Source organism: Stegostoma tigrinum, chromosome 5 (assembly GCF_030684315.1).
Source record: "Stegostoma tigrinum isolate sSteTig4 chromosome 5, sSteTig4.hap1, whole genome shotgun sequence".
Taxonomy (NCBI): Eukaryota; Metazoa; Chordata; class Chondrichthyes; order Orectolobiformes; family Stegostomatidae; genus Stegostoma; species Stegostoma tigrinum.
The window spans coordinates 28,123,555-28,411,912 of NC_081358.1; the positions used below are offsets into that span (position 1 = coordinate 28,123,555).

Genomic DNA, 288,358 nt, shown 5'->3' on the forward strand with positions numbered 1-288,358 from the left:
ACCACATACAGATTACTGTTAACATTTTTCAATGCCTTTGGACAAATGACATAACTCCATGTTTGATAGGATCTGAACCCAGACTTTCTCATTCAAAAATAGGGGCACTATTGTTGTGAAGTTGGGTGGCGTACTCATGGATTGGAAGACAGAATGTCAGAATTTGATGTTTGTAAAATGTTGATATTTGTAGAATGCTAAGGGGAAAGTATGTGCAGTCCCTTTAAAAGATAATGTACTTTTTCTATGCTTAGAGATTCAAAAAGGCTATCTGGTACACAGAGCATCTGAATTGAAACATTTGTATCGAAAGGCTGTACTGCTAGCAGGTAAAGCAGCCCTTCTACCAAGACAACAGGATTTAAATTTAGCCAATTAATTTAAACATGCCTTTGGATACCAAAAATCAATTAAATTTAAATACAATGGTTTTGACAACATAGGAGCAGTCCTATTATAAGAAATTGATTTGTCATCAAGGATATAAAAGAGGAGGGCATTTGAAAAATCGGGGGACAGCCAACTGACCAAGGACCATAGGACATAGACACCCACAGTGTGGTCACAGGCACTTCGGCCCAACAAGCCCACATCAACCCTCAGAGCATCCCACCCTGACCTATACCCCTAATATGAACACTATGGGCAATTTAACATGACCAATCCACCTAAGCTGCACATCTCTGTACTGTGGGAGGAAACTGGAGCAGCTGGAGGAAACATCAAATGAAAGCTCTCAGCTCTGAAAGAAAGAATCACTGGCTCTCACAGAATTCTCTAAGCCTTAGAGTAAGCTCCATCTAAATTAAAGGTAACTTTGGTATGTTAATATTCCTGATAAAAGAACTTGACAGAGAAGGTGTTCCTGACAGAAGGGTTCACCAGGAAGGCATTTCTAACAGAAGGATTCAACAGAGAGGACACAGAACATCACCTGGTTGGAATTTAAAGAGACTAAATTCTTTTTTTTTAACGTTTCATTCTATTTAAGTGGGCCTTGTATTTATTGGAGCAACATACCATTATAATCTTGCTTTATTCAGAAGTGGTCAGTAGTTAGAAGCTGGAATCAGTTTATTAATAGTTCAGTTAGTTGGTTCACTGTTAAATTGTTATTTGTTCATTATTTCCACCCTTTATACCAGATCGGGGTTCTTTTAACAGACAATAGGGTGAGGCGTGCCTCTCTGGGTGTTTCGGCTTTAGTTATCAGAGAGGTGTCGACCTTGGCTTTAATAACAGGCTTGAGTTCAGGAGCTGTCCAGCTCAGGTCCAGGATTTGGACAGACTGGGACAGATCAGGCCTGGGATTTGGACAGACTGGGACAGATCAGGTCTGGGCTCTGGACAGACTGGGACAAATCGGGTCCGGATTTGGACAGATTGGGACAGAATTAGGTTTTGAAAGGTCCCAGAAGATTTTAACAGATTTGGGGATTAATGTCCTAGATCTTTAAATATAAATTAATTGAGAAGTGGAAAATCTGTTCAATTTCAGTTGCTTGTTGCTAGTTAAATCAAAAGTGGGGAAATGGCTCTTAACAACAGTAAAATGGTTTTGGGAGAGGGCAAAGATGTTTCCCAAATTTGTCAAGGAAGTTTAGAAAGTCAGACAAAGGAGGCACTTTTAGAATTAGCAGACAGGCTAGAATGGGGTTTAACTAGGGATAGGAAGAAAGCTGAAATTATAACAGAGTCAAGCATTTCGGTAGAGCAGAAAAACAGTCAAGTGCAGTAGAGTTAGAAAAAATTAAATTGCAAATAAAGCAACAAGAGTTAGAACATGAGCTTAAAAGGCAGGAGTTAGAGGACAAAGAGAAAGAAGCAAAAAGAAGAGCCAGGGCAAAAGAGAAAGAAAGGGAGAGAAGAGCCATAATAGAAGATAAAGAAAAGGAAAGATGGTTTTTACCCGAGTCGAAAGGAGAGAGAGCTTGAACTTCAGAAGTTGACAATTAGGCAGGAAAATCAATTTAAAAGGTTGGAAATGATGGTGGACTTAGTGAGGAGGAGAGCGACGATTGGCAAACGCATCATAGCCAGCAGCTTGGTAGGGATAAATACTAATATGTAAAAACATTACCAAAATTAGATGGAAAAGATAGAAACCTTTTTCGTTTTCTTTGAGAAATTGGCTAAACAGATTAACTGGCCAGAGACTGTGTGGGAAATGTTAATTCAGATCAAGTTAGTAGGCAGGGCTAGTGAGGTGTTTGGAACGCTGTCAGAGAAGGTGTCAGGAGAACATGAGGAGACAAAACAGGTTATTTTGAGTGCCTATGGATTGGCACCAGAAGCATATAGACAATGGTACAGAAATGTAAGAAAGGAACCAGGTCAGACTTATTTCGAGTTTTAAAGTATTAAACAGAGGAACTTCAATAAATGAATGAAAGCATTAAATGTAGAAAAGACATTTGAGGCTCTTAGAGATATTATTTTGCTGGAGGAGTTTAAGAACTTACTTCCAGAAATGATCAGAACTCAAATTGAGGAATCATGTTGGTCCATTTCCCTCCATATCTATCCCATCCATGTAAGTGTCCAAATATTTCTTAAATGACTAAATTGTGCTTGCCTCTACCAATTCCTGTGGCAGCCCATTCCAGACACTCACCACCTTCTGTGTGAAAAGTTTGCCCCTCTGAATCATTTTATATTTCTCCCCACCCACCTCAAATCTATGCCCACTGCTTTGAGACTCCTCTACCATGGGGAAAAGATATTGGCTATCTACCTTTATCTATGCTTCTCATGATTGAGGTCTCCCCTCAGACTCTTATGCTCCAGGCGTGGAACATCCATGGAAAGTCGTTGAGTTTCAGCAAGTACTTTTTTGTTGGACTGAATTGAGGCTCTCAGCAGCTAAGAGCTGTCTTGAACTCTGTTGAGGGCATAGAAAATCTCACATGACTGTATTAAAAATTAATTTTGGCATTTGATCTATTTCTTGTAGGAGGAAGAATAATTTTGTTCAACTTGATTCTTTAGCTCTCAAGTGCCTCTTATGCCCCCATCAGATTGCTCTAAATTTCTGGACTGCTTTCAAATACCTGTGAAGTACCTAAACAGACACACGTCACTAATACTGATTAGTGCCAAACTCCTTATTCCTACAGCTTAGGACAGAGTCTATGTCTCTGGCCATTAAGAAATGAAGCTCTGGCACACTAGCAGCAGAGCTGGGTTTCCAGAAATTGTGCTCACAAACTTTTTGCATGACTAAATTTATTAAATTATGTCCTGAACGGAACAAAACAAACGCCTTCTCAATGATTCCCTTGTGCAACTCCATGTTATCCACATGGGTTAGTTACAGCCAACATAAAATTGCTGGCGAGTTATAAAAGCTCTTGGAGTAAAACAACACGGTAGAGCAATTTGTCCTCTATTCTCTCACTTACTTGACATAATCAGGCCTGCTGTGGAGACTAGGCATACATTGCCATCATATTAATATTTATAGCTCTCACTGGTATTCACTTCTTAAAGACCTTGCAAGCAAGATCATGGCTGTCTAAGTTCCATTTAATCCAATTAACTTACCAATATACTTATCTTCAATGAGATTGAGAAGTATAGGATAAATAGCTGCAAGACATTTAGATTAAAAATGTCATCATAACAGACAAAATATTAAATACGTATCAAAAGAAGTTGTGTCCAAGGATTAACAGGTAAACATATCTCTCTACTGCTCTTTGTGGTTTTGTTTCTGCGCTACCAGATTTGCTTTGATGTATTTTGAGTCTCATGCGCAAGTTAGCATAATATTGGAAAAGACATTCTAGTGTTTGTCGGAAGGGACAATCTAAAAAGACCAGTCAGGAGCTTTTAATGAACAGTTCAATACAACCTAAATGAAAGCCAGATGTTCTTTGTTAATTTTACTGGATAGCCTTCTACCCCAGGATAAGTAAGTGGTTCTTGCTTATTTTTCAATGTTAAGAAAAAAGAAAGCAGTGGCCAAGGAGGGATAACATAAAGGACCCTTAACAAAATATTTTCCTATCTATTTATTATATTCCCTGCCTTCATTTTTGTGTTTTTTTAAACACACTATTTCAGCATAAATGAGATGACATTCTTGGAGCAATTTAGCATTACAAACTTGCTCTTTATAGCAGTCTAGTGAGTATAAAATATGTCATCATTAAAGTTAAAATTTTGAAGGAAATGAATTGCAGCAATAATTCTAAATGAGTTACAGAGTAGTAAAATAGTTGGGGAGTTAGTATCTTTACTATAACTGGACTGGCTTCACTTGTGGGCGATTGAACTTTTTTTCATGGTGTAATTGGAAGTAATTTTCTTAAATTGCAAAATCACACTTTTAAATTGCTTCCAAACATTTTTTTCAAAGGATGCTTAATAGGACATTCCAGCTATATGTTTTTCACATAAATTTGACTCAAAACCAATGAGATGTTTGTGGAAAATGTATTGGATTTTATGATAGCAAGTCTTCTTTTTGTATATTGTATGGATTTTTAGTACACATGAGCAATGTCATTAATAATGCTGGGATTTCTAAATGTCAGAAGTCACAAGCACCTGCAAGCATGAATCTATCTGATTTATGTGCCTATAAAAATGTTGACTCATTGTTTCTTCTGTTGTTTAGTATAGGATGATAATTCAAATTAACTGAAACTTTGAGTTCAGCCTCACTTTCTGAGGGTTCTGGCCAATGTTAAAGTAAACATAGAAGATATGAGAATAGGTCATTTTTGCCCTTTGTGTTTGCTCTGTCATTCATTATGATCATGGCTGATCATCCAACTCAATGGCTCCTTCCTGTGTTTCCTCCATATCCTTTGATGCCTGCAGCCCTAAGTGCACTATCCAATTGCTTCTTGAATTTTGCAATATTTTGACCTTGACTGCTTTCTGTAAAATTCCAAGACTCATCGTCTTCAAATTGAATAAATTTCCCCTCATCTCAGTTCTAAGTGGTTTACCCCATATCCTCAGACTGTGACTTCTGGTTCTCTACTCCCCCACAGTTTGGGAACATCCTTCCTCCTTCTACCCCATATCGTCCTGTTAGAACTTTATAGGTTTTGATAAGATCCCTCTTCATTCTTCTGAATTCCAGCAAACATAATCCTAACCAATTCAACCTTTCCTCATACCTCGGTCCCACTATCCCAGGAATAATTCTGATAAACCCACTCTGTGGCAACAAATCCTTCCTGAAGGTTACAATTGCTACTTTGCTAGAAGTACTTTTTTTAAAATCAGAATGGCTATACACTTTGTGATAAGTCTCCACTCACAGATTGGAACTGTTTATCTGTTACTGCTATGGATCATCCAAGGAGAACCTGTCCCTACATGGGAAGGAAAAATGCAGTGATGCTGTCACACAAAATGGCTTAGAAGAGTGGACCAGCCAATTTCTGATAATGAAAACCTGCAGCACTATAATGTTACATTCAATGTTTCAATGTGTCAGGGTCCTGTCCCTCAATCTACAGATTCTTCAATTAAGGTGATCTTGGTGGAAACTTAGCAGTTTGATACTGAGGGACAAAGACTCATGAAGACCCAATGAAATGAGATGTTTTTAATAAAGAGTGCAATTTCCAGCACTCTTGCATTCCCTTTTAATGATAGAAAACTTTACTTCAGTAAAAGCTGCAGCTCAGTTGGCAACCTCTGAATACACAAGATTCCAAGTTCAAATCTCAGTCCAAGATTTGAGTACTTTTTGGAAGTAGATCATTAGCACTATAATATGTATTATATGTCATCTGCGAGACTGTGATGTGGGAGCTCTTCATTTTAGAAGATACTGCTCCTTCATCTGTTATTGGCCTAGTAACAGTGAAGGAGTAGCAATGTATTTGCCAGTCAGGATGGTGATTGACTTGAGGGGAACTTGCAGGAGGCGGTGTACCCATGAGTCTGCTGCCTTGTCCTTCTAACCAGATGTGGTTATGGGTTTGGAAGGTGCTGTCCAACAAATTTTGGTGAATTTCTGCAGTGTATCTCGTAAATAGTGCGTACTGCTTCTACTGAGTGTTAGCGGTGGAGGGGGTGGATGTAGTACCAGTCAGGGCTGCTTTGTCCTGGATGGTGTTGAGATTCTTGAATGTTTTTGGAGCTACTCCCATTCAGGCAAATGGGTAGTGTTCCATCACACTCATGGCTTGTGCTTTGTAGATGGTGGACCGGCTTTGGGGAGTCACAAAGTGAGTTGCCACAGTGTTTCTAGCCTTTGACCTGCCCTTGTTGTTACTGTGTTTGAACAGCATGTCCAGTTGCATTTCTATCAATGCTAACCCCAAGACTGTTGAGTATTAGGGATTCAAATGATGGTAATACCACTGAACGTCAAGGGACGGTGGTTATGATTGAACAAGGTCATTGCCTAGCATTTGTGCTGCATGAATTTTACTTACTACTTGTCAGCCCAAGCCTCAATATTGTTCAGACTGTTCTGCATTTGAATGCTGTACCTGAGGAGTCACGAATGGTGTTGAACATTGTACAATCATCAGCGAACATCTCTGCTTCTGACCTTATGATGGAGGGAAGGTCAGTGATGAAGCAACTGAAGACGGTTGACCACAGGACACTGTCCTGAGAAAAACCTGCAGAGATGTTCTGGAGCTAAGATGACTGACTTCCAACAATTATGGGCATCATCTGATGTTCCAGGCATGAATGCAACCAGTGGGGATGTTGCCCCAGATCTCCATTGATTCTAGTTTTGCTAGGGCTCCGTGACATCACTCTCTGTCTTAGCCTTAACGCCAAGGGCTGTGACTCTCACCTCGTCTCTGGAATTGAGCTCTTTTGTCCATGTTTGAACCAAGGCTGTAATGAGATCAGGAGCTGAGTGGCCCTGGCAGAACCCAAACTGGGTGTCACTGAGCAGGTTATTGCTGAGGAGGTGCTGCTTGATAGTGCTGTTGATGACACCTTCCATCACTTTACTGATGACTGAGAGTAACCTGATGGGGCAGTAATTGGCCAGTTTGGATTTGTCCTGCACTTTGTGTACACCTGGGAAATTGTCCAGAGTTGTGGGTAAATGCCAGTGTTGTAACTTTACTGAAAGAGCTTGCCTTGGGTAAGTGGGGCAGTAAGTTTTGGAGCACAAGCCTTTATAGTATCTAGTGCCTCCGAATGTTTCTTGATATTCCGTGGACTACATTGAATTTGCTGAAGACTGGCATCTGTGATCTCAGAACTTCTGCAGGCGGCCGCAGTGGATCATCGTCTTGGCAATTGTGGCTGAAGATTGCTGCAAAAGCTTCTGCCTTTTACACTGATGTGTGGGGCATGTAAGCATATTGGGCTTCACCAGGGTGACACCTCATTTCAACATACTGATGGTGCTCAGGCATGCATCCAGCGCTCTTCTTTGAAAGGTTCCATTCTTAAACTTTAAACCAGTGTTTGTGTGTATTTTGTGTTTTTTGTTTACTTTTTTCAGGTTAGTATGTTATAAAATTCCTCTTTCCTTCCGTCCAGAATATCTTACAGTTAGCTGCTTAATTCTGACCTAGAAGCAACCGAAGCTTGAGATGGCAGCATGCAAGAAGTAAAGTAATATATATGTTGCAACTGGCATGGTTAAAACTAGTTGAACCAATTTACCCTTCTTCACCTGGTCATAAGAATTGCTTCACTTGGCAAAAGACAATGATTACTAATGACAAACTTATATAATAACAAAAATTTAGGCCACAGAGTATATGATGGCAAAAAAGACAAATATTGGGTGCAAAGTTAAGGTTTTTTTAAAATTGTTATAGGTGGTATATAAATTTTAGCTAAATTTCTGTAACATTGAATTCAATTATTCCCAAATATTTCTTGGATTGTGTAAGCACAAACTAATACTGAAGTAATCATTTTTGGTAACACATTGTGCTAATGTACACGTGACTATGCGTTAACCAAATAACCTTCTGCAAGTCAGAACTGTAAAGATATGATTTTTGCTAAGTACAAAACAATGCTAACTCGGAAAGCCTACTAACAAATCCCACATGACTTACTGTCAGTTTTATTTCGTAACAACTATATAAGCTGAGCACGTAAGAATTTTCACTGCGATGCTGGCTATATCTAGCTTCATTTGAGCCAATGATTGGGGTGTAAGCTATGAGGTAATGGAAATTGAGATTTAGTTTGAATAGAGAAGTGGTATGTACAGATTGAGGTGTTTCAATGTGCATTGATAAAAGTTAACAATATTTTCGGACATTTTTTTCACAATTTATTAAAAAATGTTTCATAAATGTTCATAGGATGACAAGATAATATTGATCTGCTATTTTCTCCTGTCTCAGAGGGATCATTAAATAATGCATGGACTTCTGTATATTAAAGCGCTTTATCATTTAACCATTAGCTGAAACTACTGGCAAAAGCATCTTTCACTCCTATGAAAACCTTCAGCTGTCATTAAATTAAATTATCCTACAATGAAGACTGCTATAATGAGATTAATTTTAATTATTTATTAGGGGCTATGTGCCGATGACACCATCAATTATGTATTGGTTGGCTAAACATTTTTCAATCCATTACTTTTTATTTTCATAAAAGGGGCAATTTATTAAGTGCATTTAAACTGTCAGTATTGGTTTAAGTGTGATAAATATGTTCGTAAATTTAAGAGTCAAGCCTTCTGAGGACTAAAAAATGTGATCTTTCTTATTGTGGTTAATTTAATGTTGCAGGGTCTACTCATTATGTGAAGCTAACTTTAAAAACAGGGCCAATTGTGTTATGCTGGAAGATTAGAAATTTCAACATTCAACAAGATGTTTGACAACAGAGCTTGAGATGAATTTAAATCTACTTGCTTTAATTCCATGGTATTGACTGAGTTGGTGTGATGTATTTCGAGGGCCAGGTTTATGTTAAGAATGTTGAATTAGTCATGTACCTGTATTGAGTGCAGAACATATTAAATAAATTGCTTTCTGTTAGGGCATAAAAAATTATTATATTCCAAACCTATTTCAGATGGAGGAAACAAAACATGAAAATTGTTAGTTATTTTGCAAGCTCTGAAAAAACTCAGCTTTTTCTGACATGCTTTGATTAATATTATTCCTTCAACAATATAATAAATGCATCTCAAATTTTGTCAGCTGTGGCTCAGTTGGTAGCTTCTGTATCAGAAGCTTCTGCGCCTAACTCAAAATCCAGGATTGGAGTTCAAAAATCTAGGCTGATACTCCAGGGTAATATTGAGGAGGTGCTGACTGATATAGGTTTATATTTCAATGGGATGTTAAACCATGGCACCAGCCGCTTGCTGAGTTGGATATGGAAGATCAAAGAGGAGTAGGGGAATTAACCTCACTCTCTTGACCAGTATTTAAGCTTGTTTATGGGAGTCTGCTGTGTGCAAATTGGCTATCCTGCTTTCCACATTACTGCAGTGAGGACATATCCTCTGCTTGTAAAAAGTGTTATATAAACTCTAACCATTCTTGCTTCTTTATTATGAAATCTATCACGACAATGTAAAAGAAAGCACATGTTTTATTAGAGGTCTATGCAACACTATCTCACCACAGTTCATCAATTGGTTAATTATTCTGCATAATATTATTGAGGGGAAGGGATGGTGACATGAATAATGTTCTAGGGATGTGGGCCTGAAACCCACCTTGGCAGGAAATGAAATCTGAATTCACAGAACAAAGAACAAAGAATGAAGAACAAAGAAAATTACTGCACAGCAGCAGGCCCTTTGGCCCTCCAAGCCTGCGCCGATCAAGATCCTCCGTCTAACCTGTCATTTATTTTCTAACGGCCTGTGTCTATTTGCTCCCTGCCCATCCATGTACCTGTCTAAATATATCTTAAAAGATGCTAATGTGTCTGTGTTTACCACCTCCGCTGGCAACTAATACTTTGGGAATTAGAAGCAAATCTAATGGTGACCATTAAACCATTGTCATTTGGAATAAAATCCATCCGATTCACTAATGCTCTTCAGAAAAAAAAATCAATAATCCTCATGTAGGCTGGTCTACACATGACATCAGATCTCCCGCAAAGCCCTCTGAAACGGTCTATGAAGCCACTCAGTTGTATTCAAGAATACATAGTTTGTAAAAAGCAACCTGGGCTGACCGGGTTAACTTATGAAGGACGATTGGACAGATTGGGGACTTGTTTTCTCCGATGAAGAGCGACAGATGATTTGATCGAAGTTTATAAGATCCTGAATGGTCCCCATAAAGTGGCGGCAAAAAGATGCTTACTCTTGTCGATGAGTCCAGAAGTAGGGGACACTGTTTTATTTTAGGGTTGCCTTTTTAGCACGGAGATGAATCGAACTCTTTTTTCTGCCAGGGAGTTGTCCAACATTGGAGCTGCATGTTTCAGAAGGCAGTAGAGAAGTTGGTTTAATCAATCCTTTTAAGGCCAAGGTTGATAAATTGCTATGAGGCGAAAGATTATCTGAGAAAGATGGGCATGTGGAACATAAGCAGATCAGCCATGATCTTATTCAATGGTGAACAGACTTGAAGAGCTAAATGGCCTTACTTCTTCTCTAAATCCATACGTTTGTATTCCACATCCACAATGATGGTGAGCCATCAGTGCAAAAGATAAGGTAGAAACATTGGCATTGATCTTTGGCCAGAAATGCCATGTGGAGGATGTATTTTTCCTCTCGTGCAAATGCCAGCCTTCAGGCAATTCATTTCCCTCCATGCAAAGTTAAGCAATGGCTGAAGGCACTGGATTCTACATAAGGCTATGGCCCCTGACAATTTTCTGGCGAGAGTGCAGAAGGCCTGTGTTTCAGAGCTAGCTGTATCCCAGACACTGTTCTGGTACAATTACAACCCCAGCGTCCTTCCAACAATGGGGAAAACTTCACTGGTATGTCGTAGCGATAAAAAGCAAGGCTAATCCAAACCGGCCAAAGGTTACTGAATGGTGTACTCTCAAACATCAGCAATGTGATGGAATGGCACTGTTACCAAGCAGCACGCACTCAATGGAAGTCTGATGCTTCATTTGGACTAAGCCGGGCCACCCAGCTCTGCCCTTATTACATTTTTGGTCCAAACATGAACTCTGAGGCAAAGTAAGAGTGAATTAGGGAGGCAAAGGCCCAGTGATATTATCACTGGACAATTAATCCACAAAGTTAGCCAATGTTCTGGGGACCCAGGCTCAAATCCTACCATGGCAGATGGTGGAATTTGAACTCAATGAAGAATCTAGAATTAAGTTTTATGATGACCATGCAGTCGTTGTTGATTGTCAAAAAAAGCCACTAATGTTGTTTAGCTAAGGAAATCTGCCATCTTTACCTGGTCTGGCCTATATCTCACTCCTGACCCACAACAATACGATTGACTCTTAACTGCCCTCTGGGCAACTTGGGGCGGACAATAAATACAGGCCTCGCCAGAGGTGCCCACATCCCATGAATGAATAAAGAAAATTTCCTTCACACCAAGGCAGCATTTGACTGTCATATCAAGGAGTCAAAGAAAACCCAAGACCATTAACAATCAGGGGAAATGACTCCACTCATTGGAGTCTTACCAAGCACAAAAGAAGACAGTTATAAATTTTGAAGATCGATCACCTTATTCACAGGACATACCAGCAGGAGTTCTTCACAGTTTTGACTTAGGCATGAGATCCATGACAGAACTTTGAGAAATGCATTCTCTCCTGGGTTTTATTCTGTCCTGGGTTTTATTCTGTCCTAGGGATTTTGTTTGTAAAGAGAGATTGAAACAGAAATGATGGGTGGTCTGTTCCAAGCCAATAAAGTAAACAACTTGTGAGGCCTGGGAGTATTTTTTTAGATTTGCAGCAATAGAAGCAACATGATTGGATGAAGCCAGGCTCCCATAGAACCAGGGTTTTAGTTTAGTTTTCAGTACTTATTAGGATGTCTGAAGCTGGTTGTGGAAGCTGCTACAACTTTCTCTCTGTTACAGATAAAATTGGAAGTTGCCTCTCTCTGCTGTCAGAATTTTGTGTGAGACAATCTATTTTACTGAATTTGACTTTGCCAAGGGTGTTACTATAGTAACAGTTGCTGTTTGATGGTTAAATAATTTATTATTCTATTAAGTTTTCCAATAGAGTTAAAGTTATATCAATCCTTCTTTCTTTTGCTTGTATATTAACTGTAGGGTAAGGGTAAGTGTTTTGCTTAAAACCGAGTAGTGTAACCAATCAAATTACATCTGGACCACAGCAGCTTACAATTGCCTTTAAATAAAAAAAATTTAGGGCCTAGGCTATCTCCTTGAACTATTTGAAGGGGGTTTGGTCTGGTCCATAACAAGTGTCTTTCTCAATTACTGTCCCTCTATCATAAGGTCAGAAATGAGGCTGTTCATTGTGCAATCTTCAATGTTCAAAACCATTCACAACTTCACAGATACTGAGTCAATCTATATCCAAATACAACAAGATCTAGACAATCTGAGGAAAGGTCACTTGAACCAGAAGGTTAACTCTGATTTCTCTCAGCAGATGCTGCCAGCCCTGCTGAGCTTTTCCAGCAATTTCTATTTTTGTTTCTAGATTACATCGACCACAGTTCTTTTGGCCTTTATCCAGACAATGTCCAACCTTTCACATTCACTCCATGCAAGTGCTGGGCAATGCCCACCTCCAACAGCAGCAAATGTAACCATTGCCCCTTGACATTCAATGGCTGGATTGCTTAAAATCTCTGAATTCCCTACTCTCAGCTTCTGGAGGCCAGAAGCTGAACTGGACCATCCATATAAGTATTGTAGCAACCAGAGTGTGTCAGAAGCTAAGAATTCTGTGGAATGTAACTCCTGAAGGCCCATCCGCTATCTACAAAGTGCAAGTCAGGAATTTAAAGAAATATTCTCCACTTGTGTGAACGAATTCAATTCCAACAACAATCAACAAGCTCAACACCATCCTGGACAAAACAGTCCAATTGAGTGGCAGAGATAACAAAGTGTGGAGCTGGATGAACACAGCAGGCCAAGCAGCATCATAGGAGCAGGAAGGCTGACGTTTCGGGCCTAGACCCTTCATCAGATTGGCAGCTTATTTCATCCCTTTAACTTCAACTTCCACTTCCTCCAACACTGATATGCCTTGGCTGCATTCTATACTGCTACAACACACCACAGTATCTCTGACAACTCCTCCCAAATCCATCACGTCTACCACTTAAAAGGACAAAAGCAGTTATGCATAGGAACACCACCACCTGCAATTTCCCTCTGAACCACACACCATCTGGACTTGGAAAAATATTGCCTTTCCTTCAGAGATAGCAAGAACTGCAGCTGCTGGAGTCAGAGCTAACACAGTGTGGAGCTGAAGGAACACAGCAAGGCAGCATCAGAAGAGCAGGAAAGTTCATATTTTGGGTCTAGACCCTTCCTCAGAAATTGGGAGGGCAAAAGGTGCTGGGAAATAAATAGACAGAGGTGGGGAAAGTAGGTGGGATGGTGAAAGGTGAGTGCTGGTAAGCAGTGTTGGGGATTTGTCAATGGAATGGGTGGAGCAGATAGTTGGGAGAGAAGATGGGCAGTTGTGTCAGGTCAAGGAGGCGGGGACGAGTGGGAGAGTTAGGCATGGGATGAGGCTGGGAGTGGGGGGATGTTAAAACTGGTGAAATCCACATTTAGGCCATTGGGCTGTAGGCTCCTGAAGCGGAATATGAGGTGCTGATTCTCCAGTTTCCGGGTGGTGTCATTGTGACACTGGAGGAGGCCCAGGATGGACATGTCACCCGGGGAGTGGGAGGGGGAGGTAAAATGGTTGGTGACCACAAGGTGTTGTTTGTTGAATTCAGAGCACAGATGTTCTACAAAACAGTCTCCAAGTCTACGCTTGGTCTCGCCAATGTAGAGGAGGCCACATCGGGAGCAATTGGCCAGGTTGACGGATGTGCAGGTGAATCCCTGTCTAGTATGAAAGGTTTGTTTTGGGCCCTATGGAAGGCAGATAGGGGTAGAGCAGGAAATATATCCTTGGTTGTGCAGTCGGATTGCAGGTGGCTGGAGTGGCAGAGAATGATACGTTGGATACAGAGTTTAGTGGAGTGATATGTGAGGACAAGGGCAATTCTGTCTTTGTTTTTATTGGGGGGAGGGGATGTGAGGGCAGACGTGCAGGAAACACAAGCGATGCGGTCAAGAGCATTTTCAACCACCAAAGTGGAGATGTTGCGGTCCTTGAAATAGGAGGACATCTGGGATGTCCGGGAGTGGAATGCTCCATCTTGAGACCAGACAAGCCAGAGACAGAGGAATTGGGAGGAGGGCATCACATTCTTGCAGGAAGGTGGGTGAGAGGAGGTGTAGTCCAGATAGCAGTGGGAGTCAGTGGGCTTGAAATAGATGTCAGTTTTGAGGTGGTCACCAGAGATGGAGACAGAGAGGTTCAGGAAGGAGAGAGAGGTATCAGAGATGGTCCAGGTGAATTTGAGGTTGGGGTGAAACGTGTTAGTAAAGTTGATGAGCTGTTCCAGCACTTCATAGGAACATGAGGCGGCACCGATGTGGCCATTGATGTAGTGGAGGAAGAGGTGTGGGATGGGGCTAGTGTAGCTGCAGAAGATGGACTGTTCCATGTATCCTATGAAGAGGCACGCATTGGGGCCATGCAGGTTCCCATGGCCACCCCTATGTCTGTAGGAAATGGGAGGAGTTGAAGGAGAAGTTGTTAGGGGTGAGGGTGAGTTTGGTTAAGCGGATGAGGGTGTTGGTGGAGGGGGACTGATTGGGCCTGCAGGACAGGAAGAAGCAGAGTGCTTTTAGGCAACCTGCATGGGGAAAACAAGTGTACAGGGATTGGACGTCCATCGTGAAGATGAGGTATTGGGGGCCAGGGAATTGGAAGTCTTGGAGGAAGTAGAGAGCATGAGTGGTGTCCTGGACATCAGTGTCTTTCCTCCAGTAACACTGGGTCAAAATCCTGGAAATCCCTCCCCAAAGTATTGTGGATGCAGAGGGTCAAGAAGGCAGCTCACCACCACCACACAAGGGCATTTAATGATGATCAATAAATTCTGGGCTAACCAGCGTCATCCTGAGAAATACAATAATATGATATTTAATATGGCTCCAGGCAGTATTTTAGCAACTCTACAATTTTGTAAATAGTAAATTACCAGTTAAATAAAATAATCAGGACTTTACTTTGTGCTACAGTTAATTTAATTCAAAAGATAACATCATCCAAGTGAATATAATAAATTATAGCAAATACATCTAACAGCATAATACAACTGGAGACAATCCTGCGCACTTATGATGTTCTTGTGTTAAATGAAGCATTGAATTTCCAAGAAGGACATTCACAACCATGCAGTGTGTATTTCAGGCTTTAAGTATAGTTATTAACAAGCGAAAAGTATAGAAATTTCTGAGCAGTGGTTGCTGAAGGATTTTAAAATTGGATAAAAGATGTTTGTGACACTAAAAAGTGATTTCATGTGGTCATGTCAAATCGTCCTCAGGACTTTGTAGAGTCATAGTCAGACAGCATGGAAACAGGCCCTTCTGTCTGACCAGTCCATGTCAACCATGTTCCCAAATCAAACTAGTCCCACCTGCCTGCCCTTGGCCCATATCCCTGCAAACCTTTTCTAATCATAAACTTATCCAAATGCCTTTTAAACATGTATCAGAGATAATGGGAACTGCAGATGCTGGAGAATCCTTTTTAACATTGTAGCTGTACCTGCATCCATCACTTCCTCTGACAGTTCATTTCACACACAAACCACTCTCTGTGTAATAAAAGTTACTCCTCATGTCTTTTATATATCTTTCTCCTCTCACCTTAAAAATAGTTGATCTGTTTCATTCAATTAAAATGAAACATCGGGCCCACCAGTTAGGAATTTTGGAATCGTTCCCTGAAAGACAACGATGAACTGTTGAGTTTTTAAAATCTGGTCTTTCATGATCCGACATGTAGCTGAGAATTCACTCTCATACTGAGCCAGACAGGACCAGTGAAGGGAAGATCAACAAGAAGGAAAGTGTTTGAGTGAACTATAATGGAGTTGGTGAATATAGGGATGTCAGAGGAGGGAAATGCTTCAGTGAAATGGAAAGAATTAAAAAGGATGCTGCTCATGTGAGTTAGGGAACATGGATAGGACAGAGGGAGTAGAAGGAGAGAATGCCTCAGTGGGAGAGGAGATTATTTTCATTTGGCTAGAATGCACACGTAGTTTTAAAGTTAAATCACAGTTTTCTGCATTGGATTCTGCTCAATATCTGCTAGCTACAGGCACGTGGAAAATTCAGTTGTAGCATTTTAAACAGTCTGTGCAGTTTTAAATTGTTGCTCGTGGCAATTTATTAATTCGGGGGATGTTGTTACTGGGTCACCCAGCATTTACTGCCCATCCCAAATTACCACTGGAAAGGTGTCTAGAACCACTTCAGTCCACCTCAGCTGTAGCTAGATGTTGCACAATCTGTAAAGGAGATAACTTTGATGCAGTGACAGTAAAGGAACTGGAATATATTTTCAACTCAGGATGGTGAATGGCATGAAGGGGAACTTGCAGCTGATGGTGTTCCCATGTACCTGCTGCCCTTGTCTATCTGAATAGTAAATGTTGTGGATTTGGAAGGAGCTGTGAAAGACGCTTTGGTGAATTTCTGCAGTGCATCTTAAAAGATGGTATATGTCACTGCTCCTATGTGTCAATGGTGGAAGGAACTAGTGTTTGTGGACATGGTGCCAATCAAGCGGGCTGCTTTGTCCTGGATGGATCAAGTTTCTTGAGTGTTGTTGGAGCTGCACTCATCCAGGCAAGTGCTCAGTATTCTATCACACTCCTGACTTGTGCCTTGCAGATGGAGGACAGGCTTTGAGGAGTCAGGAGTTGAGAACTTCTGCAGAATTTCGAGGCTCTGACCTGTCCTTCTGACCACTGTGCTTATGTGGCTAGTCCAGCTCAGTTTTGGTCCATGATAACTCTCAAGATGCTGATTATTGGAGATTCAGCAATGGGAATACCATTGACTGACAAGAAAGGGATGATTAAATTCTTTCTTGTTGGAGATGATAATTTCTTGGTTCTTGTAGGTCATGAATGTTAATTGCAGCTGGTCAGCCAAGCCTGGATAGTGTCCAGGCCTTGCCGCTTTTGAACGTGGACAGTTTCAGTATCTGAGGAGTCACGAATGGTGTTGAATGTTGTGTAATCATCAGCAAACATCCCTATTTATGGCTTTACGATGGAGGGAAGATCATTGATAAAACAGCTGAAGGCCTAGGAGACTAGGTTAGGCCTATTACACTATCCTGAGGAACTGCCGCAGAAATATCCAGGACTGTAATGAGGTCAGGAGCTAATAGCCCTAACAGAATCCAAACTGGGAGTCACTGAACAGGTTATCACTGAGCAGGTGCTGCTTGATAGCACTGTTAATAATACTTCCCATCACTTTACTGATGATTGAGAGTAGACTGATGGTAATTGGCCTGGTTAGATTTGTCCCGCCTTTTGTATACAGGGTATATCTGGGCAATCTTCCACATTGTCAGATATATAGATGCATTATAACCATAATAGGACAGCTTGATTAGGGAAAAGGCAAGTTCAAAGATCATAGAATAGGTCGTAGAACCCCTACAGTGTGGAAACAGGCCATTTGGCCCAACAAGTCCACACCACCCATTGGAAGAGCATCCCACCCACATCCATTCCTCCAATTTCCCACATCTAAACCACCTCACCTAACCATCCCTGGGCACAATGGGCAAGTTAGCATGGCCAATCCACCTAACCTACACATTTTTGGACTGGAGCACAAGTCTTCAATTATGTAATTCAACATGGATATGATATCTTAACAGAATGGATCCACCAGCTGAAAACAATTTTTGACTTTTAAACTGCGCATAGCCACATCTTCCAAAACAAGATAATTTCACATCTAAAAGCAAAAACCGAAAGAAGTGTGGCTGCTGTAAATTAGAAACAAAAACAGAAGTTTAGGAAAATCTCAGCAGGTCTGGCAGCATCTGTGAAGAAAAAAATCAGAGTTAATGTTTTGGATCCAGTGACCCTTCCTTGGAACTTCACATCTGTAATTTCACATCTGTTTGCTGATGCAGGATAGCATAGAGCACCTCTCAGACAAGTTTAGCTGTTTTGGCCTTTCTACATACATTTTCCATTCTAATTTATCTATACATTACCTCAGAGAATTCCCACTGAGAAATGCAATAGTGGCAAGTTATTGCTGCAGGCAAAGAGCAATAAGGAAGAACAGTTTTATGTAGGTGTATGACAGCACAGAACCAAATGAAAAAGTAACATTAACTGTAATGGCTTTTAAATGGGGATACACTTGACTAGATCACTAATGTTGTGATGTTGGCATTGCATTTCACCAGCGAGTGAAAAGCCCCAGGGTGTTGCTCTCCTGCAACATCATGTGAAGCAATTCGGTTCATTTAATAATCTTTACATGTAATTGCCAGCAATCTTACTCAGTTTGGGATTTAATGGGTCATGCAGAGACCTTCCTGTTAAAGTTGGTATGATCAAGGGGCCTTAATGTTGCTTCTAAACCTCAACCTCAATGAGCTTTAATGAAACAAAGAACTGAGGATGCTGGAAATCTGAAACACAAACAGACATGGCTACAGAAACTCAGCAGGTCTGGTGGCAGCTGCGCAGAGAGGAACAGTTAATGTTTTGAATCATGTGGCTCTTCATTACATTCATATCTGACTTAACTTGTAGAGTGTGGGGAGAACAGGTCAGTGATGGCCTTTAGCTCATGGTGAAAAGAATGCTGTTGGATTGTCAGGAGCACATGAGGGTTTAGTCTGTCGGTAGTCCCTCAGCAGGACTGGGAGCTTTGTCTGCTGATAGATGTTTAGGAAGGGATGCAATGCGGTGTTACAATGGATGCAACGGAAACAAAGTGCAAAAGCAGAAACAGGAACAAGAGGGACATCCTGCAGCTAGAAAAGCCACAGAAAGGGGTATGATGGACCAGACATATGCAGCTACTCCAATTTGCGTCTATCTGCAGCCAAGAATCTGCCTGACTCAGAACTGTAGGCAGTCTGTTCCCTCCCCACAGATGCTGCCAGACCTGCTGAGATTCTCCAACAATTTCTGTTTCTGTTTCAAAGCAGGAAACGTGGCTGGCAATGTGTTTTAGTTAGGTGGATATACAGACACAGTCAGAAGCATGTCAAATATTACACAATCTGTAATGGGTTCATAATTTTCATATACTCACATGTCATGATATTCATAAACATGGAAAGTTTTCAATAAAGTCCCAATTTCAAGATAAAATAAGTCACAAATGAATATTTTATAACCCCACATTCACAATTGTTTGAAGGTAGCATGGCCCTGTTGACTCTGTACGGTCATAAGGTCTGTCAGCAGTTTCCTTTCCTTAACTCTGTAGGAGAAAGGAAACAGATTCTGGCATTGAGCCTCAGGAATAGCATGAGGGAGTCAGTGGTGAGGGGAGTTAAGGAGGGGATTCAGGGCTACAGAGGAGTGGAAGAGGGATCTATGGAGTGGGGTTGGGGCATGGAGAAGTGAACTGGGAAGGGAGTTAATATTTTGGATGTATGTGGTGAGAGAAATTGGTGAGATAGTCAGTGAAGACAATAAAGTTAGGGGTTTAAAAGGCAATGTCAGTACTGCTGAATTTGTGCCACCTCAGAGTGCTGACTGGCAGAATCCTTGTATGGGCTGGAATTCAAAGACAACATTTCAATTCACGCAATGCGATTACTCTCAGACAATATCCTTTCCAATGTATAGAGGGGCCCTGAGCTGAACCTGCAAACTCAGCCACATTCCACACAGTGGCAAGTATCACACTGAACTTTAACAACAATATTCAATAAAGAATGAGTGCAGAAGGCACAGCATTGTTTCTTTCACATTGAAGGAATTGCACCTAGCCTCCTGTAACCATCAATGCGAGCCATGCATGAGGCATTCCCCTAAATTTAGCTCTCTGAAAACAAATGATGATGGCTCACATGTAAGTAAAATGAAACCAATGTAATAGGAAATATTTACAAGTGAAATTTCATTTCGAAAATGACCCATGCCATTTTTATTCTCTCAAGTCCTATGTTACTGGTGCTGGAGTTGGACAGGAAAGTGGTGCAAAGGCCTGACCAGAGGACCATTTAGTAGGCCACTAGTCGATGTAGCATTGTCACCAATGCCAATCTTCCCTACTGCTAAGTTGACAGTGTTTTGCTTGCATGGCACCAGGACATAGAGTTTGAATTATAATCACGCAGAACATAGAATAATACGGCACAGGAAAAGGTCCTTCAGCCCACATTGTTGAAGCAAACATGCCGCCAAATTAATCTCGTCTCTTCTGCCAGCCCTCAGTTCATAGCCCTCCATTCCTTGCTTATTCATGTGTTTATCTGAAAGCCCCTTAAATGCCCCAATCATATCTGCCTCCACCACCACTCCTGGCAGTGCATCCCAGGCACCTACCACTCTCTGTGTAAAAAGACTTACCCCTCACGACTCCTTTGAACTTACCCCCTCACACCATAAATGCATGCACCCTAGTATTAGACATTTCAACTCCAGGTAAAAGGGTTCAGATTCTCAACCCCACCTATGCCTCTCATAATGCCTCTCTTCAATCAGGTCTCCCCTCAGCCTCTGCCACTTCGAAGGAAACAACACTTCTAGCTCATACCATTTAATCCAAGCAGCATCCTGGTAAACCTCTTCTGCAACATCTCCAAAGCCTCCACATCCTTCCTGTAATGTGGCAACCAGAATTGAATGCAATACTCTATGTGCTGTCTAACCAAAGTTTTACATGTGAAAAGGCAAGGGGAGAGAGCGCAAAGTGGTGCACCATTTGGTTATGTATGACATTGATAATGGTACACTACTGATAAAGTGCAGCCATATTTTAACAATGCACCAGAAAAGATTACTTCCTTTAAGAAAGGTTTGTGATTTTTGAATGCTTTTCTAGCTCAGCTTCATTTCTTTGTATCTGAAAATCTTGCCATGTAAACAAACAAAATAAATGTGTTTTTGGGCAACGGTTAAGATAGGCTATAAAGTAAATCCAAAATAACGCAGATTCTGAAAATCTGAAATACAAAGAGAAAGTTTTAAAATCCTCTGCTGTTAATGATTGACTGTTGCAGTCTCCATGATAATATCGATGTGGAAGTGCTGGTGTTGGGCTGGGGTGGACAAGATCAGAAGTCAGACAACAATAGGTTATAGTCTGATAGGTTTGTTTGAAATCAGAAGATTTCAAAGCATTGTCCCAATGAAGGTCAACTGGGAAGACACATCCATATTTGCACAAGCCAAACAGACACATGCCAGGGAATTCCTGGAGGCCTGGTATTCTAACTGGAGCTCCATCAACAAACACATTGAATTAGACCATGTGTACAAATCACTGAGAAATAAACCAGAAGTGGTAACAAACATCCCAACAAACTGAGGCCTATAAATAACAAGCAGGACAGAACACCAACGCTCTACTGAGTCACATTGACAATGTTAGTTAGCAGGGTGACAAAACATTTGCAATGAAACCCATTGACTCAGTAAGCATGTCTACAACCTCAATGTAAGTTAATTTGGACAATTAACTGTAGTGCAAAAAGTGCAGATTAACAATTTGGCCACTAAATTCAACTGTGTAGCACCCATGTTTCTGTTGCAATGGGTGTTGTTTTGGATCTACAAGGACATTAACATGTGCCGTGGCATAGTTTATGCTGATTTTGTCTGAGTTCATCAAGTGGCATTCAATACCAAGCAACAGAAATATGTGGAATAGACAGTCATGAAATCAGTCAGCATGTATCGCTGATCTGACACCAAAGCTACCACATTTGACATAAATGCTCCAGGTAACACTTTCTTTTAAACACACAGCTCTTGAAAACGTGTATTGAATCAGGAAAGAGCAATTGACAACACTGTTTAAAGAGATCATCACCCATTCTCAAATTAGTCAATCATTTCTACTGGCTGAGCTTGGGGAAGTAACAGATGGCTCAAAGATTTTTTAAAAGTTAATGGAGGCCACAGGGAGTAATGTTGCATGTTTTGGAGGCCCTGAGATAACACATTTGTTAAATTTTACATGAATTCTAGTAAGGTTTGCGATGAGGTCTCAAATGTGGGAAAACGAATCAGAATACAATAGTATCATGTCTCCAGGGGAAATGTCAAGTTGGATCTAAAACTGGTTCAATGGTAGAGAGTAAAAGGATTGAGTGTTTTTCTGACTGGCAAGCTGTTTCTGGTGGGGTTCACAGACTTAGTGCTAGGTCTCTTGCTGTTCATGGCATATATCATGATTTGCATGAAGGGCGTGTTTTATTTAGTGCGCTTCAACGTCTGCTCAATCAAATATTACCCCTCACTGAGATCATGTGCTGGGCATCCAGCCCCGCTATTCCCAGTTAAAGTTAAAGATTTTTAAAAGTACACAAAATTCCTCAATGTACTCGTCTTGTGGACCCATGTTGACAGAAAAGCACTAATCCGGGCACAATTAATTGATTAAACATGAAAGGTCTCTGCTGGGCCGCTGGCTTCTAAAGCATGTTGAACTGTGGTTGTTTGATTCAAGTGAAAGCTGGTTCATGTTTTACGTCCCAATACCACAGCATATCCTCAGCTGTGAGCTACTTTTGGATTTCTTACTTTGATGACAAATAATGGATCTTCAGTTGAAAACCTCCTCTAGCCCGAAAAATATCCATTAAATATCTGTTTACTAAACAATACCAATGTTGCTTTTTACCATAAACAATTAGTTTTCTTATAAATCTGTTGGGCGGCACACTATTAAACCTCTTTTGAATATCAATATTCACCATATCAACAGCATTACCCCCATCAACATTCTCTGTTACTCTTTAAAAAGATACCAGCAAGTTAACTAAATGCTATTTTCCCTGAAAAAAAAACCAAGATGGCTCTCCTTAATTAACCTATATTTGTTAATGTGACTATTAATCTCAAATTTTAATTTCTAGAAATCTCTTCACAAGCAAAGTGACTAGTCTGTAATTTCTGGGCTTTTCCTTGCATCATTTTCTGAACAAGAAAGATAATTTTGCAATTTTCCAAACCTCTGACACCAGCCCCTATGCCCATGGAAGTCTGAGCAATTATGACCAGTGCCTCTGAAATTTACATTCTCTCTTCTTTCAGTACATCCGGAAGCATCTCATCTGATCCAGGTGTCTTGGTAATTCTATTGAAAATGTCCTCCTTGTAAAGTTTGTCAGAGTTTATTCTTCTCCCACCACGGCCCAGGTAAGATGTGCTCCCTTATAGTCATAGGGATGTACAGCAGGGAACAGACCCTTTTGTCTACTCATCTATACCAACCAGATATCTTAAATTAATCTAGTTCCCTTTTTCCAGCATTAGGCCCATATCTATCTAAATTCTTCCTATTCTAATACCCATCCAAATGCCTCTTATATTATAGATTGTTCTGACATCGTATCACAACGTTTGTTGGAAACTGTAAAATTTTATTCATATTTCTTAGTGCCTCTGCAATGGATGGTTTTGGGAAAAAGGTTGAAACCTTGTGCAAATATTTGTATTTAGATCTTTCTGACTGTCTTCTATAACTACATATTTCCACGTTTGTTTATTTCATTGCTTGTATCATAAACTTTATATTTCAGTGACTAAACACTTCATTAACCTACAACAAAAAATTAAGCTTATGATCTAGCAAGGAGGTTTCAGTCAGGGATCCACCTTGTCCAGTTTTACCATCAGCAGGGGTGATCATAACAGTAAATGAAAAGATTATCTGAAAAAAATGTTGTGAGCCATTTAGCTGGAGGTCTATGATAATAAGAACTTTCCATCAGTCACATTCAGTGACCAATGCAACCTGTGCCTCAACTCACCATTTCATCCCATTTCTCTGTGTCAAAATCAGTACAGCAGCCCTGAGCAATCGCTTTTGCCAACATTTCAGGCATGGTCCAGAGACATCGCGGTATAGGCCGTATGCACATTGTTTTGAGAGTGCCATTTCACAACACAGCAGAATTCAACTAGAAAAGTCTTCCTTCTATCAATGTACAAATCATTGATGATCACGGCACCATGACTTGGAAGTCCATGTCAGGCTCCCTCATTACCTACATCCTTGAGAAATCTCATACTCCTGCTGTGCTCAAGGGCCAGATGCCTTACAAGGATGGTAATGGAGAGATACAACCATGGCTGATAACTCTATTACATAACCTCCTGACTGAGGCTGAGCATAGATATAATGCTTCTCATTTTTCCACCTGGTCCATTATGGAACAGGGATTGGAGATTCGCAGCTTGGGTCTGTTTGAAAGGACCTCGTTTTACAATCGAGACAGAATGTGCCATATAATTATTCCACTGTGCTTTCTCCAACTACAGCAAGTAAAGACAGGGATGTAATGGGTTTGGAAAAGCTGGGAGAGTAGCAGCAATCTTCTACAGAAGAAGCTGAGCCCATTGAACTGGGGAAAGATTACAATCCAGCAACTGACGAAACAAACTAGACAGGATCTAACTGAGATAATAAAATGTAAGGCTGGATGAACACAGCAGGCCAAGCAGCATCTCAGGAGCGCAAAAGCTGACGTTTCGGGCCTAGACCCTTCATCAGAGAGGGGGATGCATCCCTAAACCAGCCCAGTTCGTCCCCTCCCCCCACTGCACCACACAACCAGCCCAGCTCTTCCCCTCCACCCACTGCATCCCCAAACCAGTCCAACCTGTCTCTGCCTCCCTAATCTGTTCTTCCTCTCACCCATCCCTTTCTCCCACCCCAAGCCGCACCCCCATCTACCTACTAACCTCATCCCACCTCCTTGACCTGTCCGTCTTCCCTGGACTGACCTATCCCCTCCCTACCTCCCCACCTATACTCTCTCCACCTATCTTCTTTTCTCTCCATCTTCGGTCCGCCTCCCCCTCTCTCCCTATTTATTCCAGAACCCTCACCCCATCCCCCTCTCTGATGAAGGGTCTAGGCCCGAAATGTCAGCTTTTGTGCTCCTGAGATGCTGCTTGGCCTGCTGTGTTCATCCAGCCTCACATTTTATTATCTTGGATTCTCCAGCATCTGCAGTTCCCATTATTTCAGGATCTAACTGACTTCTAATGTCAATAGATGTGAGGAAGCTGCAGTGATCATTCAATGATTGTAAATATGTTGCTCAGAAGACAAGCAGCCCTAGTTTAGATAGCAAAGTGTGGAGCTGGATGAACACAGCAGGCCAAGCAGCATCTCAGGAGCACAAATGCTGACATTTCGGGCCTAGACTCTTCATCAGAGCCCTAGTTTAGTGCTGCTAACAAATGTAGCTGCTTTTTGTTTTATTTTTAGCTTTTGCTGTTGTTCAAAACATATTAATATTTTCAACTGTTTAAATGCTTTCATACATGTGATGGTCCCAGATTGAACAAGATGTCATGCCATGCTAGGGTCTGGAGAAAAAGCAGCACTCCCTCAGAGAATTCTAACATGAGACAGCACGGTGGCTCTGCGGTTAGCACTGCTGCTCACAGCACCAGCAACCTGGGTTTGATTCCACCCTCGGGCGACTGTCAGTGTAGAAATTGTACATTATCCCCGTGTCTGTGTGGGTTTCCTTCAGGTGCTCTGGTTTCTTCCTACAGTCCAGAGATGTGCGGTTTAGGTGGATTTGTCATGGGAAATAGAGGAGTACAGGTAATGGGGTGAGTGTGGGTGGGATGCTCTTTGGATGGTTAGTGTGGACTCAATGGGCTGTATGGCTGCTTCCACACTGTAAAGATTCCATGATATGGTGTTAAGCACAGGATACTTAATTCTCATAGCTGCAGTTACAACGGCGATCAATCAAATGACAAATAGGTGCTGATGTTACAGCAGCAATACATTTACAGATATGAGTCTCTATTTGCAATGAAGTATCACTCACTGACCGCAGAAGCTGTTTCTTTTCATTTCCCTCCACTGGTGATTTGTTGCTGGTAGCAATTGACAAAGTGCACAGTTAGGTTTTGGACTTTTTTTAACAATTACATAATATATATATAATATATATATACATATTCAATACATTAAACATTTTATGAGTACATGCAAGAAGTTTGTCATTCTGATCTGTACAATCTTTCCAATGAGGGAAAAAGAAGCTCAAATGATACACTGGTATTTTAACACAGAGCTCCCATGTAGTTGCAAATAACAACCACTTTTAACTCACGTAAGAGGGACAAATTTACATTGACAGTGGTCTTTTCCAGCTGTGCTTTGCTGCAGGTGCCCCAGCCTTAGTGCGTTCCTCAGCATGTAGTCCTCGACCTTGGAACGTGCCAGTCTGCAACACTCGGTCAAGGTCAACTCTTTGCACAAGAAGGCCAACGGGTTTCAGCCCGACCAAAGAGTGTCTTTCATCGAATTGATGGTCCTCCTTGCATGGTGGAGGTTTGTCTTGGTGCACATCCCATGAACAGATCATAGAGCACAAAGTCCTGCGCCATGGAACTGCTTGGGCTGAACTTCAGCAAAAAGCACTGCACGTCTCTGCAGACAACACAGTGTGGAGCTGGAGGAACACAACAAGCCAAGCAGCATCAGAGGAGCAGGAAAGCTGACGTTTCGGGTCGAGACGCTCTGTCTACAGACTTTCTTTGCACAGGCACATTCCAAAAGGAGATGTGTGACAGTCTCGTCACCAGCACAGCCATACCAAGGGTCTATGCAGAGCTTGATGCAGCCATACACAAAAGTGGCCATCAGGATGAGGGTGGTGTCGGATATGTTCTTCCCCCGCTCTTTTATCCAGAGCTTTGTACGTCTTTGTCCGTCTTTGACCTCCAGATGAAGTGGAATATGGCTCGGGTGGCTGCAATGGTGCAGGCTAGGGGAATGGGTCATACCTGTGCCACATGCAGCAATACCAAGAGTGCCTCACAGTTGATGGCCAGGTTTTTATTAAACCACAAATGGAAATAGAGTAGTGGTCCCATCCATCCAGTTTCTGCCTAACCTTGGCTTCCCCCAAACTTTTGTGTGTGCTCTGGTTGAAGGGTCTGTTTCCGTGCTGTGTGGCTCTATGATTCCATGACAGAAGAAAATAAAACAGGGAATTAAACATTGACTTAGGGTAGAGAAAAAAGAGATAGAAAGTAAAAGTAAGCAAGGAAAGTTTTAAGTGCAAGTTGTGGCATTTTCAAAACCCCCTTAAAAAATACAAAAGCTTAAGAAATATGACTACACCACATTCATAGATCCTTTTCATGGCCAGAGATGTTGATTTCCAGTCAATTGACTTCACATCTACTGTATCATCAAAAGGACACTTAAGCTTGCTGTAAGAAGGCTTAACTTTTGCTGTGTTTAGTGAGCAATTAATTTGGCAACTACAGCAACTAACTAACAAAACAGACAAGACTAAAGTCAAAGTGCTATCTTCACAAATTTATTGGTGGGGAAAATAATGGATTTTGAAAATTCACTTTTAGCAACACATTTTCTCCTATACTAAAGTTTCTGTATAATTTATCCATAAATAATGACGAGCACTTTCACACCATTTTGCAGAAAATTTTAGCTCATTAATTAAATCAAAATCTTATGCTGGAAAATTTGCCTAAAAACATAATTGTCACAACACTACAATATTGATAGAATTGAAAACCACTGATTCAGGTACTAACCATGCCACACTTCACAGATGCACTTCTACATACTCTATAGTTATTGATTGTTTTATTTTGCTTTCAAGCAAATAATTTACAAAATCCACAGAAACATGGAAACATAGAAAATAGGAGCAGTTGTAGGCCATTTGGCCTCTCAGGCCTGTTCTGCTTTTCAACATGATCATGGTGGATTATCGAGTTGAATGCTCCAATTTCGCCCTACCCTCATGTCCCTTTGGTCCCTTTAGCCACAAAAGATACATCTACTTCCATCTTGAAAGTACAATGTTTTTGCCTTAACCACTTTCTATGGTAGTGAATTCCTAAGGCTCACCACTCTCTGGGTGAAGAAATTTCACTGTATCTCGGCCCTAAAATATTTACCCCTTAAACAATGACCCTTGGTTCTGGACTCCTCCATCATCGGCAACATCTTTCCTGCATCTAACCTGTTTAATCCTGTTCGACTGTTGTAGATTTCGATGAGATTCCCCTCATTCTTCTAAACTCCAGAGAATGCAATCCTAAACAACACGATCCCTTCTCATATGTCAGCCCTGTTATCCCAGGAATCATTCTGGTAAACCTTCATTGCTCTCCCTCTCTGGCAAGAACGTCCTTCCGAAGATAAGGAGACCAAGACAGCACACAATATTCCAGGTGTGGCCTCAGCAATGCCCTGTATAATTGCAGCAAGACATCCTCATTCCTGTACTCAAATCCTCTTACTATATTGGCCAAAACACAGTTTGTCTCTCTGATGAAGGGTCTAGGCCCGAAACGTCAGCTTTTGTGCTCCTGAGATGCTGCTTGGCCTGCTGTGTTCATCCAGCCTCACATTTTATTATCTTGTCTTTTTTACTGTCTGCTGTACCTGCATACTTACTTTCAGTGATCTGTGCATGAGGGTACCCAGGTCTCAACGAATATTCCCCCTCTCTCACTTTACAGGCATTCAAACAATAATCTGCCTTCTTACTTTTGATACCAAAGTGGATAACCTCATATTTATTCACGTTATACTGCATCTGCTATTCATTTGCCCACTCACTCAGCCTGTCCAAATCACAATATTTCTAGATTCTTCTTCGAGCTCACCTCTCCATCTACAAATTTTGACACATCAAATTTAGTTCCCTCATTGAAATAATTCACAAATATTGTAGATCACTGGGATCCTAGTACCAATTCCTGTGGTACCTCACTTGTTATAGCCTGTCATTTGGAAAAAGACCAATGTATACCTTTCTGAAGATAATGAATGATTAACCCTTTCTGAAGAAGGGTCAAGACCCGAAACATCAACTTTCCTGTTCCATAGCTTGGCCTGCTATGTTCATCCAGCTCTACGTCTTGTTATCTCAGATTCTCCAGCAGTTCCTACTATCCCTGAATTTATTCTGACTCTTTGTTCCTGTCTGCTAACCATTTTCTGTCCATCTCAAAAACACTACCCCAATCCCAAGCACTTTAATTTTACATATTAATCACTGATGTGAGACTTTGTCAAAAGCTTTCTGAAAGTCTAAATAAACTGAATCCACTGGCTCCCCCGATCAACTCTACTAGTTACACCCTCAAAGAAATCAAGTAAATTTATCAAGCATGATTTCCTTCTTGTAAATCCATGCACACTGCGTCTGATACTATTGCTTTTGAAGTAGTCAGCTATGAAATCCATGACAATGGAGTCTGGCATCCTTCCTATCAACATCAGACTCACTGGTCTATAATCTCTGTTTTGTCTGTACCTCCCTTTTAAAATACATAATGAGGTTACATTAGTTACCTTCAATCTGTGGGAACTGTTCCAGAGCCTAAAGGGTCCAGGAAGATTTCTACTAATGCCTTGAGTAGCCTGGTAGGAAGATTATCAGGCATTGGGGATTTATCAGACTACTCAGCCTTCTTACGATTATTCAAAAACATAGGGCATATCCTTCATAATGATATCATGACATAGAATAATGTAAATATATCTTACTTGCTAAATTGTATGTTTCTGTCTTTACAGTATTGTGTCTATAATCCTTAAAATGTGGGGTTGGTTACTTAGGAAAGAAAGAAAACCAATTTTTAAAATCATTACATTGCATATTAATTTCTTGTTTTTATGGTTTTCATAATTCACTCTGTCATAGATATAAAAATGGATTGTAAGAATGTGGTTTTGCTTTTTTTCATTCACTCAAGGGATGAGGGCATCACTGGCTAGGCCAGCATTTATTGCCCATACCTAGTTGCCTAGAGGGGAAGTAAAAGTCAATCATGTTGCTGTGGGTCTGGAGTCACATGTAGGCCAGACCAGGGATGGATTACAGTTTCCTTCCCTAAAGGACATTAGTGAACTAGATGGGTTTTTCCTAACAATCAGCATTGGTTTCATGATCATCATTAGACTGTTAATTCCAGTATTGAATTCAAATTCCATCATCTGCTATGGTAGGATTTGAACAGAGGTCCTCAGAACATGTATTGTAATATTTTAAGATCTCTACATGCATAAATGTCATATCTGATAATTACAAATAAAACAAGAAGTTTGTAAAACATATTTTTCTAAGCCTGATGATTATCAACTTTGTAACGTTTTGAGCTTTTTATTTCAAATCTAAAAATGAGTTAATTGTCAATATTTTGTGAAGTTCACTGTTAAGTGTACACTATGTGGGTTATTTAGAAGTAAACTATAGACATGGTAAGTAATTGCATGGATCTATAAAATATTGCTTTTGTTAATACTAAGTCAGATTTCTAAGCATGAAGCAAGCTTGCACGGAAATGTACTAGCATTTAGCTAGGAATATTAGCATGTGCTCAACCGGCACGAGTATTTTATAAACGTTATCATTGAAAAACAAAATATTCAAATGCCTAGATGTTATTGTCCCTTAAAACAACTCACTATGTTTGGGGTGGGGGGAGGGTGGAGAAGGTGAAGGGAGTTGGATCATTCTTTATTTTATTGACAGTGATGTCTTTACCTAGCCTGCCAGTGGAACTTAATCGTCTATGGATTGAGTTACCAGCCCTTTGAAATAAGGATGAATTTTGACCTTGAGTCCAAAGAGACATCAAGCATCACATCGATTTTATTCCCTTACTTTTTGTTTTCTTACTTGTGTGATCGCTCGCTGTGAAATATTTGAACAAAGAACATAAAAGTAGACTAATGTTGCTCATTCCTGCTCTTTACTATTATTATAATTAGCATACATTAATGAAATCAAACGAAATATGCATTTCTAATTTAAGGTTCACTTGTTTTCTTTACTTTGATTTTGAAAGTGATGAGACTCACGTCAAATGTCATCTCATTTGATAATTTATTCCCTTTTATCAGAACTTTTCCTAATTTAGCAAAACTCAATCTACGTACGTTTTTGTTCAGATAATCTTATGCGAAATGTTTTTTTGAAGGTTGGCTCAATGTTTTGATCAGAAATACAAATCTCGAACAAATTGTGCTTTTTCAGGAGTAGTTTTTCTGCAGCAGAACGTCTTCCATGCCCTGTTATTTAAAAAAAACCTTCAATCCATTTCTCAACTTTAGCACGTAGCAATCCAACCAAATCGTGGCAACAGCATTGATTTTGAACCGCAAGGCTCAAGCAGTTCTGCCGCGGAAGAGACCAGCTTTTCAAATTTCCATTTCAAAGCACCAGGTCTACAGATTTAACCTGGTTGACCATATATGGCTAGGTGAGTATCCCAGAATGCCTTAGCTGCACAGAAGCAAAACAAAATCTTAGGTGTGTGTAACTTAGGGGGAACTTACTAAACAGAACTGGCTAAACATTCCTATATTCTCAGATCACTTGTGTGTTTAATCGGCGAGCGCACAGACGCGGATGTCACATTGGAAAGGTACATTAGCAGGAACAGGATTAATAGGGTGACAAATAGACCCTTATTGCTGCATTGATAAGTTGTGTAAAAGGTAAGAAATGCTGGACTGGCAGCTCTCAGTATAATATGATTTTCTGACCCATTTGTATTAAGCTTAAGTTGTTTTTAATTAGGTGCTATTAAACTCGGTTTTGCTGTCTGTATTGTATCATGCTCTGAGGTATATAAAAGTCGGATCGAAAATGGCATTATGTTTCAGAATTGTTTGGGACTCGTCTTATTTTTCACTTTGTACACAGTAGCACATGTAACATCAATATTGTGACGGCACATGTTTTATTTACCACTTTAGAGTCTGACGTTTGGAAGTTTACTCAGAGAGAAAACAAAACTGCCCTGGTTTTGCCCAGAGTTGTGCATTAATTACGCAGAAAGGAAGACGTGGTTTTTTTGTATATATTTGATCTTACTTTAGAAGGGGATGTGAGCAGAATATCATACAATTTTTTTTTAAAAAGGTACAATTAAATGATCGTGCAAACCTTAATTTCAAACCGCGAAATAGTTTAATTCAAGGTAGAGATAGTAGATGTATTATTCAGTGACTGTAGAGTTCTCAGTTGTTCACGGTTTCATAAAAATAGGTTTTAGATGTAATATCTTAAGTAGCTAGGCGCAAAGAAACAAATAATAGATTTTTAAAACGGTATACCACTGTTTTAATTTCTTTACAGATATAGTTTGGTTTTCAATATCTGTTGAAAAGTGTTCAAAGCATTTGCATTGCGATATTTACTTCATTTTCATTACTTAATAATTTAAGCATTATTTAACAAAAAAAAGTAGTAAGATGCCACTTACTGGTACAGGAACATCCTTAAGTTAGTCATTTGGTGGTGCTTTCAATGTTTAGTTCAAAATGAGTTGAAAATGTTGCAACCAAAATGCTGTAGACCTCAAAAGTTTTTGTGTCACCAAAGATAATATAGTGCATATTTACATTGCAAACATATGTATATTTAGAAAATATTTTGCAATATTTCAAAACAAGCCCAGCATTCTTTTGCTTGGAAAATGCATCTATAAATTGTGTTTTAAGTAAATGTGATTTAAAAATGTTACTTCACAGTATGTAAGTATTTTGACCTAAATTACAAGTAAACATATTCGCATACAGGCCTGTGACAAAGCTAAATAGTTATGTTTTGACAGATATGGTAAAACCATGTGTGAAGTGCCCAGTAGCTTTCAGATAGTATAAAAGTACACACTGCACAAAGGTATACTTCTTGCCTGTTGATGAAATACTTGAGTTAGGTCAGACACACAGCTGTTTATTCAAAAACTGCAACTTGTTCATTTACATAATGAATTTATTTAAGCTACTAAAAGGGACTGGGATAACACAGTGCTGATTTCTATTGTTTCATTTAAACCAGTGGAACTGGATGCAGGAGAAAAGCTGTGGTTTGCATTACAAAAACAAAAAGCCCTGAGGCTGCCTGGGCAGAACCACAAGATTGAGCAAACAAATAGGAAGGATGAAGCTTTTGCCATTTCTTTGTCTATGGATCAGTGATATTATCTGCTGCTGTTTAATGGGAAAAGGTACATTGCTTAGAGCACTGACTTAAGCGAGGGTTGGTGCTGCAGTTTGCTGGTAGCTGTGTACTCCAAAGTGTCATTTCCGATTCTAAGTCTTCCTGTCAAAGTCTGTGGGTATTTTCCCCCCTCTTTGTGGAAACTGCTAAACTCAGACATTCACCAGTCAGACTCTGCAGTGGTGACTGGACTGCGCTCACCCAGCTCTGCTTCAGCCTTCTCAATTGCTACTATGTTATCTGTGTATAACTTGGACAATTGGTGCTTTGAGTACAGAATTTTATGTTGATCGGGAAAAGGATTACACTGGGAAATGATGGTTTTTTTAAATTCAGAAGCTTGAAAGGCATCGAGAAGAGTTCAGGAGGATTTACATTTTAGCTGCCGTAAGTACAAGTCTGTATCTATTAAATTACATAGAAGAGCATTTTGGACTGCCAGCAGTTGTCCAATCCTCTGAGGCATCAGTAGCCCTTTTCTGCATTTGCCCTGGAGACTTAGTAAAGAAAGGCCTAGGTTATGTTTTGAATGGTGCAGTTTTTGTACTTAATAAGGTTTAATTATAATAACTAATCAATAATTATGTGTGTGGCAGAGTGAATACCCTTAAATAAAGAGAGACTATTACATTAATTTGTAGAAATATTGGTTTAATCTAATATTGATGTAACATGCCTGTTACTTCCATTCATCGCTAAGGCTCATTTCCACACACTTCTTTTTGACTTCTCAATTTAAAGGGCACACTGTAGCAGGTGAACGTAGCTTTTTTTGGTGAGTGGTTGTAGTGATTTGTTGTAGATATTTTCATTTTTGGTTAATAATACAATGAAAAGAAAAATATTTGCTATCTTTACTTGGATATATACCTTTAAATGTACACAAAAATCTATATAAGTATATTTCTCAACGAAAAAGAGTGTTATGAATTTAAAACAGAAGAATTTCAAATCCCTTGTCAAATCCCTTTTCTTAATACGTTTAAATTTTTCTTGAACGAAGCAAAATATTAGATCCCCATAAGAGACCATTATAGGAGAATAAACAGTGTCCTCAATTAAACTATTTCCATTTATTAGAGTGCCTTTATGCTGAACATATGTTTAAAATGCTTACAAATAAAATTTACTTGTAAAGTGAATTTGTTTTTTATGTATGTTTGTGTTGCATGGTAATTTCTGATATGGTACGCTGTTTGGGCCATTTCTATCGAAATGAGAAATTGCCTAAATGTGATAATTTTTAAAATTAATTTAGTTACAGCTTCTTTGTTTAAGTCATAAGCTATCAATTAGCTGTTACTTTGTTAATCTTGTGCTGGCTGAACCATTGCTTGGTATTATACCATTTGTGTTTTGAAATGTATCTTTATTTGTGTGGATTAAGCTGTTTGTTTCATTTTTTTTGGTACAACTCAAGAAAAGGTGAATGTTTTCGTCACCAATCATGTTTTTGTCTTGAAATGCTGGAGATGTAATCTTAGTTGACAAAGTTAACTGTAAATTTATGTGAACATGAGAAGAAAAATAAATTAAAGCAAACATTCTCTTACAAAGGGGCAGATTGGAAGGAAAGAACACAAAGGTGCTGTTAGTTGCAAGAACAAATATTGTCAAATACAGCACCCAGAAGTACAAGTTAAAAAGTATTGTGAATGATGGTTGGTTATATTAGAAATGTTGATTTTTTTTTATTAAAAAAGATGACTTGATGCCAAAACAACTGTGAAAATAATGATTAACTTTCAGCTAGATAATTTGTTTGAGTTATAATTCTGTTTTGTATTCTGCCTAGCAGTATGGGTTTGATAAGTATTTGATATAAGCCGATACATTGTAATTGCTAACACGGTCCCGTAAAAGCTAATAATTAAGGAAAGCTAAAGTTGCTTTATTTCTGATATGTATATGTATACACTTCCAGTTCATCCCTGAGGTGGGTTATGCAAATCTCCTTAAACGTGAGAATATTCTTACAAATGGATATCAAAGACTGTAAGATCCTCTTGTGGCAGCCTTAGAAGAAATAAATGGTTTAGATTTGTGGCAAAAAAATTACTGGCAGCTGGATGTGTAGAGGTGCTAGCACCCTGTGGTGCCCTGACTGCTGCTAAGGGTTAGAATTAATTTACTCCTTCTGTCCAGATTCCTTAGAATCTACTTGGAAAGTGATTTATAAGAATGGATGTTTGCATTCAGGTGTAGTTTTAATATCTTAATATTTTATTCTTCTGATGTGCAAACTTTGATAGTTCCTATATACATAAAAACGCTGAAGGACAATTTTGAAAGAAGTAATTTATTTGCTTTCTCTTTAAAAATTTCCCCCCAAAAATTGTGTTTTGTACTTACAGCAGTATACTAAAGACTGTAAGAAATTATCTTTTGAAAAGTTAAATTTCGCAAACTGAATATGTGACTAAAATTCAAAAACTTTACCATATATTCAAAACTGAAATGTCTATGTATTTGACGTTTTATATCGCATTTTACTTGTTGATTGAAAATGCTTGTAGATTTTTGGAGTTTCAAAACAGGTCGAAAGAAGACATACTCATTTCTACCGGCTCTGCGGTAGGGAAAATGTGATAAAATGTCTACCTTAAATCTTGTTTGATCATCTCTCAAAGCGTTTCCCTTCTGGAAATAATTTCTGAGGTTGAAGAGCACAGCATTAACAGATTTAATGTAGCAATTCAGGCAGATGGCTAAAACAGTATGTCAGATTCAACAAAACAAAAGAAACAAATTGGAAATGTTCATTGCTGTGGGTCTACAGCAAATTACTATTTAAAGAGAAATGATACTTTAATTAAAATAATTGCAACTGAGCTAATGAATTGTTTATTTTACAAATGTTGTTTATTCTGTCTCATGGTTGCATTAGGCTTTTGAGCTTTTTTTGTGAGAGAAGGAACTTCATGGATTTCAGTTAATATTTTGTAAAGTTGCAATATGTTTTTAATTTAATGTTTGAACATGAAGAAAGTGTGTTTAAAAGCAACTTGTTTTTATTCCTTGTTTTAGTTTATACATTTATGAAGTGATCATAGGGGGACAAAAGGTAGAAGTCTTTAATATATTAACCAGTAGTGAGTTACAAATGTCTTGATTACTTAGTTTCTCTTATATCTTCAAGATATTCACTATATTTTTGCTTTAAATAACTTATTTAATGAGTTATAAATTTTTTCTAGATCTAAATTATTGCTAAATAAAAATGCAGCAGTTTTATGTTCCATCATTTTATCAAATTAGATTCAAATTGCATCTCGTTTTAAAATGAATTCTCCGAGGATGTGGTTTTCTTGGCTATTGTGGAGATTCAAATGGTTTTTGAAGCTTAGTTATTTTGAAAGTGCTGTAGAATATTCTTTTCAAAGCTTTGACTTTTTTACTGTATTCGAAGAAGTATGATCTAAGGGAGTGTTCATATCAATAATCAAGCGTACATAATGTAGAGATATTTATATTTAAACAAACAAACCAGGTAGAAGTACCCATGGATATTGTTACCCCTCTACATCTTTTATCGAATCGCTAACATATTTTATTAAAACGGATACTGATTAATTCCAATAGCTATGTTCCTATAATTTATCAACAACTTAAACAATTAAGTAAATCTGAAGAAAATCGGCACGTGGAAAATTGAAGTTATAGAATCTGGGCCGAAATGCCAATTCTATTGTCTAGACAATAAAACATTCAGAGATAAAATTGGGACTATATTAGATACATATGGACATGTGTGATTATAGACTTGAATGAACTTGGATATAATTTAGGACAAAAATATTGAACCTCAACGTTTTTTTTATGTCAGTAGTTTCAATTAAATAATGGATCAAAATAATTGTGTTGCCCCCCCCCAATCAAACTATCAAAAAGTGTAATACTACTAAACTGACAAAGAACAATATCAATGTAATGTAAAAAAAAACTAAAACTTGATATATGTTTGTATTATCATTATAGTTCTCTAGTATGCAAGTATGTTTTGAATATTTGAACCTCCTCCAATATTACACCTCTTTTGAAACACTTTGAGGTATTTGTCTATATTAAAGAGACTGCATAATTGCAAATTGCTGTTCTAGACTAGCAAATTCAGGAGAAGTATTTTAATTATCATATGTTCTCATTTTTTTAAAGCAATCAAAAATCCATAGGTACTTTCGTACAGATTATGACATATGTTGAAATGCCATTCTGCATATAAACTTACACTTGTAAACATTTAAATCAGTTCTTTTAGTGAAACTAATTCCTTATCAGAGAAAAAATAAGAGATTAAAATATTATCATGATGAACAGGATCTCTAAATTAGGTTGATCATAGTTATTAGTACTTGGTAAGTTAAACCATCTGGAATACTAATGCATTCCAGTTCAATGACCCACTGTCTATATTCTGTTTTTATTGCCATTTAATAAAAATATCTTTGTTTTCATAGTCTAATATATTTAAAAGTAAAACTACCAAACAGAGCAAAAAACTTGAAAAAAAGTATAAACAGCGCTGTAAGAGTTGCTTTGTTGAATTTGATGGCACTTAGAATGCTTCATCTCCTCTGGCTTTGTTCTGGAAACATCAAAGAGTTACTGGGTTCGGGTTGAATTGAAATGCACATCAAAGATACTGAATGCAGGGTTTTTAGACAATACTCTGTTAGCAAGGGATAGATTTCTTTGTGCTTTAGAGCCAACAAATTCTACTCACCTGGACCATATCACCTGCTGGCAATTTGTATACATTATTGCAGAAGGACTAGTGTCACTAAGTGTAGCTCATACCTTTGTGTTGTGAATATGGGTTGTGATAAACAGGGTCATACGACGATTCTTAATTAAGTACAGAAACTTACTTGTGTCAGACAATTCCATTGGATCTTCACAGTAAACTTCATAAAAATACATATTAGAATACAGCTAGAATATGTTTTATAAACAGTCACATTTTTAGAGGAATCAGAATAACATGATTTCCTCTTTTTAATAAGTGCTGTTTAACAATACTCTTTTGTTGAACAACGTGAAGTGAAATCACCAGTGGTTGATAGTCACAAAGTTGTTGCTATATTTTTCATCCTACTAATGATTTGTGAAGCTAATTAGCCAAAACAAAACTATTCTCATTCTTTTCACTGGGCAAAGTGATGTCTTAATCAATGTAGATGATGAATATTTTGTTCATCCTGCTATAGAATATGTAAAACTTCCTCTAAAGAGAAAAGGGAAATGGGGTCAATCTTGATGTTACAACAATGAGCAAGCTTTCCAGGACAGTATTTTCTCTATTCATAGCACGGGTGAACTGAGGACCACAGGAACTGGAGTAGGCCATTCAGCCCCTCAGGCTTGTTCCATTATTCAATGAGATCATGGCTGATCTGTGGCCTAACTCCATATATCTGCCTTTGGGCCATATCCCTTAATACCTTTGCTTAACAAAAATTTATCAATCTCACATTTAAAACTAACAGCTGATGTCACATTAATTGCCATTTATGGAAGATAATTCCAAACCTCTATCAACCTTCAATTGCAGAAGTGCTTCCTAACATCTCTACTGAACGGTTTGGCCCTAGTTCTCAGACTGGGTCTCCTAGTCTAAAAGTAATTTTGCAGTACTTGCTGTACTTCTGTCATGTAACCAACAGATATTATACTTTGACTAACAGAAATCTCAGGGTCAAAATTTTGGAGTTTGCATTATGATTTATTGTCAACAAATACTGTAGTAAAATTACATCCACATTTTGTCATGCTCTCTTTACAAATATCATATTGCAACGTTCAAAATATCATAGAATCCCAACAGTGTGGAAACAGGCCATTTGGTCCAAACCAACCCTCCAAAGAGCATCCCACCCAGACATACGCACTTACCCTTTACCAGCAACCCTGCAATTTCCACAGCTAATCCACCTACCCTGCACATCCCTGGAGACTATGGGCAATTTAACATAGCCAATCCACCTAACTTGCACATTTTTGGATTGTGGGAGGAACGAGAGCACCCAGAGAAAGCCCACACAGACATGGGGAAAATGTGTGAATTCCATACAGACAGTTACCCGAGGCTGGTATCAAACCCAGGTCCCTGGCGCTGTGAGGCAGCAGTGTAACCACTGAGCCATATGAATGTTCAGTGGCAGTACACTGTGGGATATAAAATAATGATTTACGTACTGTATTATATTGTCGTTATTATGAAATAATGTTATTAGAGCTGTAATGCTGTTTGACTTGGGAACAATGTAGTGAGGAAAACATGCAATATTTCTAAAATATCAGTGGAGTCTTATAATTTAAGAATGCTTCAGAAGAATTTATAATGGTTTACAGCAGTTGCTAAGAGATCAATTGTAACTTTCTTCAATAATACGAAATACTGTTCCATGTGACGTGATGACCCTTAACCTTGAAGCAGTAATAACAGAAAAGAAGTTAAAATACAGACGCCTCTTGGCCAATCACCAAGAAGACCAACAAAGAATTCACTATTACAAAGGAGTTAGGAAAGCTAACAATCAGTTCCACACGACAGAGACAGAAAGAGAAAACAGACAGATACAGAAAGAGCAACACACTGAACTGTTGTGAGGAAATGGGTCTGTTTTCTCTGTTTGACAGAAAAAGAGACATAAGTTCTTAGAGGCACTATGTATGTTGTCTAAATAGGACTAAAAGTTGGAACGCTATGTGAACAGTTGAGATGCTAAAGAGCTTGGTTTCTTTTTCCCCAGAAGTGGCCACATTGAATACCAGGGTGTTGTTGGTTGGTTGAAAAAGAACTTTGGAAAGCCACACCATCAGACTGCCATGAGGAAGAGAAGGTTAATAGAAGTTTGTCTTATTAATGATAATTCTACCTACAAATGTCAGGAGCTGAAATACTGTAGTAAAATTACATCCACATTTTGTCATGCTCTCTTTACAAATATCATATTGCAACGTTCAAAATATCATAGAATCCCAACAGTGTGGAAACAGGCCATTTGGTCCAAACCAACCCTCCAAAGAGCATCCCACCCAGACATACGCACTTACCCTTTACCAGCAACCCTGCAATTTCCACAGCTAATCCACCTACCCTGCACATCCCTGGAGACTATGGGCAATTTAACATAGCCAATCCACCTAACTTGCACATTTTTGGAATGTGGGAGGAATGAGAGCACCCAGAGAAAGCCCACACAGTTGAATAGAAATTTTAACCTACCCTATTGTGAAATTGTGTAGTTATGTAGTGCCAAGAGTGTGGGAAGTGATGTGGGTGATGGTAGTTGTTTAAGGGTATCTATGCTGGACTGACTACTTAAAGTGAAATTTACCTTTTTAGGTAAAGTATCGCTTGCCTGTTAATTGACATTTAATTCCAATTGGTTCTGAGTCATTTAAAGCAGATGTTTCAAGAAGTCAACTCTTGCAAATAATTTCTTCATTTGGAATTCATTCAGTAATTTTGGGTATTTTAGTTCCTCCTTTCGCCCGTGGTGCTGGTAACAGATTAATTACTTGATTTTACGCAGCCAAATTTAAGTTCCTTTTTGCGAAATTTAGTTTGGTTTGATTAAGTGAAAGTTGAAGTGGGTTAATAAGTAAAGTGATAACAAGGCTTATCTAACTTTGATTATTTTCAACCAAATTTAATATTTTTCACCCTCCACTCTTATTCAGTTCTTTCAAATGTACAACTTATTATAGAGTTATTCAAGAAATATGGCATGGAAACAGACTCCCTCTAACATTGCTACTTTTGAAAATCAGTATCTCGCCTTGAAATAGGACATCCACTCAATGAAGAAATGATGAATAAGCAGATTATATATTTATGAAAATAAACAGACTGTATTTTACTTTGCAGTACAGGTTGCTGCTAGTTGTTTTATAGTTGCAAAATGTGCTGAGCAAGCCATAGCAGAATTCATAATTTTATACATTCATTTATCACTTGCTGTCAAATTGAAATCTGTAAATTAATCCTTAGTTTATCTCAATTTTTTCCTTTTTTAGACAGCAACATGAGTGTCTTATAAGTCAAGTTCGGAAAATAAATCAGGATTAGAGCCTGTGATGCACTGCAATAGTTCTTTGGCAGACTTCCACACTGTGAGATGACTTACAACTTGGTGGTCAATGCCATGTTAAAAATTGCCCATGTGGCTAAGGATCCACACTGTGGCATGGTTGTCACTGCTAACCATAAAATGTGGGAGCAGAATTAGGCCATTCAGTCTATTGAATCTACTCTGCCATTCAGTAACATCATGGCTGATCTGATACTCCACTCTCCAGCCTCTTCCCCATAGCCCTTTGATTCCCTTACTAATTAAAAAGCAGTCTACTTCAGACTTGAATATACTTTATAAACCCATCCTCTACAGCCCTCTGCAGTTAATAATTCCAAAAATTCACATCCTCTGAAATTCCTCTTCTTCTCTGACTTAAATATAAGACCTGCTTATTCTGAGATTATGCTGTCTGTTCCTAGACTATCCTGCAGGAGAGAACAACCTTTCCACCTCTGTAATGTCCTGTATCCTAAGGATCTTGTATCTTGTATTTCAATGAGGTCACATCCCATCCTTCTATAATGCAGTGAGTACATGCCCAACCTATTCGATCTCTCCTCATAAGACAGTCCCTCCATACCCAGGATCCACCCAGTGAACATTGTCTGGACTGTCTCCAAAGCCAGTGTATCTTCCCTTCAGATAAAAGGCCCCAGACCATGCATGTTATTCTAACTGTGATCTAACTAGTGCCTTGTATCGCTTTAGCAAAACCACACTACTGTTATACTCCATTCCCTTTGAAGTAAAGACCAATATTCCATTTGGCTTCACTTTGACCTGCTAAACTTGGATGCAAGCTTTTTTGTGATGCATGGATGAGGACTCCCAAATGTTCTGTAGTTTACTGCAGTCTGACTCAATTTAAATAATATTCAGCAGATCTACTTTTTCCTGCCAGAGTGCATAACCTCGCCTTTCCCCTCCTTGTATTCTGTCTGCCAAGTTTTTGAATACTGCGACTTACTTAACCAGTCTATCTCGCTGAAGACTCTGTGTCATCCTGACTAGACTCCTTCCCACCTATTTTATCACATCCACAAACTTGGTTACAGTACATTCACTTTCCTCATCCCAGTCACTAGAATATGTTGTAAATGAATGCAGTCCCAGCACTGACCTCTGTAGCACACTAGTCATAGATTGCTGCCCTGAAAGTGCTTCCATTATCCCAACTCTCTATCTTCTGTTAGTTAGTCAGTCCTCTCTCCCTGTTAGTGTACTGCCTCCAACACCAAGGCCTCTTATCTACTGAAGTAGACTAATGTGTGATGCCTTATCAAATCAAAAGACAGAAGGCAAATACGCAGATGACACTGAAATAGATCGGAAAGTAAATTGCATTATACACAATTACAAATGTATATGGATAGACTAGGTGAATGGGCCAGAGCTTGGCAGAAGATGGATTTGCTCAGAAGAATAGAAGGATCACATATTATCTAATTGGAGAGAAACTTCAGATTTTTTAGGTACAGAAGGATCTGGGTGTCCTCATACATTAATTGCAGAAAACTAGTAGGCAGGTACAGCAGCTATAAGGAAAGCAGGTGGAATTTTGACATTTACTGTTAAAAGAATGGAGTAAAAAAGTGGGTAAGTGTTGCTGTGACTGTACAAAGCATTAATGAGACGGCACCTGGAGTATTGCATGCAGTTTATGTCCTGTTATTAGAGGAGGGATGTCGTTGTATTGGAAGTGATTCAGAGGAATTTCATTAAATTGATTCCAGAGATGAGGGTTTTGATTTATTAAGAGAGATTGAGCAGTTTAGCCCAGACTCTCTGGAGTTTAGAAGAATGAGAGGGGATCTATTTGAGGTGTATAAGATGCTTAAGGGGATTGACAAAGTAGACGTAGAGAGAAAGTTTCCTCTTGTGCAACTATCCAGAATCTAAGAATAAAGGTTTAAAATTGCGATGAAGAGAAATTAGTTACCTCAAAAGTGAATCTGTGGAATTCACTACCATACAGTGGGGTAGATGCTGGGAAATTGAGTAATTTAAGGAGGAAGTAGATTCTTAATGAGTAATGGGTTGAAGGGCTATGGAGAGCGGGTGAGAAGCTATTTGTTCTAGTTCTGCAAACTAACGAACCAGCTCAGCGAGCAAACCAGTCACAGCATCCACAACCCGAGCTACAAATCTACTCAAGAATATTAAAGAATGATCTGTTAGGAAACTTATTGACATTTATTTAAATTCTTCAAAATAATCTTTTCAAAACCTATTCTTCCTCTCACCCATCCCTTCCTCCCACCCCAAGCCGCACCTCCATTTCCTACCTACTAACCTCATCCCGCCTCCTTCACCTGTCCGTCTTCCCTGGACTGACCTATCCCCTCCCTACTTCCCCACCTATACTCTCCTCTCCACCTATCTTCTTTTCTCTCCATCTTCAGTCCACCTCCCCCTCTCTCCCTATTTATTCCAGTTCCCTCTCCCCATCCCCCTCTCTGATGAAGGGTCTAGGCCCGAAACATCAGCTTTTGTGCTCCTGAGATGCTGCTTGGCCTGCTGTGTTCATCCAGCCTCACATTTCATTTTCAAAATAAGATTTGGTTTGAATAGGAATTGTGAAAGCAGAATACAGGAAGGTAACTGATACAAACTTATTTATAAGTTATGTACTTACATATAGGTGTTCAGGAACAGAGGACTTGGACCTGTTTGTGCCTAAATCATTGAGGGTGACAGGACATGTTGAGAGATCTGTTAATGAAGCATACACCATCCTCAGCTTTAACAATAGGGGCAAAGCATACAACAGCAAGGAAGTTACGTTAAAACTGATTTCACAGATGAGGAATCTCAATTCTGCAGAAAAATTGGAGAATTTGGGCCTGTTCTCCTTGGAAAAGAGAAGGTTAAAAGGAGATTTGCAAGAGGCATTCAGAATTACGAAGAATGGCAAAAGGAATAATGGTGACATGAGGAGAAACTTTTTTCACATAATGAGTATCTAAGTTCTGGAATGCACAGTCTGTGAGTGTGGTGGAGGCAGGATCAATTAAGGCTTTTGAAAAGGAATTGGATCATTACCTGGAAAGAATAATACTTATGGGTGAAAACTAAAGGGAGTGGAACAAGGTGAAGCGTTCCTTTAGAGGGCCAGCATGGATGTTGTGGGTTGAATGGCTTCCTTCTGAAATGTAGCCATCCTGTGATAGATAGTGAGATATTGTTTCAGATTGTTATACAGCATTATTGTCTTCTAAAAGACTTACCTTTTATGGTATATTTCATGAGCACAGGATTTATCAAAGTGCTTTACAGCCTCAGAAGTACTTTTAAAGATTAGTTATTGCTATAATGTAGGAAACACCAGCCACCAATATGCAGGCTACAAGATCCACAAACAGCAATGTGATAATGACTAGATGATCTACTTCTGTGATGTCGAATGAGTATGAAGTCTTGGTTGGGTGATCATCAGTGTTGACTCTCCCATTTTTCTTTAAACTAGTGTTTATGGGCCTCTGTTTAACATTGCATCCAAAATATGGTATGTCTGAAAGTGCAACATTCCCTCAGTACTTCACCGGAACAGTCCTGGAGAGGGAGTTGAATCCATTGAACATTTTTAAGCCTTCATTCTGCAATGTATCTAGGATGGGAGATCCACTGTACTTCATTTCAGTTCATGCTGTGAAGGAACTTAGAAAATCTTACCTTCCATTGTACAATTTGCAGGCCTGACTGTGACTTGAAATGTAATTTTATTCTTTTATCTAATCAGCTCTGCAATTTCTTTAGGATGAGATTGATAACATGACCTTTTGCGAAACAATTCTATCTGAGCCAGTTTTTATAAATCATGAACCCTTAACCAAGATCAGTAGCAGTAATGGAGGAAATGTTTGCTTTTGTAAGTGTTTGACCTCTGAAGTGTGAGTGTTAAACATAAACTATAACATTAAAATGTATTTGTCAAATGTACATACATATGAGTACATGAATTAGGAATAGGAGTAGGCCATTTGGCCCCTTAAGCTTGCTTGACCATTTGAAAGTATCATGGTTCATCTGATTGTGGTCAGGAATCAGTTAAGTGAACCTTGTCAGAACTGCTTCTGATATTATCAGGAAAATTGCTGCAGGCAAAATGATTTCCCAAAGAGCCTTCCCAGTCATTTTGGATCATGGCTGATCATCTCCTCGGTCTTCCATCCCATCTCCATACCCTCAATGTCATATTTTCCCATGTAAAGAGGCTAAAACTGTACACAGTCCTCCAGATGTGGTCTCCACAAATACCTATATAACTGTAGCACAAGTTCCCTCCCTTTTATATTAATTCCCCTTGCCTTTGATAATGAATTATGGTTTACGTTATATTTTAAAACAGGAAAGTTTAGGAAGTTTTCTTCCAATTTCTCCAATAAAGAATCTTTATTCAGTGACACTGTGCCAGTCTTTAAAGATTAACATTATTTGAGCAATATTAGAAAATTGAGTTGTAAAGATTATCTATTTTCTGCAGTATTTTTCATAATGAGTTTAAACGAATGATTAAATCTGCGTTGTGTTGTTTAAATTTAAAAGTGTAAAGTTTAATGGCTGTGATCTGAAATACACCTCAGTGCATCTACATAGTTGATTAAATTAACCGACATTATCAATGACAGCTCAGGGAGGGAATAGTCATGGTTTTAATGGTGCGAGTGGAAGGTAAGAGATCTAAAGATGCTGGACGTGAAATACTTCTTTTTAATAAGTCCAGTTTCCAAGCTTCACCTGCTTCCAGAGATAGTAGGAACTGCAGATGCTGGAGAATCTGAGATAACAAGGTGTAGAGCTGGATGAACACAGCAGGCCATCAGAGGAGCATCAGAGGAGCAGGAAGGCTGACGTTTCAGGCCTAGACCCTTCCTCAGAAATGGGGGAGGGAAGGGATTTCACAAGCTTCACAATCTCCCCTCCCCCACCACATCCCAAAGCCAGCCCAGCTCGTCCCCACCTCCCTAACCTGTTCTTCCTTCCACCTATCCCCTCCTCCTACCTCAAGCCCCACCCTTATCTCCTACTTACTAACCTCATCCTACCCCCTTGACCTGTCCGTCCTCCTTGGTCTGACCTATCTCCTCCCTACCTCCCCACCTACACTCACCTTGACTGGCTCCATCCCCACCTCTTTGACTTGTCTGTCTCCGTTCCACCTATCTTCTCCTCTATCCATCTTCTCTTCGCCTCCCCCTCTCTCCCCATTTATTTCATAACCCCCTTCCCTCCCCCATTTCTGATGAAGTGTCTAGGCCCGAAACATCAGCTTTCCTGCTGTGTTCATCCAGCTCTACACGTTCACCTGCTTCCAGCCAGTTTTTGCTACTTACCTTCACAAAGCTGCTTTGCATGTTGATTGCAGGGAGGGTTAATCCAGTTTGCAGCTGTCTAAATGAGTGATGAATCACCTTCTCATCATTTGGCTGCTTTCCCTGTTATGGGGAGGAGAAAAGACCTGTAGGAGGAAATTGCACAAAAGATCAACTGAAAGACAATGTGACTCTCAGTTAAAGAGTCTCTCTGTCTTCCTTTCTGTTAAAAGGAAAGAATGCTTTTTCAAGCTGAGACCTATTGTTCGGGAATATTGTGAGCCGTAACACTTGAGTAACAAGGAGCTGTTTTGTTCTTGACTGGCAGGTGAAAGAAAAACTCGACCTGATTCCAATGTTTCAGATTCTCCTGGTTCCAGGTAAAAGCATTGTTGAAATTTTACCGAATGCCCTGTGATTAAACTTTTTCTGTGCTTGGTTCAAAAATATAACAATGATTTCAACCATGATAACAACTTTTAACAATGATTTCAAAAACATACTTCATTATTTAAAATGCAACTTTACATTATTTCTATTATAATTATTAGCCATGAATATCATAAAATTTTAAAATTTCACTTGTGAATTACTATTCATTTTTCTGATTCGTTTGTGCAAAGTAGCTAAATAAATTCCAAATATTCCAAGGTCATGTTTTAGCATAGCATTTGTGACACTAAATCCACAATCATTAATATCCCATGTTTGTTACACTTTTTTATATTTTGGAATTGAAAATTTGTACAGCTGAGAGAACTAGTTGTTAATTTTTAAAATAATGTTCCTTTTAATCACCAAGTGGACAGTGACAAATGAGAACTTTGAAGATATTTTGGATCATGAAATGTCTTGCTGTTGATGTAAATCTTCCAGTTCCACAAAGGATACTGAATTACATAACTATACAGTGCTCTTACCTCATAGACTAGCCTGTTTAATTGATTTAGCTTTCTGTGAAGCGTAGACTCAGTCATAAACTAGATAGGTATAAGAAATTGTATCAGAGATGATGGGAACTGCAGATGCTGGAGAATCCAAGATAACAAAGTGTGAAGCTGGATGAACACAGCAGGCCAAGCAGCATCTCAGGAGCACAAAAGCTGACGTTTCGGGCCTAGACCCTTCATCAGAGAGGGTGCTCCCTGATGAAGGGTCTAGGCCCGAAACGTCAGCTTTTGTGCTCCTGAGATGGTGCTTGGCCTGCTGTGTTCATCCAGCTTCACACTTTGTTATCTAGGTACAAGAAATGTTGCTTAGCCTTCTCTGTTTTTTGTGAAGTAGCAACTGAAGTACTCCAAATTACTAGAGCGGTCTAAATCATTTACTGTCTAAATTGTCTGCTCACCTAAAAGATCCTGCACTACCTGTTGCCTGCCACTTCAATGCACCACCTTGCTCCCTGGCCAACATCTCTATCTCCGGCTTGCTACAGTGTTCCAGTGAATCCTTGCAAGCTGGAGAAACAACACTTCATTTTCCGCTTGGGGACCCTACTGCCCACCGGACTCAATATTGAGTTCAGTAATTTCAGGGCCTAAATTCTCCCATGTCCCAGACCCCCTACCCCACACACCAGGCCTTGTTACCACATAGTCTGCCACTACACACCCGCTGTTGTTAGTCACTAACAGTCCCCATTAACAACTATTCACCCTCCCAGCCTGATCGTTAGCAACTCCTTTGTCTGTCCAACTGTCTTTCCAACTCTTTGGGCTCTATCCTATTGTCTACTCCCTATCCCACCCACCTCCCAAATTTCTGCATATAAACTGACGTTTTCCCAGCCACCATCAGTTCTCAGGAAGGGTCACCGAATCCGAAATGTTAACTCAGTTTTCTCCTCCACAGATCCTGCCAGACCTGCTGAATTTTTCCAGCAACATTTTTGTTGTTGTTGTTGTAAATCATTTACAAACTGTATGTGTGTAAATCTTATCCCTTTTCAATAGGATGTTCTTAGTATAATCCAAAAAGCAAACAAATTGGAAAGCATAATAATGTTTTAATATATTTCATGCGGTGAAGGAAACAAAGAAACAATTAAGAGTTAAGAGCCAGAGTAAACATATATATCAAGAGTGCCTCGTTCCCTGTCAGTTCAGCTTCAATTTTCTGTTTGGTTGTAGTGCTGGATAACTGATTCAAAGTAAACTTGCAAAGCATTTATGGGAGATAACAAGGTGTAGAGCTGGGTGAACACAGCAGGCCAAGCAGCATCATAGGAGCAGGAAAGCTGATGTTTCGGGCTTTGACCCTTCATCTGAAATGGGGGAGGGGAAAGGGGTTCTGAAATAAATGGGTAGAGAGGGGGAGGCAGATAGAAGATGGATTGCGGAGAAGATAGGTGGACAGGAGACAGACAGGTGAAAGAGGCGGGGATGGAGCCAGTAAAGGTGCGTGTAGGTGGGGAGGTAGGGAGGGGATAGGTCAGTCCAGGGAGGACGGACAAGGCAAGGGGGTGGGATGAGGTTAGTAGGTTGGAAATGGGGGTGTGGCTTGAGGTGGAAGGAGGGGATAGGTGAGGGGAAGAACACACTAGGGAGGTGGGGACGAGCTGGGCTAGTTTTGGAGTGCAGCCGGGGGAAGGGAGATTTTGAAGCTTGTGAAAGCCACATTGATACCATTGGGCTGCAGGGTATATCCCCTCCCCCTACCGCATCCCAAAACCAGCCCAGTTCGTTCCCGCCTCCCTAACCTGTTCTACCCCTCACTTATCCCCTTCTGCCACCTTAAGCCGCACCCCCATTTCCTATCTACTAACCTCATTGACCTGTTCGTCCTCCCTGGACTGATCTGTCTCCTCCCTAACTGCCCACCTACACTCATCTTTACTGGTTCCATCCCCACCTCTTTGACTTGTCTGTCTCCTCTCCACCTATCTTCTCCTCTATCCATCTTCGATCCACCTCCCCCTCACTCGCTATTTATTTCAGAAACCCCTTCCCCTCCCCCATTTCTGAATAAGGGTCTAGGCCCGAAACATCAGCCTTCCTGCTCTTCTGATGCTGCTCGGCCTGCTTTGTTCATCCAGCTGTACACCTTGTAATCTCAGATTCTCCAGCATCTGCAGTTCCTGTTATCTCTGAAATCATATATGGGATGCGTTTTATTTTTCCAAAGAAAAATGCATTTAATCCATTGTCAATAATGTTAGCATGGGATTTTAAAATTGCCGTCAAAGGATAACATTTGAGAATAGATGAAATATAGAACATCAGTGTTGAAGAATGGTAATTATGACAAAAGAAGATGGCGACATTTCTGTCAAGTTGTGCAAGGTCACAATTTTGATTAAAATGTTTTGAATATTATCTTGTTTACTCGAGACATTTCTTAAATGGTGATTACTAGATTTGGTAGTTATGTTTAAACATGGGTTTCTGTGTCCTGTTTCTAATATTACTTTCTAAGAAAAGGAACTTGATCATGATTGACAGCTAGCTTTGCCAATGTAAAGTGTTTTGGTTGTGCAGCATATTGTAGCTGAGATTACATAACCTGCAGTTTAAACAATACGCCATTTTCAGATTTATGACTTTTGTTTAATGTTCCATAAAAGTTAATTTTTTTTGGTGCATTCTCCATGGCAACACCTGTATTAATCAGAATGTGCCTCTAACCAGTAACACTCTCTTCTCAAAAAGTACAAAATGCCATTCTCCTTTACAATGGTAATCTTCTGAACACCCTAATGAGCGCAAGCTTCAACAAAATGAATCCTTTCTCATCAATATTTGAGTTGAATTTTTGTAGGGTATGACTGCAAAAGATAAATGAGTCCACTTTTCTGAAAGCAAGTTCTGAATGATTGAAATCTGCCTGGTATTTAAGAACACAAGAAGTAGGAACAGAGATAGGGCTGTTTTGTCCCTTTTTTGAGTCTGCGCAGCCATTCAATTAAGTCATGACTGAGCTGACTGTGACCTAACTACACTTAGCTGCCTGCTCCTCTCCATAATCTGTGTCTGCTTATAGAGATCAAAATGTGTAAGTGCGTACTTCTAAAATATTTTTCATAGAGAAACAGGGATTATATCTTGTTTGCAGGTCTATGGAAATGCAGGATCTAGCAAGTCCACACAGTCGCGTGAGTGGAAATAGTGAATCTCCCAATGGTCCCAAACTTGACAATTCCTGCATCAATAATAATTCCATGACACCAAATGGCACTGAGGGTAAGACCTTGATTTTCTCATTTGTTTGTTTTTATTGTCACGTGTACCGAAATACAGTGAAAAGCTCTGTTTACGAGCGGTATGGGCAGATCACAGCAGGCAAAGGATGTGCAGATCGAATGGCTTCGAGGCATACAGATTACATTGCAGGTTACATTATTTGAGGCCAGAACGAAGCTGTTCCTGAACCTGTTTGTGCAGTAAATGCTGCCTGGCCGGTGACGCCCTCATCTTGTGAATGAATGAAGGAAAGAAAAATGTGTTTACGCTTCTGTATCTTCAGCTTGATGGAAGAGATTGTAGGAGGTCATTACCAGGGTGAGATGGGTCTTTGATGACGTTGGCCACCTTTCCGCGGCAGCAAGCCATGTAAATACGGTCCAGGGTTGGCAGGTTGGCTTCTGTGACGGTCTGGGCTGTGCACACCACCTTCTGTAGTTTCTTACGGTCCTGGGCAGAGCAGTTGCCATACCGGACCATTATGCGTCTGGACAGTATACTTTCAGTGGTGTATCTGTAGGAGTTGATGAAGAACCTTAGGGACTTGCCAAATTTCCTGCATTTGCTTCCTTCTTGAAGCAAGTGGGAACTTTGGCTTGTAGGAGGGAGATGTTGAAGATGATGGTGAATAACGCTGCCAATTGGTCTGCACAGAACCTGAGTGCTCGGCTGGCAACACCACCTGGGCCCATCCCTTTCCTTGGGTTGACTCCCAGGAAGACTGATCTGACTTCTGAAGCGGTGACAGCGGGAATAGGTGTGTCTGGGGCTGCCCGGGCAGGTGTTGCCATGTTGGTAGTATTCTGCTCAAACCAAACATAGAAAGCATTGAGCGTGTCAGGGAGGGATATGTGATTGTCCGCTGTTTCATTTTGTATCCCATATTGCCGTTTCGGCTTTGCTGTAGATGGCAGGAGTCTGTTTGATAGTTCTGGACCTCTAACCTGGTCCGGTACTGCCTCTTGGTCTCCCTGATGCCTTTGCGGAGGAATATCTGGATTTTCTGTATTGGTCCAGGTCACCCAGCATGAATGCTGCATGTCTGGTCTTGAGTAGGGAGTGGTTTTCCTGGTTCATCCAAGGTTTATGGTTGGGAAACACTCAGATTGATTTCTTTGGTACACAGCCTTCCACACATTTGCTAATGAAGTCCGTGACAGCGGTAGCATAGTCCTCTTGGTTTTCAGCTGAGCAGTTGAACATGGTCCACATTTGGCCCACTACGAAGGAAATTTGAGTAATATGCTTTCTTCTTTCCCATACATTTTGTTTTGCGTTTCAAGCTCCAGATCTAAGATTCAGTGTTTTCTCCAACACTTCTGAAATTGTGGTTGTTAATCTTTAAAGTACCACATTAAAAGGCTCTTGTAACCAGGTGAAATACTTTCTCCAGATCTTATGTAGGTAGGGAAATAAACATTGTGACTGAGAACTCGTTTAATTTGACAGACTTACAAAAAGGCTAAAAAGTGAGAATATTGCTGTGTTTATAAATTGGAAATAAATTCCAATACAGAGCAAACAAAAGGAATCTCTTCTAATTTTCTGCCATTATCCTCACTTTGTTGATCGAACACGTCCTGCCAAGAATTATATTTTGGAATTTTTAAAGTTTGAATGAGAAAGTATTCAACGAATCCAGATGCAATAATTTTACAACATAAGTAGTTTTTGTTTGCTGAACTATGTACTCCACTTATACGAGGAATGCCAAGAGGTCACCAGCCATAACGAAGCTTAATAACTTGTTATAAAAACAGAAATTGCCAGAAAAATTCAGCAGGACTGGAAGCATTTGCAGAGAGAAATCAAAGTTAATATTTCGGGTCAAGTGACCCTTCCTCAGAACTTAATAATTTGCTAATAGTCTTGGTAACGGTAAGGCAAATTTAGGAGACAATGGCAAAATTATGATTTAACATGGCAAGAAATAAATGACAGTTTAGTTGACAGAGAAATGTTAAATAAAACTCTCAACTAATATTAAGTCACAATGCAACAATGTTAAGTCTCACAATTCTGTTACCTCAAAAACATATTGAATGATCTCTGTACGTATAGCTGAATACTGTGTATTTAAAAGAACATTTGATTTTTCTTTTTAGAAATAAGTGACTATGCTAAACTGATTGCTTCTCTGCGTCTTCCAACATTTGCAATTACATTCGATATTCAAACCTCAAGCATTTTGATAATCATGTTTGTCATAAAATCTGTTGAGTAGTATTTTTGCTGAACTGATGTCGCATAATTTTAGTCTGACCATTGTCCAGTACGATGGTGCTGTGCTTTACCAGCAGAAGGATATAGAATCCCATTTTATACAAAACTGAGCTTTAAAAACCTCTGATGCTGCTGTGGTGAAGTGCTGAAAAGAATCACTGGCAAGTCATTTCTGGCCTTTGTCATACATGGTCCCAACATCCACCCAACCAGAATGGCACTGGCAGAAATCTAGGAGCTAATAGAAACAGGCCCTTCAGCCCACCATGTCTATGCTGACTAACAGACACCAAATTACGTTAATCCCATTTACCTGCACTTGGTTCATATCCTACCATGTCTTGGCAATTTAAGTGCTCATCTAGATGCCTCTTAAATGTTGTGAGAGTATTTCCTCCTGTCACTCTCTCAGGCAGCATGCTCTATCAAGTGATGTCAAGGTTGCATTCGACCGAGTGTGGTATCACCGAGCCCTAGCAAAACTGGAAGCAATGGGTACTGTAGGAAAACTCTCTCCGGTGGTTAGAGTCATACCTGACACACAGGTCATGGTTGTTGAAGGTCAGTCATCTCAGCTCCAGAACCTTTCTGCAGAAGTTTCTCAGCGTAGACTGCTGGGTCTTAGCTGCTTCAATGACCTTCACTTCATCATTAGGTGAGAAGTGGGGATGTTCACCAATGACTGCACAATGTTCAATACCATTCATGACTCCTCAGATACTGAAGCAGTCCATGTTCAAATGCAACAAGATTTGGGCAATATCCAGGCTTGGGCTGACAATGTAAGTAACATTCAGACCACACAAATGCCAGGCTATGACCATCACCAATAAGAGACAATCTAACCTCTGCCCCTTGACATTCAGTGGTGTTGCCATTACTGAATCCTCCACTGTCAACATCCTGGGAGTTATCATAGATCAAAAACTTAACTGGACTCACCACAAGAGCGGGTCAGAGACTAGGAATACTGTAGCAAGCAACTCACTTCCTGACTCCTCAAAGCCTGTCCACCATCTACAAGGTGCAGTGTGATGGAATACTCCCCACTTGCCTGGATGAGTTCAGCCCCATCAACATTCAAGAAGCTTGACACCATCCAGGACAAAGCAGCCCAATTGATTGGCACCATATTCACAAGCATCCACTCCCTCCACCACCAGTACTCAGTAGCAGCAGGTGTACTACCTACAAGATGCACTGCAGGAATTCACCAAAGATCCTCAGATTCCAAACCCAAGATCACTTCCATCTGGAAGGGCAAGGATAGATGGGAACATCACAGCCTTCAAGTTCCCCTCCATGCCACTCACCATCCTGATTGGAAATATATCACCTTCACTGTCATTAGGTCAAAATCCTGGATTTCCCTGCCTATAATGGCATTGTGGGTCAACCCACAGCAGGTGGGCTACAGTGGTTAAAGATGGTAGCTTACCACCATCTCCTCAAGGGCAACTAGGGACAGGAAATAAATGCTGGCCCAGCCAATGACACCCACATCCCACAAAATGAAGAAATAAAAAAAAAACTGCCCCACCTTCTAAGGGAGAAAAAACTCCTCAGATGCTCTCCATACCACTTAATCCTCACCTTAAACTTTTGCCCTCTGGTCTTAGACGCACCTGCCATAGGGACAAGATTCTTATGGTCTACTCTGTCCATGCTTGTCATAATAATTTAACCTTACAATCATATCCCCCTCAGCCTCCTCTGCGCCAGGGAAAGGAATCCCAGCCTGTCCAATTTCTACTCATAACTGAGATTTTTCATCCCAGGCAACACCCTGGTAAATCTCATCTTCACCCTCTCCAGTGCAGTCACATCCTTCTGATAGTGTGGCAACCAGAACTTCACACAGTATGCCATCTGTGGCCTAACTAATGATCTATAAAGTTGGAACAGGACTTCCTTGCTGCTATATTTTGTGCCCTGGCAAATGATGACAAGCATCTTATATGTCTTCTTCACCACTGTATCTAGCTATGCTGACACCTTCAGGGATCTATGGACTTGTAGACTAAGGTCCTTTTGAGTCTCATTCTCCCCTAGGGACTGACCATCCACTGTGTAAATCCGTTCCATATTAGACCTTCCAAAATGCATCATTTCACACTTTTGGAGTTAAATTCCATCTGCCGTTGCTCTGTCCAGTTTATTAACTGGTCAGTAATGGACTGGAGCCTCACACCAACCTCCTCACCATCAACAATGCCACCAATTTTCAGGTCATCTGCAAACTTAACAAATACAACTTCTACATTCACATCCAGATTGTTAATATTGGTGATATAGAGGACAGTGAAGAATATTATCTAAAAGTACAATGAGATCTTGATCAGCTTGGCCAGGGGGCCAAGGATGGCAGAATGAGTTGAATTTAGATAAATGTGAGATGTTGTATTTTGGTAAGACGAACCAGGACAGGACAATATACGGTTAATGGACCCTGGGAAGTGTTGTCAAACTCAGAGACCTGGGGGTGCAGGTACATAGATCTTTGGAAGTGGCGTCACAGGGGGACAGGGTGTTGAAGAAAGCCTTTGGCATGCTTGTTTTCCTTGGTCACTGCATTGAGTATAGAAGTTGGGATGCCATGAGCAGCAGTACAAAATGCCAGTGAGGCCACTTTTGGAGTACTGCATACAATTCTGATCACTCAGTTATGGGAAGGATGTTATTAAACTGGAAAGGGTTCAGAAAAGATTTGCAAGGATATTACTGAGACTGGAGGGTTTGAGTTATAAAGAGAGGCTAGATAGGCTGGGACTTTTTCCCTTAGAGCGCAGGAAGTTGAGGGCTGACCTTAGAGGTTTATAAAATCATGAGAGGTGGAGGTAAGGTGAATAGCCAAGGTCTTTTCCCCAGGGCAGGGGAGTCCAAAACTAGAGGGCATAGGTTTAAGGTGAGAGGAGAAAGATATTCGCACAGACAGTGGGGCATTGCTGGAATGAAATACCAGAGGAAGCAGTACAGGCGAGTACAGTTACAGTATTTAAAAGACATTTGGATAGGGACATGAGTAGGAAAGTTTTAGAGGGATATGAGCCAAAAGCAGGCAAGTGGGACTAGTTCAGTTTAGGAAACCAGGTTGGCATGGATACGTTGGACTGATGGGTCTGTTTCTATGCTGTGTGAATCAATGACCTTTGCCTCCTTTTTTTAAGCTAATTTTGGATCCAATTAGCCAATTTTCCTGGGATCTCTTGGGCTCTTAACATTTGGACTAATCTTCCATGTGGGGCCTTGTCAAACCAAATTAACCACAGGAATCTCATCAATATGTTTAGTCACCCTTTCAAAAAAACTCAAACCACATTAGGCAGAAAGTATTTTCCTCCAACAAATCCATGCAGACTATCCCTGATAAAGCCCTGCCTTTCCAAGTGTTGATTTAATCCTGTCCCTCAGAATTATTTCCAATAATTTCCCTACCGTTGACAACAGGCTAACTGACCTGTAATTACCTGTCGATCCTTGCTGCCTTTCTTGAACAAAGGAAGCGCATTAGCTATCATGTTGTCAGCTGGTAGTTCACCTGTCGGAAGTAGTATATATCGCTGCCAGGGCTCCAACAATCTCCTCCCTAGCTCCCATAACAGACTGGGATACATCTCATCGGATCCTGAGGATTTATGCACCTTTATGCCTGCTAAAACATCTAATACCGCTTCTTTATTAATCTTAACGTGCCGTAGAACTTCACCATCCCAAATGAAATTTTCAGCAATAACGTCTTTCTTCTTTCTGAATACAGACTAGAAATATTGATTTAAGACCTCACCTGTGACCTCTGACTCCAAGTGCAGATAGCCCGTTTGATCTGTAATAGGTCTCACTTGGTTCCCTGGTAACCCTGTTGCTTTTCATAGAATCCCTACAGTGTGGATGCAGGCCCCTTGGCCCAACAAATCCACACCAAACCATGGAGCATCCCATCCAGACACATCCCCCTACAACCCACCTAATCTACACCTCCCTGAACACTACGGGCAATTTGGCATGGCAAATCCATCTAACCTGCACATCTTTGGACTGTGGGACGAAACCGGAGCAAACCCGCACAGACACGGGAAGAATGTGCAAACTCCACACAGACAGTTGCCCGAGGCTGGAATTGAACCTGGGTCCCTGGCGCTGTGACGCTGCAATGCTAACCATTGTGCCACTGTGCTGCCCACTCGTAATATACTCATTATATACCTTTCGGCTTTCCTAAATCCTATCTGCCAAAGTTTAGCTCAGTTGGCTCGATGGCAGTCATGTGATGCAGAGTTAATGCCAACTACGTGGGCAGAATTTCCAGGCCAGCTGAGACTACCATAAAGATCTTCCCTTCTCAACCTTCCCCTTGCCTGAGGCATGGTGACCCTCAGTTTAAACCACCACCAGTGTCTCTCTCTCTTTCCCTAATGAGAGAGCAGCCTAATTGTCTGGTATGACAGTTGGCAACTTTATCAGTAATGCAATATTTTCTACTAAGTAAACATGTCAAGGAAATGTTCTCCTCACCTTCATGATAATACATAAAATGTCAAATTAAGGGGAAGCAATAGCCTAGTGGTATTATCTGTGGACTGTTAATCCAGAGAAATCCAAATGCTTGTGGAATTTGAATGAAAGAAATGTCTGGAATTAAGAGTCTGATGATGACCCTGCACCCATTGTCAATTGTTAGGGGAAAAGTCCATTTGGTTTGTGATTCCAGACCCATAGCAACGTGTTTGATGCAATTAGGGATGGGCAATAAATGCTGGCCTAGACAGCAACATCCTCATCCTGTGAAGTAATAGACAGAGACACTAGGCCCAATCTATTTGTGCTTTCTCTTTTCTGGTTTATTTCATTTTCTTTTGAGATAAAGTTCTCCAGAAACAAAAGTTTTACGTCTTCCTTCTGCAGTGAAATGTAAGAGACTTCGCTTAACACATCCATAAAATCTCCATTTTAAATTTTTCATTTTATCTTGCCATTGTCTTTCACCATGAAAGGTTGCAGGGTTAAGTTTGCTACCATTTTAGCAACTGATATTGGTGGGACTGTAGATCAGTGTGCAGAAGATACATTTTATCAGATCAGACTGGTTGGCCTTGCTCATTTTCTTGTCCTGAGATGGTACCTTTTGAAGGTTTGAACAAAATGAGAGACAGTAAACAAACTGCATAAAAAATACCATCAAAGCTAAGACTCAAAATAAAAAAAAGTTCAATATTTCAGTCCTGAAGTTTCAGGTGGCAGTTAAAATAACACAGATTAGCTTTATCCAAAAAATAAAATTAGATTTGAAACAAAGAGTAATTGATGGCAGTAGCTGTGATATTAGTGTGTCAGCTTTTTATGTTTTGGAAGTGTAATCTTGTGATTTTTCTCATGTACCATTTCCATGAAGCATTAGCCCAAAATTCTATAGCTCTTCGGAATTCAAGCTCTCAAAATCATTTCTTTGTTTCAACAAATAATTATTTTATTAATTCATTCTTGGGATGTGGGCATGGTTGGCTAGAGCAGCATTTATTGCCCATCCCTAATTGCACCATCTGCCGTGGCAGGGTTTGAATCTAGGTCCCCAGAACATTTCCTGGGTCTCTGGATTAACAGCCTAACGCTAATGCCACAAGACCCTTGCCTCTCTTTGCTCAGGTTTTGCAGTGACAATGACTGTGAAGCATTCCCCATCACGATAGTTATGAAACTGAAAACAGTTGGTGATGTCACTGCACGTGTAGTTAACTCAGAAATCCAGACGTTTCGTTGGTGAATTTTGGCTTCTCCTGCGGATATGTTGGTGTTGGTGCCAATGATTGAACACTTTCATAATCTCTTGAATTGACATAAACTTCCACTTTCAAATTGTTAGTCTCTCTGTGGAAATGCTTGAAAAAATTAAATCTAGCAGAAGGAGGTGTAAGCGGTTTTTAACCTTGTGATGAATCCAATTTGAGTCTTAGAATCCCTACAATGCCATTCAGCCCATCAAATCTGCATCAAACCTCTGAAGAGCATCCCATCCTAATTGCTATATCCCCCAATCCCACATTAACCATAGTTAATCCACCAAGCCTGTGCATCTTTGGACCCTACAGGCAATTTCCCATGGTCAATGCACCTAACCTGCATATCCGACAGAAACCCACACAGACACAGGGAGAGTATGCAGACTCCACACAGACGGTTGCCTGAGGCTGGTATCGAATCCCGGCCTCTGGAGCTGTGTGAGACAGCATAGCTGATCACTCTGCCAACTCCGGCCAGCTGAGATTTTAACATTTAAGCGCAAGGCGTTCCATTGTTTGAAACATTCGGTCCTACTTTCGAAAAAGAAGTCAGGCCTTTTTCTCTTGAAGAATTCTGATAGGAATCTGGAACAGTTCGACACTGAGATTTAGTTGCAGTCAGTGCACAAAGAAGGTGACCCTATGTTTTGGAGGCAGGGATGTAGAGGATACCTACCAGATCTGCTGATCCTCCAGGCAGTTAGAAACAAGGACAAGCATTTCCAGGTAAACATGGAGGTGGTATTTCATAGTCTCCGGATTTCACGGCTCTGGGGATCACCAGATGAGCTGAGAAAGGCAGAGGTTACCAGTTTTAGTGGAATGAGTGGGAGCTTGGAAGAAGCCCAGGGGACCCTGTATATTGTCAGTGCAGCTGAGTGTGAGGTAAAAGGAAATCTGCAATCAGGTATTTACTTGGTGCTACTGAGAACTATTGGAGACTGAGAATCTGAGGCACTGCCAGTTGAGGACGTTCACTGACTGCCAAAGAACTGGAACAGGATGCTGGAGTGTAGCCTCCAAAATCCAGTGGCATACAGTCTCGTGATAACAGATTGATTTATACATTCATAGTCAGACAGCACAGAAACAGACCCTTTGGCCCAACTTGTCCGTGCTGACCAGGTTTCCTAAACTGAACTAGTGCCTGTGATTGGCCCATATCCCTCTAAACCTTTCCGATCCATGTACCTGTCCAAATGTCTTTTAAATGTTGTAATTGTACCCAACTCTACCATTTCCTTTAGCAATTCATTCCATACATGCGTCACCCTGTGTGAAAAGTTACCCTTTCAGTCCCTTGGAAATCTTTCCCCTCTTACCTTCAACCTATGCTTTCTAGTTTTGGACTCTGGAGGAAAAGACCTTGGTTATTCATCTTATGTCTGCTCCTCATGGTTTTATCAACCTCTATAAGGTCTCAGCCTCCTACCCTCCAGAAAAGAAAAGCCTCAGCCTATCTAGCCTCTCCTGATAACTCAAACCCCCTCAAACTCAAACTTGTAATTTTTTTTGCACCTTTTCCAGTTTAATAACATACTTCCTATTTGAGGACAACTAGAGTTATAAGAAGTACTCCAAATGCGGCCTCACCGTGGCTTTGTACAGCTGTAACAGGCTCCTGTACTTAGTGCTCTTATCATGGCCAATGTGCCTAATGCCTTCTTTATCACCCTGTCTACCTTTGAAGGAACTATTTACCTGCACCCCTTGGTCTCTCTGTTTGACCTATGAGGAGGTGAGGACTCACTGAGGAAGTCCTTGAACTCTAATCTCTTGTAAAGGAGGCAAAATCCTAATGGAATTTGGTGACCCACGGTGTCACTCTCATCTAGATGTTTTGGTGATAAATCCAAAGTTTTTGTCTTGACTGCATCTGCTGACTGCTACGCTGTGTAGGGTTTTCACCCACAGTGTGTCTATTAACTAATAGTTACCTTGGAATGAATCTTATTATTTTGTGCCAAAGTTGAGTTGCACTTAGTTTTTGGAGAGATTTCCACCTTAGGAAATACCTCGAGTGTGTTCTCAGCATGTCTTACCAAACTTTGCATCGTTAATCATGCATCCCAACCTGTGACGTTCTTCACAGCCCTGGCCTGGCGCCGTCTTACATCCAACATTTCCACAATAGCGAGCCACAGCGGATAAACCAGGTTTCACTGTCCATAGCCATCTTTAAAATGCACCTGTCTGCGCACCTGAACAAGGCCTGCCAGTCCAAAGCTGCCCTGCCCTGTGGTTCCTGGAAATTGGGGAATTTTGTACTCCACTTTGTGGGCATGGTGCTACAAGGGCAGGACGTCCTGCTCCCCAAGAATTGGCAGTGCCAGCTTGTTCTGAGGGTGCCCAGCGTGTCCATGTCATCTTGTCAACTGGAGGAATGCCCGGCACTCTATGTAGAAAGTCACTGACCTTCTTCACTCTGTCACCACAGATATCATCAACTTCATCCAAGTACCTCACAGTCTATCTCTGCTCCTACACCCACGTGAGCTCACATTCTACCACTCCTCACACTATTGCCTGCAATACCTTCAATCACTTTCCATCACTCCAATCCTGGACACCACTCATTTTCTGTGCTGCCTATTCACTCACTCAGGGCACCTGCCTGCTTGCACCAATGGTAATAGCTGTGCCACCCACTGTCATCTCCCTTAATAAACACCTTGCTGTCATTCCCGGGAGGAAAACCACCCACAGTAGGACAGAAATAGCCAGCACGGATGTGTGATGCTGCCTGACTTCAAGCTCTCGCACTTTTTTTGGACAGCATTCCAACTCTGATCGCCCTGAGTGGCTGACTGACTGTTGCCATGCCCCTGGACTGGAGTCAGATGCTGACCTTGACTTACTGTGCCAGGACACCTCACCACCACCCCCCACCCCCCCACCACCTCCCCAAACCAGTTGTTGGCTAACCCCCTTGACCCGAGTCCTGCTGACAACAGTGATGAGCTTCACGGCTTTCTGACAGCTATAAAACCCCACGGCAAGCTAGAATTATCTTGAGCCTCTGGGCTCTGGCTGAGGAGGTAAGGCAAGGCAATGTAAAGCAGGGATGCTGTTTAAGTGCATAACATTTCTGTTCCATTTTCCATCTGAACATGAACTACAGTTATCATCTTGTATCAAAATTACATTGTCAAACTGTTATCTATATTAATACATCTTCCTGACTAAATGTGGAAGTTTGTTTTTAACAAATGGAATTTCATCATTATCCCATAACATTTTATTATTCAACAATTATTAGCTGAACTCAGTGTATTGATAAAATAAATATGTTGATGCAAGCCAACTCTGTTGTTTATTACAATGAAGAAACTATAATGAGAGGCAGATGGGTTTGATTTTGAGTGGCAGCATGGTTTGCACAGAATAATGGGCAGAAGGGCCTGTTCTTATGCTGTACCCGCTATGTTTGTGAGACCTCTGTCCTTTACGTCCACTATGACCTGTAGAACTATTCACCCGATGCTGAGACATTCTGTTGTACATGGGGACCTCAAAATAATAATCTGAACCGGATAGTTTTAACAAACACTGGTCACAGTCATTACTTTTGTATTGCCTAAATAAAACTCTCCAGTTTTCTTCTTCTCAAGAAGACCCGATGCGTAAAGTTGTAAACCACAGAGTTCTAGTTTACTAAGACTGGATTGAATCCTAGCATATATTTCTGAAGCCACACATCCTATTTTTCGGAGATAATGGGAACTGCAGATGCTGGAGAATCCAAGATAATAAAATGTGAGGCTGGATGAACACAGCAGGCCAAGCAGCATCTCAGGAGCACAAAAGCTGACGTTTCGGGCCTAGACCCTTCATCGGAGAGGGGGATGGGGAGAGGGTTCTGGGATAAATAGGGAGAGAGGGGGAGGTGGACGGAAGATGGAGAGAAAAGAAGATAGGTGGAGAGGAGAGTATAGGTGGGGAGGTAGGGAGGGGACAGGCCTGTCCAGGGAAGACCGACAGGTCAAGGAGGTGGGATGATGTTAGTAGGTAGGAAATGGAGGTGCGGCTTAGGGTGGGAGGAGGGGATGGGTTAGAGGAAGAACAGGTTAGGGAGGCAGAGACAGGCTGGGCTGGTTTTGGGATGCAGTGGGGGGAGGGGAAGAGCTGGGCTGGTTGTGTGATGCAGTGGGGAGAGGGGACGAACTGGGCTGGCTTTGGGATGCGGTGGGGGAAGGGGAGATTTTGAAGCTGGTGAAGTCCACATTGATACCATTGGGCTGCAGGGTTCCCAAGCGGAATATGAGTTGCTGTTCCTGCAACCTTCGGGTGGCATCATTGTGGCACTGCAGGAGGACCATGATGAACATGTCATCTAAAGAATGGGAGGGGGAGTTGAAATGGTTCGTGACTGAGAGGTGCATTTGTTTATTGCGAACCGAGCGGAGGTGTTCTGCAAAGCGGTCCCCAAGCCTCCACTTGGTTTCCCCAATGTAGAGGAAGCCACACCGGGTACAATGGATACAGTATACCACAGTGGCAGATGTGCAGGTGAACCTCTGCTTGATATGGAAAGTCATCTTGGGGCCTGGGATGGGGGTGAGGGAGGAGGTGTGGGGGCAAGCGTAGCACTTCCTGCAGTTGCAGGGGAAGGTGCCGGGTGAGGTGGGGTTGGAGGGCAGTGTGGAGCTAACAAGGGAGTCACGGAGAGAGTGGTCTTTCCGGAAAGCAGACAGGGGTGGGGATGGAAAAATTTCTTGGGTGGTGGGGACTCCTCCTCCTACCGCCCCCTTGATCATGACCCCACCCCCGAGTACCAAACCATCATCTCCAACACCATTCATGACCTCATCACCTCAGGGGACCTCCCACCCACAGCCTCCAACCTTATTATTCCCCAACCCCTTTGGCCCGTTTCTATCTCCTTCCCAAAATCCACAAACCTGCCTGCCCTGGTCTCAGCCTGTTCCTGCCCCACCAAACTCATCTCCACCTATCTGGACTCCGTTTTCTCCCCTTTGGTCCAGGAACTCCCTACCTATGTCCGTGACACCACCCATGCCCTCCACCTTCTCCGGAATTTCCAATTCCCTGGCCCCAACACCTCATTTTCACCATGGACGTCCAGACCCTATACACCTGTATTCCGCATGCAGATGGCCTCAAGGCCCTCCGCTTCTTCCTGTCCCGCAGGCCTGACCAGTCCCCCTCCACCGACACCCTCATCCGCCTCGCCGAACTCGTCCTCACCCTCAATAACTTCTCTTTCAATTCCTCCCACTTCCTACAGTCAAAGGGGGTGGCCATGGGCACCCGCATGGGCCCCAGCTATGCCTGCCTCTTTGTAGGTTACGTGGAACAGTCCCTCTTCCGCACCTACACAGGCCCCAAACCCCACCTCTTCCTCCGTTACATTGATGACTGTATTGGCGCCGCCTGTTGCTCCCCAGAGGGGCTCGAACAGTTCATCCACTTCACCAACACCTTCCACCCCAACCTCAAGTTCACCTGGGCCATCTCCAACACATCCCTCACCTTCCTGGACTTCTCAGTCTCCATCTCAGGCAACCAGCTTGTAACTGATGTCCATTTCAAGCCCAGCGACTCCCATAGTTACCTAGAATACACCTCCTCCCACCTACCCTCCTGCAAAAATTCCATCCCCTATTCCCAATTCCTCCGCCTCCGCCGCATCTGCTCCCAGGATGAGGCATTCCACTCCCGCACATCCCAGATGCCCAAGTTCTTCAACGACTGCAACTTGCCCCCCACAGTGTTCGAGAATGCCCTTGACCGTGTCTCCCGCATTTCCCGCAACACATGCCTCACACCCCGCCCCCGCCACAACCGCCCTAAGAGGATCCCCTTGTTCTCACACACCACCCCACCAACCTCCGGATACAACGCATCATCCTCCGACACTTGCGCCATCTACAATCCGACCCCACCAGCCAAGACATTTTTCCATCCCCACCCTTGTCCGCTTTCCGGAGAGACCACTCTCTCCGTGACTCCCTTGTTTGCTCCACACTGCCCTCCATCCCCACAACACCCGGCACCTTCCCCTGCAACCGCAGGAAGTGCTACACGTGCCCCCACACCTCCTCCCTCACCCCCATCCCAGGCCCCAAGATGACTTTCCATATTAAGCAGAGGTTCACCTGCACATCTGCCAATGTGGTATACTGCATCCACTGCACCCAGTGTGGCTTCCTCTACATTGGGGAAACCAAGCGGAGGCTTGGGGACCGCTTTGCAGAACACCTCCGCTCGGTTCGCAACAAACAACTGCACCTCCCAGTCGCGAACCATTTTAACTCCCCCTCCCATTCTTTAGATGACATGTCCATCATGGGCCTCCTGCAGTGCCACAATGATGCCATCCGAAGGTTGCAGGAACAGCCACTCATATTCCGCTTGGGAACCCTGCAGCCCAATGGTATCAATGTGGACTTCACAAGCTTCAAAATCTCCCCCTCCCCCACCGCATCCCAAAGCCAGTCCAGTTCGTCCCCTCTCCCCACTGCATCACACAACCAGCCCAGCTCTTCCCCTCCCCCCACTGCATCCCAAAACCAGCCCAGCCTGTTTCTGCCTCCCTAACCTGTTCTTCCTCTCACCCATCCCTTCCTCCCACCCCAAGCCGCACCTCCATTTCCTACCTACTAACCTCATCCCACCTCCTTGACCTGCCCGTCTTCCCTGGACTGACCTATCCCCTCCCTTCCTCTCCACCTATACTCTCCTCTCCACCTATCTTCTTTTCTCTCCATCTTCGGTCCACCTCCCCCTCTCTCCCTATTTATCCCAGAACCCTCACCCCATCCCCCTCTCTGATGAAGGGTCTAGGCCCGAAACGTCAGCTTTTGTGCTCCTGAGATGCTGCTTGGCCTGCTGTGTTCATCCAGCTTCACACTTTATTAACTTCCTATTTTTCATCTGAGTTGAGACCATCAGAGCAGTAGTAGGCCATTCAACCCTCATTGAGTCGGGTCTGCCGTTCAATTAGATCACAGCTGATCTCATAATCCTCAACTCTACTTTCCTGCCTTTTCCCCATAACCATTGATCCCTTCCTGATTAAAAATCAACCTCAATTTTGAATATGTTTAATGAGCCAGCCTGAACAGCTCCTTGCAATGAAGAATTTCATAGATTGACTATAAGTGTCTAAATTCCTTCTCATGTCTGACTTAAATGTGTGACTCCCTTCATGACTTGAATCAATTCCATCCAAAGAGAGGAAACAATTTTGGAGGCAACCCATCCCTAATCTGTGACATAAACAACTACAAACCAATTTTGCCTTAGCTCGTGAGAATGCCAGTTCACTTCTTGTTTGTAATGTTCCTTTAGGCGAGACCATCACTGCACACAGCACAGCGAGTGGCTGTTCAGGCCCAGTACACAGTGCATGGCAAGTTTGTGTGGCACTGGTAGAAAAATTGCAACATTCAACCCATTATTTCATGTCATATGTGATCTCTGAATTGCCGTAAAGTATGGTTTTAGCTTAGCTGTGCACAATATTGGAACTAGGAGCAGGGACAAGGCAATTCAGCCATTTCTGAATAAGGTGACAATGTGCAAAAAGGCAGAAATACTGCGAGCATCTAAATAGTGCGCACTAACAAAGACAGCTAAGAATCCTAAGATGTATAAAAGAGCTTGCAGCCAAGTTTAACAGATAATAATGAAAGCAAATGGATTATTGGCCTTTATTTCAAAGGGAAATTAGGAAACTTTGTTAAAACTATGCAAGGCACTAGTTCAACTGGAATGCTAGTATCAATGTGTTCCCATTACCTAAGGAAAGATATACTGGCATTGGCAGCAATCTTAGAGAAGGTTCGGTTGGCTGATGCCAGATATGAAGAGGCTGTCTGATGTGGAGAGGTTGTGTATATTGACTTGTACTCATGGGAGATTGGAAGAATGAGAGGCAACCTTATTAAAACATGACAGGGTAGATGTGGAGAGATTGTTTCCCCTTGAGGGAGAGCCTGGGACCAGAGGCTCTGGGTAATCTGAGTAAGAGGTTGCCTATTTAGGACCAAGATAAGAACTCTTTTCTCTTGGAGTGTAGTGAGCCTGTGAAATTCTTTACTGCAGATAGCTGTTGCGGCCGTGTTGTGTGTGTTCAGGGCTGAGGTAGACATTTCTAATTGGCCGATGAAGCAAGGGGTAATGGTGCAAAAGCAGGAAAGTGGAGTGAGTGGTGATCGGATCAGCCATGATCTCATTGAATGGCGGAGCTGACCCGATGGGCTGTATGGTCTACATCCACTCTGTACATCTGAAGGTCTTATGGCCTTGTGTTTCTAATATTCCTCACATTGGTTCATTGTACACATCCTGAATGGATCCAGCAATGGCAGGTGCCATCATGGCTGTCACAGTGTATGAAGACAGTGAGGAGGAATTGAGATTGAAAGGTGCTCGCGAACCCAGGGATGACAACAGAGTCAGCAGATGCTGAAGAGCCTGTTCATGAAGGAGGCTGCCCTGGTCCCCCCACCCCCACCCCAAGGCTAATGCCCCCCCTCCTCCACAAGAGGTTTCAATATTCAACAGTGGGCTTGCCTCACTATCAGTTCGTCCAGGTGACAGAAGCTTGTGTAGGCACAACTGATGCCAACCCCGGGCACCACAACATGACTGTGTCTTCTGTGCTCTGAGGAAGTGGTTAGCCACCCCATCGCACTGGTTGGCAAGGTGACAACTTGGCTTCACTTTAGAGTGCCTGGCATATTCCAGACATCCACGGGGGGTCTGTGTAGAATCCCCAGGTCCTCATCCCACAGGACTGATTTGTGTAAGTTCGTACTGCTTCATCCCTTTTCCCCTAGGTGAGGTTGGTGCCATAGCCCGGGATTTTACAATGTTGCTGCCGTCACGCAGAGGCAGGGCACTACTGCACACGCTGTATTGAGAGCACCGAATGATAATGTGGTTGTATTAACAGGAAAGGGTTCCACGCGATCAATGTCTACCTCATCACTCCTGTGTCATAGAGGTCTGTGCCAGATATGCGGGAGGTTACCATGATGTTGATATTCTCGATAACACGCAAGTTCCTGTCTCATTCAAACGGCCAAATGGCTGCTTGTAAACAAGAGCTAGCCTCCCCAACCATGGCTGATGGCTCCCCTTAAGTGACCAGCCCCCTCCGACTGAGGCAGAATACAGGTACAGTGTAGTCCACTGTCCCACCAAAGCCATTATGGGAGTGTAATAGGGTTGCTCAAACAGAGGTTCCGATGTTTAGATCAGCCTTGAAGAGCCTTGGAATGGATTTCAGACAGGCTGTGCTCCATAGCCTGGGCTGGCTGTACACTGCATTACTGGAGCAGGTAAAGAGGGAATGGTACAGACACTGAGGAGCTGGGAGAACAGTCGCCTTTTAAGGAGGAAGCTGAGGACTTTTGAAGGCGAAGGATATCACTGTCACCATGACACAGTGCTACAGCATCAAGCACAACAAACGAAACAGTACTGAATTGACAGCTGGCCTATTCTGAGAGATTGGAGCATGGTGAACATATTTTTCTGTTGTTGCAAGGTCCAGCAGACCCTGTTTACACATAAGAGTAAATGCAGCTGTTCTAATGTATCTTTCTTCACTTTTCCTGTTGCGCAATAAAAGTTACTGTTATCAACTGTTTGAGTGCTTCTAGCACCTGTTACTCCCGCACTCAAGAGTGACAGCTTTATCTGTTTCACTGGGACTGGGGGAAAAACTAAGCTCTCTTTCAGGCAGGGTTCTGACATCACCTGGCAGTAAAATTAGTTTTTGAGTCTTCCTTTAGGATCAATTGTTGAAGAAGTTCACAATGAGTTGGGTCATGGCCATTGTCAGCCTGTAGAATTCTAACATAGACACTGTTCATCGTACAGCCTTCAGCATCTGCAGTTTCACACAGACTGCTAAATGAGCATGTCGTGCCTTAGTAGCCTTCACTATCACATCTCAAGTTACAAAATCAGTTCTACACACCTCTTTCCAGCCAGTTATGAAACCCAATTTGGATGTTTGTGGACATTGCCCAATCTTAAATAAATGTGCACTCCCTTGTAAGGCCCAAAGTTAATCTTTAACTCTGGAGAAGTACGCAGTTATGAATCAGGATTTACTCACACACACAATGTGACTGCAACTCTGGAATGTGAGTGGAAGTAAAGACCATCACAAATCATTTTCATTAATTTGTAATCACGTCACGTCTTGGTTGCAGTGATGAATGCAAGGACTGTCTGAAATCTATAGCTGTCCAGGGGTAAGCAATGCCTTGACACTGTTCATTTTGCGATGAATAAAGAGATTGCTTCACCATGACTTGGTCACCAGTTAACCTGATTCCATAACTAAACTGAAAGTTAAGGATTGATAGTGATGGATGTGTAATTCTCCTATGGTATATTGTCACCTATGCCAACTATCCTTGCCCTTGTCCTTGCCCTCTCACAACAGCTAGATACACCCCTTGTCTCTGTAGCTGAGCTGGAGGGAGGTATCTTGTATCAGAGCCTGTTGGTTTGGAAGGTTTGTGTGGATGAGCCCTGTGTTGTTTTGGCTAAGGGGCCCAGATCTGCTGCAATAGTCATGCCCAGGTACAGGCTCACACTTCCCAGCTGCAGCACCCGCAGGATTGGGGATGATAGGCTGGGTGCAGACGAAGGTGTCCAGGAAGTATGCAGTGCGCCAAGCGAAGATTCCTGAGGACTGTGTGTGTGTGTGTGTCTGTGTGTGTGTGTGTGTGTGTGTGTGTGTGTGTGTCTGTGTGTCTGTGTGTGTGTGTGTGTGTGTGTGTGTGTGTGTGTGCATAGTTTCTCCTTCGGTGCCTCTTTGAGAGAAGGCAGCAGGGCTGAAGTCGCGGTTCCTGTCTCACCCTCCTTCCCACCCGCTCCTTGTCTTGCCACTTGGGAATCCTGCAGCCCAATGGTATGAATGTGGATTTCACTAGCTTCAAAATCTCCCCTCCCGCTACTGCATCCCTAAACCAGCCGGTTAGATGGATTGGCCATGCTAAATTGCCCCATAGCGTCCAGAGATGTGAAGGCCAAGTGGGCTAGCCATGGGAGATGCAGGGTTACAGGGATAAGATGGGTCTGGTGGTTTGCTGTTTGGCTGGTCAGTGTGGACTTGACGGGCTGAATGGTATGTTCCTACACTGCAGGGTTTCTATAATGTCGGAGAAAGGGAACACAGTTTATGCTGGAAGATTATTGTTAACAGCACATTGTTGATTTTAAGAAATCTTTTCACATGCTCAAAAGTGAGTTAGATGCCAGATTGCAGTTATATTTGGAATTACAAAAATGAATAAGTTTGTACTTTTTTTTGTTTAGTTTCCAGAGTTATACTTCTGTGATTTCAACGATAAGTAATAAATCAGTTAATCTTTTATTTGGTAATGGCAGATAGTTTTACACTCGAATACAATTACATTCAGCGTAACTCTACTGCAGCAGCTTTCAGATGTTCCAAGTTAAAAACAGGTTGTTCCATTAACTGTGAAACCGCTTAGTGGTGCTATTTATAATTGCTCGCAGTAAACTCTACAAAGTTAGTTTTGTTCCATCAAAGCAAAGGCAACTAAAAAAAAGTAATACATCAATTTACTGGTGATAGAATATCAACTAGTCGACAAACATTGATGACTGATGCTGGGCCAAAGATCCATATTTTCTAGCATTTCTTCAGTTCCTTCTTTGTGAGCCTAGAGACTGTATCAGCCACCGTCAACAGCTTGATCTGACAAATCTATTTCATCTTCACCTGATATGGAGACGTGTGTGGTGTTATAAGTAGAATCTCAGCTAATGCCAATTATAATGCTGTCACAGCTACTTGCTTTAGATGGAATAAACCGCAGAACGTGGGACATGTGTTGGTAGAGTGGGTTAAAAATTCCTTCCACTTAGGTGTGGCCCTCAACATGGGACAAGTCTTGGCCCATCAATACCATTTGGTATGTCCAAGGTGAGTGACTAGAAATGAAGTCAAATTAACTCATAAAGCGGCAGGCAGAATACCAGGTGAATCATTGAACCTTTTGTACCTTAAAAGGCTCTAAACATAGAAAATAGGAGCAAGAGTAGGTCATTCGGCCCTCCTAACCTGCTCCGCCATTCGATATGATCATCTGACTCAGTCCCCTAATCTTGCTTTTTCCCAGCACCTTTCAAACCCTTTTGTCCTAAGGACTGCATGTACATCTTGGCCTCAGCAGTTTTCATTACTTTGGTCTCAGCAGTATTCCGTGTTAATTAATTCCACAGGCTCAGCTCTCTCTGGGTGAAGAAACTACTCCTTATCTTTGCCCTTAAGACTTACCCCTTACTCGTAGATTGTGGCCCCTGGTTCTGGACTCCCCCACTATTGGCAACATCCTTCCTGCATCCGCCTGCTCTAATCCTGTTGGAATTTCATAAGTTTCACACCTACCACCAGACTTGAAAAGGCTTGACAGATGCCCAGCAATAAATCCGTGATAAAATAGCAACTGATGTACTGCTAGATGGACCAGGAAGTTAAGCGATAGCCCACCGATACTCCAAGATGGCGGTAGAGTGGAACACCTCAGCCAGAGCTTGTCTGGACCATGTGTTTCTTTCTTTATATCTCTTTTCTCTTTTATGTTTTTTGTTCCTTTTCTTTTGGTGATGTCCTGAATTCCCAGCCCCAGCGTTACTGCCTCCTGGCGTTACTGTCTCCCCCGTTGTTACTGTCTACCAGCCCAGTGTGACAATCCTACCCACAGATACATATTTTGTTCAAGTGCTTAATAAAACCTTGATTTGTAATCTTAGCCCCAGTTCCAAGCCTTTACAGCTATCTGGAGCTGTCAGTTAAACTGTGAACTGACAAGCCTCCACTGTGACATGATATTTTAATAAATCATTCATAAGTAATACCATAAATCCTATAATAATAGTCCTCAGACTTACATCTACAGACAGAATGAAATAGCAAAGGTTTTATTTAGACTGTAGCATTTTAATGCATTGACAAATTGACAGGTCCCTTGACATTTTGACGGCTCCAATCAACCTGATGTTTCCAATGAGTTAATGCAGTTCGTATGCACATGACTAATTTTAACCAATCCCAAAAGGCACTTCAGCCGTCCTAAATATCGCAATCTCTCAAAGATGTCCCTGGATCTATTCAAAATGGTTCCTTAACTTTCCAAAAGCTTCCAGCAGCTTTAGGCCTCTTCCTGTAAGATCCAGAGTTTAGAAGTTAGATTTTGTTCAGAAATAAAATCTGATCTTTTTAAGGGCTGTTGCACTTCAATGCATGCAGTTGCCTCTGAGAATTACAAATTTGCAAAATACAACCTGGCCTCAAATGCCTATCATACCCTCTACCCCTTATCTCGCTCTCCACCAATAGGGTAACACCATGGTAGGACTTCTGGAATCAGGTCTTCATTTGGATGTAAATACAAGCCTGAGTTATCGGAAGAATTATTATATGGTTTTTAAATTAAAAGTGTTGCCGGTCTATTGTAGGTTAGTGTACTGAAATTATTTTCATAAAAAGTGAGCCCTGAAGGACCGTATAAAACAAAACAAATTTCTCAAATCAAAGAAAAATGCTAAAAAAAAACTAAATGTGAGAATAAATTATGACATACCTGTTTGAAATAAATGGGAAACATAAGCTAAAGGAATCTATTTACTTCACCTTTTGGAGTTAACACTTTCTGCTAATGGTCTCTAATTCCCCTACAAATACTTTAAACATTATATTTGAGAAATATGACTGAATGTACAACCTGTCATCTCAGTGTTTGTAAGTGGAGAAATACTTTGGTCTCAAATAAAAAGAGAAATTGCTGGAAAAGCTCAACAGGTCTGGCAGGGTCTGTGGAGAGAAATCAGAGTTAATGTTTTGGTTTAGAACTCAGTTATGAAGAAATGTCACTCAATCCGAAATGTTCACTCTGATTTGTCTCCACAGATGCTGCCAGACCTGCTGAGCTTTTCCAGCAATTTCTGTTTTGGTTTCCAATTTTTACAGCATCGGCAGTTCTTTCGGTTTTTAAAACACCTTCTGTCTGTTTAATACTCATTTAGTTAAATTGATATCAGATGTAATTTTATTTTTCTGTGAATAAAGGTGTGCTCATCAACCGGTTGACAGAGCTTCCTTTTACTTTGTTTTCAGTGAAAACAGAACCAATGAGCAACAGTAATATCACCACAACGTCAGCAGATGGGTCTTTAGACAATTTCTCAGAATCAGGTAAGAAGAACATGAAATGGCTGAGGGTTACCACCAACTGGGTATCAAGCAAATCCACAAAGACTGCAGATAAAAAATAAGATTCTCAGACTCAGCCCAGAAGGCAAGAGTATAGGCAAGTTCTACTTTTGCATATTTACTGGGGTGGAAAGCAAACAAGGTGTCATATATAAGTGGTAATGGGAATTGCAGACGCTGGAGAAGCCAAGATAATAAAATGTGAGGCTGGATGAACACAGCAGGCCAAGCAGCATCTCAGGAGCACAAAAGCTGACGTTTCGGGCCTAGAATAAGGGTCTAGGCCCGAAACGTCAGCTTTTGTGCTCCTGAGATGCTGCTGGGCCTGCTGTGTTCATCCAGCCTCACATTTTATTATCAAGGTGTCATTTATGATGCATTCTGTTGTCCTTTCTATCTGAGTTTTATCGTTCCTCTTATTATTCCAAAAATCTTATAGGATGATTAATACAAATTTGAAAAATGACTTAACTGTTCTGTAAATACACATTTTAGATGGCAAAACACATGTTGCTTTTCTGTAGTTCTATGCTTTTATGAACAATTCAGTGCTTAACAAATAGTTGCATATCGTTCTTAATATATTCTTTTAATGTAAAACATTGATCTATTCTGTAGCTTAACAAACGCTTGGATTTAGTTATTATTTACATTCGGTTGCAATGTATTTTGTGAGGTGAAACTCTAACCATACATTTAGTTTAAAGAGGAAGAGTAGAGCCCAGAATGAGATTTTCCCTCAGTAGCCTACACACTTCTGTAGAGTAAAACAACAGCCTCAGAAATTTGTTTGATATTCTTGTAAAAATATAAGCTAAAATATAAGATAGCAAGGTGTAGAGATGGATGAACTCAGCAGGCCAAGCAACATCAGAGGAGCAGGAAAACCTGACATTTCAGATCTGAACCCTTCTTCAGAAAGCTAAAATATAAGCTAGCTTTGTTCCATTTCTATTCAAACTGCTTTGTTGACATTATTGATGGTTGGTGTCCCATTTATTCCTGTGGATGCTCAATGGAAAACAACAGGATCATAGCTGTGTTCTGATCGAAGAATCATCGCTGATTGTGGATTGGTTTAGCTCAGCTGGTTGGATGGATGGTTTGTAGTGTAGAGTAACTCCTGCACCAACTGTGGTTGCCATAAAGGATTCTCCTTCTCTGCCTCTCCCCAATTCTAACAAGTGATGACCTTTGGGTTAAGCTAAACAGCACTGTCCCCACCACCCCCCAAACAAATAGAGAGCAGCCCAGTGGTGCAGCAAGACATGGTGACTTTACATTTTGAACCTGAGTAGTTGTTGGATCTCAAATTCAGCAAGTCGTTTTTTGTTAACACCTTTAAAAAAGAAGGCTCTTTAACAAAAAAAAATATTCCCTCTGGACTTTCCCAATGCCTTAAATATTGCAAAGAAAACTAATTTTGAAATCACCATGCCACATTGTCAGCAGTTTGAAAGAGAATTTTGTCAGAGGGAACTTTCCTCATTGCCAAATGGTTTAATGCTCCAGGGTGAAGCTATAAAGCCATAAAAATCAGTGAGCAGCTCTTCACAGGAATTAAGGAAATCCTGCACAGAAAGTAGGTGGATAGAGAAAGGGATAATGGGGGTGGTTTTACTGGGAGAGGTTCCTATATTGTCCAGATAAGGAAGATTGTTCCCAGTTGAGACATGCTAGAGTTTGTTTTCTCAGGAACCTGATCAGACATGCTTTTATTCATGAAATAAAAACCAAAAGAACTGCAGACACTTTCAATCAGGAACAAAAACAGAAGTCGCTGGAAAAAACTCAGCCGGCCTGGCAACATCTACGAAGAGAAATCAGAATATTGGAGGTTTTTAAAATCATGAGGGGCATGGATGGGGTAAATAGACAAGATCTTTTCCCTCGGGTGGGGGAGTCCAAAACTAGAGGGCGTAGGTTTACGCTGAGAAGGGAAAGATTTAAAATGGTTTGCTAGAGTAATATAATGAGGAACCAAGCACACAGTGTCACTTTTAGATCAACTTTTATGCAATGGCAAATGAGTCATTAATAATTTTTTTGTAAAAGAACCTTAAAAAATAGTTATTGTACTATGACAGAATTTTCCACTATGTTTGAAAACAATGTGGTTCAATCTGAAACTGAATTTCAAGTTAAACTAGGCTACTAAAATATGAGGAGGAACCTGGCTGTATTGGGTTGGAAAAACAGATATATAGGATTTGATGATGGAACTAAGGGGCAACATTTTCATGCAGAAGGTGGTGCGTGTATGGAATGAGCTGCCAGAGGAAGTCGTGGAGGCTGGTACAATTAAAACATTCAAAAGGCACCTGGATGGGTTTATGAATAGGGATGGTTTAGAGGGATATGGGCCAATTGTTGGCAAATGGGAGTAGATTTATTTAGGATATCTGATTGGCATGGATGAATTGGACCGAAGGGTCTGTTTCCATGTTGTACAACTCTGTGAGTCAAACTTGACCTGACAGATTCCCCTTGTCACTGAGGCTGGTGCTGATACCAGTCAGGATGTCAGGCCATGTACTTGGATTAATGTGACAGTGCCAGTGATCTGGCTTCTGTGTCAAGCCTATGGCTGCCGGAAGGTGTTGGGCATCATTTGCAACATGTTTTGTTGGTATTTTATGAATCAGCCTCCCTCCCAACCTGTTTCCAGAGGCCTGGTAAAATTCTGCTGATCTCAGCAGGGAAGCATCATGGCCACTAGGATACGGTACACTGGGTTGAGGAGGAGAAAATCGACCAGAATTTCTATTTCTGATTTTATTCTGCTGAACTATCTATTTACATGAACATTGGATCGAGAACAATATGAGATGCAAGGAAATAATGCATCACCAAAACTGTCTTAGCATATTCATGAAGAAGGGTGACGTGTGTGAGTTATCCAGGATTAGTTTCTACAGTGGAACTGTAACCTTGCAAGGATTCTTTAATCCAGGAGGACAGGAAAGGAAAATAAATTCTGTTTCAAGTTAGCAACATCGGAGATATAGTGGGAGTACTGTAAATCTATTGTGGTATTTAATTGTATGATGTTTATTAAGTGTAGGTCTAAAATTCAAAATTATGTAAATATTCAACTTCCTCTGCATAAATCACTCGTTCAGTGGTGCGATGAAAGTTGCCATAACTGGACAATTTTCTGTTCAATTCAGTATCTGCACCTTGCCATGTTTTAGTTGGACAGAGTGCAATGACACACTAACAATGATCTGGCTATGGTATTGTCAGCAGGTTACATATGACCTCCTGCTTTGGTCCCACTCTCAAATTGATACTGCTTAATCTCAATCTCTGAAGGATTTGGAACGTTAAAACAAGCAACTTATTTGCACAATAAAGTTAGAAAATGCCGAGATTAGGATGAATAGCAGAGCATAGAATAAGGAGCTATGACCAATATTGGTTTTTAGTGTAGATTAAACCGAACAAACTTTGAGAATTAAAAAGCGGCTTTTGAGAATTCTAGGGTGAAACCTACGAAGTAAAAATGCACACATTGAGAAACACTTGATTATGGAATGACATAACAGAATTGTCAGGATTGGGAATTGCTGCAACACGTTCTTTTAGTGGAAAGTGAAGAGACAGAGATTGTCATGAACTAAAAAGCACGGAAGCAGACCCTTCGGTCCAACTTGCCAATGCTGACTAAGTTTCCCAAACTAAACTAGTCCCATCTGCCTGTGTTTGGCCCATATCCTATAAACCTTTCCTAGTCGTGTACTTATCCAAATGTCTTTTAAAGGTTGAAACTGTACCTACATCTACCATTTCCTCTCGCATTTCTTTCCACATATGAACAACCCTCTGTGCGTTCCACATTGACACCAATGACATAAATGGAAACAGGGATGAAGGAGCTGGACAAGAGACTGAAAAGCAGAACCTTTCAAAGTAGTAATCTTGGTACCACACACTCCCGAGTGTTGAAACAGGAAAATTGAGCATATGCATGGCTGGCTGGAGAAATGTTACAGCAAGGATTGTTTTAGATGTCTGGGGCATTTGGACCAGTTGTTGGGAAGGACTGACCTGCACTAGGAGATGGGACATCTTCACAGGACTGATATAAATATCCTTGCGGTCTGATTTGAAGTTGTGTTAAACTAGTCTTTCTCAAATCACTTTGTCACAGAATAGGAACCTAGAAGGGAATTCAGGTTGAATACAAAGAAAGCCAGTTATTGGGAAATTAGAGGTTCATGTAGCAGGGAATGCAGTAATCATGGGATAACTTCAATTTGCAGATGGACTGGATAAATTTCATAGCTCCAATGTGAAGGAAGAATTCCAGGAGTGTGCTCAGTCAATTTTAGATCTACTTTTAGGCAATAGCAAATGAGTCATTACTCATTTTGTTGTAAAAGAAACTTTAAAGAATAGTGATTGTACTATGATAGAATTTGCCACTACGTTTGAAAACGTTGTAGTTCAATCTGAAACTGGATTTCAAGTTAAACTAGGCTACTTAACAAAGTGTGAGGAGGAAGCTAGCTGTAGGTGGTTGGAAAAACAGATATAAAGATTTGATGATGGAAACGCAATGGCTAGTATTGCAAGAATAAATGCTTGTTTTCAAGGCAAAAATCCCTGCAGGAAAAGCAAGAAATCCTTGGGTAACAGGTGAAGCTAAAGATAATAACAGATGAAAGAAGGGACGTTACAAATTTACCCAAAATACTGTAAACCTGAGGATTGGGAGAGTTTTAAAACTCAGCAATGGAGCGCCAAGCAATTGTAAAGAAACAGAGAGTAGAATATAACTGTAGAATAGCAAAAAAAACCCATAAAATCCATACATAAAAAGGAAAAGATTGACAAACCTAAATGCTATTCCTTTGCAGGCAGCGACAGGGATGCTTATAATTTGAAACAATTACCGGCGGAACAGTGGCTCAGTGCGAGGGTTAGCACTACTGCCTCACAATTCCAGGGATCCAGGTTTAATTCCACCCTTGCACAACTGTCTGTGTGGAGTTTGCACATTCTCCATGTGTCTGCTTGGGTTTGGTCCGGTTTCCTCCCACAGACCAAAGATGTGCAGAGTAGGTGGACTGGCCATGCTAAATTGCCCATAGTGTCCAGGTTTAGGCTGGTGGGTTAGACATGGGAATGCAGGGGTATGGGAAAGGGCCTGTGTAGGATGCTCTTCAGAGGGGCGGTGTGGACTTGTTGGGCTTAATGGCCTGTTTCCACACTGTAGGGACTCTAGGAAATTTGAAAGAAAACTAAAAATTGCTGGAGAAACTCAGCAAGTCTGACAGCATCTGGGGAGATAAAGCAGAGTTAAAATTTCATGTCCAGTGAACCTGCTTCAGAGCTGATAGTAGCATGGAAAAGATGGTATATATGCTGAAGATGGGGCTGGAGGGGTGGGTGGGATGATTGAACTCACAGAGATAGTGAGGCACACGGAGGGATGGATGATGGTAAACTAGAGAGAAAGAAACAGTGAAAATGGGGACCATAAGTGGGTGAAGATAGGTTGGCATGTCATGACAGGGCCTGTGTTGCGGGGGTGGGGGACATGGAAGAAGGTGTTCAGGCTGTAAAATTATTGAACTCAACATTGACCCCTGAAGGTTCCAGGGTTCCCAAACGACAAAGGAAATGCTGGATCTGCTCGGTGCACACCTTGGGCATTGACCCAACATGGACTGCTTTCAGCACAGCTAACTGATCTCACCCACTCATTGCCCCTATTATTAGGTTTTCACTCTCCCTGCCTTACTATCATCCATCCCTTTGTCTCCCTATCTGTCAGTCTTTCTGTCTGTCTCTGGGCTCCATCTCCACCTATCTTCTCACTTCTTCCCCTACCCTTTGCGCCCCATCCCTGTCATACACATAAACACCGCCCTTTCCTAGCTGCTATCAAGAAGGGTCACAGACCTGGAGCATTAACTCTGCTTTGTCTCTACAAATACTGTGTAACCTGCTGAGGTTTTTCCAGCAATTTCTGATTTTGTTAGTGTCACAAGTTACCTCATTAATTGTCAGCTTCCCACCTTACCAACGTTGCCAAATATGCCAGGCGATGGGAAAGTGTGACAAGGAAACCAGGGCATGTACTTGGGCAGAATCTGCACGCTGCTTGTGCTGAATGATATCCATAAAGCCTGTGACCAAACTGCATGACATCTTCCAAGCACACATACCCCACCTCCACACACATTGGTATTCGGAATCTGCCTCAGTGAATATCCTGGCACTTGTGCTGTGCACTGGCAGCGCGCTCTGGGAGCACAGACTTGCATTACAGGAGATACGAGCAACTAACATTGAAAGGCTGCCTCAGGGACACTCGGCATATCTTGCAGACTGGATTCAGCTGCACATCAGGACTGTTCAATTTCTCTTGCACATTTAAAAGGTATCTACACACTCAGACCATCCCTGCCTTACCTTGCTAATTAACACAACCGAGCATCCCTTAGGTGAACAAATTGCTGTACAGCAGAGTGTGCTATGTCCATCTGTCATCTACTCTATGTGCTGGCACTTTATGTGGCACACACATGGCATGGCAAGCAGGTATCCATGAGTCAAAGTCTTCAGGAAGTAGTTCCCCCCCTCTCCCCCCCGTGTTCCCTGGAGGTACAGCCAGTCAGAAGGTCCAAGAACAATAATTTGAAGGGAGCTGGCCCCGGTCAGACATTGGTCATGGTGTTGTCGGCCAAGGGTTCATGCCTCTGCAGCTGGTAGTTGGCCAGTGTCATTACATTGGATACATGGCAGAAAGTTCAGAAGTTGGGGGCTGTTTTAAAAGTGAAGGCTAGAGGGCTGTTTTATGTGTGACTTTTCAGAAGTTAAAATAGCTTGGTACTTCACCAAGAGCACTGTTGAAAGATTATTTTCAGATTGGTGGGTGTATAGCATAGTGTTCACCAGAAGTTGAAACTAGATTATTCCTTTTCCACATATTTATGAACCGCTTGATTTTCATAATTTCATAATTTGCAGGTGACACAAGACTTTGTAGTAGAGTGAACCGAGGAGAATAGTGTTCAGCTGTAAGAGGACCCAGATGGGGTGGTTAAATGGTCAGACACAGATGAAATGTGAAGCACAGAAGTCCGAAATGATAGGAAGTAAGAGAATAGAGTCTATCATCTAAAGGCTGCAGATCTAAATGGGTGAAGGAATAGTGTTGAAGGGAAATGGTTGAAGGGAGTAGGGCAGCTTGATAAGCGGATTTTAAAACATACAGGATCCTAAGCTTTTTGAATAGAGGCAGAGTACTAAAGCAAGGAAGTCATCACAAACCTTCATAAAGCACTAGTTAAGCCTCAACTGGATTCAATTCTTGGCATGATACTTGTGGAAGGACATGAAACTGAGGTGGTGCAGAAAAGATTAATGGAATTGTGACAAGAGAAAGGGATATCTGTAATGTGGGTACATTGAGGAAGGTGGAGCAGTTCTCTTTCGAGAAGAATAGATTAAAAGGAGATTTACTTTCCTGGTAGGATTGATTCAGAGTTGACAGAGAAAATAATTCCCATTGGTAGGGAGTCAAGAACTAGATGACACGGATTTAAAGTGATCGGCAAAAGGACCAGAGGTCTCACAGGAAATGTTTTGTTACCCAGCATGTGGTTATAGCCTAGTATGTGCTGCCTGACAGAGCCATATAGGTCATTTTGGTTGGGGCTTTCAAAAAAAGTTAGATAAGCATATGAAACAAAATGCAGAAAAGTTAGAGGAGTGATTCTTAGCTAACTTGATCCTGCAGAGAGATAGTATGGTCTTGAAGGGCTGAATGAGCTCTTTCAACATTGCAACCGTTCCATGAATAATCATTTAGCACTCAAAATTACATTCTGTGAGATTATGGATGATCTGAGACCACATTCCGTATAACTACCCTCACTCCATGTCCTTTAAGAGACTTAAGAAACTTCCAGTAACCATTGTGTGTCAAATTGTCCCATAACTTCATTCTTGAAAGGTCTAATTTTTAGTTTGTGCTTCTCAACTTCAATTCCCATCCAATTAACGTAGGTTCTCTTGATCCATACCACATACTCCTAAATATTGAAATCACATCACCCCTTAACCTTTTAAATTCCATGGAATACAACCCTGGTTTTTGTAATCCCTCATAATTTAACTGTTGGAGTCAGTATATCATTCTAGTAAGATTACAGAACATTCCCTCCAAGACTAGTATATCTTTCCTAAAGTATGATACACAGAACTACACATAGTACTCCATTGTGGGCTACCAAGGCTATGTATAGCTGTAGCGTCATTTCTCCCTTCCTACAAACCAGAATGTCATCATCTTTCTTTAGTTTATTTTCTGAACCTGTCCATGATATTTTAAGGATTTATAGTTCTGGACTCCCAACCCTCATTAGAACCTCCACAGTTTCTAGCTTGCTGCTACTTGTAACTAAAACGATAGGGCAGAGTACTTCCTAAGTGAATAATCGCACATTTGGCCACTTTGAAATCTATTTGCCAAATTTTGTCAATTCACTTAAAATTGCAGTGATACTGAAACTTATGTTTCCATTTACAGAGATTACAATCTGAACTTCCTTTATGTTACAGCAAATTTGGACATGTGGCTTTTTGTTCGATCATCTAAATCATTAATAACTACACTGTATTGTTGATGCTACAAAACAGCTCCTTGTGAGACACTCTACTGTTTAGAGTACCTGCCCATCAGCCTTATTACATGTCCTCTGCCGCTCAGCCTATTTCCTCACTAGTCAGGAATTCCATAATTTTTAACTGACAGTCTCTTATAAGGCAGTTTATCACATGTTTCTGGAAGCTTATTTTATTATCACACATAGGCATTCTGCTGCCTCCACCTCTTCCCACCCCAACTGTTATTTTAATGACCTTTTTCATAAACTTCAAACAGGTTCATCAGGAAAGAGCAGATGAATGACATCCTATGCTGTTTGATTCTGAGTTGAATGACCTCAATTAAATCATAAGACCATAACATATAGGAGCAGAAACTCCCATTTCCCCGTATCCAATTTACCAAGTATTTGCCCAGTCACTTAACCTGGATGTCTTCCTCTGCAAACCTCTTTGTGTCATCCTCACCATTTGCCTTCCAACCTATTTTTGTGTCAACCGCAGCAATCTGAAAAGATTAAAACCAAAAGAGTTGCAGATGCTGTAAATCAGAAACAAAAACAGAAATCACTGGAAAAGCTCAGCAGGTCAGACAGCATCTGTGGAGAGAAATCAGAGTTCCCCATGATCTGTTTCTCCATCTTTTGAGCATAAAACTCAATATAGCACTCTTTCTGGACTTATAACCAAGGTTCTGTACTTCTGAACATCACCACTTCACATCCAAATGATAGATAGAGATGTACAAGATGATGAGAGGCATAAATAGAGTGGATAGTCAGAGACTTTTTCCCAGGGTGGAAATTGCTATTACGAGGAGGCATAATTTTAAGGTGATTGGAGGAAGGTATAGGGTAGGTTCTTTACACAAAGCATGGTGGGTGTGTGGAATGCACTTCTGGCAGTGGTAGTGGAGTCAGATACATTAGAGACACTTAATCGACTCTTGAATAGGCACATGGAAGATAGTAAAATGTAGGCTATGCAGGGTAGATTGATCTTAGTAGGATAATAGGTCGGCACAACATCGTGGGCCGAAGGGCCTGTACTGTGCTGTACTGTTCTATGTTCTATGTTGTTCGAAATAACAGTCCGCTGCAGTTAAAGGTTAACATTTCATGAACCATTAATGTAACCATTAACTAGAGGATGATGAAAATTGAGAACTCATTTCTGCAGAGGGCTGTGGAGTCCAAGTCATTGAGTGTATTTAAGTCGGAGATAGATAAGTGCTTGATTAGTCAGGGGATCAAAGGGAGAAAGCAGGAGAATAGCAATGAAAAACATATCAGCCATGATTGAATAGCAGAGCAGGCTCGATGGGCCAAATGGCCTAATTCTCCTCCTATACCTTATGGTCTAGATTTGTTGAATGCTGTTTGACCTGATCATTTGTTGACATGCCTAAATCTATTTGCTCACTTAGAAGGAGCGGCACGGTGGCTCAGTGGTTAGCACTGCTGCCTTAGGGCACCGAAGTCCCAGGTTTGATTCCAGCCTTGGGCGACTGTCTGACTGCAGTTTGAACGTTCTCCCTGTGTCTGTTTCCACTCGGTACTGTGGTTTCCTCCCACAGCCCAAAGATGTGCAGGTTAGGTGGATTGGCCATGCTAAATTGCCAGTAGTGTCCAGGGTGGGAAATGCAGGGATAGAATGGGAGTTGGTCTGGGTGGGAGGTTCGTTGTGGACTCAGTGAGCCAAATGGCCTGCTTCCACACTGTAGGGATTCTATGAACTCTGTATCCATTGCCATTTAAAAAAAAAGTGCTGCCCCATTAAGAAAAAGTACACTCTAGCTTTCCCAGATCCAAAATGGATGTTCTAACGCTTCTTCAAATTAAGCTCAATTTATACGGTTTTGCTAATACCTAGGGGTAATTTTGACTTTGGGCATGAATGTATAACAGGCTGCTGATCAATCATACACTATCAACAGATGTCAGAACCCCCATTTAGTCTGTCTACATTCCTGGATACATTCTTGGGCCCATCCACGCCACTTTCAGCACTTTCCAACTTTGTCATCTCCAATCTCAGACATACAACTCTCCTTCACACAAGCGATTGATGTATATGGTGAAAGTTGAAGTCCCTGTATAAATCCCATGGGGATGTTAATTTTTCCATTCAGCTAATACAAGAGTACAGACTTCTTTTTCATGACCCTGTCTCTGTCTCCTAACTCCCAATCAATTATCAATCCATGTTGTAAGATTTACAATATTAGCTCATCTAAAAAGGAAGTTGGGCACTTGGAAATTTAATAAGCATGCTCCCAAGGGAGCAAAAGATAGGTTTGAAGGAGGAGATGATATTAATAGATGAAACAAAGAACTGAGGGGAGAGGTTGAGAATGCGGGCCCTTCATGGTAACCTCAGCTGGCATAGGAAGCCGTTGGTGTCACACTGCAAATCAACTGCCCAGCAAATTGAGCTAAATGCATTTGCCATGAGTGAATATTAGGCCTGCTTTTGATTCCTTTAGTGCTATTCTTGATAATGGATTGCATTTAATTCCAGCCATTATTTGCATTCATTTTGAACTGAAGTAAAAGTAATTTTTTCTACAGGTTATGCAGTAAGCGTAATTTGCTGTGTTTATAGTTCACGTATAGGCAAGAGAGGAGAGTGCATTTTGTATAAAAGAAAGAACAACCTGCATTAAATCCTTACAGTGCTTTGAACTAAATACCACCATTATTTTCTACATCAGGAGAAATGACTGGGATACGGTTGCAGAGCAGCCTATGTGATGTATTTATGATTGCTCAAGGAGATAGTTACTGAATGGTGCAATATTACTATCTTATATATATCATTTTTAACTGGAAGGGCAGCACAATACCAGGCACATTGGCTTCATCCCTAAATATGTATGCTTCAGGTTGTTTCCATACTTCCACAGGGTTTGATCCTCCCTTGGGTGACTGTCTGTATAGAGTTCGCACGTTCTTCCTGTATCTACCTGGGTTTCCTCCCACAGTCCAAAGATGTGCAGGCTAGGTGAATTGGCATGCTAAATTGCCCATAGTGTCCAGCGATGTTCAGGCTAGGTGGGTTAGCCAAGGGAAATGCAGAGTTACAGGGATATGGGATAGGATCTGGGTGGGATACTGTTTGGAGGGGTCAGTGTAGACTGACATTGTAGGGATTTGGTGAAATGTTTTTTTAAAATTCATTGAGGAAATACAGGCATCACTGGCTGGGCAAGCATTTATTGCCCATCTCTAACTACCCTTCAGAAAATGACTTCTTGAACTGCTGCAGTCCATTTGGTGCAGGAAACTCCCACAGTGCTGTTAAGGAGAAAGTTCCACAATTTGTGGAAGGTCGCCTGAGGCTTGGGTGTGAGATGGTACAGTTTGAATGAATGAATAAATGAATAAATGATTTTTTGAATGAATGAATGATTTGATTGTCACGTATATTTTACAGTGAAAAATACTGGGGAAAGGTTCCACTGTCATCACAATCAGGCATCATTTTGAATAGTTTAAGAGTAACAAAAAAACGATACAGCTGAAAGAGAGTCTATAACTCTGCCACCACTGCTTGGTGGAGTTCACATACATTCAAGATGATCAGAAAGGTTAAAGAAACAGTGGCCTTGGTTTCTCAAGTACAAAAACACAGAGGGGTAGAAATCATGCTTCATCTAGACAAGGTTCTGGTTAAAGCACTTGCAGGAGCACAACTTATTGTTTTATTAAAAATTAATTCACAGGATATTGGCCATGGAACATGTGCTGTGTAGATTTGCCAGAAAGCAAGGAGTGGGAGTGTTGATTGTTCAAATGGAGATGTGAGGAGGTGCCTTGAGAGAGAGAGAGAGAGAGAGAGAGTTCAGTGGAAAACTGCACGGTGCATTGTTCTGAAGAGAAGAATGCTGGGCAAGTTAAAGAACGTATTTTGGTTAGAATACCACCATCACTTTCCTGCCCAGCTGAAGTCCTTGCACATCTTGAGGCACCATATCGAGGTTCAAGGAGCCACATGTATTAATTTAAACATTAAACATCTGAGAAGGCTTGTCAGACTACATGCTAATACTAATCACCCCAATCTTCCCCACAATAGAAAACATCTCCGTTAGGGCAAAGTGCTTGAAGAACTTGACACAACTCCATCCACAGATTTAGCAACTTTCATTTTTGCAGAGGCGGGAGTCAGGGTGGGCCATAGTTTACAAATGCACTGGGACCTAGAGACAGCTGTCCTTTTAAATGACCAGCTGCCTCCACTGAAATGGGATTTTGGAGGCTGTGGTGTCTGGAATCCAGAGTCTGGAGATTAGACCAGGTAAAAGCATCTCTCTTCTCAATGCATTTCTGTTGGAAAACCACAATATCTGTTCCCAGTTTGTTCTATCACTTTGTACTCAGCCTGCTTTCAATAGTGAGTTCAACGAAGCAAAATCAAAATGCAACTTGAAAACCTATGTTAATGTCACTGCATTTGACCTATTAACGTACTGTGGCTAGCCAACGTTTCCCAAGGGGTTGGTGAAAGCAGCCCACTGCATTGCATTTAACATAGAAATCGGCATTTTCCTGACGTGCTTAAATTTTTCTTGGATTTCATGTCCCACTCCAATATCCAAGCTTTTATCCATGTTGTGTGTGCATGAAGTCCACAATTTTCTGTCCAGTGGGACCATTTCCACCATTGTTTGGGACTAAACTGCTGAACGGATTGCCTTTCTGTTGTAGAACCTCTTGCTCCTGGTTTTTGTTTCCACTAATTCAGGTCACGCAAGTCCTGTAATGAGACAGTGATCTGCCATCAATTTATACCCAATTCTAACACTGTGAAACACATGGATTGAAATTTATCGGTAGAAAGCATGCAGTTTCCAACAATTGTTCCGCTCAGATGCTAAGGCCGACACAAGGCACAGACTAACAGACGTCGATATTTTCTAATCAGCTTGCTCAGGGATGCTGTCAAGGGTTTTGGTGGCATTATAGTGTCCCTACCTCTGAAGCAGGTGACCCAGCACCAGAGGTGAGTAATAATATCCCTGAGCAGATTGATTAGAAAATACCTTTAGACACCCTACCACACACCAGTGGAGCAGTTGGGACTTGAACCCAGGACTCTAGGCTGAGAGGTAAGCGACAGTACAGTAGCCCGTGGAACTGACAGTTGCGGATATTTTTCTAATCAACCCATTCAGAGGCCTCTGGTTGGACTTGAACCCAAGTCTGCCAGCTCAGAGGTAGGGACACTACCACTACCCTAAGAAACAACTGATCTTAGTGACACATATCAATACATAGATTGGAATATTTTCTGATCATCCTGCTCTGAGATATTACTACTCATCTATGTAGTAGGTGAGACTTGATCCAATGTCTCCTAGCTGAGAGGTGGGGTCACTGCTACTGCGCCACAAGAGTCCCTATCTAGCAGATGTAAATATTACTGTATTGGTGAATTCACCAGTATTGAATTAGCTTCTGAAATGGTGCTGTAATTGGCTTTAGCATGCTGGAGCTAAGGAAGTAAAGGCAGGGTTAGCTTAAGTTTTAGTTGAATCAGATAGTGCACAGTAGGATTGTCCCTATAGACATCATTCAAGGCCAAGGGAAAGTTAGGAAGTAATCCAGTACTGTGAGCCTCGGTGAAGATGGAAGCTTTACAGTGTCTCGGCCATTGATAGCTATTCCATGATTTGAGCTGGAACATGTGCTACTGTGTCAGCTGAGAGCAGCGTTACAGTTTAACTTTGCTATCCCCCACTGTTCTCAGGAATGAACAGAAACAAAACTGAGAAACAACGAGAAAGACTGCCTTTGCAAATTACACAAATTGATGGAAAAGGAGAATCGAATGAAAACTTTTACTAGATTACAGATCATTTAAAATATAAACAAATTGTTGAGAGGCATTAATGAACATGACTGAAGTAACACATTTCTAAAGCCTTCAGAATTATGTTAACAATAAATGTACTCTGTAACCAACCTCTCCCTTATTTACTTCTCTACAGCAATTGGTAGCGGCTTTAGCCCAAGACAAACTCATCACTTTTCACCTCAGATTTATCCTTCCAAGTAAGATTTCTATTATTCTACAAAAAGCATGCAGTAAAAAACACAATTTAAATTCATAACGAGCAAGCTTCTTCTCTTCCAACATATTTTAGCTTCATTACTTGTGTGGAAAGTATGACTCCATGTCTTGAACTGATTATTGTCTCCAAATTATTCATATACAAATTTAAACCTCTTCAGGATAACATTAGTTATGAACTGTGGATGCTGGCAATCTGAAGCAAAAACAGAAATTTCTGGAGAAACTCAGCAGGTCTGGCAGCATCTATCAGAGAAAAAATGAAATTCTGAAGAAAGGTTGACATGTTAACTCAGTTTTCTCTCTTCTCAGATGCTGCCAGACCTGCTGAGTTTCTCCAGTAATTTCTGTTTTTATTGTTTCAGCTTTCCAGCATTTCTTTAGTGTATATTATTTATGGCCTGTTTTAATTAGACATCGAAGTGGTAGAATTAGCTGTAAATCAATAGCTGATGCTCATCTGTATAGCAAAAATGAAAGAACTGCATTAGCTGCAAATCAGGAACAAAGACAAAGTTGCTGGAAAAGCTCAGCAGGTCTGGAAGCATCTGAAAAGGAAAATACAGAGTTAACATTTCAGGTTTAAGGAAGGGTCACTGGGCCCGAAATGCTAACACTTTTTACCTTCACAGAAGCTGTCAGATCTGCTGAGCTTTTCCAGTAACTTCGTTTTTGTTCCCATTTATATGGATTTTAATCATTTGTAAATCTCTGTTCTTTGTCTGTTATTTGTCATAAACAGCAGGTCATACCCACACATTCTCCCTACACCTTCATCGCAAACCATGGCATCATATGGACACTCACCATACGCTACAGGAATGCAGCAAGCATCAATTTATGCAACGTATCCACAATCAGGACAACATTATGGAATCCCATCCTACGGTAAACAGATACATTCCTTTTTCATTGAATTTTTTTTAAATAACCAAAAAGATTGCAAACAGCTAAAACAAATAAATCTTAAATTTTTTTTAGAATTATAAATTTTATCAGATTCTAACTCTTCTGTTTCTGATATGCTTAAATAAGAACCTGCAGATCTGAAATCACTAACCAGTATTGGTACATTATGGGCAGGCATCAAGACTGAAGGTGGATTGACACAATCGCAGTCACCTGGCCAAACAGGATTTCTGAGTTATGGTTCAAGTTTAAGTGCACCTCAACCAGGCCAAGCCCCTTACAGTTACCAAATGCAAGGTCTGTGTCATTCTTTTTGTGATTTAAGCTGTATTGTTTAACTAATGTATGCAACTTTAAAGACTCAGGTCTGGATTTTCACAGACTTTCCAGGGATCTTCCACAGTAATGGGTGGAACCCTGATTCAGAATTCCCATCCTATTTCTGACAGATCCTATTATTGCGGACATGACAGAACTGGGGCAAGGCGTGACTCCTATGTGTGGTAATTCCAAACTCAGCAGAGCCGTGTGAATTTTAATGCTGTGTTCGAACAGAGCCCATCTTCATTGGAGTCAGTGAAAGCTCAGTTTGAAGTCACAGGACTTTAGGGACATTCTCAATGAAGGGGGTTGTAAGCTTGAGAACTGTCAAGTTGTTGAAATGGTTAAAAATTGATAAGGAACTGTACGTCTCTGACCATGAGAGTTAGAAAATATCTTCTAGCTGTCTTAGTCACAATTTGAAATGATAATCCAAAATTATAACTATATTGTTAATAAGCTGCACTGCGCTTCACATCCTGTGCTTATCGTGGTGATAGGGGAAGGTGACGTTATGCATGCATGGTTTGACAGCTTAGAAGTGTTATTCATGGATTAGTTGACTTTATGGAATAATGACTACAAATGTGTTTGTTTCTATTGGGGATTAAACATTTGCATGGATTTAAATATTTTGAATGGGGTTTTATGAGTGGATCTTTTTTTTGCAGTGAACCCTATAATAGATGTAAAAATATATTTAATTTCAGTATAGTGCGTGAGGGAATCATGACTTGGCATGGGGACATAGGTTGGCATGGAAGATATGAGGGGCCATTGAAGTAAATGGATCATAAATTGGTATTTATAGGGATCTGGAATGGGTGAGGGATATAGAGTCAGAGCAAGGAGACCTAATATTTAAGGAAACAACTAAGTCTTAGAGAAACAAAGATTCCTTTGCCTCGGCATTAGGGAGCTGATGTGACCACCTTTGATCTGTGTATTGGGACAGCATGCCCACTCCATCCTGCACACTCCATCCTGCACTATCTACCACACGGCCCCAGAAAATGATCTTGCCTTTTGGAACACAGTGTCCTGAGGCAGGTCTGGCGTACCAGAGAAGTTCCTGACTCAAACAAAAATCCAGGCCCAAGTGTTTGCCACCGATATTGTATTTGTTTTCATCACCCCTGTACCTGTACCAAGGTGTTTTTATGCACAAAGTAATGCTGCTGTTAGGGAGTAAATGGCAAGCGTAAGCATAGCATTGAAATGCAACCTGGTTGAGAAAGCTTAATATATTTTCATGTACTTCTCTGTTCACATGCGAAGGAACAAATAATGTAAAGCCTTGGTCATGTTAGAATTTACAGCCATATGTGTGAAAGGAAACATTTCAATTTTTTTTTCAAAATAAACAATGTAGTGACAATGCAACTAGGTGCGATTGTAATTAGTTGCTCTTATTCCTTAATACCGTTAGGGAAGATTAAAATGTGGGTGCAGTTGGTAATCCTGCAAAATGATTTTGCTTTCTTTCGATTTGTGAGACCACCAGATTACCCAGGTTTGAAGACCATGTAGCAACAAAGAATATTTATTCCACATCCCTCTTGACTATAACATTTGAGCAGTTACAGACCAGTTAGTCTGATGTCAGTGGTAGGAAAATTATCTGAAAAATTTCTGAGGGACAAGATTAAACAATACTTGGAAAGTCAGGGATTGATCAGGGCTAGTCAGCACAGATATTTTTCATGAGAGCTCTGTCTGATTAATTTGAGTTTTTTTGATAAGTTGACTAAATATATTGATGAGGGTAGTGCAGTTGATATGGCTTACATGGACTTCAGTAAGGATTTTGACAAGGTCCCAAATGGAAGGCTGGTCCCAAAAGTAAGACCCAGTCTATGCCCGAAACATCAACTTTCCTGCTGCTCTGATGCTGCTTGGCCTGTGGTGTTCATCCAGCTCCACACCTTGTTATCTGGGATCCAAGGCAAGTTGGTCAACTGGATCCAAAGTTGCAAATAGAAGGCAAAATGTGACGGTGGGGGGTTGTTTTTGTAATTGGAAGCCTGTGTGACTGGCAATGTACCACAAGGTTCCTTGCTGTTTATGTACGTTAACAATTGAATGTGAATATAGAAATTATAATTAGTAAGTTTATAGATGACTCAAAAATTGGTGATGTTGTTGATAGTGAGGAGGATGGTCTCAGGCTACAGTCTGATATTGATCAGCTGATAAATTGGGAAAAGCAGTGTGATAGATATTATTAACTCCTTATAAGTGCAAATACTGCATTTTGGGAGATCTAATAAAGGAAGGATATAAACAATGAATGGTGTATCCTGAGGGGGTACTGAGGAACAAAGGAGCTATGGTGTAAAAATCCATAGATCACTGATGGTATTAGCGCAGATAGACTGGGTGATGAAAAAGCCATACAGGATGCCTGCCTGCATTAGCCAAGGTGTGGAATATAGGATCAAGGAAGTCTTCTTTCAACTTTTTAAAATATTAGTTAGTCCACAGATGGAATGCAATGTGCAATTCCGGTTGCCACATTATCCTATGCTCCAGTCAAAGAAATCCCAGCCTATCCAGCCTTTCTTGTTACTCAAACCTTCCAACCCCGCAATAATCCTGTTGAACACTTCAACGCTTACGGTGCCATCTTGGGTACAAACGTACGTCGATACAGAATCTTAGATAATGGGTGCCTGGGAGCTGAGGCTTCGTTCTTGCTTCTCTGGGCTATCCAGCTTGACCAACAGATGCCAATATCTCAGGGTACACTCCATGGGCAGCATCACTTGCATCCCCTGCCCATGGAGGTCGGCATTGGACACGCACCAGCCTCACTACATTATCATGACACGTCTCTGACTCGCATGTAATCAGCACTTAAATACTACACTATGAGTCGCACCAAAACATTGCTGCTATGCTCAAGGGCAGAAACTCCTGGAATAGATTAATGACATCTGCAGTGAGTACAGATTTCTTACAAGCGTTCAAAAGTTGGCAAAGCTCCAGGAATGGCAAGCATTGTCTAAATGTAGAAATTGGCTAAAAGTTATCTGTTTTAGAAGATTGCATAACTGCATGCAATCAGGAGAGACCAGTGTTGGTGATGGTGAGTAGAAGTTACATTATGCCTGAATGGGGTGTGATTAATGACCAGGTCTGATATTTTTTGTTCCGTGTTTATATGTTCTGTTTTATTACTTCCCTCACTTCACTTCACTTCCTTTATTCCACATGTTCCTCACCTGCTTCATTTTTGCCCATCTCTACTTCCTCACCTGTCTCACTCTCACCTTTGTATCCTTTTGATTTCCATTCTCATTTTTGTACCTCCTTTTCAACAAATTCTGAATAATTTTACTTTCTCTTTATTATTGTATGGCTTCGAAGCTGTTTGTGGGTAGATGGGGCAGAAATGTCATCTGTATGATGGAAAAAGAGGGATCTGTGTTTGATCCAAACAGATTTAGGGCTGCTGAGGAATTAATGTATCGAGAGTTTGTCTCTCGATGCAAATTGCCTTTAACCTGCTTATTCCCAATTTTATCTGAGGTAGGAATTCGGGTTGGTGATCAGCCTGACCCAAAGCTCCAAGCCTCATGAGGGGGTTTTTGTGTTAGTGTCCCTACCTCTAGGCCAGGAGGAGCAGGTTCAAGTCTCATCTGCTCCAAAGATGTAATATCATGTACCTGAAGCGATTAAATAAATTACCCACACGCCTTTTCATAGTTCAGCTTTTTGCTGCTGTCAGCTGGATTTGCTGAGCGATGGACTAACAACTTGATGGGTTCAGGTGTCTGCCTGGTGAATCCAGTGACCCCTCCAAAGGCTGTCCTCACAAGGCTGCTAAACTGCCCATCATCCTTCCCACCATTCCCACCTACTCTGTCATGCCAATACAATACTGAAGCATCTGATCTTCCCCTGTCATCAACAGCTCACACCAGCCTTGTAGCTTGCCCACCCCCCACCTCTTGTTAACCCCATGTTCCCATTACGGAAATGCTTCCTGCTATGGGTTGTCAGTGGCCAGTTGTCTTTCCTTGGAAGAGTCAGTGATTGAACAGGTTGGGCACCAAGGCAAAGGATTGATCTTTAACATCAGAGACTCGCTGCAGAATTGAAGCCACACAGTGGATCCCACTGCCAGTTTGCTGGCTGACCGCCTCCCTGCGACCAGCTCAGCAAAGAATTTGCCAAGATCTCTTGTTGAGAATGAAAGGGGAGTTGTCCAGGCACTCTCAAGGGAAACGATAAATTTGCTGAGCAGGACTCAAGGAGACAATGGGAACAACGTCTAATTATTAAATCACGTCTGTTTTGAGGCACCTTTTGGAAATGGTGTGTATGTTGGGATGACAGCCAACGTTTCTGGGTCTTCATGTTTACTTCCCACTTTGACCCCCAATTTCTCAGGGGCCTGATGCCAGCACTCCCAGCAAAGTTGACTGTGTCCGTTTGGTCCCAAAGGAACAACTTCATCTTCTTTCAGGTCATTAGTAGCCAATTTCTAGCTCAATGTGTCTAAAAGAGCACTTAGAGCAGAGATTCTAATGGACCCTTGGAGTAAGACTTTAAAAAGGGTGAGGATACAGGAACACTAAAGGAACACAGGCGACAACAGCTGAAAAATTCAGCTCTGTTGTATGGCTTCACTTGCAGTGGGTTTGTGATACAGAGAAGCGTGCCCTCCTTTGGGCTAATGAGATGCACACCTCCTTGTGCCCCACAAGTTCTGCTCTGTTCTACTTCAGGGCCACTTCATCCAACTAGAGAGGGGCAGAATATCCCTGGTTCTGTAATGATGTCGCAGTTGAATAATCAAAGCTATGTAGAGTGAATGGGAGCTGGAAGTCTGATTGGTAGCTTTGGAATCTGTGTGAGAGTGCCATGTGAGATGAAGTATTTGGGTGTTTGGCATGAGCCCTGACTGTTATTATGATTTGAGTGACGGAGGTGCATTGAGCAGTATAAAAGGTGGATCTCATAGAGTTGTACAGCACAGAAACAGGACCTTCAGCCCAATGATGGTGCAATGGTGGGAGATGTCCTTTAAAAATGCATTCGCTGACCTTGACCATCTTCTTGGGGCATTTGATCTTGTGCAATGATGTTGCCAGATTAGTCTGTAAACAATGAGCTCCCATTTGATTCAGAAGATTTGCTTTGAGGGCCTCTGGGCCCCTATGCCAACATGAACCTGGAAAGATCCAGATACATGTCACTCAGGAGTAGGCCAGTTCATGTCTTGCACCTTCTCCACCATTCAGTAAGATTGTACCTGGTCTAGTAGGTTGTCTCAATTTCATATTGCTGCCTATATCAACCTCTGTGTGAAAAATATCCAATGACATCACCCTTGCTACTCTCTAGTGAAGAGAGTTCCAAACATCCATAACTCTCTTGGTGAAAGAAAATCTCCATCTTAAGTGGTAAGCCCTTTATTTTCAAACTGTGTTCCCTAGTCCTAGCCTCTTCCAAAACTGAAAACATCTTTTCAGTGTCCACCCTATCCAGTCCTGTCAAGGTCTTTGAAGACTGCATAAGATTGTTTCTTATTCTTCCAAAGTCCGATGGATAGAGTCCAAACCTGCCTGCAATGATAATCACAATGACCACCCTGCTTCTCACCCACCCAGACATCCAGTTTCCCACACATCAGTTGAGTGAACTTTCTCCAAACTGCTCCTGGTGCATTTACAGCAATTTTTTTTATTAACTGACACCCGTGAGGCCAGACATTTGACAGTTGATTAAATATTCTGATTGATCAAGGGGTCCGCATAATCAATGTAGACGCACACACTAAGCAATAGACTCATAAGATAGGGGTTATATACCTGACTGTTATATTTTATTCACAACATAAATCACTTAAATAATAATGCAGCTTTGCCCTAAATAAAACTTAACAGCAGAGAGATTTACCAGGATGTTCCCACGAATGGAAGGTTTGAGTTATAAAAAGAGGCTGGATATCCCCACCCTTGTCTGCCTTCCGGAGAGACCACTCTCTCCGTGACTCCCTTGTCTGCTCCACAATCCCCTCTAACCCCACCACACCCAGCACCTTGCCCTGCAACCACAGGAAGTGCTGCACTTGCCCCCATACCACCTCCCTCACCTCTATCCCAGGTCCCAAGATGACTTTCCATATCAAGCAGATGTTCACCTGCACATCCGCCAATGTGGTATACTGCATCCACTGTAGCTGTTGTGGCTGCCTGTACATTGGAGAAACCAAGCGGAACTTGGGGACCGCTTTGCAGAACACCTCCGCTTGGTTCGCAATAAACAGCTGCACCTCCCAGTCGCGAACCATTTTAACTCGCCCTCCCGTTCCTTAGATGACATGTCCATCCTGGGCCTCCTGCAGTCCCACAATGATGCCACCTGACGGTTGCAGGAACAGCAATTCATATTCCGCTTGGGAACCCTGCAGCCCAATGGTATCAATGTTGACTTCGCAAGCTTCAAAGTCTCCCCTTCCCCCACTGCATCCCAAAACCAGCCCAGCTCGCCCTCTCCCCCACCTGTATCCCAAAACCAGCCCAGCTCATCCCCACTTCCCTAACCTGTTCTTCCTCTCACCTATCCCCTCCTCCCACCTCAAGCCGCACCTCCATTTCCTACCTACTAACCTCATCCCACCTCCATGACCTGTCCGTCCTCCCTGGACTGGCCTATCCCCTCCCTACCTCCCCACCTATCTTCTCCTCTATCCATCTTCGGTCCGCCTCCCCCTCTCTCCCTATTTATTTCAGAACTCTCTCCCCATCCCCCGCTCTGATGAAGGGTCTCGGCCTGAAACGTCAGCTTTTGTGCTCCTGAGATGCTGCTTGGTCTGCTGTGTTCATCCAGCTCCACACTTTGTTATCCTGGATAGACTGGGACTTCTTTCACTGGAGCATAGCGGAGGTTGAGAGGAGACCGTATAGAAGTGTATAAAATCATTAGGGGTATAGAATAGCAAGTTTCTTTTCCCTACGATGGGGATTTCAAAGCTGAAGGCATATTTTTAAGATGAGAGAAGAAAGATTTTAAAGAATACATGAGGGGCAATATTTTTACACCAAGTCTAGTTCACAGTTGCAATGTTGAGAAGACAATTAGATAATTATATTAATAAGAAATGTTTGGAGAGACATGGGCGAGGAGCAGGAAGGTGGGACTAGTTTAGTTTGGGATTATGGTCAGCATGGTCTAGTTAGACCGAAGAAGGGTCCATTTCTTTGCTGTATGACTCTATGAGAGCCTTCTCATTCGCACCATCAAGTGACTACTCGGGTATCACAGTTTTTGCACTATTTGAGGTACGGGTATATCATTTTTTTCCGGTTCATTAAGAGTGCCAGTTCAAAAAGGTGCTGGTTAAAGCAGAGTTTCTCCGTTTCTCCAAAGATATTCAGACCAGTAACAAAACATTGCACTTTTACATTCAGTGTACTTCACAACAAATGACAACTTTCCAATTACCTTCCTAATCACACATCCTCTCATTGTCTTTAATCACAGAGAGCCGTTACTGTCAGTACGTTCTGATAACTTATTAGCCGTTTGAAAATATTGATTTCCTTCTCTTGCTGCCAACATATAGAGCTACGCTGCTGTCTCTTTGGTATGTTGATCATCTGCCTTCTGAGTCTGGAAGTGCATCTATTTTAATCATTCATGAGATGAGGACATCGCTTTTAGACAGCATTTATTGTCCATCTCTAATTGACCAGAGGGCAGTTGAAAATCAACCACATTACTGTGGGCTGGAGTCACATGTAGGCCAGACCATATAAGGATGGCAGCTTTCTTCCCTAAAGGACAGTAGTGAACCAGATGGGTTTTTCGGCAATGGATTCATGGTCATTACTAGATTCTTAATTCCAAATGTACTTTACTTCATTCCAATTCCACCATCTGTTGTGTTGGGCTTCGAATCTAGAACATTATCTGGGTCTCTGGATTAACAGTACAGTGATAATACCACAAGGCTGTTACCTCCCCTCATTTTACAGCAATAAGAGGAATGTTAAAAGAGCTGCACATTGCTTTTAAAAGACACAATTCTTGGCAACAATCTGTCAGTCTTGCTCCAATAGGATTGTGCAGATGGAGTATACCATGGAAAAATGTGAACTTGTCCACTTTTGATTTAGAGTCATTGAGCTGCACGGCATGGAAACAGATCCTTCAGTTCCAACATGTCCATGTCAACCAGATATCCTAAATTACTAGCCCCATTTGCCACTGTTTGGCCCCTATCTGGCTAAACCCCTCCTATTCATATACCCATCTGGATGCCTTTTAAATGGTGTAATTGAACCAGCTTGCACCACTTCCTCTAGCAACTTATTCCATACATGCACCACACTCTGTGTGAAAAAGTTGCCCCTTAGGTCCCTTTTAAATCTTTCCACTCTCACCTTAAACTTGTGCCTCTCTAGTTTTGGACTCCCCTACCTTGATGAAAAGACCTTGGCTACTCACCTTATCCACACTTTTCGTGATTTTACAAACCTCTATAAGGTTACCCCTCAGTCTCCGACGCTCTAAGGAAAATTGCCCCAACCTATTCAGCCTTGTCCCTATCGCTCAAACTCTCCAACCCTGGCAACATCCTTGTAAATCTTTTTTGAACCCTTTCAAGACTCACAGCATCCTTCCTATAACAGGGACACCAGAATTCAATGCAGTATTCCAATAGTGACCTCACTACTGTCCTGTACAGCCGCGCACACTAACCAATAAAAGCAAACATACCAAACACATTCTTCACTATCCTGACTACCTGCAACTCCACTTTCAAAGAACTACGAACCTGCACTCCAAGGTTTCTTTGTTCAGAAACACTCCCTAGGGACTTACCCTTAAGTGTATAAGTCCTGCCCTGATTTGCCTTTCCAAAATACAACATCTCTTATTTATCTAAATTAAACTCCATCTGCCAGTCCTTGGTCCAATAACCTATCTGTTTTGATTTGATTTGATTTATTGTTAACACATGTACCTTGGTACAGTGAAAAGTTTGTTTTCCATGCAGTACAGGCAGATCATACCATACAAAGATCACAGGGTCACTGAACAGATTGACGAATTCAAAGATATAGCTGCAAAGAAGATGCATAAAAAGCAAGATCACCATCAGAGTTGAAATTTGAGGCCCATTCAGAAATATAATAAAGCAAGGAAGAATCTGTTCTTGAATCTGTTGGTATAAGTGTTTAAGCTTTTGTATCTTCTGCCTCATCGAAAAGGTTGGGGGTGATTGTAACCGGGATGGGAGGGGTCTTTTATGATGTTAGATGACTTCCCAAGGCAGCAGAAAGTGTAGGAAGAGAAGGAAAGCGGAATATTATTTAATTGGGGAGAGACTGTAGATGAAACCTTTATAGTTCTGAATCTTCACAGTTAATCTACATGAATAGATAAGCATCCACTGTTCTTTTCAGAGTTTTGTGTTCAAATTCAAATTTGTAACTTTATGGGCAATGAACAGGAGAGTTCAACTAATTGAACAGTTCAGTCAAAAAACTGACACAGTCGCATTAGACTGAATGGCTTCCTTCTGTACTGTGCCATTAGAAGCTCCATAATTCGATGTAGCAACAGACTATATTGGAACATTTGTGATCTTTCCTTTTGTATTTATTCTGAATTCAGCATTGCGTTCTGCTTTCCAAATAGTACTTGTGTTTTCCAACACGCAGATTCTGAAACAACAGAAGTCAGCGATTTACAGAATTTATTTTCACTTCTTAATACAATTGACAATCTACTATTATAAGAACAAATGCAATAAGAATTATGTATGGGAAAAATATACTTGCAAGTTATAGCTCTTTCACCTGTAGAAATAAAATGATTACAACATAGATGTCAGGATCCAAGATGTAACCAGTGTTACAACTGAACTGTTTTGATATGCTGAATTCCCTACACCCCCCCTGTAATCATTGCAGATTGTTTGTTTATCTTTTGTGTTCCATGGTTTGCCATTCACTTGGTCAGATAATAAAGTACCTTTGTCATTCCACTGGTTAGATTAGACATTTTTTGTGTTCATGGAATTGACTTTGGGTTAAGTAGAAACCTTTTGCATCTCTGGAGGCACATGGCCAGCCATCTCCTCCCGGAGGCTCAGAAATAGCAAGAACTCCAAATGCTGGAGTCAGTGGTAAAACAGTGCGATGCTGCCTGGCTTGCTGTGTTCGTCCAGCTCCACACTGTGTAATCTCCTCCTGGATGCTGATCTTGAAGAAGATCAAAGCCAAGTCTGGGAGCAGTCACATTCCATGGAACAACTGCAAGATTTTAAACTCAGAATCATTCTCACTGTCATGTTGATTACAGCTGTGCTGTGCTTTAGATGCAGCCACTATAGCTTGTGAGTATAATTATTTTTGACCACAGAGGGCTAAATACTGTCTGACTGTTATAATCAGGAGGAGAAAGGAAGTTGCAGATAAATTTGGGAGGCATAAGACCTCCAAGCTTTCAGTAAACATGTGTTCCATTCATCCGCATTAGAATGGACTTGCCCTGTCTGTACTGAAAGGATTTATCCCCATGTTAGAGAAACTAGAAGGAATAGTTTAAAAACAAGTGGTCACCCATCTATGACTGAGATAAGATAATAAAATGTGAGGCTGGACGAACACAGCAGGCCAAGCAGCATCTCAGGAGCACAAAAGCTGACGTTTCGGGCCTAGACCCTTCATCAGAGAGGGGGATGGGGGGAGGGAACTGGAATAAATAGGGAGAGAGGGGGAGGCGGACCGAAGATGGACAGTAAAGAAGATAGGCGGAGAGAGTGTAGGTGGGGAGGTAGGGAGGGGATAGGTCAGTCCAGGGAAGACAGACAGGTCAAGGAGGTGGGATGAGGTTAGTAGGTAGCGGGGGGTGCGGCTTGGGGTGGGAGGAAGGGATGGGTGAGAGGAAGAACCGGTTAGGGAGGCAGAGACAGGTTGGACTGGTTTTGGGATGCAGTGGGTGGGGGGGAAGAGCTGGGCTGGTTGTGTGGTGCAGTGGGGGGAGGGGACGAACTGGGCTGGTTGAGGGATGCAGTAGGGGAAGGGGAGATTTTGTAACTGGTGAAGTCCACATTGATACCATATGGCTGCAGGGTTCCCAGGCGGAATATGAGTTGCTGTTCCTGCAACCTTCGGGTGGCATCATTGTGGCAGTGCAGGAGGCCCATGATGGACATGTCATCAAGAGAATGGGAGGGGGAGTGGAAATGGTTTGCGACTGGGAGGTGCAGTTGTTTTTTGCGAACTGAGCGGAGGTGTTCTGCAATGTGGACTTCACCAGTTTCAAAATCTCCCCTTCCCCTACTGCATCCCTCAACCAGCCCAGTTCGTCCCCTCCCCCCACTGCACCACACAACCAGCCCAGCTCTTCCCCCCCCACCCACTGCATCCCAAAACCAGTCCAACCTGTCTCTGCCTCCCTAACCGGTTCTTCCTCTCACCCATCCCTTCCTCCCACCCCAAGCCGCACCCCCCGCTACCTACTAACCTCATCCCACCTCCTTGACCTGTCCGTCTTCCCTGGACTGACCTATCCCCTCCCTACCTCCCCACCTACACTCTCTCCACCTATCTTCTTTACTCTCCATCTTCGGTCCGCCTCCCCCTCTCTCCCTATTTATTCCAGTTCCCTCCCCCCATCCCCCTCTCTGATGAAGGGTCTAGGCCCGAAACGTCAGCTTTTGTGCTCCTGAGATGCTGCTTGGCCTGCTGTGTTCGTCCAGCCTCACATTTTATTATCTTGGAATCTCCAGCATCTGCAGTTCCCATTATCTATGACTGAGATAAGACAACTTTATGTTTCTCACAAGGTTGCCAAGTGGAATTCTCTCCCCCAGAGAGCAGTGGAGAATGTTCATTGAATATTTCCAGGGCCGAAGATAAATAGATTTTCTACTGACAAGAAAGTCAAAGGATGTAAAAGATGCCTAGGGAAATAAATGCAATGGTCACATCAGCAATGATCTTATCAAATGGCAGGAGCCAAATGGTTTACTGTGACTCCTCATTTGTATGTTTGCAAGCCTGTATAAGCTGTTTTGACTGGCTGTAGCACCCAACAGGCGTTAGCCTTGTCGTACAAAATTTCCTTTGTTTAATAAGTTAAAAAGTTACTACTTTTATGTTCCTTACTGCCCTTTCCTCACACATTTGCATTGTCTTGTTTGGTAGGAAGATTTAACTGTTCCAAGTCGCTTAAACTTCTATAGTTATCCAATGTCTCATTACTCACGTTAAAAAATGCATTTCGGCAGGACAAGGATATCCATCCTGTCTCTGATTAGCACTTAAATATCTTGGTTCGCGCTGGCAGTTTCACTAATTGGATAGCACCTACAATCTGAATAATTATGTATAACTTTGAGGATGAGAAAATGATTACATAGTAGTTTAATGCATATTAACATGTCACTTATTTTAATCTTGTTGTGGAAGCTTGGTCTATGAATATAAATGAAAATTTTGTGCATCTCATGTTGTAATTACAAACTTTACAAATTGTGTCATTAAGCCTGAGGCATGTAAAATGCTCATTACAGATGTACAGGCTTGTTTGCCATCACCTACATTAAAGTATAAACTGGTAATTGGTACAGAATAAATCAGTTTGAAATTCTTGATTTTAAAGAGCCCATCTGGACTTCATAGGCATTTCCCTAGAGAGGTCTTCTAACTCCTGCCACATATATTGTGTACTGATGATAGACGTAGCCCATGGCAAAGGAGCCGATCAACCAAAGCAAATAGACTCCTGTCAGAAAGCCACAAAGGAGGCTTGCGTCTTGCCCAGAAAAATGGGAATTAGGAAAAAATGCTCGACACATGGGAGCTGCAAACTAGTCCCAGCAGGTCTTCAGTCTTCAAATGCAGCTGATGTTCCTAGCTTTTATGTGAGCTTTTGCTCTCTCTTGACTTGCCCTCTGACCTATAGGTTTAAGCTTTTATCGTATTTGGAAGTGCCTATCTAGCTAATTTGTTCTACAGAGAAGCCTGAGTGTTACAGAGTGGCGCGAGACTTGAGCTTTGGAGATGAAACCACACAATGGTTGCTAAATTACACAGGAAGAATATTGGCTTACACTTTAAAGGATGAGAGTTGATGAAAACTTTATTATTAAACTACTCTTGTAATTTTCACCCATCTTACCTTATTAAATTGGTATGTCAAAGCCAGCAGGACTGGTTAGGCCACACAGTGCCTTGTATCAAACCTGGTTTACGTTTGTTACGGTCTGTAAGACCTCCCCATGAGCTGATGACCACAGGATGAAAGGGCCACGCTCATTTTGCTTCCCCGAACTGAGGTGTAATTACTTTTTCTACTGACTGTTGTAAATTAATCTCCTGTTTTTTTTTTGACAAAAGCTGGTAATATCGACAAGCTTTGAAATTAAGGGACAGCTAAAGTTTCTCTTGAGATTCTTTTTCGCTGGACAGTTGGATTATAAATACATGTGCACCTTTTTTTAATGCAGAGCTTTTTAGCTGAATTATGTAAAAGAAAAATTTTTGCTGCACTTCAGTTATGCAAGCTGGAAACTTTAGCCTATTCACTTTTCACTAATTTTACTGCTTAAGCAAAAAAACAGAATTTTAATTTTTAAAAAAAACTTTTTTCTTCTTTTAAGCTTGATTTGTGACTAATGCTGTTCCTAATTCTTCAAGTGCCAACTACCTTCCAGTATTACACCCCAGGGAGATAATTAACTCAATTTTTGCAATGGGAGAAAGACCGAGAGTTTGGAACTGTTCCCAGCTCCAAAACCCACCCCATGGGGAGCAGAACTGAGCCATGATTTTCATGGGCCAACACCTTAATTGGTGATCGAGTTAACGGCCAGTTAGCTGAAGAGATAGCCAGAGCACAGAAGTGCTGGTCTAACTTAAACTCCTCATGGCAGCCTAGCTGAAAGAGGCCAGGGGAGGTTGTCAGTGAGCTTTAAGCTGCATCAGTTTTTCATCGTTATTCAGAAAGTTACAGGCCTGGAAGCTGGAATGAGGACATCCATCATGGTTTTGAACAGCAACCTCAAATTCATCCGGAGAACATGGGGAGGAGAAGGGAGGTCCTTTTTTACTGGAGGGTGTCGACTAGGACCGTCCATTCAGATCCATCGGGCCCACATCAAAATTTCAGCCTTTGTTAGCAACAGACGTATCTTAAGTCAAGCGTGGATCCAGCATGAGAAATGAGCACGTAGGCTGTGACAAACTGCATGCAAACTCTAGCTCTCAAGGGAAATCTCCAGCAAACACACTGGCTGAGGAACCACAGGATGCAAAGAGGAAGTCTGCCCAGATCACTTCCTGACCTCTCAGAGTGACTCTGAGCTTTAGTGCTGCTGGAGACTTGTCATCACTGAAACATGCAGCTTCAAATGAATTGAAGTGGTTACCATTGCCTTTCTCTTGTCCTTGCAGAAGTAGCACCTCATAATACCCATGAAAGCATGTAAGTACGCAGAGAGCTATCATACTTTGAAATTCTGATGGCCATGAAGGATCAAGCAATGAAGATAGATTTTTGTTTAGATTTTCCCATGTGTTCAGAGCAGAATGAAGGTGGCCTTAATGAAATTGGGATGATGATGACAGGGCACGGAAAGCTCGATATGAGAGTCCATTGCGCTGCTCTCCAGTTGACAGCATGCCAAGCAATCAAGATATGTTTGGAGGCTTGAGGACTGGAGAGGATTTTGCTTTCCAAGTTTAGCACTTATGATAGTTTCATTGTATTTCCTCTCTGTTCAGGCCATCATCACTTCACAATACCATCTCCCACTAAGGTGTCACTGGGTGAAGAGCACATCTCGAGCATGTAGGAGGCAGTGCCCAAGGCAGATAGGGCTGAGGGTGTATTCTGTCGGAGAGACACAGCTGGGCACAGATGCAGGCTCTCAGGAAGGGAGGCTCTCCCTGTGCCAGCCACCTTAGATGTGCAGCCACATGTTAGAGTTCCTGAAAGTAGCATGGAGTCATGTGCTGACAATGCAGCCGTCAATCCAGATTACATATGCCATATTAGCTCAGGGCTACAAATGTTTGAGCATCTCCATTGAAGAGCAAGGCCACAACAATCAGACAGGAACTTCGTACAGACACACACAAGAAACATGCCACAACATGAGGCGTGGACCAGTTCACTGGCACTGGAGGGGCAAAGATATTTTTGGGGAATTCCGGTTGTGCCCCAGTTCATATCCTCCACCAGCTATTCAGATCAATCGCTGGTGGTGGGGGCAGTGGGGTATTGTTACTGGCACTAGTCACGGGCCATCTTCATCACCCTCAGGCTGTTTGATCCCTCGGAGAGTGGGACCTCTGCCCAGTGAGGCCCAATGTCAACAGCAGCCCCATTGATGATTGAAGGGTAGCAGTCTCTGGAGAGGTCCCTGTCAGCACTTCCTCAACGAGCACATTCGTAGCCGTGTTTCAGTGCCAAGCTGGGAGAACTGTTCCAGCTACTTCCCCCTCCTTGGAAATCACAAAAGACACACCATGTAGAAGGGGCTGAGCGTGGAGGTTAGCACATCAGGCAGAGCACTGAGTGGCTCACTGGGATATCTTAAGTTTGTGCTTAGAGCATTGTTTGTCTTTATGAGCACTATGTTGGTAGTGAAGCCTTAAGGCACGTATCAGAGACTCCTTTTATATATGGTGGATCAAAAAAGAAGGTATCACTTAATGAAGGAGATCAAAGGTGACTCAACGCTAAAGTCTCTGGGCTGATATCCATTGATCATCTGGGATAATAGAGTTCAGATGTACTGAGCTGTGTGTTCGGTGGATGCACTCACACAGGTACCTCTTAGAATCACTCACATCTGATTGCACTTCGTTCGTGATCCGGGGATTCCAGTTGGTAGGTTTGTTGAATAGATGGGCCCTCACTTTCCTGGTATCTTGATGAGGATTACACTACTAGGAAAGCTTGGTTATCCCCTCAGGTGCCAGACTAGCTCAGTGTTCCTCCTGCTGTACTTCCTCTTCCTACTTTGAACATAGCACTTAGAGCATTACAGTGCAGCGCAGACCCTTTGGCCGTCGATGTTGCGCCGACCTGTGAAACCAATCTGAAGCCCATCTAACCTACACTATTCCATTATCATCCATATCCAATGACCATTTAAATGCCCTTAAAGTTGGCAAGTGTTGCAGGCAGGGCATTCCACGCCCTTACTGTTTCCTTTTAGGGCCACATCGTCCTCAAGATCGGGAGCACAGTATTCTGGACAGAGCAAAAATTCACCACAACAGTTCACGCTGTGCTGAGAGTGCACTGCACGGCAGCACCGTGACTGCTCACTGATGAGGCACCTTTGCTCTCCTTCAACAACTCATAACTGTTGTCTTTTGTAAATGATGGGACAAAACAGCCATCTCGGTTGTATGCCTTAAAGTTAATACAGTGCTCAGAAAGCCAAACAATGCAAAGTTGTGGCACACACGTAGCCAATGGCCTACTGAATGTAGGAAGGAAGTTCCCAATGACTGGGAAGTTCAGAATCAGGAGTCACAGTTTAACGATATGTAGTACAACTGAGATGAGGAGAAATGTCTTCACCTAGAGAGTGGTAAACATCTGGAATTCCCTGCCACAGAAAGCGGTTGAGGCCAAAACATCAAGAAGGAAGTTGATGCAGTTCTTGGGACTAACAGGATCAAAGGAAGTCGGGAGAAAGCAGAACAGGGGGCTGAGTTGGATGATCATTCATTATCATATTGAATGGCATCGCAGGCTTGTAGGGCCAAATGACCTACTCCTGCTCCTAGTTTCTATGTCATGGTGATGAAGTGACATTGGGTGTATCTTGTCTGTTCCACTGTCTGGGATTCTTGCTGACAGGTGAGAGCCCATTTCTTCAAGGGCAGTCCCTCATTCCCAAGGATCCATTCATGGATTTTGGAAGCTTGGAGTGGGGAACTGCCAGAGAATAAAGGAAAATAAAGGGTCATCCAGTTGACCACTGGCAAAGTGGAAACAGTTGCTGTTGATGAAACTTACTTGTGACTCAGAACCCCTTTTCTTCCCAAGAGCTCCTATATGAGACCATTCCAAGAGCATTGGTGTAAGTCTGGGATCTACCACAGTCAGGTTTTGGCCAAGGATTTTGCTATTCTAATGAATACCTGCATTGATATATTTTACAGTAACCAGCTGTAAATGTACAATAAGCAATAACTGTAAACAGGACCTTAGTGATAGGAGACTCAATAGTTAGGGTGACGAATGGGAGATTCTGTGGCCGCAGACGGGAATTCAGGATGATGCGTTGCTTCCCAGAGGCCAGGGTCTATGATGTCTCGGAACGGCTGCAGAATGTCCTCAGAGGGGAGGTTGAGCAGCCAGAAGTCATTGTGCACGTTGGCACAAATGACAAAGGTAGAAATAGGGATGAGTTCCTGCAGAGCGATTATAGAGAACTGGATAACAAGTTAACAACTAGGACCTCGATGGTAGTAGTCTCTGAATGACTTTCAGTGCCACATGCTAGTGAGGTTAAGAACAGGAGGATATGGCAGATGAATGCATAGCTAAAGAATTCGTGCAGCAGGCACAGATTCAGATTCCTGGATCATTGGGATCTTTTCTGGAGCAGAGGTGACCTGCTCAAGAGGGATGGGTTGTGCCTGAACTGCAGTGGGAGCAATATCCTGGTGGTAATCAGATATAGCGAGTTGAAGAGACAGGTCAGGCTGGAGCAGGACAGGGAGAGAGGAATGCCTGTTGAATTAATTGCATCAATTTCAATGCAAGAGGCCTGACAGGTAAGTCTGGTGACCTCAGGGCCTGGAGAGGTACTGGGGACTGGGATATTATGGCTATTACAGAAACATGGCTAAGTGAGGGCCAGACTGGCAGCTTAATGTGCCAGGCTACAGGTACTTTATGCGGAACAGATGTGAGGAAAGAGGGGAGGAGGAGTTGCATTTTTGATTAAGGGGAATATCACTGCAGTAGTCGGAAATGAAATGATTCACTTAGTGAGGCTTTATGGGTGGAGCTAAGAGATAAGAAGGGAATTATGAAGTTATTGGGACTGCCTTAAAGGTCCCCAAATAGCCAAAAGGAATTAGAGGAACAAATATGCAGGGAGACTGAGGAGACTTGTGGGAGCAATAGGGTTGTCATAGTGGAGGATTTTATTTTTCCTAACATTGACTGGGACTACCATAGTGTTAAGGACTTAGACAGGGTGGAGTTTGTTAAATGTGTTCAGGAAAGTTTTCTCAAGCAACATATCGAAGATCCTACACAGGAAGGGGAAAAACCTGACCTAGTGTTGGGAAATAGGACAGGACAGCTGACTGACATGGCAGTGAGGGAGCACTTGGGACCACTGAGCATAGTTCTATTAATTTTAAAATAGTTATGGACAAGGACAAAACTGGTCTGCAGGCTCAAGTTCTAAACTAAGGCAGGGTGAATTTTGATGGAATTAGACAGGAGCTTGCAAAGGTTGATTGGAGTAGTTTGTTTGTGGGCAAAGGGACCTCTGAAGTGGGAGGCTTTTAAAATTGTGATTGCTAGAGTTCAAGGTCTATATGTTCCTGTGAGGGTAAAGGACAAGGTTGGCAGGAGTAAGGAGCCCTGGATGACAAGAGGTATTAAAGCTCTGACCAGAAAAAGAGAAGGAAGGAGGCATGGCTCGGGAACAGGCAGCTGGGATCAAGGGAATCCCCAGGAGGTGTACAGGAGTTTACTGAAGGAGGGAATCAGTAAGGTGAAAAGAGGGCATGAGGTAGGTTTGGCTGAGAAAATTAGGGTGAATCCAAAGAGATTCTTCCAGGGTATTGAAGGTGAAAGATTAACTAGAGAGAGAATAGGACCTTCAAGGACCAAAGTGGGCATGTATGTGTGGAACTGCAGGAGATGGGTGTGGTTCTCAGTGGGGATTCCTCTGTGTATTTACCACGGAGAAAGATGTGAAGGCTTGGATACTTGGGGAAGTTAGTGGCAATATCTTGGGGACAGTCTATATCACAGTAGAGGAGGTGTTGGAAGTATTAGATTGTATGAAGGTGGATAAATCTCCTGGTCCTGATCAGATATATCCAAGGACCTTACAAGAGGCTGGAGAAGAAATTGCAGGGGTCCTGGCTGATATATCTGCAGCACCATTAGCCACGGATGAAGTCCCGGAAGACTGGAGGGTAGTGAATGTTGTGACCTTATTCAAGAAGGGCTGCAAATAAAAGCCTAGAAATTATAGACAATTCAGGTTACCATCTGTGTTAGGTAAGTTACTTGAGAAGATTTTGAGGAATACGATATACATGCATTTGGAAAGACTGGGTTTCATTAGGAGTATCAGCAGGGCTTTGCATGTGGGAGATCATGTCTCACAAATTTATTAGAGTTCTTTGATGAAGTGACCAGGAAGGTTGAAGAGGGCAGGTGGTAGACATAGTCTATATGGATTTCAGGAAGGCCTTTCATAAAATTCCACATGGTAGGCTGCTCTGGAAGGTTAGATCATGTGGAATCCAGTGTGAGGTGGCAAATTGGACGCACAATTGGCTTGATGGTAGGAAGCAGAGAGTAATAGTGGATGGATGTTTGTTGGACTGGAGGCCCGTGACTAGTGGTGTGCCTCAGGGGCCAGTACTGGGCCCATTGCTGTTTGTTATCTACATCAATTATTTGAATGAGAATGTACAAGTCATGATTAGTGAGTTTGCGGATGACACTAAAACAGGCGGTATTGTGGACAATAAAAAAGATTATCAGAAATTGCAGCAGGATCTTAATCAGCTGGGGAAGTGGGCTGAGAAATGGCAAATTGAGTTTAATGTAGATAAGTGTGAGGTGTTGCATTTTGGAAAGTCAAATCAAGGTAGGAGTTTCATGGTGAATGGTAGGGCCTTAAGGAGTGTAATGGAACAGAGGGACCTTGGAGTTCCAGTGCACAGTTCCCTGAAAGTGGAGTCACAAGTAGACAGGACTGTGAAGAAGGCTTTCAACATACTGGCCTTCATCAACCAGGGTAATGAGCATAGAGGTTGGGAAGTTATAATGCATTTGTACATGACATTGGTGAGGCCGCACATGGAGTATTATGTTCTGTTTTGGTCACCTTGCTGTTGGAAGGATATTATTAAATTTGAAAGAGTGCAGAAGAAATTTACAAGGATGTTCCCAGGACTGAAGGGACAGAGTTATAGGGAGATGTTGGACAAGCAAGGACTTTTTTCTTTGGCGCGTAGGAGACTGAGGGGGGATTTTATAGAACTGTATAAGGTCATGAGAGGCATGGATAGGGCGAATGTGCTCTGACTTTTTCCCAGGGTTGGAAAATCAAGTACTAGACCAGTTGACGGTAAGAGGGGAAAGAACACCTGGGAACCTGAGCGGCAACTTTTTTGCACAGAGGTCAGTATGCATATGGAATGAGCTGCCAGTGGAAGTGGTTAAGGTGGGTACATTAACAATATTTAAAAGGCATTTGGACGAATACATGGATAGGAAAGGTTTAGAAAGGTATGGGCCAACTCCAGAGAAATGGGGTTAGCCATGGATGGACATTTTAGTTGGCATGGTCCAGTTTGGGCCTGTCTCTGTGCTGTAGGATTCTATGACTCTAATAATGATCATAAAGTCAATGGGTTATTGCAAAACAAAAGCACAACTAGGTTCACTAATGTCCTTCAGGGGACGAAACTCGCCATCTTTATGTTAACTGGACTATATGTGACTCCAGCAGTAGTGTTAGTTCTTAACTGTCCTCTGACATAGCTAAGAAAACTATTCAGTTGTATCAAACCACTGCAGCACCACTAGGGATAACACAGACAATGCTGGAGAAACTCATCAAGTTTGGCAGCATCTTTGGAGACAGAAACAAAGCTTATGTTTCAAGTTTGGTATGACATCTTCAGAACTGAAAGTTTTTTGGAAAATAGTTTTGTTTTACTTTAGACAGGGGCAGAGGAGGAGGGAGGGGAACAGATGGCGTTGAGGCCCTGTGCAAAAGACAAAGGGACTGTGAGTAGTGGAGAAAGAAGAAAAGAGTTGTATAAAAAGGTGTAAATTAAAGTATGAAAGGTAGAGGATGTGTCCTTGCTACGAAGTGCAAAGGAAACAAAATACATCAACGAAGAAGGGAAGATATCTAAGAAAAATGGAGGGCAGTCATAATTCAGTCAGTTTCTGAAATTACTGAATTTGATGTTGAAACTGCGAGACTGGAGAGTGTCAAGCTTGCATTGCGTTTTGTTGGAACGTTGCAGCAGGCCCAGGTCAGATTTGTTATCATGAGAACAAGGTGACTAATTGAAATGGTGACTAACTGGGAGGTCACGGCCATTCCTATGGACAGTGTGGAGGTGTTTCACGAAAAGGTCTCCCAGTCTGCGTTTGGTCCTGGCAATGTAAAGGATCCATGTTGTGAGCAGCTAATGCAGTAGACTAGCTGGAAGCTGGAACGTGTGGTTTAGTCCTCGGACAGTGAGGTGAATGGGCAAGTGTTATACCTTCCGTGATTACATGAGAAGGTGCTACAGGAGCATGAGAAAGTGTTAAGAGTGAGGGACAAGTGGACAAGGCTGTCAGGGAGGGAACAGTCCCTGCAGAATACTGACCATGGAGCGAAGGATGGCCCACCTGCTAGAGTGGTAGAAATGACATCTTTTGAATGTTGAGACTGGTGGGTAGATACATGAGGATAAGGAAAGCCCATCCTTGTCTTGGGAGGGAGAAGAAGAGGTGAGTGTGGAATTGCAGGAGATGGGTTGGACACAGTTGAAGGTTCTGTCAACCTCAGTGAGAGAGAGGGTGGGGGAGTCCTCGGTTGAGGATAAAAGCTGACTGGGTTGGAGGCTGCCTTTTGGAAAGTGGCATCATCCAAATAGATGCAGCAGACTCAGAGAATGCAATAGAATCATTGCAGGGATCAGAAGTATTTTTAATGCCTTTCAACTCTGAAGAAAGGTCCAGGCCTGAAACATCAGCTTTCCTGCTCCTCTGATGCTGCTTGGCCTGCTGTGTTCATCCAGCTCTACACCTTGTTATCTAAGTTTAAATATTGAGGGCTCTCCCTGCCTTCTGGGAACATTGCTAAGGAAATAAATCATGGGGCTTCGTAAGGAGAAATAATTGTTGAAACTAGTTATGGACTCTTTTGGCATTCCAGGCCTGTGCCCAAAGAGGGATGAGTTGTTGTGTATATACACTGTATACAGTTATGTACTTACATTTAAGGGAGCCCCTCTGCTGTACGTACAGAGATGTACAGAGTGACACATAATTAATTCATCACGGAGGCGGATCTGGAGTAGAGATTAGACCTGGTTTAGCTTTCAGCCACTCAGTTAGGGGACATTAACTTCCTCTGAACCCGGAGGAGCATCATGAAACTCTAAAGTAAAATCTTGAGCTTGTGGAATTATCTGATTCCAAAATGAGCTTTGAATCTTCAGAAAAAAATCTTATATTCCTTTCCAAAATGGCAACAATCATGTAATTATGTTTTTTTTCAATCTTTGAATGCTTCTTCTCAAGGCACAATCATATCAGATGATATCAGTGGGTATGGTAGAGTTGTGGTTATGTTACAGGGCTGGTCAACTGGAAATTAAGTTCAAATCTTGTCAAGGCAGCTGTGGGGGGAGGGGCAGGGGGTGGGCATACAAATTTCGAATAAACAGCTGATATCAGTTACGGAGCCCTTGCCACTGCAGAATTGTTTTCAAACCCTATATGGTTCTTTAATAGCTTTTCGAAAAGGAGAACTGCTGTATGTAATTGTTCGGCTCTGAATGGGAATCCAGACTCTCAGCAGTCTGTCTGACTCTGTAGTATCCTCTGAAATGACCTAGCAGACCATTTGAAAAATGCTGAGCTTGTGAGGGATGCTCACATCCTGTGAACAAGTGCTGATGAAACAAAATCCACGCTTGGGAGTTAATGGGTGTGAGAATCTGGAATTGGTAACTGGGAAATAAACCAACCAATCATTGTGCACTGTGGCATTTTATGTTCTGACTTGTGGTATATCTTATTCATTTGTTTACCCAAGATGCAAGGATGAGATTCTCTGGAAGAACATAAAAGTCTGACAAAAATTTTCTTTTTCAGGGGGATGTTTCACATCAGCATCAGGAATTTACACAGGAAGCAACTCGCTGACAAACTCCACAGGCTTCAATAATTCACATCAGGTGTTGCACCTTCATACTTTTCATGACATTTCTGTGTAAACGTTATTACATTCATACAATGCTAAATTATATCTACCTAGCTGGAAGGAATAATTAATGAAATAAATCTAGCAATGCTACCAACATTATAGATCAAACAGTAATGTTTTATTAATTCCTCATTGTTTTATGGGAACATTATAATTAAATATTAAAATTAAATTGGTCAAGAGCAAAAATCTAAAAGGATTGATTCTCAGTACTTGGAGATAGCAACAACTGCAGATGCGGGAGTCAGAGATAACACAGTGTGAGCCGGAGGAACACAGTGGGTCTGGCAGCATCAGAGGAGCAGGAAAGTCAACATTTCGGGTTTACACCCTTCTTCAGGATTGGTTTTAATTGTTACAAATGGAACTATAATACAGTAACGGGAACTACAATCACTTTGAAAGCAGCCTATTGACATGGCAGCAAACTTCTTGCCAGGGTTCTGATGGTAGACCACTAACAGTGCGCCATTTAGAATCCCATTATGAACAAAGAACCCCAGATTATTATTCTTCAAAAGATTGAAAATCAGAGAATGTACTCCCTGGTTAAATCCACCGGCAATAGTGGAGAAAAGGCCCAGCAATAGTAAGTTAGAACAAACCCTAATGCATTTAGAGTACTCAGTTCCCACTTTCCAGTCTCTTGCCATTTCTATCCTATCTTGCTGTCATGATCACATTTCTGTCCTAGCCCTGCTGTCATGATTACATTTCCTGTCCTAGCCCTGCTGTCATGATCACATTTCCATCCTGGCCCTGCTGCAGAGTTCCAGTGAAGCACTTTATTTTCGTTTCGGGCACTGTAAAAAAAGATAAAGTCACCATAATCCTACCAGACCACAGTGCTGCTCTCTCATTAGACAGGGAGAGAGAGGCAACTGGAGGTGGATTAACCTGGGAGTCGCCACACCTCAGGTGTGATTTGATTTGATTTATTATTGTCGCATGTACAGTATTTTGTGTGCGAACTGGGCAAATCAGACCTTACATAAGTACATCAGGGTTATAGTGTAGAATGTAATGTTTCAGCTGCAGAGAAGGTGCAGAGACAGATCAATTCTAATATACGTGTCAGAAGTTGAGAAGGAGAGTCAACTGGATGGCTGGATAGTGATGCAGACACCAACAGTGCAGACTCAGCATCTGCACTGGCTGAAGTTATCATGAAAGACTGCTTGTTTAACTTCTCCCCTTGACGGAGGCTTGGTGACCCTTGGTTAAACCACCATCAACCGCATCTGTCTCTTTTGAGGGAGCAGCCCTATAGTCTGGGAAGTGTGTGGTGACTTTAGGCCCTAAAGAGTCCTCTCAAGTCAACATTGAGTTTGAGGACTTCAGATAATGAACTCTGACCTCTACTTTGATTATTCCAAGTATACACAGGCACACACACTCACGCACACACACACACACTCATTCACAATCACACACACACACACACACAGACACACACACACAGGTACACACACTCACGCAAGCACACATCTCACACACATTCACACACACACAAAATGTTTTCATGATTTTGCTTTCAGTCAGAGCTCATCCTTATTTTGTTCTTCTCGATAACCATCACCATTTGTCTTTTGTTCTGTGATACTTCTGATCTCCCAGAACCTTTCTTTGATCTGCCCTTCTACTCTACTTGCACCCCCACCCCAACTATCCCCTTTACCAGCATGAAACCCATCAATTTTACACCTCTCTTCAATTCCGAAGACATCATTGGACCCCTACTGAATTTCTCCAGCATTTTCTGTTTTTATTTCAGATTTCTAGCATCCACAGTATTTTGCTTTCATTTCACATTTCTGAGTTCTGTCAATGGTATTGGCCCTTTGCCTCTGGAGCCCAGTGTTCTAGTTCGCAGATCATATCCTCTTTCAGCTTAATGTTGTACTGTCAAGCCCCCGATTAAATTCTGAAGGTGTGACATTCTTTGTAGCTTCTTTTCTAGGAGAGAACTGTCAGTTTATGATATGCAGCAAACATTCAGTTATCTTCTGAATGTTAGCTGTCTGGTTTATGGTATTGATAGAGGAGTCCTCCTTGAAGTCTGTATGGGAGAACTTGATACACATTGATACATCATTTTCAGTGCAGAAAGCTGGGACCAAGAGGAGCAATGTTGTCTCATTCCCTCATAAACCCCACATTGGCCTCATGATATTCATGGGTGACTGCATTAAGTATGCATTACATTCCTGGCATAATCTAGTAAGGAACTTAATGCCTAATTAAAAACACTTCCCCAGAGATTTGGTAACTTTGTTTTCATCTCTGTCCATGTCCCCTTGCCTCCCAATCTCTGCACTTCCCTCTAGTCTCTCAAGCCTCCAAGATATCCTTCCATCTGGCATTTAGCACATCTCTTCTTTATTTTCTCTACATTTAGCTGCTGTTCTTTCACTTGCCTGGAATCCAAATTGGGAGATCTATCTTAAATCCTCACTGTCTTTCTAATTTTCTCCCGTCCTTAAATCGTAACTCTTTGGCCAAACATTTTTGTCATCTGACTTAATACCTTTATGTGCTCCGGCATCAGATATTTTGAATACACTTCTGTTAGGCTGTTGCTATGTTTAAGGTCCTTTATAAATATAAACTGTTCATATCCAATCTTAGATGTGAAGAATAACTATTCTCTTTACAGCAAGAAAGAAGAAAAGTAGATTGAAATATCAACACAAAAGCCAAATTACGCAAATTCAAGCAATCATAGATCATGTTGTTGCCAAAACACACAGTTGCTCAAAGTAATAGTTTTGAGGAGCCATATAATTGCTCAAAATGCATATTGGTTCTAAGGGCAAACTTTCCTGTCAAAAGTTGAAAGTAATGCTGGAAAGTTCCAGCACAATAGTTAAAAGGACCGCATGGTGTATAATCAAAAGCAAGGGTGAACAGTAGTTAAGGGATACCAGACAGTATTCGCAAACTGAGTTCCTAGAAGGAGGAAGGTGCATAAGGCAATGCAATGTTTAGCATTCTCAGCTGGACATACCCAAAGACATGGGTTTATAAAGTCATGAGGGGCACAGATAAATGAACAGCCAAGATATTTTCTCCTGCGTAGGGGAGTCCAAAACTAGACAGCATAGGTTTAGGCGAGAGGGGAAAGATTTAAAAGGGACCTGAGGGACAATTTTTCCCACGCAGAGGTTGGTGCATGTATGCTTCGAGCTGCCAGAGGAAGTGGTAGAGGCAAGCACAATTACAACATTTAAAAGGTATTTGGACAAGTAGATGGATAGGAAAGGTTTAGAACTATATGAGCCAAATGCAGGCAAATGGGATTAGTTCAGTTTAGGAAATCTGGTCAGCATGGATGAGTAGGGCCAAAGGGCCTGCTTCCATGTTGTATGATTCTATAACAGAAACAACTCCAAACGCCTCTACTCTGTTACAAACTTTTAAAGTTTTTATAATGTCATTATTTTAAAGTGAAAGGCAGCAGGTTTAAATGGTATTTGAGGAGAAACATTTTTCACTCAGACAGCCATGGGAATTTGGAATACACTGCTCGGGAGAGTAGTTGGTCCATGAAACCTCAGAACCATTAAAACGTACTTGGAGTAGCATCTGAAGTGCCATAACATTCAAAGTGATGGGCTCGCTATGGGAAAGAAGACTAGTGTAGATGGTCGTATATTTTTGGCAGGACTGACTCAAAGTGTCAAAGGATCTCTTCTGTACTGTATGATTCAATGAACTCATCTCCAACAAACACCTACCTCGGCCTCTTCCATTCCAATCATTGCTCTTGGATGACTTTAGCAAAAAACTGACACAAACACAATGGAGCAAATTCCAGTCTTTAGTGCTGCACCATTCATCTTTGCACAGTCCCTCTCCTAGTTCTGCTTATACCTGGTAAACCATGCAGTCTACTTCCATCCCAGTGATTTATTTCAGTTTGCCAAATTGTCAGCCATCTGTATATTGCAGTAATATTTGGTCTGAATATGTCGACACTGTGTCTCAGCATTAACAGACTTACCTGTCAAGTCTCACTCCATAGACTTGGGACCACATTTGTAGTTGCTGGTGAGGTCAGGATAGGTCCAAGAATGTTTTAAAACTCGTCTTCTTGGATTCCAGTACTAGATCGCAAAACCTCTGGGGTGAACCATGATCATCAACAGAAGGTGGGAGGCATGGAACAAGGCATGGAACAGAGAATTTACTCATCTCCATTTAATGGCCTGAGGAGCTAGCTGTGGACTGGGGAGGGTGAACCTGTGCAGCCTGCATGTGGTTGTACACAGCTATCAGATTGATTATGCGGAGAATTGAAAGCTTGCTCTTGAGTTGATGAAACAGGCCAGTTCATGGGGGTTCAAGCACCATAACTTTATTTGCTGCACCCTCACTTCCCTATGCCTTAACCACTGCCAACTAGTGACAGAGTTACCTTCTCTTTTTAACAAAGCAGCAGCAACAGGCTCCATTATGGTGGCTGCCTGTCTTTGTTGCTGCTGTTTCACAGGTAGACCCTGCCTCTTGGAGACACTCAGTGCCATCAATGAAGTCAAACTTCTGCCCATTAGCATTTAGAAGACACACTGCCAGTGTAGCATTGGCATCCGGACATTACTCCACTTTGAAAATCTAACCCTTGGGTACAAAACCAAAGGCTGATTTTCCAATTCAGGGTAAAGACACGACTGTAGCGTTGGTGGTCTCACCTTTTGGATGAGATGTTAAAATTTCTGGCCTTTCAAGTTGAATTTATGAAGATCAGAAGAAACTGGGACAATATTGAATCCTTGATCAACAAGTGTAAAATTGATTTTACGGCATTGGCACATTGCTGTTCGTGGCATCCTGCTGTATGTGAATTTACTGTGATGTTCCCTACTTTTAGAGGACACCTCAACAGTATTTAATTGGCTGTACCAAATCCTGAGATGCCCTAAGGTTAGCAAACAATGCTGTTGAATTCAAAGTTCTGTTTATTTTCCTTGCTGTTCAGTAGCACAGGTTAGCACAGCTTTCACATATTTGCTGACTCAAGGCCAGTTCACTATGTTCCCTACTGACCTCATTAACATCACCAGTATTCCAACTGACTCTTCTACATTGATAGCTGAATAAGCCAAAATTTAAACAAATGTAATGTTAACAAAGCTGAAGCCACTCTCCTGCAAATACCAGAGCTGCTCCAGTTTCAAATCCAGTTCATTCTTCTTAGCTTAAAGTTGGAGACCATTGTATAAGGGAAGTGTTTTTGCAGTTATTCAGGGCCTTGATGAGACCACTCCTGGAATACTGTGTGCAGTTTTGGTCTCTTCTGAGGAAGGATGCTCTTGCTCTCGAGGGAGTACAGTGAAGGTTTACCAGACTGATTCCAGGGGTGGCAGGTCTGACGTATAAGGAGACATTGACTAGTTTGGGATTATTTTCACTGGAATTCAGACAAATGAGGGGGGATCTCCTAGAAACTTCTAAAATTCTAACAGAACCGGACAGGGTTGATACGGGGAGGATGTTCCAGATGATGGGCGTATCCAGAACCAGGGGTCACAGTTTGAGAATTCGGGGTAGACCATTTAGGATGGAGATAAGAAGACCTTTTTTCACCCAAAGAGTGGTGAACCTGTGGAATTCATCACCGCAGGAAGTAGTTGATGACAAAACATTGAATGTATTCAAGAGGCAACTAGATATAGCAGTTAGGGGTGAATGGGATCAAAGCTTTTTTATGGGGAGAAAACAGGATTAGGCTTTTGAGTTGGATGATCAACCATGCCTGTGAAGAATGGTGGACCAGGCTCGAAGGGCTGAATAGCCTCGCCCTGCTCTTATCTTCTATGTTTCTGTCATTTAATAGTTTACTAACCTTTTACTTCAAATCCAATCTGCCACAAAGGCCATTTTCTGAGACCTTCATAGCATTGCCTGCCTCTTAATGCACTTAGCGTTACCCTTGGACATACTTTCCCAACACTGCCGTTGTCAGCCTTGCTACCTCTGCTATTCATGAACTGCTCATTATTAGAAACAGCCCATGTTCTTCCCCATTCAGGTCCCTATCCTTACTGTGGTTCACTGATCAGGATTTAAGTCTTTTTAAGCTCTCTTTGAATATCCTCAAGATCCACTTGCAATCTTGTATACATCAGTCTCACCCTCTGACATTCAACAATTGTTTGAATTTTAATTCCCCCATTCTTTTCTCTCCCACCAATCAGCCATTCTTTGAAATTCACCAAAGATCCTCAGACAGCACCTTCTAAACCCATGACCCATTCCAGCTAGAAGGACAAGGATGTGAGATACATGAGAACACCACCACCTTCCAAACCACTCATCATCCTGACTTGGAAATATATTGCCATTCCTTCACTTTTGCTGGGTCAAAATCCCGGAATTCCCACCCTAAGGTCATTGTGGGTCAACCCACAGCAGGAAAGTACAGATCAAGAAGGCAGCTCACCACCACCTACTCAAGGGCAACTCGGGATGGGCAGTAAATGCGGCCCTAGCCAGAGATACTTACATCCCACACATGAATAGATAAATTTTAAAAAAAGCCGCTCTTTGAATAATTTTGTTCTTCCCTCTGAAACTTTCTCTCTCAGCCTCTTGCTTTGTTATATATTTATCCTAAACTCCTTAAGATCCTTCTGTTTGACTGTATTTTGGCACTTCCTGACAGCACTTTTATGTCTACACTGAGTGCTCATTTCATTACCCATGCCGACTAAACATGGACTATCTCTTGGAATGGAATGAACATGATAGTGTTGTTATTGATCTATCATATACAAACAAAATTATTTCAGTACCGAGGGAGGAACATTTAACCAGAATCTAAATATTTTTATCTTGCATTTTCTAGGAATATTCTTATGCAGGCTTTGGCCAGGGACAATATGCACATTATTATAACAATTCTGGATACCCCTCTCCTTATATGACAAGCAACAATAGTAGTCCAGTAACTCCTTCGACCACCACAACGTACCAGCTCCAAGATTTACCAACTGTCACAAGCCAAGCTGTTACAGATTCTGCTGCAGGTAATGAAACTATTTCCCTTTTTCCTTGACCTGTATTTTATTGTAAATAAATAATGTGAATTCAGGTAGTTCTCCTATAGCGCAAACGTTGCGTTTTTATGTGACCTCACGCTACAGAAAATCATGCTATAGAAAATTGTGTTACAGGGAAATTGCTGCAGAATATTGTTATACCTGTACAGCAGAAAGTCTGCATTATCCAAATAGCATCCACTATTCATCAATCGTACTACAGCCAATTCACTTCAATGAAACACACATTATAGCAGATCTGAGATAATAAAATGTGAGGCTGGATGAACACAGCAGGCCAAGCAGCATCTCAGGAGCACTGAGATGCTGCTTGGCCTGCTGTGTTCATCCAGCCTCACATTTTATTATCTTGGAATTCTCCAGCATCTGCAGTTCCCATTATCTCTTATAGCAGATCTGCCTGTTATAGTAACAGCCAGTGCATCAAATGTATGAACAAAATACTCAAGGATTTCAATGACGTAAGTATCCATAATAATGAAACTCAATGAATCTGAATTTCCCAGAGGCAGGAAGGACACAACTGTGGAATTTCTTGCAAATAAGCAGGAATTTCAGACAGGGCTAATAAGATGAACTGCATTCCACCCTTTTTAAAATGTCGAAAAATCCACTGGTAGTGACAATGGAAGAGTTGCCAACCTTATAACCTGATTGATAGAGGCAACAAATGTTCTGTCTATAGTGCTGCTCTAATTCCACATTTTTGGTGTAAAAATTCTTCTGTTTATATCAAATTTTATAGCTCCTAAACCAAGTCCTCCTGGAGAGGCTCTTCTGCCTAGAGAGCCTGGAATAAAAACTCTCCACATTATAAAAAGGTATTCCTAATGGACTTCCATGAAATGTTAAAAAGACATGTTGAAGGATAAGCAAATGAGTGCACGGAGGGTACACTGAATAAGGTAACTCTGCTAGTGATGTGGTCTAAGAGCCCCAGAAAAGTTCAGCCAATTGCTGTAACTGAAGGTGCAGTTCTGATTAAGGTTGTGCTTACAATTGTATAGAAGTTTACAATAACAATTTTTTTTGGTATAAAGACAAATGAAATGGTTCCTGCTGTGTCGGTCAAACTACTTTTGGTAATATTGTTCTATTGGAATTTCCCATGGTCCTTGGTAAAATTTGGTATGAAATGACAGACAATCATTATAATTTCATAACAGAACAGGATTTCACTTCCTGGATACTCAATTGGTAGACAATGAAACTTTCCACATGAGAAAACTAGGGCATCAGTTACCAATGCACATGAACCATCTGGCTACTACCTATCCCAGAATGAAACATGTATTGGAATGGCTGGTTGGAAATAATAATTCCTTTCTCCAGTCCTGTGTAAATCTGTGCAGCAAAAGTGATACCGTGATTCTCGCATAAGAAGGGAAATGCCTCATGCTAAAAAGAAGAAGCAGATGTCAGTCCGTGGATAATGGGGTGCAGCTTTTCAAGTCTGTTCTTCACAACTTCACTGTCCAGAAATGGTTGAAGGTTGACATGCCAGAGGAGGCATGTGGTGACATCGTACCATCAACCATAGAAAAACAAAGTTGCAGCAATTCTTCAGAACATCTTTCTGAAGCTCAAACTGTGAGGGTGCTTGCCAAAGACCTCTGCCTTCATTGAGGATGCATTATCGTCCCAGTGACCTTTAGATTTCCTCCGTTTTTACCTGGATGTAAAACAACTGGTAAATGCAAAGCCACAAATCCATCACAAATATTGGCCATTTCACTAAGTTACATAACTAATACAGTATTTACGAGGATAACTATCTCACTTGAATTAGGAAGAAGGTGCTAGTGGACCAAAGCATTAAAGTATAAATACTTCTAAAACTCAGAATGAGATCATCAGATATGCTTCAAACCCAACAAAGTGCTGCTTTGAAAGCATCAGAGAGGTCAGTGGAGTATGTCCTCAATAGTTTCCCAGTGTTGGCAGCAGATGCTGCCATGTGTGGCTGCTGGCATATGAATTCTACCATCAACAATGCCGATTCTTCTGAGTTTAATGAGAATTCATCTCAGGTTGTGCTGTAGAGAATAGCATTGACCTCCACCAGGATTACAACCAACTGACATACATCTGCTGAGAAAGCTTCCAGGGACTGTAACATGGATCTGATACATTGAGAGCATGCTTCATTTCACAGCAAGATGGTGAGGTCTTTGTCTGCATGCTTCCCTGGCAAGGCTGACATTTCCTTAGCCTTCACTCAGGAATATAAGGTTCCACCTTCGCCATTTTAGCTCCTTGTGACCTTACCCTCTGCCAGCTACATTTCTTATGTGATAGCAGTTCCCGAAATACGTGTGATATTCAGTAGTGCCAGATAAGGTGACTTCCTCGACAATACTTAGACAAGAATGTAAGTAGACGTGTCAACGTGCAGTAATATTGGCAGATTTATGCCATGTATAACCAGAGAGACTTTAATGCAAACAATCCCCAACAAAACCCCAGAGCCACCTAAGGACAATGAGCAACAGATATATGGGATCGCCACTATCTCACCATCCTGCCTTGGAAATATATCGCTGTTCCTGCACACACACTGGGTCAAAATCCTGGAATTCCCACCCTGGCGGTATTGTGGGTACCCCACAACAGGTGGACTACAGCGGTTCAGGAAAGCAGCTTACCACCTTTCCAAGGGCAGCTAGGAACAGTCAATAAATTGGCACGAAAGCGGGAGAACTGTCAATAAGTACTGGCCAGTCAGCGACACCCATGTTCTATGAGTGAATCAAAAAAAGGACCATGATTGGAACCTGTGATTTATTACATGTCACAAACTGTAAGGATTATTTATGTTTTTTGGCTGTAATATTACAGGTTCTCCCAATAACATGGCACTAGATAGTATCTGATTAACAGTGAGTGAAAATGTAAGACAAATTTGGACACCCTTCCTTGAGCAATGAGGCTTCCCATTTTAAGACTTGCTGCAAGTGTGGCATTCATTATCGTCCAGTGTACCTCACTGCATTGTTGGGACCAATTCCATTCCCGCAATAATACCCTCACCCTCTTGAGGAGTAAGCTAATTTGGCTTGTCTAGCTATTCTGTGAAATCTTGGCGGGTCTGTGACCTGACTCAATGTACCTGTTGTAGCTTTCCCATTCTGGACATTGAAATGCATGCTGATACTTCTGTTCAAAGTGAACCTATGAAACATGCAACAAGATTGGACCATAGGGAAGCACAGGAGAGCCTCTGCTCTCAGACCCTGGATAAAACGATTCACAGGTATCTCCCAAGTTTGCTGACACGTTCCAACTTGCTTTCAATCAGCCTTCCCTCCTTCACAGTATCACTGCTGTTATGGAACTGATCAACTGTTCCCTCATCGCTGACATAAATACTTCTACTTCTCTTACATCATTCAGTGTTCTTTTAATTTACAGTTGCCCCCTTACAGTTTCCTTCTTTACTCCCTTTAATCATGGTGAATGTAATATACAAGACCAAATAAAATACCTTACATTTGGCCAAATCTAGTAATGTACCACCATTTCTCCTTCCCTTCTATTAAACTTCTCCCCAATTATCCTAGAAGCGCACAACAAAAGATATGTTTTCTTTGATATCACTTCTTGAAACTTCTCCCCACCCAATTCACACCTTGACTGCCCCCTTACGCACACACGCGCACAAACGTACACACACACGTACACGCGCACACACACGCACACACGTGCACGTGCACACACACACACACACACACACACACACACACACACACACACACACACACACACACACACACACACACACACACACACACACACACACACACACACACACACATACACACACACACACACACACTTGCCCCCCAGTCATTTCTCTTGCCCTCTCAAAGCTCTTATGAGGGCCACAATTTGCTTCTCCAATCCAGTACTTCCCATTCAATTATCTTTCATGACTCTGCCCCTTAATGGAAGGAAGATCAGCCTCCAAGAGCTGTGGACGGTTTGAATAGCTGATTGCTCTTGGTGGTTTCCCAGCAATGCCCAAACTCAACAGTGGCTATCAAATAGCATTGGGGTACCCAGCTACCTGCCTCCTCGAAGCTGATTAATGAACCCTTACTCCTCCATGGAGTAGGGCACAGGATTGCACCAGATTAGACAATTGAAGAGTGCCTCAAAGAGTGGTGTGATGAGAATGTGTTTTCATTCATGGCTCACAGGCACAAAACCTTGCCAAAGAGCGAGTTGTCTGATTGAGTTGGGATCCCATTAAAATGACCTGTAATCAGTGACTTGGCGAATTGTGTAATTCTGACTGTGGATAGGCCTTTAAACTAAGAGGCACTGGGCAGAGAAATCTAAAGAGAACAGTTGAGACAAGAGAACAGTGTTGTACTTTGGGTAACAGCAAATAGAATAGATGAGGCAGGGACTGAGAGGTTAGTGGTACGTCAGTAAATAAGTTTCATGCAAACAGCAACTGAAAATATGATTAAATGCTCATAACTGGATACACAAAGCATGTAACAGAGCTCTGTTGTCATTCACTATTGTCACCATCTCCACTGTCACTCCGTACCTTTGTGGAATAGATACTTTGTTGTGTCATAGGAACGTTGTACTTAGGTGTAAGAGTATGCCATTCAGCCCTTTGAGCCTGCTGCACCATTCAGTAAGATTGTGAATCATGTTGTCAACATTGGTTGTTATGTCAACTCCACTTTCCTGTCTTCTCACCAATAATCCTCATCCCTTTTTGGCCTTTCAAAAATCTATCCAAAATTAGCCTTGAGTAAAATCTGTGGCCCAGCCTGCATGATTTTCAGGATGACCCAGCACAGTGACAACTCTTTTGAATTTCTTCTCATCTCCACTTCAAAAGTAGGCCTACAAGAGGAACCATACTCTCAGAATTCACCACATCAATCCCCTCAGGATCTTTATAGGATTCATTAAGATCACTTTTAGGGAAGGAAACTGCCATCCTTACCTGGTCTGGCGACCTGTGGCTCCAGACGCATAACAATTTGGTTGGCTCTTAACTGCCTCCTGGGCAATGAGGGATGCCGAGTCTTTGACACCTTCATCCTGTGAATGAATTTAAACAAAAATTCTTTCATTCCTGTGTAGTCCAGTGAGTAAATGTTCAACCTGTTCAACTTTTCTTCAGAAGGGTTTCATCCCAGGAATGAGTCAAATGAACAAACAAAGAGTACTCCCTTCTGCAGTAGCTATAGTTTAGAGGATGGTAATTGTACAGTCTTAGTTTTCCTTTAGACACTTCCAACATGGCTTCTTTGAAAAGCTCCAGCGTAAGAAATAGGAGCAGGAGGAAGCTAACCAATCAACAGTTTTCTAAAGCTTACATCATTCAGGAAGATTATGGCTGGGCTGCTACACGATCTCCACCTTCCTGCACTATCCCCAGTTGCTTAATTCCCTTTGTATCCTCAAATCTAACAATCTGTGTTTTGGTTTACAGTCAATTCCTGAGCATCCATGTCTGTCTGGGATAGAGAATTCTAAAGCTCTACAACGTCGTGAGTGACAAAGTGTCTCCACTAACCGGTCTAAACTGGCCAATCTCTTATTTTGAGATCTGATTCCCAGTCCTAGGTTCCACAATTACAGTAAACCAGCATCTACCCTTGTAAAGGCTTTTAAAAATCTTACACGTTTGAATGGGGACATCTTGCATCTTCTAAACTCCAGGGCATAACATGCTAGTATGCACAATTTCTCTCTGTTGCCCAAGTCCTTCATCCCAGGACTCGGTCAAGTATATCTGCATTACATGCCCTGTAAGGCAAGTATATACTCCTTTGTGTAAGGAGAACAAAACAGTACACAAATCACCAGGTGTGGTCCCTCAAAAACCCTATATAATTGCACTGAGATTACTCTTGTGCTCCAATTCTTTCATAATAAAGGCTCAGATATCCTTTATTTTCGCAGTTGTTTGCTGTACCTCTGTGTTAACTTCCTGTAATTACAATACACCCTTTGAATACCTACAGGTCCCTTTCCTCACCATTTTAAAACATTCTGTTTTGCTATTTCTCCTGTCACAATTGATAAATTCAAATGTACTTGCATTGTATTGCAAACTCCTGTTCTTGCCCTCTCATTTAACATTTCCATATCCCTCTGCAGCCTCTTGCATCCTCCTCATAGCTTATGTATGTCATTTCATTGTTGACCAAAGGAATTTGTGTTTAGTTATGTGCTTTAAATGGTTTTACATGGACAAGAAACTGCAAACCCCACCTCCCCCATCTCCTCCGGCTGTAAGAGCAATCAACATAGGCTTGACTCTTGATATAAACTGGAGTTGAATGAGACACAATTAATTTGGGACAAACAAATTGCATGCTGCAAGAAAAAAACCAAATATCGTGTGAAATATAGCACAAAATCATACATGTATGGATTTAATAACCATTAAACTTTGCAAGGAAATACAGAAAGCCTTTTAAAATTTACCAAACTTTGTAAACAATTCAAAATAATAGACGTGGAAAATTTTAACTGTCAGAGACTGGACCGTGCAATTTTTGGAGCAGTAGCGGTCAGGTAACTTGGAGAACAAAAAGTTGCATCTTGGCTCCTCTGCAATAATCGAATCGTTTCATATTGAAGGGTCTGTCTCCATGCTGTATATCTCTATATGGCTCTATATAACATTTAAAGGGCATCTGGATGCGTACATAAACAGGAAAGTTTCAGAGGGCTGTGGGCCACAAGCTGGCAAATGGGATCAGATTAATTTAGGACAGCTGGTCAGCATTGGAGTTGGGTTGAAGGGTCTTTTTCCATGCTGTACATCTCTATGACTCTATACAACTCTAGATGCTAGAAATCTGAAATGATGGCAGAAGTTGCTGGAGGTCTGGCAGCATCTGTGGAGAGAAGCCGGTATTAATGTTTCCAGTTGAGTGACCGTTCTTCAGTTACGAAGTTCTTTGATCTGAAGAAGAGTCACTGGACCCGAAACCTCAACTCTGGCTTTCTCTCCACAGCTGCTGCCAGACCTGCTGAGCTTCTCCAGCAATTTTTTGTTTCATACTTTGTTTGTTGGTATTTTCTGATCAACTTGTGCAGTGATGTTATTGTACACCTCTGGAGCAGTTGGAAATTAAACCTGGGCCTCCTTGCTCAGAGGTGGGGACACTGCTGCTGCACCACAAGAGCCCTCATACATTTATTTGTACAGGCAGTCCCTCAATTGTGAGCCGGTTCTGTTCTGGAGTTTGCTCGCCAAGTTGATTTATAAACAAGTTGAACACAACGCAGGACAATATAAAGGAGCTGGTCTTGATGTTTGTATATCAGATATTTATAATTACACCTGTTTGTAAATAAAAGTGTTCATAAATCAAGGACCCCCTGTAAAATTGTATGATTATGCCTTGATAAGTTAGGTGTAAACTTGTGACTAATACAAATACACCAAACTCTGTGGGTTGTGAAAATTTATTCATCGGTTACATGGATTGCTTTTTAGGGCAGCATTTATTGCCAATCCTAATTACCCTCAAGAAGATGGTAGGGAATTGCCTCCTTGAATTTTTGCATTCACTTGGTGTAGAAAGAGTATTCTGAAATTTTGACCCAGTGACGGTGAGACACAGCAATGTGGTTCCAAGTCAGCGTGGTGTGTAGTCTGTCATGCTTTTTCTGACCTTGTTCTTCCAGGTGGTAGAGGTACTGCTCTGAACGCTGCCAATGAAAGAGGTTGACATGTTGCTGCATTGGAGCTTGTATCAGCTATACACTGCTGCCTCTGTGCTCTGTGGTAGACAGAGCGAATGTTTAGGGCAATGCATGGGTGTTTATCAGGCAGAGTGCTTTGCTCTGAATGGTGTCAAACCTCTTGAGTGCTTTAGCTATATTGATCCATGCAAATAGAGAGTGTTCCATCACATATATTACTTGTACTTTGTTGATGATAGGCAATCTTTCAGGAGGGCTCTCTGAGGGAGCTAAGTTACTTATTTTAGAATTCCCACCTTCTGACTTGCCGTAGTGACTATGGTATTTATATGGCTGGTCTGTTTCAGTTTCTGGTCAGATGAAACCCAGGATGTTGATTGCGGGAGATTCAATTATGGTAATGCCAGGTTGGAAATGGTTTGATACCCTCCTGTTGGAGATTACACACAAAAAAAACTAAAAAGAGTAAACTGAGGATGTTTGAAAATGCACAGAAGGGAGGTCATTTTACACAAAATTATGCTGAAAACATAAGGGCTGTGTATATTGGCTTAGTGCAGGAAAGCCTTTAATGGGAACAAATAAATGTTATAGAACTCTGAGTGTTGTTAGACTGATGACCTGATAATTCTGAAATCAGGCAATAAAACCGTTGCCATCTACAATAAATACATAAGCCACGTCCTCGCTGATTATATCAGTACAGAGTATGAAGCTATGATTCAGAATCTGTGCAGAAAAGTTCATTTCATCTTTAGAAAAGGATCTACCTTTAAGGATTATTTATTGAGGAACTAACAACAGAAAATGCTGGAGAAACTCAACAGATCTGGCAACATTTGTGAAGAGAGGGAAACAGAGTTTGATATGACCCTTCTTGAGAACTCTGGATGGTTTAAGGTAGAAGTAGACAGACTCTTGACTGACAGTGGAGCCAAAAGTTATCCTGGTGGGAATGAAAGCAGGATTAAGGCCATAATCAATTCAGCTATGCTGTTATTGAATGGCAGGATAGGCTTGAGGGATCAAGTAGCCTACTGCTACTCAAAACTCATATTTTCCTCTGCATATTCAGGTATTACTTGGGACACATGTTATTTTCAAGGTCCATAGCTTGAATTGAACCTTTTAACATTTGCCCACTCACTGGAAAGAGAACAGCATATCTAGCAGAGGTTGACCAGGCTGATTCCGGGTATGGTGGGTTTGACATATGAGGAGAGAGTGACTAGGTTGAGATTGTTTTCGCTAGAGTTCAGATGAAAGAAGGGGGATCTCCATAGAGACTTATAAAATTCTAACAGGACTGGACAAGGTGGATGCAGGGAGGATGTTTCCCGATGATGGGTGTGTCCAGAACCAGGGGGTCACAGTCTGAGGATTCGGGGGTAACCAATCAGGACAGAGATGAGAAGACATTTCTTCACCCAGTGAGTGGTGAGCCTGTGGAATTCATTACCACAGGAAGTAGTTGATGTCAAAAACATTGAATGTATTCAAGAGGCGGCCAGATATAGCACTTGAGGTGAATAGGATCAAAGGTTTTCGGGAGAAAGCAGGATTAAGCTGTTGAGTTGGATAATCAGCTATGACTGTAAAGAATGGTGAAACGGGCTTGAAGGCTTGGCTGAATGTCCTCCTCCTGCTCCTATCTTCTATGTTGCTACGTGCAGCTTTTGAAATTAAGGGTGCACAGGCAACATTACTTTTTATGGGTGTAGCCATAGAGCTGTTTCTTCGGAGTATTAGGTCCATGTCTTTTCATTTCATGTCTGTAAAATCTGGGGCTGAAATGAGAGAGTGCAATATTGAAACCAGTGGTTTGAAAGGGTGATCACGGATTGAAAAGCAGGTAATCTGAAACCCATGCCAAGGATCAGGGAAACAATGGTTTGAGTAAGCAGTATTTGAAGTTTGATGACTTGGAGTTGAGGACATGTATACCTGCAGTGTTTGTTTTTGTTGGCAACAGGAAGGTGTTAGGCCCATGGACTAGTGACCAGTTATCAATGATAGAGATCTTCTTGTCTTCCAACAACTTTGTAACTGGTTCTCAGGCAACTGACCAACATTGAGCTGTGAACAAGTTACAGAAAGAGAGGGAGGTGTTCAGTTCATCTCCAATTTAAGAGTGGTTCCTCCCTTCTCTGCAGTCAAAACAGTGTAAATCTGAAGATAACCGGTATGCCTTTCCTGCAACAGTTGTGACTTTTAACTGATAAAGCAGACACTTTTATTTTTATAATGGAACTGTCCACTTGTCTCTCTTACTAACCACTACAAGTATCCTGAGCAGGATGACCAAAGCAATGTGCTGGCCAGGACAAGTGTCATAAAGATCGACTCAAACAACAGAAGCTAGGAACTGAGACTGTCTTCCCAGTTTTCCCCTTTGTCCATGTGACCAATTTTAAGCTGTCTGTTCGTCTGTCCATCTTTGGGTGTGTAAGGGGGAATTTATAAGGGGGTTTGGAGTTAATTAGTATCTGTATCTCATGTCTAATTATTTACAATAAATGCTCATTTTTATCCAGTACCATTTTTTCTGTCTGCCTGGGTCTGAAAATTAGGGAAATTGGGGAAATTGGCATTTTTAACAAGTCTTTAACTTTGAGACAACTTTGGGAATAGCAGGGCTCGACTTACAGTTCCCTAGCCCAGTGAACTATGACAGTAAGCAGAGGAAGTTTATCCTGTTTAGCACCGTGGTTAAAAACCTACTATTAGAATAGTTTGGAGATTTTAAAGGACAAGGTTTTCGCCATCTCAGTGACATGCCAACATTAGGATCATTTCTAGGTTCTAGCTGCATTGGGCGTCAGCGTGTACTGATTGTCATTACTTTCTGCAGACAGTCACAATACCTACTGTATGCAGAACAGACAGGAGGTACAAGTAGGGCATGGGTTGGGGACATGCTGGGTCCAATTTAAAAGCCTATCACTCTGCGAAGTGCCCATTTTCAGAAGGAAGTGTCATAAGATGTGGCCCATACCATTATGAGTAAACATTCTCACTCTTCACCAAATATAGTTGTTGGCAGCGCTTAGTAAAAGAGGATGCGCAACTGGAACTTTGCAGGTTCGAGTTCCATGTGATCAGGCACTTCTCTTGCACATTCAGTTGCTATTCTTAGAGTATAGGTATAGTGTATAATTAACTTTTTATTCCACACCTACCTCAAGTTCTTTCATTGTACCTCATTTAATCATTAATTTTGGCTATTTAACTCTTTACGTCCTGCCCTCACAAGCTTAGTTTCAGGCATTATTCAAGAGTAGTTACAGGAATAGTAGGAACATCGTTTGTATTGTCAAAAATTACTTTGACCCTGAAAGGTTCCCAGTGGAAACTAACTAATGCAGCAGTTTTATTCAAGAGTGGAGTGAGACAGAGAGCAGAACATGATAAGTCATTTAACCCAAATTCTGTCATAGAGAAAGTGCTAAAATCCACTACTTAAAGAGATTATAGCAGGATGTTTAGTAAATCCTAATGTGATCAGGAGGAGTCAACATGGCTTTGTGAAAGCGAAATCATATATAACTGATTTATTGGAGTTGTTTTAAAGGATATACAAGCAAGGTGGATAAAGGGGAACCTATGGATGTGACATAATCTGCATTTCGTCAGAGAGCAGACAGTAAAATAGTAGCATAGATAAAGGATTGGTTCACTAAGGTTCAAATCCCCCACAGCAGATGGTGGAATTTGAATTCAATAAAGAATCTGGAATTAAGGGTCTAATGAAGACAATGAAACCATTGTCGATTGTCGTATACACTGAAAGCAGAGAAGCAATAAAAATAGCAGTTGCTGAAAAGGCTCAGCAGGTCTGGCAGCATCTGTGGAGAGAAATCAGAGTTAACATTTCAGGTTCAGTGACCCTTCCTCAGAACTCATAAGAAATAAATTGGTCTCATTCACGTTGGTAAGCTGTAACGATGAAGTGCCACAGGATCTGTGCTGGGGCATCAACTATTCACAAGCTATATCAATCATTTGGACAATGTGGTCAAATGTACACGAGCTAACAAAAACAAGGTTGCTGGAAAAACTCAGCAGGTCTGGCAGCATCTGTGAAGGCAAAAACAGAGTTAATGTTCTGGATGTGAGTTTGCTCACTGAGCTGGAAGGTTCGTTTTCAGACGTTTTGTCACCATTCTAGGTAACATCATCAGTGAGCCTCCGGTGAAGCGCTGGTGTTATGTACCGCTTTCTATTTATCTGGTTAGGTTTCCTTGGGTTGGTGATGTCATTTCCTGTGTTGGTGATGTCATTTCCTGTTCTTTTTCTCAGAGGGTGGTGGATGGGCTCCAAATCAACGTGTTTGTTGATGGAGTTCCGGTTGGAATGCCATGCTTCTAGGAATTCTCCTAGGATGGATGTGTTGTCCCAATCAAAGTGGTGTCCTTCCTCATCTGTATGTAAGGATACTAGTGATAGTGGGTCATGCCTTTTTGTGTCTAGTTGATGTTCATGTATCCTGGTGTCTAGCTTTCTGCCAGTTTGTCCAATGTAATGTTTGTCACAGTTCTTGCAAGGTATTTTGTAAATGACATTTGTTTTGCTTGTTGTCTGTATAGGGTCTTTTAAGTTCATTAGCTGCTGTTTTAGTGTGTTGGTGGGTTTGTGGGCTACCGTGATGCCAAGTGGTCCGAGTAGTCTGGCAGTCATTTCTGAGACGTCTTTGATGTAGGGGAGAGTGGTTATGGTTTCTGGGCACGTTTTGTCTGTTTTGTCTGTTTTGTTTGGGTTTGTTGCTGAGAAATCGGCGGACTGTGTTCATAGGGTACCCATTCTTTTTGAATACGCTGTATAGGTGATTTTCCTCTGCTCTGCGTAGCTCCTCTGTGCTGCAGAGTGTGGTGGCTCGTTGGAATAATGTTCTAATGCAGCTTCGTTTGTGGGTGTTGGGATGGTTGCTCCTGTAGTTCAGTATTTGGTCCGTATGTGTTGTTTTCCTGTAGACGCTGGTTTGAAGTTCCCCATTGGCTGTTCGCTCTACTGTGACATCTAGGAATGGCAGTTTGTTGTTGTTTTCCTCCTCTTTTGTGAATGTTATGCCAGTAAAGGGTATTATTGATGGTCTTGAAGGTTTCCTCTAATTTGTTTTGTTTAGTGATGACAAAGGTGTCATCCACGTAGCGGACCCAAAGTTTGGGTTGGATGATTGGCAGAGCTGTTTGTTCGAGTCTCTGCATTACTGCCTCTGGAAAACGCTGCCAGAAAGAATATGAAAGCAATATGTTATTTAAATAAAGTTGGATAAAAAAGCTGGTGGGACAGACGTTTCTGGGTGTTCTTGTAGACATATTAGGAGAAGCTAGAATGAAGATGCAGCCTGTGATTGGGAAGGCATGGAATGTTGGCATTTAGGCTATGACTTTCAAATAGAGGAGTATGATACAGGAGGTGTCATATTCAACAGCATTATCAGCAGCAAATGAAATCTTTTTGAATGTGCATGGAACTTTCCATAAGAAGTCAGTGAATACTTTCCAAGTTACAAGCTAAGCAAAACAAAGCACAGCCTTGAAATTATTGTTGTCAGTATGAAAAATAATGCTTAGAACAGATACTTAACCATTTTGTGAGTAAATATATTGCTTTGTTCAAAGAACCCTTGCAATGTACTTTTTAAACTGGTTAACTCCTCCATTGAAGTGGTCAAATGTGGAATATCATGGAAATGTATTGGGCATTCACTTGCTAACCTTACACATGTTAATATTCTCCTTCTGAGCCAGTTACAATGTAATATGAGCCTGCAGTATTATCCCAACAATCTTGTGGAATAGATACACGGTCCACAAACTTCCTCTTGGAATTTTAGATTCCTTAAGGTTGCATATTGTCAGCGTACGCAATGATTTACAAACTCCTTCACATACTTTTGTTAAAAGTTTAAAGTGATTCTGCGTTTCAGGAGAGTTTGGTACAATCCACAGTTCTTCAACATCCATTAAAGATTCAGAATTGGATCGATTGCGTCGAGCTTCAGATGGAAAATCACGTGGCAGAGGCAGAAGAAATAATAACCCTTCACCTCCCCCAGACACTGACCTTGAGGTAAGGCTAACATATTGATTCCATTAAAACTAGGCAATGGAAAAAGCCCCATAGAAAATGATGTACGAGCAGCAATAAAGGCTACATTCGCTAACATAATAGTGAAGGTTACATGCATGAAAAATGAATGTGTTAAATAGCTTAAAATCTTTTTGTGACTTTCTTTTTTGGTAACAGTTAATTGAGTATTGATTTTTTTTAATGTTAATTCTCTTGACAGATGATCTGTTAAATGTATGAATTAGTTAAAACAGTAACCGTCAAGCATTAATGTACTGTCACCTATAACCATTATTTCATTTGATGAGTGACTTAGCAATAGATTTTGCTGGCCCTGGTGTACAACTTTTAAAGTCCTTTAGTAAGTAATGTAGAATGCTGGGTCACGACTTAGTAGCACTTAACTACAATTCCCTCTAGTTTCACAGTTATTGATTGAGTTATCATTTTTCAGTGTACAGAGGACAACATTGATTTTTCTGTCTCTACACAGCGAGTGTTCATATGGGACTTGGATGAAACAATCATTGTTTTTCACTCCTTGCTCACAGGATCCTATGCGAATAGATATGGAAGGGTAAGTTTTTTTTTATTCTTTCATGGGATGGAGCATGGCTGACAAAATCAGCATTCATTGCCCATCCCTAATTGCCCTTAACCTGAGAGGATCGCTGAGCCATTTCAGAGGCCCCTTTTCAGGGTACCAAAGGACATGAATTATAGACATTTAATTGTCCTTGCTGAAAAAAGGATGCTTTTTAACCTTGGTGATGTGATGTGAGATAAGTGTGAGGACTTGAGGTGGCACAGTGGCTCAGTGGTTAGCACTGTAGCCTCACAGCGCCAGGGACCCGGGTTCGATTCCAACCTCGGGTGATTGTCTGTGTGGAGTTTGTATGTTCTCCCCGTGTCTGTGTGGGTTTCCTCTAGGTGCTCCGGTTTCCTCCCACAGTCCAAAGATGTGCAGGCTAGGTGGATTGGCCGTGCTAAATTGCCCATAGTGTTCAGGGGCGTATGAGTTATAGGGGGATGGGTCTGGGTAGGATACTTCGAGGGGCGGTGTGGACTTGTTGGGCCAAAGGGCCTGTTTCCACACTGTAGGGTATCTAATCTAACCTGGAAGTAGCTGTTCCCAGTGTGCTTTGGCTGGATTGTTCCTTATTTTATGTGTACCTTCCCTCAATCCAAAACCTGTTTTGCAGACCACCTCTTTCCTTTTCCAGAACAGACTTAAACAGTGATGTGTTGTGGTTGTTTTTACTAAAATGTTCCCTCACTGTCCCCTCTAACAACTCAATGGCTTTGTTCCATACAATTAGACCAATGCACGTTGAACAACCTGCTTGGAATAATCTGCTCACGTTTTAACAAATTCCGCAATGATTGCTGAAGCTGTCCAGACTTTCTAAAACAATCAACAATAGTCTTTTTAAAAATGGTAATGCACCCTACCTCCCCATGTTGACAGATCCCACAGAAGAATCGAGAAATTGGATCTATATCTTCTTTGGGCTGCATCCTGTGTACCAAGTTTTGTTGGGAGACCTAGCCATCTGTTTTTGCAACAGGCAAACAGACTAACAGATGGAGTGAAGGCATTACCTCCATCTACCTTCAGTGCTGGAGATAAACACAATTAATAAACCAATGGAATGCAACACCAAAACATACTCAAGCAACAACTACTTATGAGTAACCTGTTCACCAATGACTAAATTCCATCATAGTAGAACTGTTTGATTCCAGACCTCCTCATAGCCTTAATCTAGATATAGACACAAGAACTGGGTGCCTGAGTGTTGAGACCAGTCATATGTCTATTTTGTCATCCCTGACACAAAGGAAGATGGCTGGGATTTTTTTTGTGTGGCTAGCTAACACCACATCAAGACATCGTTGTGAGAATCCCAAAGAAAGCATTTTGGCCCACCCATCTTCAGTTACTCCTTTAATGGTCTTTGCCCTATCATAGTTATGATGAGGACTACATGCTTACAAATACAAAATGTTCAGACTATTCACAGCTACTGTAGTAGTGAAACAGCCCATCCCAAATCACAGGAGAACCCGAATGACAACCTGGTTTTGGCTGAGAAACGATATTCAATCCAAGTATGTACAAGCTATTGAACAAGCAAAAACTCTGCCAATGATCTTCTAAGGCACCACCATCACCAAATCCCCTATTGACTGAGATCACAAGAAAGTAAGCCAGGGATACATATCAACACAAGGCTGCAAGAGACCAGGTAGAGCTGAGTAATTGACTGTATTTCTGTTTTTTACCTTGTTCATGAGATATGGGCTTTGCTGGTTCAAACAGTATTTGTCCATCCCCAAATGCTGTTGAACTGAATGACTTGCTAGGTCAGTATTTTGAGATTCAACTAGCAAATTTGCAATTTGGTATATCAGTTATGCCTTTTTTGAAATGTTTCATTGCTGTTGCATGCTTTGAATGGGTATCAAAGAACTGTAGCAAAACTGGTATCAGTGAGAATCAGGGAGAAATATTTCCACTGGTTGGAGTCATACAAGACAGAAAGGAAGATGGGAATGGTTGCCAGAAGGTCAGTCATCTCAGCTGCAGCGCTACTCTGCAGGAAGTTCCTCAGGGTAGTGTCCGAGGCCTAACCATTCTCAGTTCCTTTTATCAATGACCTTTCCACATTAGCTCACACACAGGGTTGTTTGTTGATGATTACACAATGTTCAGCACTATTCCTGATGAGCCTTGAAGCAGCTCACGTTTATATGTAGGAAAACCCGGACAACATTGAGACTTAGATTGACAATGGCACTGAAAAATTGTATTGCAAGTGCCAAGCAATGATCATCTCAAGCAAGAGAGATTCCAACCGTTGGCCTTCGATGTTCAATGGCGCTATCATCACTGAATCCCCCACTACTAACATCCTGGAGGTTACCATTGACCTTGACAACAAAGTAAGTCAGAAGATGAGAATCCTGCAGTGATAACTCAACTCTTGATTGCTGTATCTGTCCACTATCAACAAGGCACAAGTCAAGAGTGTGATATAATATTCTCCACTTGCCTAGATCAACACAGCACCAATGATATTCAAGTCACTTGACATTGTCCAGGAGAAAGTAGCCCTCTTGATGGTGATATAATCCACCACCCTAAGCAATTCATTCTCTTCACCACCTACTGTCACACACAGACAGCAATGTGGAAATCAAAATGGTGGCAGAGTAGCAGAGCTGTGTGCAGGCCCGTGTCCAGGGCTCATCTGCTCCCGCATGCTTTGTTTCTTTATCTTTCTTTTTACTTAGTTTTTCTTTCATATTTTTGCCTTTCGTTATTCTTTCCTTTGAAGTCTCTTGCAGTGAGTTAGTTGGTGAAATCAGCATGGCAACTGAAGCGGGCCATGCATGGGATGGCGGCGCCCCCTGGTGGTCTGAGGTGGTGACGGACACAGCTTCTCATGGCGACTGGAGGCAGCGGCAGTAGGCTTTCCAAGGTGGTGGCGCCGGCAAGGTGACATCCCGGAGGAGAGCGGCTGGAGTGGGACTCCCGGTGAGATGGCAGCCTCAACTGTCAGCGGGGCCAGCAACCCCCGCCATTGCAGTAGGCCAAGAGCAGCGACTCCTGGCATTGGCAAGGCAGCGGCAGAGCCAGGGACGTCAGGTTGCGGGGCGAGCGTGTGTTCAGCACATGAATCGGCATTGGCACTGGTGAGGTGGGCCCAGCGGTAAGGAGATGCTGTCTATAGGATGGCGACTGCTATGTTGGTGAGTCCAGTGCAGGTGTCGTTGGTGAACCAGCTCAGGACTCTCTTTCAGCTATATCTTCCACCTTTTTATTCTTAAACTATTCAAAATGGTGCCGGATTGTGGCTTCTGTTGAAGCTTTTCACAGTACCTTGTTGTATTATTCACTGTAAAATACAAATGACAATAAATAAATTGTTCATGTGTGTACCATCTACAAGATGCGTTGCAAAAACAGGCCCTTCGGCCCAACAAGTCCACACCGCCTCTTGAAGCATCCCACCCAGACCCATCCTCCCGTAACCCACACACGCCTTGACACTATGGGCACACTGTAGGGAATCTAATAAATCTAATAAATCTATCTCATCAAGACTCCTCCAACGCACTTTCCAAACTCATGATCTGCACCTGGAAGAACAAAGACAGCAGATACAACCTTCAAGTTCCTCTCCAAGCCACTCACCATCCTGACGTGGAACAGCATTGTCATTCCTTCACTGCCACTGGGTCAAAATCATGGACTTCCCATTTTAACAGCGGGCGTATCCAGGCATAGTGAGCGACAGCAGTTCAAGATGGCAGCTCACCACGAACTTCTCCAGGGTAATTAAGGATGGCCAGTAATTGTTGGCTGAGCTAGCAACACCCACATCCGATGCCTGAGTAAAGAAAATTGCTGACAAAGTGACTTGCTTCTGCTATTTTACGTGGAATTTCAACTCTCTGTGATGTCCTCAATGTCTTGTCATCACCAAATCTAAAGCAAGTGCAGCAAAATGATTTGGTGTCTGGCACCTGATCAACTGGAGTCCTTCACTAACCGTGGAGACGTCTTTGTTATGACATAAAATAGCAGTGTTATCTATCTCAAGTGATTGTCAATGAAGAGGCTGAAGGTTAAGATAATTTTTACAGTGAAGAGTCAAAGATGAAGAGGTTCTGAAATTTGTATTTATTGTCAAGACATATTTCTGTTCTGTTCCGACTTAAACCACAAACTTACCCACAAACCATGGGTTATCCAGCAGCACAAGTGAATCTCAAATAGGTTAATACTCAATACCAAATAAGTTTGGCTCTACTGTAGAACTTTTGCATTTTATATTCCTTAACCTTTTGCTAAGCCTCAACATTAGTCCATTAGCTGATCCTTAATCCATGCCAGTATATTACCCATGTGCTTTAATTTTGCTAACCATCGTCCTTTATCAAAAAACTTGTGAAAATCCAAATATATTACTTCCTTTTATCAATCCTGCTAGTGCCATTCTCAAAGACCTCACAACAGGTTGTCGAATACAGTTTTGCTTCCATGAATCCATGCTGAATAAGTCCAATCAGATTGTTATTGTCCGTTTAGCACATCATTATAATAGATTCGAGCATTTTACTTCCTTCTTGCTGATGTCAGACAAATAGATTTGGGGTTCCTGATGCTTTCCTCTCCTGCCCCTTTTTAAATAGTGGAATGACATTTATTACCTTCCTGTATGCAGAAATAATTTTAGAATATATAACATTATTGAAAATGATCATAAATATATCAGGTATTCTCCAAAGCCACCTCTTTGAACATTCAGAGCTTTGGAATATCAGTTCCTTTGGGATTTATCAACCTTCAGTCCCACTAGTTTCTCCAAAGCAACCTTCATTCTATATGAGTTGCTGTTCCTGCAACCTTCGAGTGGCATCATTGTGGCACTGCAGGAGGCCCATGATCGATATGTCATCAAAGAATGGGAGGGGGAGTGGAAATGGTTTGCGACTGGGAGGTGCAGTAGTTTGTTGCGAACTGAGCGGAGGTGTTCTGCAAAGCGGTCTCCAAGCCTCCGCTTGGTTTCCCCAATGTAGAGGTAGCCACACCGGGTACAGTGGATGCAGTATACCACATTGGCAGATGTGCAGGTGAACCTCTGCTTAATGTGGAATGTCATCTTGGGGCCTGGGATAGGGGTGAGGTGGGAGGTGTGGGGGCAAGTGTAGCATTTCCTGCGGTTGCAGGGGAAGGTGCCGGGTGTGGTGGGGTTGGAGGGCAGTGTGGAGCGAACAAGGGAGTCACGGAGAGAGTGGTCTCTCCGGAAAGCAGACAGGGTTGGGGATGGAAAAATGTCTTGGGTGGTGGGGTCGGATTGTAGATGGCGTAAGTGTTGGAGGATGATGCGTTGTATCCGGAGGTTGGTGGGATGGTGTGTGAGAACGAGGGGGATCCTCTTTGGGCGGTTGTGGCGGGGGCGGGGTGTGAGGGACATGTTGCGGGAAATACGGGAGACGCGGTCGAGGGCGTTCTCGATCACTGTGGGGGGAAAGTTGCGGTCCTTGAAGAACTTGGACATCTGGGATGTGCGGGAGTGGAATGTCTTGTCGTGGGAGCAGATGCGGCGGAGGCGGAGGAATTGGGAATAGGGGATGGAATTCTTGCAGGAGGGTGGGTGGGAGGAGGTGTATTCTAGGTAGCTGTGGGAGTCGGTGGGCTTGAAATGGACATCAGTTACAAGCTGGTTGCCTGAGATGGAGACTGAGAGGTCCAGGAAGGTGAGGGATGTGCTGGAGATGGCCCAGGTGAACTGAAGGCTGGGGTGGAAGGTGTTGTTGAAGTGGATGAACTGTTCGACCTCCTCTGGGGAGCAAGAGGCGGCGCCGATACAGTCATCAATGTACCGGAGGAAGAGGAGGAGTTTGGGGCCTGTGTAGGTGCGGAAGAGGGACTGTTCCACGTAACCTACAAAGAGGCAGGCATAGCTGGGGCCCATGCGGGTGCCCATGGCCACCCCCTTAGTCTGTAGGAAGTGGGAGGAGTCAAAAGAGAAGTTGTTGAGGGTGAGGACGAGTTCAGCTAGGCGGATGAGAGTGTCGGTGGAGGGGGACTGGTCGGGCCTGCGGGACAGGAAGAAGCGGAGGGCCTTGAGGCCATCTGCATGCGGAATGCAGGTGTATAGGGACTGGACGACCATGGTGAAGATGAGGTGTTGGGGTCCAGGGAATTGGAAGTCCTGGAGGAGGTGGAGGGCGTGGGTGGTGTCACGGACATAGGTGGGGAGTTCCTGGACCAAAGGGGAAAAAATGGAGTCCAGATAGGTGGAGATGAGTTTGGTGGGGCAGAGACGATTGGTCGACCAGGGCAGGCAGGTTTGTGGATTTTGGGAAGGAGATAGAAACGGGCCGTGCGGGGTTGGGGAACAGTGAAGTTGGAGGCTGTGGGTGGGAGGTCTCCTGAGGTGATGAGGTCATGAATGGTGTTGGAGATGATGGTTTGGTGCTCGGGTGTGGGGTCATGATCGAGGGCGCGGTAGGAGGTGGTGTCGGAGAGTTGGCGTCTGGCCTCGGTGATGTAGAGGTCAGTGCGCCATACTACCACTGCGCCACCCTTGTCTGCGGGTTTGATGGTGAGGTTGGGGTTGGAGCGGAGGGCTGCCCGTTCTGCGGGGGAGAGGTTGGAGTGGGTGAGAGGGGTGGAGAGGTTGAGGCAGTTAATGTCTCGACGGCAGTTAGAGATGAAGAGGTTGAGAGAGGGTAGGAGGCCTGGGGGTGGTGTCCAGAAGGAGGACTTGTGTTGGAAGCGGGTGAAGAGGTCAGTGGAGGGAGGGTTAGGCTCCCGGTTGAAGAAGTAGGCATGGAGGCGAAGGCGGCGGAAGAACTGCTCTATGTCCAATTGTGACTGGTATTCGTTGATGTGTGGTTGTCGGGGGACAACTTCCTTGTTAACTAAGTTTGATCGGCACTTTGGGGGTATTTTTTAGCCTGAAGGAAAACCTGTAAACTATGTACTAATTCTTTAAAGATTGTGCATGGTCTATGTCCCATCATATGTATCTTTTAAAGTTTTTTTTTCCCAATTCAATTCAGCCTATTTGCCCCTCATACCTTCATAACTTCCTCTTTTATTTTAATTTAACACCCTTGCTCCAGATTGAAACCTCATTTTAAAACATAATATAGAATTCTATCATATAGTAGTCACTCATCTGAAGTTCATTTACACAGGATGATCGATTAGCTTTTCTTTTCATTACGTCAGAATGTACCTAAAATAACCTGTTCTGCAGCCGGTTCCTCAATGTATTGCCCTAGGAGACCATCCCTAAAGCAACCCAGAAGCTCATCCTCTACAGCATTTGTGCTTACTAGGGTTACCCAATCTCAGTGCATGTTAAAGTCTCCCATGCGTATTGTATCTCTCATATCACATGCTTCTCTCCTAATTGATCTCATCATCAATATCATACCCACACCACCATTAATATTTGGTCGTTTCTCAATAACTCTTATCAATGTTGGCTGTCCTTATTGTTTCCTAGCTCCACCTCTACTGATTTCACATTTTCTTCATCAAGTCTGAAATCTGCCTGTACTAATGTACTAAACCCTTTTCATACTATCAGCGCAACACAACCTTTCCTACTTTATCTGTTCTTCATAAATGATAAATATCCTTGAATATTTAGTTCCTATCCTTAGTCAACTTGCAACTATGTTTCCATGTTGGCATTTAGATCATAGCTTTTTACATTTACCTGTGCCTATAAATCATCTATTTTGTTGCAAATGTTGCGTGCATTCAGATGGAATGCTGTCAACTTTGTCTTTTTGACATTGATTCACATTCTACCCTTAGGTCATGCATACTTTTATTTTGCCTGCCTTCTAACTTAATTTAGCACTTTCCTACTTCCGGTTACCATTTTTCTTTCCTTCCAATTTGAGCTGCCTTTCAGATTCCCATCTCCCTGAAAAACAACGTTAACAATTTTCTTTTTGAGGCTGTTAGTCCAAGTCCTGTTAAGATGTAACCCATTCGGCTTTTTCAGGTCGCACCTGACCAAGAAGTTGCCTTCCCCCCATTCCAATTCTTCAGCAACATATTCGACCTCTCAATCCTCCTATTTTTACACTCACTAGTACTTGTTATTGTGAATTATCTGAATGCTATTGCTCTAGACCTCCTTATTTTTAATTTCCTTACCTATTCCCAAAATAACTGCTTTTGGGATCTTATCCCTCTACATTCCTATGTCATCAGTGTCAATGTAAATCACAATCTTGGCTGTTTATCCTCACCCCAAAGGCTTATTTTTATTATTTCATGGGATGTGGCATCTCTTGTGAGGCTAGCAAATTATTGCCTATACTTAATTTCCTTAAGAAGGTGATGGTGAGCTGCTTTTTGAACTCCTGTATTCCTTGAGGTGTAGGGACAGTGCAGTGTTGTTAGGGAGGGAGTTCCAGGCTTTTGATTCAGTAACAGTGAGGCCATGGCAATTACATCTCCAAAGTCAGAAGGCACATGACACCAGATTAGAGTCCAACAGGTTTATTTAAAATCACAAGCTTTTGTAGTGCTGCTGCTTCATCACATGAAGTGGAAGGAAGCACGCATGCATAGAATATATAGGTGGAGAGATAATAGCAAGTATCACTAAGGGTGTAAACAGTTAAATACAAATAGTGTGAGTGGAGTGTTAGCCGGCTGAATAACACATCCATGCAGGTGATCAAAAGTGGAAAACAATGTGAGTAAAGTGTCAATAGGTGAATAACAAGTGAAGAGATGACCTGACTAATTGAGGCAGAGAGATAAATACAAATAATCAAAAATAAGATAATGCTATAGACAAACAAAGTGGCTTAGTCAACTCTGGTGCCTACTCTTGTTATTCCAGCCATTTGGCAAGCCTTCTGTACAGCCCATCCCCTCATATAACTGCTTCACTTCTATTTTCGGAGTCATCCAGCCCATCTCGCAGGGCGCCCTGATAAACTGGATCAAAAATCTGACCGTCTGTGCCTCCTTTTCCTGGATCAGGTTTGCGGATCTGGATAATGTCCTGCCTCAGTGCTTCCTGAAGATTTCACAACAATCGTGGAGGGTTTGTGACTTGAGACATAATGAGGTTGCTGTGTCCTTGCTCTGTAAGTCCGATGGTTACTCCCATTGGGATGAATTGAATCAAACTGTCCTGCATGTCTTTTGGCAAGAAAACCAAGCCACTACTGCCATGGTGCAGTGAAATTGAAGAAAGCAGAAATGCAGCAAAACCAAAAGGACTTTCAAGTTTAGTTTGTTTAGAATGCAGGATCCATCTCCTGCTAGAGACATTTTCCGCAGTCTGGACGTATATGTTAGTGCTGGTCAAAAATTGTTTATCATTTTAAGACATATTCACCCTATAGGCCATTCACATGGTTGGCAACAATGCATATTAATTTATTGATGTAGCCTTGTAGGACGCTGATTACACAATTCCAACATAAATTAATTGTAATGTAGAATGAGCATCAGCAGCTGGAAACCTACGGCTTTGCTAATTGCTGAGCCTGGATTGATGAAATATTGGAAATAGTGTTCCCAGGATCAGTGCTAGATTCAGTTTTGTTTTCGAGATACTTTATACAATCATGTGTTCAGGTATTTCACTTTAAACTTTTGACACTGGAAATATGTGTGATAGGTTTAGAAAATTAGCATCCAATGATGAACTGATAATGATCTGTTTGATTGGAACGGTAAAAACTTTGTAGGAATGCCTTTAATTTTGGCAAAAATTTTGGATGGGGACTTTTTTCTAAGTAGCTCCACACATATCAATTTTATTATAGGCTCTATTGGTTCACTGCATTCCCTGTACTGAGTGAATGAGTATACAGGGATATCAGTTAGAATTGGGGTGGCGGGGGCATTGATGGCGGACCTGAGTTGACATTAAGTTGGCATGGGGCTGTCTGTAAGCATGGTTAGTGAATGGGTGCAACAGGAGGTGGTGAGAAATGACCATTAAATGAGCCCAGGCTTTATGCTCAGGGCTCAAAAGAGACTTGCAGTGGGATGGGGAAGATCCAGTCATTATGATGCATGCAGGTATCAGTGTTTTAAATAAAACCAGAAAAGAAGTTCTGTATAGAGAGTATGCTGAGCAAGGCACTGTACTGAAAATCAGAGTCTCAAAGGTTAGGAACTCTGATTACCTGAGCTATGTGCAAGTTGGCATATAGTACATATAATTAGAGAGATGAATAATTGACCAAAAGGCATGTTTGGGAGAAGTAGATTCTGGTTGTGGGCCACAGGTAGCAATATTGCAGAAAGTGGGAGCTGTACTATCAGCACAATCTACACTTGAAACTGTGCTGGGACTAGTGTTCCTACACAATGCGAGGGAAGCTGTGAAGGTTGCAAAACTAAATACTGGAGATGAGGGATCAAAGGTGGAAGGTTGTGGAATATCAAAGATTAGGGACGTGCTAAGAGAAGAAACAATAATATGGGAAGTAAGGGTCAGAGAAAAGCAGGAATGGTAAGAGGGAAAAATTGGAATATTATCATCAAGTCTAGATGTCACAAAGATAACAAAAATACAAAACTGTGTCTGAATATATGAAGAATTCATAACAAAGTAAATTAATTGATAGTGCATGTTGAAGTAAATAAACACAATCTAATAGCCATTACAGAGACATGGCTTCAGGTGACAAGGTTTGGGTCCTGAACACTGAAGGATATATGATATTCATTATATGATAATTGATTGTTGCTTCTGTATAATAATGAATAATACAGTAAAATACAGTGAAAGGCTTGGTTATGGAATTGATAAATATCGACACAGTGGCAGACATTTAAAAAGCAATTTCAGAATATTCAGCAAGTATATCCCTGCTATAAAGACAGATTTTAAAAGGGAAAAAACCCAGCATCTGTGGTTAACCAAAGAGAGTCAGGGAAGCATCAGACTTAAGGGAAAAGCATCTAACTGTGCAAAGATATGTGGCAGGCCAGATAATTGGTTGGAAGGTAAAGAATGATAGAGAATGACTAAAAGTTTAATCAGGAGGAAGAAATTAGAATGTGAGAGAAAGTTAGCCAGAAATGTAAAAATGGATAGAATGATTTTCTGCAAATGTTTATAATACAATAAATAAAGTGAGTATTGGTCCTCTCAACAAGATTCAATAATAAATAATGAGGAAATGGCATATGAAATGAACAAAATGTTTTACGTCTGTCTTCACTGTGGGAGATACGAAAAACATCACAGGGAAGAGAGGAATTTAGTGAAATTACAATCCCAAAGGGAGTGATACTCAACAAACTAATGGAGCTGTGGCTGACACTGTCAAGGTGGACTTTATCCCGAGATGTTAAAAGAGGTTGCAAATGCTGAAGTCATTGCCTTGGTGTTTATATTCCAAAATTCCCTATTCAGGAAAGGTTTCATTGGACTGGAACTAGCAAACATAACCTGTCTATTCAAGAAAGGAGCGAGGAAGAAAGCAGGAAACAATAGGCCAGTTAGCTTGATGTCTATAACAGGGAAGATATTAGAATCATTCATCAATTAGATTTAAGCGGGAAGAATCAGCATCAAAGAGAAATCATGTTTAACCAATTTCTTTGGAGCAGTAATACAAACAATGGATAAAGGGCAGGTTGTTGACATATAGTATAGTAGGATCTCCAAAAGGCATTTGATAAGATGCCATATCAAAGGTTATTTCAGAAAATATTAGTTCATGGTGTAGAATCACATTAGCCTGGATAGAAGATTGGCTGACAGGCAAAAGTACAGAGAGAAGGCATATGTAAGTCTTTGTCTAATAGGCAGGATACAATGAGTTGGGTCTCGCAGGGGTATGTGCTGGGACCTTAACTTTGTACAATTTATATCAATAGTTACTTGAGATGAGCGAAGACCTGGTAGATAAATTCACAGATGCTTCCAAGATAGCTAGATAGAAGTCTAGGTTGCAAAGAAGACTTAAATCAATTTCTGACAGATATAGGTAAGTTCAGTGACTGCAAAATCTGACAGATCGAGTATAAATATAGGAAAATGTGAAGTTATTCATCTTGGCTTGAAAATTAACAAAGCAGAATATTGCTTAAGAGGGGAATGACTGCAAGGGAATTTAGGTATTTTGGTCTGTGAGTCACAAAACATTAGGATTCAGGTGCAGCATGTAATCAGGAAGGCTGATGGGATGCTATCAATTCGTATGAGATCAACAGAACCTGAAAGTAAGCATGAATAGCTGAAGCACATTATAACAATGCATGGGTGAGACCACATCTCAAATTCTGTATCTGGTTTTAGTCTCCTGGTTTTCCTTATTAAGTAAGGGTGTAAATGCGTTGAAGGCAATTCAGAGGAATGTTTATTAAATTGATGCCTTGATTGAAGTATGTTCCTTGACAACTTGAACATGGAAAGATGTTTCCTACAGTGGGTGAGTCCAGAACTGGGGGACATAACTCTAAAATTACAGGTTGCTGTCAGAATGAGGAGAAGTATTTTCTTTCAAAGGGATTTTGTGATTTTGGACCTCTTCCTCAGAAGGTTTGAAAGGCACGCTCACTTGAATAGTTTTAAGGCAGATGTTGTTAATATCTCGATAGGTATGGGTGGGAAAATGCACTTTTGAACACATGCAGATCAGCCATGATCATATTGAACTATGGGAGGGTCTGAGTGATCTATTTGAGCAACCATTTTGGATGTTTAATTTTTGGATAATTCATTCAAGGGATGCAGATGTCAGTGACTAGATTAGCACTTATTGCCCATCTTTAATTGCCCAATGGGCGTTGAAAGTCTGCCACATTGCTGCAGGTCTGGAGTCACATATAGGCCAGACTAGGTAAAGATGGCAGTTTCCTTCCCTAAAGGATATCTGCGAACCAGATGGTGTTTTTCCTGACAATTGACAATGGACTCATGGTTATCATCAGGATGTCAATTCCAGAACTTCTCTTAAAATTCACTTTCTACCATCTGCCATGGCAGGATTCAAACCCACATTTCCAGAACATTACCTGGGCCTCTGGATTAACAGTCCAGTGATAATACCACTACCCCATTACCTTCTTCCATCAGAGCAGGAAATGTATCCAGGGAGGCCCTTTATATCAGGTCCAAGAAATGGTTACCTGTCCTTGTGATCAGGGGCCTCGTTCCACATACATGCAACACTCTCCACCTTGGATTCCTTGAGGAGGCAGTGATCTTGTGGTATCGCTAGGCTATTTGTCCAGAGGCCCAGGTAATGTCCTGGGGACCTGGGTTCACATTTTGCCATGGCAGATGGTGGAATGCAAATTCAAAAAAAAGTTTTCAATTATCAATTGTTTGAAGGACCCATACGGTTCACTAATATCTTTCAGGAAAGAAAACTATCATCCTGTTCTATATGTGACTCCAGACCAACAGCGATGTAGTTGACTTCCAACTCCCGTCTGAGCAATTAGAGATGGGCCAAAAATTTTGGCTTAACTAGTGACACCCTCATCTCATGAATGAAAAAAAATTCCAAATGGTAATCCTGTAAAGTGAGCCCCCACAGGGATTCTCCAGTTTTACTGGACAGGAAGATGACATTCCATTTCTGATGGAAAACAAGTGTAATGAAACAGTGCAGCCTGTACTGGAAGCATAAAATGATCCTGACTACTAGGCTTTGACATTGCATAACAGACTCGCAGGCTGTCTGCACATTTTGCAGCATGGAAGCAATCATTTATCATGTTTTTACTTAAATGTCAGAATTTGCAGCTTCTCTGGCAATGCTTGAAGGGCATGCTGTTTAACTTTTGTCTCCATTTTAGCTCTGCATTCCTTCTGTTTGGTCAGCCAGTGCAGAGGAAGGAAAACGGGCATGTTGGAGCAATGCCTTGTGAGTCTGCACACCTTTCCTTTCAATAATAAGTGGAAGAACAACCTGATCAATAAACCTGTGAATTGGAAGAAAACAGCAAATAATGACCAAAAACTTGATAAAGGGAGATGAAGGAGAGCGAGAGTAAACTAACAAGAAAGATATAAACAGATAGTAAGAGCTCCTGCAATATTTAAGAAGGAGAGAGAGAGTTACAAAAGTAACTGTGGGCCTTTGAGGTGCTGAATCAGGAGAAATTAGAACAGGAAATAGTGAGATGTTATGCAAATACTTTCTGTTTGTCACCACAGGAGAAAACAGAAAAATACCAGATGTAATAGGGAAGCAATCCTCTCAAGAGTCTGAGGAATTTTAATGTTAATAAAGAAAAAAGACAGGCAAAATAAAAAAAAAACAAAGCCTTTACATAGCCTGGACATGGTGCCTTATATACTCTGGTTTAAAAACAAAAGCTGCAGAGATAATGGATGTACTGGGAGTCCTTGTGATTGTAGAATGGCCCCAGTTATTTGGAAGATAACAGATGTAAACTCCACAAAGCCCCCGGTATCGACGGAATCCCTGCAGAAGTATACAAATTAGGAGGAGCTTCTCTCCTGAACGAACTCACCAACCTATTTACACTCTGTTGGGAACAGGGTGAGGTGCCAGCTGATCTACGTCACTCTGTGATAGTCTCCCTGTATAAGAACAAGGGTGAGAAATCAGACTGTTCGAACTACAGAGGTGTCACTCTGCTGTCTACGGCCGGGAAGATTCTCTCCAGAATCCTCTTGGACAGACTGATTCCCACCATTGCGGAGGACAACCTGACAGAAAGTCAGTGTAGTTTTAGAGCGAACAGAGGCACATCCGACATGATCTTCGCACTACGCCAACTTCAGGAGAAATGCCGTGCGCAGAACGTTGGACTGTACGTAGCATTCATTGACCTCACCAAAGCCTTCGATGCTGTCAGCTGCGACGGTCTGTGGAAAATCCTGGGGAAGCTCGGATGCCCTCCTAAGTTCTTAACCATCTTACAGCAACTTCATGAAGGTCAGAGCGGCAAGGTGAAATACAACGGTGACCTATCACACCCGTTCCCCATCAGCAACGGCGTGAAGCAGGGCTATGACTTGGCACCAACGCTCTTCGCCATCTTCTTCAACATGATGCTGCACGAAGCGAAGGAGGGCATCACGAACAGCATCTACATTCGCTTCTGCCCGGACGGCAATATCTTCAATCTGCGTCGCTTCCTCGCTCGCACGAAGACAACACGGGAGCCCATCACGGAGCGCATCTCTAACAATGAAGTGCTGGAAAAGGCCCGGCTCCCCAGCATCGAAGCAACCCTTCTCCTGAAGCAACTTCGATGGTCGGGTCACGTATTGCGGATGGACAACACCAGAATACCCAAGACAGTGTTCTTCGGGGAACTCTGCACCGGCAAAAGAAACCGTGGTGCCCCGCGCAAGCGCTACAAGGATCAACTGAAGCAACAGCTGTCTCAGGCTGGCATCACCTCAACGGAATGGCAAAAGCTGGCCTCTGACAGGGACGCATGGCAGAAGAAAACTACGACGGCGACGGAGTAATTCAAATGTTCGAGGAGAGCAGCTGCAGAGGACAGACGGAAACGCAGGAAGGAGCCCTCATCTCAAGCCCCGCTGTCCAGAGCATTCCCCTGCCCAAACTGCCCCAGGATCTGCAGGTCCAGAATAGGAGTGTACAGCCACCAACGGTTGTGCCAACAAAATCGCTGACGAATCTCTTCCAAACTGATCTTTGCAAGCGAAGAATCTACCTGATGAGATGTAAACATAATCTTCACAAAAGGATTGAGGGTGAAATCAGGGAAATCTAGGTCAATTAGCATGACAACAAGGAAAATGCTGAAATTCATTCTTACAGGTGTGTTAGAGGGTCCTTGGAGAATACACGAGGAGATTAGGCCTATTCAGTGTTGTTTTGTTGAAGGAAATCTGTTTTTGACAAATGTATTCTAGATTCTTAAAATTATAATGACCAAAGTGGATCAAATCGGTGAATTTGTGGGCATATTTGGATTGTTGAAAAGCATTCAATAAGTGCAACACAAAAGGTTGCAACATAAGGGTTTATAGGATTTGGAGTAGTACATGAGCATGGATGAAGGATGAAGTTAAAGAATAGGAAACGTAACAATAGAATATTACAAATTAAGAACAGTAAGCCACTTGGCCCCTCTAGCCTGCACTCCCATTAAGTAAGTTCATGGCTGATACGATTGTGTTCCCTATGCCACGATCCCACCCATCCCAACATCCAATGTCTCACACATTTGTCAGGAATCTATTGACCGGTGCCCTTCAAAGTGACCCTACTGCAACCACTCTTTAGGCAAAGGAGTTTCGTGGCTCATGATCCTCTGAGAGACAAATGTCTTTCTTTCTTCCATTCTAGATGAAAGACTCTTTCTTTTAAAGCTTTGACCTCTAGTTCTAGTCTCTCCCACAAGCCAATGCATCCCTTTAGCAACCACCTGATCAAGTGTCCTCAAGATCTTTTTCATTTGATACTCCTGGGATATAAATGTCACTGGCTGGGTCAGCACTTATAGCCCATCCTTAGTTGCCCTTGAGAAGGTGGTGAAGAGCTGCCTCCTCGAACCGCTGCAGCCCACACGCTGTAGGTAAACCCTTGCATGATACAATTAAGGAGGGAATTCCAGGATTTTGATTCAGCAATAGTGAAGAAATGGAGAAATATTTCTGAATCAGGATGATGAGTAGCTTGGAGGGGAATTTGGTGTCATGTTCCCATATATCTACTTCCTTTGTCGTTTGTGATGGCAAAGATTGTAGGTTTGGCAGGTGCTGTCTGAGGATTTTTGATGAATTTCTGCAGTGCATCTTGTGAGCAGTAACGTTGCCACATCACCATAATTTCTTTCTTAGTTTTCTAAATTGCATTTCTTTTCTACCCCCCCCCCCAAATATATTGCACATGCATGATGTTCCCCTGCTAATGTCCAGTTTGCAACTAAATTTCTATTAATGTTATAAATCTAAATCCTCTGTAAAATAATTGCTTCCAAGTCCCAGAGTTTATGCGGATAGATTTTATTTCAATGTTAAATAAATCTCTTCCCATTTCTTTTCTCTAGGCTGACCCTAAAACCTCTGCCTTACCCGGCTCATATTTATTTGATTTGATTACAGTCATCTACTTGATCCTCATATTGAAATTTTTTTCTATACTTATACTTCTCCCTTCTCTATCAGCTGCAGGTTAAAATTTCTCAATCCCTCTCCCCTTTCCAATTTCAAAACTGCTGTATACTATATACCTTCAACAACATTTTCTTAAACCAATCCCTACATTTGCTGTTACATAATGAAACATTTGTGGGTACCAGATAAATTTACTTTCCCCATTAGTCCCCTCCAACAACAAAATGTTTTTGCGAGTTTACTACACATCAAAAGGCATTGCTCCACCTGAAGAAACATGGGCTTACAGAATTACAATTCTGATCTGGCTTAAAGTAAATCTCACAGCATACAGGAAATCTTTAGAAATCAAGGAGTGCCCATGAAAACAATCTTAAAACATACACCACATGAATGTATACACAAAAGACTAGGGCCTGAGGAACTGTCAGTTTTAAATCAGCATTTTATCAACAACATTAATTCAACCTTGACTTCTGCACAAACTCTGCTCAAGGTATGGGCTCGTTCACAAGATTACAATGGTCTCTCCCCTCCATTACCTAATAATAACGACATCCCCATGACAGTGCACCTTTAAAGCATGTTTTATGTGGTAAAATATCCTACACTATAAAACAGAATTTAATGCTGAACTACGTAAGGAGATGTTCAGGCAGGTGACAGTCACCGGACATATTTTATAGATGGTCTTAAAAGGAGGTGAAGAGAGGGGCTGTGGTGAGGTTTTGAGGTGGATTGTCAGAGCTTAGGACATTAACCACAGAAGGCAGAGCGTGGTGCTGATGGAGGCCTGATGAATTTCAGGAGCACACAAGAGGCCAAAATTATTGGAACAGCACAGGGTATGTTTCTTTTTCGGGGATTGGGCGAGGTGTAGGTATTATGGCTAAAGGCTAAAGACAGAATGATGTGGGAGAGCAGGGACAGATTTCTGAAGAAAAATGAGAATTTGAACCATTGGCAGACCAGGAGCCAGCATAGGTCCGTGGGCAGATAATGATGGGTGAAAGACATCTGGTGCGAATTAGAATGGATCCAGCAAAATTTGACAAAAGGAGGCTGGGAGCTGGAAGCTCAACCAGGAAAGCAACTGAATTGAAAAACCTGGATTTATGTTTCAGCAGGTGAGTGTAGGTAGTGAAAGACTTAGCAACACGACGATAGCAGTCTTACCGACTGGCAGGATTTAACATCGAATAGCTCAGCTCGAGGTCAGCCAGGACTCCAAGGTCACCACCAGCTTGGGTGAGCCTCACACAACATTCCATTCCATTCATTACCGAACAGTCAAGGCAAGGGATGGTGCTGGTGGTTAGGGAACAGAGTTTGTGGCAAGGACTTGCCTGCAGCTTTCCATAAGATCAACTCTTATTTTCTAAACTCTAATGGACACAGGCTCAGCCTGTCCAAAACTATGCACAGTACTGCAAATGTGGCCTTGTCAAAGCTCCATATAATTGTTGAAAAACATTTACCCCGTGCAATAACCAATAACATTGCACCCATCTTCCTGATCACTTTTTACATTGAGTATTCAATTTGTGTGATCCCCGTGCCAGGAATATGTGTCTGGTGGTGGCGTCCTGTTGGAGGTGGTGGCAATGGTGGCTCATGATCCTCTGGATATGGGTGCTAGTAGTCACTAATAGGCTGTATTATAGCTATCCATTCTTCCAGGCTGATCATTAACCACTCCTTTGTCTGTCCAGCTGTTCTTCTCTCTCTTTGGGCTGTATCATTTACTCCTTACCGCCCTCCCCCCACCCAATGTTCTGCATCAAAACCAACATTTTCCTAGCTACCATCAGTTCTGAGGAAGGACCTCTTGACCCGAGAGGTTAACTTTGATTTCTGTCCACAGATGCTGCCAAACTTTCTCAGCTTTTCCAGCAATTTCTGCTTTTGTTGCTGACTTACAGCATCTGCGAATTGTTTGGTCTTTCGATATGTATGTTTCTTCGTAGATTCGTCGTGTCTTCTTCGTACCTTACTTTCTGACCTATCATGAGCAACTTTAGCATTCATACATTTGGTCCATTAATGCAAGTCATTGCGATAAATTCTAACTTCTGAGGACCCAGCACTGTCCCTGCAGCACACCACTCACCACATGCTGGCAATTTAAAAATGACTAATTAGTGTTTCCTATTACACAAACAATCCTTCATCCGTGCTATTCCCCAAATCATGACTTTTTTTGCCATATCCTTTGATGCTGTCCTTTGTCAAATGCCTTCTGGGAATCTTAAGTTAAGTGGTTCTCCTTTGTCTGCCTTGCTTGTTACTTCCTCAGAATTCTTCCTTTGTTCAGTCAAACATGATTTCCTTCTCACAAAGCCAAGCTGACTCTGTCTGATTGTATGAACATTTTCTAAGTGCCCTACTATCCGTAAAATCCGTAGAATCCCCAGAGTGTGGAAACAGGCCATTTGGCCTGATGAGTCCATACTGACCCTCAGAAGAATATCCCATCAAGACTCATCCCCCTACCCTACCCTATCCCTGTATTTCCCATGGTCAATGCACCTAACCTACACATCCCTGAACACTATAGGTAATTTAGCATGGCCAATCCACCTAAATGGCACATCTTTGGACTGTGGGAGGAAACCAGAGCACCCGGAGAAAACCCGCGCAGACACAGGGAAAACGCGCAAACTCTATACAGACAGTTGCTTGAGGCTGGAGTCGAACAATAACCTCATTAATAATAGATTTAGCATAAAATGGCCATTTTCAGGTTGGCAGGTTATTTAGTGCAAAGAGGTCAAAGAGCAGCACAGGAACAGGTCCTTCAGCCGACTAAGACTACACTGGGGTAATGGGAACTGCAGATGCTGGAGAATTCCAAGATAATAAAATGTGAGGCTGGATGAACACAGCAGGCCAAGCAGCATCTCAGGAGCACAAAAGCTGACTCCTTTGCAGGAGGGTGGGTGGGAGGATACAAAAATTCCATCCCCTATTCCCAATTCCTCCGCCTCCGCCGCATCTGCTCCCACGATAAGACATTCCACTCCCGCACATCCCAGATGTCCAAGTTCTTTAAGGACCGCAACTTTCCCCCCACAGTGATCGAGAACGCCCTTGACCGCGTCTCCCGTATTTCCCGCAACACATCCCTCACACCCCGCCCCCGCCACATCCGCCCTAAGAGTATCCCCCTCGTTCTCACACACCACCCTACCAACCTCCGGATACAACGCATTATCCTCCGACACTTCCGCCATTTACAATCCGACCCCACCACCCAAGACATTTTTCCATCCCCAACCCTGTCTGCTTTCCGGAGAGACCACTCTCTCCGTGACTCCCTTGTTTGCTCCACACTGCCCTCCAACCCCACCACACCCGGCACCTTCCCCTGCAACTGCAGGAAATGCTACACTTGTCCCCACACCTCCTCCCTCACCCCTATCGCAGGCCCCAAGATGACATTCCACATTAAGCAGAGGTTCACCTGCACATCTGCCAATGTGGTATATTGCATCCATTGTACCCGGTGCGGCTTCCTCTACATTGGGGAAACCAAGCGGAGGCTTGGGGACCGCTTTGCAGAACACCTCCGCTCAGTTCGCAACAAACAACTGCACCTCCCAGTCGCAAACCATTTCCACTCCCCCTCCCATTCTCTAGATGACATGTCCATCATGGGCCTCCTGCACTGCCACAATGATGCCACCCGAAGGTTGCAGGAACAGCAACTCATATTCCGCCTGGGAACCCTGCAGCCATATGGTATCAATGTGGACTTCACCAGTTTCAAAATCTCCCCTTCCCCTACTGCATCCCTAAACCAGCCTAGTTCGTCTCCTCCCTCCACTGCACCACACAACCAGCCCAGCTCTTCCCCCCCACCCACTGCATCCCAAAACCAATCCAACCTGTCTCTGCCTCCCTAACCGGTTCTTCCTCTCACCCATCCCTTCCTCCCACACCAAGCCGCACCCCCAGCTACCTACTAACCTCATCCCACCTCCTTGACCTGTCCGTCTTCCCTGGACTGACCTATCCCCTCCCTACCTCCCCACCTATACTCTCTCCACCTATCTTCTTTACTCTCCATCTTCGGTCCGCCTCCCCCTCTCTCCCTATTTATTCCAGTTCCCTCTCCCCATCTCCCTCTCTGCTGAAGGGTCTAGGCCCGAAACGTCAGCTTTTGTGCTCCTGAGATGCTGCTTGGCCTGCTGTGTTCATCCAGCCTCACATTTTATTATCTAAGACTACACTGGCATGTGATGTCCTCCTAAACTAAAAACATTTTGTCTGTACATGGTCTGTATTCTTCTGTTCCCTGCCTATTCATACTTCTGTCAAGATGCCTCTTAACTGTTGCTGTTGTACCTCCTTCCATCATCTCCTCAGGCAGCACATTCCAGGCACTTACCACCCTCTGTGTAAAAAAAGTACCTCTCACATATCCTTTAAATCTACCCCCTTATTATTTAGATACCGCAAGGATCAATGCTGACTCTCTGTAAGCAACAGCCATATTAATAATAGAGTAACAAAGTGTGGAGCTGGATGAACACAGCAGGCCAAGCAGCATCTCAGGAACACAAAAGCTGATGTTTCGGTCGTAGACCTCTCATCAGAAAAGGGGGATGGGGAGAGGGTTCTGAAATAAATAGGGAGAGAGGGGGAGGCGGACTGAAGATGGATAGAGGAGAATATAAGTGGAGAGGAGAGAATGGGTGGAGAGGTAGAGTGGGGATAGGTTAGTCCGGGGAGGACGGACAGGGCAAGGGGGTGGGATGAGATTAGTAGGTAGGAAATGGAGGTGCGGCTTGAGGTGGGAGGAGGGGATAGGTGAGAGGAAGAACAGGTTAGGGAGGCGGGGCGAAGCGACTGACTCTAGCCTGTCTGTGTTTACTGATGATGCAGTGCTTGATAGGAAAATAAGGTGTAAGGAAGGTACATTAGAGTCTGCAGGGGGAATGGATTGATTAAGTGAGCACATTTTTTTACACAGAGGTTCATGAGTGGAATGACTTTCTGATGAAGTGGTAGATGCAGACACAGTTACAGCTTTTAAAAGACACTTAGAAAAGTGCACGATTAGAAAAGGTTGGGAGGAATATGGACCAGGAGCAGGCAAGGAGGGACTAGTTTAGTTTTTGATTATGTTCATCGCAGATTGGTTGGACCGAAGGGTCTGTCAATAGCTTTTTTACAATGTTCCTACATGTTGTTCTGTTATGGGTTGAGACTGCTGGCATTTTCATGGGGAATGTTGGTTAGCCATGTCACCTCGCAAAATTCTGCTTTGAGCAATGTCTGCTCTTGGCTGTGGAGCAAGAAATCTATGTCAGATAAGGCTCCCCTGTTGTGCTCATCAGTTATCTCAACTGGCATCAGTAATTCTTAAACATAAACCTGACAGCTCAAACCACCTGCAAGCTGACTGGATTTTGGAAGCTGGGAAAAGAGCTGACATTCTGTAGATAGCACTGATGACTGAAGGCAAGTGCATTAACTAAAGAGCAGCCTAAGCCTGACATTTTCTTGCTTGGGTGCATCCACAAATTTCCTGTTTTAAGTGGTGCTGAATTTAACCACTCAATAAAGGAACCTCGCAGTTGGTACAATATCTATATATATTTTCCAACATCCATATGTTTATAAAAGTACACGTTTAAAGGTAAAATTTCTTATAATAGTAACAGCTCCCTGCAGTTTTTTTTGTACTGACTATAAGCGTTGTTACACAGAATATAGGTGGAAATAATCCTTTTCTTTTTATTGTCCTGGTAAAACTAAAATCGGTATTCATTGTAAGATTGCACTGACTAATAATTCCTGTTCTTCAACATTTTTGAACGGTGTTATTCAGTGAAGTGAAATTAAAAATGGCAAGCAGCCTATGTTTTCAATGCACCCTCTGGAACACAGCCCTGTTTAGGATTCTAAAGCAAGCTGTCATTTCTCCTTTTTTACCCGATCATTACCCCCCTCAAAGGTTTGTTCACAGTTCAACCACACCTTTTAAGATAGTCTCATTGAACCGCAAATCCTTAGAAACATGTATGCATTGTAAGCTTTCTCCTCGAGTGTGTTATTACAACTTGGAATAATTAACGTCCAATTAGTTGATTTAACAGAAAATGAAAGTTTAATTGAGCTCAATTTTTCCATCACTTTGGTCTCAATGGATGCACAACACATTTGTCACCAAGCCACTAAATAATTATAGCTTTCGGAGTCCCAATCAACTTTTTAAAATGTCCGAGCTGCGGATTAGACCCAAATTAATTTCTTTGCGGCCTCAGTGAAATATATAGCAATTGAAAACATCAAACAAAGCTTTTGAACTGTAAGCTGGACATTTTCTCATTGCTGCAGGAATGTTACCCCCAGGCACAGTCAATGAATTCAGTGAACAGCAAGCTCTGAATTCAAATCCAATCTCAGCAATTTTTAAATTATTTTATCGCTGAAAGACCACAAAATTTGATCAGGCTTGAATACGAGTGGGACAATTCTGATGCTTGATCACCTGCCCCCATTGCTTCTGATGCAGGCAGCATGCAAACATTGTGCTGCCTGGTATTTAAGTGATTGCAGGCTGAGCTATGGTATTGAGTTGCTGCATGCTCAAGTAGGGAGTGTAAAATTATGAGAGGCTCACAGAAGTTTAAATGAGTACGTCAAGCCAGCGAGTACAAGTTATTGATGAGTGTTCACAGGAATGTTTACGTTGCCAGAACCTGTAGATCCAAGACAACTTGCCTGCATTTCTGAAAGTGGCAGAGCATCAAGAACTTAAGCTTCTGTACAGAGGCTTGTGTCGACTTCTGTAATACATTGTAACAGGTCATGTAGCCAACTGCCAGACATATTACAGCATTACTTACCAGAGTCAAGGCCATTGGCACCCTCAACTTTGCTTTCTGCACCTTCTTGGCTTCAACAAGCTGCATAAGTCAGTATGCCAATTACACTAAAGAATAACTGGGGTCAATGTTTTATAGGGCATAATAAAGCTCTGGGGTTTACAATTGCCCCACAGTCAGAGTGTCATTGACTGCACCCAAGACCCTGGTAGCCACCTTCAGATAATCTACTGGAAAAGGGAAGGAAAAAGCTGCCATCTACCAAAGAATCCATACAGCATGGATACAGACCATTTGGCCCATCAGTTCCAAACAGCTCCTCCAAAGAGCATTGCACCCAGACTCAACCCCGTCCCCTGACCCTATCCCTGCATTTTCCGTGGCTAATCCACCCATTCTGCGCATCCCTGGACACAAGGGGCAATCCACGCAAACTGCACACCTTTGGACTATGGCAGGAAACTGGAGCACCTGGCAGAACCCCATGCCGACACGAGGCCAATGTGCAAACTCTACACAGTTGCCCAAGAGTGGAATTGAACCCCTGGCACTGTGAGGCAGCAGTGCTAACCAAAAAGCCACCGTGCCACCTTTAATATTTTTGCAGATGGACTCTCCTTGACTGCTTCCCCCCTTGCCTGGGTTTTTTATTTGTGGAATCCATACAGTGTGGAAGCAGGCCATTTGGCCCATCGGCTTCTGTTTTATGTCTATCTACCTGGGGCTGAGGGCCTCACAGTGAAACACTTATGCTGAAATGGTGTGGGTTACATATGCGGCGTGGTCCCAGTGAGGACCACATGACTGCGATTTTAACCACCAGCATTTCCCTGTTCTCATTATCAGTGCAAGTTAAAAATGCAGCTGAACTAGCTAAACTAAAAATCCTCAAGAGAATTACACTAATGAGCCTTTTTTGTTGGATAAAGTAATTTAGATTTTAACCTTTCTTTATTACACAGATTTTGTCCAATGTTTTCATTGTCGAAAGGTCATGCAACATTTATGAATGCTAGAAGCAGAAGGAAAAGTTGTTTGGCAAGGCAAGAGTCATAGATAACAATGGTGTGATTGAAAAAAAGAACTGGCTTCTGATTAACCAAGCAACAAAATTTATTCATGCTACTGTAGTTAAGTGGGATTCTCAACATACAATGTGCTGTCAATTTGTGGCAAAAATTATTTGACCTTAACATGATTATTATATTAAATTCAGCTATGTTTTTGCAAATAGAATCTCTACAGTGTAGAAACAAACCATTCAGCCCAATAAATCCACACCGACTCTCTGAAGAACATACCACCCAGGTGCACACCCCTATCCTATCCCTGTAACCCTGCATTTCCCATGGCCAATCTACCTAACCTGCACAGATTTGGACGTGGGAAGACACCCACAGGGAGAATGTCCAAAATCCACACAAATATTTGCCTATGGCTGAGATTGAACCCAGGTCCCTGGAGCTGTGAGGCAGCAGTTCTAACCACTGTGCTGCCCTGTATATATGTTGTCCATTGTAATATTATAGAACTGAATATCACTGCCTTCTAAAACTTTGCAATAAACATTACTTTTATCTTCTTACTCAAATCTGTAAAACAAATCCAATTATTATTAATGGCTGTCTTCATAGCTTGTTTCAGATACTGCCGTATTTTAAATTTCACATATTAACCAAGGCAAAGCATACTTTATTGCACAGTATTACCATCTGCCTTTAATTTTATTACAAAATGATAGGCGTTTTAAATTTAAACCACAAGAACTTTCAGTGCACATTACACCTAGGCCAAATTATCGGTAGTACTGAACATTTTAACAAGGAAAGCCTCAGCTATGTTTAAAAAATGCCAACAATTGTTAAGTTCTTCCTGAAAACCAAATCAATCCAAAACTTGTGTCTTTCAAGTATGCGCACTGAGTATTAACTTTGTCTCCAGTTCATTAATCTGCAGATCTCCAAACTATGGCTGAACATGATCTCAATGACTAACAATTCAGCCAGTAAAGTTAAGACAACTCTGCTATTCTGACGTGTTTGTTGTTTGAATTTTAAGAGTGGAGACCTCGAAGGACAACTCCCTAGCATTTGTTGTGAAATCCCAAAGCAGACACCAGGATGTGTCAGTATTAAAAGCTTGAGATTTCAATTTAAAATTTAAATAAGGCCCTTGTCAATCGATATTGTGCACTTAAGTGATCAATAAGAATAGTAAGTTAGGGTATCCTTGCAATAGCCTACAAGCCCTGTTTTCTTATTCGAACCTTTATTTACAGGATCCACCTACATCAGTCTCACTTGGGCTGCGAATGGAAGAGATGATCTTCAACCTGGCAGACACACATCTGTTTTTTAATGATTTAGAAGTAAGTGGTGATTTTATTTTTACAGCTAGCCTTTATTGTTAAACTTTACCTGTGTTCAAACCATCTTATTGAAGAATTTTTAACATTGATGGACAGTTGATTAGTGGAAAGATGAATGAACTCAATAATAAAGCTGCCGTTGTTCAATCTTCAGTTTAATTACTGATTTAACTCAAGAATATCCCTGAAAATATTTCCTATCCATGGAAAGTAGCCTGCTTTGGGGCAGGAAATTGAGACAGTTTGTTTTATGTATTGAAGTTACACTGTGATAGGTTTTTTGAATAGTCTTTATATTACTACATGCGTCAATAATAATGTCATGGCTAGAATTCAGTTCTGAGTTGGCCTTCCAACAAAAGTATGATGTTGCACATCACCTTAGTAATAGGCACGTTGATTTTGAATATCTGAACAATTAAGTTCTTTGAGCATTTGAGTATTTGTGTTAGCAGTTTTAAAAATCTTTGTTAAACACCTATGTTAAAAACTTGATACCTTGGATAAAATATTCTGATATTTAATGGTGAGATGTTATAATGGGTTGCAAATTGTGACACAATTTTACAAGGTTAGAGCTCATAATTATTAAAGCGAGTGTTATGTATCTCATTCTTCGAGTATTTTTCTGATTTTTGTTTTAATTACTTGGGGACTTGTTGATCCACCCCTGCAGCTGGCATTCTTGTCATTAGTATGGAACTGTTGAGACATTGGGTGAAATTTGCATGGGGACAGGAGTCGCCAACTACAGCCAGCCAAACTACTAAATGATGCTTTTGTTTTCTTGCTTATTGCTGTCAGTAATTTTGTTTTGAAATGCCAAGTTGTGAGTCCTTTATAGCATTTTAATGAGCGGGCACTATTGATATGTCAATGTGCAAAGGTACTATCTTGCACAAAATAAGATGCCACAGCGGCAGTAACAGAAATTGCCAGAAAAACTTAACAGGTGTGGGAGCAACTGTGGAGAGAAGTCAGAGTTTAACATTTCAGGTCCAGTGACCATTCCTAAGAACTGATGGCCGATAGTAAAAAGAGTGTGGAGTTGGATGAACACAGCAGGCTGAGCTGCGTGGCCTGCTGTGTTCATCCAGCTCCACACTTTGTTATCTCGGATCCTCCAGCATCTGCAGTTCCCATTATCTCTGCAGATAGGAAAGAATTGTTTCTGTGCCAATTATGCATATTAAACAAGGTAAAGCATACTTTTTGATGTCAAAGATAGGGTGGAGGGAGGGGGTAAAGAGTAAATGATAGGTGGAGATAGAGCCCAAAGAGAGAGAGAGGAACAGTTGGACAGATAAAGGCATGGATAATGATCAGATGAGGAGAATGAATAGGGATAATTAGTGGCTAACAATGGGTTGTGTGTAATAGATCATGTGATAACAAGGTGAGTTGGGTGTGGGCTAGAGTAAGAACAGAGGAGAAGGTGCATAAGACCCTTAAGTATTGAACTTGGTATTGAGTCCAAAGGCTGTAGAGTTAATTATGTTTTATTAATTATTTTTGTTTGGGGGTGTAATATTTGAACAAAGAATGTATTTCTTACTTGAATAGTCCTTTTTGAACGAGTAGATAAGACTTGTATTAATACCTTACTCAAATCCAGCACTTCCAGCTATGTCATGGCCCTCAGTATTATGCTACTGTATCAGCTTAGGATGTGTCAACAGTGCTGCAATAGGTCTTAAACCCTCAAGCAAAAGGAAATGGTATTGAGCCAAGCTGTCATGCATTGTCTGTAGAGCATTTAGAGCCATTTCTGGGAGACATATAATACATTGTGTAAATAGAAATCTTCATTAGTTTGCAATATTAATCCTCAGAATACTGTAAGTATGTTACTTTCCTGGCATGATTGGACTGTCATTGACACAAACCAGATTACTCATTCTGTGTTTCCTGGTTTGATGATTCAAATCAGTTGTCATGATCATTTATATCAATGTTGAAAACCACTGGCAGTTTTTGGGCTTCAAAGCTGGACAGTTTTCAGCCAAGCAGAAGTTCCCATCTCCAAAATGGGTAGAAGACAGAAGAAAAATGTAAAAGAGCATAATATAGTTTTGAATTGTGAGAGGAAGTTGATTAGAAACAAACAAGGAAGAGCGAGAGAGAGAGAGAGAGAGAGAGCGGGAGTGGGAACAGAGCAAAGACAGTGGCTGAAAAAGTATATTCCATCATCTTAGGTATGTTTTTCTGTTTGGTGCAGAGTAACCATTCTGGAGTGTTTATGACTTACAGATTTTTCACTGAGAACTTGATTTGATTTATTGTAGTCATGTGTACTTAACTGCAGTGAAAAGCTTTGTTTTGTGAGCAGTATAGGCAGATCATAACAAACAAGAACATACAGATCATAGGGTGCTTAGACACAGCAAGGCATACGTAATTCTCTCTCTCCAGCACAACTAGAGCTTCTGGAAATGCACTGGCACAAAAATTTGTTTCTGAAGTCGCATATGAAGACAATATTGATTTCAAGGGACCAAATGGTTCCATGGGTGCTACCGGTAAAGCAAGAGTTACAGGACAGAGGGGATATGAGGCTAGAAAGTAAGAAGTCAGGTAGATCTTGAGTCAGAAACTAGATTTTGTTGCTCTGCGCAAGTGGGAAGTCTTAATAAAAAGAGTCATTACTGTAGATGGTATGAGACAATGACACTTCCATAGACCTCAGGAAGAAAGAGTGATTAGGGATGATATTCGCATGAAACACAAGGGCCAATTGTAGACTTATTGACAAAGTGATGATGACTGCAGTATTTTAAAAGTGAGAGGTTGGTTCCTGAGCACATGCATACTTATGATTTATGTTAGCTAATGGATTGGAAAGTCTAATTGAGACACCTAGAGTTGGGGAATAGTTGATATTCCATAATCTAAATGTGTTGAATTGCAGATGTTCTGTTGACAAAGGGTGTCATTCTTTTCAGACATTCAATAAGATTTTGTTAGGTAAATCTACCATGCGGTGGCTATGTAAATAAGCCATGTAAATTCTGGATGGCCTTTCAGGTACCAGGAGATGAGCTAATTATCCTCCGACTCTCAGGCTCTGCTATTAGCCACCTGCTGACATGCTTGCTCCAACTCTTTTTCTTGTCAATGGTGACCATCAGGACATCGATGCTGGGCACAACAGCATGTGCTAGTATTAAAAGGAGGAAGCCTTGCACTTTTTGTCAGAATGCATTGCCTGCCACTTCCATTCTCAGTTTTTAACATTCTTTCCAGTCATCTTTCTCTTCAACTTTCTTGCTTGAAAGACTGCCCAACTCCATTCCTGTTGCTGAAACCTTTATTTCTGCGTGTTTTTGTTAACTACCAGATTTGATTATTCCACTGTGAACCTGAATAGCTTCCTATGTTTGAGAGGGCAATGGTATTAGTGGTATTATTACTAGATTATTAATCGAGTAACTCAACTAATGTTTTGATCACTCAGATGGAATGAGACTTATCCTGGGCCTGTCTCGAAGTTTCCTATCACTTTTATGGGAAAAAAGATCTCCACTCTGTGATTATTCCTATTAAGAACAACTAATGTACGTGGAATTACATGCACCAATTTCCTTTTGTTTGATGGTGCTATTTATCCATCTATTATTTTAAACACCAATCTATGTTTCAAATTTATTTGACGTTCATCTAAAACTAATTCTAATTTCAGAAGTTTCTATTCATTTTAAAGTAGGTAACAGTCTTCACTAATGTTCCATATGCTGGCAAACGATAATGGGAATAACAAACATTACTCGTATTTGTCAGAAAAATATTTTGTTAAAGCGGTGACTAGTAATTGAAATCATTTCAGTTTATTTTAAAAGACCAAATACTGATGAAGATTGGACACTTAAACATTGTACTGAAAACAACAAAGCTGGAGATCACAGCAGGTCAGTCTCCATGGAGAGAGTTTCGGCTCTGATGAAGAGACATCTAGACTCAAAATTTAACTTGGTGTCTCCCCATGGATGCTGCCTGACTCACTGATCACCAGCATTTGTTGTTTTCAATACAGATTCCAGCATCTGCAGTAATTTGAACAAAGAGACCTTGGACTGCAGGTTCATAGTTCCTTGACAGTGGAGTTGCAGGTAGACAGGGTAGTGAGAAGGCATTTGATATGCTTTCCTTTATTGGTCAGTGCATTGAATATAGGAGGTTGGAGGTCATGTTGCAGCCATACAGGATATTGGTCGGGCTACGACTGAAATATTGTGTACAATTCTGGTCTCCTTGATTTAGAAACTATGTTGTAAATCTTGAAAGGATTTAGGAGGATGTTGCTCCAGTTGGAGGTCTTGAGCTATGGGGATAGGCTGAACAGGCTGAGGCTATTTTCTCTGGAGCGTCGGAGGCTGAAAGGTGATCTTATAGAGGCTTATAAAACCATGAGGGACATAGATAAGGTAAATAGGCCAGGTCTTTTTCCTGGGTAGGGGAGCCCAAAACTAGAGGGCACGAGTTTAAAGTGAGAGCAGAAAGATTTAAAAGGGACCTAAGTGGAAACTTTTTCATGCAGAGGGTGGTGCATGTATAGAATGAGCTGCCAGAGGAAGTGGTGGAGACTGGTAGGAGTAAACATTTAAAAGGCATCTGGATGGGTCTTTCGATTGAAAGCATTTACAAAGATCTGGGCCAAATTCTGGCAAATGGGACTAGATTAAATTAGGGTAACCGGTCGGCATGGATGTGTTGGACCAAAGGGTCTGTTTCCGCGTTTTACTTAAGTGTTGTACTTTCACACCCATAACCATTTATCAGTAGAGTGCAGATTCCACAGTTACATCCTACTGTGTGAACATTATACCTTCAGGCCCTTGGGATATGATTTTGAAAGTGTCTGCCATACTCTTTTACTGCTATTTCCATGCCTCTTACATCAGTAGGTACAATTTCTTGGAATCTCAGGTTTCTCTGTCAGTTTTGTCTGTATCATACTGTGAGCACTTAATCTGAGCGCTTATAAAAATATAGTTTGGCATGCATTAACATGATTGATTGATTATTACAGTGAATGCCAGAAAAGAGGAGTTTTTGAGTGTTGTTTTTCAGATTTTGATAAATACCCATGAAAAGCTTGACTGGTATTTGAGCACAAAGTACTCAACAAAGTGGTTGAGATTTAGATTTTATTGTCACGTATTCTCATGTACAGAAGTACAAAAGTGTATACTGTCACCACACACAGCATCTAGGTACAAAGTAATAATAAAAACAGAGTTAAACAGCTAAGCATTACCTCATACAACAACAGAAAAGTTAAAAAATAAAATAATAGTTAACACTATTGTGTAGTTTAAACTAAGAAAATCGATGACTAATTTCAAAGTTCAACGACACTTGAAGAGTCCTCTGCTTATCTCACTCTCCCCGAGACCTCAGCTGACTTTTCGTGATTATGTTGCCGTAGCAACCATTGCTGCTGCTGAAACTGCCACCTCACTGATCTTCCCCCGTGCCCTGAGAACGTACCCTGAGAACATACCTGGGCGGGATCCACTTTCATGCCAAGCCAAGACACCACCGTGAACTGCCAAGAGATCAGCCAACATATCACCGAGAGACCAGGCCGAGACATGCCATGGCGGTGGTGAATACCATAAGCAGGAGAACACCAAAAAGGGGGAGAAAAAGTGAAAATTGATTGGTTGGTGTTAAGGATGAAATGTATCTTCATCCCATTGCTAACACAGCTTGCTCTCCTCGACATACATAGGACATGAAACACTTCAGTTTGGCCTAAAGACACTGTTCATTCAAGATGTGCAATCTCAAAAAGGTTAATCAGTCCGATTCAACAAAGAGTATCAGGTTAAATGCTTTTGCAGAAAGCTTTCATGAAATTTCTCTGGTGTATAAATCTGGATCTGTTTGCTTCAGAGGAAGGAAGAATCTGAAAGATTTCTTATGATACTAGTTTTGCTTATCAAACTTAATCAGCTGCACTTTTTATTTAAATCATTCCTGATGTTTTCCTTTTACAAAATCCAGCAGTGCACCCTCTTTCACAAATGAAGCAAAATCGATCTAAAATACCAGATTATAAGAGCCTAAGTATACTCCACTGAACATCTGTCCTACATTTTGACCTCTTTCATTTTTGATGGAAGCAATTACAGTCATATTGTGAGTTGGCACATTGTTAAAATTATTTGAAAGCACTGTAGTTCATTATATTTTTCTGAAGACTTCTTTAATTAAGAATTAAAATCCCTTCTTATCTACATTATTCTCTCCCAATAGCATGTATATACTGGTGAAATACTGTGCTCCCTTGAGCAGTATAGGCAGTGGGGAACAACCAAGGGGGAATATTGGGGAATAAGGCCAATTTGGAAAAGTCAGATTTTTGACGTGGAGAAAAACATTCTTGATTTTCCCCATTATAGTTCAAACAGTGAGTTCAAAAATCACACTAAGGAACAGCAACAACCATGTGTTTGCATCTGATTATTAGCTAAAGTCTCCTCATTTCTATGCATCTCCCATTTCTCCTCTCCTTCCCTGAGAAACTGGGTTGTGGCAATTTCCCACATGAAAGCCAGGCAGTAAACTGGTGGCAGCAGTTTTTAGAGATAACAAGGTGTAGAGCTGGATGAACACAGCAGGCCAAGCAGCATCTTAGGAGTAGGAAGGCTACCTTCCTGCTCCTCTGATGCTGCTTGCCTGCTGTGTTCATCCAGCTCTACACCTTGTTATCTCAGATCCTCCAGCATCTGCAGTTCCTACTATCTCTGCAGCAGCTTTTCACTTGCTTTGCTGAGCCTGCGCCCCACTCTGACTTCACCGCAACATCCCGGTGTGCTCCCTTAATGCCATCTTCTTCCAATCCTCGCCCAAGTGTGTGGGTGACAGCCATTCATCAGCCTCACTACATCATCATAGTCATACAGCACAGAAACAGACCCTTTGGTCCAATCAGTCCAATCTCAAACGAAACGAGCCCCACCTGCCTGCTGCTGCCCTCTATCCCTCCAAATGTTTTCTATTCATGTTCTTATCCAAATGTCTTCTGAATGTTGTAATTGTACCCACATTCACCACTTCCTAAGGAAGTTCATTCCACGCGCGAACCACCCAGTGTGTGAAAAGATTGCCCCCCCTCCATGTCTCTCTCAAATCTTTCACCTCTTACCTTAAAAATGTGCCCATTAGCCTTGAAATACCCCATCCTGGGGAAAAGAAGATTACTGTTAACCCTGTATGTATCCCTCATGATTTTATAAACTTCTATAAGGTCACCTCTCAACCTCCAGTGCCCCAGTGAAAAAACTCCCGGCCTATCCAGCCTTTCTTTCTAACTCAAACCTTCCACACACAGCAATATCCTGGTAAATCTCCTCTGAGTCACCTCTAGATTAATAATATCCTTCCCATAACTGGGCAACCAGAACTGAACACAGTACTCCAGAAGAGGCCTCACCAATGCCCTGCTTTCAGACCAACTCCATCAGCCCTTCAGGGCTCCACCTAGGAGCTTCGGGGCACTGATGACTCGCACGGCTTTGGGAGACACATGCATGTCCACAGGGTGTATCCTAGAGCTCTCAGCTTCACTTCTTACCACTTTCCCAATTTGTGCTTCCTTAGAGGTTGCCATCCTCTGTGGGTTTGCATTGTTTATGAGCACACTGTCCAGCTTGGACATGTTGCTGTGTGGCACCATGCAAAGTCACTGACACAATGGCACCCTGTTCCAGCAGATTCTACAGCGAATACACTGCTTCTGCTTTGACCAAACAACCATGCATGAAAGTCAAAGGGGAGCAGCCCTTGATGGGGTAAGGGCCACCACTGTCAGCCTCAAGGGGCTTGTCTGATTCTAACATAAGGTCTCCACCACAGTCAGTCATGCAGGTCAGGTACAAACTGTCCAGGAATTACATGGGCATGAGTTGGGCTGATGGGGAGACATGGGTCTGCAGGGTGGGGGAGGTTGTGGGTGTGGATTTTTATTGTTCCTAAAGAAGGACACTGAATAAGATGGCAAAGCAGTAATGGTGCAGCATGAGCAGAAGGCAGGAGGTGTCCCCAGTGAGTAATTAGAAAGCTCAGAGGGGTGGCAGGATGAGCTGACATGCTGTATTGAGAGTTGTAGTCAGTGAACCATGGCGCGAGGCATGTGAAGGGTAGCTCTGTTAGTGCACAGTCTCAGAGAGAAGGTGCTGGCGTAGTGCAGATCAGTATCCTCCTTCTCCCTGTACTGTGGCTCACTGCAGTACCCCAGACCCAGACTGGGTTTACTGTAGCTCACCAGGCTCACTATACATCATTGGACTCACTGCATTCTAAGGGCTCTCTGCATTCCATGGCCTCTGGAGAATGGAGTTGAGAAACACATCAGCCATGATCAAATGCTGGAACAGACTCAATGAACCGAATGGCCTAATTGTGCTCCTAAATCTTATAGTGTTACTGTGTGAGAACTGCTGACATGGGCCAAGGCAGATTGGGTGCCATGAATCTACTCAAAGGAACCGTTTTGCCAAAGAATGGGGAAATTAAGTCCACTGTTGGCTTGGATTAAATTGTGTACCATATATTGATTGCAAATATTCTGAATAATGGAACAAAGAGTTTCATTGGTCTCATCCTGCAGCATGTCTCTCTAGTGGTCATCAGCTTATATTTATTCACTTCAATATACACTGCCCATTTGTTTACTTTGCAATGAATGCTACACACATTAATGTATGGAACCTTTAGCTTTGTCTTTGTTATAACAAAGATCTAGTGTTAATTGTTAGTGCATTCTTTTTTCTCGCCTGTATGGCCCTGTCAATTTCTGACTTTCATTTCCTACATTGCTATCTTCCCCTTCTACTTCTCATTAGTCTTTTCAGATATCCCATTTTACCAAGACTGATTCCTAGTCCCCACTATTTAGTTTAAAGCCCTTTCTACATCTGTGGTTAGACAATTTTCAAAAAGAAGTCTACGGCCTCAGCAAATTTCACGCATAGCCTATTCCAGCAATGAGCAGGCAACATAGAAAGACTCTTGTTTTTACTTTCAGGGAACGGTGTTAATCCTCCTACACTTTACTATCCCCTACTACACTGCATTCCTTCATGCTCTCTCATCTTGATGGCATCTCATATAATGGTGCCATCCAAGCATTACCCCAAATGGTAAAATACCCTACTGGAGGCAAAAGTCACGCACAGTGTATCAGATTCGCAACATTGCTTACTTCAAATCAGTTCATGAAATCTGTCTATTTATGTTTATTCTCCAATGTAATAATCAAATAATTGTCCTGATATTTTACATGCACCAATTTCTTAAACACAGTGCTCTTTAAGTATTAACACCACAGTTTCCCATAGTGCATGTGCAAATTACCAGATTAAAACCCAGTTATGCAATTAACATGCAATTATCCAACAAAACCTTTAATTGATAGTTTAAAGACACATTCTGTGCCTCACAACAAGAATCTCGCAAAGCCAGAGCTCCTTGTTATGGCAGTGTACAGGAGTGCTAAAGGTAATGGGATTTAATGTACTGTGAAAATTTTTAAAAATAGGCAAGTCTGTTTTCTACTTTATGTATTTACTTGTTAATGAATGGCTTTGTGTGACTTGACCCCAATAACAAAGAATACATGTGCTCACTCATTTTAGTCCAGATGGATTATTTAAGACCCCTTACAGCCTGTTTTAATTTCTTTACTGTTCATCCAAAAATTGTAGAACTGAACGAAGTGGTAAAAAGAATTCTTTTTGTTCTTTTTATCCTGTTCTAGCCTACAGGTAATCTGCACCCCCGTCTTCGACGTGGAATAATTGTAGTGGGAAAGTGAATTAAATGCAAGGGGTCATGAACCATGGACTAGACAGGGATGACAGGTTCTGCCAAAAGAGTGCCAGCATTGACAAGCTGCGAACCGTAGATTTAGGTTTTTCACATGGCATTAGCTCGTAAGAAGAATGTTGTGACAATGGCTGGAGACATCCAAGGTAACCAAAATGCTGCATTGTGAAAAATTTCTAACAGGCAAATCAAATAAGGCATTTTAATATTAAGGGTGTTGGTGTTCCTAAAGCACACTGTGGTAAAGAATTAGAAGTAAAATTACAAGTAAAATTTAAAAATAATAAACTCTACTGTTACAAAAGGAAGTGAGTTTTCAGAAAATTCCACAAACATGATGCAGATTGATAGATTGCAGTTGGCAATAATCATCTTTCGTGCTCCACGGGAAGACTGAGATGGTGGACGTTAATTGCCTGGTGACAGACACAGAAAGAACAAAGGAAGCACTGATGCCTTTCCTTTAAACTGGAGAAGATCCAACCAGTCTTTTTGAATGAGTGGAAGAATGTATAAAGTGTGAATGAATATAGACTGAATCCAGAACATTTTCATCCAATCAGCTCTGCATTTTGCTTTGATGACTTTTAAACTCAAATGTAATACTGTTTAGTGGAAGGAAATCTCCAGTATACTTGCCAAAAATGGGCATTACTTTACACTTACTCCCTTACGTCAACGTAGCTTGTGTATCTGATGGCATACGTGTGCAATTAAACTTTTGTTTTCGTTGAAGTAGTTTCCTTTTTTTATGTTTACAATGCTGCTGCACTTGGAGTCACAGAGATATACAGCATGGAAGTAGATTCTTCAGTCCAACTCGCCCATGTCGACCAGATATCCTAAATAAATCTAGTCCCACTTGCCAACATTTAACCCACGTCCCTCTAATCCCTTTCTATTCATGTACCTATCCAGATGCCTTTTAAATGTTGTCATCGTACCAGCCTCCACCATTTCCTCTGGCAGCTCATTCTATACATGCACCATCCTCTGCATGAAAAAGTTGCCCCTTAGAACCCTTTTAAATCTTTCCCTTCTCGCCCTAAACCTGTGCCCTGTAATTTTGGACTCCCCTACCCTGGGGAAAAGTCTTTTCTCTATTTACCCTATCCATTCCCTCATAATTTATAAACTTCTATAAAGTTACTCTTCAGCCTCTTGACACTCCAGGGAAAATAGCCCCAGCCTATTCAGCCTATCCCTACAGCTCAAACCCTCCAACCCTAGCAACATCCTTGTCAATCTTTTTTGAGCCGTTTCACAACATCCTTCCTATAGCAGGGAGACCAGAACTGCATGCCGCGTTCCAATAGTGCTTTAATCTAATGATGCATAATATCAGAGACATCAATCTGACAGTCACCCTGTCCTCCCAACCAATTCAGGCAACAAATAGGATCATAGAGACGTACAGCAGTGAAATGAACCCTTAGTCCAACTCGTCCATGCTGACCAGCTTTCCTGAACTGAAATGTAAAATCTGTTTCTCTACAGTTCTTAGTTTTTTCACCATTGCTGCCAGGCCTGCTGAGTATTCCAGTAGTTATTATTTTGAATTTCTAGCATCTGCAGTATTTTGTTTTTATAAGCAACAAACTATCATTTTCTAAGCCACTTTATATTAGAAAAGTTCTTTCACTGGCAGTTACTCCTATAAATATAAAATACCTTTCACATCATGGATTGCCAAACACAGGTCAGTGACCAAGTAGATTCTCTAAGACCCACACCCACAATCTTTTACAATTATTTAATATCTGAAAACAGCTTTACTGTTCTATGATTCATTAAAAGCTACAAGACTAAATCATGCACTTGCTCTGTTGAGTGGGAATTTTAACCAAATTTTTCACTAATTGTAGAAACATCAAAACACAATGTGCCCCATAATATCATTACTAAAAATCTACTTAGCCACTTCAAAGCAGCATTAATCATGCAAATTGAATCAAAGACTATTCATGCCCATGTTTCTGAGATGAATATTTCCACATCTTCCAAATTGAACACAAAATAGAAAAGGAAATATCATAGCTTAGTCACATTCCCCACAAATTAATCCTGATAATACTGCAACTTCCACAAGAAAGATTATATTGAAGAAAACTTATCCAGCTACTATCCCTTAAGAGGTTGAGGAACAAAAGGACTTTCAAAGAACACTGCAGGTCATGTTCTCATGTTAAACTTAGCATACAAAGGAAGTGGACACAGTAAATGCAGGGAGTATCAACCGGCAAGATTCACAGTTAAGGCACCAGATTGAAGCAGGGTGCACAAAATACAATAATCCCATGTGGACTAAGAAAGCAAGCTGGTCCATCAATTATAGATAACAAGATGTAGAGCCAGATGAACACCACAGTCCAAGCAGCAGGAAAGCTGACGTTTTGAGCCTAGACCCTTCTTCAGAAAGCTGCTTGGCCTGCTATGTTCATCCAGCTCTACACCCCGCCATGTCAAATTCTCCAGCATCAGCAGTTCTTACTATGCCTGGTCCATCAATTACCTGCTTCAACAATGGAAAACTTAGAGTCAGAGAGTCATACAGTACGGAAACAGACCCTTCAGTCCAACTAGTCCCTGCTGAAAATAAATGGTAATAAAAGAATGACACAAAGTCACGATGGAAGATCAAGAGGAAAGACTTAAAGGGCATCTTAAAGACAGAAGCAGAAGAAGGAAATGAAGAATTTATGCTCAAGGAAGTGGAATATCTAGCTATCAAATTGTGCAGCAACAGAAATTAGGGGTGTGCAATAGGCCAAAATTGGGAGAAGGAGACTTATCTTGGAGAACTGCAGAGCTGTAATGGGTTACATACGGAGGAAGAGATTAAAATGTATTTAGTGAATTGAGGGAACTGTAGGTTAGGTTATTTTGTTTTGGATTAGGATTAATCCACGGCACAACATCGTGGGCCGAAGGGCCAGTACTGTGCTGTACTTTTCTATGTATTTTACAAACAAATGTGGTTTGCAAAACCATGCACAAGCTTCATGATGATGAGAGTGTCGTGGATAAAGCATGAGCCACACTGGAATGCATTTACCAACCTATCAAATTAGTCAGGTTCCGGAGAGATAATGGGAACTGCAGATGCTGGACAATCCAAGATAACAAGGTGTAGAGCTGGATGCGCATAGCAGGCCAAGCAGCTTTCTGAACAAGGGATGGCACGGTGGTTCAGTGGTTAGCACTGCAGCCTCACAGCGCCAGGGACCTGGGTTCAATTCCAGCCTCGAGTAACTGTCTGTGCAGAGTTTGCACATTCTCCCTGTGGCTGCGTGGGTTTCCTCCGGGTGCTCTGGTTTCCTCCCACAGTCCAAAGATGTGCAGGCTAGGTGGATTGGCCATGCTAAATTGCCCATAGCGTTCAGCGGGATGGGTCTGGGTGGGATGCTCCGCAGTGCGGTGTGAACTCGTTGGGCGAAAGGGCCTGTTTCCACACTGTAGGGAATCTAATCTAAATTCACAGTTTACATGATTTATTCAGTAATTTGTTCTGTAATCCGAGATGGTGCCAGAGTATGGTGACGTTATACAGTTTTCACTGTATTTAGGTATAAGTGATAATATTAATCTAAAATCTACCTGCTTGTCATTGCATTGGCAGGGGTGAATGTCCAGCTTTCATTCTGCCTTGAGAACTTCAGTTGGGTCTTTTAAAAGTGAAACTATGTTTATCAATTTAAATCCTAAGCGTTCCTGATTTACAATAGATTTTCTTGAAGAAGGGCGATTACAGATTTCCTATTCAGTGCTATTTCTTTCGGATCCTTCACTCCAGTGAGGGATTTTGTTTGCACCTGGCAGAATTGGAGCTATTTGCTACTGCTGTTAGTGCTTTGCAATAAATCCATGCATTTCCAAATTTGTAACCTGACGGTTTACTTTAGTCTTTATAACTTCCTTTAATCTGGCTGACAAAGTTTCTAAAATTGTATTCGCGGGAAGACAAACCTTCAGGTTACAATGGGGAGTCAGTGTGTCTTTTTTTTACAAGCAAAGCAGTAGTCTTGAAAAGCTACCAATTAAAGGACTACAGCATTATATATGTGTTCAACTAGCACACCAAGCTATAATAGGAAGCCATGCAGTTTGATCACTTTACAATGGCATGAGATTTTATGATCTTGGAACATGTAATTAGAGTTTCAATGTGATTAACATTTTGAAACTTACTGCACCCTATTATGAGTATGGGTGAGATGTGGGGCTACCACTCTGGGAGTTTTGAGTGGATGAGCAATAAATATGGAATGGGTTGACAGAGAGCACCTTACAGCATGCAACTTGAGCTTACATATCCAAAAACTTAAACCTTTTCTGTCCTTTAGAATGGATTGCTAAGCTTTCTCCTTGAACTGCTGCAATACCAAAATGCAATGACTGGTCTTGCCTTGCCAGGATCCTTAAAATGTAGTCCTTTCCTAATGCGACAGATAATTTGCAGAGAATCAGGTTGTTCAAGCCTTATACTGTTCTACCAGTTACACCATTCATATAAATGTGTTGATTCAATTGCCAAAACAGTCAATTTAATTCCTTTTTATATTTCTATCCAGAATGGGGAATTTCACCAGATTTCTTTTAGAAATTTGTCCATCCAGTACAACACTGAGGAGGTAGTGTTGCAGTGGTAATGCCACTGGACTATTAATCCAGAGGCTCGGGCTAATATTTTGGGATCATGGGTTCAAATCCCACCAGAGCAGATGGTGAAATTTGAATTCAATAATAAAAAAAACAGTCAGGAGATAAATTGCACTATGCATCGTTGTAAAAGCTCACCTTGTTCAAAAATGTCCCGAAGGAAAGGAATGCTGTCATCTTCACCTTGTCTGACCTAAATGTAACTCCAAACCCACAACAATATATTTAACGCTTAACAATTAGGGATGGACAATAAATGCTGGCTATAGCCAGTGACTCTCATCAATGAATTAAATCAAAAAAATTATGATAAAAAATATGGCAAACACTGGTCAACCTCCAAGATATAATACGGAATTAGAATTATATCCTCTCAATTGCAAACAGACACACCAACACAACATAAAATGACAACAGGCTTTGCAGAGATTTTCTTTAAGAAAGGGAAAAACACCCTGTTGGTCAAGGGTCTGAAATCAAAAAAGAGAAATTAATTAATTTTCAGAGTCTGCTGTGTTTCTTGTTGATGAAATTGGGTTGCTGGTAGCCATTGGCTGATGGGAAAATCATTAAATTCAGATTGAAATGAAACTGGATCTGAACGTTTTGGAAAGTGGCCACAGTTCAGATTTTCAGGATTTATAATGTGGTCAATAATAATGATATCTGGAAACTTCTAAGTTGCCTGGAACATATACACCGAGAGCAGGGGAGAGAGGTTGAAGCTCTGGGGTTTCCTCCTTACTGTCCATCTCAGTTTGTGAATCCAGAACTCTGGCCCAGAATTGATTGCTCAGCTACCATCAGCACAGAAACCCCCATAGTCTTTTCAAAGTCAGGTTTTCCAGCAATTAGGAGCCATAACTTCAAAGCTACTTTATTTTCTGCTAATAGAATGTAAATTATAGCACACATTAAACTGTTGCTCTCATGTTCCAAGAAACCATATGATAAAAACTCTTCCAATTCCAGAACATGTCCCAAATCTTTTCAGTTTTTCATGTAGTGTATAAATAGTAACATATTCACAACCAGATGTAGGTTTGTTTCACCAGACATTCAGTTGTTGATTAAATATTGTAGTATGTTACCATTAGTCAATAAAACGCGATTGGGTGCTGTCATGTTACATTTTCTTTCTCAGTATTATCATCAGATGCTTCTCCCCATCTTTTCACCTACCTTTGGCAAAAGCCAACAAACATTGAATTTCATATTCAAGCTTTAGAAAAGCTGAAACATTTTTTGTCTTCAAGGAGTTATGGTTTAACCTGAAACTTTAACGGTCTTTTTCTCTACAGATTCTAAATATTTCCAGCTTTTTCGGTTGTTATTTCAAAATCTCAGCATCTGTAGTATATTCCTTTTGTACCTTTATGGACAGTATTGGAGGTGAGGAGCAGTGGACGCAGGGTAGAACCACATCAGAACCATCTGTTGTGTCATGGTACCAGATCCACATTTTGCCCATATGGACGGCAAGCCAACTGAATGTAACACACCATTCTTCATGGCCAGCGACTAGGAGTTGGTTCAGATTGCCAAGGACCCAACTTAATTGAATTTGACAGCCCCTTTTGAATTTCATGGAGTTCACAGGGCATCAAATCTGAGATAATTACTGCATTTGGCAGCTATTGGATCAGGATGTTTAGGTTTGACGAGAGGGAGTGAGGAAGTGAGGACCAAGCCTCCGTTATGCCACATAACTGCTAGGTAATTGCAAGCTGTTGCATTTGATATGGCAAACCAGGGCAGGAGTTACATTGTTAATGATAGGACCCTGGGTAATGTCGTTGAACAGTGAAATCTAGGGGTGGTAGTACATGATTCATTGAAAGTCACAACACAAGTAGGCAGGGTGGTGAAGAAGGCATTGGCATACTTTCCTTCACTGATCATAACATTGAGTACAGGAGTTGGGATGCCATGTTGTAGCCATACAGGATATTGGTGAGCCCACTTTTGGATTCAATTCTGGTCTCCCTGTTATAGGAAAAATGTTGTTAAACTTGCAAGGGTGCAGAAAAGATTTACAACGATGTTGCCGGGATTGGAGAGCTTGAACCAAAGGGAGAGGCTGAATAGACTGGGTCTACTTTCCCTGGGGCACAGAGGCTGAGGGGTGATCTTTTAGAGGTTTATAAAATCATGAGGGGCATGGATAGGGTGAATAGCTAAGGTCTTATTCCTAGAGTTAGGGAGCCCAAAACTAGAGGGCATAGGTTTAAGGTGAGAGGGGGAAAATATCTAAAAAGAGCTTGAGGGATAACTTTTTCACCATGCAGAGGGTAATGCATGTATGGAATGAGCTACCACAGGAAGTGGTGAAAGTGGTTACAATTATGATATTTAAAAATCATCTGGATGGTTATATGAATAGGAAGGGTTTAGAGGGACTTCGGCCAAATGCTGGCCAAAGGGGCTTAGGTCACACTGGGATGTCTGATCAATGTCGATGAGTTGGACTCTGCTCTATGACTGTACAACACTATGAATGCCTGATTTGTTGGTTCCTTGTTCTGGACTAAGTTGCACAGTACGTTAATCAGTTCATTATAATTCTGGATGTTGTTGTACTAGGCGCTACACAAATAATGCTGATACTCACTCATGTTGAATTTCAGCCCTGTAATTCCTGTTATAGTTTGGCTGTTTCCTCAGCCACAGAATCTGAAGGTTTCTCAATATGTTGGCACTGTGCCTGAACTTGCTTTAGGTAAAACGGTTACTAGTTTTACTATAAGGAAAGAGCACTTTGTGAAGAAGTTAAACAATGGAATATTCACTTTCAGAGCTTTAGATGGTTACATTTCCAAGCTGGATTAACTCCTCCTTAGCAGCTATTCAGATGAGTTTCACAACTTAACATTATTATTGTTTAATTCTCTCTTCCCTTGTCAATGCTTTCAAGATGAATTTTGAAGTTTCAGCAGCTCTACTATGCTTATGGATGTGGTGCTAATCAAGCAGGCAGCTTTGTCCTGGATTGTACCAGGCTTCTTGAGTGTTTTTGGAGCTCTACTCCTTCTAGGCAAGTTGGAAGCATTCTATCACCCTCCTGATCTGTGCCTTATAGATGGTGGAAAGGTTTTAGGGAGTCAGGAGGTGAGTTACTCGCTACAATATTCCTAGCTTCTGACTTGTTCTTGTAGCCACTGTATCTGTATGGCGAGTCCACTTGAGTTTTTAGACAATGGAAACCCCATTGATGTTGAAAGTAGTGGAATTCAGTGATGGTAATACCATTCAGTTTGAGGCAGCAGTGGTTAGCTTGTCTCTTCTTTGGAGATTGACATTGCCTGGCATTTCTGTGAGGTGAGAACAGAGAAGATGGTAAAAGGTGGGGAGGTGTGGCATTGTTGGTCAAGGACAGTATTACAGTTGCAGAAAGGATGTTTGCAGACTCGTCAACTGAGGTAGTGTGGGCTGAGGTTAGAAACAGGAAAGGAGAGGTCACCCTGTTGGGAGTTTTCTACAGGCTTCCGAATAGTTCCAGAGATATAGAGGAAAGGATAGCAAAGATGATTCTCGATAGGAGTGAGAGAGACAGGGTAGTTGTCATGGGGGACTTCAACTTTCCAAATATTGACTGGGAACACTATAGTTCGAGTACAATAGATGGGTCAGTTTTTGTCCAGTGTGTGCAGGAGGGCTTCCTGACACAGTATGTAGATAGGCCAACAAGGGGCGATGCCACATTAGGTTTGGTACTGGGTAATGAGCCTGGCCAGGTGTTAGATTTGGAAGTAGGTGAGTACTTTGGTGATAGTGATCACAATTCTGTTATGTTTACTTTAGTGATGGAAAGGGATAGGTGTATACCACTGGGCAAGCATTATAGCTGGGGGAAAGGCAATTACGATAAGATTAGGCAAGATTTAGGGAGCATAGGATGGGGAAGGAAACTGCAGGGGATGGACACATTAGAAATGTGGAGTTTATTCAAGGAAAAGCTCCTGTGTGTCCTAGGTAAATATGTACCTGTCAGGCAGGGAGGAAGCTGTTAGAGCGCGGAAGCCGTGGTTTACGAAGGAGGTGGAATCTCTGGTCAAGAGGAAGAAGAAGGCTTATGTTAGGATGAGATGTGAAGGCTCAGTTAGGGCACTTGAGGGCTATGATGTAGCCAGGAACGACCTAAAGAGAGAGCTCAGAAGAGCCAGGAGGAGACATGAGAAGTTGTTGGCGGATAGGATCAGGGTAAACCCTAAGGCTTTCTATAGGTATTTAAGTAAGTTTAGGGCCAATCAAGGATAGTAGTGGTAAGTTGTGTGTGGAGTCAGATGAGATAGGGGAAGCGCTAAATGAATATTTTTCAACAGTATTCACTCTAGAAAACGACAATGTTGTCGAGGAGCATACTGAGATACAGGCTACTAGACTAGGTGGGATTGAGGTTCACACGGAAGAGGTATTAGATATCCTACAGAGGGTGAAGATAGATAAGTCCCCTGGGCCGGATGGGATTTATCCTCGGATCCTCTGGGAAGCCAGGGAGGAGATTGCCGAGCCTTTGGCATTGATCTTTAACTCGTCATTGTCTACAGGAATAGTGCCAGACGACTGGAGGATAGCAAATGTTGTTCCCCTGCTCAAAAAGGGGAGTAGAGACAACCCTGGTAATTATAGACCAGTGAGCCTTGCCTCAGTTGTTGGTAAAGTGTTGGAAAAGGTTATAAGGGATAGGATTTATAATCATCTAGAAAATAATAAATTGATTAGGGATAGTCAGCACGGTTTTGTGAAGGGAAGGTCGTGCCTCACAAACCTTATTGAGTTCTTTGAGAAGGTGACCAAACAGGTAGATGAGAGTAAACCGGTTGATGTGGTGTATATGGATTTCAGCAAGGCGTTCGATAAGGTTCCCCACAGTAGGCTATTGTACAAAATGAGGAAGAATGGAATTGTGGGAGATATAACAGTTTGGATCAGAAATTGGCTTGCTGAAAGAAGACAGAGGGTGGTAGTTGATGGGAACTGTTCATCCTGGAGACCAGTTACTAGTGGTGTACTGCAAGGGTCGGTGTTGGGTCCACTGCTGTTTGTCATTTTTATAAATGACCTGGATGAGGGCGTAGAAGGATGGATTAGTAAATTTGCAGACGACACTAAGGTCGGCGGAGTTGTGGATAGTGACGAAGGATGCTGTAGGTTGCAAAGAGACATAGATAAGCTGCAGAGCTGGGCTGAGAGGTGGCAAATGGAGTTTAATGCAGACAAGTGTGAGGTGATGCACTTTGGTAGGAGTAACCAGAAGGCAAAGTACTGGGCTAATGGTAAGATTCTTAGTAGCGTAGATGAGCAGAGAGATCTCAGTGTCCACGTACACAGATCCTTGAAAGTTGCCACCCAGGTTGACAGGGCTTTTAAGAAGGCATACAGTGTTTTAGCTTTTATTAATAGAGGTATCGAGTTCCGGAACCAAGAGGTTATGGTGAAGCTGTACAAAACTCTGGTGCGGCCGCACTTGGAGTATTGTGTACAGTTCTGGTCACCGCATTATAAGAAGGATGTGGAAGCTTTGGAAAGGGTGCAGAGGAGATTTACTAGGATGTCGCCTGGTATGGAGGGAAGGTCTTACAAGGAAAGGCTGAGGGACTTGAGGCTGTTTTCATTAGAGAGAAGAAGGTTGAGAGGTGACTTAATTGAAACATATAAAATAATCAGAGGGTTAGATAAGGTGGATAGGGAGAGCCTTTTTCCTAGGATGGTGACGGTGAGCACGAGGGGGCATAGCTTTAAATTGAGGGGTGAAAGATATAGGACAGATGTCAGAGGTAGTTTCTTTACTCAGAGAGTAGTAAGGGAATGGAATAATTGCCTGCAACGGTTGTAGATTCGCCAACTTTAGGTACATTTAAGTTGTCATTGGATAAGCATATGGACGTACATGGAATAGTGTAGGTTAGATGGGCTTGAGATCAGTATGACAGGTCGGCACAACATCGAGGGCCAAAGGGCCTGTACTATGCTGTAATGTTCTATGTTCTATGTGAATGTTACTTGCCATTTGTCTGGCCAAGCATGGATTTTGACAAGACCTTGTTACGTTTGAACATGGACTTGCTTCAGGATCTGAGAAGTTGGTGCTGAACATTGTGCAATCATTGACGAACATCCCCACTTCAGACCGCGTGATGGAAGGAAGGTCATTGATGAAGCAGCTGAAGATAGATGGGCCTAGGACACTACCCTGGAGTAGTCCTGTTTGGTGGCTTTGCCAGGTTGACACCTTATTTTTAGGCCTGCCTGGTGCTGCATCTTGCATGCCATATGCACTCTCTATTGAACCAGCGTTGATCCCGTGGTTTGATTGTAATAGTTGATTGGGGGATATGCCGGCATTACAGATTGTGCTGGAGTACAGTTCTGCTGCAGTTGATGGCCCACAGCACCTCATGGATGCCCACTCTTGAGTTGCTAGATCTGTTCAAAGCCTGTCCCATTTAACCCGGTGATAATGCCACACAACGCGAGGGAGCCTATTCTCAACGTGAGGGTGGGATTTCCTCTCCATGAGGACTGTATGGTGGTCGCTCTTACTGATACGGTCATGGACATTGGTGAAGGATGAGATTAAGTCGGTTTTTCTGTTTGGTTGTTTCCCTCACCAACTGCTGCAGACCCAGTCTAGTGGCTATGTCCTTTATGACCCGACCAGATCGATCAGTAGTACTGCTGCTGCTCGTGGTGGTGGACATTGAAATCCCGCACGCCGTGTACATATTGCGTCCTTGCCACCCTCGGTGCTTCCTTCAAGCATTGTTCAAAATAGATTCATCTGCCGAGGGAGGATATTACATGGTTACCAGCAAGAGGTTTCCTTGTCTATGTTTAACCTGAAGCCATGAGACTCCATGAGGCCCAGAGTCAATGTTGAGGACTCCCATGACAACTCCCTCCCGACTGTATACCACTGTGCTGCCACCTCTGCTGGATCTGTTCTGCTGGTGGGACAGATGGTAATGGTAGTCTATGGGACATTGCTGGACTAGTTTGTGAGATAAGCTTTCCCAATTTTAGCAGTAACCTTCGGATGTTAGGAAGGAAGACTTTGCAGGGTCACCAGGGCTGTTTTTGCCTTTGTTCTTTCCAGTGTCTAAGTCGATGCTGTACTGATAGTAACGAGGTTTGCCAGCTGGACCTCATAGAACATGAGTTCTGTGATTGGGGCTGGTAATCTGGTCCAAACACAGGACCCTGGCTGACATAAAAAGGTTGATTATCAGGATATTGACACTGTGGTACCTGACTCTGTAGGACACCGTATGATAGTCAAGGAATGTTCATGTGTAAAGAAAAGGTGACTTGGTGATAGATACCAGCCGCTGTAGAGTTATTTCAGCTAATTCTGGTTTCTTTCCTTTGTTGAAACTTTGTAGTGATTGATACAACTGAATGTTTGCTAGGCCATTTCAGAGGGCAGTTGAGAGTCAACCATATTGCAGCGGGTCTGGAGTCACATGTTCATCAGATCAGGTGAGGACGGCAGACTTCCCCCTTGGAAGGAAGTTGGTAAATTTGTTAGATGTTTATTCATAGGAGTTATGAGCTGTTAACCTTGTTTGGAAAAGTTTTTGGAGGCCTTCTGTTTAAGCAAGCCATTGGGAAATAAAATATTTCCTAAGTGAAATTCAGCAATGGTTGATTGTTTGATGTGTGCATCTGAAATTAACTTCGTATCATTACAATCAAAGTGATTATAACACTGTTAAATGAATACAATCTGAAATGATCTTGCCCATCACCAACTTTGCTTATTGTGACAATACTACTCACTTGTACTTATGTTCAGTATTTGCACTGTCAGAATTCTTAATACCTGCTTTTGTTAACATCAGTTTTCCCATTAAGCATAAATATCATTATCATGCAAAATCCAACCACTGTAGTCATCTGATATGGTCTAAATAATACCTGAGATCTGATGGAGTGAGGGAACAGATGATGGATATATTAATTAAGAGTTAATTGGGTGTGAATTGCTTGTATAAATATAATCAGTGGGGTGTTAGTTTTATTGAGTGTGGTGAACTGAAATGAAATCCTCACTGAAAGTTTCGACTTGAACTGTGTTGATTAAAAACATTTATCTTCGAGTGAAAAACATTCACCATGGTTAGTCCCACGCACAGCCTGTCAAACCTGACCCTTACTGAGGTCAATTGGCTCACTTCCTTCACTGCATTGAGATCAAAATATTTCTCACCATCTTCAAATCTTTGCATGACTTCACCCAGCCTCTCTGCTTCATGTGCCCTCCTGCACAGGTCAGTCCTCTATTCCTCCATTGTCTAACATTGGTGGTAGATATTTTTCCACCTTAGCCCTGCCTACAAATCCAAAAATCTGCTCATCTCCACATTTTTTCGCCATTTATTTCTGTCACCTACCTGTCTGAACGTGCCTTCCATGACTCAGTCTTTGCTCCTTTATGCCTGTGTGTTTTTGTGTCTGCACCCCTTCTGCAGAATGCTTTGTAAAGATTTCTACGTTAAGGGAACAGTACAATGTTGCACTGTAACATTTCTAATTTCCTTAAAATGTGCAGAAGACTTATTGAAGAATTGTAAAAATCTTTGCGAAATTGGAACATTATCTAGAGAATCTACCAATACAAAGCCACAAAGAAAGCTTGCCCAATGAAAGGATAGAGCAGATCTAAAAGTTAAAGTTCTAAATTGGAGGAAGGCCAATTTTGACGGAATTGGGCAAGAACGTTCAAAAGTTGATTGGGGGCAGATGTTCGCACGTAAAAGGGATGGCTGGAAAATGGGAAACATTAAAAAATGAGAGTCCAGAGACAGTATGTTCCTGTTAGGGTGAAGGGCAAGGCTAGTGTAGGGAATGCTGGATGGCCAGAGAAATTGAAGTTTTGGTCAAAAAAGAGAAGAAGGCATAAGTCAGATATGAACAGCAGGGATCGCGTGAATCCCTAGAACAGTATAAAGGCAGTAGGAGTATACTTAAGAGTGAAATCAGGAGGGTAGAAAGGGGACATGAGATAGCTCTGGGAAATAAGGTTAAGGAGAATCCAAAGGGATTCTACAAATATATTAAGGACAAAAGGGTAACTAAGGAGAGAATAAGGTTCCTTAAAGATCCGCAAGGCCACCTATGTGTGGAACTGCAGGGTATGGGGGAAGATACTAAATGAGTATTTTGCATCAGTATTTACTGTGGAGAAGGATTTGGAAGACAGAGAACATGGAGAAATAGAACATAGAACAGTACAACACAGAACAGGCCCTTCAGCCCACGATGTTGTGCCGACCATTGATCCTCATGTATGCACCCTCAAATTTCTGTGACCATATTCATGTCCAGCAGTCTCTTGAATGTTCCCAATGATCTTGCTTCCACAACTGCTGCTGGCAACGCATTCCGTGCTCTCACAACTCTCTCTGTAAAGAACCCGCCTCTGACCTCCCCTCTAAACTTTCCTTCAACCAGCTTAAAACTATAGCAACATGTTGAAAAATGTCTGTATAAGAAAGGAGGAGGTGCTGGACAGCTTTCGGTAGACTGTTTAGCAACTTTAGATCATGTGGAATACAGGGAGAACTAGCTGATTGGATACAGAACTGACTCAAAGGTAGGAGACAGTGGGTGGTGGTGGAGGGTTGCTTTTCAGTCTGGAGGCATGTGACCAGAGGTGTGTCTCAAGGATCGGTGCTGGGCCCACTGCTGTTCGTCATTTATATAAATGATTTGGATGTGAATATAGGAGGTATGGCTAGTAAGTATTGCAGATAACACAATTGGCGGTGTAGCAGAAAGCGAAGAAAGTTACCTCAGAGTACAACAGGATCTTGATCAGATGGACCAATGGGCCAAGGAATGGCGGATGGAGTTTAATTTAGATATATGTGAGGTGCTGCATTTTGGGAAGGCAAATACACTTAATGATAAGGTCCTGGGGAGTGTTGCTGAACAGAAGTATCTAGGAGTGTAGGTTCATAGATTCCTTGAAGAGTCGTAGGGTAGATATATGATAATGAAGAATGCATTTAGTATGCTTGTCTTTATTGGTCAGTGCATTGAGTATAACAATTGGGAGATCATGCTGTAGCTGTACAGAATGGTGGTTAGGCCATTGTTGAAATACTGTGTGTAATTCTGGCCTCCCTGCTATAGGAAAGATGTTGTGAAACTTAAAAGGGCTCAGAAAAGATTTGCAGGGATGTTGATATAACACAGTGCTGGAAGAGCACAGCAGGCCAGGCAGCATCAGACGAGCAGGAACGTTGCAAGGATTTTGCCAGGGTTGGAGGGTTTGAGCTATAGGAAGAGTCTGAATAGGCTGGGGTTATTTTCCCTGCAGCATCAGAGGCTGAAGGGTGACTTTAAAGAAGTTTATAAAATCATGCGGGGCATGGAAGGGGTAAATAGACAAGGTCTTTTCCCCAGGGTAGTGGAGTCCAAAACCAATAGTTTTAAAGTGAGAGGAGAATGATTTGAAAGGGCTCTATAGGGAAATGTTTTCACACAGAGGGTGGTGCGTATATGGAATGAGCTGCCAGATGAAGTGTTGGAGGCTGGTACAATTACAACATTTAAAAGGCATCAGGATGGATATGTGAATAGGAGAGGTTTAGAGGTATATGGATCCAATGCCAGCAAATGGTACTAGATTTATTTTAGGACATCTTGTTGGCAAGAATGAGTTGGATTGAAGGGTCTGTATAATCCTATAATCCTGTGACCTAGTGGAAATCATGGAGTAAATAAAAGGTGCAATATTGTCTGTTACTTCTGTGTGATAGTCATAGAGTCGTTCAGCACAGACCCACCATGTCTTGGTGGACAACAAACACCAAACTATATTAATGCCTTTTACCTGCACTGGCCCATAGCCTATTATGCTGTTCCGGTTTGAGAGGTGGTATGACATGTGCAGTTATCTTTTGGACTGTCCAGAAAGATCAGGCTTCGCTCGATTAGGGAGTCTGTGCTTGGTACTGAGCTGAACGGCTGAGGTAAGTACAGGTTGAATATGAATTTTTGTTTGTCTGAGAGGATGATATGGAATGGGACATCTGAGTCACGACTGTATGATCTCCTACTCTGTATCATAGGAACACAAGCAGGCCATTCAGCCCCTTAAGGTTGTTCTCCCGTTCAATGGGATCCTGGCTGACCTATGGCCTAACTCCATTTTCCTGCCTTTGGCCTATCTCCCCTTATAAATTTTCTTCAAAAAAATTATCTACCTCAAATTTAAAGCAATGACTGCCATTTGTGGAACAGGGTTCTAAACATCAACTACCGTATGTGTGTCAAATTGCTTCAGAACATCTCTCCTGAATGGGCTAGCCCTAAATCTCAAACCAGGCCCCCTATCATGTTATCAATGCACTTCCAATATAACCCTGGTGCCTTTCAGGGTACAGTTGGTGGTCACCAACTTCACCATGTCCTCAACTGGGGATCCTCACACTCCACCGTCTTTATTGGACAGAGCCCTTCAGCTCTGCAATGGCAGCTTGTACAAAGTTTAGCAGACTGGGACACTGGGGGATCCCTGCTGAGACAGATTCAAGTAACCCACCAGACTGATGCAGGCACAGAAACAGAAATTGCTTGTAAAGCTTAACAAGTTTGACAGCATCTGAGGACAAAAGTCAGAGTTATAGTTTTGGGTCCTATGACCTTTCTTCAGGACTGGAACCCAGTTCTGTTTTTCTGCTTTTTCTGGTTTCATTTCAGATTTCCACCATTCCTGGCTCTTTGATTGTTTCTTTCATTCTTCTGCAAATATGTTGTGCTTCCCTTTTGCAACCAGCAACAGTAGAGCTTGGTTGCTAACTTTGCAACCCTGTTATCTTACTGATCTTTTGAGCTTCATCTGTTGTTCTCTGCTATCCTGATAGAAGGACTGGAATTATACTATCCACAGTAGAAGCACATTGAATGGAGCTTTTTCTCATCAGCAATGGTGCACTATGGGAAAGGCAAAGTTGCCAAAGTCCTACGGGACCACTGTCCCAAGACTAGACCTTAGGTGAGGGGGAAAGGATGAGATGGGGAGTCCTTCAGTCAGTGTGTGAATTAGACCCACCCTGTCGGCATCACATTCCAGCCCATCCAGCCGAATGAGCTAACTGATCCCCTAGGGTCTTGAAGGTGCAGGTCCAAAGCATGTGCTTAAGCATGCCTGATGTCCTGTTCTGGTATAGACAGCCCGTAAGCTAAAGAAGCAACGCATGAAGCTATGTCAGCCGAGCACAAATACCGTCATCACTGGAGTGACTATTTTTTAAGAAACTGGTTCTGTCTTTCTCTTTAGGACCAGTGCCCTATGAGTTCATTGTTAAAGTCTGAAAGGTAGTTTGGACAAAATCCCATAGAATAGCATGCTCATTTCAGTTAAGATCCTGCAATATGCCAATTGGCTTGGCTTTTATTTTAAAAGCTCTGGATCAATTATTACCAAACACTTGTAACCACCACCAGCCTTTAAAGAACTTTGATAAATTCATTTTAAATTGCAAACTGGCCGTGCATTTCCATGAGTACATCAACTTTGATGTTTCCTGAAGCACAATCTTTGCTTGTTGTACTTGACTGAGCCCTTATAGTCATTTCTCTTGAATGGATATTTGTTTAAGCCTGTCACAAAACTGGTTCAATTGAAACAGTTGGGAATTCCACCATGCAAAACAGGCTATATTTTCATATGATGTTCTGAGGCCACGAATGAAACAATATGAAAGTTGATAACGTACCGTTTTATTTATATTCAATGACTTCTAGCTTAAAGCAACTCAGTTAAACACTGAGGAAAGAAAAAAGGACTCCTTGCAAAGTTATGTACAGATGTTTCTCGTGTCCCTGCAGTTTCAGTGCGATAGAACTATGTTAAAAATAAAGATTGTGAATTTTATTTTAATTTGAAGAAAGGCTACAATGAAATAAATGGTAAGGTGGATTTTTAAGAAGTAAGAATAACTTAATTATAGGGACATACAATAATGTTTTTTTAATCCATTTGAGGTATGGATGTTGCTGGCTGGCCAGCATTTTTTACCCATCCCTAATTGCCTTTGAGAAGGTGGTGGTGAGCTGCCTTCTTGAACCGCTGCAGTCTACCTGCTATGGGTTGACCCACAGTGCCCTTAGGAAGAAAATTCCAGGATTTTGATCCCACGACAGTGAAAGAATGGTGATATATTTCCAAGTCAGAATTGTGAGTGACTTGGAGGGGAACTTGGAGGAGATGGGATTTTCATATGACTGCTGCCCTTGCCTTTCTAGATGGAAATGGTCTTGGGTTTGGAAGGTGCTGTCTGAGGATCTTTGGTGAATTTCTGCAGTGCATCTTGTAGATAGTACAAGAAAAACTTGTGAAAGCTTATGAAACATGAAAACTTGCACTTCACCGAAGTAATCAAATAAAGCCTAATTCATAAGAGATAACAATGTATCACTTCTCAGTTTAAGCAATTTGTCTGTTTGTTAGTCTATTAGGAAATATGCATATTAACAACTGTTCCGATTTCTACAAACTGTTGTAACCGCTTTCTCTCTTTCTCCATACCAGACTTTTGCAGGCATTCCAATCTTATGTTTTGGACATTTTCGTTTGCAAGTTGTCACATAATGTATTTTATAACTATATTCTCTTTAGTATTGCTTCATCCTTGCAGTGCAAATCTGTTTCAGATGCATCAAATTCCTGGTGCAAAAGAACGAAGTGAGGTTGAAACATTCAAGTATAATGAAACTAACATGTTTCTTTCCCAGCCCAATAATGGTGCACTTATTTAAGTTGTCATTTCTCCTAAGGTATTACAGCTAACTTTGTTGTTTATTCCAGCTAATTAGGTTCAATGTTATATTGCAGCACACAAAACATAAAAGCATCGAATATTCCTAGATACAAAGGAACTCCCACAAGATTGGAAAGTGGTAAAAGTGGACACCTTTCTTCAGGAAAGATCTAAAGACAGTCCTAGTGACTGCAAGTTATTTTAACATCTGTAGTGTCTAAGGTTATAGAAACAAAAGTAGAAATAGCTGGAAAAACTCTGGCAACATCTGTGGAGAAAAAACAGAGTTAATGTTTTGGGTCAAGTGACCCTTGGTTAACTTTGATTTCTCTTCGCAGATGCAGCCAGACCTGCTGAGCTTTTTCAGCAGTGGCTGTTTTTTTGTCTTTGATCTACAGCATCCGCAGTCCTTTGGTTTTTATAAGGTTATAGAAACAATGAACGGTGGAAAAAAAACTTAACAGGTTTGCGATATTTGAGTTAACAGGGGAACCAGCAGGTTTGTAAAAGTTAATGACGCTTGACTCAGCTGACTGTTTTGATGATCTAACAGAGGAGGTTGGTGAAGAAGATGTTGTAGATGTCTATACATGTTTTTAAAAAGGTGTTTTCCAAAATATCACATGATAGCTTGGTTTACGAAATTGAGATTTGTGAATTCGATGTTTAAGTGTCCAAATGAATTTTTAAAAACAGCATGCGAACAATAAATAGCAAGCTGCTCTAAATGGTTAGATTTCAGTCTGGACGAGAGTCAGCAGTAGTTTTCCTCATGGGTCAGTCTGGGACTGCTGCTTCTCTTATGTAGATTACTTGGGAGCATGCAATACAGAATAGAATTTCAAAATTTGGCAACGATACTCAATCTGCAGGACTAGCAAATAGTAAAGATGATGTGAATCATTTGCAACATGGCATAGATATGCTAGTCAAGTGGACAGGCAAGGATTGATTCAGAGATTTATGAGGTGATGCATTTTGGCAACAAGCCATAAGGAGGGGTTGTATGAATTTATTGGTGTAGTTCCAAAGTGTTTGCAGGAACAGAGGGACCTGTGGGTACTTGTACATCCATTTTTAAAGATAGCAGGATATACCTAGTGGGTGGTTACCAAGGTGGACAGAACATTGGGCTTCATAAATAGAGGCATTGTGTACAAAAACAGTCAAGGTTTATATATATTTATAGAGCTGGGATTAGGAGTTTTCATCACCATGCTTCATAAAGGAAGTGACGAGCCTTGAGAGAGTGCCGGAAAGATTTACCAGAATGGCTACAGAGATGGAGGATTTTGATTGCAAAGTTGAAAAAGCTGGGGTTATTCTTCCAGCAAAGGAGATTGAGAAGAGACCAGATACAAGATTATGAAAGGCTTGCATAAGACAGACCAAAGAAAACTATTCACATTGGCCGACCGGCCAACACAGATTTAAAGTTTCAAGCTTGAGCTGCAAGGAGAATGTTAGGAAACACTTTTTGATATGATGAGTGAAGGTTGTAGAAATGGGAATAATCTTTTGTTTTAAAAAGGAATTAGATGGGTAATTGATGGAAGTAGGGCTGCAAGGATCAAACAAGAAAGTGGGACAGATTAGATTGCACCATGAAGAGCTAGCATGTATTCAATGGGCTGAATGGCTTTCTCCTGTGCCATAAATGATTCAATGATGAAGGATTATCAATATTAATTAGCATATTGTTCTGCATATTAATAAAGACATATTTGTAAAATATTAATTTGACAGTTTGAAACTTACTTTGCTTATTATGCTTTCATTAAAATTAGGAAATAGAAGTCAAACTAATGCAAACAGTGTTGGATAATTTTATACATCTTGCATAACAGACCCCAAGTTGCCTCAAAATTCAGTTGCATTGAATCGATATTTTTGTTGCTGTGGGTTCAGGTTAGGGGTATGCAGTGACATTTTGGTCACAAATTATTGCCCACGTTTTATCTGTGCCTTCCACATGCTGGTTGTGTAGATCCCATTTTATCTCATTCATTAAAGTGTGCACCACTATTATAGACAGTAGGCCAATCAGGGATACACGAGAGAGGGTAGAAGATCAGTGCTACAGTTCAGAAGGTGGGAGATCAGGGCCACAGGGGCAAGGGTGCGCGATTGGCGCCACAGTACGGAGGGTGTGTAGTTTTAGCATAGATGTCATCATTGATGATCAGAGAGTGTGACTGACCAAATTGGTAGCTGCAGAAATGTCAGGTGAATGGATGACCAATGGCTAGAAAGTGATATTTTGCAAGTGCAGTTGTGAATGAATTGGGGGCGGGAGGGGTTTGCATCTCAGCCTGTCCAAAATGACAAAATACTATATTTATAGATACTGCCTTTTCCTTCAGTAAGATTGAAGATTTGTTTAGTATGAGCAAACCATCATGATCCTCATCATGACATATGAGCTGTCTGTATTATCGCTCACTAGAAGTCAGATTTGCTGCCACTAACTTCTTTCAGGATGGAGATGTTATGTAGGTATTGCATATCATTGTCCTGATTCAGATGTCTGTACGAATATTGTCCCACACGCAATGAGAGATTGTACATGTCACAGCAACATGAAGAACTCTCTTCTCCACTTCCAATTCCCACAGTTAGCCACTAAGGTTGTTGTTGCATGTAAGGTAATGGCATGGACATTTTGTGGTCCAAGATGTGAAGTGAACAGCTCCTGCGTTTTGAGTTGGCTGCAGGATTTTGGAAGGAGCTTCATAAAGGCAAACATCGCATACGTTTTATGGTGTGTATATATATCAGGTGAATGGCAGATGTCTTTTCCCTAGGGTGAGGGATTTCAAGATTGGGGACATATTTTTAAAGTGAGAAGAGGAAGATTTAAAAAGACATGAGGGGCTATTTTTTCCACAGAGAGTGGTTCGTGTATCGAATGAACTTTCAGAGAAAGTGGTGAATGCAGGTTAAGTTACAACGTTGAAAAGACATTTGGATAAGTACATAAATGAGAAATGTTTGGAGGAATATGGACAAAGCACAGACAGGTGGATCTAGTTTAGTTTGAGATTATGATCGTCCATGACAAATTGGACCAAAGGGTCTGTTTCCGTGATATATGACTAAAACTTCTTAACCTTTTTCTCTACCTGTCTCACTGCCTTAAGAGACCAGTGGACATGCACACCAAGATCTCTGTGATCCTAGGTGTTTCCCAGGGCACTGCCATTCATCAGATTTTCCCTTGCCTTGTTTGTCCTTACACTTGTCTGGTTTGAATTCCATTTGCCATTGATCAGTCTGTCTGACCCAGTTTGTCCATATCCTCCTGTATTTTATGGCTATCCTCCTCACTATTTACTACCTCAACCATTTTCATATCATCCTCAAACTTACTGATCAATTCTCCAACATTCAAATCTAAATCATTTATCTGCACTACAAACAGCTGGGATCCAAACACTGGTCCCTGTGGAACCTCACCGGACACAAAAGCTTCCAGTCATTTAAATAACCCACGCTCCCCCTTTACCCCTTTTTCTCTCATACTGTATCATTTTGTGGTCTTATATATTGAGTTGTCCACCTCACCCAATAACTGTTTTCCCATCTGCCTCCTTTCATGCTGTTTCCACTCCACGCAATGGAGTTCCCCAGCTTCAATACAACAACAGAGGCGCCTGATCACTCCCCTTGACTTTCACTGAATGGATCCCAAGGACTCGATGCTCCAACCCCTTGACCAACTTGATAAGACATTTCCTGACTGACCAATGAGTAGACCCCCTAACTATCGATCAGTCACTATCGATCTGACTGTGGACTACTCCCTTTAGACTGTGAGACATGGCTGTTTGTTTGAAGTACATGCAATGTCTCTGTCCCATTGGCTGTAGGTGAAGACTGACTTAGTGTAGTGCCATACAACAACATGTCCGGCCCCAAGATGGATCACAGCTGACAACCAGGCTGCTTGGTATTGTGTCTGCTCTAAAAGGCCAGGCAAGATGCAGACCCTCCCTCAGGGCACTGTTGGTTTCCCTACAGCGTTGGGACTGCAATGGTTCAAAAACGCAGCTCACCACCACCTTCTCAAGGACAAGCAACAAAACTGGCCCTGTCATCTTCCACCCACTTACATTACAATGCAGATCAGCAAATCAATTATGTACTTTGCAGGAGACTGGCACCTGTCCTTGAGCACAAAGCGTCATGGCATCAGCATTGCAAGGAAAGGTGCCAGTCTCCTGCAAAGTACATAATTGATGTGCTGATCTGCATTGTAATGTAAGTGGGTGGAAGATGAGCAGTGAGAGTACAACAAGCCTGGTACTTGTCCAATGCCACCCTCCATGGACAGAGTGCACTGGTGGTTCCTCCTCGTGGAACTTGCCCTGAAATGTAAATGACTGACCTGCAAATGGTGAGCTAGCTTCAACTGGTATCTGATTTTCATGTCAGCTGCTGTTCCTGCCTATTTTCTCTCCGACATGTGGAGAATGGGGAATTGTGTTTCAAGGAGGCGAGATTCCGCACACAGATGCATTTAAATAGGCCCCTCACCGCTCACTAACAGGATGCGCATCTCGCTGGTTTAACCTTGGTTATGGAATCTGACAACCTTTTCTTGATGTCAAGAATATTATTTTTGCCAACCTTTTCTCAACTGACTTGCCAATAGCCATGTATTCCAGGGGCTGGGAAAATTCCACCGCACAGTTTTATAGTCTGATGGTAGGGGCCGTGTTAAGTATCAAGTGAATGCAGTGCAACGTTTTGCTTTTTGCTACCCATACGTATCAGTAAGTTTAAATATTGTCAACTGTGTTCTGCTGGACATAATACTGCAATATAAAACTGTTAAATTCACCATAGTCTTACCAGACTATAGGGACTGCTCTCTCATTAGAGAGAGAGGACAAGTCGTAGTTTAACCTGAGGGTCACCCAGTGAGGAGAAAGTTGAGAAGGAGAGTCCTGCAAGGTAGCCTCGGCCAGTGCATGAGTTGAACCCACACTGTTGGCACCCCATTGTATTACAAACCAGCTGTCCAGCCAACCAAGCTAACTGATGCCCTTATAGAACTACATCGGATTACCAGAAATTTGTCCTAAATTGGCCTTTTCACCTAGAGAACCCGTAGCAACATTTATACATCATCAAGATGGCAGCAGGGTAGCGCTCCCGTGCCATGGCTCATTCGCTTTTGTTTTTCCCTCTTCTCTTGTGTTTTTTTTCCCCTCATATTTACATCCGTCTACTGCCATCGGCGGTGGCGAGGAATCCCAGCACAGACTCACGTGGCGGCAGCGAGTGAGTGCCTGCGTACTTCTCCGCGGTGAGCGCGGGACCTGGCATCGGAATCAGCAGCTGCTACGTTGACGACGGTTGCCGAGGTGGGCCCAGTGGTGAGAGACGGTGCCTGGGGGATCGGTGACTTTGTTGGTTGGGTCCTGCACTGGCAGCGGCGGAAGGGCACCATGGCAACATCGAGGTGGGCGCAGCAGCATGAGACGCCACTCTGCAGTTGGCGAGTGAGGCGGTGAGGGAGAACCAGCCGAGGGCAAAAGATGGCGACTGAAGAGTGGCAACTTCCGCATTGGTCGGGTCCTGTCCAGACGGCGGTGCTGGTGTGATTGATGGGAAGTTGGTTCAGGACCGATGGACTCTCTCTCAACCATATCTATCTATTTACAATTATTCGTAAAACTATTCAAAATGGCGCTGGATCATGGCGACAGTGGAAGAGCTTTTCACTGTATTTTATAGTTTTTTTCACACTGTAACATACACAGGACAATAAATAGGTCATTAATTCATTTATGATGAGGAAGAGCTCTGACCAGGCCCACAGTGGGTTCTCCATTCCTTTGCTGATACTGGATTTACAGGTTACTGTTTGCACACAGTGTGAAAGAAAGAAAGAACTCTCATTTGTGAAGAATCTCATCGTATCCTCAGGACATTCCAAAGAACTTTACAACCACCAAATCAACAAAATCTGTTGCATCTGTACAAGTGGGCAAAAGCTTCAGTTTAACATCCCAGCCTAAAGACAAGACCATGAGCAGATATTGCAGATCCACAATATTATTCAGAAGCGACATCCCACAGCTTCTGCTCAGAACCTCGAATGGAAGGGAGAACACAAATGTTTTTTGACCAAAAAAGCCTAAAAGACAAAACCTGCATTTAAATAGCACTTTTCACCTAACAGATTCAAAAGCAGTTAAAGATTTTTTAAGTGTTTATGTTTTAGTACAGATAAGTATCCTAGCTAATTTGAACACAACAAGGTTCCACATAATTAGGTGATAATGTTTTATTTTAGTGGGATTCAATCAGGGATAAATATCAGTCACCAGAATACCATTCCTTTTTTCCGCAAATTGCTAATATATTTTTCACATCTTTTTAAACAGACAGACTAAAGCATAACATCCTCCAAGGATTGCACCTAAATGTTTTAAGTTTCATTTTAAACAGTTGGATATGTGACTAAAATGCGAAATTTTCCCCTTTCTGTCCCCCCTCACCACCACTACAGACACACACACACACACACACACACACACACATGAACACCCACACAGCAACACACACACGTGCATGCACACACACACACACACACACACACACACACACACGTGCATGCACACACATATATACCCACATGCATATCGATACATGGACACATGCATGCAGAAGTACACACGTAGGTACACGGACACAGAGGCATGCGCACACGTAGATACGCTCACACAGACACATAGGCACACACACAGACATGTACATGCACACGCAGTAAGATACACACACACAATGTGCAGACACCACCACAACTGCAAGCAGGCCAGTCCCCTAGCTCCTCTTGGCTATTTTTGAACAGCGAGTGCTGGTGGATGCAGCAGAAATTTCCAGTTGGCCTGCAGATTCCTGCAAGCAATGGAGCTGGGATTGATGCCTAAACAGTCCACTCCTAGATGGGGCTGTGGGGCTAGCACCCCTGACATTCTTATAGGCTTCCCCCTTCTGTCTTTATGCATAGGAATGGCCACACATGGCACTGTGGTGAAGGCCCACCACCCCCCTCCCCTCCCCCTCCATCACTGCTCCTGACTTCGCTGCTCATCTCTATAGTCTCTTCTTTAATAGTAAATTTTAAAGGGCTGCTCCTCTGTCAGTTACCTTCCATTGTGTTTGTTTCAAGCTAGATACAGTGAAAAGTGTTGCTTTGCGTGCTAACCAGACAAATCAGTCCTTACATAAGTACCTCAGGGTAATAGAACAGAACACAAAATCTCATGTTACAGCTTCAGAGAAGGTGCAGAGAGAGATCAACTCTAACATACGATAGGTCTAATATATAAGGAGTTGGGTGGATTGCCCATGCTAATTTGCCTATAGTGTTCAGGGGTGTGCAGGCTGGGTGGATAGGCCAGGGGAAATACAGGGTTACAGGGATAGCGTGGGGTGACGCCAATCTGGGTGGAATGCTGTTCAGAGAGTCAGTGTGGGCTCAATGGAATAAATGGCCTACCGTAGGGATCCTATGATTCTATGTCCATTCATAAGTTTCATAACAGCGGAGAAGATGGGATAGCATGAATGGCAAGGGAGCCAGCAATTTCGAGGGGATTACAGGAAGTAAAGCTTAGAAACCAACAACAAGATTACTACTCAAAGGTCGTGCTTGGTCAGTGGGCCACTGGGCTCAGGGCTAGCTACAACTATGGATATAATTGGTCAGTGGTGTTCTTGTGGTGAGGTGGTAGCATCCCTACCTCTGAGCCAAGAGGCCTCAATTCAAGGCCCACCTCTTCCAGAGGTAATAAAGATTCGGTCAGAAATCACACAACACCAGGTTATAGTCCAACAGGTTTATCTGAAAACGCAAGCCTTCAGAGCGAACCCCCTTCACCAGGGGAAGGCTACACTCCGAAAGTTTGTGTTTTCAAATAAACCTGCTGGACTATAACTTGGTGTCGTGTGATTTCTGACCTTGTCCACCCCAGTCCAACACTGGCACCTCCACATCATGTCTTCCAAGTTGGGTTAGAAAATATTTATAGTTAGATAAATGGAGCCTTTGGAATCAATGTTGGAATTCAAGTGGTGAGAGGGATTATCCATAAAATTGTTAAGAGGTAATAAGCCAGCAACCACACATTTGGATTAAATGTTCTTTTGACAAGCTTAATGTTCTTTGAATGAAGTGGATAGACAAAAGAAATGTACTAGCTATTACTGATATAGAAGGGGTTCAGTTAGGTAACTTCCAAGAAGCTTGTAAGATAAAATATAAACAATATGGGAAATGAAGTGGCATTGATAGACTAAAACAAAGAACTGCGGATTCTGAAGATCTGAAAGAAAAACAGAAATTTTTGGAGACACTCAGTAGGTCTGGCAGCATTTGTGGAGAGAAAAGCAGAGTTAACGTTTTGAATCCAGTGAATTCAGAAGTTCTGAAGAAGAGTCACTGGACTGAAAAAATTAGCTCCGCTTTCTCTCAGCAGATGTGGCCAGACCTGCTGAGCTTTTCCAGCAATTTTGTAGCGTTGATAGAAATGTGGTTGACAGACAAGAAACAGAGTGTTCACAGTTCAGAGAGCAATTGAAACAGGTGTGCCCAGGTATCAATACTTGGCCCACTTTAAGTTTAGTTACAGACAATTGATTTGAACTTGAGCATTGGGAGTGCATTGTAAAAATTTCTGACAACACAGATATAAGAGATTTAATACTCAGCAAGGTAAACAGTGAAAGACTTGAGAAAGTCATCAATAACGTGGAGTGTACAGACAGGTGTAGGATGCAATTTTATGTGAATAAGTGCAAGATAGTACAGTTTGGCAGGAAACACAAAGACTGAGACTGCACATTAAAGTGAGAGGTGCTGTAGGCTTTGCATAATAGGCAAGGTATGTTGGATTTGTAATTCACATATTCAGAGAAACATCAAATTTTCCAGTACAAGAAGAGGCCATTCAACCTACCACATCTGTACCTGTTCCTAAAAGAGGTACATAGTAATCCTGTTCTACAGCCCTATCCCCATAAACTCTTATCACTTCCAAATAAATGTCAAGCTTCTGTTTGAAACCTCCGATGGAATTCGCCTCCACCATTCTCCTAGGCATCGTATTCTAACAACTCTCTGAGTAAAAACATTTCTCCTGATTTAACTTTAAGCTGTGTTGCTGACAATCTTGAAATTGTGACCCCCTGGTTACTGACGTACCAACTCGCCGAAACAACATATCTCACAACATTCACTCTGTCATAATTGTTCATAATTTTTGTAATTCTCTAAAAGCACAACTTACTGTAAAGTTATTTTAAAAATATTTTTAAATATTTTAACGTATTGTTAAAAATGCCAAAATCATGGGCTTAGTGTTAGAACATACAATTTAATGATGAAGATGTGTGAAACATTGCCAAGGTTACAACCCCATGTTAAAAACCGTTCCTTGCTGTGATACTGGAGGGCCAACTGTAATTAAGAGATTGGACATACTGAAACTAATACCACAGAACAAAAACTAACAAAAGGTGCATTAGCAGTTTTCTTTAAAACGCTGAAGATTTTGTTTGTGGGTATAAAATGACAATTTCCTCTGGTTGGAGAACTGGTGTACACGAGTCATCGATTTAAAATTGTCACGCTGATAGTGAGGAAGTCAGCAGTAATGCCCTGTGAGTTTTAGGAGCATGGACTTCTTTGTCTCGGGCAGTGCCCGAGGTAGGGGTCATTGGATTTTGATGGCAAAATGTCAAACAGTGGAACTGGAAGATAGTACAACTGTATTGGTGTGGAAGCAGAACAATGGCCAGATAGTTTCATCCTATGCAATACAATTCTCTACTTACTGTAAAATTAAGATGTGTTTTTCTTGCAACTGAGATAACATAGATCCCTAAAGGGGTAGCTTATTACGCCTGCTAGGAAAGGCAATTAAACTTTCAAAGCAATGGACAAAGAAACAGTAATTATAACCTGTAACCACACCACGTGCAATCATTGATTGTGAAAATTACCATATTCAATCAATCCCACAAGTAAACAAATTTTCAGCTGTTGAATGTTTCACTTTAAGTATGGAGAGTGACAATTGGCGTTACATAATTATGGAAATCTTGCATTCTTAACAATGCTTCAAACAGTTGGTCCAATTTAATGCTGACAACCTAAACAATTTACGCAGAGGCAAAATAAACACAGGATGTTGAAGAATAGTGATAATAGATTCATTAACAGGCAATTAGTTGGTAATTGAGTTACTGGAGTTCCACTAAAGAGCTTCTGATGAAGGTTTTTTGTCTCTAACGATGTTAACTGTCTAATTTGAAGTTTTGCTTTTATGTAGACAAGCATGCCTCTCCTAATTAATTAAAAGGATTATAACCCACTGGGATTGGTCGGGAGCAACTTTTTACCCCCCCCCCCCCCCCCCCCCCCCCACCAAGCCATGGCCTTCAGTTAATTTTTTTTCTTTCCATCAGTTTTTTTTAACAGATATGTCTGCGTTTCACTAGTTTCTCAAATGTACCATTTAGTCAGCTGTCCCCGTGACAAATTTTCAAAATCGTCATCCAAGAGAGGTCCCCATGAGTTGTCTCGAAACAGATTAAACAAACACCTTAGAAATGTTCTGAACTGTGCCTTCAGCTGGTAACTTATGTTTTAAAATGTTAAATTCGCAGCCCTCCTGTGAGGCCACATTGACTTTCTTTCTCTCTTATCTGAAGCTGTTGACCTGTAAGAAGGAGGAGAAGGTTACAGGGTCAAAGTCTTTTCCTCCTTGGCCCTCGTTGCTTGCTGGGAGAGGCTTGATTGCAGAATAGATGTATTAGAACAGAGGTTCAGGGTCAGGATTTTAATTCTGTTAAAGAACAGCTGGTTTCAGTTTCTCTGCACTCCTCTTCTCCCCCACCCACCCGCTCACCCGCCCTGACCCACAAACCCAGGAAGGTAAAGAAAAAAGTGTCTTGGAAATCAAAGTGAAAAGAAAATGTTCAAGGTTAAACATATTATTTGCTCATTTAGAGAAGTTTGCAAAACGTCCAACTGAGGTAGCATTTTTCATTGTGAAAGAAAAGATTCACTCTGTGAGATGTACCACAACTTCTGATATTTTTCTCTCTTTCCTCTGTAATAGAATACCACAAAATGCCAGCCCTGTAATGGGCCCCTCATTATAACACATCTTTTGTACAATTCCCAAACACTACCTCGTGGAGGGAATCCAGCATGATTTCTTAGCAGTGTCCTGTGTTAAACTGTTTGTGCTGTACACAATTTCACAAAACGTGGACATCGTACATCCCCAGCAAACTAGTTGCAGATTTTTATTTTCATCTACTTGCCTTTTCAATGCAAGCCTGAGGCAAACGGCGGTGTGTGGCTCAACAGCAGTCAGGGGTCATAATTCCATTGGCAGTTTGCATCAGGTTCAATTTTTCTAGCATTCAGTATCCAAAAACAGTAAGCCTGTGTTTCATTGCTCAGAGAATCAACTGAAATAACTCAGTTGAGTATGATATTCGAATTCAAATCATAATGTGAAATGGGGTTTTATTTACAACTGTTCTACTCTTCTTTTAAAATTTACGAAAAGGGATTTTAAGATGTTATCATGTGAACAGAACTAAATCAACAGTTCAAACCTACTTACAAATTTAATTTTGAACTCACAAAGTCACCAATAAAGAGTAACTTCCCACTGTTTTCTTTCAGTACAGGCTTATTCCTTACTTAATCATTTAAAGATGCTTTTTTAAAAACTTGAAATGTTTACTATTTTTAAATCTGGAATTAAGTTCCTTTCAAACATGTCAAATATAACTAGACGATCAAAATAAAAACTGGTAAACGTTAATGGAATTTTAGAGGCTGTGCAAGAAAATCATGAAATAAGGGCAGAATTGTGCATCGTTTTTAGGGTAAGACTGCGTTGCGACCAGTTTTATTGAAAGGTTTATCGTGGTGATGTCTAATGAGTTCTCTTGCTCAGTCTTACTAAATTTGCAGCATTAATTGCTGTACCACTCTCACTGTCATGCCAGCTCGCCTCCCCTACCCACAGCGTCCCCTCATCAATCTTGGATCCCCTCTGTGCTGCCTCTGGAGCATCTCACCGTCTTTCCCCTACTGCAATGACAGCCACTAGCCTCCGTAACCGGCCTCATTTCCTGCCCCTCCCATTCTCATTCCAGGGAAGGACAGCCCATAACGGGGCACACCGAGGTTGGAGAGGTACTCAAAGTTAGGCACCTTCCTGTCTACATGGAGGGAGTTGTGGGCCTTGCAGGAAAAGACTGAGGTCACTCCTGTGAGGCTGCAGAATCATCTACATCTTACATTTTAATACGTAGCACTCTGTACGTTACTGCCATTCCTCCCCTTTACCCCCATTGTCACTCATTGGACGCCACTTCTCACCAGTGACTTTGATGCCTTCGCTCTTTTTAGCCTTCCACCAACCTACCCTCCACCTCAGTGTTGAGGCTCCATTGGGAGACCCCTCCTTGACCTCTGAGGATGCGAGTACAGAGACCTTAAAGGAAGGATTGACAAGGCAGCTTCCTGCACCCCCACAACGTATCAGTAACCTCAGGTCCTGAGACCTTGTTGGGAGCTGTCATAATAGAAAATGAAGGTACACAATGTGGTGAGCGCCTCACTATCACTGTTCTGACTGAGGAAGAAATACCCCAGGCCGCTGGCACTCGGAGGACAGCTGGAGACCTGGATCTCCACTCAGTGTGTGACTGCGGCCACCCTTTCACCCCATATTTTCTTCCCTCCTCTTCATCTAGACTCAAAACCTTAGCTTGCTGTCTCCACAGATGCTGCCAGGCCCACTGTGATGTCCGGCATTTTTTGTCTTCAGTTTCTTTCAATTCGCTTGTTGGATGTTGCCCGTCCCTAGTTTGCCCTTGAGAAGGTGGTGGTGAGCTGCCTTCTTGAATCGCTGAAGTCCATCTGCTGTAGATTGACCCACAATGCCCTTGGGGAGTGCGTTCCAGGATTTAGACCCAGCAATACTGGAGAGACCGCGATATATATCCAAGTCAGGATGATGAGTGGCTTTTGAAGGAACTTTGAGGTGGTGGTATTCCCATGCATCTGCCACTGTTGTTCTTCTAGATGGAAGTTGGGGTCATGGGTTTGTAAGATGGTGGTGAAGGATCTTTGGTGAATTTCTGCAGTGCGTCTTGTGGATAGTATGCATTTGGCCCTAACCACAGGTTCTGTTTCCTGGTCATTGACTCCATCCATCTCCTTGGCAACTGCCTAAAGCTGACCCTGTCTGTCTGTAACCTTGATATTATATTTGACTCCCCGAGTTGAGCTGCCTTCCACATATTCCATGTTATTACTAAAACTGCCTGTTTCCACTTCTGTAAAGTTGCCTCAGTTGGCTCCTGCCTTGAAAACTTCCTCTAGGCTTTTGTTATCTGCAGGTTTGTTTCAGTACAAACATGATTTGCATCCCAATTTTTACCTTCCATCAACTTGAGGTGATCGGAAACTAAACTGCCTGCATTCCAACTCACATCAAGTCCAATACAACCTGTGCTCGGGGACATTAGCGTCGAGTTAAGCAATGCCATGATTTTGAAATTTCAGTGATCATGTCCCGTCTTGGCTTCATTTCATTATAATCTTCTGAAGTCTACATCTCACAATTTCTGAGTTCCTCCAAATGTGGCTTTTTGAGGATGCCCAATTTAATCATCACACTGCCGGCAGCAGTGCAATGGCCTGGCTGTGAGAATTAGATTGTGTTCCCTATACCTCTCCTTATGCTCCATTAAGATGATCCTTAAAAACGGAGGTGGTAGTGTAATGGTAATGCCACTGAACTGGGAGCCCAGAATTCCAGGCTAGCATTTTCAAGTCGCACCATGACAGATGGTGAAATTTGAATTCAGTACAGAGCTGGCCTAAAAGGCAACATGTAGCCATTGTTGATCTTCGCAAAAGCCCATCTGGTGCACTCATGTCCTTTAGGGAAGGAAATCTGCCATCCTTACCTGGTCTGGCCTCCATGTGACTCCAGACTCAGTGCAATGTGGTTGACTCTGAACTGCCCACGGTGAAAATGCTGACTGAGCCGGTGACACTAACATCCTGTAGATGAATAAAAACCTTCGCTGATGGGCCCCGCAGCTGCTCCATGGGATTGTGGATACTGGTGATGTAACAAAACATTTACAGCTGGTTTTCAGAGGTCAGCGCAGCACCCAGAGAAATCAGAGGAAACTTGGCTTCTAATTTCCTGTTGTGGTGAGCTCAGTTGGCTGGACAGCTGGTCTGTGATGTACAGTGACACCGTGAGCCTGAGTTCCATTCCTCCACCAGCTGCTGTTACTATGAAGGGCTCTCCTTCTCAACCTCTCCCCTCACTAGAGGCTCAGGTTAAAGCACCACCAGTTCTTTTTCTGTGTCTCTCTCCCTTTAATGAAAGAGCCATCCCGTGGTTGGGTAAGACTATGGCATTTCTTTTTCTTTTCTGTGGTTCTCAGTGTCAAATTTTATTTGATAACACTCCTGTCTGGGGACATTTTACTATGTTGAAGGTGCCATGCAACCACAATATGTTGTTGTTCCTGAGTAAAATGAATATTTGCTTTTATCGTCCTTAAAAAAAGTAGCAAATAGATTTACGTATTATCATGTTTCTTTCCTTGCAATTTTCTTTTGTGTTTGCAAAAGCACCCAAAGCCAGGTGCTACTATTAGAAAGATGCTGCTGTTTTCATTACCTTTGATGTCATTGTCCAAACCAAATGGCTCTTCAGTGTATCAGACATAATGGGAACTGCAGATGCAGGAGAATCCGAGATAACAAGATGTGGAGCTAGATGAACATAGCAGGCCAAGCAGCGTCTTAGGAGCAGGAAAGCTGACGTTTACCTGGAAGGTAAAAATTGGGATGCAAATCATGTTTGTACTGAAACAAACCTGCAGATAACAAAAGCCTAGAGGAAGTTTTCAAGGCAGGAGCCAACTGAGGGTCTAGGCCTGAAACGTCAGCTTTCCTGCTCCTAAGATGCTGCTTGGCCTGCTGTGTTCATCCGGCTCCACACCTTGTTATTTCGGGCTCTTCAGTGTATTTTTTTTCTCGGGCGGTCATTGGAAATAGCAATTTTACAAGGCTGTCATCTATTCATTACTCCTAACTAATCCAGTACAGATTATTTAATGCTGTCTTTTAAAAATGATTCAATTATAGTTCTTTGAGGATGTGACTAGAAAAGTTGATGAGGGTCGAGCTGTGGATGTGGTTTATATGGACTTCAGCAAGGCATTTGATAAGGTTCCCCATGGTAGGCTCATTCAGAAGGTCAGGAGGGATGGGATACAGGGGAACTTAGCTGTCTGGATACAGAATTGGCTGGCCAGCAGAAGACAGCGAGTGGTAGTAGAAGGAAAATATTCTGCCTGGAAGTCAGTGGTGAGTGGTGTTCCACAGGGCTCTGTCCTTGGGCCTCTACTGTTTGTAATTTTTATTAATGACTTGGATGAGGGGATTGAAGGATGGGTCAGCAAGTTTGCAGACAACACGAAGGTTGGAGGTATCGTTGACAGTATAGAAGGCTGTTGTAGGCTGCAGCGGGACATTGACAGGATGCAGAGATGGGCTGAGAGGTGGCAGATGGAGTTCAACCTGGATAAATGCGAGGTGATGCATTTTGGAAGGTCGAATTTGAAAGCTGAGTACAGGATTAAGGATAGGATTCTTGGCAGTGTGGAGGAACAGAGGGATCTTGGTGTGCAGATACATAGATCCCTTAAAATGGCCACCCAAGTGGACAGGGTTGTTAAGAAAGCATATGGTGTTTTGGCTTTCATTAACAGGGGGCTTGAGCTTAAGAGTCATGAGATCTTGTTGCAGCTCTATAAAACTTTGGTTAGACCGCACTTGGAGTACTGCGTCCAGTTCTGGGCGCCCTATTATAGGAAAGATGTGGATGCTTTGGAGAGGGTTCAGAGGAGGTTTACCAGGATGCTGCCTGGACTGGAGGGCTTATCTTATGAAGAGAGGTTGACTGAGCTTGGATTTTTTTCATTGGAGAAAAGGAGGAGGAGAGGAGACCTAATTGAGGTATGCAAGATAATGAGAGGCATAGATAGAGTTGATAGCCAGAGACTATTTCCCAGGGCAGAAATGGCTAACACGAGGGGTCGTAGTTTTAAGCTGTTTGGAGGAAAGTATAGAGGGTATGTCAGGGGCGGGTTCTTTGCACAGAGAGTTGTGAGAGCATGGAATGCATTGCCAGCAGCAGTTGTGGAAGCAAGGTCATTGGGGTCATTTAAGAGACTGCTGGACATGCACATGGTCACAGAAATTTGAGGGTGCATACATGAGGATCAATGGTCGGCACAACATCGTGGGGTGAAGGGCCTGTTCTGTGCTGTACTGTTCTATGTTCTATAGCCACAGTTTATTCATATGCTATGTATGTATGAAAAGGAAAAGGTAAATTTGAATTTTATAGCAATGTTTTACTAAACGAAAGTCAAAACAGTTGAACAGAAGTTTGGTGGATATATAAATTCCCTGTTTGTCCTATTATTTTCAGACCTGTTTTAGATAGACTAAAACTAAATTCTATGTTTAAATTATCTTACCAACATCTTTAATTCTTTACAGGAATGTGATCAAGTCCATATCGATGATGTATCTTCAGATGATAATGGGCAGGATTTGAGGTAAGTTCATCACAAAATAATAGGATTTACAGTTCTAGGAGGAAGTTCTGAGGAGAGGTCACTCGACCAGAAACATTAACTCTGATTTCTCTCCACAGATGCTGCCAGACCTGCTGAGCTTTTCCAGCAACTTCTGTTTTTGTTTCTGATTTACAGCATCCACAATTCTTCCAGTTTTTATTGAGGCGAATTTACAGGCTAAGTATTTGCATTTCGCATTGAAGTATTTCATTGGGAGGAGAGCCATGGCAACCAGTACACCGAAACATGGAGCAGATTTGTTCACTCAATCTTTTCTAAACCTCAAACAAAAACAGAAGTTGCTAGAAAAGCTCAGCAGGTCTGGCAGCATCTGTGAAGATAAAGTCAGACCCAGCGTTTCGGGTCCAGTGACCCTTCCTCAGAACTGAGTTTCTGGATAGTCTGGTGATTTTTACCATTAGGCCAGACCCGAAACATTAACTCTGATCTTTTCCTTCACAGATGCTGCCAGACCTGCTGAGCTTTTCCAGCAACTTCTGTTTTGTTCCTGATTTACAGCTTCCACGGTTCCTTTGGTTTTTCTTCTCTAAACCTCATCTGGGCTCCATGGCAGCTATCTCATGGCATCCCATGGCAGGAGAGATAGAGGGCTTGTCACTGCTAGAACTTCCTGAGTATTCTTGTGGAGGCTAAGGAGAGGCAATGGTCTAATGGTATTATCACCAGTCTATTAATCCAGAAACATAGCTAGTGCCCTGGGGTCCTGGGTTTGAATCCTTCCACGGCAGATTGTGCAATTTGCATTTGATTCAAAATGATGACCACGAGCCATTGTCAATCATCAGCAAAAGTCTATCTGGTTCACTAATGCCCTTCAGGGGAGGAGATCTGCCATCCTCACCTACGTGTGTCTCCGGACCCACAGCAATGTGGTTGACTCTTAACTACCCTCTGGGTAATGAGGGATGGGCACTAGATGTTGCCAAGCCAGCCCTCATCATAGATCGTAGAACCCCTACAGTGTGGAAGCAGGCCCTTTGGCCCAACCAGCCTACACCAAAATGATGCCATTATTGAAAGCCCAGCCACAGAGTACTTCATATGCTGCAGGGCAGGCATTGTGTGTCTTGGCATGTGTAACCGAGAGTATGGCCCATGCTGGCATCCCTTTTCACCTACAGGGACCCAGAGATGCTCCTGTGGAATGATGGAAAGAAGGTGATGCAGAGTAGATGTAGGTTAAGCTTCAGCTGGTTAAGTAGTCAAGAGACTCGGTTTAAAAATAAGAAGGATGCTGTTTAGTCACTGGATGAGAAGAAATTATGGTGAATTTTTGCAGTTCTCCACTGCAGACGGCTGTGGAAGTGCAGTTTTGAGAATGTTTAAGGTAAAGATGAATAGATTTCTGATAACCCTGGACACCGTTGGTAATGGGGATGAGGTGGGTAAAAGGCATTGTAACTCTCAACCAGCCATGGTGGTATTGGATTGCCACTAGCAGGCACAATGGCTGAATGGCTTATTCATGTTCCTGGTCGCTGCAGAGTCCACGCTGCCAGCATTAGCTGGCCTGGACCAAGATGGGAACCCTAGTCAGTGCTGCATCACACAGCAGTACAGTGAATAATTTTCCCTGCTGTCCATGGGTACAATAGCATAACTAGTTGTTTGTCACGAGCTCCTTTTTCTGTTCGTTCAGAGAATGGACAGAATAGTAGACTGAAGCTGTTCCCACTTTAAAGAAACAGGAGCAAGAGGGATAGTGAGAACTGCCGATGCTAGAGTCAGAGATAAGACAGTGTGGGGCTGGAGGAACACAGCAGGCCAGGCAGCATCAGAGGAGCAGGAAAGCTGACATTTCAGGTCGGGACCCTTCTTCAAGAGGGCATAGATTTAGAGAGATGCGCAAATGAAACTAGGGTGAAGTGAGCTCTAATGAAGAGTCATCTAGACTCAAAACGTTAGCTTGGTCTCTCTCCACGGATGCTGTCTGACTGGTTGTAATCTCCAGCATTTTTCTGTTTTCAGTGAAGTGGAGACAAAGCTTCTCCATCTAGTGAGTAGTTGGAGTATGGAAAGCATTGCCTGGAAATATGGTGGAGGGAGGTTTAATTGAGGCATTCAAGAAGACATTACATGGCTTTTTGGCTAGTAAAGGGATACAAGGATATGGGAAAAAGGCAGGACAGTGGAACTAGATAATAGGTACAGGCATGATGGGCTGAACAGCCTCCATTTGCACTGTAACAATTCTGACATTCTGCTACTTCACACTTTGAAGGCCACCCCCTGTTCTAACACTGCCACTGCACAGGCCGATTTCCAAGACTCATGGACTACAACACTCACTATTACATGGAACATCTCCATGGTAACTGGATTTGGGGTTAGGTTATGAGGAGAGACTATACCCATTAGGCCTGTTTTCTCTGGAATTGAGAAGGCTAAGGGGTGATCTGATTAAAGTCATAGAATCAGACAGCACAGAAACGGGGCCTTCAGCCCGCCATGTCTGTGCCACCCAACAAACACCAAACTTCTCTCATCCCATTTCCCTGCACTTGGTCCAGAACCAGCCGTGCTCTGGCATTTTTAAGTGCTCATCCAGCTGCTTCTTAAATGTTGCGAAAGGATCTGTCTCCACAACCCTCTCAGCATGTTCCATATACCTATCACCCTCGGAGCGAAAGATTTTTTTTTCTCTCAGATCTGCTCTGAAGTGCTTGTTCCTTACCTTAAACTTTTGCCCTTTGGTCTTAGACATGCCTATCAAGGGGAAACGATTCTCATGATCTACTCTGTCTACGCCTCTCATAACATTATATAACCCAATCAGAGCCACCCACCCCCCCACCCTCAGTATTCTCTGCTCCATTGAAAGCAATCCCAGCCCACCCAGTCTCTCCTCATAATGAGACTTTCTATCCCCAGCAACATCCTGGTGAATCTCCTGTGCACTCTCTCCAATGTAATCACCCTCAAGACATGAGCAGGAAAAGACAGAGAAGATAAAGTTTAGGGATTCTAGAACTAGGGCCAGACCATTCAGGAGAGACGAAAGGACACATTTTCACGCAAAAATTGTGGTAGATGTTTGCAACTCTCTTCCACAAATGGCAGTCGATGCTGGATTGGTTATTAATTTTAAATCTGAGATAGATACATTGTTGCAAAACGCAAGTATTAAGGGATAGGGGCCAAGGCATGTATGTGGAATTCGGCCACAGATCAGCCGTAATCTCATTAAGTGTTGGAACTAGAAGGGCTGAATGGCCTCTTCCTGCCCTCTACACATCCTATACAGCCACAGGAGATAACTCGTCAAATCTCTTGCTCATATATCTCCACTACCATCTGTTGCATCGCAGGAAGCATTCGGCCCCAAGTCAGACTGAGAGGGCCAAGGAGTGTAAGAGCTTGAGAGAAGGGGCTGAAGGGAGTGTTGGTGGATTGCACCTCATTTCACAGGAAGAGAAAATTTGCATGTTAGTTGGAGAAATTCAATCATTTATGTCAGGTCAGGGAGACCTCAATATCCAGCCAGGGCTTAGGAGCCCTAGTTCAGGATTCTCTTCAGACTAATGTGCAGATTCAGTTGGCACTTAGGAAGCCGACTGAAATGTTAGCATTCATTTCAAGAGGGCCGGAATACAAGAGCAAAGAGGTACTGCTGAAGCTATATAAGTTTGTATTCAGACCGCATGTGTGTAAGGAGTTTTGTGCCCTGTATCTGAGGAGGGATGTGCTGGTGTTGGAGAGAGCCCAGAGGAGTTTTACAAGAATGATCCCAGGAATGAAGGTCTTATTATATGAAATGGTTGACTCTGGGTCTGTACTTGACGGTGTTTAGAAGGATGAGGGGATAATACTGAGAGGCCTGGATAGACTGGACATGGAGATGATGTTTCCACTAGTAGGAGAGACTGGGATCCAAGGGGACAGCCTCAGAGTGAAGGGTTGACCCTTTAGAACTGACATGAGGAGGAATGTTTTTCTATGTAATAGTGGTGAATCTGTGGAACTCATTGCCACAGAAGGCTGTGGAGGTCAATTCATTGAGTGTTCTTAAGACAGAGATAGATGGGTTCTTGATTTGTAAGGAAAGAGCAGTAACTTGCTCTACCCATTCTGCACACATTGGCAATTTGTTCAATTGTTGCCATGATGACAAGGTTTAAACTTGTTTTTCTTGTGAGTGATTTATAGGCTCTGCCTGAGGTGCAAGATAAACCCTACCCCAACACCTGTCTTTCATATTGCTGCCCCCACAGCCCCCATGATATCTCAGCCTCCCTCACATTTCCATAATTATTAATGCCTACAATGTTCTCCCAAAGCTCATGGTTTTGCATGTAGCCACATTGACCCTACACCCTCTGAATGTTGGGGCAGAGTGATTGTGACCTGTGAGAAATCCTCTTACCCTTGGTGCCCAAGACGTGATCTGATCCTTCAGTCTCAAATTGTTCTCTTTCACTGTGATCACTCCCTCAGTGCCCCAGTGCAATGAAATCAATTCCTGGCCTTGAGTTAAAAGCAAAATACTGCAGCTGCTAGAAATCTGAAATAAAAACAGAAAGTACCAGAGAAAATCAGTAGGTCTGGCAAGATCAGTGGAGAGAGAAAAACAGAGCTAACTTTAGAAGTCCAGGCAATCTTCTTTGGAACCGGATTTGAATTGCCTGCTTCCCCCAGGACACTATGGATTTGTGCCTGATAAGCTTCCTGTATTTGATGGAATTTAGAAGGATAAAGGGGTGATTTGATTGAAAGTTACAGAATATTGAGAGGCCTGGGTAGAGTGGACGTGGAGATGTTTCCCAAGGGGACAGCCTCAGGGCGAAGGGACGACCCTTTAGTACTGACATGAGGAGGAACGTTTTTCTATGTAATAGTGGTGAATCTGTGGAACTACAGAAGGCTGTGGAGGCCACGTTATTTAACAAGATACCAGTGCTGTAAGTAAGGTAGCCACCACTCAATCAGGATCTGAAGTAACAGTTTAAAGAGAAAATTGGGAACATTTTTCCTCAACGTCAGGCTTCCAATTTTTTTCATCCTGGCTACATTTTCCCAATTCTCTCACCAGTACCCATGCCGCTCCAGGAAAGGGGAAATTGTTGTATGAAACATCGGTGTGTTTGTTATCCACTGACAGTTGTATAATTTGTGTCCATTTATACAGCACTTATAACTTTGCTACAGATGGCTTTCATGCTGCAGCAACTAGTGCAAATCTTTGCCTAGCAACTGGTGTGCGTGGCGGAGTTGATTGGATGCGGAAGTTAGCCTTCCGCTATCGGCGAGTAAAAGAGATATATAATACCTACAAAAATAATGTTGGAGGCAAGTATTCTAATCTTCCTTTATGATGTAGTTAGAGATTTATATGAAGATATATAAAGATTTATTGCAATAAATATATATAACCACAGGTGAAGTAGCAGAGGACTGAAGGGTGGCTAATGTGTCACTGTTTAAGAAAGGTTGTAAGGAGCAGCTTGGAAACTACTAAATCTCTGGTGGTGGGTTGAGTTGTTTGAGGCTATTCTGAAAGGTAGGATTTACATGCATTTAAAGAGGCAAGGCTTGATTAGGGATAGTCAGCACGGTTTTGCATGAGGAAAAACATGTCTCACAAACTTGTTTGAATTTTTTTCAGTGAAGTAACCAAAAAGATTAATGAGGGCAGAGTGGTAGACATTGTTTACGTGGACTTTAGTAAAGCCTTTGACAAGGTTCTGCATGGTAAATGAATTAGTAAAATTAGATCACATGAGATTCAGGGTGAGCTGGCCAATTGGATACAAAATCGGCTGGATGGTTGGAGACAGTGTGGTGATGTGGTTGTTTTTCAGTCTGAAGGCCTGTGACCAATGATGTTCCACAAGGGTCAGTACTGGGTCCACTTTTGTTTTTCATTTAAAATAAATGATTTCAATGAGAATATAGAAGGCATGGATAGTAAGTTTGACGACATCAAAATCGGTTGTATAGTGGACAGTGAAGAGGTTATCTCAGATTACAAAGAGATCTTGATGAATTGGCTCAGTGGGTTGAGGAGTGGTAGGTGGAGTTTAATTTGGTATTGCATTTTGGTAAAACAAACAGAAGCAAGACTTGTATAGTTAATGGTAGGGTCCTGGATATCGTTGTAGAACAGAGAGACCTAGAGCTTCAGATACATAATTCTTTGAAGTTTGCATCATATATAGATAGGTTGCATAAGAAGGTGTTCAGCACGCTTGCCTTTATTGCTTAGATCTTGGAGTATTAGAGTTGTGACATTATTTACAGGTTGTACAGGGCATTGGTGAGACCTCTTCTGGTGTACTGTGTGCAGTTCTAGTCGCCCTGTTATAGGAAGAAGATTATTAAACTAGAGAGGGTTCAGAAAAGATTTACCAGGATAATCTTGGGAATAGAGGGTTTGAAATAAAGAAGTAGACTGGAAAGGCTGGGACTTCTTTCACTAGAGTGTAGAAGGTTGGGTGATGACCTTATAGAGGTTTATAAAATCATGAGGGGCATAGATAAGATGAATTACAAAGGTTTTTTTTCCCTAAGGTGGGGAAGTTAAAAACTAGGGACCATGTTTTTAAGTTAACAGGAGAAAGATTTGAAAAGGACGTGAGGGGCAACAGAAAGAGGTTTGTGTGTGGAATGAAATGCCAGAGAAAGTGATGGATGCAGGTACAGTTGCAATATTTAAAAGACATTTGGATAAGTTTGTGAATAGAAAATGTTTGGGAGGATATAGGCCAAATGCAGGGACTAGTTTAGTTTGGGAACATGGTCATCATGCACTGGTTGGACCAAAGAGTCTGTTTCCATGCTGTATGACTCTATAAATTAAATCATTTGGTAAGTAACAAGGACAAGAGCAAACAGATTATTTTCTTAGTAATTTGTGAATACTGTTTTGACTAATCATTAGATTGATGGCAGTTGTTCTGATATATCTGATTCTTGAAACCTGCTAAAAATAATGATTTAGGCAGAATTTTAAAAGCCAACATTTAAATTCAGTATTCTTTTCATGTAATTTATCTGTGTGGAGTAAAACACATCATTTTTCTTTTGTTAATAGGGTAGCATTGGAATATTTAAATCTTTGCCAGTTGTAAACATGCATATGTATTTTATAATCATGATCTGTGACTATTCAGATCTTCAGTGTAGACTTACTGGGTTTAATTAGGTTTGTGCTAAACAACAGGATCTGTATTTGCAGCCCATTTGGCATAATATTCAATGTCTTCTTTAAACAAAATAAATCCAACCAAAATATTTGTGTATGAGGGTTTTCTGTTGGTCAAGTTTGTATATTTTGTTTGAAATCTATCAGTTCTCAAATAAACTGGAATTTGGAGCACATTAATGAATTGCATATTTGCATGTCCAAAGAAGCTAAATTTCCAGTGGAATTCAATTTCCACACTAACCCTATTTGACTCATGTTTCCAGATGGTATTTTGCAAAAGTAACCCCCAAAAGAAACATGATTCTAACAGGGCTTCATTGGTTCATCAAGTGGGTATGTTATCCATCCCTGCTGGCTGAATGTGGCTTTATGACACACAGAGAGAAACAAAAATCAAAATGTAAAATAAAAGAAACAGGATATTTTGAAAATAACTAGATTTTAACTTTTATGACTTTATATAATATTTAAGTGTGCCATTTGGTAATATGGACCATTCTGTTAAAGATGTTTTGTGACAAAATTGCATAGTTTTGTATAGGTCTTATTGAATATTGAATTTTGTTGTTACTCTTCCAATGGGTGTGGGCATTGTTTGTTGCCCATCCTTAATTGCCCTTGAACTGAGTGACTTACAACGCATTTTAAGGTCAGTTAACAGTCAACCATATTGTTAAAAAATGTGATATAAATAGCAAATGAATGTTTAACTCAGAATAATTATTTTCAAAATCTCAGGTCTCCTTGGTCCAAATAAAAGGGAATCATGGTTGCAGTTGCGAGCAGAAATTGAAGCTCTAACAGATTCTTGGCTAACACTTGCACTGAAAGTCCTCACACTCATTCATTCAAGGTGAGGAGCAATCTGAACTTACAGTTTCCAGCACACCAAAGTTATTACACAATGAAAATGGCTTATAACAAAATACATAGGCATGAAAAAAATTGGAAAAATCATTGAAAAGTAACAGGTAAAGAAAGCAAAACATGAAGCATGAATATATTATTTTCTTATTTTTGCAGATATTTGTGTGTGTTGTAAAATGAATGGAAACGGGGTGGTTCAGGTATTAAAACATTTTATCGTTCCATACATACAGAAAGATTGACTATCCCAGATTTTCTTTTGTCTAGAGAATACTAAAACAGTGAACTGTTCCCTTCTGATCTGTCAAATGCAATGATAGAACATATTATGTATGGCTTGAACAAATTGGATCACTAAGCTCTTCTGTCACAAATGGGACATAAACATTAAGGGTTCATTTTTTATGAACTGATCATAACTGAATAATGTAGGAAATTAAGGAGAAACGTTTTATGTTGGAAAGTTAACAAGATGTTTGCTTGCTCGGGTGGGGAAACAAGAAGTAGAAATTTCACAGCACAGATAAGGGCCCTTCAGTCCACCCTGCCTGTGCCAGTCATCAAGCACCTGTTTATTCTAGTCCCATTTCCATCACTTACCCCATAGCCTTGTATGCTATAGCATTTCAAATGCTCATCCAAATTGTAATGGGTTTCAAAAAGGATCTCAACTGTTCTTGTCATTCTTTGGAACTGGGGGAACATGGGGAGCAGCTGCACTAAATGCACTGAAGGTCGTCAGCCGCATGGACCTGCTCCAAGTTATTGCCATGTGGTGATAATGCCATGCTGGTGGGTGGGTGGGGGGGTGCTGGTGTTTAATGTTGGTGAAGGTGCACAGCTGGCAATATTGGATCCGGTGCCCATTATACGCAGCACCTACCTGTTGTGCAACTCAGTCAAATACTGTATATCCTTCTTGCCAGTCATGTTCTCCAGCCACCAATACGCCCTGCTCTATTTTCATTTCCTTTGATTTCACTTAAACATTTATGACAGGCCTAATTAAATATTCTTTCCAGTGTTTCAGAAGCTAGGCTCACAAACACAATCCTGCACATGCTCAAATGTTCCTGTCGGCCATGCTACAGTGTAGGGAAATATCACCCACACCCATAACTTCAAAACATTGACGGTGGGAAAATTAAGGGCATAATATCTATCACAGTTTGTGGATCCTCCATTTGCAAATCATAGATTTTTTGCTCTAGCTTTAGCAACATTGTAGTAGCAGATTGACAGTTGCCTTCTTAATTAGTGAACTGTGATACAGAGCAAACCTCAAGAAAACCTCAGGTGAGAAAGAAAATAGCTTCAGAGGTTTAAGGGTTTCACCCTTTGTGGATATTTTAAACTATGTGAGTAAGGGGAATTGGGTCCAAGGGGGAGGGGCTGTAGTTCATACTACCAAGCCTTTACCTCTAAATTTGATTTGATTTATTGTTGTCACATGTACCTAAGTACAGTGAAAAGTTTTGTTTGCCAATCAGTACAGGCAGATCATAGCAAACAAGGACATAACAATCATTGCTGCTTAGACAAAGCAAGACATACAAGGATCAAGGCAAATCATCACCTCACTAACCCCACTGCCAACCTCAATCGCAGTGTGCTGGATATTAAATTGAACCCCTAACCCTTCAAATCAAATCTTACATTCACTTTTTACATAATTCTTCTCGAACAGTTATGATTGTGTAATAGTTATGCAAATGTGAGTACATTATCCTTTGTGCAAATTTTTGTTTTAATAATACAGCAAAATAAATTTATATAAAGAAGTGTACTTTAATATAATTTATAGTTTTATTTACTAACAAAATTGCAGAACTTGTTTGACTCGATTTCATAACTGATTCTTTCGCCAACTTTAGAATATAACTTGTAGTAATGCCAAAAATATGATGTCTTTCAGGTCAAACTGTATAAATATTTTAGTAACCACAACACAATTGATACCTGCTCTTGCCAAAGTCTTGCTGTATGGATTAGGAATTGTTTTTCCAATTGAAAACATATATAGTGCAACCAAAATAGGTGAGTAAAATCAGAATACCAAAGCACAAATAACTTATGTATTTCACTTAGTTTCTAGCCGAAGTATATCTGGCACTTCTCAAAATTCATCTATGAACTTTATTTCCCCATTAAAGATATGATTATAAACATATGAAAGTAAAACTCTGGCAATATTTGGAAGGAAAGCTTTCCTATGAGATGAATGAACTGCAGTTATTTGTTGCATTGCCTGACAATAGGTACTGGATAGTAAAAATTTACAGGACAGGAGTTTATTTGGGTCACCATGCCTGTGTCAACTGAGAAAAAGCTACCCAGACTAATTCTACTATCCAACTCTTGGATTGTATGGAGCATTGTACGAAACAATCCTTAAAGGCATATACAAATACTTTTTAAATGTGATGTAAATGTCTGCCTCTCCCATGTTTTGACACAGTGCTTTCTATACCTGCATCACTTTGCAATTTTTCTGCCCAGTTAAGTAGTCCTTTGATATCTTCCTGCAATCTGTTTCCTTCCACCTCACTGTCAGCCAAAAATATTAGTGGAGACCTATTGTTGCAGCAGCTCGAAATTTCTGAATCGTAGACTAAACCATTGATGTAGACCATGAAGCACAAAGACAGCAATTAATCATTTAGCTTTTACTTCCTGCTACATGAATTGTATAGTGTGACTCGCATTTCTGTTTAGACATTAAATTAAGGTAATCGTTTCATGACAATACACATTGTCAATAATTTTACTCCATGTGACATTGCTAAAAATTTTTGGTTTGTTTGAAAAGATAACCTATTTTATCCACTTCCTTTGCTGCCCCATATTATCAACTGTTCCCAGCTAAAGGAACACTGACTTGCTTCCTCATGATTGTTGATGCTGCTGTTTGGCGCACTTTCTCTCCCTCTCAATGTCCTTTGATAGCAGAGCTGATATTGGTAGTTCATGCAAGTAGTTCCAAACAAAGAGCTTGTACTTACAATATACAGTACAGCGTAGAGTCATAGAGTTATACAGCACGGAAACAGACCCTTCAGTCAAACTCATCCAGACCAGATGCTAACCAGATGTCCTAAATTAATCTAATCCCATTTGCCAGCATTTGGCCCATATCCCTTTAAACCCTTTCTATTCACATACCCATCCAGATGCTTTTTAAATGTTATAATTATACCTGCTTCTAACACTTCCCCAAACAATTCATTCCATATCCACACCAGCCTCAGCATGTAAATATTGCCCCTTAAATCCTTTTTAAGTCTTTCCCCTCTCACTTTAAAACTACACCCTCTAGTTGTGGACTCTCCTACTCTGGGTATTCACACTGTATATGTCCCTACTCTGAGTATTCACCCTGTATATGTCCCTCGTAATGATATAAACCTCTCCGACGCTCCAGGGAGAAAAGCCTCAATCTAAGCAGCCTCTCCTGTAGCTCAAACCGTCCAACCCTGGCAACATCCTTGTATATCTTACCTGTGTCCTTTCAAGTTTGACAACATCTTTGCTATAGGAGGGAGAGCAGAATTGAATGCAGTGGCCCAACCAATGTCCTGTACAGGCACAAGATGACACCCTGACTCCTATACTCCATGCAGTGACCAATCAGTTTCAACCTGCTGCACCACAATGCTGCACTTAAGCAAAATGTTTAACTTTGGTGTTACGTTAAAATAATGTGTTGTTTCAAGTTAATAATTTGCAATTTTTACTTTAGGGAAAGAAAGTTGCTTTGAACGTATAATTCAAAGATTTGGCAGAAAAGTAGTGTATGTTGTTGTGGGAGACGGTGTGGAAGAAGAACAAGCATCTAAAAAGGTAAATCATCTGAGATTGTAGCACTGTCTTTATTAAGCAGTACTTGTGTGTGCATTTTTTAAGCCAGGTCCATTAAACAAAAGGAAGACTCTTCCACTTTGTATGCATCCATGTTGCAATGTGCAAGGCTGTTCAGATGGGGAATGCAATCACTTTAAACATCTCAAAGACTGCAGGTAGCAACCATCAAAATCTGGAACAATTTTCAATCATATAGATAACAATATTAGTCCGGAAATAAGCCCTTCACACGTTGCTCAAATAACTAATCTTCATAAGAACTAGGAACTGGAGTAAGCAACTCAGCCTCTGAAGCCTGCTCCACCATTTGATACAATTGTGTCAGATCTCATCTCTCCCTCATCTCTACTCCACTGCCCACTTTCCATAACTCTTCAACCCATTACTAATTAAAAATTTGTCCTTCTCCTCCTTAAATTTACTCCATGCCCCAGCATCAACTGCACTTTGGGGAATGAATTTGACAGATTCACGACCCTTTGAGAGAAGTCATTTCTCTTCCTCTCTGTTTTAAATCTGCCACTCCTTGGTCTAAAACCATGATGACTCATTCTAGATTACCCTATGTGAGGAAACATCCTAACTGTGTCTACTTTGTCAATGCCCTTTAGTATCTGATATACCTCAGTTAGATCTCTTCTTTTCTAACCTCTAGAGAGTATCACCCTAAACTGTTCAATGTCTGTTTCTAAGACAAACCCCTCATCTCTAGAATCTATCTATGGAACCTCCCCTGAACTGCGCCCAATACAACTACCTCACATAAGGAGACTATGTTCTAGCATAAGTGAAATCATGCTTTTTCAGACGGAAAGTTCAAAAAAATGGAATTCTGTAGGGATCTATATTGCATCCACATTGCTTTTTCCTATTGAAGATAGGAGCTGGCTTTAGGAGTTCAGGAAAAAGCATTAGAATTGACGAAAGGTACTGATCTGGTGATCTGGCAATTGTGACTGTAGCTCTGTAAGATTTCAGAAGGTCATACATAGGTTGTCGAAATGGACAAACAAATGGAAAGGAGACACAATATGGGTTAGTAAATAGCACAATCTTAAACAAAATAAAGGAGCAGAGGATCTTTTGTTTTAGGCTTCACAGATAAGTAAGATCAGACATGCAAGTGGATAAGGCTACAACAAATGTAGAACTTTTAGTTTGTGATAATGGGAACTGCAGATGCTGGAGAATCCAAGATAACAAAATGTGAGGCTGGATGAACACAGCAGGCCAAGCAGCATCTCAGGAGCACAAAAGCTGACGTTTCGGGCCTAGACTCTTCATCAGAGAGGGGAATGGGGAGAGGGAGCTGGAATAAATAGGGAGAGAGGGGGAGGCGGACCGAAGATGGAGAGAAAAGAAGATAGGTGGAGAGGAGAGTATAGGTGGGGAGGTAGGGAGGGGATAGGTCAGTCCAGGGAAGACGGACAGGTCAAGGAGGCGGGATGAGGTGGTAGGTAGGAAATGGAGGTGTGGCTTGGGGTGGGAGGAAGGGATGGGTGAGAGAAAGAACAGGTTAGGGAGGCAGAGACAGGCTGGGCTAGTTTTGTGATGCAGTGGGGGCAGGGGAAGAACTGGCCTGGTTTTAGGATGCAGTGGGGGAAGGGGATATTTTGAAGCGTGTGAGGTCCACATTGATACCATTGGGCTGCAGGGTTCCCAGGGTTGCTGTTCTTGCAACCTTCGGGTGGCATCATTGTGGCAGTGCAGGAGGCCCATGATGGACATGTCGTCTGAGGAATGGGGGCGTAGTTAAAATGGTTCGCGACTGGGAGGTGCAGTTGTTTGTTGCAAACCGAGCGCAGGTGTTCTGCAAAGCGGTCCCCAAGCCTTCGCTTGGTTTCCCCAATGTAGAGGAAGCCACACCAGGTACAGTGGATACAATGTACCACATTGGCAGATGTGCAGGTGAACTTTTAGTTTGGTATCTATTATATTAACATATATATGTAACACATAATGGGCAGTATGTTGTATTTAATTAGTTGAATTTAAGACTTTAATTAGGCTGTAGCTGGAGAACAGCACTCATTATGAGGGTAAAACTAACTGAAACGATACAACTTCAGTTTAAGACTGGTATGGAAAGAGAATTTAGGGCATTTTGCACCGAGAATAAGATTTCCATTTGTTAATTATAGTACATGGATCTGAAAGGGATAATACTACGTCGTGCCAAAAGCAGAATCCACTGTGACACTATCATATGGTTTCCAGATGCTGGTGCCAAGGAGCAACTTTTTTATTCATTCATTGCATTGTTGGGTAGGTCAGTATTTATTGCATGTCTTTAAGTTGCCCTGGAGAAGCTGGTGGTGAGCTATGTTCTTGAATCACTGCGGTCCTTGAACACCCTGTTAGGAATGGATCCAGGATTTTGACCTAGTGACAGTGAAGGAACGGTGATATATTTCCAAGCCAGGATGGTGAGTGGCTTGGAGGGGAACATGCAGACAACATGGTGACTCAGTGGTTAGCAATTCTGCATCACAGTGTCAGGGACATGGGTTGGTTACAGCCTTGAGCCTGTTGTGTGGAGTGTGCGTGTTCTTCACGTATCTACGGGGGTTTCCATTGGGTACTCCAGTTTCCTCCCTCAGTCCAAACAATGTACAGGTTAGGCAGATTGGCCATGCTAGACTGCCCATAGTGTCCAGGGATGTATTAGGTTTGGTGGATTGGCCATGCAAAATTGTCCATAGTGTCCAGGGATGTATAGGCTTGGTGGATTGCCCATGGGAAATGCAAGGTTAAGGGGACGGGGTGGGAGCCTGGGTCTGGGTGGGATGCACTTCGGAGGATTGGTGTGCATTTGATGGTCTGAATGGCCTCTTTCTGCACAATAGGGATTCTATGAATCTACAATGGTTTTCCCATGTATCTGCTGCCCTGGGCCCTCTAAATGGCAGCAGTTTGGAAGATTCCAGATAGATTAGAATGGAGATAACAAAGTGTGGAGCTGGATGAACACAGCAGGCCAAGCAGCATCTTAGGAGTACAAAAGAGTGGAACAAGATACTTGGTCACCATAGCCAGCTGTGTAATAAAGGAGAGTGGGGCAGTCAAAACCTGCCTTTCAGACATGATGATGGGGTGGACAGTTAGGAGAATCAGACAGTTGAGGCAGGAAGGTCTCAGCATGCCAGAATACCAACTAGATTCATAAATGAGCCATTTCAGGTCAATTATCCCTGAGCTAACCCGAATTGAGCAGCGGCTCAGCTCAGAGGTTTTATGGGACTTGCTAGCATTTTCTGAGGCTCCCAAAGACCGGGCAGTAAACCTTGCAGGCATTTGGTGTCCAATCAAGAGATCTGGCAGTGGGAACGTGCTGAGGTGCTATCTCAACGCCATCATACCAGAGCCCAGTCTCCACTGAATGCCAGTGAATCATCCTCTTGCTGCCTCATTTATCTGACTCCAGGGATCCAGCATCAGCCAATGAGTGGAGCTTGGAGGAGCACTGACAGTGGTCAGTCTTAATGGTGCTGTCAGTAATTGGCCAGCAGCTCTCTGTTGGAATTTCTGTCTTCCCACTGTCATAATTCTAGCTAGTCAATTGCCTGACTGCATTGGTGTTGAGTCTTCCACATACAAGAGCTGTGAGGCACCCATTGGTTTTGCACTCAGTGGAGGCGATGGGGAAGAGGGTGCAGTGGGGGGTGGGGGGCAGGGGGAGGCGGTGGGGAGAGGATGGTGGAGATCTCCACCAATCTGTCATTTCTGATCCAGTGCTGTGGTTACGGCAGGCATCTGAGTTTTGCATCTGCAAGAAAAACATTGAATTATTTTGGGCATACCTAATTCTGAATGTGAAAAGCATTCAAAGTACATCTGCATTTCAGTTGAAATTAAGGAATTTTTGTGCATGATTTGCAATAAAAGGCATTCAGCTGTCAGCTGGCTTTTCTTTCAATCATTCTGTGTTTTGAATTTTCTTAAAAGCGCATGTTTCTTTGTTGTTGAAATTAAGAAGTTGTTGTATGTGTGCCCAATAAAAAATAATGGCAATTCAGCTTTTACAGACTTTTGATGTCAACTAAATTCCCTGACGAGAACCACATCACTTAGAACACTAATTAAGGAGCAGGCAGGGACCTGACCTAATAGGGGGCTTTTCTTAATTCAAACTACAGTTAAAGGTCATGACTATTGGATAAGCTTCAAAAATTACTGGGTGAAAGAATGAGACAGATTCTCTATTTCGAACTTTTCAAAGAGATTCTTCTCAGGCAGCATTGGGATTGAATAGCATGTTGCAACAAGCTCTTTCTGTGGGAACCTAAGTGATGGAGCAGTAAAAATTGCTGCTAAAAGTTCCACGTCTTACAAGGCAGAAATAGCCTTCAACACTTTGTGCTACTGACCTCATCCATTACAGGGAAGAGGACATAGCTTAAAGTAAAAGTTTAAAAAATAATGGTATCCTTCATGTGAGGCTTTTAACAATACAGTCTGCAACACAATGACAAATGCAAAAAGCACACATTAATCATTGGATGGTAGGAATATGATGTGGCAAGATAATGTCCAATCCACAGGGTAAGCCCTGAGGAGCATATTAACTTGCAATGCATCTCACTTTGCTAAACTTCCTCCAAGGTCATACCACCTCCTTCAGAAAGAGTAAAAGAAATCTTAACAAATTGACAGTCCGAAAGCAGTAAGTATTTTTTTGTAAAGTCCCAAAAGTCTAATGAGGGTATTTCTAAATATTTGCCTAGATGCACTCTTTTGGGTTGGTAACTAGTGAATAAAGTCATCATCCCCTACAGTAAAGGATTTCTACAACAAAGAAAAGGTCATTACTAAGGTCAGCACAAGCATTAGGGATCGGAATGCATTCCTTCTCAGAATATTTACCTTTGATAAGACACGGTAATGATCTGAGGAAAACATTTCAAGTCATTTCTTGACAAGGTCTCCTTCTAGTTCACCTGCGAGTCGTATTTCCACAATGAATCTATTTGTTTTTGTAGTGAACAGAACCTGATTGTCATCATTCTGATGCCTGAGTAGTGGCAAGTAATAACCTATTGGCATAAATATCTTTGCTTAATGAGGCAGACTGTTCCTACAGTAAATTTCAATCATGGTTATAGATCTTTTTAAGCATATTCAGGAACAAAAATGAGATGCCACTCAATAACTTGCTGCTTTTACCACCTTAAAAAGAGCTATGTTAATTCACGCCTCAGCTGCATCAGATGTATCAATTTAATTCAGCGTACTGGATATGATGCCAAATGGAAATCATAATTTAATGTTCCAACATTTTAAAGTTGAGGGATGTTTATTGTGTGTACTTACTCCTTGCTTCAGCAGTTTTCTTTAATACTTTAATTATTCTTCTAAAAACAGCCAAAAGCAGGTTTGTTGAAAATACAGTGTGGATTTTTACAAATATTAAACAGTAACTTATGTAACAAAATATAAGTCTTTCATGCTTTGGGCTGTTTCGAGTTTGCATTTCAAACAGTGAATTGTTTAGTCAGAGCAAAGGCTATGTGGTCTTCTCAGATTTCCTGTTTGTGTTGTTCACAGCACACCATGCCCTTCTGGAGGATCTCAAGCCACTCTGACCTTATGGCCTTACATCATGCCCTGGAATTGGAGTACTTGTAGCAGTACTTTGAAATGTAGCTCTCCACCCTCACTATTTGTAGACTACAATATCTCTGTGTCTTCTGGCAGCTTCTGACTCCAAACCGTGTGATGTGTCCCAAGTGTTGACATACAGCTGCAATTTGTCTTAACCCTTGACCAATCTTTAAATGGAGGCAAATTAATCTATGGCAAAGCTGCTGATGGCTCGCAAGACTGTGGAGGTTATACAATGAAAAGCCATTACAATGTTCAACAGCCCTGTTGCTACTGCAGTGGTACAAAAAATAGATCTGAAAATGTGAAGAAAATGGATCTGGAAAGATGCTTCGCACTCATCGTCCTCAGAACAAATGGTATGGATAATGCTTTAAGCATTGACAGTCATCACTCTAAAGCCTCTGTAAAGAAAAATACATTTTCACCATAAGGAATTTAAAACTTACACTGAAAACTGAGTTGGACAAATGCTGGCAGCATCGTTTACTTGTGGACATGTTTTGTTTCTTTACTGATATCCAGGGTTCTCTTATTATTTATGAACAGTTGTATGTTAACATCATTTATGAAGGTACTTAAATTAGAATTTTTGCCATTTGACACAAAGAGCACATTTGATTCTGTCAAGTCACAAAGTAGTTTACAGAAAATTTGTTCTGTTATAATTTAAGATAACTTCAGTTTGCTAAGACAATCATGTACAGAAAATGTCATTTTGTGTAAATTTGTATTCAGGCAATTCTTTTACATATTGTTAAGGCAAATGCAATTGAAAGATAACAATGCCTTGTTTGTGAAGTGTCAGTGTAGAGCGGTATTGTGTGCACAAAAAACAGTGCTGTGCCTTATCAAAATGTTGGTGTGTTAAAGTGCAACTTTTTGTTGGGTAAATATGTAGATAATGGAATTTTTGTGATTATTTTGTAAAGACCAAAAGCTTGAATGTCAAGTGTCAAGATTTACTCCTTTTTCTGTAGCTTTCTCATTCCCCCAAATTACTTGTATCCATCTTTCTGCAAACAAATAAATGGAATACTCCAATTGAATAAAGTCAAAAATAATTCCTTGCTCTCTTCATACGCAGTTAATGAAGATGATACAGTATATATTTTTATTATAAAAGTTGTTTTCATTTATTAACAATGGGAATGAAAATTACTATAAATTTACGCCCTTACAGTGTCTACATTCTTTTGTATGAAAATACATTAGCAGAGGAACATTTAGATTTTTTTGAACAAAAGCTGTTAGAACATTATGGGATTTTGCTTGTACAATTAGACCTGATGCATTTTGATATTATCCATTTTTCGCCTGAAATATTAACATACTTGGCTGTCAACTGAGATTTTTCTTCGGGCTACTTACAGTAGATGCAACTTTTATTGTAATCCCTGAAATTTACACTTTGTCCCTCTCTGTGAACACTGCAAAAGGAACTTTGGTTCTGATGTTTTATACCTCAGGTACTTAATAGTCTTATTTCTTTATAAAGCTCCACACAGATATTCATTACAGCAACCGCAAGAAATTGTTTGTAAGTCCAAAAAAAAATTCTACCTTTTCAGGAGGGGATTTCTTAGATGGATACAGCTGCTAGAAAGATTATGGTGAACTGTTTTAACTACTCGGAAATTAAACATTTGCAGAAAAATATCAAGATAAAAAAAATCTGTGGACTATGATTTTGATTTTTCAATCAAAATGACTGGAAATCAACAGATCACCGACGCCTCACTACAAGAAAAGAGTGTGTTGAATCTGCAAAATATCTGTACAGACCTTTCTCATGAATTGTGTGTTTAAATTAATAAAAATCAATTTGTGAAATGATGGTGTATGCACTTTTGAAATCCTTCCTTAATGGATGAACAGTTTTATTCGATAATACTGCTCATCAATCTAATTTTGTAACTGCAGGCTTGTACTTGGTTTATTTGTCTTATGTGTGAGATATGACTGAACTGTTGTGATAATTCTGTTCTCAAGCATTTATTTTGTACATGTGAAAGCATTTCCTTCTATGTTGGTAGTTTATGGTAAATTGTAACTATGATGTCTTACATTTGGTTGACCTTTCTGAAGATGCATTCATTTATGGACTGAATCTTCTTTATTTTTTTGGTTAAGTGAAAGTTGGGTTGAGCTTCTTGGCAAGTTTTTTTTGTTGCCAAGAGGCCAAGTGAGTTTTTTTACCGTGCCTTACCGAAAGCATCTCATTGACCACCTACTCCACCCCTTTGGCGTCCTTCATGTCTGATTTTGGCACCATCTTGCCAATGTGCCATGGAATGAACCAGCATCCCTTGTGTCACCACCATCATTAAAAGCCCATTGTTGTGCATTGGGATAACTACCATCTATCCTGAACTGCCCCGTGCTGTTTCCGCCATTTGTAAATCCAGAAATCAGCATCCCACGTTGGGGGCAAAAACCTGAAGTTCTTGCTGGACAGGGTTTCCTCTTCCCCCTCAGGACCAGCAGTGGAGACTGTGATATGAGATCATGGTCTAAGGTTTCCACCCGGTTTCAAACAAGAAAGTCATTGCCCTTGTTAATTCTACCAGCACAAGTGCCACTATCTTCTTGGTGAAGGTGCTAAAGGAGACAAATGGCATATTGGCCTTCATAACAAGGTGGTTTGAGTATAGAATCAGGGATGTCCTGTGGCCGTTGTACTAAGGCCAATGTGAAACCATACCTGGAGTGTTGTGTTTAGTTTTGTTCTCTTTCCTCGAGGAAGCATGTTCTGGCTGTGGAGGGAGTGCAAGGAAGGCAGGACTGGCATTAAGTTTACAAAAATGGGGGGGAATCTCATAGAAACCTACAAAAGTCTAAAAGGACCAGATAGTGCAAATGCAGGTAGGGTGTTTCCAGTGTTGGGCAAGTCCAGAAATGGAGGTCACAGACTAAGGATACAAGATAGGCCATGTAGCATTGAGATGAGGAGAAATTTCTTTACCCAGAGTATCATAGAGTTATACAGCACTGAAAACAGGTCCTTTGGCCCAACTTCTCCGTGCCAACCAGGTTTCCTTAACTGAACTAGTACCATTTGCCTACATTTGGTCCATATCCTTCGAGACCTTTCCTATCCATGTATCTGTCCAAATGTCTTTTAAATGTTGGAATTGTACTCACCTCTAACATTTTCCTCTGGCAGGTCATTCCATATGCACACCACTCTCTGTGTGAAAACATTGCCCCTCAGGTTCCTTTTAAATCTTTCCCCATTGCCTTAAACCTGCACTCTCTGGTTTTGGATTCCCCTACCCTTGAAAAAAGATTATGACTAGTCTCCTTGTCTATGCCATTCATGATTTTATAAACCTGTATATGGTCACCCCTTAGCCTCTGATGATCCAGGGAGAAAAATTCCAGCCGAAGACAGACTCTCCTTATAACTTAAACCCTCCAGTCTCAGTAACATTCTTGTAAATATTTTTGCACCCTTTTCACTTTAATAACCTCCTTCCTATAGCAGGGCGACTAGAAGTGTATGCAGTATTCCAGATGTGACCTTATCAGTGTCTTGTACAACTGTAACAGGAAGTCCCAACTCTGCAGTTAATGCTCTGACCAATGAAGGCAAACATGCCAAATGCCTTCTTTACCACCCTGTTTACCTGTGACACCACTTTCAAGCAACTGTCTACCCCTAGATCCCCCTGTCTGACAAAGGGATGAGTGATGACCCAGTGGAATTCTCTACAGCAGAAAGTGATTGAGACCAAAGCGTTTCATGTTTTCAATGTTCGTAGATAGTAGCAGCAAAGTAGGCTGTGTCAGGGGTCCTGAACTTGGGTCTTACCCATTCCATCTGCTTTTCATTTTTTTCTTCTTCTTTTCTGATTCGTTTAGTTTTTTGTTTGTTTTTTTTTAAATTATCTTCTGGAGAGAGCTGGGTCATGGAGGCAGAGGCAGTGACAGAAGATGGCAGTGACTGGGAGCCCAGCGTGGGTCTTTAATGGTCACCGTGAGCGCGGATGGTGGTTGGCAATGAAGTGGTGGCTGTCAGCAAAGTGGCTGGTGAGCCTGTGTGGCACATAGAGCTGGGGAAAGCATGTCCTCATTAGGAAGGCCCAGCTTAGCGCGTCTGCAGGCGCATGCCTTAAAAAGGACTGTAATATTCACACTTTAACTCAGCTTCTTTATTTTGCCACTTCTTATTAAGAAATACTGTAATGTTGAACTTTTTAACTTGTTTCTTTATTTTTCTATTTTGTACCTCAGATTTTGTACCTAAAATGGCACTGGAGAATGGAAACATGATAAACTTTTCACTGTACTCCTGTACTTGAGTACAATTGGCAATAAAACCTAATTCTAATTCTAAAGGAGTTAAAGGATATGGGGTGTGATAATGGGAACTGCAGATGCTGGAGAATCCGAGATTACAAAGTGTGGAGCTGGATAAACACAGCAGGCCAAGCAGCATCTTCAGAGCACAAAAGCTGACGTTTCGGGCCTAGACCCTTCATCAGAAGAGCTGATTAGATTAGATTAGATTAGGTTCCCTACAGTGTGGAAACAGGCCCTTCTGCCCAACAAGTCCACACCGCCCCTTAAAGCATCCCACTCAAACCCATCCCCCTATAACCCACACACCCCTGAACACTACGGGCAATTTAGTATGGCCGATCCACCTAATCTGCACATCTTTGGACAGTGGGAGGAAACCGGAGCACCTGGAGGAAACCCATGCAGACACGGGGAGAATGTGCAAACTCCACACAGTCGCCCAAGGCTGGAATTGAACTTGGGTCCCTGGCGCTGTGAGGCTGCAGTGCTAACCACTGAGCCACCGTGCCACCGAAACGTAGGCCTGAAACGTCCCCTTTTGTGCTCCTAAGATGCTGCTTGGCCTGCTGTGTTCATCCAGCTGCACACTTTGTTAAAGGATATGGGGTGACAGCAGGGACAGGGTACTGAGCAGAATGGTGGAGCAGGCTGAAGGGGCAGCATAGTCGACTGTTCCTATCTTCTATGTTTCTACATTGGACTGGAAATGTTAACTCGGTTTCTCCGTCCACAGATGCTGCCAGCTCTACTGACTTAAATTTCTGTGTTTGTTATATAAGGTAGTGACTGGCCCCAAACTTAAAAAGCAAGTTGGAATCTCAGGGTAGTGTTCCAGGGCAAATGCAATCTTCACACCTATCTTCACACATATGATCTGACCAGATCATCAAATAAAAGATGAAGTACCAACATAGTACAATTAAATATAAGTGGTTTCAGAAAGAAAAATAATCTGGATGGCTCCCAGAAATTACAGGGCATTGACAGCCTGTTGATTTTGCTTCTGTTTAAACTTCAGTAGTAAGTAATTATAGCCATGCATTAAGTTGTGCTGTCACTTCAATGACTTTGGGACAACCTTTACTAGTTCCATTACCCACTGTGCAGACAGCAACAGTGCAACAAACTAGCATGCTCCATTAAAAAGACAAAAACTTTTTGCCACTTGTGGTAGTTAAACAGGTAAATCTGAGCATCCTCTTAACTACAAATGACTACATTTGAATAAGCAACCTCTTGCAATTATATCTCTTCTGTAACTTAAAATGAATGCTGACTTGGACTAATTCATTTGAAGAATAGTTAGCCTGCCTCATTTCTAAAAATAAATCGTTTTTTTTTACAAAAAAACTGTTTAAAATGGGATAGTTTGGAAATGTGCAACCAGATATAGTTTCAACACCCAGATGAAAATATGGTACAGCTTGGGCAGTCCATACAGAAACAATTCCTTTGTTCAAAACCTAAGCATCTTCCTCATTCATTCAACACAGTGTGGAGTTGGAAGAACATAGCAGGCCAGGCAGCATCAGAGAAACAGGAAAGTTTTGGGTCACGACTCCAACATTCACAGTTCATGCGATCTCTTCCTCATTCATTCACTCTGTTTGGGTTTTGCAATTTCCCCTTGGCTTGATAATCGAGGGAATGTGGAGACTTCCTCCTTGGATTAATTCTATGTCTTTATCAGTTGTCAGTTAGATTTATTATTACCATTACTGAAATATCAAATACATGTAACTAGTGGTGATCAGAATATTCCAAAGTCCCTCCATCTTTGGTTTCACACTTAAAGCAAGATTTCTAAAATCTAATGAAACAATGAAATGCCGATGCTGGAGATGCTGCAGAAACTCAACAATGAAGAAATAGTGATGCCAGACCTGCTGAGTTTCTCCAGCAATTTTAAATGCTGAGTTTCTCCAGCAACTGCTGTTTCTGCGTCAGATCTTCAGCACCCGCACTTCTTTCCTGTATCAGATTTTATAAATCCTGCTTTAAATGTGAAATCTATTCTTAAAAACTGTAAAACAAAGAAATGATGTACTTTTGAAACAAAATAAAAACTGTTGGGGAAACTGCAGGAAGAAGCATCTCTGGGCTGAAAATGTTAACTGTTTCTCTCTCTACTGACGCTACCAGACCTGTTGAATTTCACCAGCAATTTCTGTTTCTCGAATATATTTCCATGTTTTGCAGTTTATTGGAACATATTGGTCCACCAACCATTCTTGAATCTTGATCTATGTTCCTTCAGTGTTTTCATGAGCAATCTCAAAATGTAATATTTTAACAACATTGTTTGTTCACTTTGATTGAATTCAACTGCGTTTCAATGTAATGGGGTTCAAATAAAAATCGTGCAAGTTTGTGACTGGCAATGGCCTAGTGATATTATCACTGGACTGTTAATCCAAAGACCGAGATAATGTTCCAGGGTTCAAATCCTGCCACAGCAGATGGTGGAATTTGAATTCAATAAATAGCTGGAATTAAGAGTCTAATGAAGACCATGAATCCATTGTCAATTGTCAGGAAAAACCTATCTGGTTCACTAACGTCCTTTAGGGAAGGAAACTGCTATCCTTATCTGATCTGGTCTACATGTGACTCTAGGCCTTGAGTAATGTGATTGACTCTTAACTGCCCTCTGGGCAATTAGGGATGGGCAATAAATGCTGGCCATAAATGCCATCCCATGGATGAATAAAGAAAAGTTGGTTTCCAATATCTCCAGAGCTTTATTACAGGCCAGATTAGTGATCAGATTCACTCCCACTGCCAACATGTCATTCAAAGCTAAAGCTAGTTCTGAAGTAAGGTCACTGGACTTGAAACATTAACTCTCTTTCTCTTTTTATGAATGCTGCCAGGCCACCTGAATTTCTCTAGCAATTTCTGTCTCTGTTCCTGAAATAGCTCCACAGTATGTTGTCACCAAGTTGCCCTTTATTTACACGTGCACAATACACCAGCTATAGCCAGCCAGCTTAGAATCAGCCCCCTGAACTGAGGAGATTCTAAATCCCCTGTTTATATCTGTCAGCCAGGGCTCCCTATTTGGCCCAGGTTAACAGTCCCAATCAAGGATCTTATAGTCAAGAAGGTCCACCAGGTTCTAATCACTACAGTTCCATTATCAAAGCTGACCACGTTTTCAGTGATTGACTGCCTTATTGTTTTCAAATTATATAAGGAGAAAAAGCCTTTGCAGATTTGTTATTATTCTGCCATGCTTCTGTTCATGATTATTTCAGGACAGAACATTTGATTTGTTTTCTGTCAGGTTTAAAATATCATATTTAATACCTTTTTTTGTCACCATGCGTGTTTGAAAATGAAATACATTTTATCCATTTTATGAATTATTTGTGTATTCTCTTTGGATCAGTGAAGATTAAGAGGTGACTTTATTGAGATGATCAAAACTGTGAACAGTTTTAACAGGATAAAGAAGGATATTCTGTTTCTACTAGTGGTATGCTTGTAACTATGGGGTCACAATTTGAAGATTGTCAGCAAGACAGCTAGGAATGAGATGAGGAGAAAGTTCAGTGCTCAGAGAATTGTTAGGATTTAGAATAGATTTTGCTGCTGGGGAGAGTGGTAGAGGTTTCAAAGAGACTTGAATTTCTAATTGAAAATGATGAATTTGGAGAGCTATGGAATAGGATTGGAGAATGGGACTACCTGGATAGCTTTTTCAGAAGCTGATACAGATGGTCAAGTAGCCTCCTTCTGTACTGTAAAATTTGGTGATTCTATACGTGAAGAAACAAGGCTCGGAATTGTTCCAGCAGAATGCAGCAGGCAGGATAGGTGCTGCTCTGTTGTGTTCAAGAAACAGCAATAGTGAAGTAACCAACCAGGCTTATCATGAAATAGTGAAAATCTGGCATTGTATTACAAATGATATCTCTGAGCTGGATGAATTATTCCAGAATGCCTGCGACCTTTGACAGCTTTGGTGTAAATTGAATGTGCCCGCTTTGAGTAAAGTCAAGCAAAATCAAATGGCAGTTGTTTTGACAGTAATACTAATGGGTGGTGTTGTGGTTAGGACATCCAAGGAACCTTGAAAATACTATTTGGACATGGTAAAATTTTGCATAATGTAGAAGTAAAGGAACGAGGTGAATGAACTCTGCAGACGCGATTGCTTCTTGTTGTTATACGCTCATTTTTCACAAATCACAGCTTCACTGCATCAATTGTCTTTCCAGATAGGCTTGAGCATGTAGCTAAGACACACTCCCAGACTGTTCAAAGTGCTGTATGTGGTTAAAACATATACTTACATGTAGGTGTCTTTATGTTACCCGAGATGCAGTATGAGGTGGAGGTGCCAATGTTGGACCGGGAGGGACAAAGTCAGAAACCACATGACAACAGGTTATAATCCAACAGGTTTATTTGAAATCACAAGCTTTCATAGCATTTCTTCCTCACCAAGTGAAAGAGCAGTGCTCCGAAAGCTTTTGATTTCAAATAAGCCTGTCGGACTGTAAGCAGGTGTTGTGTGACTCCTGCCCTTGTCCACCCTGGTCCAACACTGGCACCTCCACATCATTACTTTATTATGGCATTCACCTTGGCTGTGCTGTTCAAGAATGTTTTGCCGACGAAATGCAGATTTATTTGAACAGTCCTGCGCTTTCCTGTTGATGTATTTGTCTCTTAGGCAACACCATTTACTGTCATGTTTCCAAAAATATGCTTTTCCAGCGAAAGACTGAAATATTGCTCAAATTTAAAATATTACAAAAACATAGAAATACATTTTCATTGTGTCTTTTTTACCATATGATTACAGTACATGATAGCTTTATCCTTAAGCTTTGAATATCACAGAGAAATTTTAAAGTACAGAAACTATTGCCAGCCACGTTATGATTGAGGCATGCTATGTAAGCTTAATGTTTGCATAGCTCATTTTACCAAACTGAAGAAGTAGTAAGGAGGGATTCAAGAGTGGAATAAACAATTAACAGTGGCTTAGAGTTTTGCGTCAGACTATTTGCCTTTATAAAGAGAACAATGGAGCATTGGTGGGTGGTGAGAGGTGAAACACAAAAGGTTTGTACAACATTATCAGCCAGTTAAAGATTAGTAAGATGGTGTTGTTTTACACACACAAAATGTAGTATTTAATCAAGGTCATTCATTTCACAAGTGCTGTGCCTGAAGGCAAATCCTTAGCTCATTGTCTGCTAATGCAGCAAACTGCCCTGTTGCTTTAGCCTTTCCGAAGAAGGGCCCCAACCCGAAACATCAACTTTCCTGCTCCTCTGATGCTACCTGGACTGCTGTGTTCCTCCAGCTCCACACTGTGTTGTCTCTGTTTCTTTGGCAATATCTTTTTCATTCATGTGTTATGGGTATCAATTTATTTTTTGCCTAGTGGACAGTTAAGAATCAATCACATTACTGTGGGTCTGGAATCATATTTGCTGGCCAGACCAGGGAAGGACAATAGATTTCTTTCCCTGAAGAGCACTAGTGACCCAGATGAATTTCTTTCGCAATTGATAGTCATTGTATAGTTGTCATTAAGCTAGCTTTTAATTCCAGATTTTGTTGAATTCAAGTTTCGCCATCATCCAAAGTGGGAGTTGAACCCATGTCTCCAGGACGTTTTGTCACTGTTGGTTTGCCATTGCCCTTTAAGAGAGTTACAGGTGCCCTTTGGCATTAGGAATGCAAACAGTAATGTAGATAAAAGGCTGTGTAAAGCGATTAATCTATCAAGTCACTTAAACACACTGCACTTTAAATTTTAAGAAGAAACAACCTATTACGGCTTTACATCGAGAAGAATCAGTGCTTGCAATTTCAAAAGCCATCTGTTGACATAACCCTACATTGATTGTTTTTGGATAGCACTGCTTGACTGTTTCCTTAAGCTATTATCATCACAGTGGTGGGTTCATACATTCACAGTTCCATGTGCCGAGAAAGGGATCCTCTCTCTGCAGTGTGTGTGTGTGAATACAGATGTTAGCCTTAGTATGTGATTAAGTACATGAAGGAAATGAAATATACTGAAGGGGAGGTGAGAGTTCGACGGACACTGGTGAATTTTTTCTTGACCAAACACTTTTAAGCATTGACCAGCTTTTCACTGCCTTAATTTGTTAGCCTTGATGTATTCCTGATTGGCTGTTATCAATGAAAATGTTTATGTTCATATTACTGGGTCAGAGATCCAGGACACTGAGGCCAATCGATTAGGTACTGCAACTCAGTACTCAGCAGCCCCTCAGAGTGTCTCTGCTTTGTTCCTGGGAAGAGTGGGCCTGATCCTGGTTTGCACCCCTTCCCAATTGGTGGGCCAATCAGTGAAGTTTCTTCCAGGTTGGGTTTTGGGAATCAGGAGTTTTTCGAACTCTGCACATCAGAACTCTGATGAAGAGTCATCTGGACTCAAAACATTAGCTCGCTGTCTCTCCACGATGCTGCCTGACCCACTGTGATTTCCAGAATTTTTAGTATTCAGTACAGATTCCGGCATCTGCAGTAATTTGCTCCTCTATTATCTTGAGTGTGCTGCCTGTAGTACACACAGGGCAGTCCCCAAAGAAGTCTCCCACTTTTTTCACGCCTTTTTGACTAAAGTTATCAAAAAATACCATTTCCATTATTGCTTTTCTGCCAAATGCCCAACATTTTATGGCAGTGAAGGCAGATGGAGAGCCTTCAGTGGGAAATAATTGACACTTCAGCTCCTTGAGTTATTTTACCAATTTTGGTATTATGGGTAACAGGTTATGTTGGGCAAGATGATGGTGGATTGGACATCAGATACATGTCACCTATTCCCTCGGCCCACAGATCCAAGCCTGAAGGTGTTACTTAAAACCAGAATCATGTGGCTCAGAGGCAAGAGTGCTACCAACTGAAGTATGGCTGAATGGTGATGTTGTGTGCTGAGGGAGACATTAGGGGAATGTAGTGAATGAGTAAGACACCACTGATAATTACTTTTCCTCTCAATCCCGATGCAACAGCACGCAATGGCTGATGATGATTCTATCACTGCCACCCCACTCCTTCCAAAGAATGGTGAAAGAAACAGAAGGAGACACAATAGAGATGAGAAAAATGATTAAGAAAACACTTAAAAATTGAAAACAGGCCACAGGAATCAGTATGATAAAGATGTGAGAAATGGGGAAGAGAGTTGCCATATTCTCTCATGTCCCACTAAGTGAAGTCCACTTGTAAATTAAGAATGTGCTACATTCTAAAGTCAGAAGTTGTCCAGTAATGGATTGACTAGGAAACATTTTCAAGGGTTGTACAACACTCGTTATTCCTCTCAATGCTGTGGGTTTTCACCGCAGCTGATCCATCGACAGATTCTTCTTAAAAGTTTGTCAGCTATTTAAGCAATGCATTTAAAAACATCAATAAGATGTTTCAGGTTCAATTCTCAATCCACACAAAATCAGTAGATATTAAGAGTCTACCAATTTGGCCAGTTTAAATTGAGGGTCAAGCCCACAGTGCTCCTATTTATGACTGTCACCCACTGAGACCTCTGAAAAGTTGTATACACAAACAAATTTGCAAATCACATGGCACCAGCTTATAGTCCAACAGGTCTATTTGAAATCACAAGCTTTCAAAGCACTGCTCCTTCATCAGGTGACATCCTAGTCTTGTCCACCTTAGTCCAACACCAGCACCTCTACAACAAATTTGCAAAGAGTGGTGAAACAGTCAGAAGTTATGTTTATAAATAAAGATTCAAATTCCATCCTTCAGTCAACAACTTATTCTGTTGTAAGCTCATTGATTCTTTAGCCAATTTATAGTGACATCTCCACATGGAACTAAATCTGAAAATCATTCCAATCCTTGGATTTATAGTCTTTTACAGTCATGACAGTCAAGAAAGTTGTGCTTCACAGAGGTGACAAACATTTAGAATTTGAGTTTAAAGATGCTCAGAGTACATATTATTTGCAATGAAAGACGAGATGTTAGATGATAAGGAAGAGCTTGTACTCCAACATGAACATGTTAATCTTACGTCATGCCCCATACTTTTCTCTTGACATTAATGGTATTTTCATATGACTGTGTAATGTTACATTTTAAATTTGAGGTGGATTGATTTATTGAGACACTTAAGCAGGAGTGCAATGAAGTGATACGGACCTCCATCCCTAAGATTTCCTAAATCAAGGAACTTAAAGGAAAACTTTATGAACTGTTCTGTATTTTTACATCAGTTTCATAAAATTGAAATTCGATAAACTAACCTCAGTATGTATAGGTTTCAATTGCATTGCTGAAAACATTTAATTGATTTCTAAAATTAGCAAATTTTCTGATGGGAGTAATTACAGAAATATACAAGAAAGTTAAGGAGCTTTAATTTTCTACAGTTTTCAATATAAGCCCATGGAATGTACAGTGAAAATGATACTCTTGTTTTGAAGTATCATTTGATCTGCAATTGTGGTTACATTTAAGTCTAGCTACTTTGTGATGGATGGCAAGTTGATTAATCGCACAGTCCTTGCACTCTACATGCTTCAGTTCATCTTCAGCATATAGTACCAGTGGAACTAATAACATCTAAGCAACAGCACATTGACGTTGACAATAACTCAAGGAGCATACATTGTCAATGAAAAGATGGCAGCAGGGTAAGATGCTCCAGTTGGAATTCCACTCCTCACTAGTTCCTTTTCCCTTTACCTTTCTTTTTTTCTTTCTGTCTCCCTCTCCCCTTTACAGTATTCACAACCCCGCCTCCCCCCCCCCCAATACCCACAACCTTTAACTATTTTTAACTTCAACCATTTAACTCTAACCTGAAGAGGGGAGTCGCCTCTGGTGACCGGGTGGGAGCCGAGCGCGCAGGCCATGTCTTGCAGCAGCAGCAGAGTGAGCGCAGGCCGGAGTGACATTGACAGATTGAACATGGGTCAGAGCGAATCCCAGAGGGGCCGAGTCCCCAGAGCGAAGGAGGGACTGAGGGGCCGCGTCCTTGGAGTGGCGGTGAGGCTGTGTACCCAGGGCATCGTGGAGACTGAGTCCCAGAGCGATGGGTGCCTGAGAGACCTCTTCGGCGGGAGTCTGCCTTGATGGCCGCCAGAACAACAGCAGCATTTTCAGAGACGGCAGCTGAGTTGGTCGGTCGGCCTGTGAGGCCTGGAGCGGGGCTCTCGTTTTCAACATGGAGTAGGCCCCAGACAGCAGTATTGCACGGACTGGAGTAGCCCAGAGTAGGGCCCTCTTGGCAGCAAAGCACGGGCTAGTAAGCCCAGAGCAGGACACTAGTGGTGGTAAAGCAGTGAAGAGGGAACATTGGACTCTCTTTAAGTTCCCTTTCTTTATTTTATTCTGTCAATGGCGCTTATTTACCAGCAACAGAGCACATTTCGCACTGCATTTATTTTGAACGTGCATGACAGTAAAGGATATTCAGATGCACATAAAACAAGGAGTTTAAAATTAAAAAGTAAATCTGGAACTGAGGTCAATTCTGCAGGGTTTGTTCAAGATATTCTATCTGTTTCCAGCAAAGTAAGCCCTTGGTTAAAGTAGACTCGTTAGCATTGCTTCCCTTTGGCATTGTTGATTAAATAATGGCAATGTATTTGTTTAATATTATGAGTTTCAGTGTAATGTTGTTTGCTAGTTCTGTAAGCTTGCTTTCTCTCAAAACCCGTTTCCCATGCTTCCACTCTCAGACTCAGTCCTTAAGTCGGTTTGGTGTCTGACCAGTTTGTGGTCCTACCTCAGTCCTTCTTCCCACCCTATTGACCCTACAATTACAGTTGCCAGTGTCCACTCTCTCCTGGCTCCCATTCTGAACTTGCACTGGTGTTTTGAGTCAAACTACTGATAGAAATTGGTTTGTGCATACAGTTTTCAACTTCAGCTGCTGCCAGACTGACTGGGTTCAATCACTAGAGGGAGCCTAATCAATTAAAGTGGTTACATTTATATTGTGTTTCTACATTTTAGGTGTATTTTATTGTAAAGATTATTTCATTTTTGAATGTAGGCATTTAGAGTGTGCACCATTTCACCATATTAATGTATTAAAGTGGGTTTTGCTGAGAAGTATCCTAAATAACCCGTTTCTTTTAAATTTAGTAATTTGTTTTATTTTGCAAGTTTGATCAGCTGTACAGTTCACAGTGCTGTACATATATAGTGTAGTATTCTTCCTTGTATGTTGTTTCTCTTCTGAGGGGAAAAAAGGATTGAATGAACATAACTGTAGTTTTAACATTGATTTCTATGGAAACCTATGATTCACGTAAAGTTGTCTTAACTAAAGTCAAAATTTCCAGCAATGCAAATGCCTAGACAGAGTGTTTCTTATCTAATCAAATAATGCAGTTTCTTCATAGTGTATCTCCATCTAACAAGTTCAGCTAAAACTCTGTTGCATTTCATGGAGTCACTGATAGATATTCATACTGGTGATCAATGTACTGTCACTTATTAACTGCAATATGGAAAGTAAGTGTACTTTAAAAGTGACAGAGATTATAAATAATTATACATTATGTGTGAAAACATCAATTTAATCAGGCAACTTTTTCACACAGAGGGTGGTACATATATGGAATGAGCTGCCAGGGGAAGTGATCGAAGCCGGTGAAATTACAACATTTAAAAGGCATCTGGATGGATAAATGAATAGGGAGAGTTTGGAGGGATATGGGCCAAACACTGGCAAATGGCACCAGATGAATTTAGGATATCTGGTTGACATAGACAAGTTGGTCCAAAGAGTCTATATCTGTGCTATACGCTCTATGACTGCATGGCTCTAATCAATTCATAAAAGACAGTCAAATTATTTGCATGAAGTTGTACACATCCATATTTCTTCTTGTGTCACCAACACTATATGAGTTGCAAAGGCATTATTGCTATCTATTTATTTTATTATGGACTTCCTGAATCCGACATTATTTAAACATTCACAGAACTTAACTATACCGTTCCTAAAAATCTTAAATGAACACGGACTTTAGTATTCACCTTTCTCTATTTTAGCTGTTCATAAATTCCTTCGTCTCTATTCAACCGATTGCTCTGTCTTTGGCAAACCTCATTTTATGCACAGAATTCCTCAGTAATCTCCTCAACAAAGCTTCACCACCCACAGGGCTTTGATAAGTGACAGCATATTTTTAATTTGTCTCAATCCATACCTTCCAGTTCCCTTGAAAGTTGACTCTCTAATCACAACTCTAATCAAAATCCCCCAGCAAAGTTTGAACAGCATCAAGTCAGAGGCTTAAGTAAAAGCAAAATACTGTGTGTTCTGGAAATCTGAAATAAAAGCAAAAAATGCAGAGAAACTCAGCAGGTCTTGCAGAATCTGTGGACAGTGAAACTGTGTTAATATTTTGAGGTTGCTATGACCCCTTCAGAATCTAAAGAAGTGTCATTTCAGATTCAAAACATTAACCCTGCTTCTCCCTCTGCAGTTTCTGACAGTCCTGCTGAGTTTCTCCAACACTCTGTTTTTATTTGAGTCAGAAGCTGGTTTAATTCATGTCAACCTTATTCTGCATTGAGGTGGAAGACAGTTACATGGTCTTTTGACAACCCTCTGATGTCAATATATAATCAGAAAATCAATACAGATCTGTGAGAGTAATCAAGTGACTTTGCAATATCTATTGGTACCTCCTAGAGAACAGTGGTAATAATACATGTCCCACTGCATGGCCTTGAGAAGGGAGGTTCAGATTTACTGCAGGATAAAGAATTAGCTTGATGCCTTTTTTCCATGCAAATCACTGCTGACTTGTAAGAGAAGTTCAATAGTTGAGGCGTCACAGGGTAGGAACAAAATTTGTACCAGGGAATAAAGGCAATAGCTTCCAACCTCACTAATTGAAGAAAATTTCTTCCCACGTGGTTCTGAATGTTGGATTAGCAGTATGACAAATCAGAGAGCGATGGAGCCAAAAGACAGGGAGATAGTAGTGAAATGGAGATCTGTGCCAACAGAGTACATGTGGAACATAGAACATAGAACATAGAACAGTATAGCACAGAACAGGCCCTTCAGCCCACGATGTTGTGCCGACCATTGATCCTCATGTATGCACCCTCAAATTTCTGTGACCATGTGCATGTCCAGCAGTCTCTTAAATGTTCCCAATGACCTTGCTTCCACAACTGCTGCTGGCAACGCATTCCATGCTCTCACAACTCTCTGTGTAAAGAGCCTGCCCCTGACATCCCCTCTATACTTTCCTCCAAACAGCTTAAAACTATGACCCCTCATGTTAGCCATTTCTGCCCTGGGAAATAGTCTCTGACTATCAACTCTATCTATGCCTCTCATTATCTTGTATACCTCAATTAGGTCTCCTCTCCTCCTCCTTTTCTCCAATGAAAAAAGTCCGAGCTCAGTCAACCTCTCTTCATAAGATAAGCCCTTCAGTACAGGCAGCATCCTGGTAAACCTCCTCTGAACCCTCTCCAAAGCATCCACATCTTTCCTGTAATAGGGCGACCAGAACTGGACGCAGTATTCTAAGTGCGGTCTAACCAAAGTTTTATAGAGCTGCAACAAGATCTCATGACTCTTAAACTCAAGCCCTCTGTTAATGAAAGCCAAAACACCATATGCTTTCTTAACAACCCTGTCCACTTGGGTGGCCATTTTAAGGGATCTATGTATCTGCACATCAAGATCCCTCTGTTCCTCCACACTGCCAAGAATCCTATCCTTAATCCTGTACTCAGTTTTCAAATTCAACCTTCCAAAATGCATCACCTCGCATTTATCCAGGTTGAACTCCATCTGCCACCTCTCAGCCCATCTCTGCATCCTGTCAATGTCCAGCTGCAGCCTACAACAGCCCTCTATACTGTCAATGACACCTCCAACCTTCGTGTCGAACCCAATTAATATTTTTCGATAAAGTCACCAGGGGCAGTGTGTAGATGAGAAATAGGAGTTGGTGTTTATAGATCTTTGGGAGACCCTAGGGACAGAGAATGCGAATGGGAGAAGAAGGTACTTTAGATGCTCCTCTGACAATGACTGAATAATACGAACAGAGCGATTTTATTACCATAGCATTTTGCTTGTTCCAGTGGATGGCACCAGGCTCCTCCTGCCTCACAAAAGATATAATGTTCTCTTTGAGCTAGGAGCACAAACCAACCAACATTGAAAATCTCAACATGCTCTTGTGTCCCTGACCTTGAATGGCCATTTGAATGCATAAAGCCAAGAACTAACATCAAGAGGAAATCTTTCAATGAAATCACCCTGAATCCTTAGCTGGAAATCTTTACCTGAAATCTGTAAGACACCTTAATATTGTACTTCATCCCAAGGTGTGCTTCCAACCACATATTTACATCGTCACTAGGTCCATACACTTTTACCTGCATTTACCCTTGCAATAGCTCATTGACTGTTAGAATTCTCTCCTCTGCCTTTGTTACCTCGAATTTTGAGGTATTTAGATGCTTTCCTGCCTGGATTACTCTCACCCACCCAACAGAGCCCATTCCCATTCGTAACTCTGCTGTCCGAATTCGAGTTCACACCAAGTCCTAATCATCTATTAAACCTCCGCTTAGAAAGTGCCCTCTCTCAATGCGGCAAAAAACTTCATTTTAAAACTCTTATCCTTATTTTTGAATCCTTCTAGGATCTCCCTTCACCCTGTCCCTGTAAGCTCCTGTACACCTACAATTTGACAAAATCTTTGCACTCATCAGATTTTGGTTCACTGTGTGTATTAGATTGTAATTACTGAACCAATGGCACTAGTATGTTCTGCTAGGGATTGAACTTCAAAGGCACCTCTTTAAATCTCTGCATCACTACCAACTGTTTCTCTCTTAAGATGCTTCTGAAACTCACCTGGTTGATGAAGACCTTTGCTGATGGGTGAAGATTTCCCATTTGCAGTTGGTTTGTTTTGCCCTGTGAGATTCATTGTCCTCAGGTCCACTGTGGTCCAGAGTGACTTACCAAACACAATTTTCTGCTGTTCACATCATTCATTATGCAACCAGCTCTTGGGTGTCTTTTTCATGGAACCTCACTGCTGGCAAGGTGGTAGAGCTTTGGTGCCTCTTGTGTCATAGTTGAGGCCCATCCACATGTCATTGCAAAGGCTGCAAGACAAGAACTGTCCATCACACAGTGGTGCCCAGCAGTTACTAGTGGACCCTTGCCCCAGAGGAAAGCAAGACTCATTCCCCACTTGTGGAAGTGGACCTGGAGGTGTTGGTGGGTATGGAGCAGGGCTGTCCTTTTTTAATGATTCCCCCACCCCACCACCGCCACACACACACACACAGACACACACGCACACCCGCACACACACAGAGGGCCATGTCACTAGACCCAGTCAGCCTGAACACAAAGTTTGGGTCAATACTGTGTCCTGAGTTAACAGGAAGGTCCAGCAGCACAGGAAATAGGTCATAGATCTTCTGCGTTAAGAAGAGCAGCATGGTGGCTCAGTGGTCAGCACTGCTACTTCACAGCACCGGGGACCTGGGTTTGATCCTGGACTCGGGCTACTGTCTGTGTGGAGTTTGTACATACTCCTTGCTTCTGCGTGGGTTCCCACTGGGTGCTATGGTTTCCTCCCAAAGTCAAAAGATAAGCAGATTAGCTGGATTGGCCATGTTAAATTGCCTGTAGTGTTCAAGGAGGTGTGGATTAGATGGGTTATTGGGAATGGGTCTGGATGTGATGCTCTGAGGCTCGGTGTGGACTTGTTGGGCCAAAGGGCCTTTTTCCACACTGTAGGGATTCTATGAAAAGGAAGTACCATCTACAGAAATTGCTGGAGAAACTCAACAGATTTGCCAGCATCTGTGGAGAGAAATTGGAGGTAACATTTCAGGTCCAGTAATCCTTCTTCAGAACTATCACTCCCCCCGAAATATTAACTCTAATTTCTCTCCATAGATGCTACCAAACCCACTGAGTTTTTCAAGCAAACTCAGATTTTGTTTTTGATTTCCAGCATCCACAGTCTTTGTTCTTTTTTGCGATTACCACCATCTCCTCTCTGATACCCCATGCTCACTCTATCTCCGGTACAGGTCCTACCTCCCATCACCATCACACTGTCACTGTACTACGTGCAACATCTGTAACACTCTACCTCACCTGTCCCAATCCCCAACACTACTGAACCTGCGTGCTTTGTGTGCCTGCCTGCTACTTGCTTGGGGCACTTTTCCACCCACAATGGAATGGGTCTGCAATGTTCCATGCAGCATGTGGGAATGTGTTGGTCTGGGGATATTGTTGCTGGACTATTAATGTACAGTCCCAGGTAACGTCCTGGGAACCTGGGTTCGAAATCTGCCACTGCAGATTGTGAAGTTTGAATTCGATGAAAATCTGGAATTAAGGTTCTAATGATGACCATGAAACCATTACTGATTGTCAGGGGAAGAAATCTATCTGGTTCACTAACGTCCTTTAGGGAAGGAAACTGCCATCCTTACCTGGTCTGGCCTGCATGTGACTCCAGACCCACAGTGATGTGGTTGATTCTCAACTGCCCTCTGGCAATTAACGGCAATCAATAGCAAGCAACACCCATGAACAAATAAAAAAACATAGTCTGCAGCAGCTCGTTGCCATCTTCTCAGGGTAACTCAAGATGAGCAATAAATTCTGGCTCAGCCAGTGCCACCCACTAAACATGAATGAACAATTTTTTTAAAAATTGAGTAGCTCTGACAGAGAACCAGTATGTGCATAAACACTGAGTGTCCTCCATCTGTGTTGTAACCATTCCATAATTCTAATGGGAATTCAACATGAGGAAATGTAGGGAATGCAATGGTATCAATGGAAAAGAAAGTCAGGCAGAAATAAAAAAACTGCTGATTTACTGTCACCATCTGGTACCATGCCTGAAGAGCAGTTTCACCCTTCTTTTGTTTTAAAAGCAGGTGATCTGTGGAATGCATTCAGTAGAATTATGACCTGGCAGAAATATTCTTAAAATAATAACAATGTGACACATCTTCCTCATACATCACCAACCAATAATAGCTGTCATTTTGCAACTTCTGTACTCTTGTGGGATCACAGATCCTGCATACAAAGAAAAAAAAAGTAAATGATCAGAGACGCAATGCTCATACATGGAAATTCAAATCCTGTCGCAGACTGAATTATGACAGTGATAAAACAAAAGCCTGAGGGGCAGGAACAACACAGTATTTCAAAATCAGTGGATTGCGATGTGAAGAAGAGCCAACTGCCTTCTAAACTTATCAAAATGCCAAATTCCCACAGCTCATGCTGAAGTACATGTTCTAGGAATTTTGTCATCATCTATATTCACAAATTAAGAGACATTGAATGCCAGAAAAGAAGCATTACATACACTCACAAAATGCAGTCTAAGTGGTCATGCCTGGGTCATTGAACAAATTAATAAGTTATACACATCACGTTATTAGTTATTATTAGGACAAACAGCTGTGAACACTTTTGAAGTGAATGACGTTACTTTGCTGTTTTACTTGAGAGATTCTCATAAATTTATTTCATTCATTTCTTAATCTTCATCATCTTTTTCTTGGGTTTTACACAAATTTGCAATTAAATGCCACGCACAAATTCAGTTCTTTCTCATATGAAAGCATCACATAATCTTATTCAAACACATAGGCCATATTCAAGTTGAGGTTTGATGACTACGGCGAACCTTGGTACAGCATACATTGTGTTAACTGGGCAGTCAGCATTAAGAAGGAACTGATATTTCTGATTTGGGAGTACTGTAATCACCGTTGTGGCTATCTGCCAACTCCTCTCATATGCTGAAAAGGCTAAAAGCTTCAGAGAGTGTAAACAAACTCTGTATTCTGAGAAGCAGAGTCTTCAGGGACAGATCTGTTAACCATCAGTGGGCATGTTTCATCTCACCGCTTATTTCATGAGAGTTAAAAGAAGCTTTGTATACCTGCCTGCAGACTAGCACTGGGAATTCATGGTGCAGGAAACCATTGCCTCCCCTTTAGGCCTTTTACACAGACAATATACAGTAAGCCATTCTTCACACACCTTCCCTCAGGCAATTACTAAACATTTCATACAGGATGAACAGCAAGAAAAATCCATTAGATTATTTTTTACATGTAACAGTGTACAATAAGTTTAGGTGCAGCATCAATCATCACTGCATACAGACATGAAGTTCAATAGTTTTTAATGATTAGTGCTGGTTTCATTTTCACTTCGGATGTGAATTTTATTCATATTAGACCTATTATTAGACCAACTACACCTCTAAAAATTCTGAATTGTAGATTTTAGAGTGGAATAATATGATGTAATACTACTGACCACATAGTAAACCATGGCATTTCTCTTCATACATTTACAGACTTTCTTTTCTTTTGATCTTGATGAGTTAATGCATTTCTATTAAGTCTGGAGAGCCACAATACTATTGCAGCTGCTTTCATTTAATAGACTGCTACTGGAGTAAAATTTAAATCTTTAAAATTTAGTATCATTTAAGGCTTTGGAATTTCCTTCATTGATCTGAATAACTTTCCAGTGTGCCTGCTACTCCGATACTTTATTTAAGATTTCTGCTGCATTGTTATTTTTGAGAAAAATAAAATGATAACTAGGATTCTGGGCAGCTGAGAAAGGAAGCCTAGATAGGTGGACATAGACATCAATTGAATGAGGTACAGCATAATTGCCAGAAGTGAGTGACAGTGGAAATCTGTACTCGTCACACATCTTATGATCTTTCCTGCCTGTGGTCGCAACAATTTTTTCACAATTGTCTTCACGAGGATATGAGGCTATATTTAATTTCTGAATTACTGTGACATAGGTACCTTCACTTGCTCTATTGCAGTTCGTGTGGTAATACATCTGTGACAATGTTATCGGGAAGAGAAGGCTGGGGTATTGAGCCAGTGATGGTGAAGGTTTGGTGGGACAAAAGAAGTTTGTTTGGCATCTCAGAGGAAACTGTTCAATTGTTAATATTCCCATGATAATGCCTCATTTTGGTTATACCTTCTCAAAGTCACAAATGACATCACGTGACAATGTTAAACTCTCTCTCTCTCTCTCTCTCTCGCTCTCTCTCTCTCTCTGTTCTTTTTGACCTTTCTGTTGTCTTTGATACAACTGGATATGACATCTTCTTCCAACAACTGTCAGCTCCAGTCTAGCTGTCTGGAACCGCACTCACATTCCTCAATTCGAATCAGAATCAGAGAATAATTGCAATGGCACTGCCTTCTGCATTCACAGTTACCTCTGCCAGCCACAAGGATCTATCCTTGGTCCATCTTAATTCTCATTGACATGCTGCACCTTGGCCATAGCAATCAAAGGCCCAGCCTTTAGGGAGGCAATGGCTTAGTGGTATTATCACTAGGTTCTTAATCCCAAGACCCGGATAGCATTCTGGGGACTCGGGTGTGAAACCTACCACAGCTGATGGTGGAATTTGAATTCCGTAAAATATCTGGAATTAAGAATCTAAGATGGCCATGAATCCCCATATGGTTCACTAATGCCCTTTGGGGAAGGAAACTGTCACCCTTACCTGCTCTGGCCTACATGTGACTCCAGGCCCACAGCAATGTGGTTGACTCTGAACTACCCTCTGGGCAATTAGGGATGGGCAATAAATGCTGGCTAGCCAGTGACATCCTCATTCCATTAATAAATTTTAAAAAAGCATTAGTTTTCATGTCTGCACTAATAGCATCTGCTCTACCACACCACCACCTCTCTGGACTCCTCTACTGTTGCTAAATTATTGAACAATGCAGGGAGAAACATTTATCTGCTTAAAGATTGGAAAGATCAGATACTATGTTCTCTTCCCTCTTCCTTAGATATTTATGCCATCCCCATCCCAGGCATCAATCTGAGATGAAAGCCAAAAGAACTGCAGATGCTGTAAATCAGGAATAAAAACAAGGTTGCTGGAAAACCTCAGCAGATCTGGCAGCATCTGTGGAGGAGAAAACAGTGTCAACGTTTCGTGTCAGGTGATCTTTCCTCAGAACTTCCTCAAAATTTCCGAAACATTAACTCTGTTTTCTCCTCCACAGATGCTGCCAGACCTGCTGAGCTTTTCAGCAACTTTGTTTTTGTTCAATCTGAGATGAAATCATTCTATTCACACTTTTGGCATCAGATTTGTCCACAAGATCAGTTCCCAACTTCATTTCACACAGTCACCAAGACTGCCTATTTCTTCCACTGCACAATCATCCGACTCAGTTCCTGCCTTTGGTCATCAAGGATGGCTCTGAATAGCTCTAGGTTTGACTATTCCAACGTGCTCCTAGCTGGCGCAACACATCCTAATATCCACAAGCTTGAGTTCATGCAAACCTCTGCTGTCATCATCTAAACATGGAAACGTAGAAGAGCAGGAGTAGGCCATTTAGCCCTTCAAGCCTGCTATACTATTCAATATGATCATGGCTGATCATCGAGCTCAATGCTGTAATCCCACCCTCCTCCCAGATGTCAACTACCTACTGTGGAGGTGAATTCTACAGGCTCACCACTCTCTGGGTGAAGACATTTCAACTCATCTCAGTCTTAAAAATTTTGCTCCTCATCCATAAACTATGATCTCTGCTTCTGGACTCCCACATGGTCGTGAACATCCTTTGTTTTATTCACTCATAGGATGTGGGCACCACTGGCTAGGCCAGTATTTATTGCCCATCTCTAATTGCCCAGAGGGCAGTTAAGAGCCAACCACATTGCTGTTGGTCTGGAGTCACATGTAAGCCAGATGAGGTAAGTGTGGCAGTTTCCTTCCCTAAAGAACATTAATGAGCCAGATCAGTTTTTCCTGATGATTAACAATGGTTTCATGGTCATCATTAGAATCTTACTTCCAGATTATTATTGAATTCAAATTCCACTATCTACTATGGTGGGATTCAAACCCAGGTTCCCAGAACATTACCTCAGCGTCTGGATGAATAGGCCATTGCCTATTCTTCCTGCACATACCTATCTGCTCCTGTGAGAACTTTAGAGGCTTTTATGGCATTAACCCTGCATTCATCTAAACTCCAGTGAACGCAATCCTAAGTAACTTAATCTCCCCTAATCGCAAAAACATCCTTCCTCACAGCAAGAGGCCAGAATTAGATGAAGATAGATATCTTTGGATGGTTGTAAGGTTGTTGAAGATTTCAGAGGAGAGACTGAATAGGCTGGGGCTATTTTCCCTGGAGTGTCAGAGGCTGCAGGGTGACACTATAGAAGTTTATAAAATCATGAGGGGCATGGAAAGGGTGATTAGCCAAGGCCTTTTCCCCAGGGTAAGGGAGTCCAAAGCCAGAGGGCCTAGGGTTAACGTGAGAGGGAAAGGATATAAAAGGGACCTAAGGGACAACTTTCTCACACAGAGGGTGGTGCATATATGGAATAAGCAGCCAAAGGAAGTGGTGGAGGCTGGTACAATTATACCATTTAAAAGGTATAGATATACAAATGGGAAGGATTTAGAGGGATATGGGCCAAATGATGGCCAATGGGACTAGATTTATCTAGGACAACAAAGTGTGGAGCTGGATGAACACAGAAGGCCAAGCAGAATCTTAGGAGCACAAAAGCTGACGTTTCGGGCCTAGACCCTTCATCAGATAAGGGGGATGGGGAGAGGGTTCTGAAATAAATAGGGAGAGACGGGGAGGCGGATCAAAGATGGATAGAGGAGAAGATAGGTAGAGAGGACAAGAGAGTTGCAGTGGGAGAGAGACCCCTGAGGTTTGTCTGGAGGGAGGACGGTAACTTCTTCAGGTTATGCATCCTTAGAAGAGGCTTCGCAGTGAAGTTAAAATTGTAATTTATCTAGGATCTAGGTTAGCATGGAAAAGTTGGACTGAAGGGTCTGTTTCCATGCTGTACTACTTTGTGACTTGATGAGATAGGGTGAAATGTGTTCATGAAGGATTTGATAGAATGTTTACACATAGCCAGATCCAAGGACTGGAATCTGATAAAAGTTCAGTTAAATACCAAGGCCACCTTCCAAATTTTAGGAAAAAAAACAAGCCTTTTCTTGTATTAGTTCTTAAGAAGTACAGCTTTTTAATTTATTTACCATTTATTTTTCACTGCCTCACGTGTTTGACTCTAACACCCACGGATCTTTCTTTTCTACCTTACTCCAAAGCTTGTGACCTCACACAGATATTTTAGTTTTCATTCTGTTGTGAGGCTCTCAACTTTCCAGTTGATTTCCTTCTCACACTAGAATCTGTCCACACCTCTTTAATGAGTCTAATCCACTTCCTCTTAACTTTGCCCCAAATCCACCAGCAGGAAACGGAGGTCTGTTGTTGAATACACCAGTTTATAACCTTTTCGCCCGACATCAGACCATTATGTTTGTCACATGTTCACCTGCAGCACTCCCCGGTGACCACTTTATACAACACAGGAGCTATCATTATTTTCTTACCATTAGACAACCCAGCTGGAAAGAAAATTGTGCAAATGAGAGGTTTGCAATCACTGACAATTCCTTGTTAGTATTTGGTTTGTCTACTCAAATAGTGTCATTTGTGTAATATATCACAAAATTATTCAATGCTAGATTTATGATGCCCACTGTCGCTGTAACATATTGATGGTTGAATTTTTTGTGAGTATTGTCTCTATTACTCCCAGTAAGGTGAGCTGCACACCTGATTTTGCCAAATTTGATTTACGTAGTTTTGAGTGGGCACAGGCTTGCCTGTACTAGCAGTTTAAGGGAATGACTGCATTGTTTCTTTTCCAATAAGGCTTCCTTTTGCTAATTTAAGTGAACAGCTGGCACACAGAGAATTTATTCAGAGAGATTATTTTAGCACGATTAAAGTACCTGGAGAGTGGAGATTCTGGCAAGGCAACAGTTTTTAGAAGGACATCCAATACTCAGGACAGATTCCCCATAAAAAAAATGTTCAAACTGTAAAGAAAAATATGCATTGGTGCAGCACTTCTTGGGATCACTGAATGCCCTCAAGTATTTTACAGCTTTTCTATTTTAAATGTTGGAAAAATTGACAGTCAATTCACACACTTTTGAAATGATATGTCACACCACAGACTTTCTGGTCAAAAACTTGCGATGAAGGAGAAAATCTCCCGTTGTATTAGCTGGAATGAGTTAAAAAGTTATGGTGCTGCAAGGTGGGACCAGGGAGGGGTGGACTGGGTCATGAATGTTTTCTGTGGAAAAGCAAAGAGATTGTAATAAGTTTTCCTAGCGTCAATTTGATAATTTCGTCAAAAACAAATATAGGGCAATTTTATTTACTGTGCTTCTTGTCTATATAGAGCAGTTATTGGACATTTTAGCCATTAAAATGAATTGTTATACAATTGCAGCGAGCACCTTGTAGCGTCCACATATTTGTCAATGTTCAACAGTGTGTGCTTTTTTCCAGAGATAGTGGGAACTGCAGACACTGGAGAATCTGAGATAACAAGGTGTAGAGCTGGATGAACACAGCAGGCCAAGCAAGCTGCTCCTGTGATGCTGCTTGGCCTGTTGTGTTCATCCAGCTCTACACCTTGTTATCTCTGTGCTTTTTTACAACTAGTCTTAAAATGATTTTCTTGCAGCTGCATACCCAGTTATCTTTATATTCTTCATATGTGGAACAGTAAATACCAACATGGCTGGTTAAATATAAAATATTTTGTTCTTTTATTCATATAAAGGGTTGAAAAAGTAAATCTTGTTGTTTGCTCAGCTGCCTTTCGTTTATAAAATTTGCTTCTGGCTAACTGTATGCTCTGGGTACCACTGTTATAGCTGCATAATTAAACCTTTTCATAAAGACAAAACTTTGGTAGGATTGCTAATAAGGTGGTAGAGAATCAGCCACACACCGTAGATCCCACTCAATTTTCCTCATTATCAGGCAGACTGTACAATAGGTAGTGATCTGTTGCTACCTATTTTATAGCCCTATTGATACTGAGTTACAGCAATTCAATGAGTTTTCCACATTTAGAAAAACAGGGTCATTTTTAGAGATAGTAAGAACTGCAGATGCTGGAGTCAGAGATAACACAGCGTGGAGCAGCCCATTTCTGAAGAAGGGTCCTGGCCCGAAACGTTAACTTACTTGCTTCGCTGATGCTGCCTGGCCAACTGTGATCGTTCAGTTCCACACTGTGTTATCTCATGGTCATATTTACTTGTCTTTTTCTTTTTTTGATTTGATTTATTATTGTCACATGCATCAAGGTACAGTGAAAAGTTTTGTTTTGCATGCAGTACAGACAGACTTTCCCATACAAACTGCATTAGGGTAATAGAACAGAGCAAGGAATATGATGTTACAGATGCAGAGAAGGTGCACAAAGAGCAAGATCAACATTAAATTTTAAATTTGAGAGCTCCTTTCAAAAGTCTAATAATAGCAGAGAAGAAGCTTTTCTTTAATCTGCTGGTACTTGTGTTTCAGCTTCAGTATCTTCTGCCCGACAGAAGAAGTTGGAAGAGATTATAGCCACAGTGGGAGTGGGCTTTGATGATGTTGGCTGCCTTTCTGAGGCAGTGAGAAGTATAGATGGAGGCAATAGATGGAAGACTGGCTTGCATAATGGACTGAGCAGTGTTCACAACTCTCTGTAGTTTCTCATGGTCCTGGGCAGAGCAGTTGCTGTACCAAGCCATGATGCAACCAGTTAGAGTGCTTTCTATGGTGCAACCATAAAAATTGGTAAGGCTCTTTGTGGACATGCCGAATGTCCTTAGCCTCGTGAGGAAATAGAGACGTTGTGCGCTTTCTTGACCTTACTCTTTGCTGCGTGAGAAGTGTGGAATTGAAAAGCATTTTGATTGGAAGACATATTTTCCAACCATGTGTAATGAAAACAAGAGGGGAAGGAAGAGAGAGACAGGAATAAAATTAAAAAGGATTGGGAGATGCAGTGGGGAAGCAGAAATAATGCTGTGCTTATAGGGATATTGTCACCATGAAAATGTCCAACAGAATTTTTGCTTGAATATAACACATACCAGATAGTAGCTCCTTTGTGATTTGCTCACATAAGTTACAGGCTGTGTTGTTTTATAACAAGAGATGTTCCAGTCAGATGAAGTGGGGGAAGCGGCAAATTTTGACAGCTACTAAAAACAAGCCCAGCAAACCTTGCACACAATTAACCCAAACCCGTTCCTTCTGAAGAAGGCATCCAGCAAAGTTTCTATTGCCTGCTCACAGGGATGGCGGTAACATGCAGCTCAACATTAAGCATGGTGTTGAATAATAGCAGAGGCCTCAAGTCATGGAAGGCTACCATGACTTGGAGCTGCTCGGGACTATTTTAAAACCACCTGCACACCTCAAAGGGAAGGTGCTTCAGGGACAGCCTTGGGAAGATATTCTGAGCAGAAAAAACATTGACTGCGGACATAACAGGACAGGAAGCATTCTCCAACGTTCTCAGAAGCTGCACTAGATGAATCCTTCATGCAGAAAGTAAGTAAGAGAGGGAATGTCCGCTATCCACAGGGAACCTGTAGGTCTTTAGCTAAACTCTTAGAAGGAACTAGGGGCAGAAAGCCTTTGTGTTCAATGTAACCAGTGCAGCTCTGAAGCTGTTTACCTGATTCAAATACAATTGTGAAGAGAATTGACTAAAAAATAAATTGCAAGATACATTTTCCAATCATGTGCAGTGAAAATAGCAGGAGAAAGAAGAGAGAAACAGGAATAAAGTTAAAGCAGGTCAAGGCCTTTGAATTCATCAATTGACTAATCCCTATGACTCTCATTTTGTTGTTTTGAAAATATACTTTATTCATACAAATATCTTTATATACACACGTAGTCACTGAAGCAGTTTCTGTATCCCTGGAACTGCTGCAATGGTTTAATCATGTCATCTTCTGGGATTCTCCCTTCTATTGACAGGAAAGCTCTCCCTCACTGTCCACAATCAAACTTGTCATAACCTGGAGTTTCTGTCAATTCATGACCCAGTCCACACTCTAGAGGAGGTAAAAGAAGTTGAGAATGTGGAATGAACTTCCTGAGGATGTGGGTACAGTTACAACATGCAAAAGACATTTAGACAAGTACATGAATCGGAAAGGCTTTGAGGGATATGGGCCAAGCGCAGGCAGGTGGGACTGGTTTAGTTTGGGGTTATGTTTAGCTTGGGCTGGTTGGACCGAAAAGTCTTTATGACGTTATGATTCCATATTTTTGAAGCATACTAACTGTAGTATTGTAGGAAGGCAAAGCAGCTAATGTGTTCTCATGCTATCCATTAGATTTGAAATTTTATACTAAACCAATATCAAGCTTTAAGAAAATATTATATTAATTGACATCCTTCTTCATGCACCAGCTTGATATATTGATGCTAAGGAGCTCTAGTTTATACATCATAATCAAATGTAAAATATTTTAATATGGTCCTGCATGGCAGACTGGTAGCAAATGTTAAGTGCTCATGGGATCTATGAACATTTGGCTAATTAGATCCAGAATTGGCCGAGTGGCAGGAAGCAGAGGGCAATGGTTGAGGTGTGTATTTTGCAACTGGCAGCCTTTTTTTTGAGATAGCAGTGGAGTGGAGATTTGCTAAGCCTGGGGCTCATACACTCCTCTCGGCTTTCTTTTTTTTTCTTGTTTTTGCTTTTGCTCTTTTTCTTTTTACTCTGTTTTCTTTTCTTTTAGGCCTCCAGCAGCAGCAGTGCTGGGATGAGCCTGACATGGCTCCAACTCATTCAAGAGTCTCCCAGTGAGTGAGGAACAGGTCCTGCTCTGAATCCCCCAGCTTGGACAGCCAAGCTAGGCCAAGATTCCAGATCTGCAGTTAGGCCTTGTGTCTGAAGGAGGAGAAGGGCAGTCTTGGCCTGGTGTGGCCATCTCTGAGTGTGGCAGCCTTGTCTTGGAGCGGAGGTCTTTCGTGTCCAAATATTCCAGCAGCCCAGAATGACAGTGTCAATCTTCAGGGCATTCTATCGCTTCTAAATCAGCTTTCCCTGAGCTCAGGAGCTGGCCCCTGAACTGTGAACTTTGTCTTAATTTTACTGTTTTTTCCAAATTGCATGTGACTTCACTCATTGAGGTAGGTGCCAAAGTGAGGCTACTTATAAAACTTCTCCCTGTATGTTTCTTGTGAAAGTAGATGTGACAATAAATTTCTATTCTGTTCTATTCTATACAATGTCAAGTGGGGACTCACAGGGATTGGTGCTGGGGCCCCTGCTGTTTGTGGTTTATATAAATGATTTAGATTTGAATGTAGGACGGTTGACCAGTAAGTTTGGGATTGATACAAAAATTGGTGGTGCGAGAAGAAAATCCTTAGATGACTGGAGGATATGCATAGGCTGGCCGGACGGTCAAATCAATGGCAAATGGAATTCAATCTGGAGAAGTGTGAAGTGATGAACTTGGGCAGGTCAAACAGGGCAGGGGAATACCTGGTGAATGATAGGACGCTGGGAAGCAGCAAGGATCAGAGGGACCTTGCTGTGCGTATCCACTAGTCCATCAAGGTAGCAAGACACTTAGATAAAGTGATTAAGAAGGCACATGGAATACTTCCTTTTATTAGCTGCAGCATAGAGGTTAAGAAAAGAGAGGTTATGCTGGATCATTGCATGCAGTTCTGGAATCCACATTATAGGATGATGTGATTGCACTGGAGGGGGTGCAGAGGAAGCAATTCACTGTTTATTCACCATTAAAGAATATCACATTTGTGGGTCATGAGTTCGTGTGGGGCCCATTTCCACTTTGTTTCTCCAGTAGAGTAATTTTCAGTACAGGTTTGGGAGCTCCAGACTGTAAAATTCAGATCTACAGCATTGGTGGTTTTAAGTGCTATTACAGTAAAAATATTTTGCCTACTTGAAGCGTGGCACATGAAAATTGCCATTTTGTTAAGGTTGTTTGCACAAATGCCAGGGGTATGTGAAGTTGGTAGATTATGGCTTCAGTCAGCAGACAGAGTTGGATGTCTGCTTTACCATTGTCATATTACCAGTCTAATATTCACCCTTTCTTAAACATTCACAGTTCAACAAGTCTTCACAATCCAAGGGGCTGCTCACTCGCATTCTTTAAACATCTGTTCTGACAAAGAGTCACAGGACTCAAAACATTAGCTCTGCTTTCTTCCCACAGATGCTGCCAGGTTTGCTGAGTTTCACCAGCAATTTTTGTTTTGGTTTCTTTAAAGGTTCATTGTTTTTCACTTCCTTTTGATTCTTGCTGAATTTGTGGAAGTTCTGGGCGTTTGGAGGAGTTGAACTAATGGTCTGCAGAAAGTGATGTTGAACATGGCGGAGGCATTGGTTGCATCATGAAGCATACCACCACTTGATCAGAAGGGGCAGAGCATTACTAAGGTGGGAGAGCTCTTTGATGATGTTGGCTGCCTTTCTGTGGCAGCAAACCATGTAAACAGATCCCATGAACGGAATGTTGCCTTCTCTGATGGTCTGGCCTATGCATTCAACCTTCTGCAGTTCCTTACAGTCCTGGGCACAACAGTTGCCGTACCAGGCCATTATGCACCCAGACAGTGTGCTTTCTATGGACCATCTGTAAAAGCTGGGGAGGGTCCTTGTGGAGATGCTGAATTTCCTAAGCGTCCTGAGAAAGAAGAACTGTTGTTGTTCTTTCTTGACCGTCACATCTACATGGGATGTCCAGGCCAGGTTGTTGGTTATTATCGCTCCTAGGAACTTGACGCTCTCCACCCTCTCCATCTCAGCTCCATTGATGTAGATTGGGACATGCCCTCTTCCTCACTTCCGGATGTCAATCATCAGTTGTTTTGTTTTGCCAATATTGAGAGAGAGATTGTTATCACTGCCCCACGGCATCAAGCCCTCTGTCTCCTTTCTGTATTTTGTCTCACAGTTGTTTAATATCTGTCCTTTCACGATGACGCCATCACGAAACTTGCAGATGGCATTTGCTCAGAATTTGGCTACAGAGCCATAGCTGCACAGGAAGTATAGTAGGGAAACACATCCTTGGGGAGCTCCAGTGTTGAGTGTTTTGTGGAGGAGGTACAGTTACCTATCCTCACGGATTGCAGTCTGTGGGTCAGGAAGCTGAGGATCCAGTTGTAGAGGGCAAAGCAAAGACCCAGGTCACACAGGTTTGAGATCAGTCTGAAGGGGATTATGGTGTTGAAGGTGGAGCTGTAACCAATGAGCAGGAGTCTGATGTAGATGTCCTTGTTATCCAAAAGTTCCAGGTATGAGTGTAGGGCTAAGGAAATGGTGTCTGCTGTGAACCTGTCACATCAGTAGGCAAATTGTAGAAGATCGAGGCATGCTGGCAGAATAAAGTTGATGTGAGCCATGACTAACCTCTCGAAACACATCATGATGCTGGAGATTTAAAGTGATTTGCAAATGTGATGTGAGAAAAATCTTTTTCACACAGTGAGCAGTTATGGAATGGAATGCAATGTCTGAAACTGTCATGGCAGCAGGTTCCATTGAGGCAGTCAAGGAGACACCAGATGATGATGTAAATAGAAGCAATATTAAGGGTAATGGGAAAAAGCAGCAAACACGATGGTCTGCACTGTATCAATCGGGTGATACTACTGCTGTCACAGTGGCTGCCCCTTGGCTGATGGAAAGCCACTGACTTTCACTTACAAAGACTGCAAATGGAGATGTGGGACGATCTCAAACAGCTCTGCTTCTCAAAAGCCCAGGTTAGGGCTGTACTACTTTGATGTGAGTGGCAGTAATCTGGGGCTGGCTTAGGTGACAGGTATGAGCAAAGTGGTGGCAGGACAAATACAGTCACCTTGGTGTTCACCCTCCAGATGCCACTGCTGCATCAGCAGGGCAGGTATGGGCATTGTTGGCTGAGCCAGTATTTATCACCCATCACTAATTGGCCTGGAGAAAGTGATGGTGAGCAGCCTTTTTGAACTGCTGCATTCCTTTACATGAAAGAACACCCAGAATGCTGTTAGGGAGTGAGTTCCAGAATTCTGGGATACATTGCAGCAAGTTTGATGCATTACATTCTGCCCCTCCTCCAAGTCATTAATATAGATAGAAAATACCTGAGGCCCAAGGATCGATCTTTGCGGTATTCCATTTGTTACATCTCTTCAACGTAAGAAAGGAATCATTCATTCAATTCAATTCAACTACCTCAAAAATAATTGGATGCAAATGTATTTATGCTGCAGATTATGGTTGGTATAGTGCAGCTATATAGTGCAGCCAGTGAGTGGAATTTTTTATGAGGTCAAGGGTCCTGCCTGAAGAATAATAGCTTTGGTGAGGCCTCAGTGGATTGACGAAATCCATGGCAATGATGAGCAAGTACAGTTAGGGACGAAGTTTGAAAGAGGTAGAGAGGATAGCAAAGTCTAAATAAATAACATAGTTGCAGTCTGGTGGTCCAGGGTGAAATAGTGCTGTAAACAAATCAATCTTGCAAAACTTATAGGAACATTTCAACTCAATCTTGCAAAATGTATAGGGACATTTCTCATTTTTTGGCATGACATGTTCCTTACAAGAAATGTCATATGCAAAATGTGTCTTATTGTAGACATCTAATTAATGCAAATACACCAAAAGAATGTAACAATTACCAAATAAAACAAGAGGTAACGTAGTAATTGTAATGAGGTCAGCCAGGTGGACCTCATAGAGTTTGAGTTCCCTGACTAGGCTGTTAATCTGGTCCAATCAGGGAATCCTGGCTGACAGATATAAACGGGAGTATCAGAGATTCTGAGAGCTGGCTCTGATACAGCTGGATCAGTGTCAATGGCTCCCCACATGTCAATAAAGAGCGACTTGGTGACAGGATACCAGCCCCTGTGGAGTTATTTCAGTAACTACTGTGTTTAGGGGTTAATATCATTGACTAATTGGAAGAAATCAAGAGTTAAGAGTTTCTTCATTTTGTCGCAAAACCATATGAACTTTGTAAAATAAGAACACATTCTCATGGCAAAGCATGATTTCATTTCCTATTTTGACAATTCTAAAATTTAAAGTTCTATAAGTATGCAGTCTGTGCACACTTTCCATTTGGAAGCGACTTTTAATGTTTGCTTATGCCATCTTGCCAAAATGCAGGTTTCATTTGGAAGATTGAATGGTATATTTGGGTTTGTGTTCATACTTAGCCTCCTTATTCCCAGCAGAGTTAATTACAGCTTAAAAAGAAACTGTCCCAATTTTCATCCACAGGAAAACTCTACATGCGTGTTTTAGCAGAAAAATGATCTCAAAGGTTTAGAGATTATCATAGAAAATAAATAGTGCAGTATAGGATCATGAACAATTTGAGAAGATTAACTGTAGCTCACATTGACCTTGCATATGTAAGGACAGCACAGTGGCTCAGTGGTCAGCACTGCAGCCTCACAGCACCAGGGACCTGGACTTGATTCCACCCTTGAGTGACTGTCTGTGTGGAGTTTGCACATTCGCCCCCATTTCCTCCCACAGCCCAAAGCTTCGCAAGTTGGGCAGATTGGTCATGCTAAATTACCCTTGTGTTCAGAGATTTGTAGGTTAGCCAATGGAAATATGGGGTTATAGGGTAGGGGGATGGGTCTAGGTGGGATGTTCTTCAGAGGGTCAGTGTGGACTTGTTAGGCCAAATGGCCTGTTTCCATGCTGTAGGGATTCTATGTGTTTCTTTTAACATTAAATGGTATGCACCATTTACCTGTTAATGTTCTTATTCATTCTTTCCTCTTCTAAAAGCGAAATGCAGCCTAGGAGCCTCAGATATTTACCATCTGCAATGATCATATTGAAAGGTGGTGCTGGCTGTAAGGGCCGAATAGCCTACTCCAGCAACTATTGCCTATTGTCTATTGCAATGACACAGATGAAAAGACTGTATGTCTGATGCTAAATTTACTATGAGACTAAGTTGGATCGATAAAGTAAGTTATGAAGATGTTGTGACGAGTCTAAAAGTCAATATGTTACAGATAACAAGGGGAGAAATGTGAACTTGTCCACTTTGGCACACAGAATAGAAATACAGGTTATTTACGTGGAGAGAAATCGCAAAACTCTGATGTACAGAGGGATGTCTTGACATATGAATTACAACTAGTTAGTACATAGGTACAGCAACTGATTTGGAAAACAAATTGAATGTTGGCCTTTCTTTCAAGGGGAACGAAATATAAAAAAAGGAATTTTTTTTGGTAATTTTGCAGAGCACGAGTAGGACCACATCAAGCATAAGATGTAAGCTTTGGTTGCCGTACATACAGAAAGGATAGAATTACATTAAAAGCAATTCAGAGAAGGTTCACACAAGCGAGTCCTGGAATGAGTGTGATGAGGAAAGTTTAAATGGTTTAGACCTGTATCTATTGCAGTTCAGAAAAAAGGAAGGCGATCTGGTGGAAACAGGGACCCAGTAGGGTGGATGCTGAAAGGCTGTTTTACTTTGCAAGAAAAACTAGGAGCTGCAGTTTAAAACTGAGGGGTCTCCATTTAAAACAGATGGGAAGAGTTTCTGTTCTCTAAGGTGGTTATTAATCTGTGTAATAACTTTGTGTCATTGAATATTTTTAAGGAAAAAACAGGTAAATTCTTGACTAACAAAGGACTCAAAGAGCCATGAGGAATAGGCAGGAAATTGGAGTTGAGGCACCATCACATCATCCATTAACTTACAGAACAGCCTACTCCTGCTTATAATTTGTATGTTCATACACGCTAGAAAAACTTGACGAGGTGCAAAATCACAAAATGCTAGCATACAAATTGAGCAGGTAATAGGGAAAGAAAAAGGAATGTTGGCCTTTATTTCAAACGTGCAATTGAATGACAAACCAATAGCTTTCATGATCATCTGGAAGTTATTTCTGTTTAGAATATACCTTTTCCCATCCCACAAAGTTCAATCAATGAGTTATATTATAGTTTTTCTGAAGGCAGTTGGGATCCATTCTTTTCCCCTAACTCATTCTTTGTTAACTTCAGATTCGGAAGCTAAAGTGACTGTGTTTTTATATTTATCCATGGGATATGGGCTTCACTGTGGCAGACAGCATTTATAGTTCATCTCTAATTGTTCTGGAGAAGGTGATGGTGAGTACCTTCTTGAACTGCTGAGCTCTTTATGGTGTAGGGACATCTGTAGTGGTGCTTTGAAATGAAGGCCAACATTTCAGTTGCTTTCCCTATTTCCTGCTCAATTTATATGCTTGGGTTTTAACCTAGCAACAGTGAAGGGATGATGACAGTCCTAGTCAGGATGGTTTGTGTCTTGGGGGAAACTTGCAGGTGGCTGTGTTCATATGCATTTGCTGCCCTTGTGCCTCCAGATGGAGTTGTTCGGATTGGAAGGTACTGCCAGAGGAACCTTGGAGCATTTCTGCATCTTAGAGATGGTACACACTGGCATCACTGTACATCAATAGTGAAGTGAGTGAACAAAGAAGCTGTGGTGACAATTAAGACGGTTCTTTGTCACAGATGGTGTCAACCTGCTTGATTGTTGTTGGAGCTGTATTCATCCAGACAAATGTAGGAATATCTCCTCACATTCTTGACATGTGCCTCATAGATGATATATAGACTTTGGGGGAGCCAGGAGCTGAGTGATTCACTGCAGGGTTCCTTGCTTCTGACCTGATCTTATAGTTACAGTGTTTTTATGCCTTGTTCCATTCCATTTCTGGTCAATGGTAACCCCAAGAATGTTCATAGTGGGGCATTCAGCATTCAAAATACAACTGAATGTCAAAGAGTGATGGTTGGGTTCTCGCTTGTCTTTGCTTGTCATGTATGTTACTTGACACTTACCATCCCAAGCATGGATGCTGACTAGTTCTTGCTGCATTGGATACTGCCTATTTCAGTATCTGAACAATGCACAATCATTGGTAAACATCCCCAATTCTGACATGATGTTGGAAGAAAGGGCATTGGTGAAGCAGCTGAAGGCGGTAAGGTTTAGGACACTACCCTGAGGAAATCCTGCAGATATATGCTGTAGCTGAGATGGCTGCAACAGCCACAACATAAGAGCATAAGAACATAAGAATTAGGAGCAGGAGTAGGCCGCCCAGCCCCTCAAGCCTGCCCCGCCATTTAATAAGATCATGGCTGGTCTTTTTGAGGCTCAGCTCCACTTACCTGCCCACTCACCATAACTCCTTTACTGTTCAAAAATTTATCTAGCCTAGCCTTAAAAACATTCAGCGAGGTAGCTTCAACTGCTTCACTGGGCAGGGGATTCCACAGATTCACAACCCTTTGGGTGAAGATGTTCCTCCTGACCTCAGTCCTACATCTGCTTCCCTTTATTTTGAGGCGATGCCCTCTAGTCCTAGTTTCACCTGCTAGCAGAAACAACTTCCCTGCCTCCACCTTATCTATTTCCCTCATAATCTTATATGTTTTTATAAGATCTCCACTCATTCTTCTGAATTCCAACGAGTATAATCCCAGTCTACTCAGTCTCTCCTCATAATCCAACCCTTTCAACTCTGGTATCAACTGAGTGAATCTCCTCTGCACCCCCTCCAGTGCTAGTATATCTCTTCTCAAGTAAGGAGACCAAAACTGCACACAGTACTCCAGCGGTGGCCTTACTAGGACCCTATACAGTTGCAGCATAGCCTCCTTGTTTTCAAACTCCATCCCTCAAGAAATGGCAGGCAAAATTCCATTTGCCTTTTTAATTATCTGCTGCATCTGCAATCCTACTTTTAGCACTTCATGCACAAGGGCACCCAAGTCCCTCTGCACAGCAGTGTGCTGCAATTTTTTACCATTTAAAATATAGTACATTTTGCTGTTATTCCTACCAAAATGGATGACCTCACACATATCAACATTGTACTCCATCTGCCAGACCTTTGCCCACTCACTTAGACTATCTATATCCCTCTGCAGACTTTCAGTGTCTTCTGCACAGTTTGCTCTTTCAGTGTCATCTGCAAATTTTGACGCACCACACTTAGACCCCAACTCCAAATAATCTGTACAAATTGTAAACAACAACACTGATCCCTGAGGCACACCACTAGCCACTGACCGCCAACCAGAAAAACACCCACTTACCCGCACTCTTTGCTTTCTACTGGTCAACCAATCCTCTATCCATGCCAATACATTATCTGTAATACCATGCAACTTTATCTTATGTAGCAGCCTTTGATGTGGCACCTTGTCAAATGCCTTCTGGAAATCCAGATACACCATATCCACAGGTTCCCCATTATCTACGATGCAAGTAATGTCCTCAAACAATTCCACCAAATTAGTTAAACATGACATACCCTTCATGAACCCATGCTGGGTGTGCCCAATGGAACAATTTATATCCAGAGGTCTTGCTATTTCTTCCTTAATGATAGATTCAAGCATTTTCCCCACTACCGAGGTTAAGCTAACTGGCCTATAGTTACCTGCTTTTTGTCTACTTCCTTTTTTAAACAGTGGCAACACATTGGCTATTTTCCAATCTGCGGGAACCACCCCAGAGTCCAGTGAATTTCGGCATGTAATTACTAGCGCATTAGCTATTTCCCCCATCACCTCTTTTAGTACCCTGGGATGCAGTTCATCAGGGCCAGGAGACTTGTCTACCTTTAACCCCATTAGCTTTACCAGCACTGCCTCCTTAATGATGATGATAGCTTCTCGGTCCTCACCTGCTATAACCTTCTTGCCTTTAGCTTTTGACATGTTATTTGTGTCTTCCCCTGTGAAGACCGACATGAAATAACTGTTTAACTTCTCGGCTAGTTCCTCATTCCCAGTTATTTAAGTTGGCATTCTCATCCTCTGAAGGACCAATGTTTGCCTTTGCCACTCTTTTACGATTTATAGAAACTTTTCCTGCCTGTTTTTATATTCTGAACTAATTTACTCTCATAATCTATCTCACTTTTCTTTATAACTTTTTTTGTGGCTTTCTGTTGGCCTTTAAAGTTTTCCCAGTCTACTAGTTTCCCAATACTCTTTGCTTTTTTGTATGCGTTTTTTTTCAATCTGATACTTTCCTTTATTTCCTTAGATATCCATGGCTGGGTCTCTCTTTTCCTACAATTCTTCCTTATCACTGGAATATACTTCTGCTGAGCAGTGTGAAAAATTGTTTTGAAAGTCCTCCACTGTTCCTCAATTGACCCACCATAAAGTTTTGGCTCCCATTCTGCCTTAGCTAACTCCTCCCTCATTCCTTCATAGTCTCCTTTGTTTAAGCACAGGGCATAGGTACTGGATTTAACCTTCTCACGCTCCATCTGTATTTTAATTTCAACCACGCTGTGAACCCTCCTTCCAAGAGGATCCCTAACTGTGAGATCATTAATTTTTCCTGTCACATTACACAGGGCTAGATCTAGGATAGCTTGCTCCCTTGTGATTCCATTATATATTGTTCAAGGAAATTATCACAGATGCATTCTATGAACCTCCTCCTCAAGGCTGCCATGACCAACCTGGTTTGACCAATCGATATGTAGATTAAAATCCCCCGTGATAATTGCTGTACCATTTTTACATGCATTAGCAATTTCGATGTTTATTGCCCGCCCCACCACAATGTCATTATTTGGTGGCCTATAGACCACACCTATCAGTGACTTCTTCTCCCTGCTATTCCTAATTACCACCCAAATGGATTCAACATTTTGCTCAGTAGAATCTATATTATCTCTCACTACTGCCCTGACATCATTCTTAAAAATCAGAGCAATATCACCTCCCTTACCTTCTTGCATGGCCTTCCGAACAGTTTGATCCCCCTGGATATTTAACTCCCAGACATGACCATCCTGTAACGGCCACTAACTCATACCCATTTGCCATGATTTGCACCATCAACTCGTCCACTTGTTTCAAATGCTCGAACATTCAGATAAAGTGCCCGTAAGCCAGTTTTTGCACCTTCTTTTTGGGCCCTATTACCTCCATTACTAACAGCTCTTGAGTTTCTCCTTCCCTTTAACTTTTTTCCTAATTTTCAATGGAGTTGAAGCTTCCTCGTCACCTGCTAACCTGCTGCTTTGCCTCACATTAATTGTTATTCTCCCTCTACACTCACTTCTCCCTTCCCCCCTACTTACTAGTTTAAAGTCCTATTAACCATCCTATTTACCCTTTTCGCCAGAACACTGGACTCGGCCGTGTTCGGCTGGAGTCCATCCCAGCGACATAGATCCCTCCTGCCCCAGAACTGATGCCAGTGCCCCATGAAAAGGAAACCCTCTTTCCCACACCACTCTTTTAGCCACGTGTTTACTTCCCTGATCCTCACCTCCCTATGCCAATTTGCACGTGGCTCGGGCAGCAATCCAGAAATTATGACCCTTGAAGGCCTGTTTTTTAAATTTTGTTCCTAGCTTTTCATAATCCCAAAACAGGTCTTCTTTCCTAGTCCTGCCTATGTTGTTGGTGCCCACGTGGACCATAAGAACTGGATCCTCCCCTTCCCTCTCTAGTATCCTCTCAAGCTGGTCAGAGATGTCTTGCACCCTGGCACCAGGAAGGCAACACACCACGCAGGATTCTCTATCCTGCTTGCAAAGGACACTGTCTATCCCCCGATGATGGAATCCCCTACAACTACAATCTGTCTTTTTGCTCCTCACTCTTGAATGGCCCCCTGACCATGGTGCCATGGTCAGTTGACTCATCATTCCTGCAGCCCTGTTCCTCATCCACGCAGGGAGCAAGTGCCTGATACCTGTGGGACAATGTCAAGGGCTGCAGCTCCTGTGTTCCTGTCTGCAGGGTCCCTCTACCTGCCTCACTCGCAGTCACACACTGCTGTCCCTGCCCCCACCAATCGAATTGACATTAGTTAATCTACCGGGTGTGGCTGCCTGGTAGGATCCAGGTATTTCTCCCCCTCCCGGATGTGCCGCAGTGTTTGGAGTTCGGATTCCAGCTCATCAACTTTGAGCCTGAGCTCCTCAAGCAGCCAACACTTGCTGCAGATGTGGTCACTGCCGTTCTCAATGGGATTGTCTAGCTCCCACATCATACAGCTACAACACATTACCTGGCCTGCCATCTCTACTTCGTTAATTATTTAAAATTAATTAGTTTTACTTTAGTTTAGATATTAGTTAATTCCTAAATTTATTGGGTGGAAGTTTGCCTTCCCAGGCTGCCCTTGCGCTTTCTCCTGGACTCCCGCCACTGAAAACAACTGAAAAAAAAACCACTCTCCTTTGTGAGAAGTATGGGTCCAACCAACAGAAAGTGCTCTCTAGTTCCCATTGACTCCACTTTTGCTGGGGCTACTCAACAGTGCACTCAGTCAAATGCAGCCTTGATGTCAAAGACAGTCATTAGACAGCCATACCCTCCTCTCTGGTGTTCAACTCTTTTTAATATATTTGGCCTAAGGTTGTAATGAAGTCAGGGGCCAAGTGGAACCCAAACTGGGTAGCAGCGAGCAGGTTATTTATTTGCAAGTGCTGTTTGATATCACTACCAATGGCCCCTTCCATAACTTATCTAATTGTCGAGAATGGACTGAGGCAGTAATTGGCTTGGTAATAAAGTGAGAAGCTGGATGAACACAGCAGGCCAAGCAGCATCTCAGGAGCACAAAAGCTGACGTTTCGGGCCTAGACCCTTCATCAGATCTCTGATGAAGGGTCTCGGCCCGTAACGTCAGCTCGGCCTGCTGTGTTCATCCAGCTTCACACTTTATTATCTTGGATTCTCCAGCATCTGCAGTTCCCATTATCTCAGTAATTGGCTTGTTTTGGTTCGTGAGATAATGGGAACTGCAGATGCTGGAGATTCCAAGACAATAAAATGTGAGGCTGGATGAACACAGCAGGCCAAGCAGCATCTCAGGAGCACAAAAGCTGACGTTTCGGGCCTAGACCCTTCATCAGAGAGGGGGATGGGGGGAGGGAACTGGAATAAATAGGGAGAGAGGGGGAGGCGGACCGAAGATGGAGAGCAAAGAAGATAGGTGGAGAGGGTGTAGGTGGGGAGGTAGGGAGGGGATAGGTCAGTCCAGGGAAGACGGACAGGTCAAGGAGGTGGGATGAGGTTAGTAGGTAGCTGGGGGTGCGGCTGGGGGTGGGAGGAAGGGATGGGTGAGAGGAAGAACCGGTTAGGGAGGCAGAGACAGGTTGGACTGGTTTTGGGATGCAGTGGGTGGGGGGGAAGAGCTGGGCTGGTTGTGTGGTGCAGTGGGGGGAGGGGATGAACTGGGCTGGTTTAGGGATGCAGTGGGGGAAGGGGAGATTTTGAAACTGGTGAAGTCCACATTGATACCATATGGCTGCAGGGTTCCCAGGCGGAATATGAGTTGCTGTTCCTGCAACCTTCGGGTGGCATCATTGTGGCAGTGCAGGAGGCCCATGATGGACATGTCATCAAGAGAATGGGAGGGGGAGTGGAAATGGTTTGCGACTGGGAGGTGCAGTTGTTTGTTGCGAACTGAGCGGAGGTGTTCTGCAAAGCGGTCCCCAAGCCTCCGCTTGGTTTCCCCAATGTAGAGAAAGCCGCACCGGGTACAGTGGATGCAGTATACCACATTGGCAGATGTGCAGGTGAACCTCTGCTTAATGTGGAATGTCATCTTGGGGCCTGGGATGGGGGTGAGGGAGGAGGTGTGGGGACAAGTAGCCCACCGACTCCCACAGTAGCCATCTCCAGCACATCCCTCACCTTCCTGGACCTCTCAGTCTCCATCTCAGGCAACCAGCTTGTAACTGATGTCCATTTCAAGCCCACCGACTCCCACAGTGCCATCTCCAGCACATCCCTCACCTTCCTGGACCTCTCAGTCTCCATCTCAGGCAACCAGCTTGTAACTGATGTCCATTTCAAGCCCACCGACTCCCACAGCTACCTAGAATACACCTCCTCCCACCCACCCTCCTGCAAAAACTCCATCCCCTATTCCCAATTCCTCCGCCTCCGCCGCATCTGCTCCCACGATAAGACATTCCACTCCCGCACATCCCAGATGTCCAAGTTCTTTAAGGACCGCAACTTCCCCCCCACGGTGATTGAGAACGCCCTTGACCGCGTCTCCCGCATTTCCCGCGACACATCCCTCACACCCCGCCCCCGCCACAACCGCCCCAAGAGGATCCCCCTCGTTCTCACACACCACCCTACCAACCTCCGGATACAACGCATTATCCTCCGACACTTCCGCCATTTACAATCCGACCCCACCACCCAAGACATTTTTCCATCCCCACCCCTGTCTGCTTTCCGGAGAGACCACTCTCTCCGTGACTCCCTTGTTCGCTCCACACTGCCCTCCAACCCCACCACACCCGGCACCTTCCCCTGCAACCGCAGGAAATGCTACACTTGTCCCCACACCTCCTCCCTCACCCCCATCCCAGGCCCCAAGATGACATTCCACATTAAGCAGAGGTTCACCTGCACATCTGCCAATGTGGTATACTGCATCCACTGTACCCGGTGCGGCTTTCTCTACATTGGGGAAACCAAGCGGAGGCTTGGGGACCGCTTTGCAGAACACCTCCGCTCAGTTCGCAACAAACAACTGCACCTCCCAGTCGCAAACCATTTCCACTCCCCCTCCCATTCTCTTGATGACATGTCCATCATGGGCCTCCTGCACTGCCACAATGATGCCACCCGAAGGTTGCAGGAACAGCAACTCATATTCCGCCTGGGAACCCTGCAGCCATATGGTATCAATGTGGACTTCACCAGTTTCAAAATCTCCCCTTCCCCCACTGCATCCCTAAACCAGCCCAGTTCATCCCCTCCCCCCACTGCACCACACAACCAGCCCAGCTCTTCCCCCCCACCCACTGCATCCCAAAACCAGTCCAACCTGTCTCTGCCTCCCTAACCGGTTCTTCCTCTCACCCATCCCTTCCTCCCACCCCCAGCCGCACCCCCAGCTACCTACTAACCTCATCCCACCTCCTTGACCTGTCCGTCTTCCCTGGACTGACCTATCCCCTCCCTACCTCCCCACCTACACCCTCTCCACCTATCTTCTTTGCTCTCCATCTTCGGTCCGCCTCCCCCTCTCTCCCTATTTATTCCAGTTCCCTCCCCCCATCCCCCTCTCTGATGAAGGGTCTAGGCCCGAAACGTCAGCTTTTGTGCTCCTGAGATGCTGCTTGGCCTGCTGTGTTCATCCAGCCTCACATTTTATTGTCTTGTTTTGGTTCGTCTTGCTTTTTGCATATAGAAAATACAAGCCGATGTTTGATATTGTTGGGTGGATGCCTGTATTGTAATTGTACAGGAAAGGCTTCAATTTGTGAACTTCAGTTTTAAGAATTAATATCATTACTTTTACAATATATTGATTCCCCATCTTGTTATTTTTCATTTTACCTTTTAAGGGAGTAGCCTGTTCTCCAAAATGGAATTTAACATAAACATAGCTCTTAATTTCTGTCTTCTACAATTCACTTCACCATTGATCTTTTGACAGTTGCTATAATCTCTCGCTTCACTTAAAAGTTTTCTAAGATTTTTCACCCTTGCTGCTTTTTATTCCAGCATATTACTAGTTGGATTTCCAGTTATTAATTAACTTATTTAGCAATTGTGATCTAAGTCTTTCTAGTTTCCTCCTCTTGTGTAACAACATGCACCCAGATTTGTATTTTGGATGTGCATGAATTAATAACAGGAGTTACTTTCCTGTCTTTGTAGTAGCAGCAAACTTAGTAACTCTCACTTGGTCCCTTCATCAAAATTTATTATGATAGCTGTAAGTCATTGAGGCCTCAACACTGATCTCTGTGGCACACCAGTAGTTGTAGTTTGCCAACCTGAAAATGACCCATTAATCCCTACTCCCTCCTATCTCTACAGTCAACTAATTCTGTATCAATGCTAGATGTAGCTCCTTAATTATGGTCACTTATTTTATGCAGTAACCTTTTATATAATACCTTATCAAACACCTTTTGAAAATCCTACCATACCATATCCACTGGCTCCCTTCATCAACAGGTCTTGCCACATCCAAGAAGAATGCTAATAAATTAATTGTTTTTTTTCTCACAAAACCATGTTGACTCTCCTTAATTGTATTTAGAGTTTCTAAATAGCCTGCTATAAGGTCCTTAAGAGATTCCAGTGATTTTCCAATGCAGAAGCTAGCCAACTGGTCTGTTTTCTGTTTCATTCCTTTCCCAAATAGAGGAGTGACATTTACTATTTTCTAATTTGATGGGACCTTCCCAGAATCAAGTTGGCTGAGGAAGTTACCTTTCCTATATAAATCCTACATACAAAGACAGGATCTCCAGTTACATGTAGGAAAATATTAACAAGTATCAAGAAAATAGTCATAAATCTGAAGTCAAACTGTAATTCCATTTTCTGTAATGAATGTTTGTTTAAACATTACCTCTGGGAAGTCATGAAAATTCAAACTTTGGCGTATACGTTGCATAGTTTGAGACTATAAAACATGGAGAAGCTAAACTTTGCCATATTAAAGCAGTGATTCACATCCAGCTGAGCTTTTTGATTCAATGTTATGTTAATTAACATTGCAGGTATCAGCATTGGCATTGAAATCATATCAGTAGTAATTAAGTAGGTTCCAATGTGCTATTTCTTGTATAGAAAGTTTTTTTTCTGTATAAATATTTTGAATGAATCATATGTATTCATTATGTCATGTTTTTATCATTAACTCTGTCACGTTGACTATTAATTTGTGAGGTATTCCCTTTGCTGGAGGCAACTCTTCATATCAAAGAAAAACCTTTTGAATTGTGACATATCCAATTGCAAGATCCAGCCAGCTTTTGTTTCCAGGAGACCGAGCCTTCAGTCTTACATTGAAGTTCAAATACAAAACAAAACCGAAGATCTTGAACTCATTTAATCCAATTACAAGAATTTAGAAACATTCTGCAACTAAATTTATCAGGTTTCTCTTAATTCCAAGCAATTCAACCAAATTAATCAATTCTGCACTAATTCTTTAAATGCATGTGCTCTATTAAACTTGTGTTTAAGTCAAAGACATAAAAATGTCTGCCGCAAATTTTACTGCACGTGATATTAGATTATGAACCTATGAAGAAATCATGAACAACATTATAATTCAAGGTCAGCCCCAGAAAAGTAAATTTCAAATTAATTATGTGAATAATGTTAGAACGCTGAAATCCATGAAGTAATGCTGGAAATACAAAGTTGTCAATCAGCATCTGAATGAAACTAAATGCTAATTTGAAGATTTTTTTTCCCATATTAAAGGGGCTTTGCAATTGCAGGTCAGTATTTTTGGGTAAAAAAAAGTATCTCATGCTTGAGTCATGCAAAGTAATATTCTAACTATTAGGGATCTATTCAACATTGTGCTTGATTTGCAAACAAGGGAAGAGTGTTCCAATGACTAGCTTTGTCATTTATTGGCACGATGACTGAAATAACTTCACAAAGGCTGGCATCCCAACCACAAGTCACACTTTATTTACACATGCATAGTACGTGACACTGACCCAGCTCAGAGCCAGATCCTAGATTGTGCTGAACCCCTGACATTCCTGTTTTTCTCAGTCAGATAGGGCTCCCTGATTGTACCAGGGTAACAGCCCCAATCAGGGACCTCATATTTTATGACTTCCACTTGGCTGACCTTGTTCCAATCACCACAGTGACCACCAAACCCTTCTCCAGCCTAGCACAAAGGTATCTGTATGAGAAACATAAAAGTTTTTGAAACACTGAGTCATTGATGCTATGAAAGCAGCGGCACAAAGGTCAGCCCTGGTTGATAATGTGGAAACTGAAATGAGCATTTTGCTGAGGTGAGTTTTTTGAAGGAAGCAAAGAATGGGAGAGGTGTAGAATAGGCCACAAGCTTTCTATGATACATTGCACATTCTCACACAAAGTCAGGATTGACCCCAATGAGTTCCTGTTTTCATCTGGACAACTGCAGTTGTTTCAGACACTTAATGCTGCCTTTGAAGATGAGAAAAAACATTACATACAAAATCACTAAGAAACAGGTGAAAGTGTGAAGTAAGTTATCTGTTTTCTGGCTTCTTTTGAGAATGGAGAGTTGCCAGTGAGATCTAACTTAATCTCTCTCTGAACAAAATTATTGTTGAGGGGCCTGAGCAGAGTTAATGGTAATCTTATTGCCCTACATTTTTCCACCTTTAAACTGTAGTCAGAAATATTCAGCAATTTTAGCCATAGGTTACAGTTCAAAGCTGATTTTGCTTGAGGGCTGCTTTCAAACCAAATGTAAGATAATCACACATGTGAGATTTCAGTAATAACATATGTGTTGAATATAGATTAAAAAGGCCAGCAGAAATCAAACATTGTGGAAGATATGTCCGGGCAAGGATGAAAATGATATCTTCCCCCATTCACCCTAAAAATCCTCATAATAGAAAGGTTCATAGTTTTACAAAAATAACCATGGTCAAACACTATAAATAATCCAAATGTTAGCACAGCGTTCTTATGTTTCTACGTGGAATTTATAAAGCAATTAACATATGGGCATCTCTGGGAAGAGCTGATATTTATTATTTAGCCCCAGTTATCCTAGAGAAGGTGGTGATGGTTGATTTGCGGAAGTTACTTCCCTAAGGCTGCTGGAGCATTCCAGGATTTTGATTGAGCAACACATCTTTCATGGCTTGGCTTTTAAGCTATACCTGAAAGTTTGACTGACAGCCTAGTCAAGGAGAACTCAGAGTCAAGAACTGCCTTTAAGCTTAGGCTCCTGAAGAGCTCTATTGCATGTTAATGCTATCTACAATTATACATGCTAATCTGAGATCTACCAGTCTCAGTGTTCATTGCTGCATTTTTAAGAGACTACTACCTACATCCTAACCATTTTCAATCTTTGATCTAATTATTTCCACTTGACTAACTCTGGCTACTCTGCCCTATTTATACACTTAGGGAAGTAATATGAAAAAGTAATTTAGAAGTGCTGCAAGTAAAATTGGTGGATTTTCTTCTCCACTATTGGTTGCCATTAGTTGGGGAATTCAATTGACCTGACAACTTGACCTCTGACATCTCCCCTGTATCTGCCTCCACTCACTTTAAAACTATGCCCCCTCGTAATAGCTACCTCCACCCTAGGAAAACGTCTCTGGCTGTCTACCCCATCCAGACCTCAGATCATTTTGTACACCTCTCTCAATCACCTCTCATCCTTCATTGTTCTAAAGAGAAAAGCCCTAGCTCTCTCAACTTTTCCTCGTAAGACCTTCCCTCCATTCCGGGTAACATTCTGGTAAATCTCCTCCGCACCTTTTCCAATGTCTCCACATCTTTCTTGTAATGAGGCGACCAGAACTGGACACAATACTCCAGATGTGGCCAAACCAGGGCTTTTGTACAGCTGAAGCATAACTTTATGGCTCTTGAACTCAATCCCTCTATTAATGAAAGCTGACACATCATGCACCATCTTAACATCTCTATCCACCTGGGTGGCAGCTTTCAGGGAACTGTGAATATGAACCCCAAGATCCCTCTGCTCCTCCACACAGCCAAGAATCTTTCCGTTAACCCTGTATTCTGCTTTCAAGTTTGTCCTTCCAAAATGAATCACCTCACACTCTTCAAGGTTAAACTCCATCTGCCACTTCTCAGTCCAGCTCGGCATCCTATCAAAGTCCCTTTGTAACCTAGAACAGCCCTCTGCACTGTCTACAATGCAACCTGCCTTTGTATCATCAAATGCAACACGCAGATTCAGATACTATGCACAGGTCATTAATGAAACAATCCACCATTTCTCCTGCGCATTGAGGTCTGCTACTGGAGTAAGATCTTGCCATGTTTTATTGTTCTTGAAATGAAATATTTGTCAAAATCTATATAAGGTTTTCAAATGTCATCTGTTTCTGATTGATCTGTTGTCGATGTGATGCAACATCTGAAGTTCTTCCAAGATAGCGGACATTTGTGCTAACCAGGCTCTGCATTTGTTTTGGTGTCCAGTGCTAAAGCTGTTGAAATCTCAGGAATTGTGTTTTCCATATTTGTTAATTTACTGATCTATCAAATGCATCATATGGCTTAACTTCATCTGGTGGAAAAATCAGTTCTGGTGGCATTGATTCATTGTTGACAGGCACATGAGGCTATTGATAATTTTCTTGATTTTGATCTCATTGAACTATGCTAAGTTTGTTGTATAGTTGTATAATTTATTGATGTCACAATTTTTTTTAATAGAAAAACAATAGAAAGCACACTATCTGGATGCATCATGGCTTGGTAAGGCAACTGTTCTACCCAGGATCATAAGAAACTGCAGAGAGTTGCAAACACAGCCTAGACCATCACACAATCCAACCTTCCATTCATTGACTCTGTCTACACTTCTGACTGCCTTGAAAAGGCAGCCAACATTATCAAAGACCCCTCCAACCCCTGATATAATCTCTACCAACCTCTTCCATCAGGCAAATGACACAAAAGCTTAAAAACATATAGCAACAGGTTCAAGAACACCTTCTTCCCCGCTGTTATTGACTTCTGAAAGGACGTCTCAAATTTCAAATTCAGTGTTGATCTTGCTCTTTGTGCACCTTCTCTGCAGCTATAACATCACATTCCTTACTCTGTTCTATTACCCAAATGCATTTTCTATGGTAAAGTGTGCCTGTACTGCATGCAAAACAAAACTTTTCACTGTACCTTGGTACATGTAAATAAATCAAATCAAATCAAATGGCGAAATGTGTTAAAAATGCCAGTGTCTTCTGACTGAAACCTAATGTTTACTCTGTGCTCATTGAACTCATTAGATGTAAATGAAATTGGTATTAGCCACAAAGAACTCTCTCTTTCTCATAATGTGGCTGTAGAAATACAAGTTAATTATCAAATCAATATACAGACACATGCTAACAATTCAAAATCCAAACTTAAAAGTAAATGCTATCAAAATATGTAGAACTTACATACCTTACATCACAGCTCCCTTTCTTTATCCACCTTTTTAGTTATTTGCTTGGTAACAAAGTTAATTTAAAAATAATTCCTTTCATTGTGTATCGCTTTCTCCGACATCAAATTAATTTAGCTTTAGAGTCGTATTATCATGGAATTTTACTATATAGAAGATGACCATTCGACCATACCCCTCTATTTTAACATATATCCAGCTCTCTTTTGAAATTCCCAATGAAATGCACTCCACCACCCTCCTAGGTAGTGCATTCCAAATCCGAACATTTTCCTGAGAAAAGAAGATTATCTTCCTATCACTCCTAGCTCGCTTGCTGACAGTCATGAAATTGTGACCCTCTAGTTACTGACATACCAACTTGTGGAAACAGAATATCCTTCCTTACACTATCAAAATTTTTTCATAATTTTGAACACCTCAATAAGGTCACCTCTTAATCTTAGTCTATAGCTGAAAACTGAAGACCTCGTGCATTAAAAAGCAATGCAAGAAACAGACTGGTAATTTTTAAGTATGCACAAAGTGACTGAGTGCGAAGAAAACAAGCTAAGAGCCCTAAGCTGTTTCCTATGCCGATGCAGGTAATGCGCAAGTGTCCCTACACACAAAGTAGCCTTGCTGAAAATTGCAAGTCTAGATCAGGGAGTTTAAGATGAAAAAGCCTCTAGAGGCACTGACCGTAAGATGATAGAATTCACTCTGTGATTGTATCATCTAAGAGGCATCTTGGCAGACATATCCATAGGCAGGGGATGGAGGGATAGGGGTAAAAACATGTAGAGCTGGATGAAGACAGCAGGTCAAGCAGCATCAGAGGAGCAGGAAAGCTAATGTTTCGGGCCTAGAGCCTTCTTCAGAAATTGGGGAGGGGCAAGGGATTTTGAAATAAATAGGGAGAGAGGAAGATGTGGATAGAAGATGGATAAAGGAAAAGATAGGTGGAGAGGGGACACACAGGTCAAAGAGGCGGGCAAGGAGCCAGTAAAGTTGAGTGTAGGTGCGGAGTTAGGGAGGGTACAGGTCAGTCCAGGGAGTACAGACAGGTCAAGGGGGCGGGATGAGGTTAGTAGGTAGGAGATGGGTGTGGGGCTTGAGATGGGAGGAGGGGATAGGTGGGAGGAAGGACAGGTTAGGGAGGCAGGGAGGAGCTGGGCTGGTTTTGGGATATGGTTGGGGGAGGGGAGATTTTGAAGCTTTTGAAGTCCACATTGATACCATTGGGCTGCAGGGTTCCCAAGCGGAGTATGAGGTGCTGTTCCTGCAACCTTCAGGTAGCATCGTTGTGGCACTGCAGGAGGCCCAAGATTGACATGTCGTCTAAGGAGTGGGAGGGGCGTTTGAAATGGTTTGCGACTGGGAGGTACAGTTGTTTGTTGCGAGCCGAGCATAGGTGTTCCGCAAAGCAGTCCCCGAGCCTCCGCTTGGTTTCCCCGATGTAGAGGAAATCACATCTGGAACAGCGGATGCAGTATGCCACATTAGCAGATATGCAGGTGAACATCTGCTTGATTATGGAAGGTTTGTTTGGGGCCTGGGATGGGTGTGAGGGGTGAAGTGTAGGGGCAGGTGTAGCACTTCCTGCGGTTGCGGGGAAAAGTGCCGGGTGTGGTGGGGTTGGAGGGGAGTGTGCAGCAGACAAGGGAGCCATGGAGAGGGTGGTCCCTCTGGAAAGCAGATAAGGATGGGGAGGGAAAAATGCCTTTGGCAGTGTGTTCAGATTGCAGATGGCAGACGTTTTGGAGGATGATATTTTGGATCTGGAGTTTGTGGGATGGTACTTGAGGACAAGGGGAATTCTGTTTTGGTTATTAATGCGGGGAGAGGGTGTAAGGGATGAATTGCAGGAAATGCGGGAGACATGGTCGAGGGTGTTCTCGACCACTGTGTGGTGGGGGGGGAGCGGGGTATCTTGCGGTCTTTGAAAAATGAGGACATCCGAGATGTTCACGAGTGGAATGCCTCATCCTGGGAGCAGATGCAGCAGAGGCGAAGGAATTGGGAATAGGGGATAGCATTTTTGCAGGAAGGTGGGTGGGAGGAGGTGTATTCTAGGTAGCTGTGGGAGTAGGTGGGCTGGAAATGGATATAGTTTTCCAGGTGGTTGCCAGAGATGGAGACAGAGAGGTCCAGGAAGGAGAGAGAGGTATTAGAGATGGTCCAGGTGAACTTGAGGTTGTGGTGGAAGGTGCTGGTGAAGTGGATGAACTGTTTGAGCGCCTCGTGGGAGCACAAGGCGACACCGACACAGTCATCAATGTAACGGAGGAAGAGATGGGGCTTGGGGCCAGTGTAGATACGAAAGGGGGATTGTTCTACATAACCTACAAAGAGGCAGGCATAGCTTGGGCCCATGCGGGTGCCCATGGCCACCCCCTTTGTCTGTAGGAACTGGGAGGAATTGAAGGAGAGTTGTTAAGGGTGAGGACGAGTTAAGCGGATGAGGGTGTCGGTGGAGGGGGACTGGTTGGGTCTGCGGGACAGAAGGAAGCAGAGGGCCTTTAGGCTATCTGTAGGGGGAATGCAGCTATATAGGGACTGGATGTCCATGGTAAAGACGAGGTGTTGGGGAATTGGAAGTTTTGGAGGAGGTGGAGGGCTTGGGTGGTGTCACGGACCTGGGTGGGGAGTTGCTGTACCAAGGGGGAGAAAATGGAGTTGAAAGAAGTAGAGATAAATTCTGTGGGGCAGGAGCAGGCAGAGACAATGAGTTGACCAGGGCAGTCAGGTTTGTGGATTTTGGGAAGGAGATAGAAACGGGCCTTGCGGGGTTGGGGAATGATGAGGTTGGAGGCTGTGGGCGGGAGGTCACCTGATGCAATGAGGTTGTGGATGATTTGGAGATAATGTTTGGTGGTCAGGTCATGATCAAGGGGGCAGTAGGAGGATGTGATGGATTAATTAGAGGTAAAAATATATTAACCTAGAAAGGAGTCATGCATCCATGCAGACTTGCAGACCTGTTCTGGTGCAGTACTGTTCTTTGTTCTTTTCCTAGCTACTTTCAGTTCTGAAGAAGGGTCACTGGACCTGAAACTTTAACGCTGCTTATTCTCTCTCCATAGATTCTGCCAGGTTTCTGCAACAATTTCTGCCTTTATGCCATTATTTGTTGTACAACCAAAGTTCTCAAGCAAGACTAAAGGGAGTAGATGGACCCTCCTCCCGGGGGAAGGCTCCCTTTCACAGCCCAGCCCATCTTTTTGCCTACTTAATGCATATGTAATATTTCTGCAGCAGTGTCTGCCAGTGCTTGCTATGAAATGTGTTTGGGGAATGAGAACCTTGGTTTGCTTTTGAGTGTGTTTGCCTGATTACATTTCCTTAGTTGAAATGACAAGCAGGCAAATGGCATGCCCAATGTGGTGGTCATGTCTGCTTGAGGCCATAACTTTAATATGCATTCCTGGGACAATAGATGAGGAAGCCTCCAGATGAAATAGAAATGGAAGCCAGATGGGGTGGCTTTACTGAACCTCAGGAGGCACGATAACAGTAGTTGCCCATTGTAATGTTTCCAATTCCAAAGGCTTTACCTCACCCCTGAGGGAGAATCAGTGACTAACTCCGCTCCGTTTGGATGCTCTGTCAGCCATTTTGTGCTGTTGGCCTTCAATTTGACAAGGTGAGGTTTCAACTGCATGTCTTTGTGAGGGTGTTGCAGACTCCACCTAAAGCATGAAGTAACTCCTCCATCCTTCATGTTCCCTTTGTGTTGCTGCCTCTATGGCCACCTATGGCCTTCCAGACTTCACTCATTTCAGTTCAGCCAGTTTGTACAGGCGTTAACGTCCCCACCTTGCCCCGTGGCTTCGTGAGTTGCCATGCCTTTGTTGACCACATAATGTCTCTTTGAAGTGACTGGAATTCCTGTGCCCTGTTTGAATCACCAACATTATACTTCGACTTTCTCCCTTTCTTGTGGGCCATTCAATCAACAGCTTATTGTATCCCATCCACAAAGTTGAATTATCGACATTTTACAGGAATTCATGGACTGTCCCAAAATAATCCTGCTGAACTTTGTAGAGAAAACCCCTGAACCGATTGTGCTCCAAGCCAGGATCGCCTCAAATGAGAAAGGCCCCCAGACTGATGTCTCCATGGCATCCCAACTGACTGACCTGCAATCTCTGGCCTGACTGCACTTGACTGGCAGAAACTGATCATGGTTGCAAGGACAGGAATCCTTGGAATCTTGTTGATCAGTGATTGACAAACAGTAGGAAACCATTCAAATCAGTCTGTTGGCTGATTGTGACAGTACCATCATCTGACTGTAATTCTCACTCATCACATAAAATACTACTCCCTTTGTCTTTCAGGTATGGTCACAGTGTATTTGCTGTGTATGTTGCTGGTGTTACATTAATTTAGCATTATTTGACTTAACAATGTATCTAACTCCTGCCAAGGGGGTTAGAGCCAGGAGGTCCAGTGAATATGATCTATTAGGATTTCCAGAAGGCCTTTGACAAAGTGCTACACAGGAGGCTACCAAAGAAGATAAGAGCCCACGAAATTAGCAGTCTTTTTCAGGATGGCAGCTGGTGACTAGTAGAGTTCCAGAGGACTTACTGTTGGGACAATAGCTAGTCACGTTCTACATTAACAATCTCGAGGGCATTCTTGCTAAGTTTGCAAACGAAGTAGGGTTGAGGAAACAGGGAAGCCACAGAAGGAGAGAGATAATGGGAACTGCAGATGCTGGAGAATCTGAGATAACAAAGTGTGGAGCTGGATGAACACAGCAGGCCAAGCAGCATCTTAGGATCACAAAAGCTGATGTTTCGGGCCTAGACCCTTCATCAGGGTCTAGGCCCGAAACGTCAGCTTTTGTGCTCCAAAGATGCTGCTTGGCTTGCTGTGTGCATCCAGCTCCACACTTTGTTACCTCGGAAGCTACAGAAGGAATTGGACAGGCTAGGAGAGTGAGTAAAGAAGTGGCAGATGGAATGCAATGTTGGAAAGTTGAGGTTGGGCATTTTGGTAGGAAGAATAGAGGGGTAGGTTATTTTCTAAATCAGGAAAGGCTTCGGAAATTGGAATCACAAAGGGACTTGGGAATCTTGATTCAGGATTCTTTTAAGGTAAGCATATAGGTTCAGTTGGTAGTTTGGAAGGCAAGTGCAATGCTAGCACTCATTTTAAGAGGGCTAGAATACAAGAACAGGGACGTACTGCTGCAGTTATTATGAGCAGTTTGGACCCCTGTCTAGGGATGGACTTGCTGGCATCAGAGGCTGTCAGGAGAAGGTTTACAAGAATTATCCCCAGGATGAAGAGCTTGTCATATGAAGAATGGATGAGGACTCTGCGTCTGTACTTGATGGAGTTTTAAAGGACTTGTGGGGGGGGATCTCATTGAAACTTACAAAATACTGAGAGGCCTAGATAGCGTGGATGTAGAGAAGATGTTTCTACTCATAGGAGAGAAAAGACCCAAGGGTACAGGCTCAGAGAGAAGGGACACCCTTTAGAACTGAGATGAAGAGGAAATTCTTCAACCAGAGCGTGGTGGGACTCATTGCCACAGAAGGTGGAAACCAAGTCATTGAGTGTAGTTAAGACAGAGATAGATAGCTTCTTGATTAGCAAAGGGATCAAGGGTTATGGGGAGAAGGCAGGAGAATAGGGTTGAGAAATATATCATCCATGTTTGAATAGTGGAGCTGTTTGATGGCTGAGTGGCCTCATCCTGCTCCCTCTCTTATAGTCTTTTGGTCTAAGTTGTAGTTGCTCCTGAGTTCCAAAGTGAAATCAGACTAATCTCTGAACTCCAAGACCTAGGTCTCTGCTCTGCTCTCTGCAACTGGATCCTTGACTTCCTGACCCATGGACAGCAATCAGTGAGAATAGGCAACAGCACCTTCTCCACAATAATCCTCAACACCTGCACCCCGTAAGGCTGCCCACTCAGCCCCTTACTATACTCCTTTGTACACTCATGGCTGTATGACCAAATTTCATCTTAACTCCATCTACAAGTTTGCTAATGATACCACTACAGTAGGCTCGATCTCAAAAATGATGAGACAGAATACAGGAAAGAGATAGAGTGTTTGGTGGCATGAAGTAAAAGTAACAATCTCTCCCTCAACATCAGCAAAACAAAAGAGCTGGCCATTAACTTCAGGAGGCAACAGAGAAGACATGCCTGGGTCTACATCCATGGAGATGAGGTGGAGACCGTTGAGGGCATCAAGTTCCTAGGAGTGACAATCACCAACAATCTGCCCTGGCCTACCCATGCTGATGTGACTGTCAAGAAAGTACAACAATGCCTCTACATCCTTAGGAGGCTAAGGACATTCGGCATGTCCACAAAGACTCTTACCAACTTTTATAGATGCACCATAGAAAGCATTCAATCTGGATGCATCACGGCCTAATGCCGCAACTGCACTGCCCAGAGCTATAGAAACTACAGAGCATTGTTAACACAGCCCAGTCCATCATGCAAGCCAACCTTCCATCCATTGACTCTACCTATACTTCTTGCTGCCTTGAAAAGGCAGCCAGCATCATCAAAGTCCCCTCTTTATCAGGTTATAACCTCTTACAATCTCTTCCATCTGGCTGTAAATGTCAGCTCTGACATCTCTACGCAGTTGCTGCCAGATTTGCTGAGCTTTTCCTGCAACTTCAGTTTTTGTCTCTTATTTTCATGGCACCAGTTTATCTCTTGCTCTCACCTTTTGGCCTAAACAACGTCCACAAACTTTCAATCAATAACAGCAAGTAAATGGATGAATTTTGCCATCAATTAAATGATAACATTTGCTATGTCAATGATCACTTGTTCTCAGTTATTTTACTTTTGCTTCAGAATGCGGCACAACTATCATTGTCTATATTGCTAAGGAGGTACACCCATTACCTACAAATTATTTGTAAGTAAGATACACTTAGGGAACTGATGACCCATGCTTATTTTTCACAATGAGTGCATTGAGGCATTGAACTTGCACATGCCTAAGCCAAGAGAACCTTGCTGCATTCAACTGCATTCTTATTTAATGTATTCTGACCATGTAATTCTAAACCAGTTATTTAGAACATTGTCCTTTTTTTACATTACAAGCCCTAATGAAAGCTGCAAATCTATCACCTTTAACTCAGGGATGCCTAAAGTGATTTGTGCTTTTGTATTTTTGAAAATTAAATGACCATGTTAATTCTTTGTTTCAAAAAAAAAGGGCTTGGCTGCCAATACTGAATGTGGTGTGTTATTAATAGCTAACACAATTCATCCTTTGAAACCTAATATAGGCAACCCCCCACCGTCTTGCAATGGAGTGCATTAATATTTAATGTTGATGGCATTTATTCTTCACTCTCTTCAATTAAAACAATAACACTAAAGAAATGTCAATCAGTCGTTTGTGTTGTTTTTGTGAATTCAGTACGTAAAGTGATTGCGGGTCTAATTACAATTGCCGAGAATTTCTCGCTTCCACATTCTCTATTATACACACAATGCACTTGACTAGCATGCAAATATCATTTCAGTCATCAATAAAATAAGTTGAAATGTGGGTCTCAGTGAGGAGAATACTAGGGTGCCATTACAGTCAAAGACATTGGTTTGCTCTTAAGTTTATGTTCTGACTATTCTAAGATTTAGATTCATTATCTACACTCAGTACAAGCCTGCAAGCAAATTTGAGATGCCAGGTCTTTCAAAATTGCAGTATTGTCTTCCCAAAGCATGCCCTATACCTTTCCATCCACGGTTAGGTGCTGTGTGTTGTGGATTCATTGAGGTTTATGCTGCTGCAGGTTTGGTGCTGTTAAATGTTGAAATATTTCATAAGATCTTTGTTAGAAAAGAAGGTATGGCTGTGAGGAATACAAATGTTATACTGAGACCGGGTCAGCTCACACAGACATGACTCAGCAGAACCTAAGTACTTAAGAGGAAGTACTTTTGTGATAAAATTGTCAGAACCAACGCAAGGTGAAACAATCAATTACTGTCAATTTCTCTTACAATCAATTACTGCCAACTTATCTTCTTAGTTTGGCTCCATTGCTTAATTCCAACTATGATGCAGATCACAGGTAAAATATCAAATGCTTCCAGTTTGGACTTGTTGCACAGTATAAAGTGGTACTTCAGTTATTCTTGGATGGAATAATATTGTACCTTTGAGAACAAATTAACAAATGTACTCAAAATTTTAAAAGTCAACATTTATTTAAAATCATGTTGGCTAAAAATTGTGATCCAATAATACTAGAATGTTGGGATATGCATAACTGCACATGTATTTTTAGTTGTGGAATATTACAATATAGTTTTCATATCCATTTCAAAATTATAAGACCTTTGAGACAGTGAAGCTTTTGTCTTTTGATTTGTGTGCTTGAGATGGTTTGTAAGCAATCCTTTCTTAATGAGTTGCTGTTGGCTTGTTGACATTTCTCTTTTAAAACTGCACGCACAAAACCTGCATTATTAACAGCTGGTTATGTTGGTTTTCACTAATAAGGAGCCTTTCAAGTGAGATGGTGAGATTGTTTGTAGAGAGATGGCTAAAAGGTGTGGAATAAATAGTTAATTGGATAAGCTATTCCAATTTGGGCCCAACATTCTGTGAGCATCAAAGTTAAGGAGCCTCTCAGAGGTTTTGTAAAAGTTGTTTGGTGGACAGCTGTTAACCTCAGTACTTTTTCTTCCTGAATATTTTGCTTCCTCCCCTAAAGGTTCGTGCTTCTTTGACGGAAAGTGACTACTTTCAAGAGGAAAAGCAAACAAAATGTCAACAATTTTCAGACTTTGGTTTGGTAGTAATAAATGAAATAAATGGAGCAAAGCAAAATGAAATCAGAAATGCTAGAAATACCCAGCCGGTCAGACCACAGCTGGAGAGGCAGAAACAAGGACATCGCAGATCATTGACAAATAAAGAAACGAAAGATGAGTCAAGAGGAGCTATAATTGACAGAAGTAGAGTCATGTCAAGCACCAATAAAGGGAACACTGAGTATCTGACATTTTTGAAGTAAATGTCATGCCTGGAAGTTGCAAAGTGCCTAATTGAAAAATGAGTTGCTGCTCTGCATGTTTCTATTGAGCTTTCCTTTGGAACAGTGCAGGAGACTAAAGACAATGTTATTGGAAACAGATTAGGATAGAGAATTAAAACAGAATCGTGGAAATAGAGTATGGAAGCAGGCCATTTGACCCATCAACCCTCCAAAAAACATCATAGCCAGACCCAACCCCTCCCTATAACCCTGCATTTCCCATGGCCAATTCATGTAGCCTGCACATTTTTGGACTGTGGGAGGAAATCGGAGCACCTGGAGAAAACCCAGACACAGGGACAATGTCTGAATGGAATTTGCACACTCACCCAACAGTGTATTTGAATGTGGAACGCTGGTGCTGGGAGGCAGCACTGAGCCACCGTGGACTCAGGATCACACTTGTCAAATAGCACCTCCAGTCAACACTAGCAAATCACTTACGGCAAACTAAAAATGGCCAATTTTTCAAAATCTGGAGATACATTTTCAGTCACTCTGAAGCCAGGAACGAAAATTATTTGAATAAAAATGATTTGGATGTGAACACAGAAAGTATGATTAGTAAGTTGCAGGTGACACCAAAACTTGTAGGTAGAGTGGACAGTGAAGAGGGTGACCTCAGAGTACAACAAAATCTTGATCAGATGGGTGACAGATAGAGTTTAATTTAGATAAATGTGAAGTGTTGCATTTGGAAAGGCAAATCAAGGCAAGACTTATGGTAAGACCCTGGGGAGTGTTGCTGAACAGGGAGACTTTGCAGTGCACCTTCATAGTTCCTTGAAAGTGGAGTTGCTGGTTGATAGGATAGTAAAGAAAGCATTTGGTATGCTTGCCTTTATTGATCAGTGCATTGAGTATAAGAGTTGGGAGGTCATGTTGAGGCTGTACAAGATACTGGTTAGGCCATTATTGGAATGCTGTATGCCATGCTAGTCTCCCTGCCATAGGAAGGATGTGGTGAAACTTGAAAAGGTTCAGAAAAGGTTTACAAGGATTTTGCCAGGATTAGAGTGTTTGAGCTATAGGGAGGGGCTGAATAGGTTGGGGATACTTTCCCTGGAGCATTGGAAGTGTTGAGGAGTAAAATCATCATAAAATCATAAGGGGCATTGATAGGGTGAATAGCCAAGGTCTTTTCCCCAGGGTAGGGGAGTCCAAATAAGTTTAAGGTAAGAGAGGAAAGATTTAAAAGGGACTTAAGGGGCAATGTTTTCACGCAGAGGGTGGTGCGTGTATGGAATGATCTGCCAGAGGAAATGGTGGAGGCTGGTACAAATACAACATTTAAAAAGCATCTGGTTGGATACATGATAGAAGGCTTTAGAGGGATATGGGCCAAATGCTGGCAAATGGGACGAGATAAATTTAGGATATCTGGCCAGCATGGACAAGTTGGCCCAAGTTGGCCTGTTTCCATGCTCTGTAACTCCATAACTCTATAGCTCTAAAATGACAACACCACAAATTTGATGAATCAGCCTCTGGGTCATGCTCCTTATGTGCAATATTAACCAGGACAAGAGAGGACAGTGATCTCTTCCCCTCTTGATGAGGACTGAAATTGTATTTTTAAAAAATTACAGAATCACAGAATTGTGACAGTGCAGGAGGAGATTATTTAGCCTATTGCTATTAAGTAATTGGAGCTGACAGACATAATTTCCTGCCTTTTCCCCATATCTCTGTGCGTCTTTACGACCCAAAAAAATCCGATGCCCTTTATAATGCCTCAGTTGAACCTCCCCCAAATGAGAGCTTTTCGGAGTAGGGGGATGGAATTTAAGGGGATTCATGGGTTTCAGGAAGCATCTGTTGCATATGAGTTGAAGGCAGTCTGTTACCGTGTGGAGCTAGTCATGGCTTCCCTCAGAAATCACCTTGGCTCCGTAAGAGGATCAACAGGACAAAGAGGAACTAGAGGTGGGGCTCTTGGCACAGAGCTGATTGGGAGTGTGCATATTCAGTGCTAGGGCATTGAATGAGGCCACCCCTTCACCTGCTTCACAAGGGGCGGAGCCACAATGTAGTACCACTCACAATGAGGCGATTGCCTGACAGCACAGAAGGCTGTAACTGGCAATGGCAGCATGACTCTCGGGTGTTGTGCCCAGCGCCAACACTTTGGAGGAAAAGCAAAACCCTCCGCAATAAGGACGGCATTTTATTTTTCAAATTTGCTCATGAGACATGAGTATGGACAACAAAGCCAGCATTTATTACCCATCCTCCCTCACCTTTGACCTTCCAGAATGTTTTTGGCCAATGGGATCATGAGCAGGGCTCAAATCATCCAATGAGGACATGCCAACACGCTGTACTGTTGCCATGCCACAAGGTCTAAAGTGTACACACTCAGGCAATCAAGGTGCCAAAATATCTGATTGACACTACTCCAACACCCAACCCTCGGACTGGTTGGAACTTGTTCCCCTCGAATTTTTGGACCCTCTTTGATCTTGGTTTCCACTGCTCTCTGTAGCGATAGCTGCTGGTTATTGTTCAAATTAGTTCGGCCAATTTTCTGTCAGGTCCAATTTCTCCAACTGTGTGTCAATTTGGAATGTCTAATTTTGAGCTAGTGCTCACTTGACTGTAAATATCACAGAACGAAGGTGCAGAGGAGGCTTTTCAGCCCATCTTGGCAACACTGTTCCTATCACCTAGTGCCAATCTCCTGCCTTTCCCCACTTCCTGCGCACCATTTCTGGCCAAATAGTCACCCAAATCCCCTCTTGAATGCTTCAACTGAACCTGCCTCCAACACATTTCCAGGCAGCATATACCCTAACTACTTGCTGTGTGAAATGGACTTTTCCCACATCATGTTTGCTTTGTTTTCATATCACTTTAAAAGTATGCCCTCTCAATCTTATCTTCTTTTACAGGTAGGCATGGCTTGTCGTTACCGATTCTATTCTGCTCACTTAGGATTTTGAAAAGCTTTATCACATCTCTCAGCCTTCTGCTCTCAAAGGTGAACAGCCCCAATTTCTTTAATCTCTCCTCATAACTAAATATAATCTATAGCCATAGAGGGGAGATAATGACCTACTCATATCATCGCCAGACTGTTGATTTGGAGGCCAAGGCAATGTTCTGCGGACCTGGTTCAAATCCCACCATAGCAGATTGAGGGGTGCTACCCGATAACTAACTACACTGCGTAATTTAAAATTTCCAGAAAAAATATGATATTGTATTTTTCATGGTAATTTCAGGTATTAGCAACCCGAAATAGACTTGCTAGGAATAAAATTAAACATTGGAGGTGGGTTATAGAAGCAAAAAGAATCTCCACTGCCATTCATTTTGTCTCCCAGCTTGTTTCAGTCTGATACTGTGAATCCAGTCAGGGCCATAGCTGAGACAGAATACATCCCAGTCTAGTGTCAGGTCAAACTTAACAGTGTGTCCTGGGAACATTTTTAAACCTCATGCAATTTACTTATGTGGGAAGACAATGTGGACATTGCATTGTATGAATATTTTAATGTTAAATGGTGGGAGAGGAGTTTCATGCATAAACCGTAGCACATGTGCTCAAAGCTCCTTCCTGCAGGATTGACTTAAAGGTTCAGCTGCATAATTGGAATAATATTCCATCTGGCTGAAACCCAAACTTAATTAGCAGCCTTAGGTTTATAACAGCAGTGCCAGCAATTTAAATGCTCATCCATTCTGAACATCAAATCGGTCTTGAATAGGATTTCAGGACCACGGCACTTGCAATTTCTTGAGCTAGACCAAACATTTTTATTAGTGTTTAGCTCTTTCTTACATCACCTTAGGATAAAGAAAGTTTGTCACTTATGCTGCTTAACAAGTGCAGAAAAATTTCAAAAAGGAAAATAACTATTTGTCTACATGACCTGGCCCATAGAGCAGTAAAACCTAATGCTGAATTAAATTACTGGCTGGGATGGAGGATGCATTAGCTCCAAGCATGTTTGATCCCATCAACATCACTGAAGTGTCATTGGTGCTGACAGTCTCACTCTTTCTGTGAATGTAAGCATAATGCTGAGACATCCACTCACTGAAGTTGAGTATATCTCTCTAAGAGCATAGCCACCTTCTGAAATGGAGAAGCTCATGCATTCAAAGCCTTGATGCTTCATGGAATACATAGGTTGCATGGACGTTTCCATTGAGGAGCCAATGCTTTGGGGATCACTGACATTTGACAACTCATCTACCTCCGATACCTCAGAAACAGCCTCCTAGTATGTGACAGCTGTAGCGCAGCACCTCCACCCAGCTGAACATGGCTGTGTCTGTCCGCTGTCCTTCCAGGAAGACTGTTCAGAGATGACTCTGCTTCAAACTCCTTCTGCCATTCACTTTTGTCCCAAGGCCCACCCTGTCAATGGATCACCACTTTAAGGGCATTGCCACTTTAAGAAAGTTTCAGCCAGTCAGCAACTGAAAGCATTCAAATAGACATCACAGTGTGCAGCTCATGGAAACAGATAGCTGTACTCTGAGGCAAAAAGGCAGCAAGACCCGAGGGAGAAAGCGTGCAGAGTTTAGGCTACGCATAGTCATACTCAGACAGTAAGTGAGCACATCCGTGTCAGGGATAATAGGAACTGCAGTTGCTGAAGAATGCAACATAACAAGGTGTGGAGCTGGATGAACACAGCAGGCCAAGCAGCATCTTAGGAGCAGGAAAGCTGACGTTTCGGGCCTAGACCCTTCACAACTCAGCAGGCCAAGCACCATCTTAGGAGCAGGAAAGCTGACATTTCTGGCTGCTTGGCCTGCTGTGTTCATCCAGCTCCACACCTTGTTATCTTAAATCTGAGTCAGGAATTGGCTGAGATGATGTCATCTGGATCACCAGCAATAAATTAGAGCTCCAAGGGAAAAGGGTCAAATACCTACCTAAACATGCAAAAACACAGCCTGGAGCATGGAAAAGTAATACTGGAATACTTATTGGCAAAATGAGCATCGCTGCAGGAGTGAACAGGAGCCTTAAGATACAGCTGCAAAATTTTGAAGGGCCTCAACTTGATAAGGAAATCAGTAAGTTCGGAAACAAATTCAAACATAAAAGATGGTGAATTTGTTAAATCCACTGAAAGTGATCTAGACAGTAGAACATTTCAGAAACAAAGAAAGGTTTATTTAATAATTCAGAATATTTGTGGAAAAAAGGTGTGAATACGTCATTTGCCAGGAGGTTGGGATAGAAATCATCGCAACAACAAAAAAAGGTTCAATCCATCCATGTTAGTCCAAAAGGTCGAAAACTACCCAAATGGGAGGCAGGATTTCTCAATGATGGTTTTTAAAACCGGGGATTTCTTCTAATATTAAGATTGCAGGGAAAAAAAGCAATTTACAAGCTTTGAAACATTATACATAATTTGAAATGCTATATTTAAAGGATAGTTTGCAGTACAGACCTTTAAAACTCTAAAAGGTTTTAAAAGTACAAGTGCTTTACAAGAGAAAAGATTTCAGCAATTAATCACTACAGAACAACGAGCAAATGCAATTTAAAGCTTGCTAGAAGAATTTGTTACAGTTCATCAGTGATACACAATTGGCAAAGACTAATAACTCCAGTGCAGCCTCCAATGAAGTGTCGGTGTATTTTCCTGCCTGGTTTTTAAACTCTGCGGTCCGTTGAGACGGATTGCCTCACTTCCGGTTTCCCTTCATAGTGGAATGTATATCGGGTCGAGTTTAATGTGTTTATTAATGTCATACTTCATGGAGTGCCATGCTTCCAGGAATTCTCATACTTGTCTCTGCCTTGCCTGTCCCAGTATCATGATGTTGTCCCAGTTGAACTGGTGGTTCTCCTGGTCCGTGTGGATTGAGATGAGTGAGTATTGGTCATGACTTTTTGTGGCCAGTTGGTGCTCATGTTCCCTTGTTGTTAGTTTCCTTCCTGTTTGTCCGATGTAGTGTTTCTCACAGTCTCTACACGGGATCTCGTAGATGACATTGGTCTTGTCCATGGCGGGGAGTGGGCCTTTAGTTCGGGTGAGCAGTTGTCGTAGGGTTGATGTGGGCTTGTGTGCCACTCTGATGCCCAAGGGTCGTAGGAATCTTGTGGTTAGTTCCAACATGTTCCTGATGTAGGACAGTGTGATGAGTGTGTCGGGGCGTGCAGTATCTTTCTGATGTTGTCCGTGTAGGCATCTTCTGACCCAGTTCTTTAGATATCCATTATCCTTGAACACTTGGAGGAGGTATTCTTCTTCCTCTTGGCGTAGTTCCATGTTGCTGCAGTGTGTTGCTGTCCTTTTTAATAGTGTTTGCACGCAACTTGGTTTGTGTGTGTCAGGATGGTTACTGTTGAAGTTCAGTATCTGGTCTGCATGTGTGGCTTTTCTGTGTACTTTCATTTGCAATTCCCCATTTGTCCTGCGCTCTACCATGACGCCCGGGAATGGGGGCTGTTTGTTGCTCTCCTGCTCTCTGGTGAATTTTATTCCGGTGGGGGTGTTGTTTATAAGTTTGTGTGTCTCTGCTAACCCCCAAGTTTAAAAAACAGGCGGGAAAACACACTGACGCTGCATCGGAGGCTGCATGGAGGATGTTACCAAGCACGGTAATGAAGCGTCTGCAAAACAACTAACCAACTCGGCGAGCCAACCAACCTCAACACCCACAACCCGAGCTACAGATCTACTCCAAAACCTTAAAGACTAATAAATATAGCAAAAGCTGCAGAGACACTAATAAATTTTACTGCAATTTGAAGCGAAACTGTGGACAACGTTGCAAAATTGGATTTAAAACAAAATTGAAAGTATGCAGATTAAAACCAATTTATTACTGTATCTTTGAACCAGAGTGCACATTTGTGTTCATCCTAGATGTTACATGGTTGAATTTTAGAAAAAGTGAGTTTCTCCTGACAAGAGAAAGATAAAACATCTGAAGTGTTGCTGTACCAACTTGTCTTCCTTGTCATGGTTCAT

At 41.9% G+C, this 288,358-nt stretch overlaps 1 protein-coding gene across 9 annotated transcripts; it reads left to right on the top strand.

Moving 5' to 3' along the window:
- Nucleotides 1-31,368: 31,368 nt before the first annotated feature.
- Nucleotides 31,369-223,940, top strand: eya1 (EYA transcriptional coactivator and phosphatase 1). 9 transcript variants are annotated; one of them, XM_059645871.1, is made up of 20 exons: nucleotides 31,423-31,628; nucleotides 39,894-39,980; nucleotides 46,860-46,911; nucleotides 50,582-50,709; nucleotides 72,841-72,918; nucleotides 87,551-87,614; nucleotides 88,376-88,521; nucleotides 88,717-88,839; nucleotides 111,943-112,025; nucleotides 118,902-119,082; nucleotides 132,737-132,879; nucleotides 133,373-133,456; nucleotides 159,594-159,683; nucleotides 204,588-204,646; nucleotides 209,814-209,974; nucleotides 212,571-212,685; nucleotides 214,615-214,736; nucleotides 216,439-216,539; nucleotides 218,702-218,825; nucleotides 222,105-223,940. In XM_059645871.1, exons 4-20 carry the CDS (start codon nucleotides 50,586-50,588, stop codon nucleotides 222,140-222,142), a joined length of 1,836 nt encoding a protein of 611 aa, XP_059501854.1. In that variant the 5' UTR covers nucleotides 31,423-31,628; nucleotides 39,894-39,980; nucleotides 46,860-46,911; nucleotides 50,582-50,585; the 3' UTR covers nucleotides 222,143-223,940. The 9 variants fall into 9 exon arrangements, with proteins under 9 accessions (XP_059501855.1, XP_059501854.1, XP_059501852.1 ...); XM_059645872.1 differs by lacking the exons at nucleotides 31,423-31,628; nucleotides 39,894-39,980 and adding an exon at nucleotides 31,369-31,390; XM_059645869.1 differs by lacking the exon at nucleotides 39,894-39,980.
- Nucleotides 223,941-288,358: the final 64,418 nt, after the last annotated feature.

Excerpts from the sequence above, each read along its gene's own strand:
- eya1 (XM_059645868.1), top strand. Across the intron at positions 88,840-111,942 it reads TTACAGTTACCAAATGCAAG|GGGGATGTTTCACATCAGCA; the intron begins GTCTGTGTCATT and ends TTTCTTTTTCAG. Across the intron at positions 214,737-216,438 it reads ATATAGTGCAACCAAAATAG|GGAAAGAAAGTTGCTTTGAA; the intron begins GTGAGTAAAATC and ends TTTTTACTTTAG.